The 288,358-nt window shown below is 38.6% G+C and overlaps 8 protein-coding genes and 1 non-coding gene across 13 annotated transcripts; 4 read left to right on the top strand and 5 right to left on the bottom strand.

The window, feature by feature from the left end:
• The first annotated feature begins 4,339 nt into the window (after positions 1–4,339).
• Positions 4,340–9,108, top strand: LOC129723686 (caprin homolog). The gene is made up of 4 exons (XM_055678046.1): positions 4,340–4,742; positions 5,045–5,227; positions 6,035–8,153; positions 8,212–9,108. The coding sequence occupies exons 1-4, from the start codon at positions 4,497–4,499 to the stop codon at positions 8,640–8,642; spliced, it is 2,979 nt and encodes a 992-aa protein (XP_055534021.1). The 5' UTR covers positions 4,340–4,496; the 3' UTR covers positions 8,643–9,108.
• Positions 9,109–26,538: 17,430 nt separating this feature from the next.
• Positions 26,539–26,610, bottom strand: Trnad-guc (transfer RNA aspartic acid (anticodon GUC)). Its single transcript has one exon. It is a non-coding gene; the product is annotated as a tRNA-Asp (tRNA).
• Positions 26,611–26,807: 197 nt separating this feature from the next.
• On the bottom strand, positions 26,808–28,388 carry LOC129722987 (elongation of very long chain fatty acids protein 7-like). The gene is made up of 5 exons (XM_055676891.1): positions 28,105–28,388; positions 27,838–28,028; positions 27,491–27,734; positions 27,294–27,430; positions 26,808–27,230 (listed from the first exon to the last, which is right to left on the bottom strand). The coding sequence occupies exons 1-5, from the start codon at positions 28,160–28,162 to the stop codon at positions 26,967–26,969; spliced, it is 894 nt and encodes a 297-aa protein (XP_055532866.1). The 5' UTR covers positions 28,163–28,388; the 3' UTR covers positions 26,808–26,966.
• Positions 28,389–37,140: 8,752 nt separating this feature from the next.
• LOC129724055 (sister chromatid cohesion protein PDS5 homolog B-B) lies at positions 37,141–42,455 on the top strand. Its single transcript, XM_055678655.1, has 9 exons — positions 37,141–37,337; positions 37,581–38,121; positions 38,181–38,754; positions 38,818–40,515; positions 40,909–41,045; positions 41,102–41,178; positions 41,250–41,512; positions 41,577–41,795; positions 41,872–42,455. The coding sequence occupies exons 2-9, from the start codon at positions 37,655–37,657 to the stop codon at positions 42,016–42,018; spliced, it is 3,582 nt and encodes a 1,193-aa protein (XP_055534630.1). The 5' UTR covers positions 37,141–37,337; positions 37,581–37,654; the 3' UTR covers positions 42,019–42,455.
• LOC129724056 (zinc finger protein 331-like) lies at positions 42,142–43,877 on the bottom strand. Its single transcript, XM_055678656.1, has 2 exons — positions 42,659–43,877; positions 42,142–42,599 (listed from the first exon to the last, which is right to left on the bottom strand). Exons 1-2 carry the CDS (start codon positions 43,660–43,662, stop codon positions 42,470–42,472), a joined length of 1,134 nt encoding a protein of 377 aa, XP_055534631.1. The 5' UTR covers positions 43,663–43,877; the 3' UTR covers positions 42,142–42,469.
• Positions 43,878–52,972: 9,095 nt separating this feature from the next.
• On the top strand, positions 52,973–54,848 carry LOC129724623 (zinc finger protein 540-like). 2 transcript variants are annotated; one of them, XM_055679668.1, is made up of 4 exons: positions 52,973–53,191; positions 53,250–54,145; positions 54,213–54,522; positions 54,598–54,848. In XM_055679668.1, the coding sequence occupies exons 1-4, from the start codon at positions 53,052–53,054 to the stop codon at positions 54,728–54,730; spliced, it is 1,479 nt and encodes a 492-aa protein (XP_055535643.1). In that variant the 5' UTR covers positions 52,973–53,051; the 3' UTR covers positions 54,731–54,848. The 2 variants fall into 2 exon arrangements, with proteins under 2 accessions (XP_055535643.1, XP_055535642.1); XM_055679667.1 differs by having other exon boundaries at positions 53,247–54,145.
• On the bottom strand, positions 54,183–56,926 carry LOC129724622 (zinc finger and BTB domain-containing protein 49-like). 2 transcript variants are annotated; one of them, XR_008727936.1, is made up of 5 exons: positions 56,690–56,926; positions 55,701–56,623; positions 55,339–55,648; positions 54,835–55,276; positions 54,185–54,740 (listed from the first exon to the last, which is right to left on the bottom strand). XR_008727936.1 is itself a non-coding variant. In XM_055679666.1 (4 exons), the coding sequence occupies exons 1-4, from the start codon at positions 56,803–56,805 to the stop codon at positions 55,135–55,137; spliced, it is 1,491 nt and encodes a 496-aa protein (XP_055535641.1). In that variant the 5' UTR covers positions 56,806–56,926; the 3' UTR covers positions 54,183–55,134. The 2 variants fall into 2 exon arrangements, 1 of the variants encoding a protein (XP_055535641.1); XM_055679666.1 differs by having other exon boundaries at positions 54,183–55,276.
• A 4,912-nt stretch (positions 56,927–61,838) lies between these two features.
• On the top strand, positions 61,839–64,122 carry LOC129721798 (zinc finger and SCAN domain-containing protein 12-like). 2 transcript variants are annotated; one of them, XM_055674797.1, is made up of 4 exons: positions 61,839–62,117; positions 62,198–63,222; positions 63,281–63,590; positions 63,656–64,122. In XM_055674797.1, exons 1-4 carry the CDS (start codon positions 61,984–61,986, stop codon positions 63,786–63,788), a joined length of 1,602 nt encoding a protein of 533 aa, XP_055530772.1. In that variant the 5' UTR covers positions 61,839–61,983; the 3' UTR covers positions 63,789–64,122. The 2 variants fall into 2 exon arrangements, with proteins under 2 accessions (XP_055530772.1, XP_055530771.1); XM_055674796.1 differs by having other exon boundaries at positions 62,195–63,222.
• A 189-nt stretch (positions 64,123–64,311) lies between these two features.
• On the bottom strand, positions 64,312–228,037 carry LOC129721800 (sex peptide receptor). Of its 2 annotated transcripts, none has more exons than XM_055674799.1 (6): positions 226,522–228,037; positions 163,189–163,862; positions 148,160–148,290; positions 105,430–105,491; positions 89,600–89,722; positions 64,312–65,832 (listed from the first exon to the last, which is right to left on the bottom strand). In XM_055674799.1, exons 2-6 carry the CDS (start codon positions 163,823–163,825, stop codon positions 65,214–65,216), a joined length of 1,572 nt encoding a protein of 523 aa, XP_055530774.1. In that variant the 5' UTR covers positions 163,826–163,862; positions 226,522–228,037; the 3' UTR covers positions 64,312–65,213. The 2 variants fall into 2 exon arrangements, with proteins under 2 accessions (XP_055530774.1, XP_055530773.1); XM_055674798.1 differs by having other exon boundaries at positions 226,538–228,022.
• Between the last annotated feature and the right edge of the window lie 60,321 nt (positions 228,038–288,358).

Genomic DNA, 288,358 nt, shown 5'->3' with positions numbered 1-288,358 from the left:
TACAGCGCGGCTATTTTGCTCACTCACCCGTTTTAATACCGGTCGTTGCTATCGTCTTTGTTTGACGTTTCTCCAGCATAAACTTTGAGGCAGCGCTGCTATCGGGCTGCCAAATTTGAGAGCGCGATGCTTGCCGGAGGCCCGGCTGCTATTTCTCTAGCGCGTTTAGCAGCGACCGGTACGGTATGAAGATATGTTAGGGCGCTACCAAACGGGGTATAGAAGCGCACCGTTAAGGATGCCCTAAGGACATCCTTAACAGTTCGCTACTATTTAAGTTGATATGTGGCTGTGTACAGCGCAGCGCGTTTTCACACCGGTCGTTGCTATCGTCTCAATTTGACGTTTTAACCAGCATAAACCTTTAGCAGCGCTGTTATCGGGCTGCCAAATTTGAGAACGCGATGCTTTCCTGAGGCCCGGCTACTATTTCTCTAGCGCGTTTAGCAGCGACCGGTACGGTATGAAGTGATGATAGAGCGCTACTAAACGGGGTATAGAAGCGCATCGTTAAGGATGCCCTAAAGGCCCAAACACAATGCAGACGTTGCGGCTGCGTTTGCGGCAATTTGATAGTTAGCCCATACATTTTCTGTCAAACAAACGTCAACGCAACGCAAACGTATCCATTGTGCTTGAGCCACATACATAAGACATACGTAACACTCAGGAAGTAATCTTCCAAAAAAGTTGGTACACACTTAAAATTTATTGCCGGGTCTCGGTAATTTTTGAGAACGGCACCGCTGAGTGCTCGGTTAAAAAAAGAATGACAGCTGTCACATTTTTTCGTAAATCTCGATTTTCCTAACTGAAATTTCAGCACAAAATATCCGTAATCGCGGCAGTAATAGCTCGGTATTAATTTATGCCGAAATTTCAGTTAGGTTGAACCGAGATTTACGAAAAAATGTGACAGCTGTCATTATTTTTTAAACCGAGCACTCAGTGGTGCCATTCTCGGCAAAAATTACCGAGACCCGGCAATAAATTTCAAGTGTGTACAAAATAAACTACTCGAATGGTACCTCACTCTGATAAAAATCACTGTTTGAGTTGTTTTTGAGCCCTACATTTGTCTCGTTCCTACTCGAAAAATGGTGGATTGATTTTGTAAATAACTTTTTGACAGTTCCTTATGGGATTTTCTTTGGGACTCGATAAAGCCGAGAAAAAGGAAATTCCTTTTATTCATTATTTGTCGAGCAGTTGGACAGGACGAGGTACGGGGTAATATGGGGCAACGTGTACCAGAAAAAAATGCCAGTGTTACGTATGTCTTATGTATGTGGTAATACAATTTTCACTCAATGCATTTAATTATTAGATCCAATCGATAAACTCATCAAAACGCGTAAGTTTTAAAAAACTTTATTTGCTTAACCCTCTAGTGCCCAAATCAGTTTTTAGACGGACTTCGTAAAAATCACTATGAAGCTTTATAAACAGTTTTTAAGTTATTATTGAAGCTTTTTAGAGGTACAACTGAAGACCGTCTAAAGGCGGCACTGGGCACTAGAGGGTTAAGGTTTAACCATTTCTGCCAAATTCTTTTGAAAAGGAATCAATAGCAGTTTTATAGGGCCGTTCACTTGGACAGAAAAATCGTCTTTTAAGATTCATTTTTGTTTTGAGCTTCACAAGTTTGTTTCATTCGCCAACAATTACATTCACTATATTACGAAGAGAGCTAATCACATACTTAGACATACGTAACACTGCGATTTTTTTTGGTACTCTTTGCCCCACATCACCCGGTACCAACACCACTATGAACTGCTCGACGAAAATTAACGGAATGAATTTTCTTCATCGCGGCTCTACTCGAGCCCTCAACAAAATCCCTTACGAAACTGTCAAAAAGTTGTTTACGAAATCAATGCTGCATTTTTCGAGTGAGAACGAGACAAATGCAGGGCTGCGCAGGTACACAACCTCCATAAACTACTCAAACAGAGGTTTTTTTTACAGAGGTTGGTACTTTCGACTAGTTCATTTTGTACCAACTTTTTTGGAAGATTTCTTCCTGAGTGTTACGTATGTCTTATGTATGTGATAATACTATATTAGCTCTCTTCGTAATATAGTGAATATAATTGTTGGCGAATGAAACAAACTTGTGAAGCTCAAAACAAAAATGAATCTTAAAAGACGATTTTTCTGTCCACGTGAACGGCCCTATAAAACTGCTATTGATTCTTTTTCAAAAGTATTTAGCAGAAATGATTAAACCTTAACCCTCTAGTGCCCAGTGCCGCCTTTAGACGGTCTTCAGTTGTACCTCTTAAAAGCTTCAATAATAACTCAAAAACTGTTTATAAAGTTTCATAGTGATTTTATCGAAGTCCGTCTAAAAACTGATTTGGGCACTAGAGGGTTAAGCAAATGAAGTTTTTTAAAATTTACGCGTTTTGATGAGTTTATCGATTGGATCTAATAATTAAATGCATTGAGTGAAAATTGTATTACCACATACATACGACATACGTAACACTGGCATTTTTTTCTGGTACACGTTGACCCATAGTACCCCGTACCTCGACCAGTCCAACTGCTCGACAAATAATGAATAAAATGAATTTTGTTTTTCTCGGCTTTATCGAGCCCCAAAGAAAATCCCATAAGGAACTGTCAAAAAGTTATTTACGAAATCAATCCACCATTTTTCGAGTATGAAAGAGACAAATGTAGGGCTCAAAAACAACTCAAACAGTGATTTTATTCAGAGTGTGGTATCATTCGAGTAGTTTAATTTGTACCAACTTTACTGGAAGATTTCTTCCTGAGTGTTACGTATGTCTTATGTATGTTGCTCAAGCACAATGGAATATGGATACGTTTGCGTTGCGTTGACGTTTGTTTGACAGAAAATGTATGGGCTAACTATCAAATTGCCGCAAACGCAGCCGCAACGTCTGCATTGTGTTTGGGCCTTTAGAGCATCCTTAACGATGCGCTTCTATGCCCCGGTACCAACACCAATTTGAACTGCTCGACGAAAATGAACGGAATGAATTTTCTTCATCGCGGCTCTACTCGAGCCCATAACAAAATCCCTGTCAAAAAACTGTCGAAAAGTTGTTTACGAAATCAATGCTGCATTTTTCGAGTGGGGACGAGACAAATGCAGGGCTGCGCAGGTACACAACCTCCATAAACTACTCAAACAGAGGTTGGTACTTTCGAGTAATTCATTTTGTACCAACTTTTTCGGAAGATTTCTTCCTGAGTGTTACGTATGTCTTATGTATGCGGTATTATCACATACATAAGACATACGTAACACTGGTGTATTTTCTGGTACACGTTGCCCCATAGTACTCCGTACCTCGTCCTGTCAAACTGCTCGATAAATAATGAACAAAATGAATTTTCTTTTTCCCAAATGGTACCACACTCTGAATGAAATCACTGTTTGAGTTGTTTTTGGAGGCAGTGTACCTGCACAGCCCTGCATTTGTCTCGTTCCTACTCGAAAAATGCTGCATTGATTTTGTAAACAACTTTTTGACAGTTTCTTATGGAATTTTCTTTGGGGCTCGATAAAGCCGAGAAAATAAAATTCACTATATTCATTATTTGTCGAGCCGTTGGACGAGGTACGAAGTACTATGAGGCAACGTGTGCCAGAAAAAAACGCCAGTGTTACGTACACCTACTTAGACATACGTAACACTGTGATTTTTTTTGGTACTCTTTGCCCCACATCACCCGGTACCAACACCAGTATGAACTGCTCGAAGAAAATGAACGGAATGAATTTTCTTCATCGCGGCTCTACTCGAGCCCTCAACAAAATCCCTTACGAAACTGTCAAAAAGTTGTTTACGAAATCAATGCTGCATTTTTCGAGTGGGAACGAGACAAATGCAGGGCTGCGCAGGTACACAACCTCCATAAACTACTCAAACAGAGGTTTTTTTTTACAGAGGTTGGTACTTTCGAGTAGTTCATTTTGTACCAACTTTTTTGGAAGATTTCTTCCTAAGTGTTACGTATGTCCTATGTATGTGGTTACTTATATGTCTTATGTATGTGATACAACGTGAATTTTCTTCTATGCATAGTGTTCACTTGAAATATGCTAATTTTAAAAATGAAAAAAAAAAAACAATTAAGATTAACGTGTCATTTGTCATAGATCAGTTTGAATAGACCATGCTGAAGAGAATATAAGGATTGATCCAACCGGTAAACTAGTTATTCATTTCCCGCTTTCAACGCTAATTTGGATTTCTCCTGTCAAGCATATGTATTTTTTCAATAAATGGATTTAGCGTACACAGTATGATATAAAATGGCGCATCAGTAAAGGTTTTGCTGCATGGGCGCATATCGTATAAGCGGTTTCTCTCGTCAGATTCTCTTTGTCTTGACTGTGGAGTGGTTGCTAATTAATTTGCTTTCCGAAACGTTCTTGGAGATTTTTTAGACAATTTTGCAATTTTCTTACAATTGCCAGCCAGCTTACCCCGACAATTGAAGTTTCATCCAAAATGCCCAGCCTAAAAGTGCTAGAAGGTAGCAAAAACAGTGAATCTGAATTGCTGCACAATTCCGTCGAAACTGCAGCAGGAAACGACGGATGTAGCAGCACTGCAAAGGACCCTCAGCAACCCCAAACAGCGGCCAGTGCACTGGCCAGCAGCACCAATGGAAGCGTTAAGGAACAACCGGCGAGTCCCTTACAACAGATTGTCCTCATAATCGAGCACAAAATCCGCAACCTAGAAAAGCGGAAGGTGAGTTTTTTTGCTCTAGATAGTATTTCCATGATAACTCTTTTTTAATGTAAAAGTTTGCGTAAAAATATAAATAACATTATGCGTATTAATTAGCAGATGGTTAAGAAAAAAACATGTTTCAAGATTCTTGCCAACAAAAATCGCAACTTTTGTGTTCTGTTGTGTGTCGCCATATTTGAGTTTAGTGTTACGTTGTATGAGTGAAAGTGGCAAATCGATTGCTCGCCTTTGGCCAATATTGAACAGTCTGACTAACCCAGCCGATTCTGTTTCCGTCCGATTTCCTGTGCTCTTTGCAGAATAAACTGGAATCCTACAAGGCTATAGAAAAGTCGGGCAAAAAGTTGACCACGGACCAGAAGAATGCCGTTTCCAAGTACGACGAGTGTCTAACGTCACTGGAACTCGCACGGGAACTTTGCAAGCAGTTCCAATCTATTGCAACTGTGGCCAACAAGGAAGCGAAGAAGGAGGCCAAACGGGTAAGTTTCCCAAAAACGGCTGCTCCGACTTTCTGGTGCGGAAGTTTCCGGCAAACGTTTCCGGATATAGGTCTCATATTTTAAAGACAATAATGGTGTAAACTAAACTGGTTTATAGAATTGTGTATTCTATAATATTGAACGATGCTTATGACAACCCATTAACTATGTTAATATTGGATGGAGCAAACTAACGCTAGATGCGTTGAAATTATGGAAAACAGTCTTCCGTATTTCTTCTTCTCTATATTTAACCGTTCCTTGGTTCATAACTTAGGTTCATATCTGAAATAACCAAGAAATCGATTCGACTTATATTTTTTCAGTTTTGTTTTTGATTCTAATCTTGTAAACCTCGAAATGTTGCACTAGCAAAACACTTTTGACAAGCAACTTGTCTCTATATTAGGACCAAAAACGCCCGCTAGGCCACAGAAATACGTCACATCGTGTGGCCGCCTGTAATATTCAGCTTAAAGTTTAGTCATGCAATAAGAGTCATTAAGTCTGATTAGATTTGAAACTGGCATAGTGCACCCTAATTCCTTTTAGTATCCGGATTAATAACTTTTTCATCGACAATTAAATCGAATAAGTGACAGTTAGCTATGAGGTTCTCTTTTAAACTATCTCGACATGTTCTGTTCCACGACGCATTTTTTCTACCTATTGCAATTGGCTTTTGTCGCCCAATTTGTAATGAAGCTGACATCTATCATTGCAAATGAAACGCTCAAATTTATAGATTTATAGTTGATTTTGGTGACTCCAGTTTTGATCCGATTTAATTTTTTATGTTTAACGCAGACCGCATTTGTTAAGGCACAGCAGGAAAGCGCAAAGGTTCGCGAAGTGCTGGTAATCCAGGATGTTCTAAGACGGCTGACGGAGGACGACGGCGTTCGGTCGGATTTTTGCAACGGTGAAAACGGTGCATGCAAGATCTCAGCGGAGGATTTGAGCTTACTAGAAAAGCTGCATGAGGAGACGCGACCGCAGCGTCCCAAAACGTCATTGCAGCCAGCGTTTGTGGTTTCGGTGAAGACCGCTGCCGATCACCTGTCTGCCGTTGTCGACGGGAGGAACAAAGCGTATGGCGATAGCACTTACGTGCACCTTAAGAACGTTATTTCCGAAGTTCAAGATTGTGGATACTTCGAGCAGGATATTGTGGTAGTTGACGAAGAAAGCGAGGACCATGTTGTAGAAGAGACAAATTCGACCGAGAACGAAATTATTGGCGCAGCGGAAGAGGCTACCATGGAGGAAGTTCGTACTAATGCTGACGTTGCAGTTGATCCTGCTGCGCCGGATTTGGAGAAACAAGAAAAAGACAATCCTGTGACCCATTTGGCTCAACCCATTGAACCGAAAAGTTTCGGAGAAGCACCAGCAGCTGCTGCCGTGCCCACACCATCGTTCCCAATGCACACCCATGTGATCCGCCAGAACCCAGTTCCTTCACCTGCAATTCCTGTTATCGTGGATAACCAGAATGGTCCGCTTATTGCTCCCCCAATTCAAGTTCCTTCTCCCGTCATTGCTCCGAATACTGGAATCATTCCACGGAATACAGCACATGTTCAATCCACTGCCACTGTTGTCCCAACGGTACCGGTGACAGTTCCAGTGATACAACCAGCAGCTGTCCCGCTCCAACCCATCTCTGGTCAGCAGCTCGCCGCTACTACGGTTCAAGCGGTCGAACATGCTTATTTCAAACAGCATTATATCCAGCAGCAGATGCGTCCGATACATGAAGTTATTGGAACGGGAAATTTCTTCTTCTTACAAGAGTCTGAGCTGGACAAGCCCGATGTTGTATCACCGCCTGTTCCATTCGCTGGAAATGTTCACCATTTAGCAACAAATGCTGCCCCTACGAGCCCTGCAAATCCGCAACAATCGATTCAGCAAATAGCACCCGCGCCTCAACCATCTCCGGCTCCTGTTTCCGTACAGCCACAACCTCCAATGATCTCGGCACAGACAACAACGTTTAGTAATCAACCTTTCCAGAACATGGCTGCTCCGACAAAAGTTTATAATAATCCATTACAACCAGTTGAACAGTCACATCCTCCTGGTGTTGTAAATATGACGCAGGGATCGCCGTTGGTTCCGAAAGCAAGTGACATTTCCGGTAAACCGGTGCATATTCCAGCAGACATTAATATGCAGAATGTCTTGCCCAAGCCGCAACCTCAAGAGCACGTTCAAATTGAGCACCAGTCTAATCAAAAGAATCAACTGCCTCAACAGAAACCATCTCCTTTCAGCGCGGCTGCCGGACAGCAGCCGGCCGTCATCAATCCGATACACGAACCCAACACCCAGCAATTCCCGACATTGATGCAAAGCTTGCACGATTCACAGCATCAAATTACGAGTAACCATATCTCTCAGAAACTCTCGAATCTGATGGTTGATCCTGCGACGGAAAAGCTCAAATCTATAAATATGACTGATAAACTGGCGATAAACGCGAACCACACTTCGCAACAGCCCAAGCCTAGACACGATGAATGGAGTAGCAGGGGTCAAAGTTTCGTATCTCTTGCGAAAAATGAAGACCAATGGGTCACCAATACGGCTCAAATGAGTAAGCCAATCGAGGATGGCTCCCAGGATAAGGCGTCGTACAATATGCCTAGACAGTCGCAACATCAGCTATTACAGCAGGTAACATCTTCCAGTAGTTCTTCGTCGAGCAACAGTGTGCCAGCAAATACTGGCGCACCGAACCGCATTCAGCACAATGGTAACTCTGCTTCAAACTATGGAATGGGTAATATGACTGATACATCCAGCTCGCATGGCCAGTCCCAGCAATCGTTGCCAAATTCGGCCGTTCAACAGCTACATCAAGGTGGACATCGTAATCCCCGCGGTGGTCACCAGTATAATCAAAACAGCGGATCGAACTGTAAGTTTCCTCAGCCCAGGTAAAGATATTAAACATTTATCGAACGATTTTTTTTCAGCTCGTTTCTCTAACGACAGCGGTGCAAACAACCCGCCAACGACATTCTACAAAAACAACGAGAGATTCTATCAGCAAAACCAGCAGAGTAACAATTTCGGTTCTAGCAAATCAGACTCAAGCTACCATCAGCGTGGCTCGATGTTCAAAGGACGTCAGGACAACGGGGGCAGCGATTCGGCGTCGATGGTTGCCGGCTACGGCTCGATGGTAGGAAGCAACGTATCTGGAGGCACAAACAACAATAACAACAGCAACAACAATAACAGCAGCAGCATGGACTACCGATCGAACGCTCGTCCAATCAACAGTACAAGGAACACCGGGCCACCATCCACGCGGCCTCAGCAACGAAACCATTCCGGCAATAGCAATTACGGAGGCCCTCGCGGATCGTCCAACACCAGAGGCCAACACACTATCAATGCATAAGCAGAAATCAACAATTGAATAATATTGCTACTGATATATTATAACCCACAATGTATCTTTCGCGGAATCATAATCTACACTGGTTGCTATATTTGTAGTGTAGATGAGAAACTTTCTAACTGATTGATAGTATGGCATTATATAATTTTAGCAGTAAAAAAGAAAACGATCAATTTAAATGGAATACACACAAACCCATACGGAATAATAATAATAATAATTATACTAAGTAAGTACACCTATCTTGCTTTTCATCAAGCTTTACACTTAAGCTAGGATCGGAATGTTTAGGCAAAAATTAAAAAAAAAAAAAAGGAATCCCAAACGATGGTACTGTATGCCGACTGGCCTCAGCAGCCCTCGACTTGAAGGCAGCCATCCACTTGAACGCAGAGAGACAGCCTGATCTTAGCCTTGGTAATCCTAAAAGTCGTTGATAATAAACACTTTGAGTGTATTAAACGAAGCTGGCGGTGGCCGTGTGTCTGTGCGCCTGCGTTGTTTTGAAGAAGTTCTGTCTCAGTTACCGGATGCCTTTCTTTGGATTGGGTGATAATGATCGTCGAATTTACAGGCGAGTATTACAAACTAGTTTTTGGCGCTTAGAATGGTTATAAAACCCTGAAACGTAACATATACGTCAAATACCTACTGTAACAATGTATAGACATATCTTGGTAACGTTGATAACTTTCGATTTGCATATCACAACGACAGGAGTACTGAGGAGCAGATATTCATCGCACGGCAAATGCTAGTCGAGCGTTGGCGTAAAGACAGAACGACGTATATCGTGTAGTTGGATTACGGCAAGCATTCGATATCATCACTACTGGTGCTGCCCGCGACGTTATCGAGGTTTGGCGTAGCTGCGTATCTGATAAACAGAACCGTGTTCGCGTGCCTCACTGAACGTACCTCGCTCCAGAAGTTTTGGCAAAGAACAAGAACATACAAATTGAGCAACAGGAATAAAGCAAGGATGCCCGCTGTCACCAAAAATGTTCGTGTACCTTCTGGATCAAACGCTCCAACGACTAAAACAACAGATGACGGAAATAAAACTAGGTCAGACACAAAGTATAAAACTTCAAACTCTGCGAGTGCATGAAGACGATGTATTAGTAATCGTTACAGACCCTATACAGATCTCAAGACTACTCAACCTCTTCGGTCCTTAGTTGAAGAAGTTTGAATTTACCTAAATGTTGACAAAAATAGATGAAGATGACGTACAGTAGCTTTGGAGGCCTAACTACCGGAAATTATATAATTATTATGAAATTATAAACCGAAAAGTACGACTACGAATGTCGAGGATGATGGACCAAAGGGTACACCAAGAATAAGCAAACTCAATGACTTACAACATGAAAGAAAGAGGTAAGATTGAAACATATAAATGAAATATCATACATACTCAATCTACATAACATACTCAGAGTAGGGAATGGCTTCGGCAGTGAAGAAAACCACTGTCGAAGCCGTTCGCTACCCTATATTATGGCCAGGAATGACAGGTCATTTTTTCAAATGTCTACGTTCCAATGAAAAATGTCTTCTAAAACCTGAGATGACTCGTTAGAACCGACCAAAGACTGAAAAAAATTAAAAAAAATACCGGCAAATCGAAAACTGTCGAGCAAAAGAAAAGGTCACCTCTGCAAAATGCGCGTAATATTCCCAGCAGGCCTCCCCATGTTAGGGGCAGCACCACAGCAGCGTCTGACCCAGCCCCGTCGCGAGACTGGTATCGCAGCCCTAGTGACATAGCATACCGAATCTGAACAATCCAGATAATAATACGGAACGGAATAGTCGGAATAATAAAGACCTAGGCGATCAAAAACGGACAACGATTATTGAAAACTCCGTACTTGGAACGTAAGGGCCCTACTCGAACCGGTACGCTTAGGTATTTTGGCCTGAGGGCTGCGGAAGGTGAATGTGGAGGTCGCATCTATCCAGGACGTGCGGTGGCCAAATACAGGAGAACGAGAATTCCGGGTAGTAGATCCTATCGCGGACACTTCATTTTAGTACCACATCTACTACACTACTTGGAAACAGATAAAGCGTGTTATTGAATAGAGGCCGATCAGTGACCGTATGAGCGTGTTGATGATTCAATTACCGCCTAATCAATATGTACGTACCAGGCTTCTTCTGCCCCGTAATTGCTAGAGAAAGCTTCCACTCTACTATGAACAATAATGGCCTGAGGCTTATCAACTTCGCTGCAGCCAGTGCCAGCTAGCAACGGATAGGAAGAAACGCACCAAATGCCGCATGTTGGCTACGGCTGTGATACAGGCTTAACGATATCGAACAGTTAGAGCCACTGAAAATAAACTATATCTCCGAAAGAAACGTCAGCATGGGGAGTGTGTTCTTGCGGGGGCGGAGACCTGCAGGCTTCTCCAGGTACGATGCGATGAGCTTATACAAAAAGATAAACGGAATCAGAAACCGAAACGTGTCTGCCTTTGTCATGTGCAACGACAGGGAGGGAAACCTGGTTACCGAGTCTCATATGCAATCTACGAAAAAGGCCAATGGCTAAGACTGTAGCAACTAACCATACTCAAAACCGTGTATAAAATTATCTCCAGCATCCTGTTCCATCGACTGAGACCATTGCAGAAAACCAGGGGCGACTCGTCCATAAGTGCAACCTGTGCATTTCACACGGGAACGCCATGCAAAAAATATATTTCAATCGCAAATTTATATTGTGGCTTATTACGAATGTCACCTCACGGTGAGAACGAAGTGAAAAAATCTCACGGTGAAAAAAGACGCGTGCAAATCAAATGGGAATCACTTTCACCGTGCCTATTACGGTTGTCACTTCACCGTGAAGTGACTCCCGTAATAAGACCTATTAATATTTTATTGGTTTTTAGTAACAAATAGAATGACTTGCGTGATTACGCGGACATGATTGTGATTACTTCCTCAAACTGCGATTTTCAAAATTTGTAGTTGAACAGGCAGGTTCAAAACCTTTATTGGTGAATACCAATGTGGTTTTCGAGGGGGACGCTCGACCGCGACGAAACCTCGATAAATTTCGATAGTTCAACTTAGAGACTCACCATCTGTTCATAGACTTCAGGGCAGCGTACGACTCAGTTAGGGAATATGAATTACGGCCAGGCTTTGGAAAAATACTGTGGTACGATTTTCAAATGAAGATTAAAAATCGCTCTAAATCGCTACAATGACAGTTGGTACACGGACGAACTGTCATTGCAACGACTCGTAACGTTAAATGGTTTAAAACAAGGTGATGGGCTGTCAAACTTATTGCTCAACATTGCATTGGAAGGTGCTGTGTGGAGGTCTGACGTGCAGAGAAGTGGCACCGTCATGACGAGGTCTCACGTACTCCGAGGTTTCGCGGACGATATTGACAACATTGGTATCAATTGTAGAGCGGTGGAAGAGGTCTTTAGACGTCTCAAGAAGAAGGCTTCGAGAATTGGCGGGGTACATTGGTGACGTGCGACAGTGAGGTTAGCCGCGAGGTAAAGAGGTGGATAGCGGCTGCAAACAAGGTCTACGGATTGCGTAACCAGGTGAGGTCCCGCAGCCCGCAAACCCGTACAAAACTTACGCTCTATAAACCACAGATTCTTCCGGTGGCTCTCTATAGCCATGATGCATTGAAACTGAAAGAGGCTGATCGACGAGCTCTTGGTGATTTTGAGCATAGAATCTTGCGGTCAATCTCTGGTAACAAACTGGAAAATGATGTTTGGCGCAGACGCATGAACCATGAAGTGTATCAGGCATACAAATCGACGGATATAGACAAGCGGATCAAACACAGCGTCGTTACAGTGGATTGGGCATGTAAATAGAAAGCCGGAGGAACGATCAGCGAAAACTACATTTAGCACTTGTTGGATATTTGCTGTCGACGAGTATGCCCGCAGAAGGGGTGTTAGAGGCGACTGGAGGATTGCAGCCCAAGACCCAGCGCTATGGCGACGTATTCTGAATTCGGCTCTGTCGCCGCTAAAGTGAGTACCACTCGGTAATAGTTAATGCATCACCTGTGGAAATATATCCTCATGTTTGTTATTGAGATGAAAGTATAAAATAGTGTTTTCATATGTCGTTTTCGTTTTTGCGGTGTAGCTACCCCGCGGACTACACTTTGTCCTATCACTGTTTTTTTTTACATTTTCCGGACAATCCCGGACTACCCTTTTTCTGTCCCGGACAGTCCGCGCAAGAAACAGAGTGCAGTTTTGGAGACACCAACACATTCACACGTATGTGTCAAAATCAAAAAAAAAAAATGTGTCAAAATCGGTTTGCTTTAATTATCGTTCTTCGCGTGGCAAACATCAGGTGGAATTTTATTTTGTTATTTTGTCATTTTTCAGTAAATTGGCAAATTTTTCGTACAGTAGCACAAATGCGATAAAAGACAATGGCGATAATGACCAAAACAAAAGTGACAGTTACCTCTGGTATTACGCACACCATTGCAACTGCTCGGAAAGTGTTTTTTTTCAGCTGCAAAGCGTAGTCCGGGACGGGATAGTCCTGCCGTAAAAACAAATTCGACAATAGATAACGCTTAACTATTTCCGAGTCTTGTGTCTTTGGAAATTCGTAATCGGCTACTTGGTGGCTTCTACACACTATTATCTTAAAACTGCTCGAAGTCCATGTCCATTGAATGACAGTTCGCTAATGTATCAACTCAAGGGAGTGGCATCACTGCCAGCACAGAGAGGGGGGGGGGGTTGGTCAGGGGGCCATAGCTCCCAGGCCCCCACACTATAGACACTATATATATATATATATATATATATATATATATATATATATATATATATATATATATATATATATATATATATATATATATATATATATACGTTACACCACGACCGACCGGCCTAGGCGCACCCGGAGCCGAGACGTCAGCAAAAACCCAGCTGAGGCCCGTAGCAACAAGCGGAGGAACCAAACCAGCAACGAAACCATAAATTGACAATCGATGACGACTGCAGGATTCGATCGAACCACGCGGACAAAGGCTGCATCAGAATTGAACCACCGGAGGAACGACGAGTCAGCGGATTTAGTTTATTTAAGCTTTCTAGATTTAATTTTCAATTCAGTCTTGTGTGTAATTCAGTAGTGATCGGACATAAAGTGTTAATCGTAGTAATAAAGTTTTTTTTAGTTCCCGCGATAAATCACGGCATAATTGGCGCAGTCTCAAGGCCAAGTGGTTAGACAAAGTGAACAGTGTTAACAGAGTGAATATCTAGTATCACAGTCACCGAGTTCTACAAAGAGGAACAGCCCACGTCTATGGCAGACAACTGATACACCCAGCAAGAACAACCCCTGAGTGAACATCAAGGACTTGCGGATATCAGAGGACCGATCCCGCCATTTGGAAACCTACCCCATCCATCCGTCACTTCACACCAAGACTCCAGGAGATGAAAGCAGTAATCTTCCTGTAAGTAACCACAATCATTTTTCTAAGATTAACACAAACAAAACCATACTAATTCAGAGGTGCGAGCCCCCACCAGCGGTAAGCGGACACCTGAAATATCACAAAGTGAAAAAACAAAACTAACAACTAACCGTGAAAGTGCAGTGTAAGTGAATACTGACAACAAATCTATACACAATACAAAGCAAACGAAGTTAATTTATTATAATGGCCGAGCGCGACTTAATGATCTCACCAGATCTCGCAGCCCCAGAACTTTATGAAGAAGAGCCACAACCAGCTCCTCAACCAGCCCCACAACCGGCAATCTCAATTGAGGGTTTACTTCAGCACATAAGAAGTTTAACCCAGAACCAAAATGAGTTGATTGAACAACTCAGAAATTTAAAAGAGAAGGCGGATGATCCTTTTATGCAATTCAGGACTCCAGACCCAATCAAAAATCTAACAACATTTAGTGGAAATAAAAAAGAGACCCATGCATGGCTGGAAGACGCGGAAAATACTCTCGAACTTTTTAGAAGATACCGAGATGAACCAGTGTATAGCCAATTAGTCAGGGCAGTGAAAAACAAAATTACGGGCGAAGCCAAAGAGATTTTGATCGCTGCTGGCAACCCGAACAGCTGGCTAGAAATTAAAGAGGTGATTTTGAATTCCTACGGGGATAGACGTGACCTTACGTCACACATCCAATCATTATTTTACATAACACAAGGGAAAAAGACAATTCCTGAGTATTATAATAAAATCAAAACCATCGACACCGCTATCAAATCGACAGCGGCGACGATGGAAGATTATCAGAATGCAACTAAGGCAATAAACAATTTAGTAAGCTTGATGACGCTTACTAGATTCATAGATGGCCTCACAGACGAATTGTCTATGCATGTGAGGAGCTATCGACCAAAAACATTGGAAGAAGCCTACGCTATAACAACGCAATACGCGAATGCCGCGTACAGGCAAAAATTTAACAAACATTCCAGTTCAACCTCTAACAATTCATTCAATTCAAAACCGTTTTCAAATTCCAACAACGGTAATCAGACGAATACAAAACCCAACTACACGAACAACAACAACAACAGCAACAACAAGCACGGTAACACGTTCAACGCGAAACCGAACGGATCAGGGAAATTTAAAACCCCTAGAGGTCCACCGGTGGACGACGACGTTTCAATGAAAACCGCAAAGTCCCGTACGGAGGTGAACAACCACGAAACCAAACCAAAACAAGAAAGCGAATTCAGCAAAAACCACGAGGATGAGTACGACACCTCTAATCAGCTGGAGGAATCAGCTCTGAACTCGGAAGACGATGATTACTTCGTCGGCGAGGAGTTAAATTTTCACGTGGTAGAAGAGCCACATCGAAAAATATAAAAAGAGATAACAATTTTGTACCTTATATAATAATTCAAACCTCGAAAGGTGAGATGAAATTTTTGATCGACACGGGAGCGAACAAAAATTATATTTCACCCGAGCACGTAAACATTGAAAATTGCACAACTGAGAATGGAATCAGGGTAACGAATATAAGTGGAACACATAAAATAAACAAATCAGCTTCTTTTGATCCATTTCAGATCAAGAAGAAATTGAAATTTTATATTTTTAAATTCCACAAGTTTTTCGATGGATTAATAGGTTACGAGTCATTAAGAGACTTAAATGCTCAAATCGACATTCGTAATAATTCCTTGAAAATCGGACGAAAAACAATAAAAATGCAAAAAAAAATCCCTGAAGAGCAAGCAATTAATTGAAAACCAAAAAGAACGGTGATTTCATAATAGCGAATGAAAAGAAATACAATTCATTCACTGTTTTACCTGGTATCTACAGAAGCAGCAATAATAAAGCTTTTGTAGCGATTCAAAATTTCTCAAAATCTTCACAAGAAATAAATTCGAGTGAAATCGAAATGGATGAGGATCCGTTCGATTTAACCGAATTGCCAAAGCAAATAAACATGACAAACTATACCTTTCGTGACGACCACATGAATAGGGAAGAAAAACAAGCCCTCGAAACGGTGATCGATCAATACAGAGATGTTTTATACGTGGAGTCCGACAAACTGTCATTCACACACAAAATAAGACATAAAATTCGAACGGTAGATAGTATCCCAGTCCATACGAAATCATATAAATATCCCTACGTTTATGAAAGCGAAGTACAAAAGCAAGTTAAAAAGATGCTAAACGATGGAATTATAAGAGAATCAATCTCACCATACACCTCACCCGTATGGATAGTCCCGAAAAAGGCAGATGCATCTGGTCACAAGAAATTTCGTTTAGTGATCGACTACAGAAAGCTAAATGAAAAAACTATCAACGACAAGTACCCCATACCCGAGATTACCGACATCTTGGATAAACTGGGAAGGGCTACGTATTTCTCAACTATTGATTTAGTTTCTGGCTTCCACCAGATCCAGCTGGCAGAAGAAGACACAGAGAAAACAGCATTTTCTGTGAACGGAGGAAAGTACGAGTTTACTCGCATGCCATTTGGGTTGAAAAACGCCCCGGCAACTTTTCAAAGGGTAATGGACTGTATACTAAGGGATTTAATTGGAGTATGTTGTTTCGTCTATATGGACGATATAATCATATTTTCCAGTTCACTTCAGGAACACAAGAAAAATTTAGCACAAGTTCTAAAAAGACTTAAAGAAGCTAGACTAAAAATTCAGCTAGACAAGTGCGAATTTTTTAAAAAAGAAACGCAGTTTCTAGGTCATACTGTCTCTGAAGATGGAGTAAGACCAAACAGTGACAAAATAGAAATCATAAAAAAATGGCCAATCCCTAAAACAGAAAAAGAAGTTCGTCAATTCTTAGGAACGCTAGGCTATTATAGGAGATTTATAAAAGACTTCGCTAAAATAGTGAAACCGTTGACAGCACTTCTTAGAAAAGACGCGGAGTTTGAGATAACACCCGAAATAAACGCATGCTTCGAAAAGTGTAAACAAATTCTAACGCTAGATTCTGTGTTAATTTACCCCGATTTCAGCAAGGAATTTATTCTTACTACCGATGCAAGCGATTATGCAATAGGGGCAGTACTGTCGCAAGGGCCCGCAGGCAATGACAGACCCATAGCATACGCATCGCGAACTTTAAGTAAAACAGAGGAACGATACTCAACAACGGAAAAGGAATTTTTGGCAATCGTTTGGGCGGTCAAACATTTCAGACCGTATCTATACGGACGGAAATTCAAAATGTTTACAGATCACCAACCACTTACCTTCTCTATGACTAATGCAAATCACCGAATCATAAGAGGTAAACTGGCTTTAGAAGAATTTGACTACGAATTAATCTATAAACCAGGGAAACAAAACGTCGTCGCAGACGCGTTGTCTCGGATAAACCTAAAAAAACATAATCAAGTAAACGCACATTCACAATCATCGATGTCTTTAAACGTGGAACCCTCCGAACGAGAAGAGGAACTTTCAGATGATGAAAGTGACGACATGACAGTACACTCAGCGGATACAAGCGATGATTACTTTATTCCGTGCACTGAGAGACCAATCAACACATTCAGGACCCAAATTATTTTTAAAATCGGAAAAATAGAGATTACGGCATATGAACAGATCTTTCCCAAATTTCACAGGCACATAATAGTCAAACAAAGTTATACGGAAGAAGAAATAGTAGAAATATTAAAGCGGACTCTTAACCCCAGAGGTTCAAGTTGCCTCAAAATTCCAATCTCTTTAGTTCAATTAGTTCAAGAAACTTACCGGAAACATTTTTCAACTAATAGCCCCTACAAAGTTTTTATTTCAGAAACCCTTCTAGAGGACATACGCCTAGATGAACAACAGGATGAAATTGTGAGGGAAACTCATAATCGTGGCCACAGAGGAATCAAAGAAAATAAGAACCAGATAATGCAAAAATATTTCTTCCCACAACTTGATCGAAAGATTAAAATTTTGATAGATTCCTGTGATATCTGCAAAAAAGCCAAATATGACAGGAAGCCACCGAATTTGATAAGAAAAAGCATTTTCGGCAATAACCCTTTCGATCGAGTCCACATTGACATATTCTTTTTAAAAGGTCAAAAGTGGCTCACCATAGTCGATTCGTTTTCCAAATTTGCAAATGCCATACCTTTGGAAACTAGAACAATAGTGGACGTAAAAAATGCTATTACAGAACACATTAGACAATTTGGCAGACCGAAGACTATTGTGAGTGACCAGGAACCTTCTTTCAGGTCTATTGATTTCATCGGATTCCTTAACGACCTAGGAGTCGAGTTACATTTCGCGAGTAGTTCAAATTCAAACGGTATTGTAGAACGGTTTCATTCTACCCTAATCGAAATTTATCGAACAAACAAAATTAAATTCAACGATTTGTCTACAAGAGATCAAATTAATTTCGCCGTCGATATTTATAACAACAGTTTTCACACCGCTATAAAAAATTTACCGCGTAATTTGGTATTCAATCATTCGGGCTCGACAAACATGGAAGAAATTTCGGAAAAATTTGAAAGCTTGCAATCAGCGGCTAAAATCGAACTGGATAAAAGGAAAGCTAAATATGAACAACAAAATAAAGATAACGAACAACCTGAACAATACAACCCAGGCGATGCTAAATACATTAAAATTTCTCAACGAATAACTAAAGACGTAAACCCTTACAAAATAACTACCATAAAAGAGAATAACGATCTTACATTTAAAGACATCAATGACGTAAAAATACACAAAAACAGAATAAAAAAATAATCGTTTAAATCAATAACTTAACTCTCGTTACAGATTAACTTACATCATCCTAATACACGGCACAAAATTTAAAGAAATATCATATAATAATGGCATAATTGCCATAAAACTAAAACAAGTTAGGATAAGAATAGGGTTTGAGAGAGTTATACACAAAATCAATATTAAATCCATTGCAAACAACATTGACTACATAGAAAAAACGACAGAAAACCTGAAAATAATAGATCATCTCAGAAGGACCCTTGATTACAAAATCCAATACGCAAGAGGAAAATTGTTGAGTTTATATCCCCGCAGAAATAGAAGAGCATTAGTTAACGCTTTAGGATCAGTAATTAAACTTATTGCAGGCAATCCAGATAACGATGATATGGAAATTATAAATCATAATTTAGAAACGTTAGAAAAGCAGGGAAACTTACTCTCTCAATCTTTATCAAGGCAAATAATTATAAACGAAAGAATTCAGAATAAACTGAATAATATTACAGATATTCTCAAGAAAATAAACAAACAAATTGTAGACCAAAATAATAACTCACTTACGACCAATACGGACTTGGAATACATTAATCTTATTATGAACCTTGACATGTTAATTCAAATTCTCACTAGCGTAGAAGAACAAATCGAATTTGCAAAGCTAAACATTTTGAATAGAAACTTATTTTCATTAGATGATAAATTGTACATTTATAACAGACTTAAAGCACAAAAATTGAATCTGGATTACTTAGATCAAATATTCCAATACAGCTCAGGAAGCGTAATTGTAAAAGGCGACGAAATCATAATTTTGGCGAAAATACCCATCCTAGAAGACAACGAGTTCGACCTGATCAACATCCAGACGCTCAACTTAAACAACACACGAATCAGTACAGACATCAAGCTGGTGGCAAAGCACAGAGACATCATCTATAAACAAGAGCACATTTGTGACATCTGCGAAGCAACAACTCTTATCGAAGACGACTGTATCAACAACCTTTTGAATCATTTGAAACCAAAATGTGTCCTAAAACCCGTCAGGCAACATATCAGAATACAAGAAATCAAAAAAGGAATCATACTATTGGATACGAATCAACAAGTATTGATTTCCGACTCATGTAATAACTCGAGATTAGTCAACACCCCGACTATTGTCGAAACAGACAATTGTACGATTAAGGTGATGAATCTCACATTTAATGGTCAAAAGTATCTAACAGACCACGAAGAATACCTCATACCAATCTATGGAAGGAAATTCATTCAACTCAACTACTCGGAAGAGCGGAATGAGATCACCCACATCAAACTGGAACACTTAAACAGTCTTCAAGAGATAAAGTTGGACCTGCATCGCTCGAAGAGGACAACAACCATCGGAGGAGGAATTCTCCTCACACTAACCTTTTTCTGCTCTTTTGCAATTTATATCATCAACAGAAGAACCAAATCTAAGGAAGATACCATCCTGAAAATCCATAAGCATGCTAAAACCACCACGGAACCTAAAGGAACCATTGGAAAAGGAGAACCCGCAACCTTACCGAGGCTCGTCCTTTTCGAAAAATCGTCCGAGGACGGACGACAATCTAAGGGGGGAGACGTTACACCACGACCGACCGGCCTAGGCGCACCCGGAGCCGAGACGTCAGCAAAAACCCAGCTGAGGCCCGTAGCAACAAGCGGAGGAACCAAACCAGCAACGAAACCATAAATTGACAATCGATGACGACTGCAGGATTCGATCGAACCACGCGGACAAAGGCTGCATCAGAATTGAACCACCGGAGGAACGACGAGTCAGCGGATTTAGTTTATTTAAGCTTTCTAGATTTAATTTTCAATTCAGTCTTGTGTGTAATTCAGTAGTGATCGGACATAAAGTGTTAATCGTAGTAATAAAGTTTTTTTTAGTTCCCGCGATAAATCACGGCATAATTTATATATATATATATATATATATATATATATATATATATATATATATATATATATATATATATATATATATATATATATATATATATATATATATATATATATATATATATATATATATATATATATATATATATATATATATATATATATATATATATATATATATATATATATATATATATATATATATATATATATATATATATATATATAGACCTGCCGACTGAATCGCAGCGAGCCAAAACAACTGTCAAACGAGCGAGCCAAAATGAACATAATGAAAAATGTGTATGAAACAAATAACAACAATATAGAAAACCAGCGTTGCTAAGGTTGCTGCCTTCCACTCCGCAGGTCTATACATATATAGTGTTTATACCCCACACTTTGAGACCACCCACAATATATCACTTCCAATGACTAAGGGCACAGAAAAATCGTAACTCTTTCAAAAAACTTAAATTTTATCATGACTAACACAATCCTCCCATAACTTTTCTTTAATTTAGATTTCTGTATGACATATTACTTTATTAAAATTTTGCTAACTGAAAAGGGCCCTCACGTGTTGCTTGGCCCCCGGTGTTGAATAGGGCAAGACTTCCAAATGGTGTCAGTAATTATTATTTACATTTCCCACAACTAAGCAGTTTCGGCAATTCTATGCATAATATTTAAAGTTCTATGTGCTAGTTAGTATATTCAGTTTGTTCCAAGATGAAGTGAAGCAATAGATGTTCGTTATGCCAGAAAGCTGCCTTGCTAGTCCCTTGTATCAACTATCAATCGACAGATTCCGAGTGTTTTTTATTCCTCATTTGAAAATCGAAGGACAACGATTTATTTCTTTGAAAAATCACGTTTTGCTTCGAAAATTTCATGTTTTTAACTGTTATATAAAGAGTGCGTCTTGAACTGTCCTACAGATCAGACGTTTTTTCGGTTGCTTGTGGACTGGTCTTTGACTGCCTATAGCTTCAAAGTTTGTGTTTTGTCAGTGTGTCTTTTAAAGACTACCTGAAAGTTATTTCCCATCAGTCTTTCTCAAGACTACCTACTTTTGAATTTAACATTTGTTTTAACTTTTTTCGTATCACCTGAAATGGCTGGACGGAAAAAGAAACCTCGCATCGCTGCGGGGAGGAAAAGAGAGGCATCTCTTTCTGACACTTCGAGTGTCTGTAGTGACCATCCTTTTGATATTTTGCCTGAGCAAGAAGCTGGTGAAATGGAAGTTACCAATAATGAAACTATACAAAATATAAAATCTTTAAAAAAGGAGAAAGTTCCACCTATTGTGGTAACTATTTCTTCTGAATTTAATATATTCAAAAAGGAACTTTCAACGTTTATTTCTGACGTTAAAGTTACCTATCAAATTGGCCGTAGAGGTGAATGCCGCTTATTAGCCAACTCAGTAAAGGGTCGTGATCGTCTTGTTCAGTATTTAACTGACAAGATGTACAAATTTTTTACATATGACACCAAGAACGCCAAGCCGTTCAAGGTTGTCTTGAAAGGTCTCACCAACGATCAAACCGTTGATGAGATCAAACTTACTTTAACAGAATTACTTGGCATAGCCCCTACCCAAGTAATTCTAATGAAACAAAAATCACGAGGCGAAAACAGTTAGAGAACTGGAATTTCCCTTGTTAATTATTTAATTCATTTTAACCGCAATGAGGTTAACAACTTAAAATTTTTTGAAAAAGCACATGCTTTGTATAATGTGCGTGTAAAGTGGGAAATTTATAGGAAGTATGGCGGAGGTGAAAAGCATATCACCCAATGCCGTACTTGCCAACGTTATGGCCATGGTTCCAAATTCTGTAACATGGACCAAAAATGTCTTAATTGTGGAGACTCTTCTCACAAAAAGGATACATGTCCTGTGAAAGAGAGTAAAAATTTTCGCTGTGCGAATTGTAACGGCAACAATATGTCAAATTTTTATCAATGCCCAGTCCGTTTAGCAATTGTTAAGGCAAGGCAAGGTAAACAAAATTCAATTTCTCAATTAAAACCAACTTCAAAACAAAATTCTCCAAGCGTACCAGTGACGCATAGTTTACCTACTCCTTTGCATACCCGTTTAACTTATGCACAGGTTACAGGTAGTTCGAACATTATACCGCCTAGTGTTGGTAGTTCGAAAATGACGGTTGATATGGGTAAGCAAAACACGCTAGAAAATAATTGTACACCTATTACTCCAGCTAATATTGCTGCCGAAAATATTTTTTCTAATGTCAACTGCCTGGGGCCTATTACGAAGGTAAACTTTCTTTTTTGCAACAGGCAATGTTCGATCTTATGAATGCCATGTTGCAGGCAAAATCAATGTTTGAAGCCATTCAAATAGGCACAAATTACTATTAAAATTGTTTCTAATTTAAAATTTAGCAATGATTTAATCATCGCAATTAAAATATTAAATTGGAATGCTCGCTCATTGAAGGCCAATGAGAATGAGCTTTTTAATTTTTTAACAGTAAATAATGTGCATATTGCAATTATTACTGAAACATTTTTGAAACCTAACATAAAATTAAAATATGATCCCAATTACGTGGTTCATAGATATGATAGGATTCAGGGCTCCGGCGGTGGAGTTGCAATTGTCATTCATCGCCGAATCAAACATCGTGCTCTTCCCCATCTTGAGACGAAAGTTATTGAAACTTTGGGAATTGAAGTTCAAACTGAACTTGGGATTTTATTTATTGCCGCAGCATATTTACCATTTCAATGCACACGCGAGCTCAAAAATTATTTTAAAGGTGATTTACAAAAACTCACCAGAAATCGTTCGAAATTTTTCATAATCGGCGATTTTAACGCTAAACATCGTTCATGGAATAATTCTCAAAGTAATTCCAATGGCAAAATTTTATTCAATGATTGTTCTTCAGGATACTATTCTATTTTGTCTCCGAATAGTCCTACATGCTTTTCTTCTGTAAGAAACCCTTCAACAATTGATTTGGTGCTAACAGATCAAAGTCACTTATGTAGTGATTTGATCAAACATGCTGACTTTGATTCTGACCATCTTCCAATAACTTTTTCTTTATCACATGAATCAGTTTTAAACCCTATGAGCTCTGTTTTTAATTATAACAAGGCTAATTGGGAAAGATACAAAACTCATATTGAGAGAAATTTCAATAATGAGCTTGATTTGCAAAACGAAGTGAATATTGATTCCGCTTTGGAAGCATTAAAATGTGCAATTGTTGATGCCAGGAATTATTCTGTTCCAAAGGCTCAAGTGAAATTTGATTCATCAATAATTGACGTAAATCTTCAACTTCTAATTCGTTTGAAAAATGTCCGCAGACGTCAATATCAACGTTCTCGTGACCCTGTTTTTAAAACTATTTATAAAGATTTACAGAAAGAGATTAAACATAGATTTACTCTTCTGAGAAATCAAAATTTTGAGACTAAAGTTGAAAAATTGAAACCATATTCAAAACCTTTTTGGAAGCTGTCGAAGATTCTTAAGAAACCTTCAAAGCCTATTCCAGTTTTAAAAGATGGTGAACGTTTTCTTGTATCCAATGAACAAAAGGCTCAAAGACTTGCTCAGCAGTTTGAGAGTGTTCAAATTTGAATTTTGTGAGTCCAATTGAAAATGAAGTCACACGTCAATTTGATTTAATTTCTTCCCAGAATTTTTTACCTGCAGAAATAATTGAAACTAACTTGAATGAGATTAAATCAATTATTCAAAATTTCAAAAATATGAAAGCACCTGGTGACGATGGAATCTTTAATATACTAATCAAACATCTCCCTGAGAGCACAATGGAATTTTTAGTGAAAATTTTCAAATGCTGCTTCAAAATTGCATATTTTCCCAAATTATGGAAAAATGCAAAAATTACTCCCATTTTAAAACCGGATAAGAACCCAGCTGAAGTTTCAAGTTATCGACCAATCAGTTTGCTTTCTTCAATAAGTAAACTGTTTGAGAGAATTATTCTTAACAGAATGATGTCACACATCAACGAAAATTCAATTTTTGCAAATGAACAGTTTGGATTTCGCCATGGGCATTCCACAACTCATCAATTGCTCAGAGTTACTAATATGATACGAGCTAACAAATCTGAAGGTTATTCCACTGGAGCTGCTCTTTTAGACATAGAAAAAGCATTCGACAGTGTTTGGCATAAAGGTTTGATTGCGAAATTGCAAACTTTTAATTTTCCAATTTTACTAATCAAAATTTTAAAAAATTATCTAAACTGATCGAACTCTGCAGGTTGTCTATCAGAATTCAAGATCTGATAGATTTCCTGTCAGAGCAGGTGTACCTCAAGGTTCAGTCTTGGGTCCAGTCCTGTACAACATATTCACTTCAGATCTTCCTGATTTGCCTCCAGGATGCACAAAGTCATTGTTCTGCGATGACACAAGCATTTCCGTAAAAGGAAAAAGTCTTCGTGTCATATGCAGTCGATTGCAGAAAAGTTTAGATATTTTTTCTTCCTACTTGCAAAAGTGGAAAATCTCTCCCAATGCTTCTAAAACTCAAATGATAATTTTTCCGCATAAGCCTAGGGCTTCTTTCCTCAAGCCAAACAATAATCACGTTGTCAAGATGAATGGGGTTATTTTAAGTTGGTCCGACAAGGTTAAGTACTTGGGACTAATTTATGATAAAAAACTTATTTTCGAAGAGCACATTGAGAATATACAAGCCAAGTGCATCAAATATACGAGATGTTCATATCCTCTCATTAACAGGAATTCTAAACTTTGTTTAAAGAACAAACTTTTGATTTACAAACAAATTTTTAGACCAGCAATGCTTTATGCTGTACCGATCTGGTCAAGTTGCTGTTCAACAAGGAAGAAAACGCTCCAAAGGATTCAGAATAAAATTCTGAAAATGATTTTGAAGCGCCCTCCTTGGTTTGGTACACTCGAATTACATAGACTTACTGGTGTTGAACCATTAGAAGCTATGTCAAATAAAATTATTAACAATTTTCGACAAAAATCGTTGCAATCCTCAATTGCTACGATAAGCTCTCTTTATAGCCAATAAGTTAGCAATTAAGTTAGTTGTAAGTTTACTTCCCCTTTTCGACAAGTAGGTTTAAATCCCTACGAATGATAAGTCCTAATTGCGAAAGCAAACAAATCCTAACAATTAAAATTACAAATTTCTAACAGTGTTGAGAAGTCACCATTTGTGATTGGACACACATACTCATTATTTACTAGTATTTATCATAAATACTTAAGCTACTAACAAATCCCCCCTTAAAAAAAAAAACTGTTATATAAAAATCAGGATTCCGTATTAAGCTAAGCAACCCAATAGATTTAGTTCTGCCAAATCAAAGTCATCCATGCAGTGCTTTACCTATTCATGAGTTTGATTACGGACGACGTTTAGCTTTGGTTTTGGTGTCTTCGGAGATACTGAGGATCTGATAAGCATTCTTCATTGAGGTGGCCCATAATCGAACAGTACTTAGGTCTAGTTGCGATCGTGATGACGTTGAATTGCATAGCAATCATAACTGACCTTGATAAATTCCCTTATCAAAAAGATTGGTTTACGTGTTTATCAAATCATTTTATCAAAGTGACGCAGATATGATTGGCAATAATATATGACGAAGATAAAAAATCTGAGAAAAAAAAAACGTTTTCTCTCCGACGGGGAATCGAACCCCGGTCTCCCGCGTGACAGGCGGGGATACTGACCACTATACTATCGAGGACTTGTTTGATGACCTCGCCTCGTAGCAAGCAGCCTAGCTCAGCCGCTCGATGAATACATCGCAGGTTCACGTGACACATTCGAATTGCAAATAAGCAATCAGCCCGTTAGCAATGCGGTACCAACTTCTGTTTTAAATGTTTAAGGTCTGGGTCAAGCTGGAGGTCACATTCAAAAGTTGAAAGAAAAACAAGGAAATTAATATACGCTTCACTTTGGTAACGAAATGCACACCTTTTAATGCTTCGAAATCAATCATGCATCGTCATTTTCTAACATAAAATATCGCTACATTAAATTCTAATCAGACTTAGCAGCTACGGCACTTGATTAAGTTTACGGCGAAACGTTGAACTGCTAGTCTGTGTGAGTGTTAATCATAGCTTTCTCAAAATGTATTGATTGATGAGCGCTCTTCTTCTCACGGGATTCGTTTGTGTGCTGTGCTGCATCCTTGGATACTGGTTTCTTTTTGATATATGCCTGATAGTAAAAATCGAGAAATAGTGCAAACATGAAGAGGTTTTGCGGTAACAGCACAAACAGTGGCCATTTGGGGAATGTACAATTCGGCTGGAAGATAAGCGCAAACCATTGCAGAAAGATGAGCCCGAATTGAATCTGTGGAAGCACAAAATAACATAGCTTAAGCAAGTCGTAACTCGTGTTAGAATCGATGCTTACAATTTGAAGTTGTGTGATATGTTTCTTCCACCATACATTCCCCTTATATTTGGGACTAACTGATGTCAGGAAGTAGTAATAATACATCACAACGTGGACGAAGCTGTTGAGAAATCCCATGAATACCGCGTGACCGCCTGAAAAGTTTTTTTTTTGTAAATCAAACAAAAATCATCGATCACCTCGTTATTACAAACCTGGAAACCACTTGACTCCGCTCCAAGAAAGCATCACCATCCCCGTGTGGTGGTACACGTGAAGAAAGCTAACCTGATTCTGTTTTTTCCGTAACACGAAGAATACTGTATCGAGCAGGTCCATCACCTTAACCAAAAAGTATATGTGACACCGTCGGGCAATCGCTAGGGGCCCTTCATCATAGGAATAGTTGACCGGTTGACAGAGAACATTGTAGTCTCGCATGTATCCCAACCGCCATCCCTTAAATAAAAACATCTGTTATAATAATAATATCATCTAGGCAGCAGCGTTGGGCTTCCTCCAGTTAATTCACTAATTTTGATTCTTAGTGAAACGCTTTTACCTCCACAAAAAGAAACAGGCAAATAAAGACTTGAACCAAATTGTACACACGGATGATCAGATCGATCTTCACTGGTTTTCGGTTCTCCATCCACTTTGGACCCCATTTGAGTACGAACATCAGATAAAATCCTAGCAGTGCCAGACCCGGCCATGGCGTTTCCATCAAAAACCAGTTACTCACGCGAGGATCTAAATGTATAGCGAACAAAAATATGCACTCGAATAAGAAAGGTCACATTAAATATTCACGATCACATTTTCGTACCGCTGACTTCATAGTTCACATAGTTATAGAACGACGCTAAATACCGTAGAACCAACATCTTTGCCAGCTTCTATTGTGGGACCTTACGAGGACGGTTTGGTGCATCCGCATCGACTCGAATCACGTGTAAAACTGGCCACTAAGCTTCCACCGGCCGGCGGTAACTGCGATACCGAAAAAAAATTAAACTGTCGCGTCATTGTGACAACTGTACCACGGACCCGACCGAACGGACGGACGGACGGACGACGGTGACGACGACGACCGCCAGTACTTCTTGATAGTAGGTTAGAGCTGCATTTGTTTCCAGCATTTGAATTTCAGCACAATAGCACCGAACTGTCGATTTGATTCGGCCGGTCATTATTAGGTATGCATTTATGCATCAAGGCAGCGAATTTAAGTAGTTTCTTTGTGTATTTCCTACAGTACACGTTCGCTAAGCTGATGAGCGATGGCGTCGACTCCATATTTCAATTCTATGACCGAACTGTGAAGGAACCACTGTGAACTAGGAAATAACAGTTTCTAAATAGTACTGGGGTACGTATGTACTACAAGTCAGTAGAGCAACAACCTACAGGCTAGAGGAGCTGTACTGAAAAGTAAACCGAAATGTGTTGTTGATGCTAAAGTTCAATAACGATGTTGAAAATTAGTTTATAAACCGTGCATCCTTGATATAGATCAAATTTGGAGAGATTTATTTACTAAAGAGAGTGGAAGCCGGAAAATTCCAAAGGAAAACTTTATTTTGCAACCTTTCAGTAAATAATAGCTAAAAATGATTTAGCTGATTTAGCCGGACATGTCCTGTCCTGGACGTATTCATTTATTTTCAATTTTGTGGTATTTGTCCTGATCTTCTCTAGACATTGAAAATGAGGGAGATTTTGTTTCCTACCAGTTTGTTAATTTTAAAAAGTTAACCTTTGGCCAAAGCTAAAGTGACCATATGCCCCAGATTTCGCGGGTAAGTCCCGCTTTGGCAGACCTTCAATGTATATATTATGTGGTAGAAATTTAAGAAGTAAGAAACATAGTAAAATACGACTTTTATAAAAAGTTTTATATGCACAAGCGCGGGGAATATGTGGCACAGAAAAGAAGGATGAACCACAAAATTCCACAAAAGTTCCAAAATCCGCAAAAAACATGAAAACTCAAAAAAAAACATCGCAAAGTTGTAATTCGCGGAAAGTTTTTTACCCCATAAGTACCCGGGTACCCACAAAATAAAATACTTCTTACTTTTTATTTTTTGATCGATTTTAAATTTTGACCTGTCAAAAGATAAAACGACTTTTGACTTTTAGAATCCAGGACCTATGTGACCTCATCTGATGCCTGTGAATCCGGATTTTCGAGATTATGTTCCGGTGAGACAAATTAGTACAATTGTCAAAACCGAACAACACTGTTATCATAATTCATGAAATCACTCGAGGAATCGATTTTCGATCTTGACCCGTAAAAAGATTGGAAATTTTGTTTATTTTCAGTATACGTGACCTGAAGAGCCGTTGGTTCTCATATGGTTCCGGGATTAGGTTCAAGATCCAAGACAAATTTTAACAATGAGCAATAAAAGCAGACAATGTTGGTATCGAAATTCATGGAATCACTCCTGAAGTTGTCTTCAATCCATTCTGAATCCATCTGCCGAGTTGTCTTTGAAATGGTCACTCTGGGGTAGGTTCAAGGCTTCAAATGGTGAGTTGACAACCTGGCAGGAGCGCCAAATGTTTCTCCGGCCTTCACAAGTTCCTATTTCACATCTCCAAGAGTCATCAGACTGCCAGTTGAAACATGGACACAATTCGTTGGTGTTGCCTGGACAATGTTGACAATCGACAGTAGCTCATTGGGAAGGTGCGACGCGATCGACCATACTTCGGCGGTAGAGTGCTTTGCCAACCCAAGCGTCTGTTCACCAAGATGGTTTGGCTCATAACAGCGTCTGATCTCCATCTAAGGAGCGGACGATCAACGTCCTGGTGTCAGCGTGGGACTCTAAACAGAACTGAGACCCGCCGAGACAGGGGGTTGGGGAAAATCTAATGAGCCGCCCCGCAAAACAACATAAGAGATTATACGAATTAGAACAATTGCCATGGAGAGATAGAAAGTATGGAAAAGCGGGCACCGGGCTGCTACTTTTTACCAGAGTTGTGGCACCACCAGCGAGCTGGGAACCGGCTTCATAGTACTGGGCCAATGCACCAACGCGTGACGGGGTAGCAGCCGATCAACGCAAGGATGTGCAAGTTGAGGATAAAGGGCCGGTTCTTCAACTACAGCATCATCAACGTGCACTGCCCACATGAAGGAAGACCTGACGACGAGAAGGAAGAAGGTAGGACTCAAACTTTCGACGGTGTATAACATCCGCCGAAGGCCGACGCCGCGATCAAGTATCGAGGAACTGCGAAGCGCCGGGGTTGCACAGGAATACGCGCAGCAGCTGGAGACAGCGTTACTCGCGGCAGAGCAGCTTGGCGCAGCTACTCTTGAAGATGGCTGGAAAAGCATCCGATCCGCCAGAGGTAGCACTGGGTACAAAGGCTCTGAATCGTAAAAAAGACTGGTTTGACGGTGAATGCAAACAGTTGAGGAGAAGAACCAGGGGGATCTATCTGTCAAAAATCGTGTAACCAACATATTCGGCAACATGTTGTTTGTTTTGGTTTTTGTTCCTTTTGGTCATGAAATTGATCGATGTGAAATATTATAGAATTGGAATGTTTTTCATCGAAACTCGAGAAACCGCGGAAAACTTTCATGAATATTGTTCAGCTACTCACATTTTTCCCCCATTATTGTTCATAGTTACAAACATCATGGACCAACAAACGTCATGGACCAACAAACGTCATGGACCAACAAACGTCATGGACCAGAGTTGATCTGCGATAACACACACATATATGAAATTTGACAGCAGTGAATCCCCTCTGAGAAGAACGCAGCACGAGCGAGAATACTGCAACACCGTACGAGAGGGAAGTAGAACGGTACCGACAGGCACGGAAGTTCTACGAGAAGCTGAACAGCTCCCGTGAAGGCTACGTGCCGCAAGCCGATATGTGCAGGAGCTTGGACAGCAACGTCCCTACGGACGAGTTTGAGGTGATCGAAAGATGGAAGCAGCACTTCGATGAGTATCGGAACGGCGATGCAGTAGTGCGCGAGGACGGTATGGTACCCAAGCAACAATTGAAACATAATAAAAAAATAAATTGTGATTATTTGTTGCACTAATGAAATTCCGAGGTTTTAAGAAACATTTTTTGTTACTACGATGAAATTGTAATGAGACAAGTAACAACTAAAGTTGCATCGCTGCTTCAAAAATCTTCACACCAACAACGTAATTCGCGAGGTTGGATTTGTTGTTGAAACGTGTAAACGGCATTTGAAAACCTAACCTTCACTGAATAGATGTAGTGAGTGGAGCATATAGGTTGCCAACGTGATGCTTGCACAAAACAAACACACAAAAATGCTTCTAAAAGTTGCTGTCATGTTCTGAAGCCATGTAACAGCAACTTTTGCTCGATCGTTCGCCTTATATTTGTTTTTGAGATGAGGTTATTTACTGCGTTGTAACTTTTGCGTACTTGGACTAGAAGTCGTCCAAAAAGTGTGGGTCTCTAAAGCGAAATGTGATAAATTGGTTTGAATTTCATTATCTGAGGATACTGATGGATTGAAGAAGCAAAATTAAAACTGGTAATGACCATTAGCATGATAAGGGAAGCAATATTCAAAACTGAGCCATGAACTTGCAAGTGTTTCTACAGTAAATGACGTAAATAGTACAAACGAGAATAGTAAATAGAAATTGATAACTGGAGTTGAATCCTCAAATTTCTGGAAATAATCAAAGATAAATCGCTATACAGACAATCTCTTTCCATTCTGATCATTTGCCATTTTACAATCTTACCACAACGCCATGAAGTTTCTATCGCGCCCTAGTTGCTGCTACGATACATCTTCGTAGCTGAAATTTTACCATGCAGCACTTACCATGTTGTTATCAAATTCCATGCATTAGTTCATACACATTGCTGTTTCATTCTTGAAACTTGTGCTGAAACAACGAAAATGTTGCAATTGGCTCCACCTCCTGCGCTTTTTTGTCATTGTATAAGAAACTGAGATGTAACTGCAACTTTATTTCGCATAAGAAATTGTTGCTGTGATGCACAAAGTTCATAATCAAAACAAATTTTGCTGCTTGGGTAATGAGCAGTAGACAACAGGATTCCAGCCTCCGATCTCCTGGAGGTGGAGGAGATTGGCCGGCTGAAAAACAATAAAGCTGCTGGAGTGAACCAACTTTCTAGCGAGCTGTTGAAGTTCGGTGGAGAAACAGTGGCTGGAGCCGTGCACTGGGTCATTGTCAAGACTTGGGAGGAAGAACGAGTACCGGAGGAGTGGATGGGAGGTATTGTGTGTTCCATCCTCGAAAAGAACGACAAGCATGAGTGCTGCAATTACCGGGCAATCACTCTACTGAACGCCTCCTACAAGGTACTCTCCCAAATACTCAGCCGTCGACTATCACCATTTACGAAGCAGTTCGTGAGGCAGTACCAGGCTAGATTCATGGATGCCCGCCCCATCACGGATCAGATATTCGCGGTTCGGTAGGTTATTCAGAAATGCCGCGGATACAACATACGCACACACCATCTATTCATCGATTTCAAATCGACATACGACACAATCGATCGATACCAGCTATGATAAATTATGCACCACTACGGATTTCCGGACAAACTAACGCGGTTGGTCAAAGCGACAATGGATCGAGTGATGTATGTATATTGCCCTGGAAGGTGTCATTAGACGAGCGGGGATTAACATGAGTGGCACGATACTCCAAAAGTCGGTTCAACTTCTTGGCGCCGACGATATCGACATTGTGGTCATCAATGCATCGAAGACGAAGTACTTGAAAGGAAAGGGTTCACGAGAAGACGGCGCTAACCTCCCACCTCACGATCAAAATGAAATCGAGGTGGTCGATGAATTTGTGTACCTGGACTCACTGGTAACTGCCGACAACCAGCAGAGAAATTCAACGGCGCATAATTGCAGGGAATCGTGCATACTTCTGTCTCCGGAGGATGCTCCGATCGAGTAAAATTTGCTACCGCACCAAGTTAACCATCTACAAGACGCTGATCAAATCGGTAGTCTTCTACGACGGGACGGGACGTGCAGAAGGTGAATGAACCACGAATTGCAGGAGCTGCTTGGGGAGCCATTTATCGTCCACTCCGCCACGAATGGCAGGTCACGGTAAGCTGGGCATGTCGTAAGGATGTCAGACGACAACCCGGTAAAGATGATTCTTAAAACCAATCCATGGAATATGACCTAAGGACCCTACACAGACTGCAGAGTTGGCGAACTGCAGCCATGCATAGAGTGGAATGAAGACGACTCTTACGTTCAGTAAAGCCCTCACCACACACTTTATCCCCGAGTACTGTAAAATAAATTACCAAGATTTCAACAGCTAAGATGTCGGTAAAAACCTCGGTAGTACATCAAAACACCGAGATTCTGTAAAAGCAAAAATCTTAAACCTGTCAACTTTCACGAGATTCTTGGTAATGTTTTGCCGAGATACTCGGAAATTTTTACTGTCAAGAACTTCGGTAAAATTAACTGAGATACGTAAATATTATGCGATTTTTTTTTTCAGATAACCCAGAATATGAAAAAATATACAAATTATTTTTATTAATGACTAAGTCAACTGATTCAACTAACCAGCTTGTTGAAAACTGGAGAGTTGTATTGCTTCCAGGAAATAAAGTAACATCTATCACTCTGAAACTTCCATCCTGCGAAGCGATATGGTAACCTACAAAATTGAATGGAGAAAGAATTATTCGTTTTCTTCAAATATTCTTTTCAGCAAAAAAAACGAGATCTGAGAGAAAATAGTGTATACTCACTCAATATTTTAGTTAATCTGAACATTGCAGATTTCTCCATAGTAATAGTCAGCCGGAAAACCTACCTCTTTTCTTTCTAAACGGAAACACGGGAAAAACTGTTACTGAAGCCCACGTTATTTTGACAGTTCCGTTTTTCGGGAAAATTTACGGTTATCCGGTAAACACGTTCAGTTTCCGATTTCTCAGTAATTTTGTCACCGAACAACGGTAAACTATAATGTTTTCAAGAAGTTCGGTATTTTACTTTACCGAGAAAACATTACGCAGTTAAGTGTGCACGGCTTAGGACTGTTTGAAAAGGTGAGTAAGGAGCAGGTTCCACATATGACAACCAGCATGTTTTATAAAATTCTCAGCAATATGTATGTCAAAATTAATGAAATCACGCGAAAGTTGATTTACATCCGTTTTAAGTCCGTCTGATGAGTTGTCCCCGAAATAATCGTACCGGAGCAGATTCCAGTGGGACCCAATATGGCCGAAAGGGATTCGTGGTAATATTTTACCGGGACATTCATGAGATAATTCCGAAACTTGTTTTAATATGCTGAACACTCGAAAATTCCAACTATCCAAATTCACTGAAATTCACTAAAAACCCGAGAGTTGTGTTACTTTCAGCACACATCAACATCCATTATTTCGCTTTCGCAACATCACATCCTGCGAAGCGACAGCTAGCTGGTCGATAACCTACAAAACTGAGTATAGCAGCTAGCTGGCATCTCTATCTTATTTGCTTTGCTCCGTTAGGAGCTAACATCACTGCGGATCCGCAATTTGCGGGCCCCATCGACAGATGCTATGTTATGCGTATGAAAAGTGGCGGTGATATGCTATCTCGTTTACACACACGCTGAGATGTTAGTCCTCGAAACATGGCGGGATGCCAGCTAGCTGGAGTATAGAGGAAGAAAACATCGGTTTTCTATTGATGTAGTACAAAATGTTTCGATAAGCACTGTATTGTAAATAATACATCTGTCAAAATTATGCTTTATCCTCGGCTTCACCCAGGGGCCTATAAACGTCAACATTTTGCCTACCAATCATATATTCATCACGGCGATGATATTTCATTTCAAATACTTACAAAACTTATCTTATTCCCTACACTTTTCACTTTTTAATTCTATCACTTTTCACTTGCAAATACGTATTTCAGCACTGACATAGTGCCTTCGTCAGTGCTTATTTGGACTGTGGAGAAAATAGCGAAACCCCAAGAATTTTATACCTAAGTTTTTTGGGAATTTTGAATGGTCTTCATAAAAATATCCAGTTCACTTTGGAAATTGAACAAAACAACAGGCTTCCATTTTTAGATGTAGTCGTTGTTAAAAACTCCAACCACTTTGAATTCGAAATCTTTAGGAAACCCACACATACTAAGCGGGTAATACCTAACACTTCTAACCACTCCTCCCAGCATAAAATAGCTTCTTTCCACCATATGATCCACCGTATGGAATCTTTGCCTCTCAGTAATGAAGGTAAGAAAAACGAAATGGAATATATTTTTGATATTGGTGAGCAGAATGGATATAACAGAAGAACCATACAAGCCATTTATGGCAAAAAGAAACGAATCCAACATAGGAAATCTCACACAACACTCACTCCGCTAACAGAAGATCGGAAAAGAGTAGTGGTTGAATATGACGTCAGTTTCACTCGTCAACTTCGTAAAAAATTTAGAAAATTTGGTATCGATATTATCTACAGTAGTAGAAATAATCAAATGAAAACAAAGTTGGGGTCTACTAAAGACACTATTGACAAATTACATAGGGCGGGTGTTTATAAAGTTGCATGTCCACATTGTGATAAAGTTTACATTGGCCAAACAAAAAGAAATTTAGACATCCGGTTTAAGGAACATACTTCAGAACTTGTAAAGGCTAAGAAAGACTCAGAAAAAGGAATAACTCACCATTTCAGATCCAAAATAGCCGAACATATATTTCATGAAGATCACGCTATGACTACCGACAACATTAGTCTAGTTCGATCAGTAACATTCCCTTGGAAATTAGATGTCGCAGAAAGTTTAGAAATTTTCAAACAAAACCCAGCTACCCTCCTTAACAGAGATCAGGGTGATCATTTCTCTTGGCTTTTTAAATTTCTACCGAAAACTCCCCGACAAGGCATGGATCACCAGGCCGCACATTTCTCTACCTAACTCAAGTTGTTTACGTTTTCTGAGTTAAAATTTGCCCCAGTCGTTTACCTAATTAGGTATAAAATTCTTGGGGTTTTGCTATTTTCTCCAAATCCAAATAAGCTATTTTCTCCAAATCCAAATCTCCAGTCCAAATAAGCACTGACGAAGGCACTATGTCAGTGCCGAAATACGTATTTGGAAGTGAAAAGTGAAAAGTGATAGAATTAAATAGTGAAAGTGAATAAAAAGTGAAAAGTGTAGTGAAAATTTTTCTATCAAGACGCTCGAACATAAGTGAATAAATTATCTTATTCATTGAAAGTGCACATTTTACTGAAAACAAATGTTGAGCTCTTGTTTTTTCATCTAAAACGACATTAACTCGAGAATAAGTCTACCGAAAAAATGAAACGTTTACTCTATTTCACTTGTTTTAGGGCAAACCAACCAAAAAGTGGGTACCAGAAACGCTGGTACCAGAATCAATGAGTGGTAGATGGAAAATGTATGGAGTTTGACAGCCACAAGAGCCCCCTGGCTTCACCCGACTGCAGAGCTGCCAACTGCTGAAGCCGGGAGATTTTGTGTTGTTTCTTTAGCAGCAGCTCTTTGCCTCGCGTTCGATCGATCCGGCAACCGGGGGGCTGCTGTTATTGCTCAGGAAATGCGTGTAATTGCTTACAAAATACATTATGCATGAGAAGTGATCGGATAGAAACAGGCGTACACTAGTTACTGAAAGTAAATCAAGTTTTATTTTTTATCCAGGGTTTGTTTCGTGCTTCGCACATTGAAACCATCAAATTATTATCCAATCTAAACGCAAATTTTCTGTCTCATTAAAACTTTCACACCATATCGAGGCGCCCTTCGGTGGACGAAGTAACGTTCAAAGTAAAAGCCGAACGGACAAGAAGAGTATCGTCCTCTGTTGTGTGCGTTCGCGAATGGTTCGAATACAGCAAGAGTTTTGCAAACGGGAAAACTAGTGCGCTGAAAATTGTATAGAAAAGTGAATTTTTCATCCTAAAAGTAACGCAAATTTCCAGTGCAAAAAGTGCTGAAGCGAATGCTGCACAGAGATTGTAAGTGTAGTGCGATTTGGGGGTTGATTTTTATCGTCAAAAGTGTGTCTGTTTTCGTACAACGCTCCGTAGCATTTACGGCCATTGGTTTTTTTTTCTCTACCTTCTGTTCGATAGTTTCGTTGTGCATTTTTGCAGTGGTGTGCTAGTGGAAGAATGAAAATTGAATGCAAAATAAAAATAAAATATATACAAACGCGAGAAGTTTCTAATAAGTTTGACAATTTTCCGATCGGATTACAGCTGCTGGCCGTTTGAGAATTGATTGGTGCTTCCAAGCAGGGTTACGAAAACAACCGGAGAAGTAGGCAACCGAAATGGGTGACATCGTCTATCCGCCGGGATGTCGGCCTATAAACGAAGATCTCGGCCCGGACGAACTGATACGGCGCTTGAAAACGTTGACGCATACGTTACAAGCCATGGGTCAGGACGAGGGCATGTACACGCAGTACATTCCGCTAGCCGTTCATCTCGCGGACGATTACTTCCTGCAGCATCCGTCGAAGGATGTCCAGCTGCTGATCGCTTGTTGCATTGCCGACGTGTTGCGTGTGTACGCCCCGGAGGCACCCTACAAGGACCAGGAGCAGATAAAAGGCATCTTTTTGTTCCTCATCAAGCAACTGAATGGACTGAAGGATCCCAAGGATCCGGCTTTCAAGCGATACTTTTATCTGTTGGAAAATTTAGCTTACGTGAAATCCTTCAATATGTGTTTCGAGCTTGAAGACTGCCAGGAGATTTTCTGCACTCTTTTTAGTTTGATGTTTAAAATAGTCAAGTAAGAGACCCTTATCAATTGATTGTAATGAGTTTTGAAGTAAACTTCTTTCTTTCCAGCGACGAACACAGCAGCAAGGTGAAATCGTTTATGTTGGATGTATTGTGTCCACTAATTACGGAGTCGGACTCTGTCTCGTATGATTTGTTAGATTTGGTGTTCATTAACATTGTGGAACCATTGCGGACGCAGAAGAAAAATGCCTATCATCTCGCTAAAGATTTGATAGCAAAAACAAGCGACACCTTGGAATCGTATACGCAGGCCTTTTTCAATCAGATACTGATCCTGGACAAGTACGAAAAGCAGTACCAGATAATGCCGAAAATCTATGACGTTATCTACGAGCTGAACGTGATCAGTCCAAGCATCCTGCTGTCGGTGCTGCCTCAGCTGGAATGCAAACTTAAATCTGCCCAAGAAAATGAACGACTGAAAGCTGTTTCGTTGCTTGCGCGTATGTTCTCTGAAAAGGACTCCAATTTGGCCAAGCAATATGGTCCCCTGTGGCGCCATTTCTTGGGTCGATTCTACGATATAGCCGTTCCTATTCGCATCAAATGTGTTCAAAGCACTATGCACTTTCTGCTCAACCATCCACCGCTAAGGAAGGATATAATTGATATTTTAAAGGTAGGTTCCAGTCTGCTAGGTTAAATGATTGACACTGTATTGATGGGGTGAGCTTGATTACAGGTACGTCAGCACGATTCCGACGAAACGGTTCGCTATGAGGTTGTAATGGCAATTGTTGAGACAGCCAAGCGGGACTTTCAGATTGTGTCGGAATCGGAAGATCTGCTGGAGTTTGTGAAGGAGCGCACGCTGGATAAGAAGTACAAAATTCGTAAGGAAGCGATGAACGGTTTGGCGATGATCTACAAAAAGTATCTCAGCGATAGTAATGTTCCGGAAGCGACCAAAAAAGCCGTCAATTGGATCAAGGACAAAATTCTGCATGGTTATTATATGACCGGCATAGAGGATCGGTTGCTGGTGGAGCGCCTGCTAATTACTTGTTTAGTTCCGTATCAACTTCCCGCAGAGGACCGGATGAAGAAACTGTACCAATTGTTGGGAACAATAGACGAAAATGCTACCAAGGCGTTCATCGAGTTGCAAAAAAATCAGCTGAAGGTGAGACGTAGCGTAGCCGAGTGGATTAAGCTACATCGGATTAAGGAAATAACTCCGAACATTCAGAAGGACATGAACGCCAAGTGCGCCAACATTGCGAAACAGCTTCCCGATCCGGTTAAAGCGCAGGAATTACTTCTCAAGTTCAGCGCTCAAATGCGCAAGGATCCGAAGTTGATTAACGAGATGGAGACTATTTTGAAGCGTGATGTGACTTGCAGGGAATGTGCCGACACGATGGCAATTGTGCTGAAGAAGCTTGGTCCACCAATAACCACTAATTCATACTACAATACGGTAAAGATGTTGCTGGAGCGTATCGCTTCTGTCATGGTTGATAAACAGTCAATCGGTATACTGATCGAGCTGATACAAGAGTGCATGAACGGCTCGGAGGTGATAGATGAGGTCAGTCTACCGTCCGAATCTGCTGGCGAACGGGGTTTAAAGTTGCTTACAGTACTGGCGTACGTGTTTTCCGCCCACTTTCAACATGACGAGATCCTGCGGCACATGATTGGTTTGCTGAATTTCGACGAGGAATACGTAGCCCCGTACGTGCTGAAGGCCTTCACTTATTTGGGTCGTTACAAGCCACTTGTTGAGTCTCACATAGAAATCGCGAAAGAGCTGGCACCAATTTGCAAAGAGTTTGCGGTCGCCGGTTCTCCGAAACAGGCTAAACATGCCATCCGGTGCATGTACGTGAATAGCCAAATCAACGATCCGAACGTCGATCCCAGCATAGACATTTTCCCGGACATTGTAGAATCCTTCAAGCTTACGCTGAACCCGGAGAACGAACATTATCGGACGGCCATCGTTAGTCTCGGACACATTGCGTACAACCTTCCGGAAAAGTTCCACGTACAAATCAAAAACATAATCTCCCGCAAGATCGTCAAGGAGCTGCTGGTAAAGGAAACCACCGAAGGTCGAACGGATGTACCGAGTGCTGATTGGTGCGACGAGGACGAACTACCGGAGGAAACTCGCTGCAAGGTGGAAGGTCTGAAGACGATGGCCCGCTGGCTGCTCGGACTGAAGAAGGACGTCCTGTCAGCGCAGAAAACCTTCCGCATGCTGAATGCGTTCATCAGCAAGAAAGGTGATCTGCTGGAGCAGGGAACGCTTTCCTCGGCGGAGAAGTCCTGGCTGCGGCTGTCCGCCGGCAAGGCAATGCTCAAGATATGCGAGCAGAAAGGCGTCGGCGATCAGTTCATCGTTGAGCAGTTCTACAACCTGTCGCAGCTGATGGTGAGTGTTTTGAGTATTATTATGGTGTCCTCGAATTTTTTTCGTGTAGGAGAAATCCACAGACTGTCAGTTGTTTTGATTATATAAAAACTACCATTTCTATGTTTTCAGTCATTAATTCTATTTTTCTTGGTAAAAATGGCAAATATTGTTTCCTGTTTAATTCTAATTTTTGTTCATCGGCCGATAAACTCCTTCTGTTGAAAAAGTTGTTGGAAGAGGTTAAAAAAGGTTTTTTCGCCATACTTTTCACATGATTTTGGAATGTTTTTCTTCCACCAGTTAAAGCCTCTGGAAAATTGTCATTTTCGGGCATCCTTCCATATGTATCTTTGTCCTTGCTAGAAAAGAGCCAAACTATCTAAATTTAATATTATCCGCCTTATTTTGCAGTGCGATCCGGTGATAGAGGTCCGCGATACTTTCGTCAAAAAACTCCACAAGGGCTTGAACAAAGGAATTCCACACAAGTGTCTTCCGCTGGACTTCATGGGTTACTACGTGCTTTGCGGTCGGGAAACTGACAGAAGGTAGGTTCTCCCTCAGGCGTCCCTAGTTCTAACTCATTGTTAACTTGTGCTTCTAGATTACAACAGCAAGTCAAATCCAACATCGAAACCGACGTCAATCGGCGTAGGGAATATGTCAAAACCTTTGCCACCGGTAAGTAACAATAACCGTAGCATCCCTAGTGCACTGCTTCTAACCTGAATCATTATTTCCTTCTTCGGCAGTCGAACGTGCAATGAGCCAACTTCCGCACATTTTACCCGACTACATGTTGGTCTTTGCCGTACCAGTATTGACACATGACCCCCGGTTCACTCGACACACCGATCCAGTCCAGCTGCGACAGATCGAGCGCTGCCTGTGGTTGATCCTGGAACCGCTGGTCACCAATAAGGAATTCTTCTGCTTTGGCTTCTACAAAAATCTGATCGAGCGAATGAAGAATCACAAAGACGCTCTGAAACCAGACGACGAGGAGATTAATTGCGTAATTACTTCTAAGCCTGTTTTGGCTGAATATAATTACTTATAACATTGCTATTGTTTTCCAGAAATTGTGGGCCATTTGCGATATAGCTCTCGGTTTGATTTTGACTAAAGTGCATACTTTTGATGCACGGGAATTTCCGGTGGATGCACGCATTCCCTCCATGTACTTCCAGGCACAGGCGGAAAATTTCAACAACGCTCGCCTATACATCCCGGAGGACATGTATAATCTGACCGGTTCGTGTTCGACGGGTCCGAAAAAGAATTTGCTGGCACTGAACGTTAGTATAATATAATAATCGGTGTTGGAGTGCAAAAAAGAGCACTGAATTTTTTTTTTTCTATTTTATACTACAGGATCGCAAAAAAGCGTCCAGCTCGAAGTCGGTTCTGAATCACGAGGGAAACGGTGACGGCAACGATAATACTGGAAATGACTCCGGTGCCGACGATGACGAGCCACCGGCGAAAAAATTTCACAGTAGTAGTAACGAGGACGATTAATCGTAAGCCGAGGCGCAAATCGTTGAGTAAGGATTTTTTTAGCTGCTAGTGACATATATGTATATCTTATCGTAACTAAGAAGAAAGTTGATCTTTTTCTAAAAAAGTAATCGGAAATAGAGGATAGTTTTTCGCATTATGCAAGGTTGAAATCTTCAAGAGATCGATTTGAGGAAAAAAAGAAGGTTACACTTCCTACGATGTTAAGTTATTATTTATGCACTGACGACGATGCGATGCGAGCCTGCTTAAAACTCATTGGCCTGGCATTGTTCAGAATACGATTTATTGTGCACTAATGTTCAAGTTTTTTGAACCGAACATCCATCGAATTTTTTTCCCAATTGTGACGAATGTGAAGTTCATTGAAAGCGATAGGGCATGTGACTATTACTAGGCAAACTACGGTTCAAATAAAGCCAATAAATCAAAATGAATGTTTTATTTTTCTCTAATTTTCCGCATCTAGACTATTTGGTAGGGGTTTAGTGCTACTGGATGCGTTGTGCTCCGAAGGAGCGTGTTTTCGCTTTTCGTGGATGTTTTTCTCATGCGTGCGCATTCCCCATTTGTTGTTGAATCTGCGTTAAATGTTCCATGTTAATGAAATATCTTACAAATAATTTGTAACAAAACCTACTTCTTGCCGCAGTAACCGCACTTGTGCGGAAACTCTCCCGAGTGTACGATCGAGTGCTGGGTTAGATAGCGCTGCAGGGTGAAGCCTTTTCCGCACACCTGACAGATGAAAGCCTTTTCGGCACGTTGGTTCTGTTCGTGCCGTTGCAGATGATACTTTAGCGCCCGACTTGGACCCCGTATGTTCTTGCCGCACAGGTGGCAATCGTGCACCTCGACGCCCTTCTCGCCATGCATTCGTTTGACGTGCCGCAGTCGGTTGTAGCGGCCGTGGAACGCAAGATCGCACCCGGCTATCGGACACGGATATGGCCTAATTCCCAAATGTTGATTTTTATGGCTCTCTGCGGATTCGCCACATACTCGTTTGCCACAGAAGTCGCAAAGTTGGGGCATGAATTCTGGCTGCTCTTTTGGTTTTCGACCTCGCTTTTGTACGATTATGAAGGCTGTTCCTTCTCGTGTAGAATCTTTTATCGAGTCCTTTAGGGGTACATCGTTTTCGCTGGCGTGTTCATCGGTCTCAGTTTCACTTAGTGTATGTTTTGCATCCCTAGTAGGATAGTTTAAGTTGCTTTGCTGCCCATTGAAAGTTGCTTCAATTTTATTTCGATGGGCACGAACCATTTCCCTACAATGTGAGACAGCCATGAGCTGGTCTGACTGACAATAGCCAAAACGGTCCAGCTTCATCTTCTCGGTTAACAAAATATCGTTGGCTTGTAGTGCAGCGGTTCTAAAGTCTAATATAATGTCCAAAAGATCTTTACAGATTATGCAAATGTGACTCCAAGTTTCATTACGGTTACCCAGTTGCTTGAGGATAATCTGCAAAGTGGAAATATGTGCTTTTGTGACCGGTACCCCCGTGCTTTGCGAGACACTTCGAAGGCAAAGCCTACACCTGGTTACAAGATCAACATCAATTGTTGCTTGCGAATCTGAACGTTCCTGTTTGATTTGCACCGTCACAAACGAAGCTGTATTTGCATTGTTGTGTGCCATTCTCGAAATTACTTAAACAAATCGTTTACGTTTTCATTAGAGATGAATTTCAAACGGTTTCAGCAATGCGATGAATAACACCATAAAACACATAAAACACTGATCAGCAATTTTTGTTTATGTTTCATACAGCAAAGTCCCAATTTTTAGACCGAAGCGATTTTTTAAGTCCCGTATGCACATGTACACTAGAGTGTAGTCAGCCTATACACCAGAGAGACGTCGAGACACTCACCGTTAAGGCAACTGTCAACATCAAAACGGGCGAGTTGTATAATTTTGCATTGCCGTTATCCGTTTTGATGTTGACAGTTGCCTTAACGGAGAGTGCCTTGTCATTTCTCTATCGTATAGGTTCGCTACTTAACGGTGAGTGTCTTGTCATTTCTCTAATATTAGAAAGCCTATAGAAAAGAGAGACGCCATGACACTCACTTCCATTAAGCTCACACCAAAACGGCTGGAAGGCCTTTAAAGTTTCGAAAGTTTTGACGCAAAGTATTGCAATCAAGTTGCGATGAAAAAAGGGACTTGCTAGTTTACGGAACAACTTGTATGCAAGTACAATTTAAAAAAAGAATTGGTAATGTTTTTCGAATCCCAGCTCTCGAGGTACGATGCTGGCCTAACAAGTCATTCATCGTAGGTTCGAGTCTTGACTCGGGAGAGACTGTTAGTGTTAGTAAGATCGTAGCGCTAGCCCCGCAATTGTCCTGTACACTTAACGGTTGGCTGCGAAGTCTGTGTATAGTAAACAGAAGGTCAAGTTCCGAATCGGAATGTGACTCTAACACATATCAAATTTAAACATGTTTGATATACGCTTTACTGTCATACGGTTTCATTCCTGTTACGTGAGATGTGTTTGGGTCCCTAAACATATAATATTGAAAAAGTCACGCAAAATAACATCGCGAAGCTTATTTTGGCGGGGTAACCCGCCGTTTTGGTGTTACAGTTACCATAACGGTGAGTTCTACGTCTTCTCTCTATCCTATAGGCTGACTATCTAATATACAGGTTCCCTACTAGAGTGGGACTAGCAATATGTACTCAGAGAGAGAGAGAGAGAGAGAGAGAGAGAGAGAGAGAGAGAGAGAGAGAGAGAGAGAGATATGCGAAGAGAGTGTTGTGAGCCAAACGTGTTAGCAGGGTAAAAGCACTAGGATATGCGGAACGTAGTTAAAGCACATGTGTACGGTAGAACGTAATGACAAGAAAATTTATTGAATTTGTTTGTTCACAACGGAAATAGACAATTATATGTCAAAGCAGGCAGTGTTGCCTACACGCCAGTCTTCACTGATACGTAACCAATCGAACCTAGGGGTTCAACACTCCTCCTCAACGCTGGTCGGTTTGATCCCAATCGCCTCTCGTAGCTTCTTCATTTTCACCGCCTGTAGCGGTTCGGTTAGCAAGTCTGCCTCCATCAGCTCAGAGGGGCAGTACTGCAACTTCACGACTTCTTCGCGCACTAGATCCTTCACGAAGCTGTATTTTGTGTCGATATGCTTCGCCTTCTTCTCATTCCGGTCCGATTTCGTTAAAGCGATGCAGCTTTGGGTGTCCTCCCAGACGGTTATTGGGGAACAAGCTGCTCTCCCACGTCCTTCATCAACTTCCGAATCCATAGAAGCTCCTGTAGGCAGCCTGCCAACGCAACGTACTCGGCCTCGGTGCTTGACAAAGCAACGGACTGCTGTTTACGACAACGCCATTCGATGACTCCTCCTCGAAACTTAAAGAGATATCCAGAGCTTGACTTACGGTCAGACTCATCGCCGGCCCAATCGGCGTCGACGAAACACACGAACGGCTTATCTGTGCCGCCCAGACGAAGTTTCGAGTCGATCGTTGACTTAAGGTAGCGCAACACTCGCTTAGCCTCGTTCCAATCCGCTTCAGTGGGCGCCTAAACACGTCGTCCCAAGATAGAGGTTGCGATTGAAATGTCCGGTCTGTCCGGTCACGGCGACGTACAACAAAGCCCCAATGAGGCTCTGGTACTGCTGTGTAGACTCCAGTGGCCTGATTTTCTCCTCCTTTTGTTGGAGGAAGCCTGGGTTCATCGGGACTTGCGACGACTTTGCTTCAGTCATGCTAAATCTTTCCAGGAGACGACCCAAATAGGCCTTTTGGTTTAGTCGGTACTGTCCGGCTTCGAGTCGGACTTGGATTCCTAAAAAAAACTTCAGATCTCTCATAACCGTGATCTTAAAGTTACCGTTCAATATCTTGACGACTTCTACGAACTCGGTCTCAGTTGCACAAATTACAATAATGTCATCGACGTAAATCAAGAGGAAGCAGAACGTACCTGCCGTCTCCCTAATGTAAAGACAGGGATCAGCATTCGCTGAATGGAACCCCGTCGCCCTGAGTATATCATCGATCCGCTTGTTCCAAACGCGCGCAGCTTGTTTTAGGCCGTATAGACTGCGCTTCAGCCTACAGACTTGGTCCGCATTACCATTCCCGTAGCCAGGAGGCTGGCGCATATAAATCTCCTCCTGCAACTGCCCGTAGAGATAAGCGGTCTTTATGTCGACGTGTTTGGCCAACATTTTTCTTGCACTCGCCACCGTCAGCATAGTCCGGAGAGTAACCTGCTTCACGACGGGTGCAAAGACTGAATCGTAGTCTGACCCGAACTTTTGACAAAAACCCTGCGCTACTAGGCGGGCTTTGTATCGCACAAGTTGTCCATTTTCGTTCACTTTGCACTTGTAAATCCATTTACATCCAATGGCCTTGCGGTGCGGTGGAAGCGCAGTAAGATCCCAGGTTCCATTTTCCTGATGTGACTCTATCTCTTCGTTCATCGCCGCTGTCCATTCTGCGCATTGTGCACTAGAGATGGCTTCATGATACGATCTGGGTTCAACTGTGTTCTCCTTCACTTGATGTACTCCGTCCCGGTAGCGACTAGGCAGGATACCGGCTGTTGATCTTTCAGTACGACGAACTGATTGCTGCTGCGGTTCATCTACCGTGGCCGCTTCGTTGTCATTTTCCTCGGACCCCAAGTCTACCGCATCGTCCCAACCGTGAAACTCTTCTTCGGATCCAACATCATCAGGGTTTCAGAACCCTTCGAGAAATCTTTTACCTCCCATTCTATAACTTCGGCATTAGACGGGATCGTCCGCTTGACTGGCTGCTGTAAGCTTCCGGACGGTTTATCCTCTTAAGCCTGCTGCTTCTCCGATTCGTCATTGAACTCCAGGAATCTAACGTCGTGACTAATTGTGATTTTTTCGGTACGAGTGTCTATCATCCGGTACGCCTTGTGTTCTGACGAGTAGCCAACGAACGTCATTTTGATAGCTTTGGCATCAAGCTTCTTCCGTTTTGCTGAGGGAATCATTACGTATCCACTACATCCAAACACTCGTAAGTGTCCCAAGTCTGGCTTTCGACCATGCCAAATTTCATACGGTGTTCGGGAGACGGCAAGCGATTTTGAAGGTAGCAAGCCGTGTTTACCGCTCCTGCCTAGAACCGAGTGTGCATTCCCGCATCCAGCAGTAAGCACCGCCCCATCTCGCTAAGCGACCGGTTTTTTCTCTCCGATACCCCGTTTTGCTGCGGAGAATATGCCGCTGTATATTCTGCTTTTATACCTTCGTCTGCATAGAACCGCCTGAGAGCCTTGCTGGAGTATTCGCCGCCTTGATCAGACCTTATAATCCGCGGCTTATGTCCGACCTGATTTTCAACCATCCTCACGTAGCATTGGATTCGATCCTCCACCTCGGATTTTTCCTTCAGGAAGTAAACATACGCAAAGCGGCTAAGATCGTCGATCATCGACATATAGTAACGGCTACCACCTGGTGTTGTCACGTCCATTGGACCGCATACGTCCGTATGAACAATGTCCAGCACATTTCTCGAAATTTTCTCCGCGACTTTAGGGAACGGCGGGCGGCACATTTTCTCCTGGATACAATATTCGCATGTAACTCGAATACCACAGTCCACTACTGTAACACCCGTTGCCAAATCATTTCGTTTAATGTCTTTGAGCACTTCCAGATCTCTGTGACCCATTCGACGATGCCATGAGTGTTGGCAGTTTTCGCTGTGTTGTTTCTCTTCGGTTTTCATCTTTTGCTACAACCATCCGTAACCAGTACATGTCCCCGATTTTATCACCGATCGCGACGACATTATTTGCGTACACCAACTTGCAAACGGATTTTTCGAACTCGGCCCGAACACCTTTTGACGTGAGTTTGCTGACCGAAATCATGTTGCCCTCCAGCGTGGGCACGTACAAAACTCCGCGCAACGTTAGCTTGATCGATTCTCCGACGTCGTTCACACACTCGATAAGGCAATCACCGGTGCCTTCAACGCGAGCTTCATTGCCGTTCGCGACGGTCACATTCGAACACGAACTTTCCAGAACGATAAACGCCGATCTATCACTGCACATGTGCGACGTAGCACCTGAGTCAATCAACCATGACCGCGCACATTTTTCCACATTTTCCCGCACCATGAATGCGAATGACATGTCGTTTTCGCACACTTTTCTCACTTTCTGGTCAGGGCTTGACTTATTTTTCTTCTTTCCGTAAGCCTCTCCGCTGCTCTTCTGCCTGAGGAAATCCTTGCAGCTTCTCTTTTTGTGGCCAGGCTTACCAAAAAAGTAGCACACAGCGACCACTACTTTATATTCGTTGCTGGTTTTCAACACGCGCTCTTCCGGCACTTCCTCACCGTACAATTTTTCGCTCTGGTCAATGAGCTTTGATTTGACGAGTTCTAGCGTAAGTTCTTTGTCTGATCGGCTCTCTAAGGCCGTGGTGAGGGGATCGAAAGCTTTCGGAAGGCTTCGCAATATCATTGCCACCTGCATATAATGCGAAAGCTGTTCGCCAGAACTCTCCAAGCGCGAATATAGCTCTTCTAATTCGTATAAAAAAATCTCCATATTTTCACCTTCTTTATAATTTGCATTATAAATTTCTTTTAGCAATGAAACTTTCCCTGTAAGAGTGGCCTTTTGATGATGCGCATTCAACGCCTCCCACGTGGTTTTCGCAGTCGTTTTTGCCATAATGAGGTTACGCTGGTTATCCTCCACCAGTAACGCGATTATCGCCCTCGCCTTCGAATCACCCTCTCGCCATGCGTCGGTGATCGGACTATCCGGAGTGCCCGGATCGACGTAACTCCACGTTCCCTCGCGCCTCATCAGCATCTGCACTTTGAACGACCACGACCGGTAATTTCGATTATTTAATCGAATCACGTTAGCCTTCGAAAGGTCCATCGTTTTTTGTTTTTGCGTTCACTGCCGCGAAACCGAATAACTACGAATCTGAAACTTTTTCGACCGAGTAAAAAGGTTTTTCGCTCAAATCCTATACTTGTTAACCGAGAACGCTGAACACATAACCTGTTAGCAGTGTAAAAGCACTAGGATATGCGGAACGTAGTTAAAACACGTGTGTACGGTAGAAGGTGATGATAAGAAAAAGCACGATTTATTGAATTTGTTTGTTCACAACGGAAATAGACAATTATATGTCAAAGCAGGCAGTGTTGCCTACACGCCAGTCTTCACTGATACGCAACCAGTCGAACCTAGGGGTTCAACCAATGAGTATTAAAGAGAGGTGAGGTGGAAACTTACTAACACTTGCACGTGCCCCTCTGCTCGCCCTCCTCTGTCCAGATTTCATGCGGAATAGTGACGTAGCTATTTGGGTTTACCATTGAGTTCGTCTAGCTGTTTACATTTGAAGCATTTACTAATACTAGAAAAATGCACTCTCCTCCTCACCTCTCTTTTATGCTCATTGGGATTCAACAAAACGAACATGTCAAAATTCGAGCCAAACGAACAAGAAAGGTAACACATTGAAAGGTATTGCAAAAAGGTTAAATAAAGAATATATTTATTTTTACACGTTTTTCATGTTTTATTGCTTAACATGAGAATTGAGAATGCTCCAAAGTTGCTTCATCACAGTAATTTCTAACTGGTGGTTCACAAACCCTTTGTATACAGAATAATGATGAAAGTATATAAAATTAAACATAAACATAAAATTTAATACCTTCACGGTTTTTGTGATGCACTTTATTATTCCCCAGGACTTCCACCGTCACCATCAGTTCTACGAGCCGAATAAAAAAGTTAGTGAACATTGCGCTTTGAGAAGAGATCTGGCACCTCTGATATGTGAAACCTAGTTGCCAAATCAGCGGTTTTCTTCATCGCTTATCTCTCACTTTGAGGATCTCTAAGTGGGACGTCGTTATATCCCAGCTAGCTGGCATCTCTATCTTATTTGCTTTGCTCCGTTAGGAGCTAACATCACTGCGGATCCGCAATTTGCGGGCCCCATTGACAGATGCTATGTTATGCGTATGAAAAGTTGCGGTGATATGCTATCTCGTTTACACACACGCTGAGATGTTAGTCCTCGAAACATGGCGGGATGCCAGCTAGCTGTTATATCCGGAGTGATTTGCGATAAGGGCGCAACTGGCAAAAGATAAACATTGGGAAATATCAGTTTGAAAATTTGCAAGTACATTTTCAAATCGTAATTTCAAAGGAAGTGACTAACATTAACATCAATACTAAAAATCGACGTAAAATATACCTGGCTTATAGTTTCCTAACAATACTACATTAAATTTGTGCATTTATGGCTTAAAACTGCACTTTTCTTCTAACCTTTTTCAGTTGAGCCTTAAAGCATTCTGACAACGAGATTCGCCCACCTCTAGTTCGCCTTAAAGCATTCTGACAACGAGATACGCCCATCTTTCTTTCGCCTTGTTTTTATTTTTTCTCCAGTTGCGCCTTTATTTTGAAAACAAAAGTTGATGCTCCCTTTACTGTCGCCTGTTTACGAAATATTTCGCAAATAAGCCCGTTGCTTCAAAACAAAGTAAAGGGCCTAGTTGCAAAGTATCTGTTGCTTTGGGTAAACTGCTTTATCGCCCTTTACTAAAAGCTTGATTTAAATAATTTTATCGATTTATACAAAAGAAAGGATTCTTGCCATGAATTTCGTAAGTCTTTTCGAAACCAATAGTGTAATAAAACCATTTGTTTACATTTTGTTAGTTGAGCCCTAATCGCGAATCACTCCGGATATAAAAAAATGAAACTTGATGGGCGATTAAAATGACTGTTCGACTAACAGGTGGCACTGCAGTAAAAATGATGATGATGATTTGTATACGTAACACGTAACACTGGCGTTTTTTTTTCTGATACACGTTGCCCCATTGGCCCTGATACAAGTAAAAGAGATTTTTAAGACTGTTCGCACGTACGCGAATTCTCATATGCAATTGTCAATTTGTGTGTGAAAACAAAAGCAAAAATCACAAGAAGGTTTTATGCAAAGCCACGACCGCAAGGTTGAAGAAGAAATCTAACCCGGCTGCTTGCGTGTCAGTCATTTTTTCTAGTAAATAAACATAGACCGTTCATTGTCAGTATTGTAATTTAACTTTGTTTGATATTTTGAATGAAGTTTATTGAATATTTTTAAAATTTTGCGCAAATGAGCAGTTGATGTGCTGCCGAATTGTAATATGCACATCAAATACGACATCATTGAACGGGAACGGAACAAAGGCTACAGTTATGCAGAACGCGAATGACGGCGCGATGCGTTTCGCCTCACCGTGATGAAATGTACAGCTCTTTTTACGGCGAAGTAGAGCTATACATTTCAACACATTTCATCTTGTCGAATCGCGTCGCGCCGTCATTTGCGTTCTGCATAACCGTGGCCAAACACTAAGCGACGCAAACACGTAATAATAGTCAGAGTATGCATGTAGATGAAGATAATTAATGTTAGATTATAGCGCAAAACGAGAAAATATTAACTGTTCAAATATTCATTTGTTTTCTTCAAATTTCAGTTGTTCAATGTAATATCTGATGAAATGTCTGTTTAATATCTGATGAAGGCTCTCATATAGGCCAAATAATGCGTTCCCAATTTACTAGGTCTATAACTCTGTCGACCGTGCTTGGAAAAGCAATCGTATAACGACCAATCAGAGGTCGAATTTTGTGTTTTGCAAAGGCTTAAGAATTTTCAATAGTACAATAGTTCGAATAATAAAATTGCAATTTCCTGCATTTGGTAGGAATCTTTTCTAATTTTCTAAGATTTTCTAATCGATTACTGCAAAATCGATTTTCTAAGATTTTCTAATCGATTACTGCAAAAACGAAGGAAATCCATCGAAAACTAACCGATTTATTAGCATTTGAAATTGGACATATTTCTCACTTTTTTCGGATTTAGATTTTCATTTCACATCCCTATGTAGCCGAACTTCTTGAGAGAAGTATTCTATACTTCAAAATATTTACTGCCTTCACTTTCGCAAGTAAAAACCAAACCAATATCAACAGAGTCGTCAGGGCTAATAGTACTTCGTACCCCGTCCTGTCCAACTGCTCGACAAATAATGAACGAAATGAATTTTCTTTTTCTCGGCTTTATCGAGCCCCAAAGAAAATCCCATAAGGAACTGTCAAAAAGTTATTTACTAAATCAATGTAGCATTTTTCGAGTGGGAACGAGACAAATGCAGGGCTGCGCAGGTACATCGCCTCCATAAACTACTCAAACAGTGATTTTATTCAAATTGTGGTACCATTCGAGTAGTTCATTTTGCACCAACTTTTTTTTTGAAGATTTCTTCCTGAGTGTGACGTATGTCTTATGTGTGTGGTTTGCATAATGTGTATCAGAAAAAAAAAACCAGTGTTACGTATGTCTTATGTATGTGATATGATTATCAATATAAAGAAGGCTGGAAATCGCTGCTTTTGAATATCATGACAGTGGGTATTCTTAGCACTGGTGTCAACACACTCCAAACAGGATGTCGTTACTCATGAAATTTAAACTTATATAAAGATGCTATGTATCACAACAAATTACAAGACGAATATGTCAACATATGGGCCAAAAGTAAAACGTGTTTCAAAACTGTTCAAATGTTTTCATCGAACACACTTTGCACACAGTTTTTATTTCCGAGAACTCAACAGCTGATAAATTCACCGTAAAGTTCTATAAGTTTTTGGTAGAAATTTCAAGAACTGCTCGCCTAAATATATTGCTGACAATTTTTGAAAACTTCACCTAGCTCGATTAGCTGTGGGGAAATTTGTCGAGAGTGTGAATATTCGAGCGGAACGCGCGCGAAACACTGATGATGCTAGTCGTCTCAATTGTTTGCTACACATTGGTGCTAACGGTCCAATGAGTATAAAAATATTGGTGGATGTCAAAATAAACGTCAATGCGTCAGATAAATACAAAACTTTGCATTTTTACTCGGCGATCCAATTATGCTCGTAATATTTTTTTGAAATTCCAATGGAAACGGCACGCCAAGTACGGAAAAACTCTAAGGAGATAAAAGACGAGCCACCGTTTGAGCTAGTGGCTATAAAAGATGATCCTGATGCCGATATTTCACTTTCTCTAATTCGAGAAGACTTACCGGAACGGAACAGGTATTTTGATAGAATTCATCAATAAATTGTTACTCCAATAAGAACTATTTCTCAGCAGCGCAGTGCGAATGAAGCGCAAATTAATGAGATCACGGGCTGTGCAAGTGAAATCGGAAGACATTGACGTGAATGTACCGGCGGTGGCGGGAGAGAATGAGCCCATTAATCCCGTAGTGGGCGAGTCCACCGTTGCGCAGTGCCGATTTTGCCTGCGCAGGGTGTTGCGAAGCAACCTGAAAATCATTCTCACCAAGCACAAGCAAAAGGCTCACGCAGCTTTCAAGATCAAGATATTTCCTGGGGATGCCTATCCGTTTGCATGTTGTAATTGTCTAAATCTGCTAGATATCATGCTGGATTTCAAAGAAGCGGTCACGAAAGCGAAACATTTATTGCTAAGCGAGCGAGCATTTCTCGAGAGTGAAGGATGGGACGATAGTGATTGCATGAATGCCATTTCTAAGTGCAGAGCCGTGGTGGAACAGCACAAGAACCAGATCAATTGCTCTTATCAAGAGCTTATGGGACGCAAACAAACGGAAGAAATGAAGAGAGAAGAGGAAAACATTGAACTGCGAAATGCAGCAATTGAAGTTGATAGTGAAGTTCATCAAAATATCGTTGACCAGTCGATTGATTGCGTGGAAATGCCCAAACAGGAGGAATTAGATATTACGGACACGCTGGAAATGGGAATAGAATCGGAACCCGACACTTTTATGCCGGATGAAAGGGAGGACAAGGATGCAAATTCGGATCTTTCAAGCGCAACTGACACGGAGGATGAAGATTTTGAAGAACTAAAAAAGGTGAAACGAACCAGGAAATCGAAAGTGAAATCCGCAAGAGATAAGTCAGCTGGTAAAGCATCATCCAGTACCCAAGAGCTGTGTGACCTTTGTGGACAGCGGGTTTGCGCCCAGGCGGCCGAATCACATAAAAATCGTCATCTTGGTAAGAACTATTGTCACTACCATTTTATGTTTTGTGGACAGATGATTTTAACAGATTTTTATTTTAGGAATTAAACCGTACACATGTCCGGCCGAGGGCTGTGATTTAACGTTCTACAGCCGATTCAATCAAACCTTGCACGTCAGACGCATCCATCGTGAGAACGGTGTACCATCGCACAAGTGCGATATTTGCGGACGGTATATCCGGGGAGCGTTGGGTGTGCTAAACTACCACAAGCGCAAGCACCAGCAGACGAAGAAACACGAGTGTCAATTTTGTGGTAAAGGATTTACGATGATGCAGTATCTGAAGCAGCATTTGACGGTCGTTCATTCCGAGGTGTTTCCGTACGAGTGCAGCTATTGCGGGAAAAAGTATGTTATGCACAATATGCATAAGAAAACTCTGGTGATGTTTATTTGTTGATGTGTTTTTGTTTTGTTTTGTAGGTTCAAACTCAAATGGAGTATGATAACGCACGAAAAAAATGTTCACGAAAAAAAGTACCAGGCCGCTATGATCCAGGAGCAACCCGACACCAACTGTCCTGTTCCGGGTGACACTGGGTATGATTATGTTTGAAACACAACCGCTAAGCATTTGGAATAGAACAAATAGTTCTAACGTTATTATTATTACCCCTTACGTCACTATTAGTATCGATGCTGCTAAAAATATATACCTACCTTAAAATCCCTAAGATTGAGTTGTGTCTTGATACCGATTTTTCAGCACTGCAGAGTATACTTTCCATAGTTATTGAATAAAGCTTAAGCAAGGAATTGATCAAACTGAAATTTTCTAGTTTTATTGCAAAAGTAAATAATAAGAAATAAAGTAAGACGTAATCCGATTTAAGAAGGAACATATCAGAGAGAACACCTTAATTCATTACTATGTTGGAATTAGAACTTTTTGTGCAACAAAGACTAATAGAAAGATTCACATTGTAATAATGATAACACATAGCTTATCACTAACGACAATTACCCTTGCAGTAAAGTAACATGTTCAGTTTTAACTGTTGTCTCGCAATCTGCCACATGCGGCTGCTGCAGTGCAATGACCTGCTGTTTCTTCTCATGGACATTCTTCTCATGCGCCCACATACTCCATTTTAGCTTGAACCTGTAATGAAACCAACATTCGTTTGTACAACAGTGCAGAGCAGCATCAATGCTGCCACCTACTTTTTACCGCAGTAGCGACATTCGTGTGGAAATACCTCCGTGTGCACCACGGTAACATGCTGCCGCAGATATTGGCGTATCGTGAAAGCTTTCCCGCAGAATTGGCAAATATGTTGCTTTTTTTCGTCGTGCTTACGCTTATGCCAGTTCAGTACGTTCAACGCACCACGGATGTGTGCTCCGCAGATGTCGCACTTATGCGTTGGAACCCCGTTCTCTCCATGGATACGCTTCACATGCTTCATCTGGTTGAATCTGCTGTAGAAACTCAATCCACAGCCTTCAGATGGGCAGGTGTACGGTTTGACTCCTAGCATAAACAGTGATCAGAAAAAAAAATTCAAAGCAATCATGCAACTGACCTAGATGACGATTTTTATGCGATTCTACTGCCTGGAAACACACGCGCTGTCCGCATAGATCGCATAACTCCGAACGTGGTACCTCTTCTTTGACAGGTGATGCATTTTTCTTCAATTTTCGCTTGCTTCTCTTAGTTCTTGATGCCTCCTCTTTTTTCATTTTACTAGATTTTTTCAAAGTAATTTCAAAGTCTTCATCATCTGCCGATGGACAAATATTTGGAGCATCAATTTCGTCTTTATCATCAATTGGAAAATCATCTAAAGACTCTTGCATTTGCTTCACGTCTGGGATGAGCTGTTCAATTTGTGCAATGTCCTTTGTTGCTGGCTTTGAATATTCGATGGAGTTTTCAGATTCAGTGAAAAAAGGTCTCACGTCATAAATATCGTCGGTTGAAACGTCTTTAACAATTTCTGTAGTTTTTCGTCGCTTGATAACCTCCTGATAGGTATAATCAATTTGTTTTTTATGTTGCTCAACTACCTGTTTACATTTGGCAAATGCCTGCACACTATCGAAATCATCCCAGCCGTCGTCACTTTCCAGGTGAGTTCGTTCGCTAAGTAGTAAATGTTTTGCTTTCAAAACGGCGTCTTTAAAGTCCAGCATTATTTCTAGCAGATCCAGACAAATGCAGCAAGCGTGCGGGTATGCGTCACCAGGAAATATTTTGATCTTGAGTGCTGCAAGCGCCTTGGATTTGTGCTTCGTGCGGATTATCTGCAAATTGCTCCGTGAAACACGGCGCAAGCAGAAACGACATTGCGGAGTGATGGTTTCACCCACCAGCGGATTTATGGGTTCATTTTCACCCTCTAGTATGGGCAACCAATTCCCCGTATCGCTTCGGTCGATGTCCTCCGAGTTGACTTGAACAGCACGGGTTTTCACATACTTACGTTTGGCTTTATTCACATTACTGATAGGAAAGTTTCAATTTCATAAATCTAAAAACCAACAATTATTTGACCATTTGTTGAATTACCTTCTTGATTCTGTGGAACAATTCGAAGTAGGTGAATCAGTCCTTTTCACTCTGAGGTGTTTACGATTCTTCACGATTCTCTGCGATCTACGCTTTGTAGACGGTTTTGTATCCATTACTGTGTATTTATATAAATAAAATCTAATTTGTTTTAAATATTTAGCATGTTTGAAAAGGAAAAAGATGAACGGTAATTAATGTGTTGTAAACCGTGTGTAAACAATGCGATTTGACAGTGTGTTGCTATAAAAATTCTGCAACGTTAGGGGAAACTGGCGTGCTTACACGCTCGTGAATAATAATTCTAAAATGAGTAACATTTGACGCATTTTCTTAAAAAGTGGAACAACTCGGAAACTGAGCAACTCCACAGATACTCAAAACTGAGTAACACTAGGCGTCTTTAAAAGTGAGCGAATATTACTCAAAATTTGCTTACGATATTACTCACTTTTTGTGCACAGCTCAGTTTCATTACTGGATATAATCCGCCATGACCAATGAACGACTCCACATAATCATCAATTTTTATACCTGGTAATAAAAATTAACGATTGGGTTGTTTAGCTACTCACGGATTTATGATTTTTATATATCAGGTAAAAGAGTGTAATTTTCTGAGTAAAACAAGATTTTTTTTATAAATTTTATATCGTTGTCTTTCGATTTTCCAATGAAAAATAAAAATCGCTCCAATGACAGTTGCTATGGGCGAACTCTCATTGTAGCGATTTCGAGCAGTTTTGATTCGTGATTTAAAAATTGAATGACAACGATAGAAAACTTTTGAAAATCACGTTTCGCTTAGAAAATGCAGCTCTTTCAGATGACCTAAAAACTGATAAAGCTAAACAACCCAATTATAATGCCTTCTGTGTCATACACAATTGGGTCCTAAAGTTTTACACGGTTTTATGATTTTTATATATTAGCTGAATTAGCTGAATTAGCTGAAGCTGAAGAATAAAAAACTACTCGAAATGCCTTAAATGATAGTTCGCCCATATACCGCACATTAAGACCTTTCGAGCAGTTTTTAAATCTTCATTTAAAAATTGAAGGAAAACGATAAAGATTTTTTAAAAATCACGTTTTGCTCAGAAAACGTGTTTTTTTTAAAATGATATATAAAAACTGGTATAGCCTTGGGACTTAATTAAAAAAAAATGTTATAAACTGAAGCACATCAGAATCACATCCGAAATAAGCGTCGTTATATGCGACGTTACTCAGAGAGAAGTTATATGAAGGGAACCCAAGAAGAGAGTGAAAGTTACTCAAAATCAAAAAGGACTCGTACTCATGTTTTGACATCTACGAACATCGTTCTAAAATGAGTCAGAGTTGCTCAGCTCATGAGTTATTATTTACGAGCGTGTATAGCAAGTATCCTGTCATATCGGTCATATCTCAGATTTTCACACTTGGGTCATAATAAACGTTGCGAGTCCAACGTTTGCGTTAAAAATAATGTACAAAATTTGACGATTTTTCATGGGTTTACCTTTACACGCACTGACGAAACTACGCATGCAGCATCAATAATATTAACCCATGAGTCAGTAGAAAAAATTGACAACTCTATCAGTCGAACTCTATCATGATGGCGAAAACAGTGAAGCTACTCCATTTAGAAGTGTGCGCGTTCAAAGAAAGGTACCTCGTCGCGTCGAAAAAAGACATCGTGCGGCAGTTCCTGGGCACCGAATACGCCCGTTCCGGCATTTACAACATCTTTAACAACAATCAGATCATTGAAAGGAAGCCCGGTTCCGGACGGCCGACAACCCTGAGCGACAAGAAGCTTTAAAAGATGCTGAAGAGGAAGACCGAGGGAAAAGTGGCTACATCGCTGCGTGTGCTCAGCCAGGAGGTCGGTGCTAAACAGTGAAAAAGTACCTGGCGAGCATGGATAAATATGTCAGGAAGCAGCAGTCCCGTTCACTAGTCTCGGAGCTGCAGGCAATGACGCAGCGGCTGCGCCGGAATAAGATGGTCAAGTCGATTGTTCCGGAAAATCAAGACGTGGCGGTGGTGATGGACGACGAGACCTGTCTCACCCTGGATGGCAACGACTAGCAGGGTACTTCGTATTTTACCTCCCCCACGAAGGAAGTGAGCACCGAGGTGAAGTTTATTTCACACGCCAAGTTTCCCAAGAAGGTGCTGCTGTGGCTGACAGCTAGAAAGGGATATCAAAGTTGCTCTTCTTTCGCTCCGGACTGGCCGTGGACGGGGAAATTTACAGTACGAAGTGCCTGCCGGAAGTCGTTCATCATGAAATACCAAAAGGCCGAAGACGCGGTGTTTTGGTCGGATATGGCGTCGGCCCGCTGCTCGAAGCGATCGTTGAAGGAGATGGAGCTATTGAATATCGATGTGGTACCCAAGTTAGCGTACCCGCCCAACGTCTCCAAGTTGCGTCCCATCGAGGATTTCTGGCCAAGCCTAAAGCGGAAGATCTACTCCAACAGTTTTGTCGCGCAAACTGAGGAGGAATTGGTAAATATAACGACGAAAGGTTTAAAAAACATGCTTTCACACATGTTTTCGTTCGCCATGGCGAATGTTCCGGTTAACTGCCGGAAGGCCGCACGCAAGGACGTAAAATTTTTTTGCGAGGAAGTTAAAAAAGCAAGAGAAATCGTTGTCCAAGTTTGGTAACCCAATAACAGCGCTAGCAACGACCAGGATGAAAACGGGTTAGTGAGCAAAACAGCCACGCTGTGCACAGTCATCAAAACAACTCAATGAGTAGCGTATTGTCAAGGAAAATTTATTCGCTCAAACGATGTCTTAATTTTTAATAGTCATCACTTTTTTCATCAAGTCAAATCACTTTGACAGTATAGATTTATTTTCTTGCGGATGTGTTAGTGCCAAGCGTCTATGGCAGAAACAAATCGCTGTTTTGTTTGAAATGGTAAGTTTTGAGCAGCCGAGCTCTCGGGTTTATTAAAAATTGTAACATTCCATAAAGCATAGTTTGCAGTTCCAAGTGAAGTGAAAATTTTGGCAAATGAAAAAGCGTTAGTTTTCTCCAGCGAAATCAGTCATGAAAACTTGGTAATGAACGACAGAAGTATTTCACCAGCTCTTAGTTAACAGTTCATGTAAAGTGAAATATGCGAGTTTACACTTCGAGTGAAGTGAATCTCAAATGGAGCTGTCAGAATATAAACGCTAAGTAAGCCTAAGATGTCACCTACAACCATAGATTCCATTATATCGACTTTCTGTACAGTTTCATACGAAGTGAAATTTCGACAGTTTGCATATTCTAAGCGCCTAAAACATTTTGTTTATTTGTGAATAAAATTCATCTGACTAATAGCACATACATAAGACATACGTAACACTGGGTTTTTGTTCTGGTACACGTTGCCCCATAGTACTCTGTACCTCGTTCTGTCCAACTACTTGACAAACAATGAACAAAATGAATTTTCTTTTTCTTGGCTTCATTGAGCCCCAAAGAAAATCCCAGAGGGGATTCACTGCTGTCAAATTTCATATATGTGTGCGTTATCGCAGATCAACTCTGGTCCATGACGTTTGTTGGTCCATGATGTTGTAACTATGAATAATAATGGGGGAAAAAACACTATACAACACATTCATGAAAGTTTTCGCGGTTTCTCGAGTTTCGATAAAAAAACGTTCCAATTCTATAATATTTCACATCGATCAATTTCATGACCAAAAAGAACAAAAACCAAAACAAACGCCTTGTTGCCGAATATGTTGGTTACACGATGTTTGACAGATAGATCCCCCCTGGAAAATTCCATAAGGAACTGTCAAAAAGTTATTTACAAAATCAATGCAGCAGTTTTCGAGAAGGAACGAAGCAAATGCAGGGTAGCGCAGGTACACTGCCTTCAAAAACAACTCAAACAGTGATTTTATTCAGAGTGTGGTACCATTCGAGTACACTGACGCAAATACGCTTAACAATTTCATAAGTTTCGAATCATACATGTGCACAACGTTCACTTCATAAATCATTTATGCATTGCATACGCTCAAGTATGAATTCCCTAGCAACGATATACGAATTCCATAGACATGACTTATGATTTTCATATATGTAATTATTGTGAAAATTTCATAATCTTTTCTTGTGAAATCAATGATTCAAAATGGCAGACCAAGACCGCATCAACAAAACGGATGGTACGAATTGGAAGAAAACCGTAAGTATTTGTCATAATTTTCCATTGCTTCGAGTTGTAGGTGACAAATTTCGGTTTTTAAGTTTGCAGGAAGCATGATGCAAAACAAAGACGACAAGCTGACTATTAGGAGTACTTATACAAGCTAAATGCTAGATGTTGCAGAAGTGAATACACCGTATTTCCACTCCAAGGGCAATATTTCATAAAATTCGGTCACCATCTCGTGTTAATGTAATTATAAACTATTATAAAGATAAGATAATAAAAATTTTATTCCAAACCGAACGTTATTGGCTGATTTATGAATCAGTGATATGCTTTATATAAGATCACAGTTTTATGTGATTCATACATTCATGAACGTATAGCATGCATAACTCCGGTGGATCAATTTCATAAGTGTAAGTTATGAAAATCGTTATTACCGAATTGCAATTTTCCCCTCTGATTCATCCGTAAAACTTATGATATTTATAGGAGATACTTGTGGCGCAAAATCATAAGTTATTCTTATGGAATTCAATAGTCATTTTGTCTCCGTGTAGTTCATTTTGTACCAACTTTTTGGAAGATTTCTTCCTGAATGTCTTATGTATGTGGTTTAACTTTTTAATAGTGTAATAAACGACGAGAAACAAGCAGAATGATTACTACTTGTCAGTATTTTTCGCTGCATGCAAGTTCTGTAAGTTAGTGATGTTTGGGATATAAATATAACCTCAACTCAAGTGCGTGAATCATCCTATTGAAGCTCTAATATCTTTTATGGCAAATACAATCTTTCATTCCGTCCGTGTCTGTCATTATCATTCGGGTTATTCCGGTTATTCGCGTTGAAAGAGATTTTAAAGGCTGTTCGCACCTACGTGAACACTCATATGTAATTGTCAAAATGTGTGTGATGACAAAAGCAAAAATATTTCCTTCCTTCTTTTTCGCATGCAAAAACCAAACAAATATCAGCAACACCGTCAACGCGAATTTAAGCTCCCAGTCGGCTTGTTGTCAGTTTTGGATTCACTCGCAGTAGATAAACAAATGAAATTAAAGTTTGTGATTTTTGGGACAAATTATTACTGCTGCAATATTGCCTGAGCTGGACAACTGTACAGTGCAATGGAAACCGCGCGGCGCTTGCGACGAGGTTCAAGAAAAACAAAAAAAGAGCTCTCCTTTGAGTTAGTCGACATCAAAACCGAACCGGACGAAGCGAGCAGTGATGAGTTATACGGTTCTGCCGAAGCAAGCAGGTATGCGAAAATAGTTTTCGTTGTGCACCATGCTATTAATAACAGTGCCCATCGTCACGAACTGGTTTCAATTTCAGCAGTGCGAGAAAAGTCAAGAAACGTTACACTAGGACGCGTGCCGTGCAGGTGAAATCGGAGGATATCGACGACTTTGCAGTTACGAGGGTAAACGTACCATCGATTTGTGGCGAAAACGAACCAATAGACCCCGTTTACGGCGAGACCATTGTCCCGCAATGTCGATTCTGTTTGCGAAGAGTGTCACGGGGCAACTTGAAAATAATTCTAACTAAACATAAGTCAAAAGCGCTGGCAGCGCTAAGAATCAAAATCTTCCCTGGGGATGCGTATCCGCTGGCATGCTGTAACTGCCTTAACCTGTTGGATATTATCTTAGATTTCAAGGAAGCCGTAACGAAAGCGAAAAATTTACTGCTGGGAGAGAGAACATTTCTGGAAAGCGACGGATGGGATGATTCTGATTGCGTGGAAGCTATCGCTAAATGTAGAACCGTGGTAGAGCAGCACAAGAATCAGATTGATTGTACCTATCAGGAGTTTTCGAAGCGACGAAATGAAAGTGATTTGAAGGTGGACAATAGTGGACAATTGCAAGCTACTGTTACACACTTGATCGATGACGTTCATCAGGTAATTTCCACCGTTATGGAAGCAGAGGAGTCGAGCGGATGCACGGATTCAGTAAAAACTGAAGTTTATCTAGAAGAACCTAGCATTAAACTCGTCAGTGTTTGCGAGCCACAGCCAGAAACTGTAGCGGGTTTTGTTGGTGATGGTGATCAAACTTCAAACTATTCTCCGTCGTCCAATTCAGACGACGAAGACTATATAACTCGAAGGAAATCTGACAAAACTAGACGAACAAAAGACGAGTTCGAAGAAGAGGTGAAACCTGCAAGAAAAATGAAAAAGACAAAAAACAGCGAGGCTAATCATCCGAAAGCAACGAGAGCGAAAAAGTTTTCTAAGGAAAAAGCGACATCATCATCCAATAAAGAACATGATCCCCGTCAGGAGTTGTGCGATTTATGTGGCCAGCGGGTATGTCCACAAGCGGCGGAGTCGCACAAAAATCGCCACTTAGGTAATGTTCGATAAGGTTTTGAGGCTGTATGATTTTCTCATTATTGAACTGCTTTCAGGCATCAAACCGTACTCGTGCCCTGCGGAAGGATGCGAGCTGACTTTCTACAGCAGGGTCAACCAGATATCGCATGTGAAAAGAATTCACAGTGAAAACGGTGTGCCAACGTACAAATGTGATATATGTGGCCGGAACATCCGGGGCGCTATAAAGGTGATCAACTATCACAAGCGCAAGCATATGCACACCAAGTCGCACATTTGTCAGTTCTGCGGAAAAGGTTTCACGATGCGTCAGTACTTGAAGCAACATGTCACCGTCGTACATACCGAAGTGTTTCCGCACGAGTGCAAATATTGTGGCAAAAAGTGAGTCTTGTTTTTTCCGTTCCCAGTAATTTGTGGCGCCTACCTGTAATTTAATTTATTTTCAGATTCAAACTTAAATGGAGCATGTTAGCCCACGAGAAAAATGTTCACGAGAAAAAAAGCCAGGCGATCGTTACAGTAGAACAGCAAATGCCTCCATGCGATGTGCCACCGAGCGTTGGATTTGACTATGTCTAATGTGCCGTTTAACGATGCTGGACGATAGAACGAATTGTGCAGACTATTGAACTACTTTTACCCGTTGTTCTCCAATTGCTGAAATGCAGTACTACGTCATGGCGAGGTTCGGTATAAAAGTTATCAAATAACAAAAAACGTTTTTGATTGTATTTCGACCGCACTTACAAAACTGTGTTATTTTTCAAGCTCGAATATTCGCTCTTTTTGAGCCGAATATGACCCGGAGAAATTAAATCGCCATGTATTGAAAATAAAACTGTGCTCATAAATCGCTCTAAATTACAACGTGCTGACTGAAATTTGAATAAAAACTTATGGCAGTAATCATGGATGTAGTATTCGTATTCATTTTTGTAGTAAATAGGAAAAATAATGTTGACCAAAATTGAATCCCGTGACGGAAATGATTTATAAGTCAACGTCGTGGTTAGTAACGATATTCAAATTAAGAATTTTCTCAACCAATCTAGTTTTTTTTTCTTTTTTGTTCTATTGATTCTATAGGCGATTTGATCAAAAATAGGTACACCGTTCGATATTTTATTTATTATTTGTATTTTATCATCTTTCAAATCTAAATTTAATAACCATTGACTTCCCATAAATGAAACAAAACATTTTTTTCCTAAACTATCTTTGTTTTGATTTAATACCTGATTTCAGTGCACATGCATTGATCGTGTTTGAAAACCGAGAAAATTTATTTGAATATTATTTAACTATATATTTATTATTGATTTGCAGAACTTAGCAATTGTTTTACACCATTTTCCATATGAATTTAGACAAAACAAACGAGGGTTGCGTTAGTTATTTAGTACGCTTTTTGTTTGGGTCCGTTGGGTTTTTTTTATTCACTGTTACTTTTTAAGTTGGTAAGTTCCTATGCGATCAAAACAATCTGTGCTGAGGTGATTCTACTGTGCTTTGATTTTTGCCTACCGCAATGCAGCGGGTTTTTAACATTTAAATTCCATCTTCATTTGAATTAGAAAATTGGGCTCGTAATTTCTCTTTCAAATGTTATTGTGGGTATGTACATTGTTCGTTTCCTGCTTACATTTGGCGGCTTTGCCCCGTAATTTACCGACATACATCACATTCTGCTTTGCATACTGCAATAGTAATTATTTTGACTTTTTATTTTGCACTGGTACTGGTTAGTTTCATCTTGGTACTAGTAGTTTCATCTTGGTGCACGCCTCAGTTACACAGGAAGAAAAGGTTGTTGGATTGAAATTTTATCAAAATAATTGTTGATTATATCTTTCGTGGTACACTAGTATTCGTTACGACAATTCAATGCTAGAATTTATTTATGACTTTTCCTCACAACCATTAGCTGATAACCCTTTTGTCAACTGCCTCCATTGTCTAGCTAGCATTGTGAAACACCGAAACCGTGACTGGTTTCATTTATAGTTATAGCACCGTTTCGTTTGTAAATGTCCTTGGACCATTGACGAGTGAGTATCGCGAGGAGCCGCAATCCTTTTTGCTGCCTGGTATTTGTTTGGCTTTGGGTACGAAAATTTCCTTAAATGTTTCCCTAAACTGGCGCGACATTCCGCAGTAGATGGCGAAATTAATCGGATAGCTAACAATCAGGAAGAAATTCGCAAACAGAATAAACATGTTGGCAATGTAATAATCGAGGAAATCGTAGATGAGCGTGGAGATGATGTGCAAGGCCGTAATAACAGCGAGCGGTATTTCGACAATCAGGAAAACCGTCACCACCACAATGAGCATCAGGGTGGTGCAGTTCGAGTCGCGAACCCGTTTGCACTCCCGCTTCTTGACGTTATCCTTGAACAGTCGTTCGCGCTTCTTCTGCGCCTGTCGCATTGCCTTGAACAGTAGCACATTCAGCGCTACTAAGCTGCCGCACGGTATCAGGTGTACGAACAATATCCGGAAGGAGTAGTAGAAGGTGTAGTATACATCTTCCCCCACGTAGTCGTGCACCCAGCTGGAGGTCTCGGTGTGACAAACCTCCGCCGGGTGGCCGTTCCAATCGATTGTTATCAGACTGTAGGACCTGTGAAGGAAGAAAAAGGTTTTTGACTGTTAGATAAGAATTATTTTTTATCATTTTTCTCTAGTCTAACCAATGGCATTGTTTTGAATTGAAATTGTTCGTTAGTTAATGGTCAAGTCTATTTTAAGGTCCTTGATTTTATCAGATTTTTGGCAGGTTCTTTTTCTATTTTCATTAATATTTGATCTTCTTTGTTCATTAAAAAGTTTTGGTTTTCTTTATCAATTGGAGAGAGCGTTTCTTCAATAAAAAAGCTGGCCAGGCCTAATGTAGATTAAAAGGGGCAGCGATTCTGAGAATGTTTGTTTGACATTAGCTGCTACTAGTGACTGATGAATTCTTGTCAGCAAATATCATATGAAAGATGCTGACCCTGGTCCACCTATGTTGGTGTTGCGATCTTTATAATTCGAATTTGCTTCATAAAATGCAGAAAACTGTTTGAAAGATGAAAGTATCATTTGGATAAAATAACAATTTTTGATTTTTTGAAACTAAATGCCCCAAAAATGAGAGAATAAACTGATTAATTAGGCTCTTTACTATTGTACAATTAATCAAAGTAGTGTAAAGAATACAATAACTCATTTTGATTTTAACTTGGTTTGCATAGTTGATAAAATAATGAAAAACTACTAAAATATTGTTCCTTCATCACAATATGAATAACAGATCAAGATATTCCAATAATAAACCGATACAGTGCATTAAAAAACGAAAGTAACCGGTTCCGATATATAAGCCATTTCAAAAACGCATCAAAAGCTCCCACCCACTCCATCGCCGACTTTAACCATGCGCCTCCCCTCACTGTTGAATCGATGGAGACGTCAATTAAATGCTAATAATTCGGTTATTTTTCAATGAATTTCCTTCGTTCTTGCAGCAATCGTTTGAAAAATCTTTCATGCATCCGCCCAAATGCAGAAAATTGTAATTTGATTATTCGAACTATTGTACTATATCGAGCCTTGTTAAAACGAGAAATTCGACCTCTGATTGGTCGTCCAACGCTTACTTTCCCGAGCACGGTCGTCTGAATTATAGACCTAGTGAATCGGGAATGTGCTATTTGGATTAGATAAGAGTCTGCTTCAGCCTGAATTAATAATTTTAGTCCTGGACAGCAACTGTGACAGTCCCTACCCGAATAACCAAAAAATCGAATCAAAGTAGATTTCAGAGCCAGCCAACCTAACGAACATGAATAGAACTCTAATCAGCTCAATTTTTAAGTAATTAACCGTACTTTTAAGTTCGCAGTTGATGAATAAACTTCGAGTAGCGTGAAAAGCAGCTTCTAAACCGAACTAGAAAGTTCACATTAAGTTCGGTTAGGTCGTTGCACAGAACGCTATTCAGCTTGAAAAAAAAACTCAAAAAAACTCTACACAAAAAACAACTTATATTTTTTTTGTATATCAGAAGAATAATGGCCTAGCTTTATTTATTATTAAATTTGCTGATTTTTTGCAACTTCCTCACTTAACTCAAGCTTCGAACTCGAGTCCTCCCTCTTCGAAGCCTAGATTCATATCACTGCTCCGTTCCCGCTATAGGAGCTCAGCATCTATTTTACTCCATGTGCTGATTTTTCTTCGGTATCTTCTTGTTCATAGCTTGGAATATAACGTTTGCGGTAAAGAAATGGACAATAATTGTCGATTTTTCATGGGTTACCTTTGATCGCACCGACAAAACTACTCATCAATCATAGTAACCGATGAGTTAGCATAAAAAATTTGACACTCTATCAGTCAAACTCTAACTGTGATATTAAAAAAATGAAGCTACTCCGTTCAGAAGTATGCGCGTTTAAAGAACGGTATCCGGCCTCGTCAAAAATGGACATCGTGCGGCCCTTTGTGGACGTCGGGTATGCCCGTTCCGACATCTACAACATCTTGACACTATTGGACAACGATCAAAGCATCGAAAGAAAGCTCGGTCCCGGACGGCCAACGACCCTGAGCGACAAGAAGCTTCAAAGGATGCTGAAGAGGAAGACCGAGACAAAAGTGACTGATTCGCTGCGTGCACTTGGCCGGGAGGTTGGTGCATGCGGTAAAACAGTGAAAAAGTATCTGGAGAACATGGACATACATGTCAGGGAGCGGCAGTCCCATCCACTGGTCTCGGAGCTGCAGGCAATGACACAGTGACAGCGGTTGAATAAGATGATCAAGTCGATTTTCCCGGCGAATTGCGACGTGACAGTGGTGATGGACGACGAGACCCATCTCACCCTGAATGGCAACGACTGGCAGGGTACTTCGTATTTCACTTCTCCCACGAAGGAAGTGAGCTCCGAGGTGAAATTTATTTCACACACCAAGATCCCCAAGAAGGTGCTGCTCCGGCTGACTATCAGCGAGAAGGGAATGTCAAAGCCGCTCTTCTTTCGCTCCGGACTGGCCGTGAACGGGGAAATTTATAGTACGAAGTGCCTGTCAGAAGTTGCGTCGTTTATCAAGAAATATCATAAATACCATAAGGGCGAAGACACGGTGTTCTAACCAGATTTGGCGTCAGCCCACTACTCGAAGCGGCCGTTGGAGGAGATGGAGCGGCTGAATGTCGATGTGGTACCGAAGTCGGCGAACCCGCCCAACGTTCCCCAGCTGCGTCCCATCGAGAATTTCCGGGCAAACTTTGAAGCGCAAGATCTATTCCAACAATTTTGTCGCGAAAACGGAGGAGGAATTAATAAAACAAAATATGAAGAAAAAACTTAAAAACATGCCTAGGTACACGCAAGGACGTATTTTTTTTGCGAGGAAGCTAACATGATTACTTTCCATGGGAAATTTATCCAACTCAATTATCTGTCTTAGCGGAAAGTGCTCTCGACTGTGACTAATGTATAATGTATTAGGGATTTTCGGCTCATCAGTCAGCAAGCATTGGGAAAACGAAAGTGTCGCTATTTCTTCTCCAACGTTTCGATAATTTATTTTGTCTTTATCAAGGAGTCTGTAACATAGTGTACGTACAAAAGTGTGGTTTTGTCTTCAAGTTATACTTATTTCGTTACTTACATTCGCTTTACGTTTCAAAAAAATCAAAAATACCTGCCTCATGCTTAAAACAAAGTTCCAGCTCAACAAATATTAAATGACATTAGTTAAGTGAAAGAATTTCAACTAATTTAAGTTAACTTAAAATTAACTTAATGCACAGAATCAATAATCCGGATATATAACACTCCGTACAAATGGCTTTTTCCAACCTACGTAGGTTCGAGGCATCATACAATCTGTGAGCATCAAATTGAAAATTCAAAATGAAGATATTTTGCTACATCATTTTTGTGGTAATTTCTTCGGTTTGTTTCCCTGCCCGTTTTACGAACACAAATTATACGAGCGTATTACTTCATCTGCTCACTAACATCAATGAAGACACATAGGCTATGTAAATGTAAACGTTGTGTGTGTGATATTTAAAGTTACTCTTTGATACAATACTCGAACCAGCCACTTCCACTTCTCACTTAAATATTTCCCAAAATATCGAGTTACTCCACTGTGCAACGATACGATAGCGACAGCGGTTTGCATTGATCAGCGGCTTGAACTACATGCAATCTAAGGTCAAAACATCTCTATTTGTGAAAGTAGTAGATTTTTCTATAGGAGTAACCGAGCAGTTCCACAAAAAATTTTGCCTAAGAACGGTTGGTTTTAGATTCCACGAAACTTGGGACATGCCTGCATGTCAACGCTGCTTTCCACACAGAAGGGAGATAGAAAATCTAGCACTGTGGAAGATGTCAGTTGATCCGTTCGCTCCGTAGCACTGTTTGCTGGTCGATCCATTCACAAGTAAATCATTCTCTTGCAACAGTGATCGGATATACCGCTACTGTTACCGATATTGATATACGCTGCTGCTATCAGCTGCTATTAAGGTGGAACCGTTCTTCTCACCATTCATTAGTAAATGATTGGTTTGAACAGAAGCAGGTTTTTACATAAACCATGCAATGCTTTACCGGTTTAATAAAAATAATATACTGCCGATCGTGTTAGGGAAAGCAAGCATTCAGCGACGAATCAGAGATCGAAATCGGCGTTTCAACAATGCTTAACATTTTTCAATAGTACAATTAGTTCAAATAATCAAACTACAATTTTCTGCGTTTGAGCAAGTACATAGATGATTTTCCAATCGGTTGCTGTAAGAATGAAGGAGATTGATTGTAGACTGACTGAGTTTTGAACATTTGAAAGTTGACAATTTTCGTGACACTTTCGATGTTTTAGGTTTTTGAATTTGTACCCCTACATATGTTGCTGTAAGACGTAATTCTACGTTAAAAGTTTCCCGTCGTTTCCGCGTCGTTGACACGACCGTACGATAATTTTACAGAAATGGATAAATCTTTTGTACCTATAACTTACGGTAATCAGCTCATTCCAGACTTCCGAACTTTTTTTCCGACTTCACAAACACATAGAACAACTGCGTGTTCACACATCATGGACTGCGAGATTGATTTCAATGTATTTGTTTTTGTAAACCGGTCTGACAGCGCAGTGGCGGCCGAAATGGTTGCAGTGTTGCGAGACCACCAAAAATAAATGTCGGAAGTGAGCCTGACTGCCAGTTTATCTGCGACGTTTTGATAATTTTTATTTAAATGCACAATAAGTCTGTTCCATTTACCATTTTTTTCATTACCTTTGTATATCTACTTTCGGAAAAACATAATATTGTATACTCTGTCCAGAGTAGAGATACTCGGAGAGAGAGATAAGCGATGAAAAAACCGCCAATTTAGCAACTAGGTGGTTTCACATTTCAGAGGTGCCAGATCTCTTCTCAAAGCGCATTGTTGACTAACTTTTTCATTCTACTCGTATAACTGATTTTGACGGTGGAAGTCCTGGGGAATAATAAAGTGCATCACAAAAACCGTGAAGGTGTTAAATTTTATATGTAGGTTTCATTTTATATACTTTCACCATAATTGATCATTATTTTGTTGACCATACAAAAGGTTTGTGAACCACCAGTTTAAAATCACTGTGATAAAGCAATTTTGGAGCATTCTCAATTCATTGTTTAGTGATAGAACACGAAAAATGTGTGAAAATAAAAATATCCTTTATTGATACCTGATTGCAATACTTCTCAATTTATTACTTTTATTATTCGCTTGGCTCGGATTTTGACATGTTCGTTTGGCTCGCAACATTCTCTTCGCATAACTCTCCCTCTGAGTATTGCTAGTCCAGAGGAACTATGAAAAAATTATAAGTCGATTTGTCCCATAGCAAAAGTGATCGCAAGTTGATCACACAGCCAATAATAATTATGAAACATGTGATGTTTTATCACAGTTTATGGCTTAGAATTTGATGTACCAGTTGACTAAGTGATGTTGGATAGGTTGTTCGAATACATACTACTACACTTAAGCATTTAAAATGGGAGAAATAAAAGATGTGCTTCCTATAAGAGAATATTGCTTTTTTTGGAGCCTATAGTTGTTGTGCCGATACTTTGTACTAGTAAATTACGAGAAAACTAAGCTATTTAATATTCAATATTGGTGTTTTTTTTTTGGTTTCTGAAAGATAATCAAAATTGATATTAACCCATCATCCCCAATACTTCCGAAAGTGGAACTCCAGACTTGTTTTCAAAACCCAAGATGGCGACATCCGGTTTCTGCCAAAGAGCCTAAAGAGCCGCATGCCACCCAATTGAGTATTTCCGAGATCTCAATAATTTCCAGAATCGGAAACTGACTTCAGACGCTATTGTGAAATTCAAGATGGCGAACTGCGGTTTCCGGAAAACAGCCAAAAATGGCCAATTGCGGTTAAAATGACACCCAAAGGCAGGAAATCATTTGCAGACATCAATTTAAAATTTCGGTTTCTAGAAACAGCCTCAAATGGTCAAATGCCAATCAATATGAGTGTTTACTGCCCTTCCCCTGCCGAGGAATAACTGCTTCCTCAACCAAGATGGTGATTTTCGGCTTCTCGAAAACAGTCCAAGGATCATCCAATTAAAGTATTCCTGGTATCGGAATGATGCTTAGAAGCCGGAATCAGCTCCAGTTCTTTCAAAATCCACATAACGTTTGCGGTAAAAAATGGACAAAAATTGCCGATTTTTCATGGGTTTACCTTTAATCGCACTGACGAAACTACTCATTCATCAACAATCATAGTAACCCATGAGTTACCAAAAAAAATTTGACAGCTCTAGCAGTCAAACTCTAACTGTGATGGCAAAAAAAGTGAAGCTACTCCGTTCTGAAGTGTGCACGTTCCATGAACGGTACCCCGCCGCGTCAAAAACGGACATCGTGAGGCACTTTGTGGACGCCGGGTATGCCCGTTCCGGCATCCACAACATCTTAACACTGTTGGACAACGATCAGAGCATTGACAGAAAGCCCGGTTCCGGACGGCCAACGACCCTGAGCGACAAGAAACTTCAAAGGATGCTGAAGAGGAAGACCGAGGGAAAAGTGGCTAAATGGTTGGTGCATGCGGTAAAACAGTGAAAAAGTATCTGGAAAACACGGACATACATGTCAGGAAGCGGCAGTTCCGTTCACTGGTCTCGGAGCTGCAGGCAATGACGCAGCGACAGCGGTTGAATAAGATGGTCAAATCGATTTTCCCGGCGAATCGCGACGTGGTAGTGGTGATGGACGACGAGACTTATCTCTCCCTGGATGGCAACGATTAGCAGGGCACTTCGTATTTAACTCCCCCACGAAGGAAATGAGCACCGAGGTGAAGTTTATTTCATAGACTAAGTTTCCCAAGAAGGTGCGGGTGTGGCTGACAATCAGCGAAAAAGGGATGTCAAAGTTGCTCTTCTTTCGCTCCGGGCTGGCCGTAAACGGGGAAATTTATAGCACGAAGCGCCTGCCAGAAGTTGCGTCGTTCATCAATAAATACCATAAAGGCGAAGACACGGTGTTCTAACCAGATTTGGCGTCGGCTCACTACTCGAAACGATCGTTGGAGGAGATGGAGCGGCTGAATATCGATGTGGTACCGCAGTCGGCGAATCCGCCCAATGTCCCCCAACTGCGTCCCATCGAGAATTTTTGGGCAAACTTGAAGCGCAAGATCTATTCCAACAATTTTGTCGCGAAAACGGAGGAGGAATTATTAAAAAAAAAACGAAGAAAGAGCTTAAAAACATGCCTACACGCATGTTTTCGTCCGCCATGGCGAATGTTCCGGTTAACTGCCGGAAGGCCGCATGCAAGGACGCAATATTATTTGCGAGGAAGCTAACATGATTACCTTCCATAGAAAATTTATCCAACTCAATTATCTGTCTTAGTTTTTTTTCATCACCATCTGAAAAAAGTCCATGTTTCACCGCAAACATTAAGAACGGAATTCGAATGTCATAAAATAAAATTAAAATTTGTAACTACCTCAAAAATTAATAAAGAGCTTTGAGAAATAATAATTAAAAATAAAGTTGGCCATTGCCCCCGAATACCCACATTTTGGGGCTTCTCACAAAAGACTACTCAGGAGTCTCATAATTAAACACAAAGAATTACAAACACAAAAAAAACTAACAACGTTGACCTGACGCTCAACGTTACCAGTATGCCAGAAAAATCTGGATTTTGCCAGATTCCTGATTGCGCACCAGCCAAACAGATAAACCTGAGAATCTGCCAGATATTCGCCAATGTGCCAATTTTTTGAAAGATTTCAGTCGCATCGCCTCGTAAAAGGGTCATCATTGCGTGATGGATTGTGGCTGGCCGTAGTCTACCTCACTCGTTGAGAGCAAAAACTTCGAATTTCGCCAGTGCCAGTCCCCAGTCCTTTAGGAGGACTTGATGCCAAACCTCTGGTCATAAGGAAGGAGTCTCTTTCATAAGGAAGGAGTCTAATGGAAATCTTCTTCTTTTAGCCAATATCGAGCCATGATTACAATTCTCTGAAGAAAACTACTATACGTTACTCTGGCCAGCCTTATTGTAAGACGGACTTAATTTAAGAAAAAAATCAACAGGGGTACTGTAGAGTTTAGCTCAAAGGAAGGGTATAGTGGTGTGGAGCCTGAGAATAAACCTTTGTTGAAGTACTTTGATGACCAAATGGCCTGATTCTACTAGTATTTGAGCCCACGCCTACAGAGATTCCGTTAGGTAATAATAATAATAATTTACTCAGAGTTGACTTAGTTTTTCACGATGTTATTTTATAATAATTAGCTTTTTTCACAGAAAACTGTTTCATGAAAACATACTTTTTCAAAACCTCTCATGTAATGTAATCCTCTGTCATTCATAATTACTTTCATCGTTCAAAGTTTACCCTAAATTAATGCCAAAGGATGTTTTTGTATAAAACAAACGTTGGTTTCGTTGTGTGTTTGTAGAATACCAGCCGACAAGAAACTTTTATTCTGCTGCTTTAAGTCCCAACACGGTGTGTAAGTGTTTTAACGATAATCTGCGGTTTTGGTTTCCGGTTTGACAGCTCCCCATAGTTTACTGAGCCCAACCGAAGACTACCGAACTTAAGAATGTGTAGAGTAAAAGTTTTCAATATGCCCAAAGAGAGGAGACGATACTTTGATAGTGTGCCCATTATTGAGACAGCTTGTAGCCTCGTCTAAAGACTGCTTCAGTCGGACAAAAACATGCAAAACAATTTCCTTTTCAGTTAACCACCGAAAATTTTAGTCATTTTTTGCTGGCAGGGCGAGTCAGTGGAATTTACAAAAGGATAAGTTTGTTTCAGAATGGCACCACCTTTTGCTGTTCATGGTAAAGTTCCCAGATGAAGCAATAATGTTTAATGGTGCGAATATCCGTAAGTTGTAATTGCTGTGGCGTAACATTGTTTTGCGATTGAATTCGCATTTTTTTCTCTCCCTCGAATTCTTTGTATAATCTATTCGCCTCTATTCGTTATCGAGGCGATGTGCTAGAATTTCAATTGCCGCCTCATATTTTACCGCTTTTCACTGGTCATAAATAACAGTAAAGGTATTTCCAAAACCATTGTTTATGTGCGGATTTGGATGAATTCGGTGGAAACAGGTTACGTGGCACTGCAAAAGTTTGTCGTTTTACAATTCGACCTTTGCCCGACAACTTTTCTCTAGCGCATATGGTTTTGTGTACAGCAGCCACGTGTGCCCCTCTACGGAAGAATTATGACTGCGTGCGGTTTGAAGGGTGAGTTGATATCAAAGCCGTTGAATTGAATTTAAATTGAATTTCCGTTTGCCAGTTAGGTTAGGGCTTTGATTACACGATTTATGTAAGCAGAAGCCGATGCTAAAGGATACTTCTGACCGCAATAAATTATCGAGGTTAAATTATGACTTTTGAATGGTCTGGGTAAGAGTCTGAGCGGGGGCAGTCAGTCGTCAACGTTAGAGAGTTGGAGAAACCTACGTCAAAAGTTTTTAAATTACGCTCGTGTACACTCCAACTCGTCTGTGTGCATTACTCTGGTAGTCATTTCACTCCACTGTGTGGAAAGGGTTTCCAAAACCACAAACGTTATCATATATCCTTAATTTCAGGTTAAGCTAACTCTCGCTGCTCGTATTTATTTTTCACGAATTGAGGGTTACCATAAAAAAATATTGATCTCAACATTATCTTTAAATTTTTAAACTTGATTCTAATTTATTTTTTTCTTTGAGGCCTTGCAACTATCAAAAAAAAAAAAATAAAACTGAAAATGCATTGAACATCAATTACCTTTTTTCTTCTAAAATTTTCTATATTTCAGAAGCTGTGAGTCAATAAACGTTAACGTTTGCTAAACTCAAAAATAGCGAAATAACAATTTAAGTGTTGACAGTCAGTGCTACAATGATGTATTAGATCTTTATGCTTAATGTGATTATAACTTGCCGCATGAGAACTGTAATCCAATGTGTTTGCTTTATCAACATGACATATAGTCAATGTCAAATACAATAACTTACATCACTCACGTGTGTCAAGTTTTCTCTTCTGAAACAGGTGTCAAAAAATTCCAAGTTCATAATCCGCAGAGTACCGACTATCAAATCTCTCATTTGATTGATTAAATCTGCCGATGGATCCGTCTGCTGGAAATACGTTCGCTATAGCAAAAAAAAAAAAACTGTCTACAGTCTATCGGAAAATCCAGCGTGTCAATCACATGTCACATACGCTGGAACGCCGCTTGATTAGAACCGCATAGGGAACACAGTTATGAGCACTTTCGCTGATTGACAGATTAGGATGCAGGGAAAAAGGAATTTTGTTTCAATTTTTACCACCGTATATAAACTACTAAGCCATTTTAAATATGTGGTTTCTTTGTTTCGGTCTGAGTATAAGGGTAATACAGTGATTTAATGAAAAATTTTCACCCGTGGAGGTGCCAATACCAAGTACAAAACTAAAAAATGTACCAACCGGAACAAAAGAGCTAGATTATTATCACTGGCACGAAACCATTCTGTTTCCGCCGGGGTGTGCTGCTCTGCCGTTACTGGCGTCGTAGGGGCAATAAAATTATACTCAATCGGCTGTGTGTTGAATGTTGGATGGGTGAAGAAAAACAGCCCCGGGACTTCATAAAACACTTCATTGCCACTGATGATGGTTGCTGGGCCGTTATGGAAAATTTTAAATTATGACTGGTGGCATGAAGGGCACGCCTGAAATTGAATGTGCCAAAGTCGGGCATGTGGTCCCCGTGGTTCTGTGGTTAGCGATGTCTGTCGGCTAGCTCTCCCACACGGTTGTGATATCGGGTTCGATTCCCGATCGAGTCGAGGATCTTTTCGAGCTGGAAATTTTCTCGACTCAGCACTGGGGCACGGTGTATCGTTGTACTTATCCTACACATGCAAAATGTGCCAAAAACAATATCGATAACGAATTCTCTCAACTAATCTAGTTGATCGAGACCGCTATTAGCCCCAAGGCTAAGCGTGCGATATTGTTGTAAAGTCGGGCTTTCACGCACAATTGCCAATTGGCCTCGCAATTGGCGAATGAAAAAATGTACATACATAGCCGCTTCATTTGCCATTTCATAGATAGCCGTAATGTTGGAGACAATCATGGAAAGAAAATGGGTCTCGAGAACGACGGAATGTCGTCCCTTTTCGCGTTTCTTCTGTCGATTCGTTGCTAATTGGTATTAGCATTTTGATACTTCATTTGAAATTTACCACCAGTTGACAGTAATGCGACGCCCAGCTGTCTAGTGATTTCAATGCGGATCGAAGCAGGCGACAGAAAAATCAATGTTTTTGCGATGGTATGAGAAAGCGCCAATGACGGTTTTTAGTTTTGGAATCGACTTTCCATTTACGTTTTAGTTGTATTTATCTAGCTGTTTGAAAAAAGTTATCTAAAGGAAAAATACAATTTTCCATTTTCTTTAGATGAAGAAAAAAAATTCTATTTTCCGACGGTAAATTGGTCCATTGATTATATTTTTCCATGTTCAGCTTCTAGACAATTGTAGTTATGTTCTACAGTCTTTTAATAACTCAGGTTAACAAAAGCGAAAAAAAATTGCTCAAAAGCTCAAACTGGAAAAAACTTTTTAAACATTCCTGTAAATTTTGCTGATCCTAGCAAACTCGAAAATGCATTAAAAAGCCTCAGAGTAGTTGCTCGCTGGGTTTGACGCTTCTACGCTTGCTTACGGGAAAACTTCACTTAAGTCTCTGAAGACTTTACGCACTTTTGTTTTTACTCGGCAAGGAGCACCAAAATTCACAGGAATGGTTAAAAAGCTATAAGCGTCCAGTTTTTTCCAGTTTGAGCTGTAGGGCAACAAACCGTTCTGGCTCTAAGAATATTTTAATACTAGCTGACCCGGCCAACCTGTCCCGTCCATTTTGTTATTTATTCAATTAATTCAATTCAATAAATTTTCTTTATTCAATTAAGTTATTGTAATTTTCCGTTTAGAAACTGTTAGCCTACAGTTTTCAAGCTTTTAGTCATTATTTAAAATAATATCATAGCTGAAAACCTATATTTATGTAAACAATACAAGTAGCTTGGTGTACACTGACATAATTTTGTCGTGAATGTGAATTCCGCACACTGCAGCGATCATTATAGCTTGGCACAAAGTCACACCAGAAGAGCAGCTTAAAAAAAGATTACACTGGTCGACAAATAGAAAAAAATCACATTCCATAAGCACATATCAACACTATTACATATATCTTAAATTTTATTTTATTAAAAGATTGTAATTGCTTCCGCCGTTAAGTAATTATAATTGTAAAATAAATTTCTTTTTGAGCGTCTTAGTAGAATGGAATTGATTATTGAGAATAGGTTATGTTTCCATTTAATTCTACTACAAAAATTCGAATACCCTTTAATCGAATACCGTCCGCAGATACGTATTTCGGCTGCTACATGCAACCATCATCAGTGCTTATGTGGACAGTCCACATATCTGCGGACGGTATTCGATTAAAGGGTATTCGATTTTTTTTGTAGTAGAATTAAATGGAAACATAACCTATTCTCAATAATTATAATTGTAGGAAAATTGTAAACCTACTTGTCAAGCAAAGAAAGAAAAGAAATGTATTTAAAATTAAACCTAACTTTACACCTATCTTACTGACTATAAAGTGAGCTAATCGTTGTAATTGAGGATTGCAACGATTTTTGTTGGAACTTATTGATAATTTGGTTTGACATATTTTCTAATATTGCCACATTAGTAAGCCTGTGTAGTTCATTCGTACTAAACTAGTGAGGACGCACGAATATCATTTTCAGAAGTTTATTCAGAATCCTTTGAAGCATCTTCTTTCTGGTTGCACAACAACTTGTCCAGATGGGCTTGTATCGTCACGAAACAGAGATGTGAGAAATCCTGGTTGTAAATCAGGAAGATCAGACGTGAAAATATTATATAAGACTGGGCCCAAGATACTCCCTTGAGGTACACCAGCTCTAACAGGCAGTCTATCAGATTTACCATTTAAATAGTTAACCTGAAGAGTGCGGTCAGTCAAGTAACTTTGTATCATTTTTGTGATGTAAAGAAGAAAACGGAAATTGGACATTTTAGCTATCAAAACTTTATGCCAAACACTGTCGAATGCCTTTTCTATGTCTAAGAGAGCAGCTCCAGTGGAATAACCTTCAGATTTATTAGTACGAATCATATTAGTTACTCTAAGTAACTGATGAGTACTCGAATGCCCATGGCGAAATCCAAACTGCTCATTTGCAAAAATTGAATTCTCATTAATATGTGTTATCATTCTTTCAAAAAGTTTGCTTATAGAAGAGAGTAAACTAATCGGACGATAACTTGATGCTTTAGCTGTTTTTTTTAGGTTTTAAAATTGGAGTGACTTTGGCATTTTTCCATTTTAAGGGTAAATATGGTAATTCAAAGCATCTGTTAAAAATTCTCGCTATGAAATTTAGTGAGCTTTCAGGAAGTTATTTAAGAAGGATATGAAAAATCCCATCATCTGCTGGTGCCTTCATGTTTTTGAAGTTCTTGATAACACTGTGCTACAGCGATTTAGAACTTCTAATGGGACCTAGTATAGGTTGTAGGTCTTGTTGAGGTGTAACATTCGCTCATACTAGAAGTTTTTCAAACACCCCCAAAATCTGAAGTTATGAACTTTTTTAACTCAGTCATTTCTGTACCAATTTTCAATGTTTCAGCAGTTTTGGAAAGAAAATAAACAGAGCTTTCAAAATATATACAGGTTTGTACTAATATTACTAAAACAAGTTGAGTTATTTGAGTTCAAATTTAATTTTTTAGACTATTTCCAGGGATGGTATTCTACGCGATTTTTCGGGACTCGTAAGTAATCTACGTAGAAAACTGTATTCTACGTTTTCTACGGTAGAAAACTTCTTGCAAGTAGAAAACTGTCAAACACTCGAAAAATCACAGTATGAGTCATAAAATGCCATTCGCTGCGCTGATTAGGTGTATTTAAGTAACGGGAGAATTAATATAACAAAAAAAAAAAAGAAACACGAAGAAGCAAGAAAGTGTTTTTTTGGACTATTTTGTGATTATGGCGAAACAAGCAATGATAAAGAAACTCAAAAAAGCATACAAAGTTTTTACTCAATAATTTCAATCGTAATTCACGGTTCAACAACATATTTGCAAAATCGCAAAATATACGTCACATACAAAATCAGTGCAACAGCAAAAGCGCATCTAAGGCCTGATTTCTACAGAACTATGCTAGCGCTGTCAAATCTCATATATTTAGAGCGTACCCAACACCTCAATGGTTTATGGTTTCCTTGACATATATGAGAAAAGCCCACCAAAAATTCCATGCAACTTTAAACGGTTGCAGGAATAATTCATTACACCCTCGGGAAAAATAACTCTAAAATGAGTAAGATTTGACGCATTTTCGTAAAAAGTGGAACAACTCATAAGCTGAGTAACTCCGTAAACACGCATAATTGAGAAACAAGGCGTTTAAAAACTGAGTGATTGTTACTCACTTTTTGGGTACAGTACAGGAAAGCCCTAGAATATTTTGCAAACGGGAGGTATTTCTATTCCGAAAACTTATGAAACACATCAAAAACAAACTCAATCGATGGAGATTAAAAGCAACGATTTTAAATGTCAAATTCGTTCTCAATTCACACAAAATAATCATCACAATTAAAAATAAATAATATTTTTAAACATTAATTTCGTTTATTCATAATGCAAATAACCACAAAAATCTCTCTGCTGGTTTTCGAAGAATACTCGTTTTTGGTTAGGTATTCTACCAGAGGTATTAGAAGGTAGCAAACTCGTCGAAAACTACATGAGGTACATATTTCACGCAATTTTTCAACCAAACTTGAAATTCGCCACCTGTTTTCGTGAGAAAGATACTACAAAAACACTCAAATTTTGAAAGTATATTCAATGACGAATCAAACAAAAGTGGTTTGGTGAAAATTGGTGATTATTTAGCTGAGCTATATATATTTTATAAAAACCAGAGTTTTTGGCTTCTATCACACAATAATTTCACGGTGCTACGAATGGAGAAAAAATGCAAGAACTTCTTAAGTGATCTAATATTGGTTGTAGTTCTTGTTGAGTGTAACATTCGCTCATACTAGAAATTTTCCAAACACCTTTAAATTTTGAAGTTATGGTCAAAATACGGTTTTTGGACTTCCGCGCATACAATTATTTCACCTCAGTCATTTCTTGACCGATTTTCAATATTTTAGCAGATTTGGAAAGGGAATAAACAGGATTTTTTAAATATATACAGATTTGTACCAATATCATAACCAATTTCAACAATATTTAACGTGCTATTTGAGGATTAACTGATAAATTTTATAACGATTAAACACGTGGTTCAAAAGTTGTGAAAAGAAACGTGTTCCGATGACTTTTTGAATTCACTCGTTTGCTCATAGATGGCTGAACTAATTTCAATAATCTTATTGTCAAATGTTGCCATTTTTTTTGATTATAATCGGACTTTTATTTCAATCGTTTTGTATCAAATTGAAGAAACAACGTAAGTCTATTATCTCGAAGATTATACGACTTATTTGAACATAATTACGGGCTGTTTCTCAAACTTACAAGTAACAAATGTCATTACGATTTGATGTGTGATTCAAAAGTTATGGAAAGAAACGAAATAGATTGATCAAAATATGTGGCATGAACATAATTCAAATTGGGTGTTGTACTAATAAAGTATGGAGTTGACTTCTGGTCTCTCAACATCCTCCCGGTTCTTGAAAAACTCACATTGGGTAATATTTATCCTTTTTATGCTGTTCCCAGAAACCGGAAGCTACTATTCGAAAATTTCAAACGGCGTTTGAAGTTGATTTCTGGCCTCTGGGTATCATACGGTTCCACGAATATTGTTATTGGATGATGTTTGGTCACTTTAGGCTGTTGTCAGAAACAGTATGTCATCATAGTTTTGCCTTTATCCTAGAAAGGTATAGCAATCACTTGCAAAACTGAAAGTATAAAGTGCTCCAAAGGGCCGAATGGCATATATCACTGGACTCAGCTCGACGAGCTGAGCATTTTCTGTATGTGTGTGTGTGTGTGTATGTGCAGATTTTTATTCTCACTCACTTTTCTCAGAGATGGCTGAACCGATTTTTATGAAATCAATTGCAAATGAAAGGTCTTGTTGCCCCATAAGACCCAATTGAATTTCATTGTAATCGGATTTTTAGTTTAGAGGTTATGTTTAAAAATGTGAAAATCATGAAACATCAATATCTCAGAAACTACACAACTGATTTGAACAAAATTGGTTACAAAAGAACGGGCTTCCTAGAAAACCCTTAAGTTTTGAATTTCATAAAGATTAAACTTGTGGTTCAAAAGTTATGAAAAGAAACGTGTTCTGAAGACTGTTTAATCTCACTCATGTTTCTCAGAGATGGCTGTACCGATTTTCATAAAATTAGTATCAAATGGAAGGTCTAATTGTCCCATAAGACCCTATTGATTTGTTTTGGAGTCGGACTATTACTTTGCCTGTTATGTTTAAAAATGTGAAATCCAGCTATGAAAAGGAACATATTCCGAAGACTACTTGGACTCACTAACTTTTCTCAGAGGTGGTCGACCCGATTTCCACAAAATTAGTGTCAAATGAATGGTCTAGCTGCCTCAGAAGACCCTATTGAATTTTACTGTAATCGAACTGTAACTTTATTTGTAATGTGCCGACTTGTGAAAATCACGAAACTTCATTATCTCAGAAAACTACACAACCGATTTGATTATTATTATCAGATGAACAGGCTAGCTAAGGGTTAACTGATGAATTATGATTTAACACGTGGTTTCAACGTTTGGCTGCCCTACACGTTCCCATTTCATTTGATTATAATCGAACTTAAGCAACCGTTATGTATTAAATTGTTAATAAAACAACGAAAGTCTATTATCTCAAAGATTACACAACTTATTTGAACATAAGTAGTGTCATACGAACGAGTCATCTCTCAAACTTACAATTAACAAACTTTATAACAATTTGATATGTGGCTCAAAAGTTATGAAAAGGAAAGAAATTCAATGACTTTTTAAAACTATACCTGCTTTAATCGATATATGTGGCCTCAACATAATTTAAATGTGGTGTCGTACTATTTGAACGTTCCAAGTTCATTGATTCCTTGCGGTTTGTTTGAAGTCTGCAAATGCACGACGAATCGGCCATAGGATATGATCAAAGTCAAATAACAAATCGTTTGAAATGATTGGTTTTATCGAAATGACAACATCCTCGTCTTTTGGCTTCTGTACTTCGCCATAATTCTGAATATATTTATATTGGGTGGTATTCTGTCATTATCAGCAGACTTTCTGGCATCAATCTTACACCGGAAATACCCATATTAGGAGGTATATTTGGTTGTTTTCCAAAGTGGTCGTCTTCAAATTCAAAATAGTGTCCAGGGTCAATGTTTGGTTTCTATGCATCATCACGTTTACGGAAATATCCATATTGAGTATTATTCGGTCATTGCCTATGAGGTGCCATTTAGCAATTCAAAATGGTGCCTGAGGTCAATTGTTAGCTCCTTGCATCATTCTGGTTCCAGAGATACTCATATTGGATAGTATTTGTTTATTTTAGGCTGTTTTTCACAAACCGGTAGTCGCCATCTTGGATTTTAAAATGGTATTTAGGATGTTGGTTAAAGAAAAACTTATATTGGGTGATATTTGGTCACTTTGGACTGTTTTTAACTTTAAAATTGCCTGTGAAATCAATTTCTGTCATCTGGGCGTAATTCTGGTTCCGAAAACATTCATATTGAATGGTATTTGGTCATTTCCGGCTGTTTGCCAGACACCGGAAGTCACCATCTTAAAATTCAAGATTGTGTCTGTGATCAATTTTCAGCTTCTGTGCATCTTTCTGGTTCCAGAAATACTAATATTTAATGGGAATCGTCCATTTCAGGCTGTTTTCCAGAAACCGGAAGTTGCCCTCTTACAATTCGATGTGTTGTCTGAAGTCGATTTGTGGTTCCAGTGCATCATTACGGTTCCGGAAACACCCATATTGGGTGGTATTGGCTGTTTTTCCGACACCGGAAGTCGCCATTTTGGATTTCATAATGGCATTTGAAGACAATTTCTGGATTTTGAACGGCATACTGGTTAAAGAAAAACTCATATTGGGTGGTATTTGGTCATTTTCTGCTGTTTTCAGAAACCGGAAGTCACCATCTTAGAATTCAAAATGAGATGTGCGAGATGTGCAAAAATTTGTGAAGAAACATTTACTTCCAGAAGAGGGAGGGGCGTCAAACCATTATGGACATATTTGTTACCTCTAAAAACATTCACATACCAAATTTGGTTGTAGTTTCTTGATTAGTTCTTGAGCTGTGCGAAATTTGTGTTTCATTTTCATGGGATCCCTCCCTTATAGAAGAGGGAGTCGGGTTTCAAATCATTATGTAGATATTTGTTACCACTAAAAATATTTACCTGCCAAATTTTGTTCCATTTGGTTGATTAGTTCTCGAGATGTGCACAAATTTGTGTTTCATCCAACTATTATGGACATATTAGTTACCCCTTAAAACATCCACATGCCAAACTCGGTTTCATTCGCTTGGTTTGTTCTTGAGTTGTGCAGAAATTTATGTTTCATTTGTATGGGACCCCTCCCTTCCTGAAGAGGGAGGGGTCTCAAACTATCATAGGAACCTTTATCGACACCAAAAACCCCTACATACAAATTTCACGTCGATCGGTTCGGTAGTTTTCGGGCCTATATGGATCAGACAGACAGACAGACTTGACTGCATTTTTATATGTAAAGATTACAACATCAATATTTTAGAACCTAAAGAGTGAATATACATTTATTGGATTGAAGCGTTCATGTAAATCTATTTTTACAAATAAAAAATTGAATGAGAAAGGCTGGGTCTGACCGCTAGGTGGATTAATTAAGGTTTTTTTTCAAAAAATATAATTATGTCGTGTAGTGATTTTTCATGTAAATGCAGTCAAATGCAAAAAAATGTTCGATCAGTGTATATTTATTTGTTTATTTTTAATCCTTGACGTAAACTATTTTTTTCTTCATTTTTTTAATTATTTTTATTAAGTTTTACTTAGTTTTGAATTTTATTTTTAAATATTTTCTGGTATTTTTATTTTTATCTATTTTTTATGTATTATTATTCCTTATATCTCTTTAAATTTCTTTCAACTTTTTTCAATTTTTTTTTCATTTTATGACTCAAAAGCTCCATTGATTACGCAGAACAAAAATAGATAGATCCTCAAAAACTATCGCACGGGTGGCAACACTTTATCAGACAGTCCCTCCCTTCTTCTCAAGTGTTACGGGTTTTATGGACATTTCCTCTCGATATTTCTGCTTTAGAGAAAAGAAAAAAAAAGCTTTATGGAAAAGAAAAAAAAATCTACTATAATTAAACGAATCTAAAAAGATATATAATTGAATGATATACAATCGAGTCTATACATAATCGAGTCCGACCTATATATGAGTACAGTGGCATTTTCATTATTCAACGATTAAAAAAAATTCAATTGGCGTGAATATTAAGTTTAAAATGTTCGGAATAGTTGTGATGTTGGCTACCAAAAGTTTGTTATTTAGAGTGAACAATAAATCCAGCAGAAATTATCACGGTGTATTTTTTTTTCTAAAAATTAGAGTGTTCGTATAAATTTATTTTAATTTGTTTAAAAGTAAGTTCGTATGAGAAAGGCTGGGTCTCACCGCTAGGTGGACTAATTCTGGTTTTATTTAAGTCTTTTTATTTTTTTAATTATATTGTGGTTGAAAAGATAAAATATGATATGTTTGTTTGAAAAACCAAGCGTCAATAAGTAAGCAAGACAGAAATCTTATAATAACAAACCACGACAGTTTAAAATTTTGGGAATTTCCTAGAACGCCGACAAGCTTATACCAACATAATATTGACTGTAGTCAATTTTGAATATCATTAGAACTTAACCCCAAGTGCTATTGTGTAAAACTTATATTAAAAATCTTCAAACACTCGCTACTCGCTAAATCAGTTCGGCAATTAACTATAATGGAAAAAATATGAAATAGTTGAAATAAGAACAAATTTAGTTGACACAAAGAAAATTTACGAAAGAGTATCCAGTTCAGTCGATCAATGCCAAGTTTCGTGAAGTTTTTATGATCAGGGGATCATCCATTTTTAAAATCACGACTTCTCGTCATCTACGTGAGAGTAAAAAAAACGCAGATTTAATGAATTATTGACATGGTATTTATTCTAAAAAGGAACATGTTTGGCAAATTTACAACGATTTTTGCAAGTTTTCATTTCTACAAAATGCACTGATCTTATTAAATGCACTCTAAAAGTTTTAAATGGGTAAATATATTTATTTTTCGCACCTTAGTACAGGTCGAACTCAATTATCCGGAGCCTCCATTATCCGGATATAAATTTTTTTGGTGTTCGTTTGAAATTTTTATTTCGTAATCTTACCTTTACCATCCCTTCAGGAATATTTGTTACAATTTTGGTCACTTCTGGCATGTTTGGGACATGTTCGAAATAAGTGAAAATAATCAATATTCATGTATCAGACAATGTGTGCAGCAGGGGAAGCGAAAAATAAGCGAACCGGAAATATTATACAGATTTGGAAAAAAACCGCATCCCGACGAGACTCGAACCCGCAATCTCCCTGTCTCCGGCATGGTGTTTTGACCAATTAAACTACGGGGGAGGGTGATACTGTTCCACAATCTATATGCGTATCACATTCCACTCTATTGCGTATTCTATTGCTCATCCTCAACTACACACACTGCTGTGCAAGCGTTATTTATACGACTGAAAGGAATGTCTCATCACACACAGAAGAGTCAGCTGATGTTTGTCTGCTTAATGCTGCTATTTATTGACAATTTTCGTTCCCAGACTTTGGGAGGACCGAAACGGAGCCAATAGCACCGGATTTAAAACAGACCGGAACGAGCTTGTTCCGATTCTCGACCGAACTGGACCGAAATCCGGACGCAACTTTCCGTTTCAATTCCGCTCATATTGAACATTTGAGAGCGTTTTTTATTGACTCGATAAACAAGTCAAGTTTTATTGACTCGATAAACAGTCAAAAATGGCTTGGTATTTCCGGTATCAGACTGATGGTCAGAGGCTAGAAATCGGCTCCACGCGCCATTTAGAAATCCAGGTTGAAGACTTCCTTTTCTGGAAATCAGCTGAAAATGACCGAATGTCATCCAATATGGGTATTTTTAGAATCAAGGTGATGTACAAAAGCTGAAGGGCAAGGATTTTCTCATTCCGATAAAACCAATCATTTCAGACGATTTTTCCTTTGAGTTTGAACGTATCCAATGTCCGTTTCGTTGTGCATTTGCAGACTATTAACAAATCGGAAGGTGAATCTTTGGATGTAGGTTAAATCGATTTGGAGTGTGTGAAATCATTTGAATAAAAAAAAAATGGGCGGGACGAAGTTTGCCGGGACAGCTAGTAACAGATAAAAAGAGATTGGATTTGTTCAAAACATTTTGCATTCAACTATGACTCTGATTTTATTAATATGCATTCCACGTTACGTTACTGTCACCAGCGTCAGTAAATCCTGCTGCAACAAAGCTCGCTATTCGGTTGCTGACGGTGATTATGATTAGGAATGCACGAGCCTTAGATACGCACCGGCTTGCGAAAGTAAACAGCGGTCTTTTGAGTGCCCTAAAACTGGTCGTTCGCGTGAAACTGAAGTTTACCGGAACCTCACGATTTTTATGTGTATGGTACAGTCCCTCTACAATTATGGGTCAGTCAACGTGTTGCCAACTACGAATGTTTTACTATCTATTTCTGTGTTCTGATGTATACTTTCGATCGACAATTAGTTTCACTGCAGCTGATGTGTGTAAATCGGTTAAGAAGAAAAAAAGTACTTGCATAGCAAAAGACACAGTTATGGGTCCCTTTTGGGCTTCAAGATCATTTAGTTTATAAAACCATCAAAATCAAAATTGTTGTAAAAGCTTGATAATAAGTTATTTTATTAGGTCGTGATGTATTTTCATGCAAAAGTAATAAAAATAGCCAAAATATGGACTGACCCACAATTGTGCACCGCAAAACGTGACACTACTACAATTATGGGTCACTACACTTATTACACCGAGCAGAATTATTGTTTTTAGTAACATTTTCAACATTAAATTATTTCAATCGTATGAAAAGCGTTACAATTGAGTAATTAAAAATTCCACTGCCATCTAAAATTGTTCAGTTTCGTGACGAATATGACGTATTTTTAATAGACGTATTTGCGTAAAAGTGACCCATAATTGTAGCTGACCCATGATTGTGGACGCACTGTACATATTCTGATTTCGATCTCTGTCAATGTGCCTTCTTCCTCCTGCCAAATATCGCCAATTATAATTCCCTGAATAAGTATAGATTTCAACGTAATAGAAGGGTAAGTGGTGGAGGAGCCTTACGACCATTCGCTTGACAAACGGAATCTTAAACCTTGCGGCTACGCAGTCCCCTTAGCTAAAACGTTAGTAAATGTTTTAATTTTGTTTGCTGGGAAAAAATTCTTATTGTTTGCTGGGAGAAAACAAGTTTTTCGGACGCGATCGTTACGTTGGGCTCCGTCGCATTCCATTGGATAAATAACAACATAATACCCTCCGACCGACGGCGACGATGGGTCTTTTTCTTCCCACCTGAGTGTGGCTATGCCGAAAGTTTCGCCTATTTTTTTGTTCGTATGGATGCTGCCCGATATAGAGAAAAATGTACGTAACTGAAGAGTATCGTTTCACCCACTTCTGGATAAGATATGCCGTAAAACTGGAAATTTATTCTCAACGTCTGTATCTATATTATACTTCATTTTTATTTTTTCCTATATCATTCTTTTTTTTGGAAAGCATCTTCGCTCCAATCCTGGTACGGGAAATGAGCAAATTCGGCACGTTTTGAGCGTGCGAAAGAAGAGGTTGGTATTATCGTGCTTTCACATGTTTTGTACCACCAAAAGAGCAAACCCATCTATCATATGTTATCATCATCAACGCAGTAAAATATGCCGCTTCTTGCCAGCAATGACGGGGGCGTTGATGGGGGATTGAGGATTGAGAAGTAGGAAGTTGTTGTGGTGCGATGTATCTTGCGGCTACACATCGAGTGTGAGTTGACATATAAAGCAATTTTATGACTAAAACGTGTTTTAAGGTTACGGAACGAGAGGGAAATAAAAATTAATACCAATTATTTCCAGCTGTTGTTCTGCATCAGCCTGCACATTCACACGTGCTTGCGTCTCCACCGTGTTTGATTCGCTGGAGGTGCTTGGTGATGGACTGTTGAACACCGTCAAGAGTGCAGGAGATAATGAAAAAGTGGCAAAGTGCATTCACATTCCAACACGCGCGAAAGAGTGGATTGTTTTCAGCAACTCGACGTAACTGGACGCTTGTGTGTTCAACTGAAGAAACAGCTGTCATGACCCCATTTCGTTTCCGCTGTGAATCTTGATAACATTTCCCGAGCTTAGTGGTGTGCACACTTTTGTGAAGAAACTATCGCAAAACTTGTGCCTGTCAGTCTGCTTTGCCCTTCCGTTCGTTACCCACCCATCCGCGGGGGAGTCATGCAATCTTGCAATTATCTCTACTGTTTTTAGTTCGTGTCTGCGGGGGAGGGAAAAAGTTTGTTTTTATGTACTTGGCGTCCGGTACTTACTGATCAAAAAATCTCGTGCTCTGATGAATTAGTGCAGCTATACAGATGTAGGCTATACACTTCTTCACTCTCGGTATTGTACACCAGGTCCGGGCGATGGGTGCGTGGCAGACGTAGACGTACCTGCAAAGCGTAGGACGAAGATGGAAAATGTATCAGATGAATGTTACAGAATTCAAAAAAAAATCACTGTATACATTGCTGGTGTGGCCAAAGTTTATAACAAGTTGCTCGACTCGGAGTTATTCGTAGAAAATCCATTTATCTCTGGCCTCATTGTGGGTGATACTTTTCATCCGATTGAGTGATAGTAATTGGGAAGTTTTTCGCCGGCAAGAATGAGGAAGCAGCGAAATGGAGATACTGTAACTTTTGCCGGCACGCCGCTGGCTGTTGAAACGTATCAGTGTCATGAATGGAGGAAATTTATCTCGTGGAATTTGCCAACGATTGTGAGTGAAATTAAACTTCTAATTAAAGTTAAACTCATTCGGGTAGATTAACGGTATATTACCTCTTAGTCAGGCAGTACAAGCTGTGTTTACAAACCGAATAAAGTACCATGTTTTTATAATCACAAAACATTTATTTGATTGAGTACAAACAGAATCTCATGCGCTATTAGCAGCAAATGTCTTCTACCTAAATTATTTCGATCATTCGATTTGACAGTTTTGAAAGTTTCGAAATATTTGACAATTGCTTCATTTTACTGTTTTACGTTATTTTCATTCAGAGTGATATCCCCCGAATAACTCAAAAACGTATGAATAAGAGAAGGTATGGTGAGACACGTTTCTCCAACTTTCATTGTTGAACAGACTGTGTGCTGCGCATGGAGGAACCATTTCAACCATAAACACTTAAAAGCAACCGAATCGCCACGCAGTTCAATTTGAGCTAATTGAAACCGACTCCCAAAGTGCCCCAACGACGAAAAGGCTAGAACCACCGTTCGCATCGTCCCCGCCCCCTGGCCAGTTATCCGTGCCATATCACGTCGATGGCGCCTGATGGAATGAAATATATGCTGCTTGTTGATGAGATAATTAATTGAACCGACGGTAAGGCCCCGCTGAACTGCAGTGCAAATATGTGCGGATTGCCGTATGGCACGACACCAGATAGCTAATGGAGCTACGCGGGCTCGGCACTGTAGCTGAAAACCAACAAATCAAGTGGTGCTTAAATGACTAGAAGTACTCCGGCAGCAAACGCACCAGGCTCACCACACCGCAGCAGGAGCCAGTGCGCAATAACATCAGACGGCGTGCCGATGTGCGGCCGTATGGGAGGTCCACACTGCCTGCTGCTGTGGCCGTTCAGTTTCATCAGAAAGCACAAACACATCACCAAGTTTGCCACTATTCCAATCAAATGAACCAATTCACTAACCACACGCAGAAACTTGGGGGTCAACAAATGAAGTTATTAGTTTTGAGTAGAAGTTAGGGTTTTGGTAGGAAGCAATTTTCGTTATATACCGAAGCAGAACAGCATGCCAAAACAAGTAGGTAATCGAAATCAGTCACCAAACTTCAACAAATGCGTACTTTTCTTATTGCGATCATAATACTAGTCGACAAAAACGAAAACAAAGGTTGCCCTAAAAAATAGTTTTTGCAGAAGTGCGTCAAAAGGCCGCGGAGTAATTGCTCGTCTGTTCGTCGCTTCTATGTTTACTTACGGGAAAACTATTCTTTATCTCTGGAATAGTTATCTTTGCTTGGAGCACTTGGGTTGGTAAATGGTTGGACACGTGTCACCTGAGACCCTGTTGTGGTCATTCACCTCTGTCCAGCAACTCCTATCCCAACCTCCACGCGGTGCCGACCGGAATACGAGTAACCTTAGCGGAGATCGGGTAACCAACCCCCGGTGGAAACTTTGGTCGTATGCTGACTGGGAAGAGGGAACGTACGCGGCTGTTTCCCCATGTTAGGGGCGGCGTACAACAGCGTTTGACCCGGAGCGGGCGGCTGAATCATGAAACGCGGTGTCTCGCCAGCTAAATCTAAGACGGCAACCCCGTCGCGAGACTAGCCATCGCCACCCTAGTAAGGCAGCATGGCAAAAACACTTTACTACGAATAATCAAGAAGAAGAAACGGACCGGATCAATCGGCAACGACCTAGACGACGAAAAAAGGACACTGATTGGAAACTCGGAACATGGAACTGTAGATCGCTGAACATCCCGGGTGGCGACAGGATCCTACTGGATCAGTTGGAACCCCGTCACTTCGGCATCGTAGCGCTGCAGGAACTTTGTCGGAAAGGAGAAACTGTACGGAGGATGTGTGGCCGCAGGGCCCAGTACTACCAGAGCGGCGGCACAACGAATGAGCGGGGTACCGGTTTTATTGTGTTGGGCAAGATGCAAAGTCGTGTGATCAAGTGGCAGGCGATCAGCGACAGGATGTGTGTATTGAGAATTAAAGGCCGGTTCTACAATTACTCCATCATCAATGTGCACTGCCCGCATGAAGGAAGACCCGATGGCGAAAAGGAAGCCTTCTACGCGCAGCTGGAGGACGTCTACGACGGCTGCTCGCAGCGGGACATCAAGATCGTCATCGGGGATATGAACGCTCAAATCGGAAGGGGAGACTTGTATAAACCGGTGATCGGACACGAAAGTCTGCACACCAAAACGAACAACAACGGCCAAAGATGTGTCAACTTTGCAGTTTCCCGAGGAATGGTAGTCCGAAGTACATTTTTCCCCCGCAAGGACATCCACAAAGCCACTTGGAAATCACCTGACCAACAAACAACGAACAAAATTGGCCATGTGCTCATCGAAGGACGATTTTTCTCGGACATCACCAACATACGCACCTACCGAGGTGCGGACATTGACTCGGACCACTACTTAGTGGCGGTTTGTATGCGCTCAAAACTGTCGACTGTCTACCCGCGGCTCAACATCAAGCAGCTACGGGACCCGCAAGCTGCCGAAGTCTACGCACAACTGCTTGAAGCGGCACTACCCACGACAGAGGAGCTCGGGTCAGCTTCTCTCGAGGATGGCTGGATCATGATCCGCACGGCCATTAGGGAATCCGCGACAACGACACTAGGAACAGAGGCGCCGAGTGGCAGAAACGACCGGTATGATGGGGAATGCCAGGCAGCGGTGTCAGAGAAAAACCGGACCTGGGTAAATTACCTGAGGGTAAGGACGAGAGAGAACCTGGTCAAATACAGACGGGCAAGGAACGACATGACCACGATCCTGAGACGTAAAAAGCGCCAGCAAGAGGATCGTGACCATGAAGAGCTAGAAGAGCTGTTCACTGCTAATGAGACGCGAAAGTTCTACGAAAAGGTTAACCAATCCCGTAAAGGCTATGTGCCGCGAGCCGACTTTTGCAAGGATATGGCAGGTAACCTCATCACGAACGACAGCGAGGTGGTCGACAGGTGGAAGCAGCACTTCGATGAACATCTGAATGGCGATGCAACAAACGGAAGCGGAACGAGAACGGACCTGGGAGTGCCAGCAGTAGATGACCGGTTATTAGCCCCCGATCTCCACGAAATTCAGCGGGAAATTGGGAGGCTGAAGAACAACAAAGCCACCGGCAAAGACGGCCTGTCGGGCGAGCTCTACAAACATGGTAAAGAAACGCTTGCTAGAGCACTACACTGGGTGATTTCCAAGATCTGGGAAGAGGAAAAACTGCCGGAAGAGTGGATGGAGGGAGTCGTCTGCCCCATCTATAAGAAAGGCGACAAGCTGGAGTGCTGCAATTATCGTGGCATTACGCTTGTCAACGCTGCATATAAAATACTCTCCCAAGTTCTATTCCAACGTCTTCTATTCCAACACCTTTAACAAGGAGGTTCGTGGGGCAGTACCAGGCGGGTTTCATGGGAGCCCGCGCAACCACGGACCAAATTTTTTCAGTCCGACAGATTTTGCAAAAATGTCGTGAGTACAACGTATCCACGCATCACATTTTTATCGACTTCAAGGCAGCCTATGATACAGTTGATCGAGAACAGCTATGGCAGATCATGCACGAGAACGAGGATATCTTCCCGGATAAACTGACGCGGCTGTTCAAGGCTACCATGAACCGTGTGATGTGTTACGTGCGTGTCTCGAGGATGCTCTCGAATCCCTTCGAGTCATGCCGAGGATTGAGACAAGGTGATGGACTCTCTTGTTTGCTTTTTAACATCGCCCTCGAAGGTGTCATACGAAGAGCGGGCATCGACACGAGTGGTACGATTTTTACGAAACGGGTTCAGCTTAAGCCGCTGATGACTTAGACATAATAGCACGAAACTTTGCGACGGTGGAGGAAACCTACACCAGACTGAAAGCGGAAGCTAAGCGCATTGGACTGCTGATCAATGCGTCGAAAACTAAGTATATGAAGGGAAGAGGCTCCAAGGAGAACAATGTCAACCTCCCACCCGGGATCACCGTAGACGGCGATGAGCTTGAGGTGGTAGACGAGTTCGTGTACTTAGGATCGCTGGTGACCGCTGACAACAACACCAGCAAGGAGATCCGGAGACGCATTCAAGCGGGAAATCTTGCCTACTTTGCACTTCGTAAGACAATGAGATCCAATCGAGTGCGCCGCCGTACAAAGTTGAAACTGTACAAAACACTAGTTAGACCGGTAGTCCTCTAAGGGCTAGAGACGACAACACTGCTCTCAGAGGACCTCAACGCCCTTGGAGTTTTCGAACGGAAGGTGCTGCGAACCATCTACGGTGGAGTACAGACTGAAGACGGAGAATGGCGTAGACGCATGAACCATTAGCTGCACGCGCTGCTAGGAGAGATCCTCATTGCACATCTGATCAAAGTTAACAGATTGCGATGGGCCGGACACGTCGCAAGGATGCCGGACGACAACCCGGTTAAACGACCCTTTTCAGTAACCTCTCCGGCACCAGAAACAGAGGTGCACAGCGTACACGATGGCTTGATCAGATTGAAAGTGACCTACGAGTGATAAGACGCCTGGGAGCATGGCGCCATACAGCCCAGAACCGAGTTGAATGGAGACGACTTCTTGATACAGCACGAGCCACCCCGGCTCTAGCCTGCTAGGTAAGTAAGTAAGCTTGGAGCACCTAAATTCACGGGAATGGTTAAAAAGCTATAATCTTTTATTTTTTCTCTGTTTGAGCTTTTTTGAGGTTAGCTAAACATTGATAGTTGCCTAATCATAATTAAATAAAAAAAATTTTAGATTTTCTAAAAAAAAATAAAATAAAATTGGAGCCTGAACGGTTTGTTTGAATGGTATTATAATCGGCAAAGTTGTAATTTTGATTTTGTCCTTTCAGAAATTAATTTTTTTATTTCAATTTATTTTCTCATTTTAAAAAATTAAAAAAAATTGTTCTATTATATTTTCTGTTGTTTTGATACCAAAATAAGATATTTTAAAAATGATAGTCTACAACTTCGCCGAAGACGTCACGCCGATCAAACTGTTCTGGCTCTAAATATATTTGTAATCATCCAAATCATTTTTATATAATACTAGTAGAACGCTCCCGGCGATGCTCGGGATTAAAGGTTTCAAAGCCATATTTTTTTTTTATATTTCATTGTTGCATTAGCTCAACTCACTTAAAAAATATTTCACATCTTATAAATGTCCATCATCACTTGTAGTACTTCAATATCCCGAGAACGCATAGAATGGAAATTTCCTCATTGGATTGCATTTTGTGATTCAAGGCTGATTTATAGTAACTGGAAGTCGCCATTTTGGTTTTCAAAAAGACGTATGGAGTTCCATTTTTGGAAGTATTTAAATTGTTGACCAAATAGCTCTTAAGGTTATTTTCCTGAAACCGGAAGTCACCATTTTTTAATCCACAAAACTACGTTGAAAATAAAAAAAAAGATTTTCAATGCCTAAGTTGTCTCTTAATCGATATTTGAACCAATGAATCGTAACCTTTCCTCCAGCTGAATGTCCCAAGAGTTCTAGTTTGGATAACCGTAAAAAAAGTAAATAGAATCCCGTAATGTGTAACTATTCACAAAATTACGAAAACATCAGAAATGTAACATTTTTATGCTCGAAACATGGATTATTCTGCAAAAAAAAATTGCAGATGTTGGAGGAACAACGAACATTTTATTGAAAAAAAAAAATCACAAATCATTGAATTTTAATTTAGAGGCGAATTGCGCATAAAAAGTCAAAATTTTGCATGTATACGTGCAGTGTCTCTACAATTATGGGTCACTTTTACCCAAATACAAATTTTCTTACAAAACAGAACAATTTTCATTGGCAATAGTATTTTTTATAACTCAGTTGTAACCTTATTTATACGATTGAAATGATTTAATGTTGAAAATGTCACTGAAAACAATAATTCTGATCCGTGCATTAAGTAAAGTAACCCATAATTGTAGAAATGCTACATTTTGCGGTACACAATTGTGGGTCAGTCTATATTCTGGCTATTTTATTACCTCTGCATGATAACACATCACGACTTAATGGAATAACTAATTATCAAGCTTTTACAACAATGAAATAACTTTTGTGATGGATTTTGATGATTTTATAGACTAAATGATCTTGAATGCCAAAAGTGACCCATAATTGTGTCTTTTGCTATGCAAGTAATATTTGCACACATGAGCTGCAATAAAACTAATTGTCGAACGAAAGTAAGTTGATAATTTTTGATAATTTATATTCATTTTTGAACATTCAGGCAACACGTTGACTGATCCATAGTTGTAGAGGGACTGTATGATACGCATAAATTTCAAAAAAAGTATTTTGAGGTGTTTTTCTGTATTATGCATTCCCCGTGGCTCTGTGGTTAGGGATGTCGATTGGCTCTCACACGGTTGTGATATCGGGTTCGATCCCCGATCAGGTCGAAAACCTTTTCGACCTGGAAATTGTTTCGACTCAGCACAATGTATCGTTGTACTTATCCTACAACATGCAAAATGTGCTAAAAACAATATTGATAACGAATTCTCCCAACTAATCTGATCAAGAACACTATTAGAAGTCTAGCGTGCGATATTGTTGTGCTGTATACATAAATTAACTTCAAACATACGTAGTTTTGTGAATTATATCTCAACTTTTAGCATTAAGATACCTTTTATTTTTCCTCAAATGTCTTTCCTGAACGTTTACGAACATTTTATGAAAGAATAATCACATGTCATCGCATTGAATTTTGATTTAGAGGCAAACTCAGCATAAAAAGTCATAATTTTGCCTGTTTTATGTAGTTTTGTGAAAAATATCTCAAATTTTAGTAATCAGATACTTTTTATTTTCCTCAAATTTTATTTCCTGAACATTAACAAACATTTTAATGGAAAAATAATCATATTTAGAGATTTAGAGGCAAATTCAGCATAAAAAGTCATAATTTGCATGTTTTACGCAGTTTTGTGAATAATATCTCAAATATTAGTAATCAGATACTTTTTATTTTTCCTCAAATGTCTTTCCTGAACAGTAACAAACATTTTAATGGAAAAATAATCACATGTTTTTTTTTTGATTTAGAACGATTTAAAATTATAGTGGTGACTGTACACCTCACCTGTAGCATTCTAGTTAATTTTTGCCCTTAACCATTCGAAATATTAACAATAACTTTACTTTATAACTTTTGGTAAGAAGTCCACGATGGAGAATTAGAGGAACAAACTTTTATTGAAGGTAAGGTTTTTGGAAAAATATTCAATTTAAATATTTTTCCAATGATTTTACACTATTTCTCTAGTCATTCTAAATCAAAAAGATTATGTGGTTATTTAATTTACAAGTTACTTTGAATTAAAGTTAAAAAGTTTCAAAATATCTTGAGAATAATCAAATTCCAATGATACAATATGATTCTAATAGTAATTTCAAATCATCAAGCTCTTGGCGACTTACTTTCTAAATGCACCCCTTATTGAGATATTTTTAAATTAAATGTTCTAATTTGGGGTTTGCCTTTCACTGGTAAAACCAAAGGTATAAAAGTGCTCAAAAGGGCCGAATGTTGTATATCACTCGACTCAGTTCGAAGAACTGAGCATTTTCTGTATGTGTGTGTATGTGTGTGTGTAAGGCTCTCCCAATCTCACTCGATTTTCTCAGAGATGGCTGGACCGATTTTCATGAAATTAATTGCAAATGAAAGGTCTTGTTGTCCCATAAGACCCTATTGAATTTTATTGTAATCGGATTTTTAGTTTAGGATTATGTATCAAAATGTAAAAATCATGAAACATCATTATCTTGAAAACTACACAACCGATTTGAACAAAATTGGTTTCGAATGAACAAGCTACTTGAAAAACCCTTAACTTTTGAATTTTATAGAGATTGAACTTGTGGTTCAAAAGTTATGAAAAGAAACATGTTTTGAAGACTGTTTAATCTCACTCATGTTTCTCAGAGATGGCTGGACCGATTTTCATAAAATCAGTGTCAAATGGAAGGTCTAGTTGCCCCATAAGACCCTATTGATTTGTTTTGCAATCGAACTATTACTTTGCCTTACCTTACCTTACCAGTCAGCTCCAGGCCGAAGTGTCCCTTGCTGTTCGAAGAAGTCGTCTCCATTCAACTCGGTCCATGGCTGCAGCTCGCCAGCCATGTCGTCTGCGGAGGCCCCGCAGGTCGTCTTCCACTTGATCGAGCCATCTTGCTCGCTGCGCGCCCCGCCGCCTTGTTCCAGTCGGGTTGTTATCAAGAACCATTTTCACCGGGTTGTCGTCCGACATCCTAACGACATGCCCAGCCCACCGTAGTCTCCCGATTTTCGCCGTTTGAACGATGAGTGGTTCTCCCAGCAGCTGATGCAACTCGTGGTTCATCCGCCTCCGCCATGATCCATCTTCCATCTGCACTCCACCACAGATAGTACGCAACACCTTTCGTTCGAAAACCCCAAGGGCGCGTTGGTCCTCCACGAGCATAGTCCAGGTTTCGTGGCCGTAGAGGACTACCGGTCTGATCAGTGTTTTGTAGATGGTTAACTTCGTGCGGCGGCGGATTTTATTCGAGCGTAGTGTCCTCCGGAGTCCAAAGTAGGCACGATTTCCTGCCATAAGGCGTCGACGAATTTCTCTGCTGGTGTCGTTGTCAGCAGTCACCAGTGAGCCCAGGTACACGAACTCGTCTACCACCTCGATTGCATCACCGCTAATATGAATTCGTGGCGGGAGGTTGACACTGTCTTCTCTGGAACCTCTCCCTCTCATGTACTTGGTTTTCGATGCGTTTATGGCCAGCCCAATTCGTCCGGCTTCAGCCTCCAGTCTGATGTACGTCTCCGTCATCTTTTCAAGGGTTCGTGCTACAATATCAATGTCATCGGCGAAGCCAAAGAGCTGAACAGACCTTCTAAAAATCGTGCCACTCGTGTCGATACCAGCCCTACGTATCACACCTTCCAAAGCGATGTTGAATAGCAAGCACGATAATCCATCACCTTGCCGTAACCCTCTTCGAGATTCGAAGGGACTCGAGAGTGTCCCCGAAACTCGAACTACGCACATCACCCGATCCATCGTCGACTTGACCAACCGTGTCAGTTTATCCGGAAAGCCGTAATCGTGCATAATCTGCTATAGCTGGTCTCGAACGATTGTGTCGTATGCCGATTTAAAATCGATGAACAAGTGATGTGTGGGCACGTTATACTCACGGCACTTCTGTAGGACCTGCCGTACCGCGAATATTTGGCCCGTGGTGGCGCGGGCACCTATAAATCCCGCTTGGTATTGCCCCACGAATTCCCTTGCAAACGGTGATAGTCGACGGCACAGAATTTGAGAGAGTACCTTGTAGCCGGCGTTCAGCAACGTGATTGCGCGGTAGTTGCAGCAATCCAACGTGTCGCCTTTTTTGTAGATGGGGCACACTGTACCCTCCATCCACTCCTCCGGTACTACCTCCTCCTCCCAAATATTGGCAATAACCCAGTGTAGCGCCTTAGCCAGTGATTCACCACCGTGTTTTAACAGCTCGCTGGGGAGTTGGTCAGCTCCAGCGGCTTTATTGTTTTTCAGCCGGCCGATCTCCTCTCTAACCTCCTGGAGGTCAGGGGCTGGGATTCTGTCGTCATCTGCGCGTACACCGAGATCTACTACCACTCCGTCGTCGTCCTCTGCTACATCGCCATTAAGGTGCTCATCGTAGTACTGCTTCCACCTGTCAATCACCTCACACTTGTTCGTGAGAAGGTTGCCGCCCAGGTCCCTGCACATGTCGGCTTGTGGCACATAGCCTTTGCGGGAACAGTTCAGCTTCTCGTAGAACTTTCGTGTGTCATTCGCACGGTACAGTGCCTCCATCACCTCGCGATCTCGATCTTCCTCCTGGCGCTTCTTCTTCCGTAAGACCGAGTTTTGCCTGTTCCGTGCGCGTCGGTAGCGCTCCACGTTCGCCCTCGTTTGGTGTTGCAGCATTCTCGCTCGTGCTGCATTCTTCTCTTCCACTAACTGTTTGCACTCGTCGTCAAACCAGTCGTTTCTCCTGTTCGGAGCCATAGTACCAAGCGCCGCTACAGCAGTACTATCTATGGCTGATCGAATGTCCCTTCAGCCATCTTCAAGAGTAGCTGCGCCAAGCTGCTCTTCCGCTGGTAATGCTGCTTCCAGCTGCTGTGCGTACTCCCTTGCAACCTCGGCGTCCCGTAGTTGCCCGATGTTTGGTCGCGGTGGACGACTTTGACGCGTGTTTCGCACCGTCGAAAGTTTTGAGCGCATGCATACTGCAACAAGGTAATGGTCCGAATCAATATTCGCACTGCGGTAGGTGCGAACGTTGATGACGTCAGAGAAGAATTTACCATCGATTAGAACGTGGTCGATTTGGTTTTCCACTTGTGAATCAGGTGATCTCCAGGTGGCTTTGTGGATGTCTTTGCGGGGGAAGAAGGTACTTCTGACTACCATACCGCGGGAGGCTGCAAAGTTCACACATCGTTGGCCGTTATCATTTGATGCGGCATGCAGGCTATTCGGCCCTATTACTTTGCCTGTTATGTTTAAAAATGTGAAATCCAGCTTTTCATAGGAACATATTCCGAAGACTACTTGAACTCACTCACTTTGCTCAGAGTTGGCTGAACCGATTTCCACAAAATTAGTGTCAATTAATAAGTCTAGCTGCCTCATAACACCCTATTAAATTTAACTGTAATCGAACTGTAACTTCGTCTGTAATGTACCGAAATGTGATAATCACGAAACTTCATTATTTCAGAAACTACACAACCGATTTGATCAATATCATTATCAGATGAGCAGACTAGTTAAGGGTTAACTGATGAATTATGATTGAACACATGGTTTCAAAGTTTGGGTGCCCTATACGTTCCCATTTCATTTGATTATAATCGAACTAAAGCAACCGTTATGTATTAAATTGTTAATAAAACAACGAAAGTCTATTATCTCAAAGATTACATAACTTATTTGAACATAACTAGTGTCATACGAACGAGTCATCTCTCGAACTTACAAATAACAAATTTCATAACAATTTGATATGTGGCTCAAAAGTTATGGAAAGAAAAGAAATTCAAAGACTATTTAAAACTACACCTGCTTTGATCGATATATGTGGTCTCAACAGATTTTAAATGTGGTATCGTACTACAGTCATACCTCGATATAAGGCAACTTTATTTTTATTTTCGTTATGTTATATCGAGTTATGTTATATCGAAGCACGAAAAAAATATTTTTTCATTGATGTAAAATTCTTTATGGTTACTGAAAAGTGCACAAAAACTTTTTTTCCTTAACCTAAAAGTATATATAAACCCTTTTTATGTCCCTTTAAGACAATTTTCGTAGACCAGTATAACCAGTCACAGAACATTGAAAAAATAAATGTCAATTTTACCCCATTTTACGGTACTTATTGGTGTCAAGACTTACTTTAAACATTTATTCGGAACATTATACACCTCAAAAATAATTGTTGTACTTCAATTTTGGGAAATTGAAAAAAGTTACGTTATATCGAGGTAAAAGTTACGTTATATCGAGTTACGTTATATCGAGGTTGCCTTATATAGAGGTATGACTGTGTTTGAACGTTCCAAATTCATTGATTCCTTGCGATGTGTTTAAAGTCAGACAATGCACGACGAATCGGCCATAGGATATGATCAAAGTCAAATAACAAATCGTTTGAAATGATTGGTTTTATCGAAATGACAACATACTCGACTTTTGGCTTCTGTACATCACCTTAATTCTGAATACACTAAGGTCGCTTTTTACGCGGTTTTTTTACGCGGGTTTTTTTACGCGGATTCCGGAATTGACGCGGTTTTTTTTGCCTGGATTACGGTTCCCCTTCACTCGGAATGCAAAATTAACGATGGTTTTTTTACGCGGATTCCGGAATTTACGCGGTTTTTTTACGCGGATTCCGGAATTTACGCGGATTCCGGAATTTACGCGGTTTTTTTTACGCGGCACGTATCCCCCGCGTAAAAAGCGACCTTAGTGTATATTCATATTGAGTGGTATTCGGTCATTTTCAGCAGGTTTTCTGGCATCAATCTGATACCGGAGATATCCATATTGGGTGGTTTTCATTATTTTGTTGTTTTCCAGAAACTTAAAGTGATCATCTTTGAATTCTAAATAGTGTCCAGGGTCAATGCTTGATTTCAATGCATCATCTCTATTACGGAAATGTCCATATTGAGTATTATTCGGTCATTTTCGATTGTTTCCTAAAGTTGCCGTTCAGGAATTCAAAATGGTGCCTGAGGTCAATTGTTTGCTCATTGCATCATTCCAGAGATACACATATTGGATGGTATTTGGTTATTTTAGCCTGTTTCTCACAAACGGAAGTCGCTATCTTGGATTTCAAAATGGTATTTAAGATAATTTCTGGCCTCCGAGCGTCATTCTGGTTGAATGTTTTTAGAGGTAACAAATATGTCCAAAATGGTTCGACGCCCCTCCCTCTTCTGGAAGCACGTGTTTCTGGGAAACAGCCGGGAATGATCGAATAACACCCAATACCGGGAGTCGCCATCTTAGAATTCAAAATGGTATCTGTGGTCGATTTTAGCTCCTGTGTATCATTCTACAAAAGCAAAGCCTTGGTGCTACATTCCGATTCGGAACTTGACCTCCTGTTTACTATACACAGACTTCGCAGCCAACCATTAAGTGTACAGGACAATTGCGGGGCTAGCGCTACGATCCTACTGACACTAACAGTCTCTCCCTTGCCGAGACTCGAACCTACGACGACTGGCTTGTTAGGCCAGCATCGCACCTCGAGACCAGCTGGGGAGGTTGTGTATTATTCTTGATCCGGATATTATTATATTGGGTGGAAATCGGGCATTTTTGGCTGTTGTCCTGAAACCGGAAGTTGTCATCTTACAATCCTAAATGTTGCCTGAGGTCGATTATGGAACATATTTGTTACCTCTAAAAACATTCACATACCAAATTTGGTTTCATTTAGTTGGTTAGTTCTCGAGATGTGCAGAAATTCGTGTTTAAATTGTATGGCACCCCTCCCTTCCAAAAGAAGGAGGGGTGTCAAAACATTATGGACATATTTTTTACCACTAAAAACATTTACCTGTCGAATTTGGTTCCATTTTATTGATTAGTTCTCGAGATGTGCAGAAATTTGTGTTTCATTTGTATGGAACCCCTCCTTTCCAGAGAAGGGAGGGGCATTCAACTATTATGGACATATTTGTTACCTCTTAAAACATCCACATGCCAAATTCGGTTTAATTTGCTTGGTTTGTTCTTGAGTTGTGCAGAAATTTATGCTTCATTTGTATGGGACCCTTCCCTTCCACAAGAGGGAGGGATCTCAAACTATCTTAGGAACCTTTATCGGCACCAAAAACCCCTGCATACAAATTTTCACGTTGATCGGTTCGGTAGTTTCCGAGCCTATATGGATCAGACAGACAGACAGACTGGACGGCATTTTTAAATGTATAGATTGCAACATCAATATTTTAGAACCTAAAGAGTGAATATAAATTTATTGGATTGAAGCGTTCATGTAAATCTATTATTACAAATAAAAGTTCGAATGAGAAAGGCTGGGTCTGACCGCTTGGTGGATTAATTTAGGTTTTTATTTTTTGCTTGACAATTTTTTTGATTTGTCTACAACTACATTCGCTGTAATACGGAGACAGGTAATATACGATTATTATGGTAAAGCTTAGAATAATAATATATCATCTAACAATTTTGAAATGTAAAAAGAGATTTTGTATGAATCCTAGTAAATAAACAAAAAAATCACAAGCATTCGCCGGCTCTTACTCTTACTCTTACTCTTACTCTTACTTAGAAATGTACGAACAAAAGTGTACCACTTCAATACGAATAGTACCACTGCAGTAAAAATAGAAGTGCACCGCTGAAATGTACGAATAGAAGAGTACCACTGCAATCATAGACGACGAGAGACCTGCGGTTCTTTTCTCCACTGGTACTGTTGCTTTTACCGGCATGTTTTCTTTCAAGACATCAGTTTTTATTAGATTCTTCAGAACCTAACACGCAGGTTTAGAAATTGTTCAAGGATGGGTATTGTTACAAACTTTTAGGAAAACTTTTACCTTCGAGACATCATATTGGTCTAAACTCATGGAAGCAAAAACAAATTGACCTATTGGGACGGGGAGGCGCTGTCAATCTTTATTTCGATATTGATACAGAGAATATCACAGGGAACGGATGGTGTCCATTCACGTCGTCTGTGCTAGGAATGCTCGCATGTAATTGGTTCATTATTCGCGTAAATTTGTTATTGAAACTTTTTATCAATTTTACCGCTTAGCAATGAAATTAGAGTGATAACTAGCATATTACAAAATGGTTATACATTTTATCTATCCAACAACATATTGGTTATTGTTATCCATCATGTGGTTATGCTGTTAATAACGTTTGAAATCTGACGCAACATTTGCCAGTTTCATTTCCAATTTTACAGAATACATCCCAGTATAGTAAACAAAGACGTAGTCCCACGTCAAAACGAAGTCTGCGCCTAAATGCACAAACGCAGACTAACGCTTGAGAATACATATACGGTAGCTGAAAAATGGCTACGAAGACCGTACACGCTTGTACGAGGCAGTCACTCTCAGAATAACACCTATTTGAGATAACCGCTTTTTCCGTAAACTGGCGCGCTTTAAAATTTTGTAACCTATTTTCATTACTCAAATGTCTATGAGAAATAGGAAAAAATGTTCTTATGAAGTTGAACATTTAAATTCATTCTTTTAGATTTTTTGAATAAGTGACCTTGAATGAATAATTTTTTGTTCACCTGTAAAAAGAGATAGATGGAAAGATGTCGAGAAAATATTGTCGCATAGTTTTCAACATAATTCAACATTTATAACAACTTTATTCGATCGCAGCTAATATAATACAACCTAGTGAAAAATATACTTTTGAAATCGTTTTACTTTAACATTTGCAATTTAAAGTTTAAATAACTGGTAAAAATTCAATAGTTCTTCAAAAACTCTCAAAAACAGTTATCAAAAATGTCAAAACTATCAAATTCATCTTAGATATTAGAAACTAAAAAACACCGAAATATCTTCTTTTTAGGAACTTTAATTTTATTTTTATTCTCCAAGTGACTTTTGCAGTTCAATACTTGTCCACTTATTGATTTTCGAAATCAAGCACGTACCGCACGTAGGAAACATAAATCAACTTTGCGTGGAAACGTGAAACCATCGTAATTAGCCCCCAAAAAAAAAAACAGCCCGAAAATCCTACCGGCAGTCCACTGCTGATATCCTTCTTTGAGTAATTCACTTACCTCTGCACTGCTAGAGCTAGCGTTAGCCAAATCGATGCTGTGTGAAACATAGCCGGTATGATCTGAAAAGATACAGAAAGGACGAGGGAGGATTAATTTCATTGTCCGCTTCGGTAGAGCTGCTATGGAACTAATCGATAGGAAGTTTGGGGCTAACTGTTTTACTCGGAAATCTATTCATATCATTTCTTTTCGGATTGATACAAATCTGTACGATTGAACATTTTGCCTCGCGCTACCGCTGATTCCGGTTAGAATAGAATGATACGTTGAAAGTCGATTTTGTTTATTAGTCTGCAATGAACGGTTCGCACCATCTTTGCTTGATCATGGTAATCAATTCAACCACTCCGGTTTGAGCCGGTAATCATGTGTCATCATATCACGCGCTTCAGTTTCACATCTGGGATACGTGACTGCCCAGTTCTCAAATCCCATGAATGGTTGATTGATGTGCTTGCGAACGATATGAAACTTTACTGATGATCCGTCGTAGGCGAGGTTTAGTTTACAGTTATTACACTGGACTGGACATGCATTTCTCATTGCTAACACAAGTTGTAAATCATGCAAAAGTACGTTGGTTGTTGTGTTGTAGTAAATTATGAACCTGTTCATTATGCAAATGACGGTTAATCATCATTACACGAAATGTAGCCGTCACTACCTGGGCTTAGAATCAAATTTACGCTGAAGGCAAGCTATTTAATTAAACTTCACAAACATCTGTTGCGCGTAGCGACGACCAGATTTGAAACACAAAATTAATTGCTTTTGCTGGTATCAAAAACGGAAACAATGCTATAATAAGCATTCTCCTCCCATTGCAGCTAGGTACCTACATATTTTTAGCTTTCAAGAATAGGTCGAGGTCAGGTTGCTCTCCGCCCACGGGTTCCACTGAAATATTTGAATACTACTTTTCATCTGGATTACGTACGTTCACACTGATTGCCTCGCCGAACCTCGCTCCGCCTTACCGTGTCGGAAAAGCGGATAAGGACCAACACGCCGAGAAAATACATATTAATGATGCAGCAAAAAATGAACCTCCTTCTCACAGTGAAGCAATATCCGTACGAATGATATGACCAACTTCGAACAGCTGGTCCAAAAGGCGTGACAGGAGCAAAAAAAAATCCTGCTTGGTCACCGCTCTAATCATCTCCTAAGAAATTTACCTCCTATTGGTAAGGAATGACACTCGGAAAAGCGAGAATGTGAAGATTATTCGAAGGTCAAGATTGCATTGAAACACCTTTTCACAGCTTTCGTTTCTGTACTCTTCTTTTTCCAGTGTTTCCACGTCGGACGATGAAAACTTCCAACCTAACAACGCCGGTTTCACATAGAGCAAACCAGCAAAATGTGGATTCATTTTGTTGATGGCCAAAGAATTTAATATCATTGGTCAAGCTGGAATCTGTTGGTTTGTTGATCTACGCTGGTATAATTAAATGTTCAGCTCCCGGGTGGCCAAGCATTATACTGCCGCTCATGGCAAGTCCGTCCCAATTGCATTTTTGTCAATTTTGAGTTTATTTATGGAATCAATTCCTTTTTATGTCTACTTTCGATAGAACAAATATTTTTGAATACTTCGTTCTGAGGAACTATGAAAAAAATAGCAAGTCGGTTTGTTCCATAGCAAAAGTGATCGCAAGTCGGTTCCATTGCAAAAATCTTCGCAATTTAACTCCACAGCCAATAATGATTATGGAAAATGTGATATTTACCACAACTTATGGTCTTCAGGTTTAGAATTGGATGTATCAAGTGATATTCGATAGGAGGTTTGATTGAATTTTACACGTTCTACATCGTGTGGCTCTAGCTGATAGTACAATGTTTTCTTCAAGACAAAGTTTCCACCAGTAGCTTCTTTCAACTGTTGGTTGTTGACAATGAACGCTTCAGGTGTGTCACTGTATTGTTAGTTAAAGCATTCTTGAGTAAATACTACTTTTCGTATTTTATCCGTATTTTATGTAAAGACGTGGGCCAGAATTGTAACATTATTGTCGTTGATTTCGTTTTGAAGAATTTGTCAGTCATATCAAATCCTTCAGAACGCTACTTAGCTGTTTTTAACGGGGCAATCATTTTCCTAAGCTATAGGAGTTTTTTCATATTTGCTTCCACTGCTACGTCGACGCTGTCCGCCGTCACGAACGTGTGACCGCTCTCAGGAAAATTTAGAATAAGTTACCTACACTGATTTCGAATTTATCAGTAGTATCAAATGTAAAAACAAAATCTAATTTTATTCTGAGCGGCGCAGTTGGTACATTATGTTATGCTTCTCACAAAAAACTTGTTTAATAAGGCACGAGAGAAGGTCATTTATGAATTGACCAGCGATGGATTCATTCCATACGCAAGCTATAGCACCGCCATCGATTTGCAGTAGTTGGTTTTTCATCACCGGTCGTAGCTGGCTATGGGACTAACTTGCAATCGTTCTTGCTACGTACCGTAAAAGTTATCGCATGTGAGTCCCAGCTTATGATTTTCAACAAATTTTAGTCAAATTTCGGTGTTTATACAAGTTTTATGATGTAAAAGTGTTAGATTGTCATTGCAGTACTAATTTCTGTTGATGGTCTTGATTGAAAAAGCATTTGAGTGCCAAATTCCACCCAAAGCGTTTCGATTTTCAATTGCTGTTTTCTCGTCAGCACCAAAATGCAAATGGGACGGACTTGCTATAAGCGGCAGTATAGGTTTTTTCTCTGCAAAGCTCGAGAGAATCCCTCTTTCAATTCAGGAAAATCTCTATAGCAACAATGAGAATTGAAGCAACGCTTTCAAGTATGAAAATGACGAGCCAAAATTTTGGTTAAAAACCGCATTTCTATAATTCGTGCCTCACAACCTTTTGGTACGGATCAGGGGGAAATTAAAATCAAACCCAAACCGTACTGAAACAAAGACAACATAAACTTTAACTAGCAATACACAAAAGTATCGTTTGGATGTCAAGTTTATTCCATTTTGTGTCAACTGATATTTGGTTCTTTTTTGGTATTTTGTGTGAAAATCTTATTCATTCAAGCTCAACAAATTTTCGAAATTTTTATAAATTGAAAGAGGTAGCACAGATTTCCTGTTTAATTAGAGAAAGTCGTATGTTAAGTGATTCTTCAAATACCTTTGCTTACTTACTCTAGCTTGTCGTCCCTGGAGCACCTGTAAAAGCAAACTATCTTGTTTAGCTCCAATTAGAGCAAATGTAAGCTAGAGGCTTGTTGGTTTTGTCCTCACAGGCATAGTAATTGCGGCTGTAAACAAAATTTCCACAGAACAATTCATATGGTAAACGAAAAGCGATGACTCTCCATAGAGCAAACCTTAATTTACATTTCTACCATTGCTTTTTCAAGGATCCACATGCATTTCCGCCTGTAGGACTTAATCCCGGGGAGACAATCCCATTCTCTGTTCTCCGATTTTCCCGCAGGCAACACCTCGAAGCCATACATCTAATCCTACCGATATATCTGACCAGCCATCGTGTAGCGTTTTTTATTTACCTTTTTATTCATCCCTCTCGAGATTTTCTGCTGATGAAAATACTGACGTGCCTCCGGTATAACGACAATCGTCCCACTGTCTGATTCCGCATAAGTCTCGCTTTTAATGTATTTTATTGCCCTGCTAAATGCCAGACAGTGAGTCAACCAGAGAAAACGGGTATGCAAACCCGAACGAATTCCGGGATACATCGTAGCACACAAGTGTTGCAACGAGGCAATGAATAAACAAAGCCCGACGCCAAATCACCTAACAGTAAATTACTGACTTTCTCAGCAATATTAAACGATCCTTGAAAAAAGCTCGTTGTTGAAGCAGAAACAACCACCTTTCCCCGTGCGGAACACTTCCGATAGCTACCGGCTGCACAGGTGAATACCAAATTCCCTGGATCCTTCCAACCGCAATTTGTCAACAGTGCAATGCTATTGTCATCACCCATTAGGCTATATGGACTAATATGTGGAAAATGCAAACCAATGAAAACCATGAGCAGCTAGTTTTAAATGAAATATTCTCATACCAGAGTAAAACAATCGAGATCCGTATACACTGTTGTACGACATACGCCAGGAATGTGGTTTGGGGTTTCGTTGTTCCGCTACGCGGTTTGTCGCAAACATATAAAACGAAATGGAAAATACATTTTGGTTTTTGTTTCAGATGTACACACGAGAAACTCATATTTCCACTCGCTCTGTTGTATTTGTTCAGACCTGTAGGCTGACAACTATCTGCGTTTTTATGTGCTTATGTTTATCTTAACTAAGCTGTGAAAACAAAACCCATATTTGCATTGTTTGCATGTAGCAGGGCAAAACGAAGGAATGCCGCCATTGTAAAGCCATGCAGAGATTTTTCCAACCTTCGTTGTATTCTGTTATTTTTAATTACTTCGTTGTATTGTGTTATTTTTAATTATATTTCGAGAAATAAAATCATCAATAATAAATGAGATAGAGTCTATTACTGCTACACTAACTGAAGGTTCAGGAAAGGTTCTAGTATTATTCGAATTTAAGCCCTCGGAAATTGTTTCTATAGGTTAGAAAAGGTAAACAATAATTATCACAATGTCTTTCCGTGAGCCTTAAATTGCTTATCAGAATCCCGGCAAAAAAAATATTAACTTTGTTCCAAGGTTAACCCAAAATCATTGGGAGATCACTTTACAGCTTTAAAGAGGAGAATAGAGTGATTACTTATTTTGATTTCAAATCGCAGAAGACGTTTCTGAAGATTAGAGAAAGGTGAAAATTATGATGCTATGCACCATTAGCTGCAGCCTACATGAATAAAAAAGGAATTTGCAACATTTTCAGGTCTGCATTAAACCTTGAGTTGTCCAGGTAAAGCTTCGTAGCCGCAAGGTTACAGAGTCCGCTTTGACAAGCGAGTGGTGATAGGTTCGAATCTTAGTAGAACCAACCATGCAACCATCATCAGTGCTTATGTGGACTGTCCACATAAGCACTGATGATGGTTGCATGTAGCAGCCGAAATACGTATCTGCGGACGGTATTCGATTAAAGGGTATTCGATTTTTTGTAGTAGAATTAAATGCAAACATAACCTATTCTCAATATTCAATTCCATTCTACTAAGACGCTCAAAAAGAAATTTATAAATTCTATTGTTGTTATTAGTCTATCTATACATATAAAAATGCAGCTCTGTCTGTCTGTCTATCTGTCTGTGTGTTCCATATAGGCTTGGAAACTACTGAACCGATCGGCGTGAAATTTTGTGTATAGGGGTTTTAGGGGCCGAGAAAGGTCACTAAGGTAATTCGAAACCCCTCCCTCTTCTGGAAGGGAGGGATCCCATACAAATGAAACATAAATTCAAGCACATCTCAAAACTTAACCATGCAAATTGAACCAAATTTAGCAGGTGGATGTTTTTAGGGGTAAAAAATATATCCACAATGGTTTAACACCCCTCCCTCTCTTGGAAGGTAGGGGTCCCATACAAATGAAACATAAATTCATGCACATCTTAAAAATTAACCAAGCAAATGGAACCAAATTTGGCAGGTGGATGTTTTTAGGGGTAACAAATATATCCATAACAAATTGACGCCCCTCTCCTTTTTCAAAGGGTCCCATACAAAAGAAACACAAATTTCGCACAGTTCAAGAACCAATCCACCAAATAGAACCAAATTTGGCATGTAAATGTTTTTAGAGGTAACAAATATGTTCATAAACTTTCGACATCCCTCCTTCTTCTGAAAGGAGGGGTTCCACACAAATTTCTGCACATCTCGAGAAATAATCAAGCAAATAGAACCAAATTTGATATGTTGAGGTTTCTGAGAGCAAGAAAAATTTTTGACTCCAGACGCCATTGTTAAATTTAAGATGGAAACTTCCGGTTTCTATCCGTAAAATATCTTCAAATATCATTTTCAAATCCAAGATGGTGACTTCCTGTTTCTGAAAAACAGAAGGATATGACCAAATACCACCCAATATGGGTATTTCCGAAATCGTGATGATACACTGAAACCACAAATCGACCTCCGAAAACATTTTGAGTTGTAAAATGGCAACTTCCGGTGACTGGAAAACTGCCGAAAATGACCAAATACCACCTAATATGGGTGTTTTTCAACCAGAATGACGTTCAGAGGCCAGAAATTGTCTCCAAATGCCATTTTGAAATCCAAGATGGCGACTTAAGGTTTCTGAAAAACAGCGAGATATGACCAAATACCACCCAATATGGGTATTTGCGAAATCGTGATGATGCATTGAACCACAAATCGACCTCAGACAACATTTTGAGTTGTGATATGGCAACTTTTGGTGACTGGAAAACTGCCGAAAATGACCCAAAAATAACCAAATATGGGTGTTTCTTTAACCAGAATGTTGCTCAGGGGCTAGAAATTGTCACAAAATGTCATTTTGAAATACAAGATGGCGACTTACGGTTTCTAGAAAATAGCCGAAAATGACCAAATACCACCCAATATGAGTGTTTCTTTAACCAGAATGACACTCAGAGACCAGAAATTGTCTCCAAATGCAATTTTGAAACCCAAGATGGCGACTTCCGCTCTCTGAAAAACAGCCAAAAATGGCCGATTTCCATCCAATATGAGATGCTTCGATACCAGAATGATACACAGGAGCTAGAATCGACCACAGACACTATTTTGAATTCTAAGATGGTGACTTCCGGTTTCTGGAAAACAGCCGAATATCACTAAATAACACCTATTATGGGTGTTTCTTGAACCACTATGACGCTCAGGGGCCAGAAATTGTCTTCAAATGCCATTTCAAAATCCAGGATGGTGTTTTCCGGTTTCTGAAAAATAGCCTAAAGTGAGCAATTACCACCCAATATGAGCGTTTCTTTAACCAGAATGATGCATAAAGCTTAAAATTGACCTCAGGCACCATTTTAAATTGTAAGATGGCAACTTCTGGAAAACAGTCGAATACTAGGCAGAAAACGAGGATGTTGTCATTCCGATGAAATCAATAATTTCAAACGATATAAACAAATCGCAAGAAATCAAAGAATTTGGAATGTTGAAATTATTGAATTAAACACAAAAAAGGCGGGACGAAGTTTGTCGGGTCAGCTAATAAGATATAATAAATAAGCAGTTTTAATAAGAATTAAGTATTTTTGACTGCAAAAGATAAACACCCGGAAGATGACACTTGCCGCCATTTTGAAGCTTCAGGTTAGTATCAAGAGCGCAACTAAATTCTTGTTATTTTTCATGAAAACGCAACTTCATTCAAAAACAGAAATAGTTACCTGTAAATCAGCTTTCTGGCAGAGCTCAAATATCGTTACGATAAAAGTATTCGTCTATTAAGACTTTCCAAGCTAAGCCATTTTTCGATACCTTTATATGAGCAGAACTACTGATTAGTCAGACGGAATAAGCAATAATCGGACGGCGCAATACGTATCTGTGGAATATGGCGTTTTTATATAAATTTAAATGACTTTGGCAGTATGAGGCCGAGCGTTGTCATGCAGCGGAACAATTTTTTCGTGCTTTTGCTCGTACTGTTTATATTTTTAACGCTCGTGCTCTACTGAATCACATTCACTGAAAACGATATCGTTCCCTAGTGATGGTTTCGTTTGGTCCCTTCGATCTTCAATTTTTTTCCAATATTAGGGTTCTGTATTACTGCTTATTAGGGCCAAAGAAATATATGAAAACTTCGTCTTCTACAAAAATCTCCTCATGCAAATTTTCAGTTCAATCGAACGGGCTGTGTAATCTCAAAGCGTTTCACCTTTTTGACCTATAAAAAAAAACAAAGAAATTGTCTAATACAATTTTGTTCCAGTTTTCCCACGGGAAACAAGGTGTCTATTATCAGCAGTTTATTCCGGCGAAGGAATATTGAGAAAACATAATTTTTCAGACGACGTAACAGAAGGCTGTTGATCGTTAACAGAACTACGCAACGGTTTATTTAGCAGCATGCGCATTACACGGTAAGCGGCATCGCTGAAGAGAGCAAGAAAACAGTTAATCTTACACGTTGTTTTCTCCTATTCTCTCTCTTCAATATTCTCCAGCACTTATACTTATCTCTACAACAGCGTCATGCAAATGTAGACTACATACAATATTTCATTACAATTGTAACTCACAATGTTTACAATGTTCTTCTTACTAAGCATTATTTCTAGTGTTTTTCAGACAGTTTTTAATTTGTTCTTTTGACATTGTTATGCCAATGGTTTCACAATGTAGATTATGTAGATTACAATATTAGTGTCGTATCAAAGGTCTAGCCCCTAGACGATAAGGAGGGGAACCTGATAACCGATAAAACAGAGGTGGCCAGGCGTTGGAAGGAAGACTTCAGTGTGCTGTTGAACGATGAGGGAAACAGTGGAGTCGAAAGCAGCAGGATGAGCAGTGAATGAGCTGAGAAACTGCAAGGCAGCCGGGAAGGACGGCATTCCAGCCGAGCTCTTCAAAGTCGGGAGCGAACAGCTGTATCGTGACATCCATCGGATCATGCTGAGAGTGTGGTCTGATGAAGAATTGCCCTCGGACTGGTTGGAGGGTCTCATATGCCCGATCTACAAAAAAGGTCACCGCCTGGACTGTAGCAATTATCGGTGCATAACTCTTCTCAATACCGTGTACAAAATTCTCTCCCACATCCTGTTACACAGACTGAGGCCGTTGCAGGAGACCTTTGTTGGCGAGTACCAATGCGGTTTTCGAGAGGGACGCTCCACGACGGACCAAATGTTTACCTTGCGACAAATCCTCGATAAATTTTGAGAATTCAACTTGCAGACGCATCATCTGTTCATAGACTTCAGGGCAGCGTACGATTCAGTTAATAGAAATGAGCTATGGCAGATTATGATCGAACATGGCTTCCCGACAAAGCTGATTAGGCTGATACGTGTCAGCCTTGAAGGTTCTACATCAAGCGTCAGGATAGCCGGTGAGATATCGGACTCGTTCGTGACGTTAGATGGTTTGAAGCAGGGTGACGGGCTGTCGAACTTATTGTTCAACGTCGCATTGGAAGGTGCTATACGGAGGGCTGGTGTGCAGAGAAGCGGCACCATCATTACGAAGTCGCATATGCTTCTCGGTTTTGCGGACGATATCGACAACATTAATTGGTATCAACCGTAGAGCTGTGGAAGAGGCCTTCGAACCTCTCAGAATAAAGCTGCGAGATAAGGGCTTGTCATAAACTCTGCCAAAACGAAATACATGGTGGCTGGCAGAGTGCGTGGTAGCCCGTCGGAGGTTGAGGCTGCGGTGGTGCTAGATGGGGAAACATTTGAAGTAGTCGACGAATTTATTTACCTGGGAACATTAGTGACATGTGACAACGAGGTTAGCCGTGAGAAAAAGAGGCGGATAGAAGCTGCAAACAGGGCCTTTTACGGATTACGTAACCAGCTAAGGTCCCGCAGTCTGCAAAACCGTACTAAACTTGCACTCTATAAAACACTGATTCTTCCGGTGGCTCTCTACGGCCATGAATCATGGACGCTGAAAGAGGCTGATCGGCGAGCTCTCGGTGTTTTTGAGCGTCGGATTTTGCGTTCAATCCTTGGCGGCAAACTAGAAAATGGAGTTTGCCTCAGACGCATGAACCATGAAGTGTACTGCCTGTAATCGCATAATTGTAACATTCGACATTTTATGGATTTCGTGCTTTTTATTGGTAAATGCTTAGAACAGAATGTACTTTTTACATCTGAAAAAATATGCTCATGTTTGTGTGAAAAAAGTCGTGAAAAATACCAAGTTGTTTTGTAAAAACAATATCGCACGCTAGCCTGGGGGCTAATGCGGTCTCGATCAACTAGATTAGTTGAGACAATTCGTTATCGATATTGTTTTCGGCACATTTTGCATGTTGTAGGATAAATACAACGATACACCGTGCCCCAGTGCTGAGTCGAGAAAATTTCCAGCTCGTAAAGTACCTCGACTTGATCGGGAATCGAACCCGACATCACAACCGTGTGGGAGAGCTAGCCGACCGAACTCGCTAACCACAGAATCACGGGGACCACAAGTTGTTTTGTAACATAGCGTAAATAACTGCATGATTGTCACACTACTTAGCTTTTTCAACTTTTTTGTCAAAAAAGCTTCCATCCAAATCCACATCTGCATCCTTTGGAACTCGGAAGTTATTCTGGTCCAGTAACCAACCACCGGTGATCCGTTTCTGATGTTCAGTTCATGCTTGTGGAATACATGAAAAACTTCATTTCCCCTGTGATATATTCCAAAAGTAGCTTGAAAGTGACGGCATAAATGTAACATTGCAAAAATTTCAACCAATTTGACTTCAAAAGTATTATTAAATGTATACATAGTGTAAAGTAGTGCTTTCTTTATGATACAAAGTTTAGTTAAAGTGCCTATTTGCAAGAATATATTGGGAACTAAGCATTTAAGGTCAAAATAGAAAAGTGCGATTTGCTCGAACAACCAATTTTGCAAATGTTACAAATTTGCGATTATGGGCAGTGTACCAGGCATACAAATCGGCGGATATAGTCAAGCGGATAAAACACGGCAGGCTTCAGTGGGCTGGGCATGTAGCTAGAATGCCGAAAGATCGACCGGCGTATTTAGCAGAAATACTATATGAGGCCGTCGACTTCGAGGTGCTGTTAAAGAGGATGCCTGCGAAAAAGGTGTTAGGGGAGATTAAAGGATAGCAGAAAAGACCGAGTGACATGACGACGTATTCTGGATTCGGCATTAGATCGATAATCGGTCGGTCGCCGTAAAAGTAAAGTGAGTAAGTACGTGGTTCTGGGAAGGAGGCTACTGCACGGTTGAGCTGTAATTTTCATGAGGACGTTTTTCGAGAAGGCAAAACTTTTGTTACCTACCGCTAAACGAAATTCGAAAAGTGCATTTCCATTGGCAGGAATTGACCATTGACGCAATGGTTTATTTGAACAGCACGCGCGTCGCACGGTAAGCGGCATCGCTGGAGATAGCGAGAAAACACTGAATCTTTTACGTTGTTCTCTCCTATTCTCTCTTTTCAATATTCTCGCGCACTCATATCTCTACTACAGCGCAACCCACATTGAGAGTGAGTGGTGTGAGTACCATACCACTATTTTTTTAATCTTTTTTTTTCAAATTTAATTTCATTTTATTTAATTTGTTTATTTAAATAAAATATTTCTTTAAAGTTGTCACTTATAATGTTGACAATGTTTTTCTTACGTGCTAAGCATTATTGCTAGTCTATTTCAGACTGTTTTAATTTATTCTTTTGACGTTGTCATGACAATGGTTTCGCAATGTAGATTATACACACGCATCATGCAATTTTTTGAACCATTTTTTGCATAGTTTGTTCGGCACTGTTTTGCCTTTCTCCTAAAAAGGTATAGCAATCACTGGAAAAAGTTTCCATGTTCTAAGATGCCGTGAGAGTACATAAAAGTTTAGTTGAGCAGCTATACGGTTTGAAATAATGTCATTGACGAACAATAGCTTTGCAAATTCCCTGCACTGTTTGAATGTTTGCAGATTATTGAGTATGCAACGTGCTTCATACGATGGCAGAGGAAATGCAGTCCAATTCAAGGTGCTAAGCGCGTAAAAAAGGGATGGTTTTTGGACTGATTCTACGTGTTCTTCAATGCTTCACAATAGGTCTCACATATGTAATATACACTAGTTTGATAGTGTATGGGTCTTGAAAATTGTGTCTGAACCGCTTAATAAGGCCCAGCATACTGTTTGCTTTACGTATGATGGTATTCTATTGTTCTTCAAAAGTTAGTTTGGTGTCAAGGTTCACTTCTAAGTTCTTGAAAATCTCGCATTTTTGTACAGTTTGATTTTCTAAAGATGTTACAATGTTTGGTATTTCAATTTTTCGACTAAGTATTATTACGTTACATTTTTTGACATTGAGTTGTAGTAGGCTTTCATTGCACCAAGTATAGAATAAATTGACTTCTTTCTGGAATTCTGCGTCGTTATTCCATGCTGATTTCCATGAAAAATACTACAAGGTATACAGCCCTAGGTTTGTATGAAATGGTGACGTGGGACTAAACACTGTAATTAGGGGATTTTTTGTAACAAAATATACAGAGTCTGCAGCCAGAACCAATTTGTTTTCTCAGCGACTGTACGTATTTTTATTTTCAGCCTCCTCTGGAGACCAATTTTTGAAATATATTCAACAACACTCGAGAAAATATCGTTTATATCTGACGATATTATGCCTGTAGTATTTTTTGTGTGCAAACAACATGTATTTGACAAGGCACAAGCATATCGTGCTTGTTGAAGAAGCACCAAGAATTTCTCGTAATGCGTCAAAGTCAGAACTAACTCTATATCCTTAAAAACCAAACCCAATAATACTTACGTTATCATAATGAATGGTTTTTCTTATTTAACTCTGATTAAATCGAATCTATAATATGGATCTTACTTTCAAAATAATATGGAAGCCCTTACAAAGGTTCTTTAATTGGCAAACATAAGAAGATATTTTAAACAAAATTATTAACAGTTCCAGCAAAAAGCAATCGACAATAACATTTTTGTTTTTTGCCTGACAATTTTTTTCATTTGCCTACAACTACATTGTATTACGAAGACAGCTAATATACGTTTATTATGGTGAAGCTCCGAATAATAATATATCATCTAACAATTTCGAAATGTAAAAAGAGATTCTGAATAAATCTTAGCAAATAAACAAAAAATTCACAAGCATTTGCAGGCTCTTACTCTTATATTATTTAGTGAATATCGAAGATAAAATTAAATAAATATCCGTTGCAAAAATTTACAATTCTTGTTGAGTAATTCGATGGTAATCATATTTATGAGATGAACTTTCAATCACCATCAACAGCAGCATTGCAGTTTTTCCTCGATTACACACGTATAGAAATGTACGAACAAAAGTGTACCACTGCAATACGAATAGTACCGCTGCAGTACGAATAGAAGTGTACCGCTGAAATGTTCGAATGGAAGAGTACCGTTGCAATCATAGACGACGAGACCTGCGGTTCTTTGCTCCACTGGTACTGTTGCTTTTACCGACATGTTTTCTTTCAAGACATCAGTTTTTATTAGGTTCTGAAAGCAGGTTTAGAAATTGTTCAAGAAAAGAGAGTTGTTTCAAACTTTTCGAAAAACCTTTACCTTCGAGACATCAAATTAGTCTACGTTCATGGAAGCAAATATAAATTGACCTATTAGGACGGGGAGACTCTGTCAATTTTTATTTCGATATTGATACAGAGAATATCACAGGGAACGGATGGTGTCCATTCACGTCGTCTGTGCTAGGAATGCTCGCATGTAGTTGGTTCATTATTCGCGTAAATTTGTTATTGAAACTTTTTATCAATTCTACCGCTAAGCAATGAAGTTAGAGTGATAACTAGCATATTACAAAATTGTTATACATTTTATCTATCCAACAACATATTGGTTATTGTTATCCATCATGTGGTTATGCTGTTATCAACGTTTGAAATCTGACGCAACATTTGCCAGTTTCATTTCCAATTTTGCAGGATGCATCCCAGTATAGTAAACAATGACGTAGTCCCACGTCAATATCATGCCGTCTGCATAAATTTACATTTTCATTTTTTTTAAGTATGGGGGAAATGTCGTGTACATACAAAATGAAAAGAAGTGGACCCAAATGTGAACCCTGGGCCTCCCCAGAGGTAACTGGAATGGGTTTTGAGAGTTTGTTTCGAAAGCATACTATTTGTTTGCGATTTATTGAATATGCCTAGAGCCAACACAGAAGCTGAGAAGCCAATTCAATTTTTTGCAGTTTGAAGAGTAATAATTCTTTGTCGGTTATGCCTACCATGACCCATTGCGTTGAGAATAAAGGTTTTGAGAATTCGCTTGCAACGAACAAATGCTAGCTATATGAACTTCGTTTTGAGTGATTTTTAGGAGTCATTTCTAAGTCGAATTTCCTATACCAATCAATAAGCAATATGTCAATATTGCAGCGAAGGAATAAATTTTTGTATACCCTGTGCTAAACCTGCGAAAAGTAATTCGCTACCATCTGAGATGCAACTGAGCACCACTTCAACTGTTTCCATGAACTAGTCGGCACGAACAGCTAAAAGCAAAGCCTTGGTGCTACATTCCGATTCGGAACTTGACCTGCTGTTTATTATACACAGACTTTGCAGCCAACTGTTTAAAGTACCTACAACGACTGGCTTGTTAGGCCACCATCGTACCTCGAGACCAACAGCTAGAAACAGCAATAATAGCGAAGACCATCCATGACGGCCAGAGCAAACTAGTGCTGGGACTTTTAACCGGATATATTCGTGATCCGGTTTTCCGAAGCTCGGGTCACGGATGTGTAAACGAATATTATTCGGATATCCGGATACGGATAATCGAATAGTCGGATATCCGGATATACCATCCGGATATCCGGATTTTTTTTCTAGCTTTTAGGCCCGTTCGAATGAAATGTAACGCGAAAAATGGCTTTTTCCACAATCCCCCATCCCCTCGTAAGTATTTATTTACATAATTCTCATTAAACTATGTTCGGATACAATATCCGGATATCCGACTATCCGAAAATTCGGATTTCCTGTCAGATAATATTCGGATATCCGATTTTGGATATTTGTCCGATATCCGAGGTCGGATATCCGGATATTCTAATCCGGATAGTCCCAGCACTAGAGCAAACCCATTATCACCGACTGATAAATTCACTACTGTGGACGGAAAACTAGCATAACGAATCAGACGAAGGACTAAAAGCATAAACCACAGCAGAATGCTTCGGAGAGCAGTGAAGATGTGAACATGGACTCAGATTCTCTCGTTTTCGAAGAAGCTAGGAGCAGAGCATGCCTCGTCTCTCCGGAGAAAAATTATTACTCGCTCTAGTAAATAACAGTAAATTTTATAATTTTGCTGGAAGATGCACGCAAAGTCAAGTTGTATTGTAATGTGTCAAAAAATTAATTTTTAAAAAAGGAGATGGAGACGTGTAGAAATTAAGTGATATGAAGAGCTGGAATGTATATATTATAGATATAGAAGTAGTAAAAGTATAAAAACAGTTGAGAGATAGAGTAAATCTCTATCAGAATAAAAACGAGAGAAGAAATAGGACACAAAAAGATAAAAATAGGACAGAAAAGAGAAACGGAAAAAAGGAAAAGGAAGAAATAAAAAAAACAAAAAGGAACAAATAAAAAAACATAGTCTTCGTATGCCCTAAGTACCTCAAAGCAAGGACTAAGCACATCCCTGTCACGAACGTCATTCCCATACATTTTGCTTGAAGCCGTTTTTCTCTGGCTCTCTGGCTCAATTATACGTCAAAAGGCTGTCAGTGCTTGCGAAACAGCCGAATAAGCTCCGTCCATGCGAGACCAACTGTTGCTGCAAGTCGTGTGTAGGAATGCAAAAAGCGAAGAACGACTGCCTTATTTTGAATCTAAATCCATTTAGATTTTGTACAAGACATAAATAGTCATGTTCAAACATGTTTCAACACCTTCTGGATAGCCCCACATTGTAGTTAGAAGCATGAAAAAAATCTGTACTGTAACACATGCGGCACAATGAACGGAGCTTATGATCATATTTTCAACACTAGCGTCATCATCATCGGCGGCGGCTTCAGGAAACAGTTGCCATGACATCGGTCTGGGACTAAGCTTATAGATTCCCTCCAAAAACAAAAAGTACCATTCACAATGCAAGTTTTTAAGAGATATCAAGGATCAAATTTGATTATCTCCTTGCATATTCTCCCAACACAACCATCCTCAAAAAGTTTCACACAAACTCTGTTCTTTCTTCTTCTTTTTTCTATTGTTCTTTTTGGATAAACATGTAACATCGCTTCTTTCTGAGAGACATGATCCACCAATTTTTTGAACTGAATTTCTATTTTTAACAACGGCTTTTTCCCGTTAACACGCAAGATCATTAAGCGGACAGTATGTGAAGTAGAGAAAGAACGTAAAATAAGCGAACTGGAATTATGATACAAATTTGGAAAAATATACCGCATCCCGACAGTCATGATAGGAGCAGTCGAGATACAGGCTCTACTCAAGCTGGCTTTTCCTTAATCCAAAAAGACATTCGGCCCCGTTATACTTCGCGATTCGTTCTAAATAAATATTAGAGGTTAAAAAACAAACAAACTATAATATAAAGCAAAGTGAAAATAGAAGAACATTTTGTAGAACGTGAGTAAGAAACTTGAAATTGTTTGTAAAAACGAGAGCTATACAAAAAACACAGAAATGAAAAATAGACTAAAAGAAAACAGTAAACAATAATATGAAAACGAAAAGAGAGAAACTTAAAAAAAAACAAACTACAGGCGGTAGATTTTGCAGGAAAATGTAGGTGGTAAAAAGTTCAGTCTAAAAGAGAAAAAAATTAAATCCATGGGAGTCTAATTAGGGAATTAATGCGAACTTCAGCCTTCCATTGAATGTACACGTGAACAATAACTTTAATGTCATCATTCCGGATTACTCATATACAAAAAAAAAAAAACGTAATAATAAACCTCGTTATCAGAACTAATAATAATAATTGGAAATCAACCCACTTTTTGTGTTGAATTGAGTGCTAATTGAAAACATTCAGCTTTCGACCTTCGTCACGCGACCGCTGCTGGTTTTATTCAGCATCGTTAAACAAGGGTTAAAATATTCATCATCCGTTGTGACATCAATGCCAAAAAAGTTGACTGGGTAGATAGCAAAATTAACTAGCGGGCTTTGTTCGCGGAATAGCGGAAGGGAGACTACCGTTGATTTATGTTAGAACCGCCAATAGCTGCAACCATTTCCAACGGTTCATCGATACTCAATTCCATTAATCATGCTCGTGTTCCGCTCTTAAATGCTGCCCTTGAGTGCAACACCCGTGCAAACGCACGGTCGAATAGAGCATATTAATAATTATTATTTGTGGTAAGGTTTGGTGCCGACTTATATGCGGGAGCAAAAACGAAATGCGATACAGCAACGGATTTTGTCGGCTCGCCCCCGGGGTTCACGATTGACCTCACCCATCGTTATCGACGGACATCGCACGGACAGGGAGCGTTTGTAGTCCGACACCGGCGTTCCCATTTAACGGTTTCACAGCGCGTGGCCATTTCTCTCTCTCCCTCACTGATTAGTAATGCCTATGTGCTTTGAATACCCGTATTTTCCGCAGTCCGAACGATGAAAGAGTTGCCTTCGAAGCGGCGGTGTCACGTCCGGTCCGGTTTTGGTTTTCCTCACTAGCGTAAAGCCGACACGAAGCGGAGGCTAGTCGTAATTGGGCGACATACTGATGAGGAATTTATCTCTGCCATAAATTTGACTCCGTTTGGGTGAAATTTATGGCATAATTTAATCAGCAACTTGCGCCGCCTCTGCCTTTTCGGGGCTGGGATTTACGAGATGCTTTATTGCTTGGCTGGTAGGACGGCCCTTCGGCCGTCCTTCCCTTTCCTGCCGAGGATATTAGCAACAGTACGAAGATCATTGGGGAGATTTGCGAATAATACGAGGGTTTTAATTTGGAAATATTACGGTGGCGAAATTGAATTCGTTTTGAATGCTCTGAAGACCGTGGTGTCTGTAGTTTTGTGGACGGTTAAACAGTGCATTAGCAGAGGGATGAATTGTCACTTGTAGATATCGTTGATCTGAAATGCAGCAGAATTCGGCAGCAGTTGCGAAGAACTTTACTGTGCATAATCTAATTAACATTTTACCATCTGCGCTCAGTTATGTAGAAGGGATGCGCAGACTGGAGCTCATAATACAACCTCGGTGGGGTGCTATCAGGTTTCTCTCTTGCACGACAGATAGACTTTTAATTTCTATTTATTAAGGGATTGCAGTTTATACTTTAAATCATCATGAGTTTTCGAACAAACCTGTTTTTAATTGTTTTTAAGTACTTCATGTAAACCAGTCTGAACGGAGCACACTGTTTCCAAAGTGACAAAAACGTGATCGAAATAATTTTGACCCAAAAAACTTGATTTTAGAGCCACAGTGTCTTTAGCAAAGTTGTTCCATTGATTCTCTCCATGTTCTCCATGTTATTGATAGTGTCTTCAGCAAAGTTGTTTTGTTAATTATTCTGCATTCTATGAAAGGTAGAATTTTGTGAATAATCTACCTGAAAGAGAGAAACGAATTAATTTTTTCTTATTTTTGCATATAAAAATCCACTTTGCTGAGTGAAGTTTTAGCACATTTAATAAGAAACAACTTTGTCGAAGACACCATATTTCTATATGCCAATTTAAATGAATTATTGTGAAGTTTTCTTTGGAGTGCCCCTTCAAAATAATTAAATAATAAATCTAGTGATTTTCTAAAATTTTTCAATGTTTTACAATGTTTTTTAGTATAATAAAACACATGAGTTCACCTAAGGAAGCTTATTTTTATCTCTCATAATTATTTAGCTATTGAAGATTCCTATTAAAATAGTGCACCAATTTACTTAGAGATATAAACACAGGAGACAGCGAGAGACAAATGCATATATGCTTATATTATTAAATGATGTTTTAGTTATACTTTAAAATAGAAATGGTTTAGTCTGCAGATATTTGCAGATTTTTAAGAAATCTGTTAGTAAATTAATGCATTGTTTTGATAAAATTGTCAATAACCAGAGAAATATATGAGCTTAAAATAAACTTTCTTCGCAGACATTGTTTGTTTTGTTATATCAAACAACATCGTAGAACATTGAAAAATTAAAGAAAACCACTACTAAAGGTTATACAGTGATCACCCGATTATATCACCCCTTTGATGATGTTTGGGGTGATAAAATAGGAAAAGTGATAAAATCGGGATTTTTTTTTATTAATATTTTGTTATAAAAGATAGTAAACCAATAATTTAGAACGTAAGATCAGCGATTTAAATTACTAAAAGAAATCTAATCATATGAAAAAGCAGTTCTATCTGTCTGTCTGTCTCTCAGATCCTTATAAACGTGGAAACTACTGTACCAATCGACGTAAAAATTTTTATGTAGGGGTTTTTGAGGCCGTAAAAGGTTATTAGAGTAGCTCGAGACCTCTTCCTCTTCTTAAAGGGAGGGCTCCCATACAAATATAACACAACTTCTGCGTAACTTGAAAACTAATCAAGCAAATGGAACCAAATTTGATATGGTGAGGTTTTTAGGAGTAAGAAATATGTCAATGGTAACTTGACATCTTTCCCTTCTCTGAAAGGGAGGGCTCTCATATAAGTGAAACATAAATTTCACTACTAGTTCGTAGGTAAGGTACTAGTGTTTGCATAAAGCTGTGAAGCTTTGCTGTTAGTGTCATACATACCTCAAGCAGTCTTAATTGACAGTGGAACTGCCACTTGTGAATAATTGCGAGATTTGGAGATGGTGGACGTGCAATTACCCCTGAAAATATTATTATATGGCAAATAGCTTGTTTATTTTAATAGACAAAACATAATATGTTTTTACAAAAAACATGCATTTTTGGAAGGCTGATAACTTTGTAGAAGGTTTAAAAATTCGGAAAAATTTGGGAAAAAGTTAGAACGAAAATTGGGATTTAAGTGCCTTTTGAAAGAAAACTTCATATTGTTCATAACATGTAAGAGATTTGCTGAAGACACTATGCGTCTATCTCAATCAAATGAAGTAGGAAATTTTCTATCTAACTTTTAGGTGCATTCAACACCCATTTTTCTATATCAAAGATGCATTGTTTAATGGCTTAAAATATATGAATATACGTTATGGCTTGAATCACTATTTAATTATTCGAACGAAAACGTCAAAATAAAACGCTGTGCAATGATTGAGTTTTTTATGAAAACTATATCCAGAATGATGTTATTCCACCCTGAGCTGTGCGAAAGTATTAAAATATTGAATCTAAATAGAAAATCATATGATGATAAAATCGGGTGAAAAAGGTGATAAAATCGGGGGCAGATAAAATCGGGTACTGATATAATCTGTATTGAAACAACTGATTTTTAGCGGCAATCTGTAGAAAACTCCACATAATTTTGTTTAAATAGGCAGATAGAAAGATGGTGTCTTCGACAAAGTTGTTTCTTATTAAATGTGCTACAACTTTGCCGAAGACGATGAATTTTTATGTGCAAAAATAAAAAAAGTAAAATTCGCTTTTCACTGTTAAGTGGATTAATCACAAAACTATAACTTCCATAACATGGAGAAAAATTAATGGAATAACTTTACTGAAGACACTGTGGCTATAGAATCAAGTTTTTTGGGTCACAATTATTTCGATCACGTTTTTGGGGCTTTGGAACAGTGTGCGGGAATTGCTCATATTTTTTTGTATTCAATTGAAGGATTTGTGCCATAGAAAAAAAAGTTATTCAAAGATTGAGCAGCTAACTTTCAATAGCAGAAATGCAGTAAATCCCTTCACGATTTTCTTTCAATATGAAACATTTCAACACAGAAAAATACACTTTTTCCAGATAATGCGTATATGTTTTTAACAACTATATGGGTTGGCTTATAAATACTATTTTCAAAAAAAATCCTAATGAAGAAATAAGAAAGAATGAAATGACACTTCAAATAATAATCCCGAAAGTAAAAGAGAAAATATCACAGTAAAGAGGAAAATACAAGGAAAATAAATTTTACTAAATGTAAGTTCAAATAAATGAAAACAAGATTGATAAAATAATGGAAAGGAAAACAAAAACAAATAAGAGAAGAGAGAGAAAGAAGTCAAAAAGGAACAGCGCAATGAACAAAAGGAGACGAAAATATGATAAAAAAGCAAATATATTAGATATAAGCTAGACAGAACGCAGGGAACCAAGTTCAAAACCGATCGGAAAGTTTAAGTTGACAGCAAGTAATAACATCAGAAAGAAGAAAAAAAATTGAAAACGATAGTGAAATAAGTGTCTGTAAATGTGAAATGTCCTAATGAGAGACGGAAGAGAAATATTGAAAGAAAAAAATCATTGCCGATAAAATATATAGCACAGTAGGGGAGAAGTACCAGTTATGGCAATACCTAAAAAATGTACCAGTTATGGCAAATACCAGTTATAGCCTATGGAGTTTAAATGGTGTATTGCCAAGACTGGTACCATTGTGCTTATGCGATATAACCATAACTGGTGCACTTGCCATAACTGGCTTACCTACCCTATATAGAGAAATAGAACTACAAAAAAGAGAAAAAAGGGTACGATAAGAGAGAGTAAAAAAAACAAATAAAGGGAAAGATTGTGGTCGAGTTGAAAAAAGAGGGTTTGAGGAATGTGAAAGAAAAAGAAAAGGAAGTAGGAGAAAGAAAATATAAACGATTAGAAAAAGGCTAAATAATGATCGATGATCTAATGTAAAAAAAAGGCTTTCGGTATGAAAAACTGAACTGAACCCAAAAACGCATTTTTTTTTGTAAATGATAAACATTTTTTTTTTCAAGAAGTACATAACTTTCTCTGTAAATAAGCATGAACGGAAAAACCTTTTTTTCACAAAACAAAATAACTTCCTATTCGAAAATTTCAAGATTTATTCTTATATGTTCTTGAATAGCTGTGGATTCAAACTTTCAACTCGTTAAAAAATGATAACATGCCTTGAAAAATCTCTAGTTTTGATACACATGAAATTACAAATAATTACAAAGATATTAAAATAAAAGACTATTACTCTGAATTTTGATGCTCCTAACCAGCTCGAAAGTCCATCAAAAGGCCTCAGATTTACTAAGGACACTAAACACACTAAAATTCACGTGAATTATTGAAAGACCATACTCCTTAATTTATTTCCAGTTTGAGTTTTGTGGTATTTCTTTTTTCGCTTGTTGCCCTAAAGGCCAAAATAAAGCAAAACCTTGGTGCCACATTCCGATTTGGAACGCGACCTACTGTTCATTATACACAGACTTATCAGCCATCTGTTTGATGTACAGGACAATTGTGGGGCTAGCGCTACGATCTTACGGACACTAACAGTCTCGCCCGAGCCGGAACTCAAACCTACGACGACTGGCTCGTTAGGCTACCATCGTACCTCGAAACCAATAGAAACTTAAAGCTCAAAATAACTATACTGAAAAGATCATAGCTTTTTACCCATTCCTGTGGATTTTGGTGCCCCTAGTGTATGCATCATTTAAGTCTCCGAAAAATTTACCTTTACTATAATTTGATATTATAATTTTTGATTTTTTTCCAGTTCAAGCTTGCAGAACCTGTGTTTACCTAGCGTAATCTTTTATACCGAAACCTTATACAGAGCTTTATTTGAAACCAGCTTATTTTAAGCGGGATTACTAGGAACGAAGATGCAATTCCATAAAAAGTCCCAATTTCAAATTTCTGCACAGATGTTCCTATTGGCTATTATCAGACATCATCCTAAAAAACACAAACAGTATTTTAAAAAATATATTAAGATATATATTTAACCTCTTTTTAAAAATCTCATTTTTCTCTACGAAAACTTCATAATGTAAGTTTAACATTGATACTTGCTTACACAAAATAAAATATATAAAACTAAAATTATCAAATGAAAATATTTTTATATTTATATTTTTTATAGTTCATATTTTTCAAATGGACAAAAATATTATCTACAATTTTTCCAAACAAAATATACCGATCAAGTAAAAAGGCTGCTATTTTAATCATTGTTAAGCAAATGGCTAAAAAATACTCCTAAAATTAAATAGCACAACAACTTAGTACTGACATTTAAATCAAATTTACTGAGCCAGTTATTTTAAAAATATTTTTAGAGCCAGAATAATTGATTTGATCGATATTGTAAAGTTTGTAAAGCTATGAAAAATAGTTTTGTTCATAAAAGGTATATACACTGTAGAAAAAATGGAAAAAAGTGAAATGTTTTAAATTTTATTTTTTATTTGTCCAAGTACGAACAAATATGTTCAGCTAAGTTGAGTTAGTTTTTGTGGATACAATTCCGATTTTCTAGAGAGGGATTTGGATCTATTCAATTTATGATAACATTTTTGTGTTGTTTTCTTGAGCATTTTGATTTTATCTTATGGTGTTTGTTTTTTTCTGGAAGGAAAAAATTACTGTCTACAACTTTGCCGAAGACATCATACCATATCGTTGCGGTTTGAAATTTTCTTTGTTTATTTAATAAACAAAAATTTCGAAGGGGGGTTTGCTAGTAGCTTAAGTATTTATACTAATTATTAGGTAAATAATAAGTTTGTGTGGCCAATCACGAATGGTGACTTCGCAAACCCTATTAGAAATTTGTAATTTGCATTGTAAGGATTTGTGTGCTTTCGTAATTAGGACTATTGACTCGCAAGAATTCAAACCTATTTGTCAAGAAAGGGAAATAATCTTCCAACTAACCTAAATGCTAATTTATTCGATACGAAGCTAAAACAATTTTAACTTTTTTCTCATTTCTCTATGATTAGACAATCGTCAATGTTTGGCTAACCTTTCAGCGTTCCGAATTAATAATTACTAATATTTTGTTTTGAATTATTTTCCGAAACACTCTTCAATTAACAAAAATATTATCATCAACTTTGGTAGAAAAGTTGAAGAGGTTGTTTATTAGACACGACCGCAGAGTTAACGTATAATCCGACAGCCTGACTTATGTCAATGTATTTCTTGGAATAGGTTTGGGAATACACTCCATTGGGGTTAATTAATTCAATGGTCTCTCTGCTCCAGATGACGTGCACTCTATATGAGAGCCCTCCCTTCCAGAGGAGGAAGGGGTGTCAAGTTACCATTGGCATATTTCTTACTCCTAAAAACCTCACCATGTCAAATTTGGTTCCATTTGCTTGATTCGTTTTCAAATTACGCAAAAGTTTGTGTTATACTTGTATGGGAGCCCTCCTTTTAAGAAGAGGGAGGGGTCTCGAGCTACTCTAATACTCTTATCCGGCCTCAAAAACCCCAACGTACAAATTTTCACGCCGATTTGTACAGTAGTTTCCACGTCTATAAGGATCAGAGAGACAGACAGACAAATAGAACTGCTTTTTCATGTGATTAGATTTCTTGTAGTAATTTAAATCGCTGATTTGATGTATTAAATTATTGGTTTACCATCTTTCATAACAAAATTTTATTTAAAAAACAATTGCCGATTTTATCACTTTCCCTATTTTATCACCCCAAACATCATCAAGGGGGTGATATAATCGAGTGATCACTGTATACATACGCTGGATGATGGTGGCTTCTCAAACCACCTGGCGGTGCTAGTCTCTTTTAGTTTCGGGTGTATTTACCCAACAATATCTGAATTGGATTACCGGTGGTGGGGTCCAACCCAATCCGCACGAGAGTCACAAATTAAGAAGGACTTTTTTCTTACGATTGTCTCCCGAACGTTTTAAAAATAATATGGAAATAGTTTTTGTAATCGAGTAACCATTACTTTTTATAGAAAAACTTGTGTTTATTTTCTTACAAAGGACACTGAAGCTATGATCAAAAAACAAATATTTCTTTTATTTTGTTTCCGTGATCATTGAACTACAATTTATTCATTTTTCTCTGGAGAGTGACAGACGAAATCATTTCACTTGTGAAACGAAAGTATTTTTTCCATTATGTAGTCACGGTGATAATTTGAAGTATAAATAGCTTTTTGTCTTAGAATTGTCACCAAGAAATTAAAATTTTTTTAAATTGTTCTGACAAATGCACAGTGACTTTTTATAGAAATAGTTTCCCCAGTTAGTCACTGTGACTTTTGTAAGAAAATATTTGACAAAAGTTTTGTTTAATAGAGTTCGTTACCTTTTGGTAATCCTCTTTTTTGGTTTAAATAAAAATCAGAAGAAGTAAACATCGGGTTTGACCAACAAATGTTACTTTTTAGTCACCGTGACTTTTGTAAGGAAACATATGCCAAATGTTGTCATTGAAGAATATGTGATCTTTCTAAAAGTTCCGCGGGTTTTTAGTAACTATTCTTTTTTAACCAAGCAACAAAAAAATGGTTCAATTTAATAAGGTTACATATTCCCTGAAACTAACGTTCGATTGGTATTGTCTCAAATGAGTCCCCGTATCAGATGATCTTTATTGAAGAATCAAGAAATGACCTATAACCGGAGGAATGCATCTTGTTTCCAAAAGTCACCAAAAATAATTGGTGACGAACACCTGAAGTTTGAAGTTAAAATTGGGGAAATGCTTGCTAAAAGTGGCGAAAGTAATCCATTATAAAATAGAACCATAATTAGATTTAGACGTTTTCCTTGAAAATTTTCATGTATTTTGTAGCAAGATTACAACAGGAGTCACTTATAAACAGACATTTGCCTAAAAAATCAACAAAATTATTTTTTCGTGTTTCTAAAATATTAAAAAATTTACGAACACAATCTAAAACCTAATTTCTTGAAGGCGCATCAAAATTTGAAGGGGTAGGCGATATACTTTCTCCATGAAAATGGGATTGCAATTGTAAATAGCTTTCGGCATTTATCATAATTTCCACTTGTTCTATGTTATTACTTATATACACACACTCAACCATTTCTAAATTTCATCGGTGAAATAACAAAACACTAAAATAGCAATGTTCATGAGTTGGTCACGAATAGTATGTTTTATTTTAGAACTTTGTCACGAAAAATATTCATGAATGTGTTGATAAAAATATGTCTCGCGGTGACAATTTATAAAAAATAGAAATGGTTCCGGTTTTTCCTATAAATATCACCAAGTTAAAAATATGTAATGTAGAAAAGTTCTAACAAACCACTTTGTGACTATTACTAAAAGTTTGTATAAGGCTTTAAGCCCCGCCTTTTCGACGCTTTTTCAGCATTCCTGACCATTTACGGAACATATTCTTCATACGAAAATGAATCTTCTCTTGAAGGTCACCAATATGTCATTTGTGCGGACTGGGAACTCAGATCGGAGGGAAGCCGAACTGAAAGAGGTAGAAACTGCAGCCAACCACTACCACCGCCGCTGTTGCCCGCTGCTGATCCACGTTGCCTTCGCCTACTGCCATCGGCGTTGATGTCCGCTGCTGCTGCCTGCTGCTAGTAAACTGATTTACTTGAGGAGAAACAGTCTCTTATATATCCCAAAGAGTGCATTCCCGGCTAACTAGGTACTTCATTCTGTCGTCCTTTTTAGAGAAAGGCAGCAAGCGACAGATCAAACGTCGACATTTGTGTTTCGACAATGTACAACAATTTTCAATAGTACAATAGTTCGAACAATCAGATAATAATTTTCTGCATTTGGACGGGTGCTTAAATGATTTTCCAATCGATTGCTGCAACAATGATAGAAATCGGTTGGAAACTGACTGAGCTAAAAACGTTTGAAATTGGACAATTTTCGTGACGCTCTCGATGTTTTCGGTTTTGAAATTGGATCCCTGTATTGAAGTTGGGACCCTGTAAGTGTTGCCGTAAAAAGTATTCTTCGTCAAAAACAAACAACAACAACAAATCATTCTGGCTCTAAAAATATTTGTAATCAATAATATAATTTTTGCATAAACCTTCTCAAAAATTAGTCATGATTAAAAAAAAAAAAACTAAAAACACAAAATGACATCCTTAGCCAAAATGGTCGATTAAAATGATTGCTCTCTTTTATGTAATTGTACAAATATAACAACTACTTGAAGGAGAAACAGTAGGGATGAATAAGTGACAAGTATTTCAAACCATAAAACCACACCAGGAGAAAGACATAACTGCTTCTGAACATGATGATTGAGAGCTTCCAATTTGCCGGTATTAATTAACGTCACCCAAAGAAGCAAAACATCATCCAATACGAGTCGATGTCTTTCTTTACTAGAAACTTGAATCAACATCGCTTCTTCTTGCTGTTTAACTTTCCCATTCATTATCATCAGTCATTTTTCTAATCAATCCTCAACCGTCTGTGAATCTACCATAACACAACTGTGTACACAAATTAAGACTGTTATTCACCTTCTGAATGAACCGCTAATTTGGGCGAAAAAAAAAAAAACAAAGTTAGATAACGATAGGATACTGCAGTTTATATATAGCATCATTGTCGTGGTAACTTACCCGAAAAGAGGAAATTCATATGTAGGTTATTGAGCTTCATTTGTTCCGCTGTCATGGTAGCAAATCCAATGGCACGGTTTATCGTTACGATTTTCACGATTTCGGTAATCTCCACATGGCATTTACCTTCATGATTAATAAGTAAACCAAAGCGAATCTCACATCGATTCACTTTATCCACTGACCCGCTCGGTTGCAAACATCATTAATGTTAATGGCCATAAAGTTAATAGCATTATGTGTTACCAACAATAAAATGGAATAATAAATTGTTTCATTTACGGGGCTTTCCGAGCCCGGCTCTGGAACAAATTGCGGAAAAAGAATAGCGTTGGCCTAAGTTGCTCCTTGGGCGGCACTATTCGACGCCTTTGTGGATTATTTTGTTTGTTTGTTTCTGTGCGCTCCACACGGCTCGACATCGCGAGCGAAAGTTGCCTTGGATGATGGTGGTAAATCTTATGCGTGCCAGAGCAAAAAAAAGCGAAACGAAACAAAATAAAATAATATAATGGCACTCCCTCGCTGGTTGAAACTCCACACATAGTGGGGCAGTCAAAGCGCCGCTAACGAGTGTACACGTAAATATCTACCCCGCATATTATTGCCTTAAATCGAACCGGAAGCTGTGCAGCAAGAGAGAAAGAGCAAGTGCCTGGAGAAGTTTGTCGTCTAGCGGTACGTGATGGTTCGAAAGTTGGCGCAACGCAACGGAAGCACCGCTCGGGGCACACTTTCGACACCGTCCGTCGGCTTGGAAACACCGGAGATTTTCTGCTCACGCAACTGCTGTTCATCATCGATAGGGACAGGCGGCATCCCACAGGAATGGCCATTTGGCAGTCAACTTTTTCTTCGTTTTGCGAACAAGCGAGAAGGTTTAGCGAATGATTTTTTTGGAAGTGTTCATTTCGCATTTAAACTCTCGACGAAACAGTTCAACCCCCGAATGGTTTGCGTTTTTTTCTTTGCTCTCTGTACTCTGCAAGATCTTTACACCTGTAAATTCACTTACTCTGGAAAATACTTCGGGGATACCAATGAGATATGTTTTTAAATTCAACAGGAAAGTTTTCTTTTATATTACCCCTCTCATCGAGCGGTAACATGTGCGGCAAGCTGGGCCTTATTGTTGTATCGAATTTATGCACGAACTTTCGTTAATTGCTTGTTGGATTATCGCTGGAAGTTTCCCAGCTGGATTATCGTAGGGAGTTTGCTCGTCTATAGACGATATTTTCTATGGGGATTGTTCTTCTATTATTTCAAAACATGAACCATTTTCTGAAGACAGGTCTTTTTGAAGGTTCAATTTTCAAAATGAGTTACATTCTATGAAAAATTTGCATAATTTCGAGGCTTTCAGAAAAATTCATTCAGATTTGTAGACTGTCGTTTTCATACATACCGATAGTTGAAGTTTCTTTCGAAACTATTCCGTCAGTAGGAATTCACCACCACAATCACTCTACATTGTAATAAAAGTACATGCTAGTTTGCTATCCATCATTTTTAATACGCTATAAAAGAAACTCTTCTTTTTGAAACAATGTGAAGGATGAAGTGTTTTCCTGCGATCATTAGCGAAACTCCTTACCGTGCAACACACTTTTTGTTTCAATAAATCGTTGCGTAGTTCAGAAAATGATCAGTTCGAGAAAAACATTCAAATTTTCGTAGAATTATATAAATAATTAACATTTTTTATATAACCCTACATATATCTTTTTTCTTATTTTCACACTTCACTTTTCTTATTTAGTATTTTTGATGCTTATATTTCTTTTCATCGTTTTTTCGATCTCTTTGTCATTCTTGCTGATAGATTTTTCATTTTTCTATGATCTCTTGATACATGGTTCATTTCTAATTCTGTTCATCTTGTTTTCCTACTTAGCTGTTAGAATTTTCTATTTTGCTTGAATTGTGTTTTATTTGTTATATCTAGTTCTAAATTTTTCACATCATTATCAAGAAACTTATTCCAGAATTTGTTTATTTTTCAACTTGTTTTACATTCCTTATTCATTGGTTCTTAACGTACCTTTTGTGCCTTTCTCCTAGAAAGGTATAACAATCACTGGAAAAACCGAAGGTACAAAAGTGGTCCCAATGGCCGAATGTCATATACCACTCGACTTCTTTCGACGAACTGAGCATTTTCTGTATGTATGTAAGTATGTGTGTATGTGTGTGTGTATGTGCAACTTTTTTTTCTCACTCAATTTTCTCAGAGATTGCTGGACTGATTTTCATAAAATTAATTGCAAATAAAAGGTCTAGTTGCGCCATAGATTGCTATTGAATTTCATTGTAATCGGATTTTTAGTTTAGAGGTTATGTATCAAAATGTGAAAATCACGAACCGTCAAGATCTCAGAAACCACACAACCGATTTCAATAAAACTGGCTTCAAATAATTGGGCTGTCCCCAGAACCCTTAACTTTTGAATTTCGTTATGATTGAACATATGGCTCAAAAGTTATGTAAAGAAAAGTTATCCTGAGGTTGTTTAAACTCACTCATTTTTCTCAGTGATGGCTGAACCGATTTTCACAAAACTAGTGTCAAATGAAAGGTCTAGTTGCCCCATAGGTTGCTATTGAATTTCATTGCAATCGGATTGTAACTTTGTCCGTTGTTCATAAAAATGTGAAATCACATAACGAAAGTAAACATATTGACTTTCTCCTAACGATCACTGGCTAATTCAAAGGTAGAAAAATGATTGAAATGGCCGAATGTCATATACTACTCAACTCAGTTCGACTAATCGAGCATTTTCTGCATATATGCATGTATAGGTGTATATGTTTGTGTGTGGGTGTGTACGTGTGTATGTGCACCTTTCTTTCGCACTCACTTTTCTCAGAGATGGTCTGACCGATTCTTTCTATCTTGGTGTCAAATGAAGGGTCCATTTGCCGCTTAGGTTGCTATTGAATTTCATTGTAATCAAACTTTTAGTTTTGGCGCTGCGTCAGAATGTGAAAAACGCTCTTATATCTCAGAAGCTATGAACATAGTTGAATTCAGATAAATGGGCTTTCAAACCCTTAAACAATGAATTTCATAATGTTTAAACATGTGGTTTGTAAGTTATAGAAAGAAACGAAACCCGCAGACTGTTTAAAACTATAGCTACGATCAAAATATAGGCCACATCATTTAATCATTTTACATCATTTAAACTTAATATTGTACTATTTCAATGTTTGCGGCCTTGCTCGGGATTAAAGTTGAAATTAAAAGTCATTTCTATCATTTCACTTTTTGCCTTTCTCCTAGAAAGGTATAGCAATCACTGCAAAAACTAAAGGTATAAAAGTGCTCAAAAGGGCCGAATGTCGTATACCACTCGACTCAGTTTGACGAGCTGAGCATTTTATGCATGTGTGTGTGTGTGTAACGCTCTCCCAATCTTACTCGATTTTCTCAGAGATGGCTGAATCGATTTCAATGAAATCAATTGCAAATGAAAGGTCTAATTGCCCTATAAAACCCTATTGAATTTTATTGTAATCTGATTTCTAGTTTAGAGGTTATGTATCAAAATGTAAAAATCACGAAACATCAATATCACAGAAACTACACAACCGATTTGAACAAAATTGGTTTCAAATGAACGGGCTACCTAAAATCCCTCAACTTTTGAATTTTATGAAGATTGAACATATGGTTCAGCAGTTACAGAAAGAAAGTGTTCTGGAGACTGTTTAATCTCACTCATGTTTCTCAGAGATGGCTGGACCTATTTTCATAAAATCAGTGTCATATGGAAAGTCTTGTTGCCCCATAAGACCCTAATGATTTTTTTTTTGCGAACGGATTATTACTTTTTCTGTTATGTTTAAAAATGTGAAATCCAGCTATGAAAAGAAACATATTCTGATGACTACTTGGGCTCACTCACTCACTGAGAAATCAGCGATGGTTGACCCGATTTTCACAGAATTAGTATCAAATGAAAGGTCTAGCTGCCTCATAACACCCTATTGAATTTTGCTGTAATTGGAATGTAACTTCGTCTGTAATGTATTGAAATGTGAAAAACACGAAACTTCATTATCTTAGAAACTACACAACAGATTTGAACAATATTGATATCCAATGAACGGGATAGTTAAGAGTTAACTGATTAATTATGATTGAACACGTGGTTTCAAAGTTTGGCTCCCCCATACGTTCCCTTTTCATTTGATTGTAATCAAACTTAAGCAACCGTTATGTTTTAATTTGTAAAACAACGAAAGTCTATTATCTCAAGTATTACACGACTTATTTGAACATAACTAATGTCGTACAAACGAGTCATCTCTCAAACTTACAAATAACAAACTTCATAAAAATTTGATATACTGTTCAAAAGTTCTGTAAAGTAAAGAAATTCAAAGACTATTCAACACTATACCTGCTTTGATCAATATATATGGCCTCAACATGATTTAAATGTGGTATCGTACTATTTGAACCTTCCCGGTATCGCTCGTGATTAAATTGTTTGAAATTAAGAGTCATTTCTTATATTTCGCTATTTCTGAAGCACTAACATTACGTCAAATTTCATATTTTATACTTTAACTACAACATCAATATTTTAGAACCCAAAGAGCGAATATACCCTTTTGGATTTAAGCATTCATGTAAATCTAGTTTTACAAATAATAAGTTTGAATGAGAAAGGCTGAGTCTGACCGCTAGGTGGATTAATTTAGGTTTTTATTTCAATCTTCTGTACGTTTCCTTGTCCTCCATTATTGGAATCTTGGTTTAAATGTTCTTTTTTTTTTAAATTTGTCCTTATGTTGTAAAGATTTTCAATTTTTGAGTTGCTTTTTGTTCGTCATATATTTTTCTTTCCAACTCACTTTTTGTTATGCTTTTTCCGTTTAAATTACTTTTTCTCCTCCTTTCTCTTTGCTTTTTACGTTCTATCTTTTCCTTCTTTAAGCTGACTCCTCAATAATCTTTTTTTTTAATTCTACATGGTTCTTATTCTTCACTTGTCCTCTCTGTTTGGAATTCCCTTTATTCTCCTCTCTCATTTTACTTTTCTCGTTGATTGTGTCTATTACTTTTTAATACCCATCTATCTCTTTACTTTATGTTAGAATAAACTAATTATTCTCTCTCTTATATATTTTTTGGCTTCTTCATTCTACTTTTCTCTACATTTCTCTTATTGTCTCTCTGTATTGTTTTCTCCATTCTGTTTTCTATGTTTTAGGCGTTGTTTAACTTATACTAAATGTTACAATAATCTTATTTTTATTTTATCTTCCGAGTCACTTTGTGTTTTTCACTTCCCAACTCACTCTTTACTATCCGTTTTTACGACATGATTTTTCCTGTTTTTTTTCTTTTACTGTCTCGGTTTTATTTTTCCAATTTTTTTTCTCCATAAATATTTTCCAAATTTTTATTATTTCCAAATTTTTTATTTTTCCTTAGTTTTATGTAACTTTTGTCTACATTAATTTTTTTTCTCTTCTTTTCCCTTTTGCCAAAAAGAGCGTAAATTGTTCATTTAGATATTTCTTCTGCATTTTTGTTTTATTTTTATTTTTTTTCTCTTCTTTTCATCTTAACTTTTTCTTAATTTTAGGTTTCTTCCATTTGCACTTCATCCAACTGTATTTTCTTATTTGTGAATTGCTTTCATACATAGTAAAAAAATCTGAATATTGCACGTCACGTGAAATATTTTCTCATTTAAATTTAATTTGCTTCTGACGTAAACCACGATTTTGTTTGAAAATTATGTGCAATATCATTTAAATTTGGGCGTGGAATGTTATGGAATTCTCTAGCATAAGCGATGGAGGCAATTTTTCACTTGCGATTCGACATAATGTTTTTTTTTTTTTACTGTGTAACTCTATGTTTATATTTCTCGCGTAATGTTTCAAAATGACCTAAGTAACAATGAGAGATTCTCTTCTCTCTCACTTCGTTTCGTTAATTACGTCGTCAATATAAATATTTTCCAAGCTTTCTTCCCCTTAATCGAGAGATTGTAATACTGTCTTCCTTACTATGCATTGAGTGTTATGAAATATGGAAAATATAACATAGTTATTGATCAAAGAGAAAGTAAACAAAGAGAGTCTCTCAATGTTAGATAGGTCCTTTTGAAAAATTACGCGAGATTTATCTATATTTAGTGGTCTATTCATTCGTGCTTCCACTTGTTTTACATTTTACACAAATCTAGTTTTTTCCCTTCTTTTCAAAATATTACTTCTTTTCATTTTGACTTTCTCGTTGACGGTGTGTCTCAATCTCTCCTTACATGTCTTTCTCTTCCATTGTAAGTTGTATCCCGTTTTCAGATATGTATGTTAATTAAAAAACTTTCCGAAAAGTAATTATTAATACTGACTTGATTTGGCGTGACAAGATTCCCACTTTGATGCGAAAAATTGTGAGCCCGTCATGCATGTCACACGGATTGATTGTACAGGTAGGAACGAAATGAATTAACTTTTCGATGATCCAACTGTTGGTAAATGTACTGCCGTTGTGCTCAGACAGCGTGGATTTTCACTGCCCACGTTGTGCAATTTCAATTGAACGCTCTGTTCTGTTCCCTCTATTGTTCTCGACCATTCTCACCCTGTTGGGCTTATTGATAGCAACTTTCAGCATCAGGCAGAAATTCCCGCAGCAAAAGAGCAGCGCCATCAAACGGGTATTAATTAATGCTGTAACTCTCCCCTGATTTTGTCGATATCCTGTGCTTCCCACTCTCCATTACAGCTTGTCTCTCGCCGCAGGTCGATAATTGAATTGCGCGCTGTTCGGCAGCGTTGTGTGGGTGATTGTATGCTACATGTGATGCAATGATAATTTATGCACATATTTGAGCAGCCTGTCAATTCCATCTGTATGAGTAGGTGGTAGAGTTTTCTTCCACTCCACCAAGTTACGGTGCAGCTTTCGATCGGATGTTTGCTCCGAAGAAACCTCATCTCGTGCGTACAACTTAGACCCCTACTCTGACAGTTGACTGAAAGGCGTGTGTACTGATTTGCAGACTTCTAACTTCTGCTGATCTTTAGCAATAAAAAGTTCAGTCAACAAGAACGCGAATTCCGCGAGCACAGCTCCTGGAGTGTGTGTATTACAAGTGCCATACCAGTGATAAACTGAACAGGTACAAATTTGTATTCGAGTGAGCAATTATGCAAAGCAGATTGGGAGGGTTTTTTTTTTCATAATAACCACCCTTCGAGTACGAATGCAGTGCTGATTGTTTTGTCTGTGGTTCCACCCACAGCTAAAGGCTGATCAGTTTCCTTTTCCCGTTTCTATTAGTGCAGTATGGAAATTGTTTTTTCTCTCTTTTCAGTTCCCACTCAACGCAGTGGCAACTGTCGTTGGAAATGTTGGAGTTGAGAATACGGTTCGTGTAAATAATATCTGTCTAATTAAATTTGCATGAGTATCAGAAACGTAAGGGTTTTCGTTAATTAGAAAAAAGGTAAAGCTTTTTGGAGAATTTCGCTACCCGTCAGCAACAAGGAAGGATCTATTGACACTTAACCCGAACAATGTTCCAGATGAAATGTGAACCTTTAATTTACTAGAATGAAAGTTCAGTGGCAGCAGTATTGTCCACCTTGTAGGAGTGAGGTCCTGCTAGTAGCCAATTTGACCCTTTTTGAATTCACATCGAACGACCGAGTGTAAACTTAATTGGAAATATGATTACGCTCTGCCTTTCTACTTTGTCGTCACCTTTCTAATTGTCGTCAATGTGTTGAAGAGAAAATATAATTACGGTGAACGTGAACGCTGCTAGAGAAGTCAACTTCAGGAGGAACGTGTGCGGATAAGCTCGTTTATATCATCGTTGAAGTTAGTTTGAGAATTTGCTCAATTAAACATCAACCGAACGAACTTTTTTTACATGTTGGAGGTTTATCCGTTAATTGATTTAGTAGATCAAAGTTTCGCTCGTTCGATCGTTTAGGATCATATACACTCCAGTAGCAAATTGGTTGCATGTGAGTGATACTGATTTGAAAAATGTTTTACGAATAAAACGAAACATTTGGGAACACGTTTTCAAAAATAAAGTTCATTCAGTTCGAGTGAAATATAAAAATAACAAGTGAAAACAGCAGCAACAATAACACAATAAATCATTCATCAAAATAATTTTGAAACACCTCAACTATAACATATTTTTATATAATAATAAAAATCTCTTCAACGATTCAACGATTGGGGTTTTAAATAAATTTTGATACTTAAATGCCATATGAATGGGATTTTTATTTGAAATTTTGCATGACATTGCAACTATCGTTACATGGTTTTCCGGTTTTCTTTTGCGATTATGCTGCATCAAATTTTTTTTGAAGGTTTTTATTTTCTTCCGCTTGAATATTTAATAACAATTTATCAAAAAATTTTAATGAATGTTTAATGGGACTCTATTTAACTGTTCAAACACTGTTTTTTTTTCAATTTTGTGCACAAGATATAGGAGGGATGTTTTATTTTAAAGTTGGTTAAAAAAGACAACTTTAGAAAAAAAATTTCCATTTTTGCTATTTCGCAAATGTTACCAGCTCTGTTATCTAGCTTTCTGTTTGTTACCAAATTTATTGAGCTCAAATCAGAATAACGATGAATTGTCTCTTTCACCCTTCTTGTTTACATGCAACAGTATAATGTATATATTCAATATTTCCGCCACATTTTTTTAAATGAAAATCAAACAAATTTCTGTAAAGGCTACGAATATTTATATATCCAGAAAAAAAGGATGGCAGCCCTATCTCAATCTCATACAGCTATGAAGCAAATGCCCAGTAAAAAATTTTTTTTCATTATTTGATTTTTTTTTCTTTAGCAAAATAAATCAAAATAACAAGTCGAAATATTTGAACAATAGCGTGAAAAACCTCTTGTTGGAGTATATCTGAATACGTGATTCGAAACACATAGTATTATTTGTCACGAAAAATAGACAAATTATTATTTTGTGTACCTTTTGAATAATTTGAAATGTCAATTCCAACTAGGGGAAGAATTTACTAAGTGATGACAGTTTTTTGATAACCTGAGCGTCCCTCTATGACAGTAGTGGTATTGGCAAAATGAAGACAGTCTACAGAAAAATGTTTTGCGACTATAACTTTACCGTCTAGTTCCCCATATACGAATGTTTTTTCTTTGTCATTCACCTTATTCCCATGTTGACGTTGGCATGTATGGTTGTATATTACATTTGGTATGCGATACACACATTCTTCAGTACACAGCCGCTCTATTGCCGAATTTTCTTTTCTCTGCACGAGAGCTGTCAGTAAGGTGTCAAGCAGTCTGTATTTTACTCATTACGCTTCTTCTTCCCACAGTCTTTTTTTAACAGCCGTCACACGATATCTGTTATTAGCCAAAAAATAAGAGGGGGGGGGGAATGTTTCCGGTGGATTTGGGCTGTTACCGAAACGCGCTGTTTGTGTGGTGCTAACACGAACGTCTGTATAAAGAAACAGCTTCTCCTCTCTTCTACATTCGCTATTCCGAGGACATCATCCTGAGAATGCTGAACCGACACATGAAGTACATTTTTTGTTTCCTTTGGGGATTTTCTGTTGCCAATACGTTCTCAATGTGATTACTGGACTGCTAGCGCGGATAGGTATCACGAACAAACAGCAACAGAAAACGTATTCTGAGAAGACAGAAAAAAAAAGACTGTACAATTGGGATATCTGATTCCAACCGGATATTGGAAGCGAACCAACAATCGCAATCAGCGATGGAAAAAAATCACCTTTAGCGATTTTGCATACGTATAAAGCAAGCCCAAGATGCGCTGACATCGTCTTCAATATGCGAATATCGTTCTCTCGAAAAATCGTTCAAAATCTTTCCACGTGGTATGTGGATGGCCCCCATGATATAATCCTGTTGCTATCCTTTCTTCCCTAACGATCCACGGCGTATGGAGAGACAAACACAACGAGCGAATCGCTTCTCAGAGCTGATGTAGTTAGTCTAATCATGTGTCTGTTTGCTCCCAGAAACCTATGCACTATATCATAATTTCATCATGGGTTGAGAGGATTAAAATTTAGTCGCGGTCTGTTACACATCAAGATTTGTGCAGATCGAGATTAAACGATGATTACATCATATTCGCTTCATTTCCTTCACTAATCGCGATGGGTAAATAGTTTGCGGTTATTAAATATCTATTCTACTACTGCATTAATATATGAGCAATTTTCTAGAAAAAGTCTCTATTTTATTATTTTTGGTTTGGATAATACTTTGCACAAATGTTCCTATGGGGTCATTTTGTGCTATTAGTATTTATTTCGAAACACGACAAATTTCTGTCGCGAACCTTTTCATGGAAAAATGGTCTTGATGCTTAAAAATATTTCCAGAGTCAGAAAGGTTTATTTATTCGGTGTAATGTCTTTGGTAATGTAGTAACACAGATGCGGCTCTAAACTTCAAACTGGAAAAAATGAGATTATAGCTATTATATCATTCCTGTGAGCTTTGGTGCCCCTAGCCATTTTAAAAACGCGTCAAATGCTTCCATCCACTCCAACGCAAACGAAAATCATGCGCCTTCATTCACTGCTGAATTGGTGGAGACGCAAGGTTAACCATTCGACAGCGTTCTAGGAAACGAGTTTAGGGGGAAATTTCGATCTAGAGCTCGATAGTAATATTCTAGAGAAAAAATTTTCTTCTACAAAATTGTGCAATATGGTGGAGCGCACATTTTCCTGTATTCACAATTTGAGGTAACCCAAACTTTCGATGAAATCCATCATCGAACTTTCTTATCTTTGCAGATAGAGATAAATAATGTTATAGCCCCGTCAATTTTGCGCAACTATGCAGAAGAAAGTTTAATTTCTATCTTTCAAAATAGCCTATTTAGAGCTATTTTACTAAATCATTAAAAACTACAGCTACAAACTCAATGCTCAAACTGGATGAAAATGGAGGATTATAGCTATTTAACTATTCCTGCGAATTTTGGTGCCCTTACCCGATCAGAATAGCGTAGCTTAAAAACTATAAAATTCTATCAACATACGATACAAATAACACATTGTTTTTTCCTCAAGTTTTTGATAACAAAATTGGATCTGAATGAGTTATGATAACAAATCCTGGAATGAAGTTCTTCTCAAACAAGTCTAACAAATTTTTCGTCTCTTTTAAAACCTGTTATTTTTAACAATGGTTGTTGTTATACTGTTTTAAATGCTATCCTATTTTGTTAGGAAGCTGATTCGTTATATGGGCATGATACTAATAGAATCATTTTTGTTATGACTTCTGTTTGTGCAACACCTGAAAGATTTTACTCATAACAAACTAACAGCTATGTTATATTTTTGTTTTGTGTTCCGGGTGGCCATTGCAGAAACGCGTCAAAAGCACACACCCACTTCAACGCGAACGATAATCGTGCGCCTCCTTTCACTTCTGGATCGGTGGAGACGCTAGGTTAACCATTCGACAGCGTTCTTCGAGGTACATCCAAAGAATGGATAAATAGCATTTAATATGAGTTCTTGAAACCTGTACTATATCCCAGAGGCCAGGAATCTTAAACACCATTTTAAATCCAGATGACTTCTTCTGGTTGCTTGAGTACATTCTAAAATAGCAAAGTATTACCTAATCTGGGTATTTCGATGGCGAAGATGACGGCAGTTTCTGATTAACAGCCTAAAGTGACCAGATATGATGAAAATATGATTTGCGGAAACGGTATTATATCAAGAGGCCAGAAATCAACTTTAGACGCCATTTGGAATTTCTAGATAGGGGACCTGCTTCATTATTCATCTCAGCCCATATATTCATCTCATACATCAAGAAAACACAATTGAAAACAAAAAAACGCATATTTTCTAACTAAATCGATCTGCTAATCCATGGAATGGATTCTTCTTAGTCCACTTTAGATATCTCATAAAGTAAAATCCTCAAAAAGCTCTAAATTTGATACAATAATCAGACATCTGCACTCGAAAACTCATTTAATTCAATCACCTACCTCAGAAAACCAAATCCGTGCATTGTTCTGTACGGCTACAACGGGACTCGTTCAGCAGCCAACCAAAGTTTTTCTCATCTCTAGCGGACCATTTTTAATTTTAATCACTAAACAAAATCCCTCACTACACTAAGAATACTTTAATCTTTGAAACGTTCATCTCAAATTTCCAAAAACCAGCTTGAATTAGCAGAAATATATGAGATGAATTTCTACAATTCCTAAATTTCAACTGTATGTATTTTCATCTGTTTTCACTGCCTTGAAGAAAATCAAAAGTTGCCAAATCGGTTTCTGTTAATACGAACAAATCATACTGAAAATTTTGAATTATTCCGACATAATTGATATAAATGGACAGCACTGCCGTGGTTACCTGGGTTACCATATTTGCACGTAAACAACTACAGCGGATATCTGGGTAACCTACTACGACGGGCTGCGGCTACGTTCATTCACGATAATGTGATTCATTCATGATTAATAGTGCACTGCAGTGTGATGAATATGGGGGCGTCGTGAGATGAATAATTGAACAGTGATTTAAGTTTTGAGATGGATATGGAAGCGTTGTGCAAAATGGTTTGTTTTACAAAATTCAGGATAAATCTAGCTAAGTTTACTAAATATACAATACTGAACGATTCTATAAGAGCACGAATTTTGTTTATTCGTTCAATGATTTCATGAAAATTTGTTGTTTAATCCGTGCATTCTTCGTGAATATCGGCTTAATGAGATGAATAATGGAGCAGTTCCCCTAGAATAGAAATCAGTCTAAGAGAGACAAGCATAACGCAATGTGAGTTTGTTAGTACTCGAGATGATGCTCAGAAACCAGAAATCAACTCTATACTTCATTTCGAAATTCGAATTGGCGACTTCCGGTTTCTGGAAAACATCCTTGAATTGCCAAATATACCGTACTGCATCAAATTTAGAACACTTAGGCTATGATGTATCTTCTCGCACTTAAAAATCAACGAAAAATGAACTTTCCCGTCGATCTTAAGGGTTAAGCATGTTGGTTATTTTATTGTTGTTATAATTAAGTGCTATTTATATAGATTTAAACACGTTTTGTACATTGAAACAAGGAGAATTTAGAATTGGCTTTGATTCCAATTCCGAACACTTCAACGTAATCGCTAAGAGATAGATAGGCAAACCGTCTGAATACTTACTTTTTACAACGCCTGCTGATTCCTCGGAAGTGACCCTACAGTGAAGAGCTATACATCACTGAGTGCAGGACATTCCAAGGAACGAAATGGTATATTATTATCATTCCTTTTATTACACTAGCTATGATAGTTCAATTTTAATTGTGAAGTGTTCGGAGTTTGAGACTGTTCGTAGTTTGAATCAAAACGGTAATCAATTATGCTGTTGTATTCGAAGTAATAATCCGAGTATAATATGTGAAAATTGATGTAATATTTGTTCTTAAAAAAATGATGAATTCTATCATAGAAATGACTCTTAACCCTCTAGTGCCCGAGCCCACCTTCAGATGTGCTTCGGTAAAGTCAGTGTAAATCTTTATAAACATTTTCTAAGAGTTTATTAAAGATTTATAGTGATTTTAGTGAAGCCCGTCTTAAGGAAGGCTTAGGCACTACGAGGTTATCTTGAACACTTCAATCCGTAAGACACTATGTTATGTTATGTTGAAAAATGTTAGGTCTCTGTTATGATTGAAACCGTGAAATCAAGCTATAGTCTGTAGGATAATTCAAGGTTGAAGATAATTCAAGGTTGCCAAATCAGTTTCTGTTAATACGAAAAAATCATACTGTAAATGTTGAATTATTCCGATATAATTGACATAAATCGACAGCACTGCAGGGGTTGCCTAGATTACCAATATTGCATGTAAACAACTATAGCGGTAACCTACGACTAAGGTATGCGGCTACGTTCATTCACAAAGCGATTACCAGTGTGATGAATAATTGAGCAGTGATTTAGGTTTAGGGCGATAAGTATGGGAGTGTTGTGAAAAATGGTTTGTTTTACAAAATTCAGGATAAACCTAGCTAAGTTTACTAAATTTCCATTGTTGGGCGATTTCGTGAGATCATGTAATCTTATTTTGTTTATTTGTTCAATGATTTCGTGTAAATCTGGTGTTCAATCCGAGCATTCTTCAATAGAGGCGGCTTAATGAGATGAAAAATAGAACAATAATCAATCAAAGAAAAAAAATCTCGAAACTAGATGTATTTTTGAATATGAGCCGTTGCGGAACAAAGTGGTCTAAAGACCATTTTTTTAAAAATGAGTTTTTTACATAATCCGCATCTACTCAAGAAACTGAAGTTAGGAGACCAGAAAAATTTCGAAAAATCGAACTTTGAAGCTGATTCATACCATGTTGAAATTTCGTCCGAATTTCGGAGAATGGCCATTTTGTTTCGGAACAGAGTGGTCTATGTACATAAATCGAGGTAATACCATCATGTAACATGTGACAAGTGACATATTACATGTAATATGTAACTTGTCACTTGTGCTGTAACATGTTACACGCGGTTTGTAACATGTTACACGTAATGTAGCACGAAAAATGAAAAAAGGCAAATATCATGTAATATGTAACATTTTGTGTTACATGTAATGTTACACGTCACATGTTACATGTGACATGCCATGTACACCATATAACATGTGACAGTAGCCATTTTGTACGAGTTAACGTCATTTTTATTTATGTTTATGTACATAGACCACTCTGTTCCGAAACGATATGAGGATTCCAGTAAAATATATATGAAGTCAGAGTGGTCTATGTACATTGGTGAGAAAAAATCACCGATTTCGCAAAGAAACTGTTAATTTTATGTATCCCCATGTTAAACCAAGATCGTTCACAAATAATCAAATCTTTTGTATACTTTAGTGTCGGTTGTGTTGAGGACGAAAGTCTTTGGATTTGGATTAGTTGTTCAGTTTGATTCATTTGTATGGAATTATATTGTTTTTGTCCACATAAACAATAAAAACGGGCCTTTCAAGATATTTTATCAAATATTTGATGGATAACAATTTGCGTAGTTCTATGTCCAAAAGCTCCTACCAAAGGCAAATCGCACAGATGTAGCAAAGACATTATATGAAAATACACATTAGGGTGAGATCGCATTGAACATTTTAGTAGCTTTTGTGCTTTAATTTCCAGTTCATTTGGCTCATGATTATGTGGGTAGTACCTTGAAAAAATATCCTATTGTCAAAGTTTTATTCTCAGGAACTCTCGTACCAGGCATACCTTTTTAAATACCGTTTTTCCATGAAGAATTTGCTACGCTATTCAATTACTGCCTAAATGGCAATCACAGTAGAAAATTGGCCCCTACTAATGTGTTATGGTTCAATGGAGGCTATTTTAACAACAATAATACGTATGCTACAATCCATTAAGCAGCTTATCGTCGCTCCGGCCAACGTTATGAGAAATGCTCACGTCCGCGTAATGAACTGTAAACATTTACTCCACCTGGCAAGCAGGATGTCCTGTTCGGTACAACTTACCTCGTTCAGTGCATTCCAAACGTAGCAGGCTGCTATCGGCGATAGCGGCTTGTAATGATTGCCAAACGTGTACATGTACAGTAGGCCGGGTGCCGGAAAGAGTAGGGTGAACATGTCACACAGTGCCATTCCTGCGAGAAAGATAAAAAGAAAAGGTTGAAAGTTTCATTAATTAGTCAAAGCTTTGAACTCTACATAAGTGAGTGAGACGTTTTGCCTTCCGCTGTTTGAGCGTCGTTTGAAAGCCAGTGGCAGTTTATCTGTCAGAGCTAGTTTGCCAGTAAAAACACGTGTCGACCTGCATAAACCGCAAATATACACCCAGTTAGCTCTAGTGCGGTGACTCCAACATCCAACCTGTACCTACACAGAACCTCTAACCACCGACCGCTCCGGCATCCCACTTTCCAGGGTGAAAAAGACGATCCTCTGGAGCGAAATACGAACGATGATTTCGTTCGCATTGCACTTTGGCTGGCGAAGCGTTCAGCCGGGCAATGGTTTCCCCGTATCATTTGTTACGGTTGACCTATATTTTTGCAAAGCTACGGAAGGATGGTGCCCCGGATGCACAGTGCAAGATCTACCTAGTTGCTACTTCCCAGCTCCAACAGCAGAAGCACTGGTGTGCCTAACGGAAGCGCGCATTTGTTTCATCCAATTGAGAGCTTTTGATAACTGATAGTTCGCTGGGATTGGCTAGGACCGACGTGAGATAAATATCGAAGCACCGACAACGCTCGAGCAGGAGTTACTTTTTCGCGGCTATTACACCCACCCTAGAGCGCTGCTCGAAAGCATCGTGACTCGACACGGGTTTTGCAGTTTGACTGGATCGGAATTATCGGCACCACAGCACAGAGAGCCGTTGCATGCCTCCTCGTTCGAGTACCGCTGCATCCAAGCGTTAAACGGATTACAGCGGAAAGTTCAGATTTTGGGATCAACAAGTTTGTAATTATCCCGTGTTGACCGGGAAGTCAAGCGTGATGAATTGCGCCAATGAAAAAGGTATGATCATCTGTTGCCCTGCTCTGTTGCAATTAATCTTTAGAACATGGGTGGGGCATTTCAATCGTTCCGTTCTCGAAAGCTGAATGTTCGTGTTTTTTTTTTTAATTTTTTTTTCGCATTTAAAGCTTTGAGGGATTCCTCACGAGCTCATGTATGGAGTTCACAACACCGTCTCAGATTAAGTGGTGAAATTTGAAGAAAAGTTGTAAGATCGTTAAATTACCCTGGGGCTTTTTGCTGATTCGTACAGGTGTGTACGGCTTTCACAGTGAATTCTGCTTACTCGCCTTCAGTTTCCGTCTTCCTGTTGACCAGTACAAATGTGTAGGGCCTTCAAAACAAATTGTGTTTGTTATTCTTAGCAAAAAATTTCCGACACTAACGGAACTGGAATTGAGCGAGATAATTAGATTGTTCATACTTCTTCAATACTTAGCAGATGATTTGAATGTCCAGATTGAATAGCCATTAATGGTTGCTAAAGATGCCAAAGATACAGTTTGAACTAGATTCTTCCATTTTTTTAAGTGGTCCAGTTGTTGTTAGGAAAACGAGGAATAGGAATAAAAAAGTATCGTTAGGAAAAACTTTGGTCCCATTCAAAATAAAAGTATACAAAGTCACCAAGAGCTGAGTGAAATGCCGCGGAATTCCCCCTTGTAAAAATGATCGTTAATTACAACAATCGATGATGTCAATTCCAATGAGAACAAAAAAAAAACATATTGTCATAATTTTAAATTCATAACTGCATCGTTAATTGCCGCTAACCGGATAATGGCCTCATTTTTCTTTTTGCCGATGAATTTTCCGGCTGAAGCAGCCTTCACTGGAGAATAAATCAGTCCCAGGTGTCCACTCGCTTCGGAACGCGTGCACACGTCTCTGTGTGCGCGTGGCGAATCGCCGCGGAGATTTTTCCTCGGTGCCCCTGTGAAACATCCCGGATACTGTCAGGGCTAAAAAATTCCCGGGCTGCAATTAGAACCGACACGGCACGTTGCCTTTACGTGGGCCGTAAAAGCGGATAGCGCTCGTTAACAAATTTCCCACCGGCTGTGGTTGTGTGAAAGCAGTCAAGCAAACCGGGATGAAAACAGCAAGCGGACAGGCGGAACCATTTCCGGTTGGCCACGGTAAGAGCAAGGGAGGTACCGAAGCCAAACCCTTTGGGGCTGTATTCGGGATGGTTTTAACGTATGATGACGCGAAGGTGCTTGGCTTGTTGAAATGGGAATTTTGTAATCTGGGTCTGCCACACAGGAGCTGATGATGGTGCTGCAGCACTCACTGCGCTCGCGGTGTTATGATGGGAGATTTCCGCACCGAAAAATTGTAATCCGATAGAGGACCGAGTAGAGCTTCCATCGTAAGCGGTTTTATTTTTTGTGGCCATAGAAGTGCACAAATTCGTTTCACTGGGAGATTGGTTCGGAGCGGCAGTGCTGATCACTAGGGTACGATCCGACTCGCGATGGACACCGGAAATTTAATATCAAAGAAGAACAATTTCAATCATGGATTAAATGTAAAAATATAATTTGGTACTAGACATCCATTGCAGTTTAAATCATTTCACCTCGGATGCCTTTTAATGAAACCGGCTAATGAATGTCCGCTCATTGAAACAGTCAACTTACCAAATTTCATAATTTGATGACAAAAAATCTGGCCTTGACTCAACGAATCTGATCATGCAATTGCTTAATAAAAGTATGTCTAGTGCATGCAGCAGGTAAATGAAGCTCACTGCAACATCCCACTCCTTCCCCCACCCCTGAAAAAATGTGCTTTGAATGTCAATGAGTTGAATGTTAAATACCGCATCGTCGTTATTGCGCGCAGTAGGATTTATTATTTTTGAAGGCACACAATTTTCAACCATTTGAAGAGAAAATATTACTACTGCATACATTCCCGATGGATGCTGGAGGTAGTTTTGTTCCGTTTTGAGATAAATTCGATGTTAGTAGCGTAAGTTAAACGACGCTTACTGTTTAGAATCTGTAAAGGATAAACAATTGGAACATATGTTCCCTTAGAATAATTATTTTAAATCTAGGACAGATTTTTTAAGGCATATGTTAAGCACAAATCTTTCAAATTCAGGTGTAATTGTTAATTGTTAAAAATGTCAAAAATGAGTTGGAATACGTGAAACGGATCACAAAAATGCGATGTTGATTTTTTTTTCAAACAAATATGAATAACTTGAAGATTTTTACTTAAGAATGATACATCAAATTTTATTAGATTCAAGAAATAGGCATGTTTCAAGAGCTGTTGCATTGAACTTGATGAAATTTTTACAGCTGGTGTATCTTAAATTTCACTGGACAACACATGTGCGGTCCTAAAGCTCAAACTACAAAAAAATGACAGTCATAGCTATTTAACCATTCCTGTGAATTTTGGTGCTCCTAGCCAATACAAAAATGCATCAAAAGCTTCCACCGACTACAACGCGAACGATAAGAACGATAACCGTGCGCCGCCTTTCAATGTTAAATCGGTGGAGACGCTAAGTTAACCAGTCGACAGCGTTCTAGGGAAAAGTTTCTGGGGAAATTTCGATCTAGAGCCGCTTTTTCTTCGACGTCGAAATCGCCATTTTTGTAGCGTTGAAACTATTCGCAACAAGTTCTTTCCTTTATGTAGTCTTCATCATAAGTTTCAACAATCATTCGGTGGTGCAAATGGTGGTTATTCCGACATTTTCACACAACAAAGCAAAAAAGGCAAATTGAAAAATGACAAGTGTGTGAAATATATGCCTAATGGTTCAGCTTACGGTAAGTCGTTTCCGATGCGAGTAATCATGTGACCTTTTTGTGTTTTGCTTAGGGATTAGCGAATGTCGATCTACCATAGAACTATTTCTTGCTCTTACCATAAAAATATTTCATGGTTCTTAATACATTAACGTGCCAAGTTCAGCATCATTTGCTCGATTAGTTCTCGAGTTATGCAAAAATTTGGGTTTCAGAGGAGAGAGGGGTCTCAAACTATCATAAGAACCATTCCTGACAGACAGACAGACAGACAGACAGACAGACAGACAGACAGACAGACAGACAGACGAACAGACAGACAGACAGACAGACAGACAGACAGACAGACAGACAGACAGACAGACAGACAGACAGACAGACAGACAGACAGACAGACAGACAGACAGACAGACAGACAGACAGACAGACAGACAGACAGACAGACAGACAGACAGACAGACAGACAGACAGACAGACAGACAGACAGACAGACAGACAGACAGACAGACAGACAGACAGACAGACAGACAGACAGACAGACAGACAGACAGACAGACAGACAGACAGACAGACAGACAGACAGACAGACAGACAGACAGACAGACAGACAGACAGACAGACAGACAGACAGACAGACAGACAGACAGACAGACAGACAGACAGACAGACAGACAGACAGACAGACAGACAGACAGACAGACAGACAGACAGACAGACAGACAGACAGACAGACAGACAGACAGACAGACAGACAGACAGACAGACAGACAGACAGACAGACAGACAGACAGACAGACAGACAGACAGACAGACAGACAGACAGACAGACAGACAGACAGACAGACAGACAGACAGACAGACAGACTGACAGACAGACAGACAGACAGACAGACAGACAGACAGACAGACAGACAGACAGACAGACAGACAGACAGACAGACAGACAGACAGACAGACAGACAGACAGACAGACAGACAGACAGACAGACAGACAGACAAACAGTGCTTCCTAAGGCCAGAATCGCCGGAAAGGGCTTCCTTATGCCAGAAAAGGCCAAACACGTAAATTATCCCTAATTAAGCTCAGAATCGCCGGAAAGTGCTTCTTAAGGCCAGAAAAGACCGAAACAGGAAATGATCCCAAATTAAGCTCAGAATCGCCGAAAAGTGCTTCCTAATGCCAGAAAACGCAAAAATAGGAAATGATCCCAAATTAAGCTCAGAATCGCCAAAAGATGCTTCCTAAGGCCAGAAAAGGCCAAAATAGGAAATGATCCAAAATTAAGCTCAGAATCGCTTAGAAGTGCTTCCTAAGGCAAGAAAAGGCCAAAATAGAAAATGATCCCAAATTAAGCTCAGAATCGCTAAAAAGTGCTTCCTAAGGCAAGAAAAGGCCAAAATAGGAAATGATCCCAAATTAAGCTCAGAATCGCTAAAAACTGCTTCCTTAAGCCAAAAAACGCCAAAATAGGAAATGATCTCAAATTAAGCTCAGAATCGCCGAAAAGTGCTTCCTAAGGCCAGAAAAGACCATAAAGGAAAATAATCCTAAATTAAGCTTAGAATCGCTAAAACGTGCTTCCTAAGGCCAGACCAAAACAGAAAATTAGGCTCAGAATCGCCGAAATCGCCTTCTAAAGGCCAGAAAACGCCAAAATAGGAAATGATCCCAAATTAAGCTCAGAATCGATAAAAAGTGCTTCCTAAGGCCATAAAAGGCCAAAATACAAAATGATCCCAAATTATGCTCAGAATCACCAGTGCACAGTGTTTTATTTTGCCGTTTACGTGCGATTTATTGAATAGCGTTTCAAATGTTGATTATACCCATAATGTATGTTCGGGGGGGTTTCAAGATATTGAAAAATGCATCTTAAGATTTAAGAATATGAGTGATCAATCCACTTAAAAGTGAGATAGAAAATTTATTTTTTTACAGATTGAGATAGATGCATGGTGTCTTAGGCAAAATTTTAGGTGATCTCAAAACAATAAATTTTGCCGAAGACATCATGATTCTATCTCTTATATATTACGAGCAACATAAAGTTTTCTATGAAGAGGTCCTGAAAATCACAATTTTCCTTATAACTTTTTTCTCAGATTTTTCCGAATTTTCAAACCTTCAACAGAGTTATCAGTCATCCCAATATGCATGTTTATGCTGAACATTGTTATTTTTTATCTCCCAAAATAAAAAAGTTATTTGACATATTTCGATTATTTGGGGATACTTTCACCTCAACCATCTCAAAATTACGCAATTTTACGCACGTGGCAGTTTCATACGATGAAATAACTATCCTTAGACTTTGGTATGTAAGAGTATGTAAGCAGCCTTCTCGCCTGTTTTTCAAAGCTATTTGGTGCCGATTTTTGTATACAAAAATTTGAAAACAAAGTAGTTTTGAGTTTCGAAAGTGGCCCCGACCGATCTTGAGCTAAACATGCATGCATGTTTGATGAGGTTACAAAAAGTGGAGAAAATATTAGAAATAGATTAACTAAAAATTGAGGTTTTTCTTATATTCAGTTATATATTTAGTATTGTGAGCGTGGATGCAAATAGTAGCTTTTTTCAAATTCAATTTATTCTTCTTCCCCGATTTCAAAAGGAGCGAGCAGAGATTTCGCGTCTTCCGAAAATGTTTTAATGTAGATGATGGACGTGGATTATGGAAAAGAACGTGATGCTTCGAAGCAGCTCTAATTGGAACAAGTGAGGACATGAAAATGCTCGCCTCGGTTTTTGTTCCATCATCATTCTCGAAGATTTGGTTATACTCCGGATTCCCGGATGGACGGCAGATCCCATATTCCATCGTCATCTCCATATACAGAAACTCTGCATCCGTGAGATTGATTAATTTCCCTTCGTTCACCTCGATGATACGCTCGGCTGTTAAGTCAAGTAAATGTTGTAGTTTGATTTCAATCTTTGTTTCCGATATACAGTCAGGTTTTTTTACGCGGGGGATACGTACCTCGTAAAAAACCGCGTTAATTCAAAAATCCGCGTAAAAAACCACGTTTTTTAAAAAATACGCGTAAAGTAGTCCAGCAAGAAGGGCTTTAGAAAAAAACCCGAGACACTCTAGAGCCAGTATTTAATACGGTATTTAATTGTCCTCCTTGACGGTCATTCCGGATCTTTCGGTGGGCGGAGAGTATTTTTTGGACAATGTCTTATACTAGATAAACAATTAAACGTTTTTGGTTCCAAACCCACGTTAATTCGGAAATTCGTAAAAAAATTTTGAATTAGCGCGGTATCGCGTAAAAAAAATCGCGGTAAATTAAAAAATCCGCGTAAAAAACCGCGTTAATTCAAAAATCCGCGTAGAAAACCGCGTTAATTCAAAAATCCGCGTAAAAAAATCTCGTAAAAAAACCGCGTAAAAAAACCTGCCTGTAACGACAAATTCATCCGCTGGATAGCAACTCTTTCTAGCCATTAGCAATCTATAGTAAGGGGGATACATATTTGCATTTCGTTTTTTTTTGCGCCTTACTGGGTATTGTTGTACTGCGAGACTGACAAATCGCTTTCCACCATGAGTGCCAGAGCTTCCACATCCGTATAGGTGACTTTCTGCTCTACTCCAGGAATCCCTAATTTTGCTTAATCAAGAAGGAGTTCTTAGGGTAGCTTCATTAATCAGCTCAGCCGCATCCGTTTGCTTCTCTACCCGAAGCTTCATTCCCGTCGCAAATGCCAGCTCATTTGACGGGTAGCGATTTGGAATGTCAATATATGCTTACAATACTGAATATATAACTGAATATAAAAAAAACTCAATTTTTAGTTAATCTTTTCCTAACATTTTCTCCATTTTTTGTAACCTTATCAAGCATGCATGCATGTTTAGCTCAGGATCGTTTGGGGCCACTTTTGAAACTCAAAACTGATTTATTTTCAAATTTTTGTATACAAAAATCGGCACCGAATAGCTTTGAAAAACAGGCGAAAAGGCTGCTTACATAGTCTTACATACCAAAGTGTGTACCTTTAATTGAAAGTCTAAGGATAGTTATTTCATCGTATGAAACTGCCACGTGCGTAAAATTGCGTAATTTTGAGATGGTTGAGGTGAAAGTATCCCCAAAAATATCGAAATATGTCAATAACTTTTTTATTTTGGGAGATAAAAAATAACAATGTTCAGCATAAACATGCATATTGGGATGACTGATAACTTTGTAGAAGGTTTGAAAACTCGGAAAAATCTGAGAAAAAAGTTATAAAGAAAATTGTGATTTTCAGGACCTCTTCATAGAAAACTTTATGTTGCTCGTAACATATAAGAGATAGACGCATGATGTCTTCGACAAAGTTTATTATTTTGAGATCACCTAAAATTTTGCCGGAGACACCATGCGTCTATCTCAATCTGTTAAAAAAATTAATTTTCTATCTCACTCTTAGGTGGATTGATCACTCATACATACATTGAAAAATGTATTTTTGAATATCTTGAAACTTCTCCGAACATACATTATGGGTATAATCAACATTTGAAACGCTATTTAATTAATCGCACGAAAACGGCAAAATAAAACACTGGTGCAGTGCTATCTAAGGCCAGAAAAGGCCAAAAACTAAAATGATCCCAAATTAAGCTCGCCGAAAATTCTAAATTCTAAAGGCCAGAAAAGGCCAAAATAGGAAATGATCCCAAATTAAGCTCAGAATCACCAAAAAGTGCTTCCTTAGGCCAGAAAAGGCCAAAAACGAAAATGATCCCAAATTCAGATCAGAATCGCTAAAAAGTTCCTTCCTAAGGCCAGAAAAGGCCAAAACAGAAAATGATCTCAAATTAAGCTCAGCATCGCCGAAAACGCCTTCTAAAGACCAGAAAAGGCAAAAATAGGAAATGATCCCAAATTGAGCTCAGAATCGATAAAAAGTGCTTCCTAAGGCTAGAAAAGACCAGAACAGAAAATGATCCCAAATTAAGCTCAGAATCGCCGATAATGCATTTTTAAGGCCAGAGAACGCAAAATTAAGAAATGATCCTAAATTAAGCTCAGAATCGCCGAAAACGTCTTTGAAAGCCTAGAAAAGGCCAAAAAAGAAAATGATCCCATATTATGCTCAGAATCGATAAAAAGTGCTTCCTATGGCCAGAAAAGGCCAAAATAGGAAATGATCCCAAATTCAGCTCAGGATCGGTAAAAAGTGCTTCCTTAGGCCAGAAAAGGCCAAAATAAGAAATGATCCCAAATTAAGCTCAGAATCGATAAAAAGTGCTTCCTAAGGCTAGAAAAGACCAAAACAGAAAATGATCCCAAATTAAGCTCAGAATCGCCGATAGCGCATTTTTAAGGCCAGAAAACGCAAAATTAAGAAATGATCCTAAATTAAGCTCAGAATCGCCGAAAACGTCTTTGAAAGCCTAGAAAAGGCAAAAAAAAAAAAAGATTCCATATTATGCTCAGAATCGATAAAAAGTGCTTCCTAAGGCCATAGAAGGCCAAAATACAAAATGATACAAAATTAATCTCAGAATCACCAAAAAGTGCTTCCTTAGGCCAGAAAAGGCCAAAAACGAAAATGATCCCAAATTCAGATCAGAATCGCTAAAAAGTTCCTTCCTAAGGCCAGAAAAGGCCAAAACAGAAAATGATCTCAAATTAAGCTCAGAATCGCCGAAAACGCCTTCTAAAGACCAGAAAAGGCCACAATAGGAAATGATCCCAAATTCAGCTCAGAATCGATAAAAAGTGCTTCCTAAGGCCAGAAAAGGCAAAAATAGAAAATGATCCCAAATTAAGCTCAGAATCGATAAAAAGTGCTTCCTAAGGCTAGAAAAGACCAGAACAGAAAATGATCCCAAATTAAGCTCAGAATCGCCGATAACGCATTTTTAAGGCCTGAAAACGCAAAATTAAAAGAAATGATCCTAAATTAAGCTCAGAATCGCCGAAAACGTCTTTGAAAGCCTAGAATAGGCCAAAAAAGAAAATGATCCCATATTATGCTCAGAATCGATAAAAAGTGCTTCCTAAGGCCAGAAAACGCCAAAATACAAAATGATACAAAATTAATCTCAGAATCGCCGAAAACGCATTCTAAAGGCCAGAAAACGCAAAAATAGGAAATGATCCCAAATTAAGCTCAGAATCACCAAAAAGTGCTTCCTTAGGCCAGGAAAGGCCAAAAACGAAAATGATCCCAAATTCAGATAAAAATCGCTTTAAAGTTCCTTCCTAAGGCCAGAAAACGCAAAAATAGGAAATGATCCTAAATTAAGCTCAGAATCGCCGAAAACGTCTTCTAAAGGCCAGAAAAGGCTAAAATAAAAAATGATCCCGAATTAAGCTCAGAATCGTCGAAGAGTATGGCCAGAAAACGCCAAAACAGAAAATAATCCCAAATTAAGCTGAGAATCGCCAAAAAGTGCTTCCTAAGACCAGAAAAGGCCAAAAACGAAAATGAACCCAAATTAAGCTCAGAATAGCCGAAAACGCCTTCTAAAGACCAGAAAAGTCCAAAATAGGAAATGATCCCAAATTAAGCTCAGAATCGACGAAAAGTGCTTCCTAAGGCCAGAAAAGGCCAAAAACGAAAATGATCCCAAATTAAGCTCAGAACCGCTAAAAAGTGCTTCCTAAGGCCAGAAAACGCCAATATAGGGAATGATCCCAAATTAAGCTCAGAACCGCCGAAAAGTGCTTTTTAAATATGCACCAAAAATTAACTTTTCCATAGTTTTGAGATAAATGCAGTTTTCAGCACCATATTGAACGGCAAAACAATAGGAGAATTAGTTTTGAAACAAAAGGTTTTTCATAGGTGCTGGAGGCATTCCGCAAGGTCCAGAGCCCTCTGTAAATAAAATTTTTTTTTGGATAGGACTAAATTTCAAGCTCAGTTGTTGCAGCAACTTTTTCAAATGCATTACCGATTGTAAAGTTCGATTGATCGCATATTTTCAAGTGTTTTGCTAAATTTTCACTGCTATTGTGTCTTTGTGTATTTTATGGGCACGAGTGTTTCACGCTATTTTACCCAAATATGCTCATATGCACTTCAATCTTGTATTGTTCTCACTAAGCTATGATACTATGTCAGAACATTCAGATCTTCGGTGTTTTGAGTGAATGAAGTAGTATGACATTAAATCAGGAGCTGCTCCAATCACTCAACACAACTGATTTTCAAGTACTGATCATTGATTACTACATCACTAAGACAAGAAACCAAACGGGGGTTTGTGGCTCGATATAATTTGCAACTCCATGGGTTTTGAACGACTTTTTTGTTTTTTTTTGTGCTATTAAAACGTCTACTAAAGGGTCCGTACTGTAAGGTAAAAACATACTCTAAGCTTTGAGTAATTCAATGGCCTCTGTTGAAAATTTATTTACTAGTAATTGTGCTGAGACTGTAAAAGAAAAATAATTTACCGAAACGTTAAATATCGATTGAAATTACTGATAATCATCAATCATTTATAATAGCCTGATGGTTATGCGCGTCTTAGGCTCTGAGCAAACACAAAAGTGTACCAGTTGAATTCAAAAACTAATTACAGATAATAATAAACTCATAATTATGCGAAACTCATTCGATGATGTATACCTTGACGTTCTTCACTTTTTTAGCAAACTTGTAATAGCTGTGGCTATTATTAATTTCCTCTCATCAACGAGGAGTGACATTCAACGATTTCTACCCTCCAAAGAGCCTTTTCAATATCTATCCCCCTGTACGCTGCAAATAAATTGTTGGATCAGGATAAAGCACGCGAAAATGAAGAATATGCACAGCTCAGCAGCGCTGGGAATTGGTGATTAATGAAGTGAGCGATGCCACCGCCGCCGCCGCTGGTGTGTTTCATGTGAGATGTTCATTTTTTACTCTCTCTTGTCCTTGTGAGTGTGTCCTACCCCTACTACTGGGCCCTGATGAGTGGAGCTATTGCGATAGAGCTTATCTCGTGCCCAAAATAAGCCCTCGAACATCCTCGAAAGCCGAACAAATGCTTGCCGGCTAGAGTGCTTCGCGAGTGCTGAAAATGCGAAAGTCATATGCACGCATCGTCGCTTTTTCCCCACAACGGTGAAAAAAACTTGGCAAAAAGGCCCCACTTATTTTCTTCTGACAACAGGAAACGCGTAGATTCGGTCTGTTGCTGAGCTGAGCGCTTGGGATTTTTACCAAAACCGTTTCATCCGTTCCGGTCTGCTACCGCTGCCGACAAGACACATTAATATTTTTTTTGTCTGAACACTCGACATGAGTGTAAAAACACCACTGCAATGAGATAATATTCTGTGATAGACTATGAGGGAAATGATTAATGCCTTTGTTGAGACATTTTCTCGGAGATGTCTATTCTGGTTAGAATGAATCTATCAAAAAGGAAAAAAAAACGTGTGTGTGGAACTCGCATATAAGCTCGATAGTAACATAATCTTTAGAGCGTTTTATTATACGAAGCCAGCTTTTGTATAGACCTATTTCGAAGCCAGCACTCAACAGAATTTCAGAGTTCTCAAAATATTAAAATCGAAACTAGCTTGAGTAAAAGGTTCAGTAAACATGTTTACACTGTTGAGTGGCGCATTCATGGAAAATACGATCAATAGAACAATATGCTAACATGCTCATTTTTATCCAGTCTAAAATCGTGCCGCAAACAAATTTAATAAACTGCCACTAGAACCGCAACGTCGTCTAGCAGCGTTATTAACCATAAGTTTCAGATGTAATTAAAAAGTCCACCGTCGTAAATTGCATCCATTTACTCAGGTTGGCGTCACAAGCAAGTGACTCGGGAAAAACCAGGACCAAGGAATACAAAAAAAAACTTACAAAAGGTACTAGCGGCATGCAAAAGTGCCAGCAATACAATGAGATAATTACCAAACTTATCCAGGACTCTGCCGCTGATTGTTAGCGAGTTACGAGCTGCAGGCTAGAATTTACCAACGGCAGTAACAACTTGCGGTACGCTTACTAAGGCTAAATGCCAAAACATGAGTAACTGTGTGAATGGAGAGACCATCTGCACAGTTTCTAACTCGATGTACGTTGCGAACTTTAGTTTAATTGGATTTTGGCCATTACGTGCATAATTTATGTTTACCCATTGCAACAGGTAATCGCTATGTTTTATTGTAAACATCTAGCAGAGTTTGACGATCGTAGAGCTAGCTCAAAGGGGAGAAATAAGTAGAGTACAGTAAAGCAAGCAAAATGGAAGTAATTGAGACATATCTCCTCTGGTGCTTTTATTTTTCTTTTAATGTTGTATTTCGGAAGCGAACGATGCTTTTAACGCTGCTATATATCTTTTTGAAGCGTTTTTGCGAAAATGAAATGCGAAATTAATTGGTTTCGAAACTGCGTTTATCAATCACTTGTGCTTTTGATCTTGTTTACTGGAATATCAGCACGTTTTGCCAATTTACACGGTTTTTGACTGTTTCGCTATTAGACTTGCCATGATATTATTCTAACAATAATTTTATGGATTGGAAGAATGACGAAGAAGAGCAATAAAAAATCATATGAAAAACATCCGAGAATATTCTGCACGTAAGTATAATCGCTTAAACACAATAAACGGGTTTGTGTTTGTTTGTTATGAACTCAACAAAAAACATTTATTTCGAGAACGGAAACGGCATTTTGAAAATTTTCCCTGAAGAGGTTTTAACTTTTCTGAAAACATACACAAAATATCTTGTAATGATCCTGATAGAGTAGATGATAATGATGAAGAAGAAGAAGAAAAAGAAGAAGAAGAAGAAGTGAAAGCATATAAAAATAGTGTGCGTAAGAAGACAAGTCATAAGATTTTTAATATGAACCATAATTTAAAAAAAAATCACAGGAGGGTTGTGTGCAAAGCCACGACTGCAAGATTAAAGTAGAATACTTTTACAAGAAAGATAACTCGGCTGCTTGCGTGTCATTCATTTTGAAATCGGAATTTTTTCGTATATACCGCTTGTTAAGTACAGTGTCAACAAATTGTAATAAACATCACACTGCTGTGCATTTGCAGCAGCATCAAACCTCAGTTGCAGTTTATTAATAACCATTCATTATGTTCTTCCAAATACATTCAGTAGCCTTGAAAAAGACCGATTGCTGCAATTGCAATTTTCATTCAATTATTGCATAAATGCTTCATGGTCAGATATACCCGCTGCAACTGCTACGCTATCCGTAGCCATGCCACAGTTGTGGCTCGAGATCCGCTGCAACTAGTGCGCTATTTATTGCTATGCCACAGCGGTGGCCGGTATCCGCTATCGCTGGTATCCACTGCACTGCTACTGCTGCTGCTAAGGGATGACTGCTGTTGTCGCTGTCTAGAACTATTATGAGCGGCTTCGGCTGGAACAGGCTCTTATATAGGCCAAATAGCATATTTTAAATTGCAAGGTATATGATTCTGTCGACCGTGCTTGGAAAGCAAGCTGTAGCCAACAAACGAGCCAACGAATCAATGGAACCCTGGAAGCTTGAAAGAGCATAAGAAAGCTGTAGCCAACAAACGAGCCAACGAATCAAGAGTGGCAAGTCATGCTATTTCCCTCCAACACAATGTCGATTGGGACAACGCGACAATTTCGAAAAATATTAGAAAATCGTCGCAACTTAATGCATGGGAGTCGATGCATATCATGACATCGGAACAGCCGCTTATGAACGAAGATGATGCTCCCATACTATCGCCTCTCTTCCGCCTCACCAAACTGAAATTGTAACTCTCTCCTACTAATTAGTTGGACATCGCCCCGTAGATGGGTAACAGCTTACCCGAAACCGGTCGGTAAAAAAGGTAATTTTTACATTGTAAGAACCATAAGTGTTTGTGTCCCGTTTAATATTTATTCGCGAGTTCTTACGTTGCACTAAAATTTAAAATTTAAAGCCTGCAGTTAGTTAGTTAGTTATTCTTCTAATTTCCTGTGGGACAATCATTGACTGAAAGTCAAGTCAATAATTGAAGGGAGAAGTTTTCTATTTCGCATGTTGTGCCCAACAGTAAATCACATCTAGCAGCTTGTGCCGTCACTGGACACAGGAATATGAATGCAAATTACTTTAATAACTAAGCACGTCTTCAATGGAAACAAGAGGACAAGAGATTTTGACTAACCGTTGGGGGTATATAAATCCTGAAGAAGATTTGTGTGAGCGGGATTTATTAGTCTCACTAAGCTGATGGAAGGCAATATTTGGACGGCATAAACCATGGTAATTCAGGCGGGAAAACTTACCCATCAGCACGAAATTGGTTGGTGATGCCATGCTCCGTTTGCTGAGAACAATCACGATCAAGGAGTTGGCCGTTAGGGTGATGAGGATGAAGAAGGGTGTGCAGTAGCCATACAGCGGAATGCCATAGTTGAGGATCGTTTCGCAGGACACATTCAGATAGGACGTATTGCCATCGTGCAGACCCATACAGCTCTGGTAGTAGTCATCTGCAAATGGAAGTGTGCCATTGTGGCCAACCCCGAAGGAATTCCCCACGCCGGAGACGCTATTCATATAATAAAAATTGGTGTTATTGTCCGTTTCCACCGGATCGTAGACAGCGGGTTCCATTGTGGAGTACATTGTGGATGCTGTGATATTTTCTCCCAGTAGCAGGGCCCGCTGCTGATAATGATGGGGGCTGTTAAATTGCCCATCGTCTTCGTGTTCGTTGAAGTAAAATCGCTTCCGTTCGCCCGCCGTGTCAGATGCGACGCCGACAGCTAGTGTGGCCCCTGTTTCTGTACTACCACCACTACCACTTAAAGCGGCTGATAATCGGCTAAGAACATTGGAGGCTTCTCCGGCGCTAGCGGCAATGGCTGCAGCATCAATTGACATATCGATTATTTCAGTTGTGGGACTTGACGGTACCATAAATTTTTCCGCTACGGTGAATCGAGCCGCGGGTTGTCTATAGAGAGGGAAGAGCAGAAAGAAGAAAAAAGACACATGTAACGGACTGTGTTTTACGCGCAGCCAGAGGAAATGCCCCGTTGGAGGCAAGCTGGCTTGCGATGCTGGAGTGGGAAACTTTTATGTTAGCTAATGTGAAGGACGAAACGGTTGTTTGTAAAATCCCTCGGCAGCCGTAAAAGGCTGCCTTAGTTTCACATACGGCTGAATTTTTCAACGCTAGTCGTTTCTCTTTTTGTGACAAGGAAAAATTAGATCTTTTTGGTTATTCAGAAATAGATGTTATATATTACTGTCATATCATATTTGAGGCCAGCTTTAAAGACTTCCGCACACATACAACATGTGCACGAAATTTATTCTCTTTGCACTTCCTTCGCCGAAAGATACCACTAGCCAAAAGCCACGAAACACACGTTGTAGTGATGTTTGACTATTCTTTCCACATGTGTACAATCGTGTCCAGCTTTCACGAACATAACACCACGGCGGTGAATTGTCGGCGTGGGAAAGCAAAACCGGGCACCGTTGCCAAGGAAGTGCAGTTAGCTTGGGCTCATTGCTGGCAAAAATTCAGGAACCCAATATGTCAAGAAGTTTTCCCGGGTAAAAAGCGCTCGTTTGCTTGTAGCAAAAACTCGTTTGTTGAAATATTCACGATCCTGCTAACCAAAGCCTCATGGTTGGCCACCAGTTGCAGACTAGTACCTGGAATTGGTTAAAGTACAAATGTTTTCCGTTATACTGTTTAAATTGCAAATAATTCTAAACACAAACGTGCAGGCAAAAGGGGCCACACAGAGTGAGGAATTCTAAACTGAAAGCGTCTGAAGAATTTTGAATCAATAGGGGTTAGGTTGCCTTTGCTATTTGGCCACTCGTGGGCGATTATGTTTTCCTTGTTGAAACATGACAAAAAACACTGTGAAGTTTCAAGTATGGAACGGGGTTCTACTTTCGGAAGAAATCCACTTGGATATCTTCGTTGAGCTAAAAAAGTTTATAATTTTTAAATCTAAAATTACAGATTTCTTAAGAATATCAAATTCTGCAGAGAAGTGATAACCTCTTCTTATGTTGGTTGTTTGTAACGAACATTTAAATATATTTTTTTAGAAGCAATTAAATATGAAGAAAGGCGTTCTGAACATCCAATAGTTTCGATATCGAAGCATAAGAGTTCATATATAATGTTTGGCAAAACTTTACAGCGAAAAAATAATATTTTGCGACGCAATTTCAGGTCTAAAATAACAAATAGCAGCAAGTGGTCCCCGTGGCTCTGTGGTTAGCGATGTCGGCCGGCTAGCTCTCCTACACGGTTGTGATATCGGGTTCGATTCCCGATCGAGTCGAGAATCTTTTAGAGCTGGAAATTTTCTCGACTCAGCACTGGGGCACGGTGTATCGTTGTACTTATCCTACACATACAAAATGTGCCAAAAACAATATCGATAACGAATTCTCTCAACTAAAGTCGAGTCGATCGAGACCGCTATTAGCCCCCAGGCAAAGCGTGCGATATTGTAGCAAAGGGAACACGAAATATTTTTTTCGATAAAAACTGCTTAGGGTTTGAACATCACTTATTTCAGAAAACGTAACTTACAAACCGTACATCGTAGAATTGATGTTAGTTTGTGAATTAGCTGTGAAACATTTATAGCAGTTGGGAGAAAAATGCATTATTTACAAATTAATTTGTTTTCGTCGTGAAATTTCAGTGGATTTTTTTTTTCAGATTATGTTTTCTCCAAAATCCCCAGAATTTTTCACGAAACACTATCATATACTGTACACATAAATATTCTATTTATGATTAGAGTGTTTTTTAGTTTCATTTTTTTTAGTTAAATTTTAAGAAGTTGAGTAAAAAGAAAATAATCTCACATTTCGAGCTGGATGAGATGTAGAAAATTAGAGCAAAAAGTTCTCAATTATGCTGATTTATGGGTTTTAAATCAACCGTCTTTCTCAAGACGAATAAATATTTGTTTGAATGAAGTTGAATGATTTTTTATATGACTTATACCTATACGATAGTCAGAACGGCATTAAAATATGTCATGTATAATTCACATTAACAATAATAACGGAAATCTTTTCAAGTATTTTGATAAATACCAATACGTGGTATCCTGTTGTCGGTTTTTGAACTAAAGTCTATCCAGAAGTTAGGTGCCTGAATTTTAAAATCCTGTAATTCAACCACGGAAAACGTAATCAGCGTTTGAGCGCTTATATATTCGTAATTTCTTGTCAGATTATCGCGGTTTTGGCATTGTCGTATGCCAACTCTTTTGTACGGCACCGTAAACCATAAACAAACAAATTTCGATTCAAACCACTGACCCGCGCAAGTAAGTTCCGTTACTTACTGAAAGCCTAAGCGTTACAGCACACTCGCTACCATGCCTTGCTGAGTGTACCGCAACGTTTGGTGCCTGATTCATACAGCACGCAAAATGCAGCGTTGCAATTTTAATGCTCGACTCTCCAGCTGTTTCCAGCTGGCCACACATGTAACACATAGAATTAAATATTTTGGCAATTGCATTTGCCTATAAAAGCAAATGATTTTCAATAAAGCGACAGAATTAATCAATGAGCATTCCGCAGCGACTGGTCTACTCCAGTTCATCTCACCGGAATTGCTTTAAGCATAAGAAGTTTTATCATTGCGAACGGTTTTGACTTTCGTCAACTCCGTCACCGCTAAGAAAAAAAACCCCTCGTTCCACCGGATAAGTATTTGATTCAAATATTAAGGAGTTTACCAAATGGCGACCGTGACAGGACTTGCAATCATCGGATTGCAGAAGTTCGCGGTAGTAAAAACAGTGAACGCGATCTTTCCCCGATCAAGAGAAGACAAATTAGAGTGGTATTAGTTACTAAAGCTTTCAACAGTAAACTGAAATGTGCTGATGAACTAAAATGAAAAAAAAAAAAAAAAAAACAAGTGTAGTGCAGCAGAACACGGAAACGAATTCAATATTAGTGAATGTCGTTATATAGAATAAAACTTGATTGACTAAATTGACAGTGCTCAAGAACACGTAAAAATCGTGCAAACAACAAACAAAAAATAATAATACTCGCATGGAAGCATTGTAACAGCGCCACGAAAATGGGTAAATCACAAAGTAAAACGGAAAAAATTACTGGTGATCCCCAAGTGATAATATTAAACAACCAGGAACAGCACACCGCCTATCATGAAGAAACCAACCTGTTGTTAGGGGTAGTGTTAATAATGGTTGCTATGCAGTTAATAATCATACTGTATAAAGCATTCAAAAAACGCGAACGTAAAAACGCTTTGAAAGCAGCTAGATCTGTCGCTGTGCTTAACGAGGTGATCGCGAAATAATGAACTAAAAATGTCCGCGAAAAGTACGCGCATAGAAAGCAAAGTATAAAGTATTTTCAAAGTTGCTCCTTACCAAAAAAAGGAAAATGCGAGTTCCCAAAAACAAACCAAGTAAAGTGCAGTGCTTAAGAACATTAAAGGGCATCTATCTCGCCCACTGAAGAGATAAATAGTGTAAAAAAAGAAAAAAAAATAACAGCAGCAACAATGCGACAGCATTTGCAACAGAACAATCGACAGCACCAGCAGCCTCTACAAGTCGATCAAAAGCTATCTCCACAACAGCAACCACAACATCATCAACGAGCAAGCCAATCAACACAGCAACAGTGGGGAATTCGACAATTGCTCAACATAAACCGCATACAGGAACTTACCAGACGGCTGAAAAGCACCAAAAGAAACCCAGCAAGAAGAATACGGTACCATCAACCATCAACTATCAACCATCAACGGTACCATCAACCATCAACCATCAACGGCAGACAGCAACAGCAGAAGCAGCGTCATCAAACAACAGCAGTAGTAACATCATCTACAGCACCAAACAGGTAAACAACAAACACCAAGAAACCACAACATGCAGCAACAGCAGCAACATAAAGAACAGCAACAACTATGATAAGTAGAATTTTTTTTTTACTAAATGACGAAACAAAGGCTATAAGAATTATCCATTAGCCATAAAGAAATAGCAATAGCAAAGCTGTTATTTCAAAGTTAATAAAAAAATTTTTACAAAAATTCTATATTTGATATTTCACTAAAATATTCAAATTTTACGAAATATCATTTTATTATTCATTCAAAAAGGGAAGTATGAGAAATAGACACAACTACGCCTATATAAGCAAAAAAAAAAAAAAAAAAAACAAAACAATACATATAGCGCAATTATAGCACGTACACGCTCACTTAAGAATATTTTAATTTTCTATGACTTTTGCTTGTAATAATAATAATAATTTACTAGTCCAACAAAACAGTTACACTTTTGCTAAGATTATATTAAAGAAAATTTTTTTTTTCACAACGATTTTAAAAAATTATAATACTAATAATTTCTCTAATATCTACTTAGTAAAACAAAAACCTCAAAACCTACTCAACTTTACAAATGGTTTTACGCAACGAATCCATTTTACACCAGTTAAAATAAAACATCTTTCCAACACTACAAATATTATAATAATACAACGGTTTCTTTTTTCTAAATAAATTTTCTTTTGGAAAATAACGAGCAAAATGGGTCTCAGTGCGATACATAACGTAGAAGCCGATCGCAGTCAAAAACTCAAACGAATTAAAACTACTAGTTTACGCACTAGATAAAGAAAAACTAGTAGTAATAATAAAAGAAAATAAGACGTCCATAATAATGAGAGCAACAAAAGAAGCCTCTGAATTCATCGTACTGTCCGGAAAAACGTCAACCACTTTTAAAACACTACATAGATATGTCTTGGAAATTATGCCAACAATAACAGGAGTACTTCTGATATCAACCAACAGAGGGATGGTGACGCACCACACAGCCTATGAAAGGAAACTGGGTGGAAAATAATAGGTTGTGTTTACTAAACCCCCACTAATAGATACCCAACAACATGCCGAATCCAAATATATAAAATTATAATCAGACCATTTAACTTCACAATTTCACAAAAATCTAACTTTCATAAACAATATAAACATACTTTTTATCAAACAACAACATGCAAATTAACCAGCCATATAAATTCAAAATCATTTTCTAGCCATGTAGTAACAACTGATCAGGAAGGTCGACGATTCCAGACAATTGTTACTAACAGGCAAGACACATATATTTCAAATTTCATTCGAGTCAAAGTGCATATGACTGGAAATGAGATTCGCAATATTCACCCAAACCAACTTGTAAATAGACATCACAAAATTACAATGAACAGTTTCAGCAACAAAATCTTAATTATAGTTGTAAATAATGAACATACCTTATTCACAATTTAAACTAAGTCTTTTAAGTAACCATTATATCTTTAATATAATGTGGAAATAGAGATAAATTTAAAAATAATATTTACCTGAGAATTTTTTTTTAGCTACATCTTATAGCGCAAAATAAATTTTTCTTATCCAAAATTTATGTTGTCATGAGAACATGTGACCGATCAATCCATGGACTCAGAGCAACGAAATAAGCTGACAGTCTTGAGTCTGATCAACTCTAGATTTTGGCATATTTTGATAATTATTTTTTTATTGTTGTTAGATATCAAACCTTGAGTTTGCATACCTAATAGAGTGGATGTTAAAACATACTCATCCAATAAGAGAGTTAATTATTTATTCGATATCAAATTTCAAAAATTTGCTTATCTAAGAGAATGGATGTCAAGTAGTTGCTCATCTAATAAGTTAATTTCAAAAAGACGCAACATTTGTGTCATCGTCCTACTGATGCTAAGCGAAAAGGCTTAAAATCCTTAGCAAAAGTATAAAATAAGTCTCTCATAATTATCAAAGTGGCGTAACATTCGTGTCGTCCTACTTGTTTCAAACACAAGTACAAAAAATAAGAAGAATATTAGAATGCCTGGGTGATTTGAATGGTTATTATTTTTATTATACCCCAGATGCCTGGAACCCAAGAAGGTTACCGGATGCCCGGGAGTAGCAAGTAGCTACATAGGAAGGTTCAGACTCTAGCGTCTAGAAACCAGTATTCGAATTTTTATTATATTATTTTTCCCGGATGCCTGGCACGTTTTATTAGCTAGAAGGACGTCGAGATGCAAGAATAAAGCATTTTCATACATGCAGAGATACAAGAATAATGCATTTTTCAAATATATAGGCATGTAAAAATAAGAATAAACATGCATAAAAATGTTAGAGTGAAAGTCAGACACAAGAGTTTGCCTTACCGAAGTAAAATAAAATGTAGATTTATAAATAAAAAAAAATTGTCTTAGCGTATAATACGAAAAATATATTAACACTAATCATATAGATCATTCATAAATAACAACTAGAATTTAAAACTGTCTCATCAACCCTACATTAATCAAATTACAAGCATATAAAAATCTTATCCTCACAACAAAACGAACTATATTTTTCAAAACATAAACAAAAGATGAGGAAAAAAAAACATAAACAAAATCTTTCGATTCAAGTATGACAAACACAATCAAATTATTATTAAATAATTTAAATAGAAAAGCCAAAAAACATACATGCAAAGAAGTACTATTATTCAAAAAAAAAAATTTTATATTCACATTTATCAGACTTATCAAAATTTGTGAGAAACAACTGGAGACAGACATCTAAATTTTTTCAGAGCAATTTCATTTTTCATAAAATTGCTCTCGTAAAGAGGGATGGTGTCGTATACCAACTCTTTTGTACGGCACCGTAAACCATAAACAAACAAATTTCGATTCAAACCACTGACCCGCGCAAGTAAGTTCCGTTACTTACTGAAAGCCTAAGCGTTACAGCACACTCGCTACCATGCCTTGCTGAGTGTACCGCAACGTTTGGTGCCTGATTCATACAGCACGCAAAATGCAGCGTTGCAATTTTAATGCTCGAATCTCCAGCTGTTTCCAGCTGGCCACACATGTAACACATGGAAATAAATATTTTGACAGAATTAATCAATGAGCATTCCGCAGCGACTGGTCTATTCCAGTTCGTCTCACCGGAATTGCTTTAAGCATAAGAGGTTTTATCATTGCGAACGGTTTTGACTTTCGTCAACTCCGTCACCGCTAAAGAAAGAAAAGCCCTGGTTCCGCCGGATAAGTATTTGATTCAAATATTAAGGAGTTAAGGAGTTCAAATATTAAGGAGTTCGTTCCGCCGGATAAGTATTTGATTCAAATATTAAGGAGTTTACCAAAGCATCAACCGAAATTCTTTTATGGTTGAGTTTTTGCAACATAAAAGACGAATTGATTGAGAAACGCCATTGAAACATTGGTAGGTAACATGGATTGCCTAAATCATACCGAGCAACCAATCACTCACTACCTTTCTTTCTCAGCACAGATCTGATTTTGTGAACGATTTGTTGTTGTTGTTTACAGTGCACACTAGAGTGGTCATTTTTGTAACATCATGCGATTTCGATGAGTGCCGGGCGGAAAAAGTTTCCTTTTTACTCCAAAAATAAGCCATGAAAATTTGATGTTGATACGAGTTCATTTAATGGACCCACAAATCGCTTATATTTAAAAAATTAAATACTCAATAGAATTGCTGTTTTTTTATCCCTTCGAGAAGTTTTTTGCCTTAGTTTCTTGAAGTAGTTGTATATTTTGCGTCGAAATACTCTTTAATCATAAAATCATATCATTAGGGATATACACATGTTACGTAACGCTTAATTTTAGCAATACCTTCCATCCCTGAATAACACAATTTTGCATGGAGGCCTCGCACAATGGAACTCTTCATTGAATATCCCCTTTTTCTGAGTACGTTACGTAATAAATGAATGATCTCTTATATTCGTTAGAGGATTTGAAGCTACTATTCAGTGATTATATCCCTAGTGTACCGTCAATATCGGATTGGTGAGGCAAAATTATTAAAGTTATTAAGAACTCTTTTTTTTTTTTTTTTCTTCACATAACATTTATTTGACACGGCACAAATACAATTTAATGTTTAACGGCGCCAATTATATCTGATGACTTAAAAACTAAAGCAAATTTTTTATCCTCGCTGCCGACTACGAGCTGAAATTAAGTCTAACTTAAAACTAGCATGGTATTTCCAATCAGTGTTTTGTTGTTCAATGGTCGTCTGATAATCGTCGAATGGCATGTATGGATTCGTTCTGCTGAGCCACGATGTCGTGAGTTGGGACAGAGGCTCGTAGTCCTTGGGTCCTGGTTCTATTGTGCGGGGTCTGGTTGCTGGTTTTGTGCTTAAGGTTCAAACGTGTTCTTGTCGTTTTGTTGGGTGTAGACGGAGGGGAACGGGACTAGACTGGGGCGTGGATGGATTTCAGGAAAACGTATATAAGGGACATGTAGGATAGGTCACGGCTCGCCAAGACATCACGAACAGGAACAGCCGGCTGTCTACCCTCGGCCTGCAGGGAAGCTATTAATTTAGACCTGGCGTCACGGTGTACAGGGCATGACCAAACCACATGCTCTATGTCGTGATAACCTTCACCACAGGCACAGATACCACTTTCCCCGAGCCCAACACGACGGAGGAGCGCGTCAAATCTATAGTGATTGGACATAAGCCGGGACATCACGCAAATGAAATCCCGACCTACATCCAACCCCTTGAACCACGGGTTCGTCGATACTTTGGGGATTATGGAATGTAACCACCTTCCCAATTCCCCTCTGGTCCAAGCATTTTGCCAACTGATGATCGTATTCTGACGTACAAGTGCGAAAAATTCATTAAAGGCAATTGGTCTTTCATAAATATCACCGTTTGTTGCGCCCACCTTAGCCAAAGAGTCCGCTTTCTCATTACCCGGTATCGAGCAGTGAGAAGGGACCCACGCTAAGGTAATCTGAGTAGATTTTTCGGATAAAGCACTCAGATGTTCCCGTATTTTCCCCAGGAAATACGGAGAGTGCTTAACATCTTTCATCGATCGGAGAGCCTCAATGGAACTGAGACTGTCCGTAAAGATGAAATAATGGTCCGTGGGCATTTTTTCGATAATCCCTAGGGTGTACTGAATTGCAGCTAATTCTGCGACGTAAACAGAAGCAGGATTATCGAGCTTATGGGAGACGGTTAAATTGTTATTGAAGATACCGAAGCCAGTGGACCCATCAAGAAGTGATCCGTCAGTGTAGTACATATTGTCGCAGTTGATGTTTCGATATTTATTGGAAAAAATTTTAGGGATCTGCTGCACGCGTAAATGATCCGGGATTCCACGAGTTTCTTCTATCATGGATGTATCGAAAAACACAGTAGAATCAGAAGTATTTGATAAGTCGACACGATTTGGAATATTCGAAGAAGGGTTAATATTTTGGGACATGTGATTGAAATACAATGTCATAAAACGGGTTTGAGAATTAAGTTCGATTAACCTTTCAAAATTTTCAATCACGGGACGGTTCAAGACCTCACATTTGATTAGAATACGAGAAGACAGGCTCCAGAAGCGGTTTTTCAATGGTAGTACTCCAGCTAAAACCTCCAAACTCATCGTATGGGTCGACTGCATGCAACCTAAGGCGATACGCAAACAACGATATTGTATTCGCTCCAGTTTGATCAAATGTGTGTTTGCTGCGGAGCGGAAGCAGAAACACCCGTATTCAATAACAGACAATATCGTTGTTTGGTAAAGCCTTATAAGGTCTCCTGGATGGGCTCCCCACCATTGTCCGGTTATTGTACGAAGAAAATTCACTCTTTGTTGACATTTTTTCATCAGATACCTCACGTGACAACCCCAGGTGCCTTTAGAGTCGAACCAGACACCAAGATATTTGTGTACCAAAACCTGAGAAATCGTTTTACCCATTAATTGTGTTTGAAGCTGAGCAGGTTCATGCTTCCTAGAAAAAACTACTATCTCAGTCTTCTCCGGAGAGAATTCGATACCTAGCTGTAAAGCCCAAGCAGACAAATTGTCCAAGGTATCTTGCAATGGTCCTTGCAAATCGGCAGCTTTGGCTCCTGTAACAGAGATTACACTGTCGTCTGCAAGTTGTCTTATCGTGCATGAATTTGCCAGACATTCGTCGATGTCATTTACATAAAAGTTGTAAAGAAGGGGGCTTAAACATGAGCCCTGGGGAAGACCCATGTAGCTAATGCGAAAAGTTGCCAAATCGCCATGCGTAAAATGCATGTGCTTTTCGGACAACAAATTGTGCAAAAAATTGTTCAAAATTGGAGAAAATCCTTGTCGGTGAAGTTTACCCGAAAGAATGTCAATAGAAACGGAATCAAAAGCCCCCTTAATGTCCAAGAACGCAGACGCCATTTGTTCTTTACGAGCATACGCCAGCTGAATATCTGTTGAAAGCAACGCAAGACAATCATTCGTCCCTTTGGCACGGCGGAAGCCAAATTGAGTTTCTGATAGTAGACCATTTGATTCGACCCAGTGGTCTAAACGACGGAGTATCATTTTTTCCATCAATTTCCGGATACAGGATAGCATTGCAATCGGCCTATAAGAGTTGTGATTAGAAGCTGGTTTCCCTGGTTTTTGGATGGCGATCACCTTCACTTGCCTCCAATCCTGCGGTACAATGTTTTGCTCCAGGAACTTATTGAACAAGTTCAACAAGCGCCTCTTGGCATTGCCGGGTAGATTCTTCAACAAGTTGAATTTGATTCTATCTAATCCAGGCGCGTTATTGTTACAGGACAGGAGGGCAACTGAAAGTTCTGCCATCGTAAAAGGTGATTCTATCGCGTCGTGGCCCGGAGACGCATCGCGAACAATATTTTGCTCAGGAACAGAGTCCGGACATACTTTCCTGGCAAAATCAAATATCCACCTACTTGAAGACTCCTCGCTTTCGTTGACCGTTACGCGATTCCGCATTCTTCGGGCTGTGTTCCAAAGAGTGCTCATCGATGTCTCCCTCGACGTCTCGTTCACGAACCGACGCCAATATCCACGTTTCTTTGCTTTAGCCAAGCTTTTAAGCTTGGTATCAAGCTCCGAATACCGTAAATAGTCGCCAGGTATACCTCCCGTCTGGTAGGCCTTAAACGCGTCGGATCTTTGCGTGTAGACATCGGAGCACTCTTGGTCCCACCACGGAGTGGGAGGCCGTTCTTTGATCGTTACGCCGGGATATTTCTTCGTTTGGGCTTGCAACGCGGCGTCGAGAATCAAGCCCGCGAGGAGGTTGTATTCTTCAAGTGGTGAATGATGTTGAATCGACTCGACCGCTTTTGAAATCATTTCCTCGTATAACTTCCAATCGACATTTCGTGTGAGGTCATACGGAATGTCAATTGGTCGCATGCGAGTTGACCCGTTAGTAATTGAAATAAGAATAGGCAGATGGTCGCTACCGTGAGGATCGAGGATTACCTTCCATGTGCAATCCAACCGTAGCGACGTCGAACATACGGATAGATCCAAAGCGCTTGGGCGCGCTGGAGGTTTCGGGATACGTGTCATTTCACCGTTGTTTAAAATAGTCATGTCGAAGTCATCGCAAAGGTTATAGATTAAAGAGGAGCGGTTATCATTGTATGGGGAACCCCAAGCCACGCCATGAGAGTTGAAGTCTCCCAAAATCAAACGTGGCGAGGGAAGAAGTTCTATTAAATCAAAGAGCAGCCGTTGCCCAACCTGTGCTCTGGGGGGAATATATATTGAGGCAATACAAAGCTCTTTACCTTGTATTGTCATTTGACATGCGACAACTTCGATGCCTGGAATCGAGGGGAGGTTAATACGATAGAAAGAATAGCACTTTTTAATCCCTAAAAGTACTCCTCCATATGGGGTGTCTCGATCAAGGCGAATAATATTAAAATCATGAAAGTTGAGATCAATATTTGAAGTAAGCCAAGTTTCACAAAGGGAAAATGCATCGCATTTGTTTTTATTTATCAAAACTTTAAACGAATCAATTTTTGGTAAAATACTTCTACAATTCCACTGTAAGACAGAGATAGAATCCTTCATATACGCAGTTGAATTAGGCATCGAAGGATACAATCGCTGCAAGGAGAGGCCATTGGGCAGTCAACTGCTTCAAAAATGATCTAACTGTTGGGAGGAATGCTGTAAGAAAAATTTTAATTGGATCGGGTACATTGAAAGTTTCAAAAATCCAGTCCACAATGTCAGAAAATTTCACTAATCCAGAGTTTGTTTCATCAACTGGGAGTGTAAAAGGAGCAACTGGGGTTTTAGATGTTCCTGGCAGTGCTGGGAACTCCTTCTGGGACTTTAAATTTGCCAGCCCAGGAGGAGTTTGCTTCGGTTTTTCCGCAGCACTGTTTGGTTTGTTTGTAACTTTCATTTCACTTTGAGAAATCTTAGGACCTTTTCTGGGAAGTTTAGGAGAGGAAATATTTTTCCTCTTGCTAGACTCCCCAGGATTGGCGTAAGATGCTCCCGCTGGTGAATCGTCAGAATCGGTTTCCTCAGAGGGCAACAGATCGAAGGGGTTCGAAGTAACGGGAGAAATGGTAACGGTCTTCTTCAGCATGTCAGCGTAGGAACGCTTTGAACGCTCTTTGAGAGACCGTTTTATTTTATCCCTGCGCTGCATGTACACCGCACATGTCGAGAGCTCATGCAGATTTTCTCCGCAGTGAATACACTTTTCAGCGTTAACACTGCAAGAATCTTCCGCATGAGACTCCCCACACTTGCCACAACGTGCCTTATTGCAGCAGTAGGCGGCTGTATGGCCTAACTGCTTGCAATTCAGGCAGTTCATGACGCGGGGCACGTAGAGCCTCACAGGGAGACGAACCCGGTGGATCGAGACGTGGCTTGGTAGTGCAGACCCGGCGAACGTAACTCGAAACGAGTCTGACGGAGTGTATACTGTTTTGCCACCGATGATCGATGCTGACCGCAATTGCTTGCAGTCGAGCACCTTTACTTCGGGACACGTTTTGTTCTTAAAGCACCCTTTGGCACTTTGCAGTATACACTCGACGGACAGACTCGAATCGGTTATGACACCGTCGATCTCCACGTCTCGTGCGGGTATGTAAACGCGATACTCGCGTGTGAAGAGCTCAGAGCAAGCTATATCGTTGGCCTCTTTCAGGTTACCGACCACGACACGGAGCTTGTTAGGCCGGACCTTGGAAATTTCGGTCACGCCCTTGTACTCCTTCGTCAGGTCTTTAGAAATCTGCAAGAGGTTCAACTTTTTCGATTCCGGTCCTGCCTTTGGCCGAAAATAAACAGTATAGCTGCCCTGGGCTCCGTCTGGGTAAAGCCTGGGGCGAGGGGGGACTGAAGAATGAACAGGGGAGGGGGTAACAGAAGGGTCAGGGTCAGAGGGGTTCGGGGATGGTGGCGCGGGAGGCGAGGGATCTACATCCATCGCGATATGTTTAGCGCACTAGCGCTGACAAGAACACGTACCTTTTTATTTCTCCCTTCCAGTAAGGTTGGTTGTCCGATCGTTCGAAGTAGCAGCCGTTACAGCCAGCAGCACCAATACAGCAGCACCAAACAGCCACCAGCAGCGAGCCAGGTGTGAGATCACTCCACACAGCGATACGACTCGCTGACACTGATGGCTTCTTCTTTTTCCTCGTTTGTGTCTCGTCCACTGCTGTAGCACAATCCAGCCAGCAGCCAAATCGGCTTACGCACCAGCTGGCAGTCACGATGCGAAACAGTTGCACAAAGGAACGACCTTGAACCCGGATTTATTTCACTCGACCAGGCAAACAATGCCAACACTTGTTCACACGTCTTTTGTTTTATACTCTATCGGACCGATCACCAAACACGTCCAGTACTGATGCGTGTTCGGCACAGAATGATTAAGAACTCTTTGTAGGGATTTAATGTTAGTTTTAGTAGTATTATAATTATTTTTTTTTTATGAAACAGTTTAGCACTAGTTATCTTAAATCCCTAGGACGGTCATTTTTTTTTTTTTTTCAAATAATGTCGGTAGATCTCATGTTGATCGAATTGCAATTCTTATGAGTTACGATGGAACAGAAAAGTTCATAGGCGCGCTTAAAATTGATTCAAGCACCGGAAAAAATATCGCCTCAGAAGTTCATAATACGCTAGTGGAATATTTCGGAAAAGTTTCGAAAACTAACTAATATTACTTGCCCTTCATATCATATCTATGAACTTTTATGCAAAATATATTACATGACAAAAGCATCGGACTTTAAACACCTTTCTTCAACCATTTTACAAGAGCTTTAAACGAAATTATTCACAGCTTCAATGATCCAAAAGTTCACTCGAAATGGTTCGATGAAGATTGCAATCGAATCAAGCAATTTTATGCAATCAAGTTCGCGGCGATTATGAAGTGCTCTTGGAGTTAGCATTTACATTTCTTACTTGTAAAGCGACCCTTTTTCACTTATCACACGCAAGATTCATGGTAAAAAAAATGTATTGCCTGAGAAAATATTTGCTCTGATCGTTGACCATAAATTGCATTCGAGACATGTCCCTTTTTATAGTCAAACTTTACATTAAGGTGTTTTTCAGGTGTACGAATTATTCAATTTATGAATTTTCAAGTTATGAATTTTCTACGTGATTCTTTCGCATATTTCGAAATTGATAGTCGTTTCAGACGTTGTAACTGAAAAGATGAAGAATCGTTTGTGGCATTAAAGCGCAGAATAAGTTGGATTGACTTGATATCCCGCTTGAAATTAAACAAAAAATGATCAGGCGATTTAAAGCGAATGTTCCTTAAAGTGAAACGATATTGAAGCCACAAACAGCCAATTTCGAGCCACCACTTCGAATTTTCAGACGTACAAGACTCGGAAATAGGTAATGCATTCCCTGTGAAAACGCTATTTTATGTTTGCTTCACTGCAGCAAACATAAAACAGCGTTTTCACAGATGACGCATTACCTGTTACCGAGTCTTGTGCCCAGGGTAGGGAAATGTACTGGTACGCTACAATAATCACACACAGTAGCGAAATTTTTGTGATTATCACTGTGGAATGAAACACTACGCGACAGTAGCCGCTACCGAACTTTCATACGATCTGCTCTATCTTTTGCTTTTTGTCAGGAATTCAATATGAACAACAATACTCTCGCTCACTTCTTTTCATATTGTTGTCAATGTATAGACAATCTCTGGCTCGTGTGTTATTGACTGTAGCTATCTGTGGTATTTATTGCATTTATTACGAATTGAGGTGGAATCAAATTACTTAGCGTCGATTTTTATATGGGCACGAGGACGTTAATCGAATTTGTAAGATTCATGCTTTTATTGTCCTGTTTTCGATTAAATATGCTAAATTTGGATGAGACTTTTGCTACAGCGTACTATTTTCGAATGAAAAAGTTTAGAAGTTGGGATTCAAATTTTCTGGTGTACACGATTGATGATATTTTTCGGCAGTACATACATAGTAATTATTAATTTTCCATCTTATTACTGTGCTAAACTGTCGCATGATTGCCAATTATTGTCATTCGCACAATGCGACAGTCGAGATATCGAAGCGGCTGGAGATCGGAACAAAAGAGAATCGTTACCTATCCGTGTTGGCCTTTAGTCTCACGATTCTCTCAAATAGAGAAGCGTACAGTTGAATGCTGCTGTCGAAGTCAGCAAGAGAAGCAACAGAATATTTCGATAGGGTGTCATGCAAAAATGTCAACTGTTCGACACACTGCTTGTGCCTTTGAAAATTCAAAGTGGTGGCCCGAAGTCGACCATTTTTGGTTTCAATACTGTTTGGCCTCAAATAGCTGATGTCGAATGTCGCAAGTATTAAAATCCTGAACAGTTACTAGTATGTAATTTATCCCATCTCGTTTTATACAAAACCAATGCTTTCTTTTCGCGTTTTGAACTAAATATTGATTTTTTCGACCGAGACCCAGCCGAATAGAATAATAATGAGGAATAGCAAAGTTCTGTTAAAAATTATTCGCTATAAAGACGGCACAGAACATGGTGTTAAATTCATTAAAAATTCTAACCCTGTTCCAACACATAATGAAGACGAACTTTGGTTTATATTGCATGTTGTTGATCCATACCGTAAAAATACCCACCTCATTCAAATTCCGAACTTTTGAACAAACACCAAAAGTTTTAGATTATTTTAAACTCAAATTAGGATAATAATATAATGGTTTTTAAAAATACAAGTGTATTTGAATACGTTTATCGAGAGGTATATGTTAAAAAAAGAAAAAAATCCGTACAATTTTCATGTAAATCGATTTCTAAAACATAAGCGCTTTGTGGGTCCATCAACTTCAAATTTTCGTGGCTTATTGTAGACGTCAAAAGGAAACTTTTTCAGGCCGGCGCTAATTAAGATCGATCGTTTCGAAAACGGCCATATAAAATATGGCCACTCTAGTGCACACGTCACGTCTAGTAGTTACGTATAGAAATTTCAGCTTGCAGAAATTTAGTCTTTTTGTCATGCGGTCGTATTTTGGATACCACCCTTCTACTTTTGACTGACGTGTCGATCATATCACGGTTCTTTTTTTCACGTTTCGCTTTTATCACTCTCAAATTTATTACGCAAAGTGTTTTGAGTTTACCACGTTTTTAATATGTATATTATGGAATTTTATGAAGACACGAATCAATAAATCAATAGTAGTGAGACCTAGCCTTTCTAATACGAACTTTATCATTTGTTGAAATAGATTCACATAATCAATTCTTAAAAAAATATTCAGATTGATAATTTCTCCTGGATTTATGTTTTACTCCAAATAATAAACGGTCGGTACACAAAACTATATCGAATATTCAAAACCAAACATTCACACATACACAAAGTGAGAGCGATAAAAATAACGAACTGGATGAAGATGAATCGATGAAATCAGATACGGGCAGGTTATATTGAAAATATCAATTTACTAAAATCTACCGAACAAAACCTCCAAAAAATGCATTCAAAAACATAAATCCTAGAACGGGCTGAGCAAAACAATTCAGATTTAGGTTGTACAGGGTGTTAGGGTGGAAGTGAGAGGTCCCATACAAATGAAACACAAATTTTTGCACATCTCGAAAACTAACCAAGCAAACGGAACCAAATTTGACATGTGGATGTTTTTAGGAGTAACAAATATGTCCATGTTGGTTCGACATCCGGTGGTCCCCGTGGTTCTGTGGTTGGCGATGTCGGTCGGCTAGCTATCCCACACGGTTGTGATATCGGGTTCGATTCCTGATCGAGTCGAGGATCTTTTCGAGCTGGAAATTTTCTCGACTCAGCACTGGGGCATACACCGTTGTACTTATCCTACACATACAAAATGTGCCAAAAACAATATCGATAACGAATTCTCTCAACTAATCTAGTTGATCGAGACCGCTATTAGCCCCAAGGCTAAGCGTGCGATATATATATTGGCTCGACACCCCTCCTTTTTCTGGAAGGGGAGGGGGGGTTTAAAACAAATGAAACACAAATTTCTGCACTTCTCGAGAATCAATCAAGTAAATGGAACCAAATTTGATATTTTGAGGTTTTTAAGAGCAAGAAAAAGTGTCATGGTGGTTCGGCATCCCTCCCTCTTTTGGAAGCAGCATAGCATAGCATAGCATGGCATATTTGATCGCCCGTGTGTTGCCCGCGATTGACCAGAATCAGCTGAAATTGCACAAAGAACCGTCAAAATGGTGCCTAGGAGTAGCAAGCCATTTTCAGTGTACAATTCCTGGTGATTTTTCTTTTCACTGGTCAATAACGTAGCTGGCCACGCCCAATGCAGATCAATAGAGGAAGGGATATCGGGAGTGTTAGTTTAATACTTGTTGCTACTAGAGACCGAGGAATCCTCTGCATCATCCACAAGTATCAAAGGAAGGTATTAGTGTTAGTGGAAAGGAATTGATCTGGATCCATCGAGGTTGATGGTGCGATCTTTTCTACACAAATTCGCGCCCGATATGGATATTTCTCGGTCTCTGCGCAACCGGCCATCAGAAGGCGATATAAATAGAACCGCATCACGATCGCTGTATCGGCATATAGGAGAATCGAAGTTTCTAGGTATCAACGGCAACCAATCGTTATCAGTCTGTATCACACCAAACTTCGCGTTTCATCCCGTGAACTATTAAAATTTACCTCGAAACGAATGAATTTCGTAAAACGCACCGCACGCCGAACGCAAACTACTGGTACCAGCTCAAAGAACCGTTAGAGCGAGTAAAAAAACCCACAAGGCACACCCGAGCATTATACGATGTAATGGTCATTGAACTCCGAAACCGCTGTATTAGGATAGTTACACTGAGCGCTGTCAAAATAACGTGCGCGAAACTGAGCTGACCTCCCCGAAACAAACAATAGCGTGCCCACTACACTCCGGAAACCCTTAGATAAACAAAACTCACCCGGCCGATGATGCGTTTCACCGGGGCATAGTGCACGATCGCTCCATTTTCTCCTACCGACGCATACGCGACACGACGTTTCGCACCAAAGACCTACTGAGTATAAAAACTGACAAAGTTCCATGCATTCATAGCCCAACAACTCAAAAAAATGCAAATAAGCATATTAAACAAAACAGAGTTCCAAGTTTATTATTAAAATGCCAAAATAATTGCAATCAAAGTTCAGTTGTCGTGAACTATTTTCACGCCCAAAACGATTTCAACATAATTAAATAAAAGTTAATTATGTATATCAACATTTGTCCAAAAGCTAGGAAAATCATAAAACAAGAACATAGAAGTGAATAAAATGTCACCGCCCTGCCAGGACTCACAATTGTAGACGATGCATCAATCGCATGCCGCATTGGCATGCTCGAATGATAAGTTTTGAAACTATATTGTAAATCTGTCAATTTTGACCTGTGAGAGTGCATCTGGTTTGTAAATATAAAAAAAAAAAACTCTACCCGCAACCGAAAAGCTACCATGCTTTGTGCACCCAACAGATGACACATTTACACTTCTGAAAAAGCCCAAAACCCGCTAAAAACCACTACACACAGAGCCTATGCATTCTTAAAATATTTGATACAAAAACTTATACTCATCTGTTTTATTTTGGTTATGCCTATGCCAGCGAAACAAACGCCTACAAGCACAGCGCAACACTACTCTCTTCGCTCTCTCTCCAGATATTATCGTTCTCTTCGCTCACACCTCCATGCATTCCATTTTCGCATGTTAATAACGAACCCCTAGTTAGCGCGACGCACAAAGTAGGCACTCACACTCACGCAACTTAGCTGGCCTTACAATTTTCAATTGCAATTCGAGGAAAAATTATCACTTTCACGCAAGGAACACTGTGTTTTTCACAAAACCTTCACTTTTCTCACTCAGACAAAGCATCACAGATCACAACTTGACACTTTTTAACAAGTTTGGCCACTTAATTCACTTATAAATTAATAAATTAAACGGATAGGGCACGTATTATTAGTTAGCCGTGATGCCAGCCTCCCCTCCGGCATCCCTCCCTCTTTTGGAAGAGAAAGGAAACTCGAAACTCAAATTTCTTCACAACTCAAGAACTAATCAAGTAAATTGAACCAAATTTGGCATGTGGAGGTTTTTGGGAGCAAAATATATTTTCATGACGGTTTGACACCACTCCCACTTCTGGATGGGAGGGTTCTTATACAAATCAAACACAAATTTATATGGTGGTTTGGCACTCTCCGGAAGGGGAGGGAGGTCTCCCATACAAACTAAACAAATATTTCAATCAGGTTTTTCGAAAAACAGCCTAAAGTGATCGACTCCAGACGCCATTGTTAAATTTAAGATGGAAACTTCCGGTTAGAAGCTGCTTAGAATATGTTCCCTGCCCTATCTTATCTTGTAATCTAATGTAATTTCAATCATTTTTGTGATACATGGCATTTCCGACATATTTGTCGTTTATATAATTCTAGTCATTTTAGTCTAGTGTGTCAGATTTTCATTTTTGTCTTTATTGTCATTTTTATCGTTTGTGTAATATGTGTAATTTTTGTAATGTTTACAACTTTTGTAATTCTTGTAAGTGCTTTTATATCTGTAATTTATTGTATTTCATGTAATTTTCATTTGTGTCATTTTTTTCTCATTTTTCTTATTTTTATCATTTTAGTTATTTTTCAGTTCTACTCACTTTTTTTCTTATATGGACGATTTTTACTTCTTTGCGTTCTGCCGTTAACCAAGAACACTTGATTTTTATGTTTTTGTTACTTGCCTTGTTTTAACATTTTCTATTGAATTGATTTCGTCATTTTAATATTTAAATATATAGCGAATTTCACAGTTTTTTGTTTTTGTTGTCATTTTTGTTGATTTTAATGTATATGTAATTTTAGTCATTTTTGTTATTTTTGTCATTGTAATTTGTGTTCAACATTACTGCAATTTTTGGCATGCTTTGTGCGTAAATCTCTTAAATATTTGTCATATTTCTGTTTTTTTATTGTTTTGTAATTTTTTGTAACCTTCACAATATTAGAGTTTTTGTATTAGGTGCGCAACTGAGTTCTTGCTATTTGTCAATAGTCAGCGCCAGTAACGTAACGGAATCAGCCGAGACATATGGTAAACAAACCGTTAGTGCTTTTATTATGTCATATACTTTAAAATGTGAAAATGTCATTTCAATAAAACGGCGACTGAAACGCATCGAGAGTTATAAATATTATCGGAAATGCTCCTCTAAGTGAAACAACGTGCCGTAAAACATTGGTTTCTTCGTTTTAAAGACGGTAATTTCTATGTTGACGACTGTGCGCGAGGGAAGCCCAAAAGCCTTCGAAGACGCTGAATTGGAGGAATTGCTTGATGAGGATTCATGCTGAATGCAGAAACAGCTTGCTTCGGTGTTTGAAGCATGGATGTTCGGATTGGATTTTTTAGACATCTACAATTGCGGATGCGGATGCCGATATGCAATTACGGATGCAGATATTGATGCGGATGTCAATTTTCACGCGGATGTTCCGCATTTTGTTTTATTTCGTTTATTTCGAATGACATGGTGCTCCCCAGTGCAAAAGTGAGCAAGTGAGCAGCAAAAAAACCCAGGGAAATTTTGCTACAAAAATTTTAGGAAGAAATTTTTTCCTACATCTGCATTGTATTTCGTGATACATGATGCGGATGCGAATGCGAATGCGAATACCGATGTCAATTTTCATGCGTTTGTTTCGCATTTACAGATGTGAAAACGAATATTCGTAACATCCCTAATTAGGAGTTACTCACCAAGCCCTTTTAAAGTGATTACATGCTTTGAGAATTATTTAAAATCAAAGAACTTTGCCTGTGATGGAACTTTCTTACCGGTAAAAGAGAGAGGGATTTCTTCATCGTTTCGCGACGGGCGATGGAATCACGGTAACCCAAAAACAAAAAGAAACTCATGGAAATTGCGCCATCATGCTTCTACATCTTTGGCTCGGCAGAATATACACGCTACGAAGTTTATGTTGTGTATTTGGTAGGACCAAGTTGATGTTATTTAGAGGGTGGTACAGTCAAAAATTGGTCATATGGGGCAACTAGACATTCCATATGATTTTGTGAAAATCGGTTCAACCATCTCTGAGAAAATCAAGTGAGATTGAGAGAGCGTCTCACACACACACACACACATGGGGAGAGAGAGAAATGCTAAGCTCGTCGTACTGAGTCGAGTTATATACGACATTCGACGCTTTGGAGCACTTTCATACCTTTGGTTTCGCCAGGCTTGCTATTTTCCTCAATATGTAGAAAGAGCAGAGTGAATATTCTCCTTTCACTTCTTACCCAGCATGAGTGCTGCGTATAGCAATATTTTGCACAAAACTTTTTCATTCTGCTTTGTGCTGTGTTTCTGCCGCTCGTAAAAAAATAATACACTTGCTTCTTACACCATCAGTGAATCAAGAGTGGTGAATCACTCTACTGAGAATGCACAGAAGTATACTGTGGTGCTCACTGCTGCGATAAATTCGATTTAGAAGAGCAAACATGCGTGACGGCGGCGTGGCGGCTGGTTTTTTTTTTTCGCAATCTATTTTTTTAGCTACATTTTCCCTCATTTGATGCTTTCTTAAGAGACACACAGTAAAAGCACTGTTGTGTAGTTATTGAGCGTATAGATCACACTAGTTTATCATCTCTCTAGAGAGATATTTCGGATTCCAGTCAGGTTTTTTACGCGATTTTCTTACGCGGATTTTTGAACGAATAACGAATTTTTTTACACGATCAAAATTTTTTCCGCTGATTTTCGAATTACCACAGTTTGGGACTTAAAAACATCTAAGTGTTTATTGAGTGAAAGACCTAGTAAAAAAAACCCTCCGAAAGATCCGAAATGACCGTCAAAGAGGATAATTTTAAATACTACTGGTCGTAGTGCGTGTTTGAAAAAATGATCGTTCGAGTTAACGCGGTTCTTTTTACGATGTATGTATCCCCCGCGTAAAAATAACCTGACTGTATTTTTTCCAAACTACTCAGGTACACACGATTCGCTGCTCTCTTCATGCAAGTGTGTCACATTGCCCAACCGTGTGAGAGTAGTTGTTTGTGCAGTGAAAGATATTTTTCTACATACTAGTGATTCTCTGAGGAGAAATGGCAAGCCTGTCTAGAAGAAAGGGTCAAATAACTATAGACCTACGTTGGAGTTGTTTTCGTGTTTCCCACATATCATCAATCGAAAACGACCCGACAAGTAAGATTAGTCGATTTTTTTAAAGTAGATCTACGGATAACAGCGTGCGCTTAATAATTGCGAGCCTAAAAATTTTTTACTGTGATTTTTGTAACTTTGTTATTTGTGTAATTTTTGAATTTTTCATAATTTCTGTAATTCTAGGTCATCGCAACGCTATGCACCAGAAGCAAAATCATTGCTCTATTTATCGACTAGCAGATTACGGTTTAAAGATGAACAATTTTGAAACACGTGTTTTAATTTGTAAGATATGTCGGTTACGAAGCTGTTTCAACCAATGATGATCCAGAGACCGTAATAAAACTTCACAAATTAGCTTTTCCTGTTGTGCCAAATTTTGCAATGGTGCTCATAAAATTGCTTTACTAAAACCAATCATTTTAAAAAGTTGGTAATGAAGTTGTAATTGTAAAAGGTTATGTATTTACCCTGTGGTGGGATGTTTGCGAAGTAAACTCCAGTTCAAGATGTTAACAACACAAGTCGAGCACCTAGAGGCTAATAAATCATGCCGCTGCTGGCAGCGTGGATAAATAATGTAAGAACAGCTGGTCTTTCGTAAAGACTTTTTAATTCCTACTTAGCAAACAATACGGGTAATGATAAGCTCAAGCCAATAACGATACTACCTCCTGCAGCGACACTCTAGCTCTAGCGATTTGCTTTTCACACTCGAAATCAAAGCCGATTTCATTGGGATTTTATTTTCCCCAGAATTAACGACTTCTGTTTAGATTTGCAATGGTCCGGCGCTTCCGGCGATTTGTGCGGAATAGCGGTCGCGCTCTGGATCAACGCAGAACGTGGGGGCAGCAAGTCATGAAAATGGTTGAATAAACAAAGCACTTTGCTGGGTCACGTCTGGAAATTCTACGCCGGTTTTGTTTATATAAAGTTTTTTTTATTTTCCTGCTTGCTTGAATAGTGATTCAGTCTGCAGAAGTAGACCCCCGTCGTCTGGTTGGCGGATGCTTTCTATGAATCGAATGTGACATAACCTAGCGTCCCAGAATATGTGGACTCTGGGGTTTATTATGAAATTTCTGTAATTTATGGAGCATTACTTGGGCGACAAGATAACAACGTGACGAAGGCAGCGAATTGCGTAACGTTATTTCGAATATTGTCAATTATTCCAACCTTCGTCAAAAAAATGTCACCCCGAGTGTGTGGAATTTTGTACTTTATACGATACTTATCTGATCACCAAGCCAAACAAGACACAGTGTGGTATTACGAAAGGATTTTCATGACGCTCGAAAGCTAGCATTCCTTTGAAGAGGGTTGGGTACGGTAAACATCACAAAATTTCTTCCCGCGTTACGCAATAAACGTGTTTGCACAATCCAAAAATCGATACTATGATGCATCACTATTTCAAAGGATTGTACAAAGTAAACAGAACGGACACCGAGCAAGTAAAAGCTCTCAACGGAGTAATGGTGCCTCCAGTGGGTCGGAATCGTTCCTATAAAATTATCGATTGAAGAACAAAATTATAATTATAATGGTAACATCAGAAGCAGCAAACATCGACAAACGTACGCCAGCAGCAGAGGAATGATCACGGTTATGAGCACAAAATTATTCATGCGCAGCTCCGAGTAACATACGGATACCGACCGGTTGCCGGATGAGCTGAATTGCAACAATCGAGCAAAAAAAAAAAGATTTTTTTTTTCACTTTAATTACAGCTTTGCACTGCTCCGCAATTGCCACTGATGTTTTTTTGTTTGTGTGTGTGCAGATTAAACCGTTCATATCTCGTTGCTTCCTTCACATTGCAACCACGTATATTCGTTTTGATAACTTTGGAGTTAGTTTCGTTTTAATTTGGTTCCATGTTGCTAGTAGGATGCATTTTCAGCCAATATGAATTTTTGCTCTCTATTTTACCAAATTCGCTGTTCAGTCTGTATTTGTAATTTTGATTCCTTTGCATTCAATTTATAAAATCTATAAAGTTGCTTCAACAAACCAAGAGTTCTATAGAAATCTCTTTGATCTACTTATCCGGTGGATATCAAGTTATGACTTTGAAAGAATGAAAATAATCATTAAAAATAACTGTATATAGGTAGTTTCAATACCCAATATCGATTGTGAATAGAATAGAAGAGCTGTTGACCCTAATTAGGTCAGTAAATATGACTGCGATCAATTCAACTCTGCAAGACGATCAAAGCACATTGCATAGACAGCAGCAAACATCGTTGCGACTGGTTTACAATCACAGTAAATAGATGGATACATTGTCAATGCTTGCAGCTAGATTACCCCTGCAAGGTTCACAATCAGAGAGCTAATGAAATTAAATACACCAACAATACCGTGTCTCATTGAGAACAATTTGCAAGCATAACATTGTGATCATATTTGATGCGATTCAATGGCCAATTCCTTCTTGTTAGTGGATGTGTTTGCTCATTAGTGTGCTGCCTGTATTGAATGTAAAGATATTTTTAGGTTACCTACGTCAGAGAGACGCAAGCATGTTCAACACTTTCCAAGCGCCTCCATTTATTCCTCAAACAATGGAGACGCTTTACTATTCAATCTGGTAACAAATGCGAAAATCGTAAGCTGATGTTGTGACGCCTATAATCTGGAAAACCCTTTCCGGCTGCAGTCGAATTCTACGCACCACGAAAGAGTGCGTGCGTGTATGTGAGCGTGGGTCTTCCGCTTTTCATCGTATTTCCAAAGAAACGCTGAGCTTCCGTCAACGAGAGATGACTGGAACGACAGCGTAGCTAATTGTTGTTTGATGTTCGTTTCCTGTGGCGTGTTATTGGTTTTTTTTTCTTTCTCATGGAGAACATGGATGGCAATATTGACTGTTTTGCTACCTGCAAAAGCAATTTGTTTGGCATGTTGGAACATGAAACGCCGAAGGCTGTTTGAGTTATTTTCTCAATAAATTGAATTATGCAGGGATTGTTTTTTCTTGTTTTTAATAACCGCAATTTGATCAGGTTTTCTAGCATTTTTTACTGAGATAATAAATTTTTCAATCAGTGGAAACGGTGGTGATTTAGCAACTTTCCAGTAATAAAATACGATGATAAATTGGAAAATCAATATCACTTTGCAGTTTCCATATTGACGGGTGAGCAATTTCTAGAGCTAACAGATAACACGATCGGAACAAATCGGCTCTCGCTACGTGCTTTGCATACTAACAGCTTCATATCCGCACGAGTTCCATCCGTGTCTGATTTTCGTCACCGGCTAACATGTAACCATAATGTCCAAGCTCTTCCAGGATAATTTCTGGGTTCGGGTGACAAACTTTACCCGCTATGCAAATGCGTTCACCGGGCAATCGTTTCGTAGTTCGTTCCCCTTGAAATTGGTATTGTCCTGTTCCCGATGGCGCTTTTTGGGAATCGATGCGAACTGTTTTCACTTGAGTGAGATGTGATTTGTATGCTTGGAGGCTGCTAAACAGGGTGCCCGTCATAATAGCACGGTAAAAGTTGAATATGGATGAGATTAGCAAAAGTGTGTTACGATGTTCATGAATATTTCGGTATCTTATCTCAACTGTTGACACCAATAACGAAGGACAATGGGGTCTTTTTTATTCAAAAACGGTACAAGATCTCATTTTGATCACATTTTCCGTAAAAAAAAAAAAACAATTTTCGGTGTAAATACTTAAGATTGACTATTATTATATTCAAACGAGGTTCAAACTTTTCAGGACGGTTTTCTTCGTTATATATTCTCAATTCAAAACAGTCTTTTTTACGAGGTTCCATTCACATTTGGAACGCACCTTCTGTCTACTTTTTCCTCTGAATTCGTTTGGAATGACCTGCTGCTGGTCCTTTTCAATTACATGAGGATAACTCGATCTAGAGATTTCCCTAACTCTATTACTGGGATTCTCATTGCTAAAAGATTTGCTGCATAAGAGTTCTGTTTGACCCGAAAGCTGTCCCCTTTCACAGACTCTTTATTTGCCCTGTAAACTATTTGTTTATCGAATGAAATATTTTAAATTTATTAAACGTCCATGCTGGAATGAGCGACAAAAGCGTTCACTTCATATACTGTGAGGCGATCTTATTCTTCGCAACTCTTAATTCTGCGCACTTCATAATGAAAAGTTAAAAAATATCAATTATTAATGTTTGAAAGTGATTTCCTATGTAGTAACTGTCAACTTTCCTCTTATGTTTCCTTTTTTTACTACACGACATCAACATTTTGATACGAAATGCGTAGAATTAAGAGCAGTGCAGAATTGGGGCGCCTCGCGGTAGTTCGATCGTAATCCTTTTTTATTGGTTTTTTGAGTCCTTACAGTTTTTGACAATTTTCATACTAAAGATTTCTAACTGCTTCAATGACTTTCATTATTTGTCGATTTTTTTCTTAACCTCAAATTGAAAATTTTTGTTTCAATATACAGTATAATTTGAGACGGGTTTCGCGCTAATTTCACCAGATGTTGATGACACTTTCTCGGAATTCAATAAGACTTCGTGAGTGTATAGGTATTACTTTGTACGAAAATTCATCGAAACTAACATTTGAAAAGAGCTGAAGTTTTTCAACTTCTTTGCTATGAATCGACGTGTCTAAAAAATGGTAAAATCTAGACAAAAGTTGTCAGTGGATAGCTTCAAAAAAATCGTCAGAGTTTTCGTTTGAAATTAAAAATACCGCACAGAAAAATAAGGGACATTTCAAATCTTCTTAAAAATAAGACTTTTGGATAAATAATTTAGCTATCAAAAACTCTTCTGAACATTTAAAAATGGGCATTATTAGCGAATGTTACTTCATTTGCTTATAATCGACCATGCGTCTCCATGGAAGTATGGTATCAACTCTACAGACATTATATGCAGTGGTGTAGCCAAAAGGGGGGATGTAGTTCCCCCAAAGCCTTTGATCTCAAATTTTTTCTTCAATATTATGGCTCTGCAGTACTGTTGAGGTGAAAATGGAATGTGTGAAAATAATTCGATGCATTAAACTTATTAAAAAAAAAAAAAAAACGGTTTTCTATCCTCTAGCTCGAAATTTTCTGACTCTCAAAAAGTCGATTTAAAGAAAAATCGAAAAAACACCAGATGTCGACGTTCCATGCATTTCTAGAGTATTTGGCATAAATAAATCCATATTGAAAATTTTATGTTTGTTATTCGTCTGCCAAAAAATAGAAGGTTGTATCTGACACACAACTGCATTATTGACGTAGGACAACGAGGAGCTATTATTCATTTACACACAATGCAGTGAGCAAGAGGGTAGAAAACTAAAATTACCACGCCCTCAATAGATACTTGCCAAAGTCATAAGTTTCAACTTCATCACCGCTTTACTGCCGGTACCCGGATAACTGTTTCATGATGAAAAACAACAAGTTGAGAAAACGGCGATTTAATATTATCCGTGAATTTTCTGATTTCCAGCTATTTTAAGGAATTACATCCAAAACTAATGACTAGAATAGTTTCATTGCACCACAAGTTCAACGTTGAGAACAAACAACCATGGGTGGAATTGGTTTTACGTTATATAACTTAAAAAAAAGAAACAAAACCAATGTGATATAAAATATGCGGGTACATTACTCGCATACTTTGTTCCATCACATATGAATTCAACCAGCAACCAGAAGTATCACTGGTAACGTAGAATGTACTACAGAAAAACAAACCTAGTCTAGTTAATTAATTGACATACTTGTGTACGCCGAAAATTATCCGATGTACACTAATCTGGAGCAAGATTATATGTTCGCAGGTTGCACCACTATGCAGTGGGACTGTAATGCGGGTACTTTCAATACGGCACAAACACAACTTGGTATTTTTCCATGTTTTTCCATGCAAAAGTATCAATTTTAGATTTTTTTTTTTTATCAATTGAGTCGATTCCCGATGATAACTCAAAAGTGACAAAAATCAATATGGGACAGTTATGTGGGTACCGACAGTTTTATAGTCAACGCAAGTTTCTTTTCAACAGGTGCAGGAATAATTCCTTGCTCCTGACGACGCTGATGTGGTGGTCCCCGTGGCTCTGCTAGCTCTCCCACACGGTTGTGATATCGGGTTCGATTCCCGATCGAGTCGAGGATCTTTTCGAGCTGGAAATTTTCTCGACTCAGCACTGGGGCACGGTGTATCGTTACCAAAAACAATATCGATAACGAATCCTCTCAACTAATCTAGTTGATCGAGACCGCTTTTAGCCCCAAGGCTAAGCGTGCGATTTTGTTGTCCTAACGACGCTTCCGGCAGTCACCAACGTACTTCGCGCGCATGTACTTCGGCATTTCAAAATGAAATTTTATATTCACCAGTCTTCGGAATTAAAACAAGCTGCAAACGCGCAGCGTGCTCACTTTATATACCAAATAATATCCGATTTCAGTCAAAAATTGGCGTATTTTGCTGAAAATAAAAGTTTGAGAAAATTCAAAGGTTTCGTAGAAATGGAATTAAAAAGAAGCAATTTACAGTGCCAATTTTCCAACACTTTTTCCGGTTTTATATGCATTTGTAAAGAGAAAAACCATTAACAATTCAATTGTAGATTTGTTTGCCCTGATAAGGACAGTGTTTGCATTGGAGCAATTGCCTTTAATCATTAAACAAAACCCAGTCGAAAACAGATTAGAAATGAGTGCGCCCCGCATGTCTGTACTGCTTTTATGCATGAACATAATCCTGAGATTATGTTTCCCCACCAACATTGTAAGTGAAAAAAGAAAAGAATTGAGTCTCAAGATTCTTTTTGTTGCATAAAAGCAGTACAGGCATGCGGCGCGCGCTCATTTCTAATCTGGCTTCTGGAACAGTAGTACCAGCAGCGGTTCTTGAAAACCTTCCGACTATACAGCTTTTGCTAGTTCCGTCATTCTTGCTTCTGCGATTAAGAAGCTGGTCGTTTTGAGCCAATGAGCTCTAATGAAAACGACCAGCTTCGTACACGTAGAAGCAAGAATGAGGGAACTTGCAAAAGTTACATAGGGGAACTGCTCCATTATTCATCTCATTAAGCCGATATTCACGAAGAATGCACGGATTAAACACCAAATTTAACGAAATCATTGAACAAATAAACTAAATATGCCTACGTGCTCTTATGGAATCGTTCAGCATTGTATAATTAGTAAAATTAGCTAGATTTATCCTTAATTTTGTAAAATAAACCATTTTTTAAACGCTTCCATATCCATCTCAAAACTTGAATTACTGCTCAATTCTCACGACGCCTCCATATTCATCACACTGTTAATCATGAATGAAACACATTATCATGAATGAATGTAGCCGCAGCCCGCCGTAGTAGGTTACCTAGATATCCGCTGTAGTTGTTTACGTGCAAAAATGGTAACCTAGGTAACCACTACAGCGCTGTAGATTTACGTCAATTATGTCGGAATAATTTAACGTTTTCAGTATGATTTTTTCGTATTAACAGAAACTGATTTGGCAACTTTTGATTTTATTCAACGCAGTGAAAACAGATGGAAATACATAATGTTAAAATTAAGGAACCGTAGAACTTCTTCTCATATCTTTCTGCTAATCCAAGCTTGTTTTGGGAAATTTGAGGTGAACATTTCAAAGAATAAATTATTGTTAGTGTAGCGAGTGATTTTGCTTAGTGATTAAAATAAAAAGTGGTCCTCTAGTGATGAAAAAAACTTTGGTTGGCTGCTGAACGAGTCCCGTTGTAGCCGTATAGAACAATGCGCGGATTTGGTTTTCTAAGGTAGGTTATTGAAATAAATGAGTTTTAGAGTGCAGATGCCCGACTATAATATCAAATTTAGTGCTTTTAAGTGAGTTTTTGAGGATTATACTTTATGAGAAATCTAAAGTAAACTAAAAAGAATTCATTCCATGGATTAGCAGATTGGTTTGAGAAGAAAATAAGCGTTTTTTACCTGTTTCCAATTGTGTTTTCATGTTGTATGAGAGCAAGATCGCGCCAAATGACCTATGGTCGAATATTGATCATTTTTAATTTGAATGAAACTTTGCACACGTATTTGGCTTAGCAAACTGAGCATTTTTCACAGATGGAGAGATTTTTTACACCCATGAGTTACATTCTGAAAGGGCGTATGCCTTTTGGCATAGGTTTCATTCGAAGCATTGTAGCCAAGAAACCGTTGGTTGTATAGAAAAACTGTCTGAGAATGAGTTGTAGGGTATTTAAAATGCACCATAAAAAAATATACTCTGTACGAAAAAAAATTTTTTGACCAAAAAAAATTAAAAATAAACATTAAATTTCAACTAAAAAAAAAGAGTTGAATTTTTTTTTTATTTTTTTAAAGAAACTTGACGTTAATGCGAAACTTTTTAAAAAATGTCCAGGATGGAGAAATGAAAAATTAATTTTTTATGGTAGATTGATTTTTTTATAAAAATTCTAATTTAAACATTTTTAAAAATATTTGTATTCTGATGATTTTAAAAGATGCAGAGAGCCATTTTGAATCAAAAAGCTTTTGGTAGTAATCATTCTAAAGGCATCGGTTTTCGAGTTATTTTAAATTTAAGCTCGAAAAATTATTATTATTTCGGTGAATACACGTTTTTCTTAATTTGTCCATGGTTCTCCAGCAAAAACCGTACGTTCATTAGAATGTTTGATCAAAAATATACAAATCATTCTTTGACAACAAAACGCCCTTTTAAAATGTAACTCATGGGTGTAAAAAATCTCTCCACCTGTGAAAAATGCTCAGTTTGCTAAGCCAAACACGTGTGCAAAGTTTCATTCAAATCAAAAATGGTCGATTAAATTTTCGTGTATTTCCAGGTGATTTGAAATTATTTTGCTCATGACTTGAATATATAGGCTGAGATGAATAATGGAGCAAATCCCCTAGTTATATGTACTTCATATGCATTATTTCTCGGAAGATATTTCAGAACTGCTGCTGATGTTTCTCTACTTCAGAAGCCAGATTGGAAATGAACGCGAGCCGCATGTCTTTACTGATTTTATGAATGAAAATAAGACCATCTCTTCCACGGGAACAGTTGAATGATTGATGAAATGACCAACCTGCTAGCTATGAAGATGCTAGGGGTAAAGACAAAATTTGGTAAATTTTTGCGATATCTGTGTGTGGGAAGCGTGCACGCGGTTGGTTGATTTTGAATTAAATTTGGACTTGTTGATAATTTCTTTAAAACAATAACTATTATAACCTAGAATGTCGGTATGTTGATGCTGATAACATATCTTATTAAATACAGGAATCGAGTGAACCATAAACATATGCGTCGATTTGTACATCACTATACATGATTGAAATGTTACATATAAAACGTTTCACAAAATGCGAGAGAAACCTCAAAATGGACCTTACGGAAAGATAGTTCTACGTCAAACAGCAAGGTTTGGCTGTTTTGAGGTACGATATCCGGAAGTCCAATTGCAAAGGTTTAGTTAATCTTCTCGACCTTTGCCAGAGACTTGTAATGCAAAAGTCCCCCTTATGTGGAGAGTTGATAACAACCGCTCGGGGTCAAACCTGTTTTAGTTGGATTTTATTTAACAAATTCTACTAAAAGTTAACCTACTAAAGCCGGAGAGAAACAATTCTCTTTTACGATTTTCCCCTTGTCTTTCTCTAGCTTTTTTAAAATTTTGTTGTTGTCCTGTTTGTTATTTTTGATGTTGTTTACTCATTTCACTGCCCCGTAGCCGTGACTATGCAACATAAGGTTACATCGAATGACTGTTTGTCTGTCGATTTGGAATTTTGTGACTATACCTGGTTCTGACTTTTTTCCGTGTTGGGTATTTTATCACTGCAACCAATTTTTTGATCTTTTGTGACATATGCCCTTTTTAATTTTGCTAAGTCAGGATAAGGTACCACTATTGGAAGTGGCCGTCATGATATGACCAATAGCATTAGTCCAGTCTGGTATTTCACTTCGCATGAAGCGAATAACCGTACTGGGAGTTGTTCTCCAGATTTCAGAGGGTTCTAACAGCCCCCTATTGAAGAACTAATGTCTTTTATTAATATTTGCCGGACATCGGCATAACAGGTGTTCCGAGTCTTCTTTTTCCATGCCACATAAGCGACACGTATCATCTTGAAGTTTTTTCATAAGCTTTAAGTGATAACGGCTCGGACAATGCCCTGTTATTAGACCAGTATATGTGCTTAGATCTTTCTTTGAAAGCTCCAGTATTTTGCGAGTCATAGGACCGTTCGGTGCTATAAACCTCTTTGACTGCCTACCAATGGAAGTATTTGTCCAGTTGGACTCCACCTTCGAAATTTCCCATGCTTTCAGCTCCATTTTAAGTGAAGAAGCGGATAAGCCACAGAAAGGTTCTGGTCCTATGAACTGATGAGACGATCCAAGTCTTGCAAGTTCATCGGCTTTTTCGTTCTTATCGATTCCACAGTGACCAGGAACCCAATATAAATTTACTTGATTATTGCAACCCAGTGTTTGAAGTGATTGAAAACACTCCCAAACAAGTTTTGATGTCCATGTTGCAGACTTCAGAGCATTCAAAGCTGCTTGAATGTCGGACATGATGCAAATGTTTGAGTGTCTGTATTTCCTGCGTAGGCATATAACAGAACATTCTAGTATAGCTTGGACTTCGGCTTGGAAAACTGTTGGCCATCGACCCATCGGAATTGATAGATCTACTCCTGGGCCTGTTACTCCTGCTCCCACTCGATCGTTTATTTTTGAACCATCTGTGTAAAAAACAATTGATCCCGGACGGAGATCGGGATCCCCGCGTTCCCAAACATCGCGCTCAGGTTTAACTATTTGATATCTTCTTTCAAAGTTGTATCTTTTCTCCATCCAGTCTTCATTGTTGGTTACTAGGGGATTGATACGAATAGTTTTTAGAATATTTAGATGACCTGTTAGGTCACCTTCAAAGAGTTTTAAAGGCTTTTAATCCTTAAAGCACTCTTCTCTGCTTCTAATTGTATAAACTGATGTAGTGGAAGCATAAAGAGTAAAGCTTCCAATGCCTTGGTTGGTGTACTTCTCATTGCACCCGTTATTGAGAGAGTAGCTAGCCGTTGAAGTTTTTCCAACTTATCTTGAGCACCTCTTTCTTTTGTTTTTGGCCACCAGACCAAAACTGACTTACCACTAAACGAAATTTGAAGAGTCAATTTCTATTGACACCATGCTGCTTATGTCCTGCGATAAACAGCAATTCGAATTGGATTGACCATTGACTATACTACGCAATGGATGGTTTAAACAGCGTGTGCGTTGCACGGTAGGCGTTATCGATAATGGAAGCAGGAAAACTCTTCATGTTTCACGTTGTTTTCTCCTATTCTCTCTCTTCAATATTTTTCCGTGTTCATATCTCTACTACAATGCAACCAGTATTGAAAGTGAGTGTTGGATGCATTTTTTCTAATCTTATTTTTTTAACATGGTCTTTCTCTTCAATGATCATAAAACTCACATATTTTATTATAACCTCTCAGAAAGAATTTCGGGCTACGCCATTGACTCTATAAAACGTGTTTTGGTAAATTTACACTGGAACAGTGTTTTGTTTTTTTAAGACATTTATTTATTAAATTTTGAATTAAGGTTACATACAAGAAAGGTAATATTTTCGGACTATCCTCTGAATTTGCTTATTCTTTGGATGCAATACGATAATAATAAACAGGTTTGAAGGAATAAAACTTTTTTTCTAACAGATTAATTTCTGCTTGATCAGAAAGTTCTTCAAGCTCGTCTGACATTTTTGAATATTACTCATGAGAAACACAACAGAGATTAAGTTTTGTAATATTCTTACTGTTAAACTGACCAGTAGTAAAGCTCACTACAAGTTTGAATATTAATTCCATTAAAGACTTGTCTTTTGATCAAAAGTACCGCCAAATGTATCCAATGGACTCGTGACAAATGTGAGTGTGAAATGATACGTTTAAGGTTTGACCGACACTTTTGAAAGTTTCCACATTGGGCCCTTTAACTGATTCGCTGATGGGACTAAATCCAATGAGGGAAATGACGAACCTCAGTATAAGATAAAGTTACTTTCAGTGGAGAGCTTCAACTTGGATTAGCTTCCAATACCATCTCTTTTGGCCTGTTCGTGTTCATGCGGATGGTCCGCATTTACGAGTGCGGATATCCGTAACATCACTACTTTAGATTCACGATGATAAATTTCAATCTTAACGGCAATAAAAAATAGAATATTTTGTTTGTCAACTGATATTATGATAATGCCTGGTCAGTTCTAAATCAGTCTTACTACCTAGAATATTATCGAAGTCTTCCCCCCTCTTTGATGATTGTGGTTCATCTGAAACTTAGTTTGGTTCACCGGCTTCCGAATGCCGTCTTTGTATGAGTTCTTCCATTATTCCTTATCACTACCCGGCATGACTTGCAAATCCCGATCGTCTCATCTAGTTGGTATTTATAACCCCAAGTTCGATGATTGATGATGATGAACTGCGTACATTCTTGCGGCTTCATCTGGGGTTCTCAAATTAAAAATCCGCATCTGATATATTAAGAATTCGTGATTTATCCGTTTGAATCATGATAACACTGGTGGTGTTTAACCGTCTCTGGGAATTCTGGTGCCCCTAGCCATCATTGCATTCTAGAAAAGGGTTCAGGATCGAAGTAGGCCGTGGTTGGATTCGGACGACAAAATTTTCACTCGCGTGATATTTCGGAAGAAATTTGTTTAATAGGATAGTGCGTGTAAGTTACAGATGTTATTGCTTTATTCGAGAATGTTTGTTGTGTTGTGCGTGATGCGGAATATTCACTTAAGTGCCGTGAAGATTAATTAATGAACTGGCTGAAATGGCATATGGAATGGTACTACGCCACCGTAGTCTACAGCGGGTTTTGTATTACTTCTCATCACTGTGAGGTTTGAGTAAGTAAGCCAGGAACGGAATCGGACGTAAAAATTTTCGCTCGCGTGTTATTCCGAAAAAAATGTAAAAAAAAATGTATTATATGATATGGCGTATCCGTTACAAATGTTACCGCGAAATGAATTTATTTTCGCAATTTACGAGTGTTCCGTTGTGTATTCTGCGAAACAACCATCAAGTGCATGTAGTAATGCGATGAATATCAATCGACAAAATGGCTGAAATAGCAAATAGAGTGGTACTACGCCACCGCCGTTTGTTCGGTTTTGTTTTGGTTCTCTTTACAGTGTGTGCGTGTGCGTTTGCACTAGCTATCGACTGGTGATGGCGGTGAAGAATCTTCATTCAACTTTTGAACAGCTAAGTATAACTTATGACTAAAGTGAGCCCAAATGCGGGTCACAAATTTAATTTTGTGATGAACCGTGAGAGGAGGAAAGGCGGGTATTTTGGTTTTAGTAATTATCAACTTTTTGCTGAACAATTCGTATGTTACTTTTAAAATGATTATGTTTTCGCACAAATCTGTTACGAAAAGGGGACCGGTGACAAGGCCAGCTGGATGATGTTCGTGGTTTTGCTCTAAGTTTGATTTTCGTTAAAAAGTTGTTTTCTTGCCAGAAATATTAGTGTATTTGGTCAAGATTTTTAGTTCAGGTTCTGCTGCTACATAGGTAGTATTTTTATTCGAAGTGTTTCGAAATGTTTTGTTTTTTGTTTGTGTTAAAATCGTAATTGAGAAAAATTGAAAAAAGTGGGATGGGCCTTTCGTTCATTTGAACCAGCTAACGAAAATGACCAACAGTTTTTTAAGCGCCTCAAAACTGTTCGTCCGCTCGAAACCGAACTTAACCAAAACATAACGAGTTTTCGTCTTCAATGTGTAAGGAAATTAGTTTTTTAAAGAGGAACTTTTCGAGATATTAAATTTTATGACTTCTCTAGCTTTTGAATAAATTTTTAGTTCCTAAACAAATTTTACCTAATTATTCTAAATTTTCAAAGCTCAGCCACTTTGAAACAATAATGTTTATTTCGGCATTTTTTCAATAGACTAAAAATGTTGTATTGTTACTTATACTCATAAGGTTTTTATCGAATTTTCGGGCTTTGGATGCATGAATGGTGCCAGATTTTAAATTTAATAGGAATATTATTATTTTTCCTTTTTCAATAACAAAAGCAATACCATATTCATTTCAGAGAGCGAGTAATGGCGCTATAACCATAAGCTAGAAATGCTAGGACTAGAGTTAGTACTCAAGTTCCAACCGTAACAGTTGTAGCGAGTTAAGGCGCTATATCCTTGGTTTTGAAACCCGAACATAAGGAGGAAATACTTATGTTCCATCCCAGGAGATTGGTCAACAAAGGAGTGTACTTTCTTAGCTTTGTCACTCCCAACGAATTATATGACTTCTTACATACGGAACGGTTGGTACGGATTGTCCCCGTTCTTAGATTACATTGTATTATATTGCGCTACACAGTAGGCCTGGCCGTTGACAAGAAAAATGTATGGAAACCATTTTTTAAAAATGATGGATATCATTTTCCAGGATCCTTTCAAGTACTGGCTGTGTTAGTGTAGACTAGACTAGACTAGACTGCATTCTAGAAAAGGGTTCAGGTAAAAATCCATATCTAGAGCTTGACAGCAAGATTTTAGAAAAGAATTTTCTTCTTCAATATTTTAACATATGATGAGGCGGTTATTTTTCTGTTACTACAAATTAGAGTGACCAACATTTTCAATGAAATCATGTATCCGTATCTTATTCCATGAAGCAACTTTGAAGAAAAAGGTTATTTTCTATCCTTCAAAATGGCCGATTTAGAGCTTCTTTACTAAATCGCAACAAAAAGACTACAGGCTGCTCAAACTGAAAAAAATGAAAGTTTATAGCTGTTTAAACGTCTCTTAGAATTTTGGAGCCCCTAGCCATTGTGAAAGTGATTGAAAAGTTCCCACATTGAACATATGTTTTATTTATCACACGCGCGCACATTCCGTTAACATGGAATTCACAGATTGTACAGCACTTTTGTTGATTGTATAGAACATTCGTATTGAAGTTATCAAGTAAAATTGCAACATTACGCATAATCTGTAAAATTTACGTATGTACTTTCGTACGGACGTGGATAACAACGAGAAATTACTTCAACGAAATTTTTGTGTTTTGTTTTTTTTTTAATTTCGCATGATTTATATGTTATTGCATAAGCTTACTAATTTTTCGTAATATTAACATTATGTATCGTTTGTACAAATGATTTGCGTGCATTTTTATAATCTTTCGTTACGTATACGAATAGAAATCTGTAACAATTTTGACAGTTCTGACGAAAGTACCTTCATATTTTTTACGCATTGGTTTCGTTGCAGAAAACAACAAAGGGTTTATATGTAGAAAACCTAAATTACTCCACCTAGCGGTCGGACTCAGCCTTTCTCATTCAAACTTATTATTTGTAATAATAGATTTACATGAATGCTTAAATCTAATAAAGGTAAATTCACTCTTTCGGTTCTAAAATATTGATGTTGTAATTGAAGTATAAAATATGACATTTGACGTTAGTGCTTAAGAAATAGCGAAATAAAAGAAATGACTCTTAATTTCGAACAATTTAATCACGAGCGATACCGGGAACGTTCGAATAGTACGATACCACATTTAAATCATGTTGAGGCCATATATATTGATCAAAGCAGGTAAAGTGTTGAATAGTCTTTGAATTTCTTTTCTTTCCAAAACTTTTGAACAGCATATCAAGTTGTTATGAAGTTTGTTATTTGTAAGTTTGAGAGATGACTCGTTCGTATGACACTAGTTATGTTCATGACTTAGCAATCTTTGAGATAATAGACTTTAGTTGTTTTATTAACAATTTAATACATAACGGTTGCTTAAGTTCGATTATTTTCAAATGAAATGGGAACGTATAGGGCAGCCAAACTTTGAAACCACGTGTTCAATCATAATTCATCAGTTAACCCTTAACTAACCCGTTCATCCGTTAACAATATTGTTCAAATCGGTTGTGTAGTTTCTGAGATAATGAAGTTTCGTGATTTTCACATTTCGATACATTACAGACGAAGTTACAGTCCGATTACATTACGAAATTCAATTGATGTTATGAGGCAGCTAGACCTTTCATTTGACACTAATTTTGTGGAAATCGGTTCAACCATCTCTGAGAAAAGTGAGTGAGTCCAAGTAGTCTTCGGAATATGTTTCTTTTTATAGCTGGATTTCACATTTTTAAACATAACAGGCGAAGTAATAATCCGTTTGCAAAAAAATCAATAGAGTCTTATGGGGTAATTGGACCTTCCAAATGACACTGATTTTATAAAAATCGGTCCAGCCATCTCTGAGAAACATGAGTGAGATTAAATAAACTCCAGAACACGTTTTTTCAATAACTTCTGTACCATGTGTTCAATCTCCATAAAATTCAAAAGTTAAGGATTTTCTAGGTATCCCGTTCATTTAAAACCAGTTTTGTTCAAATCGGTTGTGTAGTTTCTGAGATATTGACGTTTTGTAATTTTTACAATTTGATACATAACCTCTAAACTAGAAATCAGATTACAATAAAATTCAATAGAATATTATAGGGCAACTAGACCATTCATTTGCAATTAATTTCATTGAAATCGGTTCAGCCATCACTAAGAAAATCGAATGAGATTGGGAGAGTGGTACACACACATATACAGAAAATGCTCAGCTCGTCGAACTGAGTCGAATGATATAGGACATTCGGCCCTGTTGAGCTTTTTTATACCTTTATTTTTTGCAGTGATTGTTATACCTTTCTAGGAAAAAGGCAATAGGAGAAAGGCAAAAAGTGAAATAATAGAAATGACTTTTTATTTCAACTTTAATCCTGAGCAAGGCCGCAAACATTGAAATAGTACAATATCAAATTTAATCGTATTTTGATCGTAGCTATAGTTTTAAACAGACAGCGTTACGTTTCGTTTCTTTCTATAACTTATAACTATAACTTTCTATAACTGTTACGTTTCTTTCTATAACTTTCAAACCACATGTTTAAACATTATGAAATTCATTGTTTAAGGGTTTAAAAGCCCATTTATTTGAATTCAACTATGTTCATAGCTTCTGAGATATAAGAGCGATTTTCACATTCTGACGCAGCGCCAAAACTAAAAGTTGATTACAATGAAATTTAATAGCAACCTAAGCGGCAAATGGACCCTTTATTTGCCACCAAGATAGAAAGAATCGGTCAGACCATCTCTGAGAAAAGTGAGTGCGAAAGAAAGGTGCACATACACACGTACACACCCACACACAAACATATACACCTATACATGCATATATGTAGAAAATGCTCGATTCGTCGAACTGAGTTGAGAAGTATATGACACTCGGCCATTTGGATCACTTTTCTACCTTTTAATTAGCCAGTGATCGTTAGGAGAAAGTCAATATGTTAACTTTCATTCTGTGATTTCACATTTTTATAAACAACGGACAAAGTAACAATCTGATTACAATGAAATTCAATAGCAACCTATGGGGCAACTAGACCTTTCGTTTGACACTTATTTTGTGAAAATCGGTTCAGCCATCTCTGAGGAAAATGAGTGAGTTTAAACAACCTCAGGATAACTTTTCTTTACATAACTTCTGAACCATACGTTCAATCATAACGAAATATAAAATTTAAGGGTTTTGAAGACAGGCCGATTATTTGAAACCAATTTTATTGAAATCGGTTATGTGGTTTCTGAGATATTGATGTTTCGTGGTTTTTACATTTTGATACATAACCTCTAAACTAAAAACCCGATTACAATGAAATTCAATAGCAACCTATGGCGCAACTGGACCTTCCATTTGCAATTAATTTTATGAAAATCGGTCTAGCCATCTCTGAGAAAAGTGAGTGAGAAAAAAAAGTTGCACATACACACACACACATACACACATACACACATACACACATACATACATACAGAAAATGCTCAGTTCGTCGAAAGGGGTCGAGTGGTATATGACAGAAAGGCAAAAACATGTTCGTGGAATAAACTGAAATATATTTTCAGTGTACCCACTCTAACGCTAACGTTAACCATGCGCCTCCTTTAACTGTTGTTACGGTGGAGAAGCATAGTTGAAAATTGCTCAGCGTTCTAGGGAACGGGTTCAGTAAAAATTTGTGTCTAGAGTTCGCTAGCAATACTCTAGAGAAAAACTTTCTTAAAAAGTTGTTGCGTTGAGGGTTATTAGTTATGTTACCACAAATTAGATTGTCTCCCAGATGGTCTCGAGGTATGATGCTGGCCTAACAAGCCAGTCGTCGTAGGTTCGAGTCTCGTCTCGGGAGAGACTGTTAGTGTCAGTAGGATCGTAGCGCTAGCTTCGCAATTGTCCTGTACACTAAATAGTCGGCTGCGAAGTCTGTGTATAACTAAACAGAAGGTCAAGTTCCGAATCGGAATGTAGCACCAAGGCTTTGCTTTGCTTTTTTTACCAAAAATTAGAGTGACCAAAACTTTCAATAAAATTATGTTTGTTACTTTCGTATCGTTGTAGATGGAATTGTGAAAATTGTTGTTCGAGGTTGTAGTTCCGTGAGTTTAGAGCTACTTTCTAGAAAAAAATCTTGTTTTCATCTTTCAAAACGACCAATTTAGAGCTACTCAATAATTCATAAATCATAATAAGGTGTCCATAAAACTATTTTCGCCATTATGAATTTTAAATACGAAACATTATATCAATGTGGTTGTTTGAAGGTGCTCGGTAATAATCCGATTAACAAAACATAACACAAACCGCAGTCTAATAAATTGAGTTCATAACAGATCTACAGAGAGGTCACCAGAATGGCTCTAGAAGGATGTTTATAAAATTTCGATTCAAACGAAGCGGAGTTATCCAGCGGATCGTGTTTATTTGAAGCAGCATCTCAATAAGGAAAAAAAAAACAAAATTTTTCCTCCGTCCAATTTATTAGACTGCGCTATATGTTATGGGGGCTATTACAAAAGACGAGGCGAGCGACGAGCTGTGTCCAGACGGGGTAAAACGCGCCACTTTAATATTACACAAAATATATACCTGTTTGTAGTAATTTAGAAGCCCATCACTTTTATTTTGCATTATTATTGATCTACTAGGTGGCCCGTAGTGGCTAGCCACTTTAAAATGCATTTTATACTAATAAAAGTTAGTATTTAATCTAAAATGATAAATTATTTTTTTCGAAATATCGAGTTGAAGTTCAAGATGTAACTATGACAATATCGACAATTCGATGCAGATGGCCAGCGCTGGTTTAAAGCTTAATTAATTATCTAAACTGCGATAAATCCTTCGTTCAGTAGATCATGAAAACGCGTGGATTGATTGCTTACCCGCAAACGAATCTGCATCTCGCTTCTTATACGGATCCACTGCACAGCTATTTAATCTTTTTTTTGATTTCATAACATGAATAATAGTTATATATGTTTTATTTAAACTTAACTTACAAAATAAACAAAAATGAACGTGATTGAAAAAAAAAAAAACAATTTACAAAAACCATTGCTCATGAAAAAATATTGGATTGCTCAAAAAAATATTCACATATGCAAAAGTTCGTCTTTGCAATTTGTTATTAACAATAGCAAAGCTTGGAATAACTAAATACTGTCCTCTTTTAATCATTGATGGGTAATTCAAATCACTCTCTAATTCTCGGATATAACTTCACACATGATGAATGACGCGCATGAAACATCTGTCATCTGTGCGTTCCATCACAGAACCCTTTTCTAGTGTTGCGTAACAACAAAACAATCCTCATCCCATCACCACCACCTTTGTCGGAGAGGAATCAGTTTTTACCTCAAACTTCAAACTCTTATTACTCATCAACTCTATACACAATTGACACAAACTGTATTGCATATTAAAGATCAATCTGTTTTTTTTTTCTTCATCTATAATTATTATATATTATATAATTATATCTGGTAGCTAACTTTCTAAAGTATCTTAATAACTAAAAGCAAATTTTTTATCTTCGCTGCCGACTACGAGCTGAAACTAAATCTAACTTAAAGCTAGAATGTTTTGCATTAAAAGCACTGATTTGTTGTTTGATGGTTTTCCATCGCCATAGGTAAGCAGCATATTGAATATGTTCCGCTGCTGGGCCAAGATATTACGGACTGGCATATTGGGTTGTCTCCCTCGGGACCTGAGAGTATCGTGCGGGTCTAGTTGCTGTTTCCGGATCCGGGGTCTTAACGTGTTCTTGTCGTTTGGTTGGATGTAGGCGGAAGGGAATAGGATTAAACTGGGGCGTGGATGGATTTCAGGAAAACGTAGAAAGATCAATCTGTTGTCCAACCTTACTGAATAGTTTCATCGTGAAAATTTTCAAGTATGGTTGTTGAACTTGAATCAAAGTTTGAATGTCACCCGTCGGGAATGGGTTTATCTTATACTGTAGATTTTTTTTGAAACAGCTAAAATTTTCACGTATCAGCAAAATAATTATCGTACATCTTGAACGTCGTAGTATACTTAAAGAATTAATTTGGGGTACAATATGTGCAGCATGTCTTGTGTAGGTTAAATGTCTTTACTATTTTTAAAAAATATCGAAAAGAACTATATTGCTCTATCTTTAGGTACAACTTCTTGAGAACATTTTTGTAAATTTTGTTAGAGCTTTGAGTAACAGGAAGAAAGTTGGATAGATTTCAAGTGCGGCTTGTCACGCGCCATGAGCTAAACTTGAAACTCGATATGGTGTTTTGCGTAAAATGACTTTGCCGAGTTACAGCCGGTTTTCTTCAATTTTTTTATAAATGTGTAATTGATTTTTTCAATAAACAAATAACTTTTTGCTATCGAATAACTGTACTATTGAAAAACTACCAAACTGCTCATTTTTCCGAGCAAAAAGGTTTATAATCCCCATCATGTTCTTGAATTTTTCATAGTCTATCCTCAAAGAATTACAACAGGTACTGCCTTATTCCATCACTTGACAACCTAATTTTGATTGCAATGCCATAGAACTTATTACATATTACATAGAACATGTAACTATAAAGTAACGTTCATAATCAACTGACAGTGGTTTGGCTATCTTCAGATTTCATTTACATGCTTGATATCTTTGATACTATGTCTTTCTTACATCTTAAAATTGCCTTCCGCCCTTTGTTACGTTTTTGGCGGTTTTTGCCGATGCACCTGCATCAGAACCTATAGCCATGTGCTATTTTAACACGTGTACCGAATATTAGTTAAGACGCAGTTAGCTTTGATTTCCTTACGACTGGCTTCATATCAGGTGAGAGGAGGTGAGTGGAGGACTAAAAGCAAAGGTAACTTGTAGTCAGAACATGAGTGTTTGCGTTGCTACATACAAAAAAATAACAAACTTAAGTGTACCTCAGGTTCAGAGTTTTCTTGGGAAAAGGGCAATTTGAGTAACTTTCGTTTGTCGTGCGCGTGACTGAAAGACAAGCAAACTATATATATTCCGATTTTGCAGTTTGCGACACTGCTTGACTCATTTGTGAATTAGCTGTTACAAGCCATATTTCACTGACGATGCAGTTTATAACTATGAGAGTCCATCGCATTACATTGGAGCATCCTTTCTCAGAAACCCTGCATCAAGGTGCAGGTAATGAAATATTTGAATGAATCTGATTGGATTTTTCAAACAGTGAGGAAGATTCGAGTTCGAAAGAAGCAACACCACAAAAGGATGAACTCACTCTCCATAAGGGTTGAAAACGTCATCAAGGAACAGTCAAAACCAGAACGTAATAACACCTCAATTGATTCAGCAAACCGCGTAAAAACTTTTTCAGGAAGTGGTGGTACGAAACCTAATGTTTATGAAACCGAGCTCCACAGATAGTGAGCGGAATTTTTACGACTTAGCTAATTTCTGTAGCAAGAAACGCTTATCTCTAACCAGAGAGAGTCTTAACATACTTTTGTTCTTGGAGTTGTATTTTAATAATTTCTCACTAGTCAAATTAATATTATTTTTTTTCTCATAAAATTGATTATCTTTTATCTTTTCCTTAGTCTTTTTTTTCTATGTAACAATATAAGGTCCAAATTTAGCCGGTCGTGATGATGAAAAATAGTTCTAAGTTGCCAAAAATTGTAAACTATTATACGTATTATTCAAACTTTTTGACGTTTGAACAGATTTTCGTGGAAATCATCAAGACATGGTAGCATTTTTTTTGTTAGATCTGTAATACGCTAATAGTGGTCAAACTTAAAAAACTTTATTATTATTAATTTTCGAACAAAAATCGAATGATTTTATGCGGTGAACGCTAAATGTTATTTGTAATTTATATAGAACATACATCTGAAAACAATCAGGACCGCCTTTTTTTCATTCCGTTACTTTCCGGGTTTACAGGAAAAATCTGTGGGATTTCATTCATCACTGATTACTAGAAAAACCTAACTTAGTTTGACGGTACACTGATTCAAACCGACCATTTGAATCTCCACCAACCAACAAACAGTCGGATGTTTTCCGGTCAGCTATGATAAATACCTGATGGTACACGAAACTTTATAATTGCAGTTTGAACGACATTTTAAAGTTCACGAAGTCAATGAGTAACCGAATGGTTAACCTGCGCGCCGCAATGTGAATAGCAAAACTTGAAAAGTTGTTCCCAGCAATGAAAGAGTTGGTCGCATTGAGGACGTGAAATATTGATTTTACTAAAGCTCCTGTTCCTCAGCAAGGGAACAAGACAGCTAGATAACAGACACTAATATGGCAAATTATTGCTGAAACTTTGAGTGTCCTCCGGCGGCTACAAGAATTATCTGCTCCCAATATTTTGAAATAAATTAGAAACGCGTACGCAAAAAGGCTCCCATTGAAGTCGATTAAATTTTCCACGCGGGTGCAGAAGTCCATTAGTTTGCCTGATACCATTGGGTGTAATAATGTGCTTGCTCTAATATAATAACACAATTATGGAAACATGTGGATTATGCATCATCGGTTTTGTTTTTAAGTGCGCCTGTTATAGTTGGTGTTTAACGAGGCGAACAATTAATACTTATAATTTATTCGCATAATGCCGCGTTTTACTGGGAGGCTAATTGAAAATCATTCAACGACAATGACACGAAAGCCTAAATTATTCTTTTGACTGGTTGCTGGGTAAAAAGCTTGTGGTGAAATAAATTAAAAAAAAACCGAAATTTCAAACAACAATGTGCCTCTGTTTTGAATGTTATTTAATTCAGACCCAAACCATTTTGTGGTGAACTATTTCCACCGCTATGCAGTACAATGTGCGCATTCCTGCGAGCAGCGAGAAACTAGTTTCACGGTAACGGTAAAAAAAAGCTCATTAGGTGTTCAGATGTGCTCAGGTGTTAACTGAAGGAAAAATTCATTGCTCCAGCTCTAATGAACCGCCACGAGCAGCTCTCTAATTTGTATGAGCCCGTAGTTGTACTACTTTGTATTCATGGCTCGTAGTACAATCGCTCCGTGCACCGGACAGATCATCCGCTTTATTGGAATATTCATTTTTCCGGAATGGTCAGAGCCCCAACTTAGCTCTACCCAATTTCGTTTTGTTCAATTATTCATACGTGGTCGCCAGCGCCACTACCACCACCGCACCGCCAGCGCAAACATTCCCCCAGACAAGTTGCCTGATCCCCAAGTTTAATAGAATTATTCTGTCGACGGTCATAAATTCCGACGACCTCCTCGCCTAATTCAAACATGTTGTCTATGCCTTTGTTTGCGAAGTAATAAAAAAAAATGAATACACCAACACGGCAAAACACTTCGGAAAGTTTGTCGGTTGTTGTTTTTCCGAGACTAACGAGCGAAAGCCTTCGCACCCAGTGTCGGTGACAGTTTGGACCAAGTATGGAAACATGCCAACTTTTCAACACCACATAAATAAATCGGCAATCGTCCACCTGGTTCTTCGTCAGAGAGCGCTACGTAACTTTTCAATCCTGTGCTGATAGTCTTTATAAATAGATATCCACCGAAATAGGACATGGTCCCTTTGGGCTGGAATCAAGACTAAATTTTCCACTCAGTGTTGAATGTCCTAATCAATTATGCAGTCAAGCATATCGTTGGGCCACTTAAGTTACGCCTGCCCGCTAACTGTAACTGTCTACAGATGTTCTTTTGTATTAAACAGTATCCAGGCGTAGGCATCGTTTTGATTGCTCTGTGAACATGTTAAGCTGGAAACTCATAACTTCGGAATATGCGAACACACGCAGGGCTTTACAAAGAAAAACATTGCACATCCGAAAGTGATTCGGAGAACAAACAGCCGGAAAAGTTGTTCATAAAGCGATTTCAGAACAAATTAACGAGCAGTCGGTAAATATTATTTTCTGAAGGCGGTGGACGCGCAGCAAATAATATAAATGGCAAATAATAACATTCTCATGAAATACACTTTTAGAATCCTTCCAAGTTCTTGCTAAAATAAGAGATGATTCCAATGGCATAATTTCACCCCGGTTACAGTAATAATTTTGATACATGTCAGAAAGCAACATTATTTTCGTTCATGACAAGTTCAATAGCTTCAAGAGCAAAAACAAAGAATTATTTTTAAAATGACCAACGGAGAAAATCTCACCTAAAGTTACATCCAAACAAATTAACCAATATTCGATAATATTCCCCAGTGGGCTCGAACTCAGACATTGACTGGTGCGATACGATCCCCCGGAACCCTTGTTCGTCTTTGGAAACTTTTCCTATTGTCACTATCTAGAGCACGAATCTTGACAAATACACCGCACCAAAAATGTAGATCTGAAATACGATTCCGGTGGGCATAAAACACAAAAGTCACAAACCCGCTTGCAAAGTTTCCATCCTAACCACCTACGAGGAAGCCGGTAAATTTGCTGCTAAAATTAGTTCCTCTCGTGAACTGAACTTATTTCCAATTGAAGCTTTGTCATATATCCATATGAAACAGCAACAGATTGGACTGAAATTGTTCATTCCCTTTCTAGAACATTCAAATATGAAAATAGTCTCATTTCCATTGCCATACGCCAAACCGCAACGAAATTTACCAGTGCGGACAGTGGCTATTAGATTAGTGGCAGCAATCGGGAAAGTTGTTCTGGCAAACTGCACTCTGGAAAATTTTTCCAGCCAGAATCACCCACTAAGAGCTGTTCAAAAGCGTGAAATTAGAATGTGCTGCAAATTCATTAAACTTGCGCTAATAAATGCAAAACTGTTCAATGAGCTTAGCTCGTAGTAGTTTGTGGAAATCCATCAACATTGTACGGAAGATGTTTCCCGAAACCCGAAAAACCAGTTCCAGTCTTGTCTTCCTTTAGAAGAGCTTCTAAACTGAACACAAACAAACAGTCCGGCACCCGAACGGACGTTATTTAATCGAATGGTGTGGGAGGTTTAATGCCCTATCATAAAACCACGCCATCCAGCTCTGCTAAAAAGGGCATTCATGGAACGTTACTAAGACCGAATATAAGCCGTTAATCCCTTGCATAGTGGCAAAGCACACTAGCGGCGAATTGATTCTGCTCTGCATTGCATCCCGAGCAGGCCTGGGAAGCGAAATGATGCCATATTTTATTTATATCTGAGACAATAAAATATACAATATGAGTAATAGAGATTATAGATCCCGCGGAATTGAACATTGTTAGCATTCATATTGTCATCGCTTATTACTCGGGAAAGACTTATGACTAAGAAGGATAACATGGAAGGTGAATGTTTGAATATGTTGTACCAACAACGCTGCGCAAATATTAACATATCTTCTTTGTAACAGAATTGGTTTCGGTTGTAAACCCTATCCAAACATGAGCATATCGGCACCTTCAAGGTATGAGTCGCTGTGTGGTGAGCCTCATTCCACAACAAAGTGAGATAGTTCTGAGCTGGTTGGAGCGATGCTTCTCTGTGGAACTGTGTAGTTGGCGAAATTCGCATTCGTTACGCTTATCGCTCTCGGACGTCCACGGAACAGTTTGTTGTTAATTAGGATCTAGTTTCAAGGAGCGTGTATTGCAGACCTAACAGGAGGTATATAAATTAGTTGAAAGTGTGAACCATAAGATTGTGGTTTCGGACCAGAATACAATTTCAGAAATGTGTTTCAGTATTCAAAAACAAAATCCAAAATCCAGAAACAAAACTAACAGCGTACTGAATTTGGCAAAATTCTAGTGTTCAGCTTCTGCACACAAAATATAGCATTTCAGAAATCTGAAAACCAACTGACCACAATTCGACGAATAAAATCTATAATCTAGAATCAAAATTCTTGATTCTAGACTGTGGGCATTTTATTCGTCGAATAGAAACCAGAATGAAAACCATAAAGTCCAGAACTCCAATTTGCAGAATTTTCAAGTATGACTACAATTCTACATTCAAATATCCAGCAATCAGAATAAAACAAAAAGACTGACACAAGTGCAATCCGATTCCCAATTTTCTCAAAAATAATATTAAGCATAGAATCAGAAATCCAGCATTTCCAATCTGGAATCTTGCATGTAAAACCTAGAATTTTAAATATTAGAAAATCACTAAATACAAAATCTATTTTAGTAAACTGTATTTTAGAGTAACGACCAGGAACTCGAATTAAAATCTATAGTTTTAAAGTGAAATGAGCTTGCATAGATTTTATTTAAGAATACGTATCTCACATTCGAAGTTTCATCAGCAGTATTGAAAATCCGAAAGTGGAGAAGTGGAATCAGAATCAAACAGTTTCAACAAAATATATCTTTATTATTATTTTAAAATTTGTGAAAAAGAACACATAATCGGATGCATAGAATTCCGGCGGTTCCCTTTTTTTAATAAAGCGGGTGTTTTGACTTTTTCGTCATACCAGTTGTCGGCACGATCTTGTTTGCTTGTTTGCTCAGTGTGACTTATATACCTTTTTGCTCGAGAAAAAATAGGAAAGTTTGTAATGTTTATTTTAGCGTGTAGCACCTTTCTTGTTGCACAAAAGTAGTAATCTTCTTGAAGTTCAGTGAATCAACAACAAAAAACACATTTGTTCATAAGAAAAACCCAATTAATGGTCATTACTGGTACCAAGAAGTTAAAAAGCTCCTACTTTCCGACTCCCGGTGGTGTTCCTGCTATTATTTACTGTCGCTGTGCTCTTTAGTCGATTTTTTACCGACTCGTTTGAGCAACAGAAGTTTCCAGCTCTGTGGAAACAATGTTTCAACTTTTCTGTTTTCAAGAAGGGAGAAAAACGAGACGCGAGGAACTAAGTAATATTATCAGTTTTTCTGCTGAATCTTAGCATTTCGTAAATCAAGGTCCGTAGTGTAGTTCTGAACAGCACAATAATTATATTCCAGTTAATCAGCTTAGGTATGCCAAGTCGTTCGGTGTCGACCAAATTGATTTATTTACAAGTACCGGTGTCTCACAGATGGAAGCTTAATCTGGATGGCCTCACAGCTGAGCTCGTATCTTTTAGGCCGCACCTGGCGTATCAAGCTGAATTACACAGTTTTACGTGCATTTAGCAGCGCTTCCAGAGTTCCTCAAGGCAGTAATCTAGGTCCTATGCTGTTTGCCTTATTTTCCAACGACATCACCATTCTGTGGGTGCGTATTGGTATATGTTGTCGATCGTATTGGTAAATCTATCCAGGACTGTAACCGTCTCCAAGCACTGTTGGGGACCTTTGCTGAGTGATGTAACAGAAACAAAAACTAATCTAAGTTAGTCCACAACCGCATCAACTATCGTGTACTTATGTTTGTTTAGAGGAAGTCACGCAAAGTTATTCTAGATTTCAGTGACTATGAAGGCTATGTGGTGGAGAAACCTGTGAACAAACCCTCCAAAAGTCCTTTTTGACATCGAATGGCCTGATTCTATCAAGATTCAAACCCATGACCCCGCATGACAAAGCAAACTCTGTAGCCTTTCAGCTACGCAACTTCCCTCAAGTAGATTACTCCATTTGTCAAATTTACTGACGACTAGGTTTCATTGGACCTACGGTTTTTCTGAACCACTGTTGAAAATGGTAAACTACAAACAAAGAACATAATTATCTTATACTAGCTGACCCGGCGAACTTCGTTCCGCCCTTTTTTGTGTTTAACTTTAAACATTCCAAATTGATAGATTTCTTGCGGTTTGTTTATAGTCTGCAAATGCACGACGAATCAAATTCAAAAGACAAATCGTTGGTTGGTTTTATCGGAATGACAACATCCTCGGTTTCTGTACCTCACCTCGACTCTGGAAATATCCATATTTGGTGGTATTCGGTCAATTTAAACTGTTTTCCTGGCATCAATCTGTTTCCGGAAATACCCATATTGGGTGGAATTCAGTTATTTTGGCTGTTTGCCAGAAATTGAAAGAAGTCATCTTTGAATTCAAAATGGTGTCCAGGGTCAATGCTTGTCTTCTATGCATCATCTCGATTACGAGAATATCCATATTGAGTAGTATTCAGTCATTTTTGGCTGTTTCTCAGAAGCTGCCATCTTACAATTCAAAATTGTATCTGAGGTCGGTTTTTAGCTCCTTGCATCATTCTGGTTTCGGAGATACTCATATTGGGTGGTTTTTGGTCACTTTAGGCTGTTTTTTCAGAAACCGAAAGTCTTAATCTTGGATTTCAAAATGGCATTTGAGGACTCTAGGCGTCATTCTGCTGTGCATCATCCCTCTCCTCATTTGATTCCATTTACTTGGTTAGTTTTCAAGATGTGTAGAAATTTGTGTTTAATTTGTATGGGACCCCTCCCTCTTCTGGGAACTATCTTAGTCACCTTTCTCGGCCCTAAAACCTCTATATACAAAATTGTACGTCGATCAGACAGACAGACGGACAGAAAGATGGACAGACAGACAGAGCTGCATTTTTCAGATAGATTAGAAAAGTTCACATCAATGACCAACGTAATTCTAATTCCCTAACAAGAAGGTTGTTTATAAGACACGACCGCAGAGTTAACGTAGAATACGACAACCTGTCTTATGTCAATGTATTTCTTGGAATAGGTTTGGGAATACACTCAATTGGGGTTTAATGGTCTCTCTGCTCCAGATGACGTTTACCTCTATAGCCGGCACCGGTAACGAGGCTATAGACAAAGGCAAATAGTGCATTCCCCATCTATTGTATAACAGTTCAAATAACAATTTTCTGCGTTTTACACATGTCAATATGTCAAATTTTTTATTTAGTTCTTAATGATTTACAGTGATAATATAATTCAACATGAGGTGATTTTTTTGCAATTATATATGAAAATTTTAATCGCACACACTAGGTTCGCACACACGCTATATAGCAAGTCACACACGCTATATAGCAAGCCACGCACACGCTATATAGCAAACCACACACGTTATAGACATGCACACGCTATATAGCAAGCCACGCACGCTAGCCACACACGCTATATAGCAAGCTACACACGCTATTTGGCAAGCCACGCACGCTATTAGCAAGCCACACACGCTATATAGCGAGCCATGCACGCTAGCCACACACCTTTTATAGCTAGCGGCATACGCTATAGATATTCACACACGTTATGTGCACATACGCTGGCTTCTCAAATCACCTGGCGGTGCGAGTCTCTTTCAGTTTCGGGTTGTATTCACCCAACGATATCTGAATTCGATTACAGCTGGTGTGGTCTAACTCAGATCGAAGGGAAGCCTAACTGAAAGAGGTAGGAACTGCAGCTAGTCACTACCACCGTCGCTTGCACTGCCATCGCTGCTTCTGTCCGGTGCTGCTGCTTGCTGCTAGTAAACTGATTTGCTTGAGGAGAAACAGTCTCTTGTATAGCCCAAAGAGTGCATTCCCGGCTTACTAGGAACTCCATTCTGTCGTCCTTTTGAGGGAAAGGCAGCAAGAAAATCAAAAGTCGACATTTGCGTTTCGACAATGTCCAACAAATTTCAATCGATTGCTGCAAAAATGACAGAAATCGGTTGGAAACTGGCTGAGTTTAAAACGTTTGAAATTGGACAATTTTCGTGACGCTCCTCGATGTTTTCGGTTTTCAAATTGGATTCCTGTATTGAAGTTGGGTCCCTGTATATGTTGCCGTAAGACATATTCTACGTCAAAAAAGAACATAAAGCTCATCTGCCTCATTCGTCATAAGTCCATAGATTCCGAAGATGGTCTCCAATTGTTTTGATCCGATTTGCTTCAGTGGCCTCAGGTGTGTCAAGTAATGGTTCTTCTAAATCCAAATCAATTTTCTTTTTTTAAACATTCTTCATGTGACATAACAAAACTTCCCCCACTCTCCAATGTAATTTTTTTAAAGAATATTTTTCAAAGACAGCACCAGATCTAAACGATTCGTGTATTTCTAAGACATTGGCATAAAAATATTCATCCTTTTTGCCTCAGTCAAAAAAGTGAAACTTTGACAGCATTGACGCAAGACTTGTTTCACTCACGGGAAACAAGGTGTCAAGTATCAGCAGTTTATTCCGGTGAAGGAATATCGAGAGAATATCCTTTCTCATACTACGTAACAGAAGGCTGTTTCAAATCTGTGCCTGTCTGTGCGAATGGAGTTTTGTGATTATACCTGGTACTGAGAAAAACAATGCTGCACGTTTGAGCTGGAATTTTCACTTTATGCGAAAAAACAAAACTTTTGACATCTACTGCCAAACGTAATTCAAGAAACTGATTTCTGTTGGTACCCTTCTGTCTATGTCATGTGAAACACAATATGGCGAATGTTTTTCTCGAATCCAACCATCGACTGAACAACGGAACGGTTTATTTAAATAGCATGCGCATTGCACGGTAAGCGGTATCGCTGAAGATAGCAAGAAAACATGTCATCTTTTATGAACTCTCCTATTTCCTCTCTTCAATATTCTCCCGTGCTCATATCTCTACTACAACGCAATCCGTATTGAGAGTGAGTGATGTGAGCGCGACAAACCACTGTTTTTCTAATCCAGTTTTGCTACATGATAGTCATTGATTTAGGTTAATCTCTCTTCAATATTTTCAAAATTTACATTTGTTATTAACCGTAGCCAGAAAGAGTTATCAAAAGGAACAATTTGATGCATAATGGTTAAAGTAAAAATCCGATTATAATACAACAATTAGGAACCAGAGCAACTAAGCCTTTCATTTGATATTAAGAACGTAGGAATCGGTTCGGCCACCTCTGCGAAAATAGGTGAGTTAACAAAATCTTCGGAACTAGTTTCTTTTTATAACTTTTGAACTATGTCCAATCATTGTAATTCACAACTTGAAGGTTTCAAAGACATGCTGTTCATTTAATAATAGAGTATCTATAGAAAAGAAGAACAGAGTGTTTAATTGTTTTTCAAGCGTTATCAAAACACACATCTTCTCTTGTGAACTGCCTTTTAGGCGAAAATGATTACACTGGATTCTCTTTTTACGCGATTGATACGTGCGCGCAAAAAAAGAATCGCGTAAAAAAATTACGTAATTTCGAACAAATCGCGTAAAGAAATCGCGTGTGTGTGTAAGTGTGTATGTATGTCTATGTATGAGTATGTGTGTGTATGTTTGTGTGTGTGTGTTACATCTTGGCTCATAAACAATATATCCCATGTCACACATCGCGTAATTTCAAGAAAATCGCGTAATTTCGAGAAAATCGCGCAAAAAAATCGCGTAAAATAAATTCACGTTAAAAAAAGTCGCGTAAAAACAGAATTCAGTGTATTGAAAAAGCTTTAGAGCCAACATATAAGAAATGTTTCATTTAGATTAGTGATAGTCTTTTCTACTATTTCTCCGTTTGGACTAGAAATGCTTTACAGCTTTACGTTTTTTAGCATAAACATAAAAAATAAACTGTTCGTAGTGTTAAAAAGTCATTCCATGCTACTTCGCAAATCGATCCTGATCGACCATTATCGATTTTGTTGAAACCTTCTACAATTGTTCCTTTTAGATAATAATGTCATTTTATGATATCCGCTGTTCATGGTGCTGTTTCAAAAAGGCCTACCTAAAAATGTGGCTGAAAGATAAGATTTTCTTTATCAGAAAAAAATTGAAATGGTGTCTTAAGCAAAGTTATAGGTCGCAAAATTAACGTTATAAAAAAAAAGATGTACACTGTAAATTTTTTTTTTCTGTATCAAATATACAAATTGTCACCAAATATTAAATATCTCAAAAACTTCTTGAAATATTTATTTCAATCTAACATTGAAGATGAAAATATGTAATACTATCTGTTGGAACTTGTTGATGGTAAAATGAAAAACAAAAAAGTTATGAACGTTTCAGTATTATCACATTTTCACTATGAACTTATTTTTGAGTGATTTTCTTTCTAGCTACATACTACAATGTTAATAATTTATCACTAAGAGCACGATACATTTACTATGCACTAAGAACACGATTCTCATTTTTTATTATTTTTGATTCAATGTGTTCAAAGCGGAATCAATGCAATCTTTTTTGTAAATCCAATTTATTATTAGAATTAAACTTGGTGACAAAAACGAAAAAAATGTTGCCCTTAAGCTCAAACTAGTTGCTCTGAAGAGATTTTAGCTTTTACAACATTTCTGCGAATTTTAGTGCTCCTAGTGTTTATTGAAGTGCGTCAAAGTTCGGCAGAGTAATCGCTAGCCTGGTTCGTCGCTTCCACGTTGGCTTACTGGAAAACACGTTTAAGTATTTGAGAACGTTAGCCTTACTGTACTAACTAGCTGTAATCTTTCATCTTTCTCTAATTAAGCCCCAGGGCGAACCCTATATATAATTTCATTATGTCGATAATAGTTTCGCTTGACTCCTTATTGTTTATGAATTAAAAACTAGCTCTAAGTTTTGGAACATGAAAAAAACTTTTTTCTTCAAAGTTGCTTCAAATTCACGGAGCTACAGAATTGTAGAATAATCTTTAATTCTATCTATAACGATATGACAGTTAGATATTTGAATTATTTGAACATTTTTGTCACTCTTATTTGTGATAACATAAAAATAACCGCTTCATCATATGTACAAACATTGTTGTAAAAAGTATTTCTCAAGAAAATTTCCATCGAGCTCTAGAACAAATTTCCACCTGAACTCGTTTCCTAGAACGCTGTGCAGTTTCAAACTAACTGTCTCCATTAAATCAACAGTGAAAGGAGGCGCATGGTTAACATTCGCGTTGGAGTGGACCGAAACTTTTGACGCACTTTAACGATGGCTAGAGGCACCAAAATTCCCAGAGACACAGCTGTATTCTTTCATTTTTTTCCAGTTTGAGCTTTGAGGATACACCTGTGTTGACCAATTTAATCTTTATCTAAGGAATAGTCGAACGGAGAGGGTGAAAATGAGTGTTGAACTTGATGATTGATTTAACGCTGAGCCGATCACTATCGGAAAGAAGTCCTTTGATCAAGCACTTGATTCCTGCGCAATCGACAACAACAAATGGTCTTTGACAGACGGAAATGAAACTCCAGCTTATCAACAACGAAGAAAAGAGGTGATCAGAAGTTCCTCGGAAAACGTCTTCCCATTAATACGAGTTTTTGGTAATTGATTTACAATCTAGTGTTCATAACTACACAAAATATTTCTAAATGTAATTTGAACTTAATATTACTCTTATTACTAAATTAAACTTAAACCAATGTTGATTTTACAGTCGATCCTTTCAAGAAATAGATCTCTCTTTGATGGCGAACAGAGTAGTTCGTGTTACTTTGTGGTGATATTTAATCGTTATTTTACGTGTGAAATAGTGAAGTGATTCACGGTAGATATATTCAGACGTGTTTCGGTAGTGAATCTACACAAGGCTAAGTACAAGAACAGTTGCTTCAGCAGCTTGTTCGCATTAAAGTTTGTTTGAAATAAAATCCCCCCATCGCATTAGCTGCGGTGGTGATCATTTTTTTTTGCCTATCTCTTGTTTCCCTGCATGTCTGTTGGTATAGCGTCCCGTGTTAACGTGTGTTGTGTGCGATGATTTGTTCTGGCTGTGGAACGGCAATTGTCCTATCGGATTTGCCGTTGAAATGTGTGGGCTTCAACTGTGCACGTTTGTTTCACTACAAGTGCACTGGACTCACCAAGGCAACGGCAAAGATTATAACAGATAACGATAATCTTTGCTTCAAGTGTGATGAATGTTTATCAAACCAGTGTTGTGGTGGCCAGCATTTGGTTTCGGACGTCAAGCGTATCGAAGAAGAGATGAAGAAATTATCTTCTCTTACTGATTCGGTCATTGCAATGCGAGACCAAATATCGGCCCAGATAAACAGCGCGTTGAGTGTCGGTGTTGAACAGTTGAGGTTAAATGTTAATGAGTCTCTTGAAAAATTATTTTGTGAGCAATTTGAAAAATTGAATAACTCGGTTTTGGAATTTAATGCGCGTCAGAATATAGCTGCGATGAACGATGCTCGCGCGCGGAATGGGCCGGTTCCTTCTGAATCGGACCAAATCGGCAAAAAGCGTAAAATTGAATATGATAACAACGATCAAAATGATGTTTTTGATGACGACGCAACATTTGCGGAAGTCGTTAAAAGACACAGTAAAAGTAAAAAAACGAGTACAAGTCAAATTAATAGTAATAGTAATAATAATAATGGTTTTAAACCGGCCAAACCTAAGACTCGTCCGGTTATTGTGATTAAACCTAAAAAGTCCAAACAAGCTTGCGAGGAAACTCGGAAGTTTTTGAAAACTAACTTAGATCCAAAAACACACAAAGTTAGTAATTTTAGGAACGGTAAAGATGGTTCCATTATTGTTGAATGCGCTGTTGGCGAAAATGTTGAAAATGTGAAAAATGGCATTGAAAGTAACCTGGGTGAAAATTACAGCGCTGTTGTACCCACATCGGTGCCAAGATTGAAAATAGTGGGCATGAGCGAGAATCTTTCTCCTGATGTTTTCATTGACTATCTAAAGAGTCAAAATGAAGGCATCACAATAAATAATATAAAAGTAGTGAATGTTTTTGAAAATCCACGCTTCACTTATAACAAGTATAGCGCGGTAATAGAAGTTGATTTAGAAGCGTATAATAGCTTTTTAGCTGCTAAGCAAGTAAATGTAGAGTTTGATCGATGCTTAGTACTTCCCGCGATAAACGTGTTGAGATGTTTCAAATGTGGAGAATTTGGACACAAGAGCATGGATTGCAAAAAATGTGATACATGCTCTAGGTGTAGCCAAAAGCACAAGACATCTGAGTGCACGTCTACTGTATTGAAATGCGTTAATTGTTTAAAAATGAATAGAGAGCGTAAAATGAACTTGGACGTCAACCATGCCGCATTCAGTTCAGAGTGCGTGATTTATAAAAGACTTTTTAATCAAAAGAAAAGCAGCTTGCGTTTCAATAAATAGCAAACAAGTTCCAAGAAGAGTGTGAATCACATTGATTTTCTGTATTTTAATATTGCAGAGTTGACAACAAACTACGTTGCATTACGTCAGGTTGTTGAAGATAAACGTCCACTTTTAGTGTTCTTATCAGAGACACATATTGTCGATATTGAAGCATTTGATCAATATAGTATTCCGGGATATAACGTTGCTGCTTGCTTATCACACTCTAGACAAACTGGCGGTGTTGCTATTTATGTCAGAGAATCGGTTCAGTTCGAGTTTTGCAGAAACGAAGCTAAGGATGGTAACTGGTTCTTGGGCATTACAGTAATCGTGGCATGAAGTTGGGTAATTTTGGTGTTTTATATCATTCTCCTAATATCAGTGACCAGCGTTTCCTTGAAATATTGGAAAACTGGCTTGAGGAATTTCTTGATTTTAGTAAATTGAACATATTGGCTGGTGATTTCAATATTAACTGGCGAGATGATGCAAATTCGAATCATTTGAAGCGCTTAGTTGAATCTTTCAATTTAAAACAAAGTGTTGACGAATATACGCGCATTTCCCAGCGAAGTAGCACTTTGATTGATCATGTTTATTCCAATTTTGATTCTATTCGTTCAGTTACGAATTCCGATATGAAAATAACTGATCATGAGACATTAATGATTAATGTATTAGATATAATGAATGATAACAATGATTTAATAAAATTGAAATGCTGGAGAAAATATTCGAAACAGACTGTTTCGAATCTTGTTGAAAGAAGCTTGGATTTTCCAATCGCGGGCCGTAATTTAGATGATTCGGCAGCTGTTCTTACAGACATCTTGAAAACGTGTACGAATCAATTAGTTGAACACAAATTAGTTTCTCTGAAAAACTCGAACAGCTGGTACAATTTTGATCTTTTGCGCCCTAAACGCAAAAGGGATAAATTGTACAAAAAGTTTTGTAGGTCTAACAGGCAGGATCATTGGAAGGAGTACACGATCGCGCGTAATAAGTATTCACAAACGTTAAAAAAGACGCGTTGTTAATATATACAGAGGAAGATTATTCAGCATCAATACAACAGCAAAGAGTTATGGAAAATTTTGAAATCTTTATTAAAACCTAGTAATAATAAACCGCGGTCCATAACTTTTGATGGCACATTAGAACAAACAGAACAAGTAATCGCTAGTAAGTTCAATGATTATTTCATCAATAGTGTTTCATTGATCAATCAATCAATTGAACTGGTCGATGAACCGGATGAAATAAAACAGCCGACTAACGTTAATAGTAGATTTGATGGTTTTCACCCAATTACAATGGATGACCTTAAAAATATTTGTTTTTCATTAGGTAAAACGGCTGGATGGCAATGTAAATGCTAGGGTCATTGAAGATTGCTTCAATGTTATTGGTCACACTCTGCTGAACCTTATTAATGAATCATTGCTAACTGGGCACGTGCCTAACGTGTGGAAAGAATCGTTGGTTGTTCCGATTCAAAAGGTTGCTGGAACGATTAAAGCCGAAGAGTTTCGTCCCATCAACATGTTACACACGTTAGAAAAGTTATTAGAACTTGTTGTTAAGGGTCAGCTGTTAGAATATTTAAATAGCAACTCGTTATTAATTCCGGAACAATCTGGCTACCGGGAAGGCCATTCGTGTGAAACCGCGTTGAACTTAGTACTAGCAAAATGGAAAGACAACTCAGAGAATAGAGACACAATATTTGCTGTTTTTTTGGATCTAAAACGCGCTTTTGAGACAATTTCTAGGCCCTTATTGTTGAACACAATCAAGCGCTTTGGAATTTCGAGTACTGCATTCAGATGGTTTGAGAGCTATTTGTCTGACAGAACTCAATGGACTGTTTTTAATGATTCGGTATTAAGTCCCGTGGAGAATGATCTTGGAGTTCCACAGGGAAGTTTATTAGGGCCCCTTTTATTCATTATGTATATAAATGACATGCGACGAGTTTTACGTTTTTGTGATATCAATCTTTTTGCCGACGACACCGTATTATTCATTGCAGCTAAGAATGTAGAAGAAGCCGTTTCACACTTGAACGAAGATTTACGTTCTCTAAACAGATGGTTGAAGTATAAGCAATTTAAATTAAATATAGATAAAACTAAATATATGATTTTCTCGCGCACCGTTGTAAATGACGATGTCTCTGTTTTGATTGATGATGAGGCAATTGGTCGCGTTCGGGAGATTAAATATCTTGGCATGATTATTGATGACAACCTAAAGTTCAACGCTCACATTGACAATGTCATCAAGAAAATTGCCAAAAAGTATGGAATTCTATGCCGTTTGAAAAACGAATCAACGATTAGTAGTAAATACAGCTATACAAGTCAATCATCTCTCCACATTTGGATTTTTGCCCTACCTTTTTGTTTTTGGCCAATAACACACAATTATTGAGGTTACAGCGTTTGCAGAATAGAATAGTGCGTTTGATTTTAAATTGTGAAAGATTAACTTCCTCTGCTTTTATGTTGGACGCTTTGCAATGGTTATCCGTGAAGCAACGAATTGTTTATTTGTCTATGGTGTTCATTTTTAAAATAATTAATGGTTTGCTACCTCAATATTTGTGTGATCGAATTGAAAGAGGAAGAGATTTTCATAGATATAACACTAGAAACGCGGATGAAATAAGAACACCTTTCTTTCTAACAAGAGCTTCACAAAATTCATTGTTTTATAAAGGTATAAATTTTTTCAATTCGATGCCAAGACATGTTAAACGTGCACCAACGCTTGCGGAGTTCAAGAGACAATGTATTTCACACGTGAAAGTTTCTGTTGTACAGAACGAAAATAAAAACTTTTATAAGATGACGAGAGTTTATCTGACGAAGTTTAAACAACGGATTTAATTTGGATGAACTATTTATTTTTGGAACCTATCTATTTATTTATTGTTTTATTGAAGCATGTAACTGACGAAGTTTTTACGAACGGATCTGATTGTGTTGTAAAATTTTATTCATATTTTATATTAGATCTTTTTTAATATGTAATGAATTAACAAAAACTACTGTGTTCGTCACGGTGGTGATGATGGATTTTTTCCTTTATATTGTTGTAGCTTTAAAAAATAATAGAAAGTGACTACATAAGTTTGAGCCTCGCGCGCGGAATTCAGATATAAATGGATTCTTTAACAATGCTTAGAGAAAAATCATGAAGTAGTTGTGGTTAGTCTGGCTGAAGGTCATGAAAACCCTGTGCTGGTTTTGTGTAGCTCTATAGCTTTTCACATTTTTACCGATGTGAATCAAGTTAACAGTTTTTGAAGAAGTTTATATCTGGAGGTAAAATCAGTTCGTTTTTTTTTTGTATAACTGATTTAAATGTGACTATATTAATTATCTATAGATAAATCGTCCAGCTCAAACCTTTGTAGGGGTATGTGGCGGGACCATTATCATCATCATTATCATCATCATCATCATCAAGAGACTGTTAGTGTTAGTAGGATCGTAGCACTAGCCTTGTACTGTCCTGTACACCAAATAGTTGGCTGCCAAGTCTGTGAACAGTAGATAGAAGGTCGAATTACGAATCGGACTGTCGCACCAAGGCTGTAGTATCTTACACACGGTATTTTTGAGTGTTTTTTTTTCTAGCTACATATTACAATGTTAAAAATTTATCACTAAGAACACGATACATTTACAATACACTAAGAAAACGATTTTCATTTTACTATCACCAAATTTTGACAATAGAAGTGCAGTATTAGTATTGTCATAGTATTGTCATCTTCAATGTGGAAAAAAATAGTTATTGAAAAAAGGTACTTTTTGAGATATTTAATTTTTGGTGACAGTTTTGAAAATTTGGCACATAAAAATGTTTTTTACAGTATAGATATTTTTTTAAAGGCAATTTTATTACCTACAACTTTGCTGAAGACACCATTTCAAACAAACAAGCCGTTTTTCTGATATAGAAATCTTTACAGCGGATATCATGACCTTATTTATCAAAAAGGAACAACTGTGAAAAGATTCAGCGAAATCGAAAATGGTAGATCAGGATCGATTCGCGAAGTAGCTTGGAATGACTCTTGTGGTAAAATGCATAATTTGACAAAATAATATAATGAGGAAAAGAAGATGCGTTTCTTACAATAATTTCGTCTGTGGCAAAATTATTATCTACAACTTTGCCAAGGACGTCAAACCGATCAAACAAACTGTTTGGGCTCTAAAAATATTTGTAATCATCAATACCTTCCCAAAATAGCATTTTCAAATAGCTTCTCAAAAATGAGTCGTGTTACAAAAAATTAAACCAGTAGCACGAAATGACAACTTTTGCCTATAGAAACGTCTATGCCAAGTTTCAACCAAATCAAAAATTGCATAAACATTGAACGCACAGTAATACAGTAAATTTCGTTAACCATAATCTCTCAATATTTTCAAGCGATTAAACTAATCAGCTGTAAAACAATACATATTTGAACCAGCATTCGTATCAGCAGTGTACGTATGTATTGCAACGACAGAAACCAGCTATAGAATCCAGCCTTCATTTACAGCTCGCTTTACACATTAAAGTGCTACTGGATCTTACAGTCTATTATCCTTACGTGCATTCTCCAGTTGGCCAAGATTGAAGCACTCAGCAGCTACTCACTACACTATCGTGTGCTGACTCGTTGCATTTTCTCTCGCTTTCCGTGCTCGTTGCCTGAATCTGCCTGTATTTGCTTTTTCCCCTTCAGTGCTTGACAGTACTGAGTTGTGCGAAAACCCCTTCAAGATTACACACAGTTCTAGAGCCCGTTTTGACAGACCCCGCTGTAACCTTCCCGTGCCTTTCTAGTGCTAGTGCTTGCGTATCTCATTCAAACACACGGAAAGCAATGATTTCTTCTGGTGCACATTTCACTTTTCCGAGTGGCTGCTGCTTCAAGCAACAAGTTGCCAGAACATCACAATCTACACACAGAAAAAAGAACCCAGGTTGCTCATATGATGGTGTGTACTTGTCGCTGAACGAAATGCTAACACCGGAATGTTAGATTAATTTTCATCTACCATCGGCTGGCGTCGAAAGATAGAGCTAACCAAGAGAACGAAACATCCTTCTTCACCCATGAGATGGCGTTCTTTTCAAGCTAAACGATGATTGCGACGACAACGACTTCACACTGGCCAGCCAGATAGCTACTAGCCTCAAAGTAATCCTTTCGCCTTTGTTCTGCAGCAAGATTCACTTGTTTGCATCGCAAGTTTTTCATTACATCACAGATAATTTACATCAACATCCACTTTGCTAGGAGTTGCATGTGAGCTTCACTATTGCACCTAGTGTAAGTTATCTTCTACTTTCAGTTTCTAATCTTATTTCATTCTTTTTTGCACTACTGAGAGTCAACCGCATCCAACTCTATCATCGCGACTGTTGAAACCGTAACGAACCTTACATTTTTATTCTGTTTGTCATGCACTTTTCAATTACGACCAACTTTTTAATGCACTTTGCTCTGCTCGCGTTGAGTTCTTGTGTACAATCCCTCCAAACCCAGGGTACCACTTAAATCACTTTTCTTCCATAAACTATTGTGCCCTCGTCAAGGGTGTAGCGAGAGGAGCACGTAGAGTGTGCCTGCCGGCTGCACTAGATTTTTTTCCTCCCTTCTTTATTTCTCTGTGACAACCATCCCACTAACTAGCCATTTAAATTACGACCGGTTGCCTCCGGGGCATCTTTTGCTCGTTTTCTTGCATCCCAAGGGACAGACGAAGCATAATGCACTCGTTTAATTTTGTTTCTTCCCATCACCTTTTCACGCTTTCTGAAGTACCAGTCACTTTTTATTTCAGCGGCTTCGCAGAGTAACGGTCAAATTCTTCCACTCGTCAGAATTCACAAATCCGGCTCAAAGACGGCGCTGGAGCAACCGGCTGAAAACACGTCCAACTTCGAGCGCAATCCTAACCGAACTGATCCGTATCCGTGAATGCTGCTGGTTGAAACCGTTTGCCGTCGCCTTGGTAGTTGGAGTATTCTGGAGCAATCCGAACGGCGGGAATGCAACAGTGCCATCACGACGGGAGGATGATGTGGAGGGTGGGGGACTTTCGCTCCATTCAGAACCAGTCTCGGCGTATAGTGCTGTTCGAGGCGATAGCAAGAAATGCACTCTAATCAGTGGTCGTCGTCGTCGTCGAGGAGAGTAGACTTGCGCAGTCAGTGCGACACCGCGTGGCGGTTCGCAGTGCTGCCAGCGCTGGGGGTGGAATATTATATTTCGTACTGATGTTGTGTTCCGTCCGTGTGAATCGTGCCCCTTTCGATAATGGTTCATCTTTTTTGCGTATGTTTTCTGCTATTATGTTGGGGGGTGAAAAGATCTATGAACCGAACAATAACCAACGTTAATCGTTTAAAAATGTCCGGAACTGATGTCGTTTTGCAATAATCCGAACTCGTTTCCGGTGCTTCATTATTAATAGAGAAGGATGTTTCCATCGCTTTTTTGAATGAGTAATGGATACTTTTTTCCCGCCATGATAAACTCTCGACTGACTGCACGCTGCATCATGTTTCTCGTTGAATGCTGAGAGTTTACAATTACAATTCTTGTTGCTCTAATTACCTTCGTTACAAAAAAAGACCGGTGAAAACTTGTTTTTGTTTATCCTAATAGTCAAGCAATGCGTACACCGGAGCGGTTGTCTTAACAGCAAAATTTGTTTCCAAATAAAAGCACGAGAAGTGGATTGTCAGAAACCATGGCATGTTGTGTCAGTTAAAGACGGCTTCAATAACTATGCGTTCCCAGCGAAACCCAACTTGATGGGTACGCATGGTTATTTACCTTTTCTCGATACTCCGCGAATCCATTCAATCCTATCTTTTTCCACACAACATTTATGTGACACGAGCAATTTATTTGTTTTTTTTTCGTTTCGCCATGATCGAATTTCGACAATTGATATCAAAAACTGTTGCATTTATTATAAAAAAATGAACAAATCAAAATACATTCTTTGGTATAACAATATATTGATATTTATAACCATTTCCTTTGCTTTGTTATGCAAGCATTGAAAACAGTTGTATAAGCTTACAAATTGCCCCAATCGCACAGAATGTCCGACACTTTTTATGAATAAATCCATTTTTCGAAGAAGAGGAATGAACGTAAATGCTGAACTCGTCAAAAATATGAATAACAGCGCTACAAATCATTCACTTTCGTCTTCGCCAACCACGTTTGTGGGCTAGGGTCAGGTCACAACACCAAGAAAGGTGTCGTTCTCACAACCTAACTACTCTAGGCTCAAACCTATCTGACGCCAAAAGATTTACTAAAGCGAGCAATCCTTGAGCTCGCACGCCCTTCCCAGCTACGAGGAAGAAAATAGTCATAAGTTAGAGTTTGGGTTGAGTCACCTTTCTGGACGTTGGTGGAGGCAGATTTGGGCCGTCGAAATGAAACAAGTTGAAAATAAAAAATGAAATTTTATGCTCTACCGTATTACATTTATTTGCCATACTTTGTCGTTTATTGTACCATCCTTTACTCCATTATGCTCTTATTAATTTTACCATATGGAATCTTTCGTTTAACCCTTGAATCGCTTTGAATTTCATAACAAATTTTTTTTACCCTCACTAAATGAAATTCTTAAGAATTTTTAGGTGATCAATTGAACCCCATTGCACAATGGTCCAGAATGGTTAGGGGGAAATTTGGGCTTAGAGCTCTATAGCAACATTTTAGAGAAAAACTTTCTTCTACAAAGTTGTTACATATGATAAAGCGCTTATTGAAAAATTATCAAAAATTAGAGTGACCAACATTTTCGATGCAATCAAGTGTCTAACTTTTTATCTTTGTAGATAGAAGAAAAATTTGTTCTACAATGTTATAGCACTATTAATTTTAAGTAACTTTGTAAAACAATTTTTTTCTCTATCTTTGAAAACAACCGGTTTATATTAAAAAACACATTTTAGTCTCTAACTTTTTTATTTCAAGCTGCATCTCAAAACTGTCTTCGAACGACTTTTAGAGCTTTTTAAAAGAAACAATTTACAATGCTGACATCGTAAATATATCAATTTTACTCAAAGTTATTAATACACAATACAAATGAAAAACGCATATATTTTGATGAAAAATTTTAAAAACTTTGAGTAAAATTGAGATATTTACGATATCATTGCAAATTGTTTCTCTTAAAAAGCTCTAAAAGTCGTTCAAGGACAATTTTGAGATGAAACTTGAAATAAAAAAGTTATAGGGTAAAATGTGTTTTTTAAATATAAATCGGTTGTTTTCAAAGATAGAGAATTTTTTTTTACAAAGTTACTTAAAATAATAGAGCTATAACGGTGTAGAACAAATTTTTCTTCTATCTACAAAGATAAAAAAGTTGGATACATTTTTGCATTAAAAATGTTGGTCACTCTAATTTTCAATAATTTTTTAATAAGCGCTTTATCACATGTAACAACTTTGTAGAAAAAAGTTTTTCTCTAAAATGTTGCTATAGAGTTCTAGACCCGAATTTTTCCCTAAATTTGGTTTCTGGACCATTGTGCATTGTACAGTACCGTGGAACGGGGTGAAATTGATCTTGAAATTTGTGAAATTTGCTTGAAATTTGTGATAGAATGTAGTGATTAGGAGATACTGATCATACAACTCTAAATAATGTGTACGTGTCCTCAAGCTTTTATCAAATTCACTTTACTGTTAAAGTTAACCCCTAATGTCCTGGGAGATTTTATTTATTTATTTATTTATATATTTTCGTAAAATTTCTCTGATTTCGCAAGACTCAAACAAATTTGATCGAGCAAGTTTCAACTGCCAAAAATTTGATAAATTTTCTTTAAGAGAATTGAATTTAGTAGGCATTACGTGAATCTTGGAGAACCGACTTAATGCAATAGTTATCAGAAAATTACGGGAAAATAATTCAAGAGTAATTTTTGACCTTTTTCAACAAACCGAATCGAAAGTGGTTGAACGATGATCAAATGAGGGCAAAATTTGTAAATTTCATTTCTTGAACTAAAATGTTATGATTTTTACATAAATTATTGATTTTTTCGTTTCCAAAGAAGCTGGTTGATATTTTTCAGTTGAAAAATCAAATCTTTCTGCATTGGATTTGGTAGCCTTGTTGGACAAATTGGACGTTGATGATATGACATTGCGTTTTTGCGATGCCTATTTGCAGTTGGTTAGACGATAATCTGCCGAGAACTAGACCTCCTAAAGTTCCTGCTTGGGGTAATGGTGAACTGCGAAGGTTGAAACGATAACGTAACGCAAGTTAGAGACTGCTCCGCAAACAACGAACACTCTTCAATAGACGTGCTTTTAAATATGCAAGTGATGCGTACCGTAGGCTGAATAGTTCTCTCTACAAATCCTATGTATTGCGGACGCAATTCAGTTTGCGATCTAACCCTAAAAGCTTTTGGACATTTGTGAACTCAAAGAGGAAAAGCTCTTCAATTCCTTCGAGTGTGTTCTTGGGCGGCACAGACTCTTCGACTGTCACGGAATCTTGCGAATTGTTTGCTGATCACTTTTCTTCTGTGTTTGCCAATGGTTGTACAACACAGTCTGAAGCTGAATTAGCTGCAGCTGGTGTACCTGTTGGTGCTGTTGACATGGATATTTTCGAAATCACCCCTGCTATGGTCATTGCTGGTGCTAAGAAGTTGAAAAGCTCCTACTGTCCTGGTCCCGACGGCGTTCCAGCTATTATTTTCTGTCGCTGCGCTACTGCTCTTGCCGTGCCCCTCAGTCGGATTTTTACTAATTCGTTTGAACAACAAAAGTTTCCAGCGCTGTGGAAACAATCTTTCATGTTTCCGATACACAAGAAGGGAGACAAACGTGACGTAAGGAACTATAGAGGAATAACCAGCCTTTCTGCCGGATCTATGCTCTTCGAAATCATCGTCCACAGTGTTATTCTAAACTGCACTAGAAGCTATATTTCAGTTTTATGCCGGGTCGTTCAGTGCCGACCAACTTGATCGAATTCACAAGCACCTGTATCTCACAGATGGAAGCTGGATCGCAAATTGACGCTGTTTATACAGATATTAAGGCCGCTTTTGACACAGTTGATCATCGAATACTTTTACATAAGCTTTCTAAGCTCGGTATGTCTGAGAGACTAACCTCTTGGCTGAGCTCGTATCTGCCTGCAAGCACTGTTGGACACGTTTGCTGAATGGTGTAACAGAAACAAGCTCACAATAAGCATCGCTAAATGTATGGTCATAACATTCCATCGTTGTCATGTGCCCATTTCTTTTAATTACCAGATAAATGGAGGTGTTCTCGAACGCGTAGATCAGATCAACGATCTTGGAGTTTTGTTGGATCATAAGCTCACTTTCAATCAACATAATACTGCTGTCATATCCAAAGCCTCGAAACAACTTGGTTTCATCACCAAAATTGCTCGAGACCTTTCAGAACCATACTGCTTGAAAGCATTGTATTGTTCATTAGTTCGGCCAATCCTTGAAAATGCCTGCATCACCTGGAATCCTTATGACCTGTGCTGGAAAAACAGAAGAGAACGCGTTTAACGAAGGTTTGTTCGTATCGCTCTGAGACATTTACCCTGGAGTAGACCCAATAATCTTCCCTGCTACGAAGACCGTTGTAAGCTGTTGGATTTGGATACACTGGAGAGTCGGCGAAAGATTCAACAAGCTACCTCCATAGCCAAACTGCTGAACAATGAACTTGATGCCCCGGTTTTGCTTTTTCACCTTGATTTTCGAGCACCAAGTAGACTGCTTTGTTCGTCAAACTTACTGACAACTAGGTCTCATCGGACCTTGTACGGCTTTTTTGAACCACTGACGTCATGCATCCGTACCTTCTCGTTGGTCGAAGATTTATTCGATTTCGGAAATGTTTCCTCACGTGCTTTTGGCAAAATAATCTCAAGTTCTGGGATGTTTCAAATTTAAAACTATATTTAAGATTTTCATGTAGATAATATCAAAAATTTCAGATGAATCGACCAAAATACAAATACAAATACAAATCTACCATGTACCTACATATCGGGTAAAAGCACATTTCCAATAGAATGCATAGATTTCATGGGTGATCAATTCCTCGGATTTATTCAATAAAGTAATCAATAGAAACTTCAATCTTAACTTAAGCGGTTTTCTTGGGCATATGCCAGTATTGATTTTAAATGAATATTGTTTCAAGAAAATTCAACATGGACCGATTTGTTTGAAAAAACCTAAATTAATCCACCTAGTGGTGCAGAAACCTTTGTTATACTAACTATTACTTAATACATATTTGGCCAGTCACTTACAAATCGTATACCATCATAAGTTCAATTTCAATAATGAATGAAATGAATTTGAAAGATAGTTTCCAGAGAGGGGCCATCCACATACCACGTGGACAGCTTTGGGGGGGGGGGGGGGGTTGGGTAATGTCCACGGTCCATATAATTTTTTTTAAATTTATATGGGCAGTTGTCCACGGAGGGGGAGGGGGGGGTCAAAATCGCTAAAAATCTGTCCACGTGGTATGTGGATGGCCCCAGAGTTAACCAAAGACGATCATTGAATTAAAGCTTGACGTGTTTTTTGCAAATAATATGAATGTTATCACTGGAGTACATGAGTCTTATTTTTTCGATCACAAACCAATTTTTAAATGCTGGCTAGCAGTAATTGAATTTTTTTTTCTGAGATAATCGAACGTGGGGAAACAGTAATAGATAACAATGATGCTGATTTCACACTAGAATAGCAACATGTATGTTAGTTTAATACGGTTCTACTTATTCGCTTTATTTTCAGAAATCGCAGGACCTAGATTTATAAATCAGCATCAAGTTTTTTTTTACGAATTGAAGCAAACTTCTACAAACCTGCTCTCGAAATATAGTTTATAATTATACAGGAAAAAATATAGCTATTGATGAAAGTTGTCAATTTAATTCTATCTCCAATGCGTTATCTGAAAATGAAGGTTCTTCACGATCTTTGAGAATTTTGGATTTTCAGAGTGTAGGCGAGAACATTATTGTTTTTGAAGGCCTAGGCTGTATGAAAAAATCCGAAATAAAGACTTTTTAAATCTTGCTGCGATAACGGGAAGTGGAATAACATGGATACTAGAGTGGCCATATTTTATATGGCCGTTTTTTAAACTATCGATCTTAATGAGCGCCGGGCTGAAAAGGTTTCCTTTTGACCTCTACAATAAGCCACGAAAATTTGAAGTTGATCGGAGTATATTTAATGGACCAACAAAGCGCTTATATTTTAGAAATCGATTAACATGAAAATTGTACGGAGTTTTTTCTTTTTTTAACATATATCTCTTGATAAACGTATTCAAATACACTTGTATTTTTATAAAACCGTTATATTATTGTCCTAATTTATGTTTAAAATATTTTAAAACTTTTGATGTTTGTTAAAAAGATCGGATTTTGAATGAGGTGGGTATTTTTACGGTATGAACCAACTACATGCAATATAAACTGGAGTTCGTCTTAATTATGTGTTGGAACACAGTTAGAATTTTTCATGAATTTAACACCATGTTTCTGGCGTCGTTTAAAGCGAAGGATTTTTGAATAAAGTGTGCTATTCCTCATTATTTTTCTATTCGGCTGGGTCACGGTCGAAAAAATCAATATTAAGTTCAAAATTCGAAATGAAAGCATTGGTTTTGTATAAAACGAGATGGGATTAATAACATACATCCGACATCAGCTATTTAAGGCCAAACGGTATTCAAACCAAAAATGGCCGCCTTCGAGCCACCACTTTGAATTTTCAAAGGCACAAGACTCGGTAACAAGTAATGCGTCATCTGTGAAAAGGCTGCTTTATGTTTGCTGTGGTGAAGCAAACATAAAATAGCGTTTTCACAGGGAGTGCATTATTTATTTCCGAGTCCTGTGCTTCTAAAAATACGAAGTGGTGGCTCAAAATTGGCTGTTATTGGCTTCAACACCGTTTCACCTTAAGGACCATTCGCTTTTATTTGCCTGATCATTTTTTGTTTATATTCAAGCTTAAATACCACAAGCGATTCTTCATCTTTTCAGTTACAGCGTCTGAGACGACTATCAATTTCGGCATAAGCGAAAGAATCACGTAGAAAATTCATAACTTGATAAATACATTAGCCAGCACTCGTACATCCGAAAAACACTTGAATGTGAAGTTTGACTACCAACAGGGACATGTCTTGAATGCAATTTCTGGTCAATGATCAGAACTTTTGGATCATTGAAGCTGTGAGTGACTTGATTGGCTGTGAATGAGTTGATTTCGTTTGATGCTCTTGTAAAACGGTTAAAGACAAGTGTTTGAAGTCCGATGCTCTTGCCATGTAATATATTTTGCATAAAAGTTCATAGAAATGAAGAGGACAAGTAATATTTTTTAATTTTCGAAACTTTTTTTGCACTTTCATCAAAACTCTGAGAATTGCTATTCGATCAACAGGAGATCTACCGACCGTATTTGATAAAATTCGCCATCGTAGTGCATTCAGATCACTAGTGCTGAACTGTTTCATAGAAAATAATAATAATAATAATATTCAAAATAACATTAAATCCATACAAAAAGTTCTTAATAATTTTAATAATTTTGCTTCACCAATCCGATTGTGGCGGTTCACTTCACGCAGTTGCAGCAATGAAGTACGATTGAGGATATAATCACTGAATGGCAGTTTCAAAACCTCTAACGAATATGAGAGGTCATTCATTCATTACGTACTAAGTAGAAGGGGATATTCAACGAAGAGTTCCATTGCGCTAGGCCCCCATGCAAAATTGCGTTATTTATGGGTGGGAGGTGTTCAGAATTGCTATAATTTAGCGTTACGAAATATGTGAATGTCCCTAACGATATGATTTTATAATTGAAGAGTATTTCGTCGCAAAATATACAACTATTTTAAGAAACTAAGGCGAAAATTCCAAAAAGAGTTAAAAACAACAGTACTTATGAGAATCTATTATTCTTTAAATATAAGCGTTTTGTGGGTCCATTTAATGAACTCGGATCAACTTCAAATTTTCATGGCTTATTTTTGGAGTAAAAAGGAAACGTTTTCCGCCCGGCGCTCATCGAATTCGCATGATGTTACAAAAATGGCCACTCTAGGATACTCTGTTTGCCCTTAGTCTTAAATTAGAAAGCAATATTTATATCTTACATGAGCATATTGTATCATCCATGAAGATAAGTGACTTTTCACCTGCGCACACTAGTAAACGTGTATAGCCATGAGGAGTTGCTTCAACACTTTTTTCTAATTTTGCCGATTACATTCACCAGCTACTTTAGATTCCCGGTCACAAATTCAATACATAAAATAAGTATTCAACTGAAAAAATTTCCAACTGTTCAAAACGTAGCATTGCAAACGAAACAGCGATATATTTGTGTTTCTCTCAACGGGTGGCACTAACACATTTGTACGTAAATAGGTCTATTTTACGTAAATAGGTCTATTTGGTAAAGCTTTTCAAAATATCTGCATCGCTAATTGTGTTACATGTGCAAGCTGTGGGATCAGATTTTGCTACAATGCTTGGCTCCCGAAAGCTGTTAATGTTTCTCACTCATCGCAAATCTAGGTTCAACGTACAATTTAGAATATATTTCATAAGAAGTGAGGACGGGAGCTTCGGAAGAAAAGGTGCTAAGTAAGCATTGCAGTTTCTTCTGAAATCTGGTTAAAATTTCCAAAAAAAGGTTAAGGGTAATTTATTTACACCAGTTAAGACGCACTACGAAGAGTGTAAAGATTATGAAAAGTTGTCCATGATTGTTGATTTCCTTTGAGAAATAAATAGCGATACGAAAAATCACAGGAGGGTTGTGTGCAAAACCACGACCGCAAGGTTGAAGTAGAATGCTTTTACACAGCTCTACTTACGGCTGTAAATTAACCTACGGCCGGCGTATCGGTTCGCGCCGCTTATCGCGTTTAGCCTGGCAGAGGCGTAATGCGAACGGCCAACACAATAGAAAGGTGTTTTCACATTGAAAATTAGACACGGCTTTACTGAAGTAAGTGTTGGCAAATGCATCTACCGCTAATACCGCCGCTATCGTACGAAAAATGACGCGCGTCTAAGAACACCCGAACTGTTTCGCCGTGCCGCTTCCATTTACTTTCTTATTACATCGGCCTTAGGGAAGTACCGGCTGCACCTACCGCTGAGGCTGTTACCATACTGCTACTGGTACCCAAAGCTATTTACTCTTCAAATTAAGTGTTTTACTTGTCCTCAAAAGAACAATTGTTCAATTCCATATCGGATATGATGCAATCGCATCTCTGTAATATTACCGACAGTAATATTCTTCTAAACAAAATGATCCTACTTTTCCATTAGAGGAAGTGCCGGCTGATGTACCGCAAAAATCTCGCCCGATCGCTCGCGTTGGCGTTCAGCCTGGCAGAGGCCTGAGACGTGGTGACCAACCACAGGGCAAGTGATTTGTTCAATTCGAAGGCAGCCACAGGCACGAACTGCTGCTATGGTCTGTTACTGCTGTTACTGCGATATCTGCTGTTACTGCTGTCAACGTTGTGGACGGTCCATCCAGTTCACCTTTTGACTAATGAAAGCTAGTTTTCCCAGAAACACTCTTTTATAGCCGAAGGGTGCTACGTATTAGGCCACGTCTTTCAGTTCAGGTTTACCATTTCCTTATGTTCTTTAGACGAATTATTCCACAATTCGCATCTGATTTTTGTATCCAGCGAATAAACACCGATGGTGCTCTCACACACGCAACGGTTTTAACCCGTATCTTATTGCGGTTTGTAACATCAAGCGATTTCGTTTGCTCGCTGTTGCGTGTTGCAACTTGGCAACTGGGAGACGACGGAATTCTGTTACTGCTGATTGATTGAATCGACTTCATATTAGCTCTGCATAGTCGAGCTAACTGCTTGTGTGAATGCGTTCTAACAGGGCAGTTTATTATTCAATGTCGGTTATGCTGATCGCAGCCTTTGCGTTGCCCCTACAGTGAGGGGTTTACTAAATAAAGTGAAAATTAGACAACTACAACAGAATTTGATTGCATCCCGCACAGAATGTCTGCTTGTGTTGATGCCAGAAAATTACTAACCTTCAATTATTTTTTTATTTGCCTTGAAAAAAAGCATTTTGCGGTTCAAAATCGGTTGCTATTTACAACCTTTGAGCTACCCTAATATTGGGGAAATTAAGATACACGGACAACATGCACTGTGGAAGCTATTTCACATTCAGTAAATTAGACGGGTGCGACAAATTTAAATTGCTAGGATGCAACACAGAATACTTGCTTGCGTTGACAAAAATTATTAACTTTCAATGACTTGTTTATTTACCTTGAAAAAGGCATTTTGATGTTCAAAATTGGATTTCCTGATGGCAATCTTCATGCTGCTCCAACACGGGGGGAATAATGTCTGTCTGGCGACACACGCTGAGAAAAACCGCGCTGCTCCTGAGACGTGGTGACCAACCACAGGGCTAGTGCTGCTGCTAAGGAAGAACGACTGCTGTTGTCGCTGTCTAGAACTATTATGAGCGGCTCCGGCTGAAACAGGCTCTTATATAGGCCAAATAGCATGTTTTCAATTGCAAGGTATATGATCCTGTCGACCGTGCTTGGGAAGCAAGCATATAACGACCAATCAGAGGTCGAATTTTTCGTTTTGACAAGGCTTGACTATATTCTTTAGTACAATAGTGTGAATAATAAAATTACAATTATCTTCATTTGGGAAGAATCTTAGAAGATTTTCCAATCTATTGCTGCAAGAACGAAGGAAATCCATCGAATACTAACGGATTCATTAGCATTTGAAATTGGACATATTTTTTACTTTTTTCGATTTTAGATTTTCATTTCACATCCCTATGTAGCCGAACTTCCTGAAAGAAGTATTCTACTCCAAAAAGAAAGATAGAGAAGAGGAAAGAGCAGTGAGAGAGAAAAATTATCCAGAAAGTAAAATATCCCATGTCTAAAATATGTTTTAGTCAAAACTCTACAGTTCAAGCAACCAATAATAGATCGCACTCAGTATGATTTTCAAAGATCTCTGGGGCTTTCATTTGAGCATGCGAACATCAAAATCGGAATAAGCGTTCTGTAAAGAGATTTGTTTTGGTTATTTTTCTTTTTTGGGTCGATTTTGATATACTACACATATAAACAACATATTTACCCATACATACGTACCAGGGCCGGCGTCACTTTATTTTCCCGAGTGGGTAGTAAGCAATGAAGGGGGTTAATTCCGTGTGGGTAAATACCCAGAGACATTTTCCGAATGGGTACTACTACCCACACTACCCACATGAACCGCCGGCCCTGATACGTACAGGCACACATACACAAACCTACATAAATTGTTCAATTCGTCGATCTGAGTAAATTGGTATACAATACATGGCTCTCCGTGCCATTAATTTTGCCTTAAAAGTTAAATTTCTTATATAAAAAATACTCTTTGATCAATATTTTAAAATCTTAGCCACTAATCAAAAATCCACTCGGTAGCATTCTGTGGGAGCACAGTAGCTTTCGTTTGCGTATACGATCATTAAAATCGGATATTGCGTTCTGTAAGAAAGGTGCGTTAGTATTTTGCGGCACATACATACAGACAACATACATACACACACACATACACACACACATACACACGAACAGACATTGTTCAGTTCGTCGAGCTGAGTCGAATGGTATATACGATTCGGCCCTCCGGATCATGGATCTATTTTACGTTTTTCGACCGATTTTATAACCTTTGTTTAGTATAACAAAGTAATAGTGTGAAAAGTAATCAATTTTACTCCATTCCATAGTACTCATAAATGCGAAATGTGTAAAATAGGATTTTCAAGTACCTCTTTAGTAAGTAGTACTAACAACGATATCGAGTGTCCCACTTCTGAATAACCTTGAGCATGCGCCTGTCAGCTGTACGATGCGGTCATCACCACTTGCGCAAGATTATGACTCAACTTTTGGTTTTATTCTGGAATCTATTTCCATTATTCACAACCCGAATAAGTGGTAAGATATAAATCTTTTGATCCAATCACTTTGTGATGGTAGACGAAAAAGTGTATCGAAAACCAAAAACGCACAGTGAGGAAAAAAGTCATTAGGCGAGTATGGCTATTTTCAGCAAGATCGAATATATTCGAATTTTTGTGATAAAAAAATACTCAGATTGACATCTCTGGTTCATTAAAAATATAAATAACCACGAGTTATAGAGATTGAACTGGGGAAAATAGGCAAATTACAGGTACCTTATATTGGTTCCAAATTCAAAATGATGTTGAAAACATGTCGTCGAAAACTAAATCTCACGCCAACGCCGCATTTCCAACTAAATGAGGCACACCTGCTCTAAGGATAAATCTAAAAGAAAATGAAAATAATTCAAAAAAAAAACTTTTTTCTGGGTGTATATTTTTAGTAGTAGATACTGAATTCCTGAGATAAAGATGTGTCAATTCTGAGGAGTAAGTTAAGATTAAGATTCCTGCCAGTCACAGAGACGAGTAGAAAATCCCAATTGTTTGAACGTTTTCCATAAGGTTTGTGTCAACTGATGTACCAGGTATAAATCCATGTTGTTGTATTGCAATCTATCTACGGGTGTTAAGCATAAAAGAATCGCTAACTATTAGCGCAAGTACTTGAAAGTCAGCACAAAGGGACGTTATCTTTCGATAGTTTTTAATAACCTAACTGCTTTTCACCCTTATTGAACAGCGGGAACATTATCGATTGCTTTTCCGGAAAGATAAAATTATTGTCTACCACTTTTTCCAACACATCACACCGATCAAAGAAACTGTTCAGGAACTAGAAATATTTGTAATCATCAATACCATTTTTACAAAAACCATGTCACAAATTATTCGTGATTAAGATTCCTAGAACGCTTTTAACCAAGCGCTTCCATTGAATCATCGGTGAAAGGAGGCGCACGGTTAACGTTCGCGTTAGAGTGGGTAGAACTTTTGACGCACTTTAACGATGGTTAAGGGCACCAAAATTCCACAATCTTTTATTTTTTTAGTTAGGGCTATACCTGTGTTGACTAGTGTAAGCTTTGCGTTTGATTTTTATATATCCTGCTTTTTCTCGGAACCGTTCCCTAGTGATGGTTTCGTTCGTCTTCAACAGCTTATAAAAAGTAACACCGAACAGCTCTCACCAAATACACAGCATAACCTCCGCAGTATATACTCGACGACGTAGAAGGTTGTCCAGTCTGGTCCCAGGCACCTCCATTTTATTTTTTGGCGTTACTGTAATGAATCCATTCGATCATCAAAATGTGATCAAGAAAACCTTTTCTTTTTTGCCGCTGGAGCAGTTGTTTACAGGCAAAACAACGACGTTCTTGGCTTCAAATAATAAGAAACCCAAATTCCTCGTTTTTGAATCATTTCAAAAGCATGCAATTGCCTGGAAATGGTTTGATCTGATACTGAATCAAACTGGTCATGCTTTCAACATGGACTCTATTCGAGTAATTCCTCCAATTCAGCGCCTCCGAAGGTTTTTGGCATTCCTTCACGCGGACAGTCGTCGACATCGAAATTACAGTCTTTAAAGCGACGACACCAATCACGGCACGTTGTTACGCTGCAGTCGCCGTTTTCTTTGAATGAAATGAAAAAAGTAAAATTTTCTGCAAATTGTTGTTGATTGTTTGGCACAAAATCGAACAGGTAGGGTAAACAGATATAATACGCCCCCCCCCCTAAGGAACATCGTCAATATTGTAGTTATTGTATTGTAGTTGGTTATCACAATCAACAAATCTTTTTTGCAGTTAGATACACTATTTAGTTGGTAGTGCACTGCTATTATTTTGTATCAAACAATTTCGTTTTCAGTATATTCTCAAAATATTTAAGATATATTCAAAACAGTGATCAAAGCTACCCCGGTTTATGGTACTCTTTTCAATTTTTATATGAGAAGTATACAGTTTACAGATTTTGACGTAGATTTCAAACGATTATAGCAAGCGAACGACTCAATGCATCTTAGTCAATTATATATCGGTGGATAGATAAAATGTGTAACAATTGTTTGATATAATGTTCAACATTGTTGCTTTACTGCTTAATGGTGAAAAAAGGTGAAAAGTTCCAAGGTCAAGCTTTCCCATACATTTTCCTTGCTATTCCCTTGCTTCCCGAGCACGGATAACAATAACATGGACGGAATTAATTGCACTGCCTACATATTTTGAATCAACAAAGTGTTTTGTTCCGTTTGTCTTTCTCGAAACTACGTGGCCACGCCCTAATGGCAAAAATCTACGTTGAACTCGATACAAAAGACTGCGTGCAGAAAATTCAGCTTCAGTCTGGTTTGTCACACAATAGTGAGTGGAGTATACAGTTACCATCGTACGCTGCAGAATATTTAGCTGGCTACTGGAGGGCACAGCGGAAAGCAAAATATTCAATGCTATCGATGGTGCGATCATCAGCGTTCTGTAGCACGAATTTCTAACTGAAGATTATGGAATCGGTTCTTCTCAGAACTATAGATGCTTGAAAATAAGAGTTGAATGGAAATTTTCGCTAGTGTAAAATTTTCATGTATTCATGCATCGTTAGTTTTACAATAACGACCATCAAATATAAACGGTAGTGTTGCCTATGAACAGTTTATCGCAGCATATAATATATACATTTAGTCCTACGTCACCATTTCATACAACTTCTAGGGCAGTATACCTTGTAGTATTTAATAATATTTCAAACATTTTTTTTCTGGAACAATTTTATGAAATGACATAATTCATCATTTGCCAATTATAATCAGAAATCGTCTTTGGTTTTATTCGAAAATTAGGAAATTTTCAAAAAGTTCTAAAAAATGGCTCATTTCAAGATGGCTTGACAAAGTATTTTTTTTTAATTCTTTTAGCACCAATATTTAGTGGTTAATTTGTGGTTTCGAAATCCAATTTGTGGTAATTTGTGGTTGAGTAATTTCTGAGAAATTTTCAGAAAACTGAGTCAAGCCATCTCTGAAAATGATTTCGCTTCAAATGAATCGGACAACGATGATATATACATCAATCGAAAGCTCTTAATTTGTGGTTCACGAAAATGTAGTTTTTGCAGGCATACTTCATAATAAAATAATTAAAAAACTATTATTTAAATTTTTGAACATTGTTTACCTCTTGTTGTCAACACCGACCGTACGCGGCGCTGGTAGACCATCAAGATGATTTTTTCTCAGAAAGCTTTCGTGTAGCGATGAGTATGGTGAAACTAGAGATACTCAGAGGGAGAGATATGCGGTGAGCCAAACGAACCGTCAAAATTGGAGCCAAACGAACAAGAAAGGTAACACCACATTGAGAGGTATTGCAATCAGGTACAAAAAAGAACGTGTTCTTTTCTATACGATTTTTTGTTCTATTGCCAATGAATGAATTAAGAATGCTGTGAGTGATTTTTACCCGGAGTTCAACAAACCTTGTGTATAGGTAACAAAACAAGTGAAGGTGTATAAAATTAAACATAAGCATAAAATATATCACCTCAACAGTTTTTGCGAAGCACTTCACTATTCTTAGGGACTTTCACCGTCACCACCGATTATACAAGTCGAATGTTAGTCAACATTGCGCTTTGAGCAGAGATCTGACACCTCTGACATATGAAACCCAGTTGCCGAATTGGCAATTTTTTTCACCGCGAATCTCTTTCTCTGAGTATTTCTAGGTGAAACAGTATGTAAACAGCAGGGATACTATATGTGCAGATTTGCTGCGAAATGCAAATGTTGATCAATTAGCAGATATTTGTAGTTGACAAGCCCCCGTGTGTTTTACGTTAATTTCCTCAAAATAAGTGAAGTTTTACGTAGACATGCGAGCGTAATTTTCTCGATCTTCGGTCGAATCATTTCCGGAAATGTAGTTTTGCTGTTTACCGATTGTTTGAAAAAAAAAAACCTAAATTAATACACCTAGGGGTGTGATCTGGTTTTTCTCATACAAAATCTATTATATGTTAAAATCTATTATCTATTGCACCTTTTAACTCTTGGAATAAATTACAGCCTGATAATAATAAAGAACAATTTTTTGTTTCGATAAATATAATAATATTTTGGTAACCAACTACGCAACTGTATTCGACTGTTGGGTATTTTAGAAACCGGAATGATGCCTGAAGATCGGGAATGGGCCTTAGAACTGTAGGGAACGGTTGAAACGCATGGTAAATGCCCAAAGGTATGCGTCCTGACTAGAATTAAAATTCGATATTCTCTCGTCTCAGGAATATGCTACTACAACTACCCCCTGAATAATAAAACAAAAAAGCTTTCAACGGCAGCGACAACCGTATGTCGTATACAGTAAGGTCGCTTTTCACGCGGTTTTTTTTACGCGGGTTGCTTTCCTCCATTACTCAAAAACGGTACAAGATATCGACCTCATTTCAATCACGTTTTCCGTTTTAGGCCACGAGTGATCATATATCAGTTTAGAAAAAAAATCACAATTTTTGGTGTAAATACTCAAAATTTAAAATATTGAATTTTGGTCTCTAGATTGGCCACTATCATATACAAACGAGGTTTTAACGTTTTAGGACGGTTTTCTTTGTTATATTTGCAACTTAAAAAAGTAGTTTTGCACGCGAACCCATACAAATTTGGAACGCATACCCCACGTAAAAAACGACCTTAGTGTATATGAATGACTGTCGATATGTTCTAGATAACCCACTAGCACTAACATCGGCAGGTGCCAGTACTATGCTCATCCAACGCCGCGTACGGTCGGTGTTGACAACAAGAGGTAAACAATGTTCAAAAATTTAAATAATAGTTTTTTAATTATTTTATTATGAAGTATGCCTACAAAAACTACATTTTCGTGAACCACAAATTAAGAGCTTTCGATTGATGTATATATCATCGTTGTCCGATTCATTTGAAGCGAAATCATTTTCAGAGATGGCTTGACTCAGTTTTCTGAAAATTTCTCAGAAATTACTCAACCACAAATTACCACAAATTGGATTTCGAAACCACAAATTAACCACTAAATATTGGTGCTAAAAGAATTAAAAAAAATACGTTGTCAAGCCATCTTGAAATGAGCTAAAAAATGTTCCAATTTTAGTTGTTATTTTGGCTGGAGCTTTGCACACATGTTCCTATGGACTAAAAATCTCATTTTGTGCTGTAAGTATTTTTTTCAACACGGCCTCTCTGTGAAAAGGGTTTATGTAAAAATGGTCATGTCATTACTAATATTGTTAGAGTCAGAACGGTTTGTTCGATCAGAGTGACGGTTTTGGCAGAATTGTAGAAAATGATTTTGTGTCTCCCAAGAAAAATGTGCTCCTAGACATTTTTTTTAAATTTATTTTTTTACTACGAAAGGTCAACTTATTTTTAATGGTTGTCTGATCATGAAGAAATAAGAAACCAGAACCGTGTATTTGATTGGTATATTGTCATCTGCAAAGTTGTAGATGATAGTTTTGTTCGTCCAGAAAAAGTGAACACTGTGAGACAAAAAAGTCTTAGTCAAATAACACAAAAATATTACATTTGTATTATAAATTAAAAATATTTCAAAGCAAAAACCTGCTATTTAAAAATTTGAACATGGTTGCCCGTTTTTTGTGGAATTGCTCAACTACCAATCCAAAAAATAATGTTTCACCAAACTTTATGGTTTGTTTTTAAGGCTGGAAATGCTTGTAAATGGCCCTGGTGCAGATTACAGTTGCAATAAATTCTGGCAATGGACCCATTACCCGCGGATGATACCGTATGGCATCACTTTACGTCTAAATTTTGGTTTCAGTTTAACAACTATAAGTGAAATTTTTAACGATGAAACTACTTAAAACGATTAGAAAACAGATCGATCTTCAATATGCAATAGAGTTTGCACCAATCTTGCATGTGCTCGCTGTATAATAAGTGTTTAAAGGTCATTTTTCGAGGTAAAACCTGATTTCTATCATCAAGGATGGGTTACCTCTGCGAAAAAAAAAACCGCGCTTGATCAAGATGATATGCAACAATGAGTTGCAATTTTTCCTAAATAGAAATTCAAAACCATAAAAGCCATGCCACATTATTTATTTTTTCATTCTGTCTATATAGTGCTACCACAAGGACGCTTCGAAGCGTTAGGTACCAACGCGATTTAATCTTGATTGCAACACATTCACTGTTATTAATCATAACCGGCCATTCAAACGGCTATCGCAATACCCCACGGTAATTAATCTCGGCAATGTGTCAGCGTACGCTCGATGAGACTAACACAGCTAACCACTATACACATTTATATATCGAACAATCATTAGCCATAAACACTAAACCGTAAACAAATACTCCACGCATGAATAAATCATAGTACTTACCACCGAAACAACAATCGTTAGCAAAGCGCATTGTGCTCTACCATAAAACAGACGGATAACATTGGATCCAACTTCGTGGGTCTGGCGTGCGGGGTCTCCGAAGATACACTTGCTTGTACACAGGCACTACTGGTACTGATAATGGCACCGGCGCGGATGTGTGCTTTAGCAATTATTAGCGTCAACCCAGCAGTTTCACGACCGTGCGAGGCAGGTACGTAAAGGATGTTGGTTCTGTTTGAATGACCTCTGTGGATGGATCCTATTAAATGGTACTGGCCAGGTTTCCAATTTTCAATTATGGAGATGAACAATAAAACGCTTTCAAACCGCAATTGAATTCCGTTGTGGTTGTGAAGTTTCTGATCCGCTCTATTAGGGAGCGAAGGGGAAATTTTCGGATGGCATTTAATTATGATTACGGATGTTTCGAATCGTGTTCGGGTAATGGGCCCCGAAACATAATATCACCGATGGTTTACTTTGCGAATATAATATTAAATAAAGCGCCAGATAAACCGGATAATGTTTACTTTCCCCTTGTTCCTGCTAACGCTGGGTGGGTGTACTTAAACTCTTGCAACATTTGGTTAGCTAAAGTTAGGAACTCTCACAGGCCGATAATATTTTCCCAAGGCAATCGTTTTCTTACGAGACCTAGTAGAAGACGTTATAAATCATAATAATGTGGATCAATATTTGCTGAAACATTCTCCAATAAACATTCAAAACTTTCCAAACGCCCGTCTAAGTTTCTCGATAAACCTTTCAGATCGTATTGCCTAACAAACGATAATCTATAGGAGAGATTTCAGGCTTATTTACTCAGCGGTTGGCAGCAGTCTATTTCCGGTTTCGGTAGAATTTTGTGAGTATTACCAATATAACTTTTTATGGTGAAGAATTTTCGGAGCAGCCTCTTGGAGTTGGGAGTTTCTGAGAGCCCCATGCCGAGATTGCGTGAAATCCCTCACACATACAAAAAGTTGCAAACTAATTAGTTCGAATTATCCCTTGCAAGCAACAGTTTACGTCGTTTGTGAGTTCGTCTGTCTAGTCTGTAGGCTGGTGTTAAAGTGTGTTTGTGTGTGCGCGGTCAGTAAAGGAGGAAGGGGGGTGCACGGTTAGTAAATAATCCACCACAACAAAGGAGGCGAGAAAAGCCACCAAGTAAGCGAAAAAAAACACCCTTCGGGAAAGAAAGCACAACAACGAAAAAGTTGATGGGTGGTATAACCAAAACAGCAAACATCCCATCAACGGTTTCATATTCCTGCCTATTCATTCACCGGCCAAGATGTTATTCCGCTCATCAAACGTCAGTTTCACGAGCGGCGGCTGGAGGAAAAAAGACAAAAGACCAGCAGGCAGAATATTATAATTGCTGCTGCCGGGGCAAAAACCGGACAAAAGCACCCTGGCCGGAAAATGATGATAATATTCGTTCGTGGTGATGAATATATGGCCGACGGCATTCACGTTCACTCTCTTCGTCGCTCCAGGGAGGGATGGCACAGATTTAAGCTTTGAGTTCACACCATCATATTAAAGCGGGTTTTTATGGGGTGAAAAGTTAGTGCCGTCGTTGCAAGCGTCGGATGTAAACATTGACTCTACGGTGTTGGTGGTAAAGCCGTAATTAATTCGGTGCTGTTTTTCGAAACTAACGGGCACTGGTCTGGTGGAAATGGGTTGGGCCATGATTTAAATTTTGTGTACCCTTCATGGGCGCGTTTATCCAGTCATTAGTTTGGAACGGGAGAGATCGCCGCTTAAAGTTATGGTAACAATTATGCTGGTATGACCATCGTATATAATGTTCTATTACATTCCTACAAGATGTTCAACATGTACATCTATAAAGTTTGAAATGGAAAAGCTAGAAATATGCTTTTTATCTATAGTTGCAGCCAGTTATTTCATCAATAGTGACGGGAAAATTTGTCGTCCGGCAAAGAATAAAGTTTTACTTTCTGAAGAAATGAGAAAACCACCGCAGGTAGCAATTTCCACTCCAGCGGAGGAAATACAAGAAATGTGCGCAGTGAAGCAAAATAGATTCTTGTTTCAACTATCACTACAATGGTTCATAGTAGAAGGGAATAAACTGACAAATATGACAAAATTGAAATTAATGAAAAAATCTAGAACACATAAATGACAAAAATGGCAAAAGTATCAAAAATTACATAAGGGGCCGTCCACATTCCACGTGGACAGAAAAATTATCATTTCAGACCGGGAGGTCCCCCTTCGTGATTGAAAAAATACCTTTCCCCTCGTGGTTCGTTTCTGTGGTTCATTTAGTGATTATTCATTGTCAAAAATAATTTCAGCTTTAGCTTAAACCAGACCAGAAAAGCCATACTTTAGAGAAGGAAAAAGAAAAAAATGGTTCTAAATTTTGCTTTAAGTGGTTCTGAATTGGAAGAGACTAAAAACAAAAAAAAATCAAATATTGTGGAACCTTCTGAAACCATGAAATGTCCAAAACAAAAAATTAATTTCTAAAACTGCTCGAAGAAATCAAATAGTTTCAAGTAGTTGGTAGTTTAAATAGAATACAAATTAGAAAAGACTCAATAAAATAACAAATTTTGCTCAAAATGCTTGAAAGCGCTTCATGAAGCAAACTGAATAAAACCGTTTTAAACAGAAAGTGAATTCAAATACATGTTACTTTAATTTTAGTTCAACATGTTTTCAGAAAAATAGGAGAATCCACAAAATGCACCATCCACCATCAGGATCTCTTAAATGTGGAAAGCGGATATACAAAAGTTTATGCTGGAAAACATCCCTGAAACCCACAAGAAGTCGAAAAGAAACAATTTTTAATATAACTTTCAGTGTTTAAAAACACGTTAAGGAAAATACAAAAATTCTCGAAACGCATCGAAGGCAAGAAAAATTGAAAATAAAAAAAATATATAAATTTTCATTGAACCGATTCAAAACCTTTCAAAACAAAAGAGATATAAATTTAGTCCACATAATACTTACTTACTTCAGCAGCCTAGTGGCTCGTGCTGTATCAAGAACTGTCGGCATCCTCGCGACATGCCCGGTCCATCGTAGCCTCCCGACCTTCGTCAGGTGCATAATGGGAATCTCTCCAAGTAGTGCCTGCAGCTCGTGGTTCATACGCCTACGCCACTCTCCGCTTTCGGTTTGTACTCCACCAAATATTGTCCGAAACTCTTTCCGTTTAAATACGGCCAATGTTCGTAGGTTCACCGTAAGCAGCGTCACGGTTACGAGTCCATAGAGAACTACGAGTCCCGTGTTTTCGGGATTCCGAATGTAGAAAAGAGAAGAAGCTTTCTTTATACAGACGTTCGTGTCAACACGAACGCGTGTTTGTGTAAAACAACGCGTTTCGGTAACAGCCCGAATCCACCGGAGACATTTTCCCTCTTTTTTGACGTTGACTAACGTCTATATCGAAGTTAGGCCCCTGAATTTAAAAATCTAGTAATTCAACCAGGGAAAACCAGAGAAAAGTGGTCAGGTTTTGAGCGCTTATTTTGCAGTCATCTATAATCAGGTTTTCGAGGTTTTGGCATCAATCGATCAGAAATTCTTTTACGGTTAAATTTATGTAACAAAAACAAACTATTGTTTGAGATACACTATTGAAAAATTGGTAATTAATATCGATTGTCTAAATCATACCGCGCAGCCAATCACTACCTCTCTTCCCAAGCACAGTCGACACTAACGGATACAATCGATCTGACTTTGTTGTTATTGTTGTTGTCACTTTCTGTTTCCGATGTTTATGCTGCTGCTAGCGGAAAAAACCTTGCAAATATGCATCTTTTTGTTGGTGTTAATTTTACGACAGCGGCCGGCGCCCCATCATTCTGATTCCAAAACCGCACCAGTGACATGCGGACGCTAGGTGATAGCAGCTGAAAGGAGGAAATACAAAATAGTACCGGTCATCTCGTGCCGGTTTCACCCGTAATGCTGGTGGCTTTAGTAGTAAATGGCTACTGCAAAACACTTAAATGGCTGGAATTCTGGACGGACTAACCAGGAAACTATAATCGGCAACTGGCACCTTTTGGTGCCTCTAAATTTTGTTACAGAAGCGGCAAATTGAATTTTCTGTTTTACCAAATGATGCTGCTAGCGGAAAAAACCTTGCAAAAATGCATGTTTGTGTTGGTGTTAATATTATGACAGCGGCCGGCGCAGCTTTCAAGAAACATTTGTCTCTTCCATTCCATAATTTGCGTAGCCCATCCCACTTTTAATTTATCTGACGAAGCCTTGGTATAAAACGTACCGTTCGAACATTTCACCCCATCAGTTTCATTGCTAAACCGTACCGGCTACATACGGACGCTATCTTGAAAGAATTCTGGACGGACTGACCAAAAAAATGGATATATTCGGCACCTGGCCCCTTTTGGTGCCTCGAAATTTTGTTACAGAAGCGGCTAATTGAATTTTCTGTTTTATTACGAAATGCTGCTGCTAGCGGAAAAAACCTTGCAAATATGCATCTTTTTGTTGGTGTTAATTTTACGACAGCGGCCGGCGCCCCATCATTCTGATTCCAAAACCGCACCAGTGACATGCGGACGCTAGGTGATAGCAGCTGAAAGGAGGAAATACAAAATAGTACCGGTCATCTCGTGCCGGTTTCACCCGTAATGCTGGTGGCTTTAGTAGTAAATGGCTACTGCAAAACACTTAAATGGCTGGAATTCTGGACGGACTAACCAGGAAACTATAATCGGCAACTGGCACCTTTTGGTGCCTCTAAATTTTGTTACAGAAGCGGCAAATTGAATTTTCTGTTTTACCAAATGATGCTGCTAGCGGAAAAAACCTTGCAAAAATGCATGTTTGTGTTGGTGTTAATATTATGACAGCGGCCGGCGCAGCTTTCAAGAAACATTTGTCTCTTCCATTCCATAATTTGCGTAGCCCATCCCACTTTTAATTTATCTGACGAAGCCTTGGTATAAAACGTACCGTTCGAACATTTCACCCCATCAGTTTCATTACTAAACCGCACCGGCTACATACGGACGCTATCTTGAAAGAATTCTGGACGGACTGACCAAAAAAATGGATATATTCGGCACCTGGCCCCTTTTGGTGCCTCGAAATTTTGTTACAGAAGCGGCTAATTGAATTTTCTGTTTTATTACAAAATGCTGCTGCTAGCGGAAAAAACCTTGCAAATATGCATCTTTTTGTTGGTGTTAATTTTACGACAGCGGCCGGCGCCCCATCATTCTGATTCCAAAACCGCACCAGTGACATGCGGACGCTAGGTGATAGCAGCTGAAAGGAGGAAATACAAAATAGTACCGGTCATCTCGTGCCGGTTTCACCCGTAATGCTGGTGGCTTTAGTAGTAAATGGCTACTGCAAAACACTTAAATGGCTGGAATTCTGGACGGACTAACCAGGAAAATATAATCGGCAACTGGCACCTTTTGGTGCCTCTAAATTTTGTTACAGAAGCGGCAAATTGAATTTTCTGTTTTACCAAATGATGCTGCTAGCGGAAAAAACCTTGCAAAAATGCATGTTTGTGTTGGTGTTAATATTATGACAGCGGCCGGCGCAGCTTTCAAGAAACATTTGTCTCTTCCATTCCATAATTTGCGTAGCCCATCCCACTTTTAATTTATCTGACGAAGCCTTGGTATAAAACGTACCGTTCGAACATTTCACCCCATCAGTTTCATTACTAAACCGTACCGGCTACATACGGACGCTATCTTGAAAGAATTCTGGACGGACTGACCAAAAACATGGATATATTCGGCACCTGGCCCCTTTTGGTGCCTCGAAATTTTGTTACAGAAGCGGCTAATTGAATTTTCTGTTTTGTTACGAAATGCTGCTGCTAGCGGAAAAAACCTTGCAAATATGCATCTTTTTGTTGGTGTTAATTTTACGACAGCGGCCGGCGCCCCATCATTCTGATTCCAAAACCGCACCAGTGACATGCGGACGCTAGGTGATAGCAGCTGAAAGGAGGAAATACAAAATAGTACCGGTCATCTCGTGCCGGTTTCACCCGTAATGCTGGTGGCTTTAGTAGTAAATGGCTACTGCAAAACACTTAAATGGCTGGAATTCTGGACGGACTAACCAGGAAAATATAATCGGCAACTGGCACCTTTTGGTGCCTCTAAATTTTGTTACAGAAGCGGCAAATTGAATTTTCTGTTTTACCAAATGATGCTGCTAGCGGAAAAAACCTTGCAAAAATGCATGTTTGTGTTGGTGTTAATATTATGACAGCGGCCGGCGCAGCTTTCAAGAAACATTTGTCTCTTCCATTCCATAATTTGCGTAGCCCATCCCACTTTTAATTTATCTGACGAAGCCTTGGTATAAAACGTACCGTTCGAACATTTCACCCCATCAGTTTCATTACTAAACCGTACCGGCTACATACGGACGCTATCTTGAAAGAATTCTGGACGGACTGACCAAAAACATGGATATATTCGGCACCTGGCCCCTTTTGGTGCCTCGAAATTTTGTTACAGAAGCGGCTAATTGAATTTTCTGTTTTGTTACGAAATGCTGCTGCTAGCGGAAAAAACCTTGTAAATATGCATCTTTTTGTTGGTGTTAATTTTACGACAGCGGCCGGCGCCCCATCATTCTGATTCCAAAACCGCACCAGTGACATGCGGACGCTAGGTGATAGCAGCTGAAAGGAGGAAATACAAAATAGTACCGGTCATCTCGTGCCGGTTTCACCCGTAATGCTGGTGGCTTTAGTAGTAAATGGCTACTGCAAAACACTTAAATGGCTGGAATTCTGGACGGACTAACCAGGAAAATATAATCGGCAACTGGCACCTTTTGGTGCCTCTAAATTTTGTTACAGAAGCGGCAAATTGAATTTTCTGTTTTACCAAATGATGCTGCTAGCGGAAAAAACCTTGCAAAAATGCATGTTTGTGTTGGTGTTAATATTATGACAGCGGCCGGCGCAGCTTTCAAGAAACATTTGTCTCTTCCATTCCATAATTTGCGTAGCCCATCCCACTTTTAATTTATCTGACGAAGCCTTGGTATAAAACGTACCGTTCGAACATTTCACCCCATCAGTTTCATTACTAAACCGTACCGGCTACATACGGACGCTATCTTGAAAGAATTCTGGACGGACTGACCAAAAAAATGGATATATTCGGCACCTGGCCCCTTTTGGTGCCTCGAAATTTTGTTACAGAAGCGGCTAATTGAATTTTCTGTTTTATTACAAAATGCTGCTGCTAGCGGAAAAAACCTTGCAAATATGCATCTTTTTGTTGGTGTTAATTTTACGACAGCGGCCGGCGCCCCATCATTCTGATTCCAAAACCGCACCAGTGACATGCGGACGCTAGGTGATAGCAGCTGAAAGGAGGAAATACAAAATAGTACCGGTCATCTCGTGCCGGTTTCACCCGTAATGCTGGTGGCTTTAGTAGTAAATGGCTACTGCAAAACACTTAAATGGCTGGAATTCTGGACGGACTAACCAGGAAACTATAATCGGCAACTGGCACCTTTTGGTGCCTCTAAATTTTGTTACAGAAGCGGCTAATTGAATTTTCTGTTTTACCAAATGCTGCTGCTAGCGGAAAAAAACCTTGCAAAAATGCATGTTTGTGTTGGTGTTAATATTACGACAGCGGCCGGCGCAGCTTTCAAGAAACATTTGTCTCTGCCATTTCATCATCTATGTAGCCCATCCCTCTTTCTATTTATCTGACGAAGCCTTGGTATAAAACGTATCGTTCGAACATTTCACTCCATCAGTTTCATTATTAAACCGTACCGGCTACATACGGACGCTATCTTGAAAGAATTCTGGACGGACTGACCAAAAACATGGATATATTCGGCACCTGGCCCCTTTTGGTGCCTCGAAATTTTGTTACAGAAGCGGCTAATTGAATTTTCTGTTTTGTTACGAAATGCTGCTGCTAGCGGAAAAAACCTTGCAAATATGCATCTTTTTGTTGGTGTTAATTTTACGACAGCGGCCGGCGCCCCATCATTCTGATTCCAAAACCGCACCAGTGACATGCGGACGCTAGGTGATAGCAGCTGAAAGGAGGAAATACAAAATAGTACCGGTCATCTCGTGCCGGTTTCACCCGTAATGCTGGTGGCTTTAGTAGTAAATGGCTACTGCAAAACACTTAAATGGCTGGAATTCTGGACGGACTAACCAGGAAACTATAATCGGCAACTGGCACCTTTTGGTGCCTCTAAATTTTGTTACAGAAGCGGCAAATTGAATTTTCTGTTTTACCAAATGATGCTGCTAGCGGAAAAAACCTTGCAAAAATGCATGTTTGTGTTGGTGTTAATATTATGACAGCGGCCGGCGCAGCTTTCAAGAAACATTTGTCTCTTCCATTCCATAATTTGCGTAGCCCATCCCACTTTTAATTTATCTGACGAAGCCTTGGTATAAAACGTACCGTTCGAACATTTCACCCCATCAGTTTCATTACTAAACCGTACCGGCTACATACGGACGCTATCTTGAAAGAATTCTGGACGGACTGACCAAAAAAATGGATATATTCGGCACCTGGCCCCTTTTGGTGCCTCGAAATTTTGTTACAGAAGCGGCTAATTGAATTTTCTGTTTTATTACAAAATGCTGCTGCTAGCGGAAAAAACCTTGCAAATATGCATCTTTTTGTTGGTGTTAATTTTACGACAGCGGCCGGCGCCCCATCATTCTGATTCCAAAACCGCACCAGTGACATGCGGACGCTAGGTGATAGCAGCTGAAAGGAGGAAATACAAAATAGTACCGGTCATCTCGTGCCGGTTTCACCCGTAATGCTGGTGGCTTTAGTAGTAAATGGCTACTGCAAAACACTTAAATGGCTGGAATTCTGGACGGACTAACCAGGAAACTATAATCGGCAACTGGCACCTTTTGGTGCCTCTAAATTTTGTTACAGAAGCGGCAAATTGAATTTTCTGTTTTACCAAATGATGCTGCTAGCGGAAAAAACCTTGCAAAAATGCATGTTTGTGTTGGTGTTAATATTATGACAGCGGCCGGCGCAGCTTTCAAGAAACATTTGTCTCTTCCATTCCATAATTTGCGTAGCCCATCCCACTTTTAATTTATCTGACGAAGCCTTGGTATAAAACGTACCGTTCGAACATTTCACCCCATCAGTTTCATTACTAAACCGTACCGGCTACATACGGACGCTATCTTGAAAGAATTCTGGACGGACTGACCAAAAACATGGATATATTCGGCACCTGGCCCCTTTTGGTGCCTCGAAATTTTGTTACAGAAGCGGCTAATTGAATTTTCTGTTTTGTTACGAAATGCTGCTGCTAGCGGAAAAAACCTTGCAAATATGCATCTTTTTGTTGGTGTTAATTTTACGACAGCGGCCGGCGCCCCATCATTCTGATTCCAAAACCGCACCAGTGACATGCGGACGCTAGGTGATAGCAGCTGAAAGGAGGAAATACAAAATAGTACCGGTCATCTCGTGCCGGTTTCACCCGTAATGCTGGTGGCTTTAGTAGTAAATGGCTACTGCAAAACACTTAAATGGCTGGAATTCTGGACGGACTAACCAGGAAACTATAATCGGCAACTGGCACCTTTTGGTGCCTCTAAATTTTGTTACAGAAGCGGCAAATTGAATTTTCTGTTTTACCAAATGATGCTGCTAGCGGAAAAAACCTTGCAAAAATGCATGTTTGTGTTGGTGTTAATATTATGACAGCGGCCGGCGCAGCTTTCAAGAAACATTTGTCTCTTCCATTCCATAATTTGCGTAGCCCATCCCACTTTTAATTTATCTGACGAAGCCTTGGTATAAAACGTACCGTTCGAACATTTCACCCCATCAGTTTCATTACTAAACCGTACCGGCTACATACGGACGCTATCTTGAAAGAATTCTGGACGGACTGACCAAAAAAATGGATATATTCGGCACCTGGCCCCTTTTGGTGCCTCGAAATTTTGTTACAGAAGCGGCTAATTGAATTTTCTGTTTTATTACAAAATGCTGCTGCTAGCGGAAAAAACCTTGCAAATATGCATCTTTTTGTTGGTGTTAATTTTACGACAGCGGCCGGCGCCCCATCATTCTGATTCCAAAACCGCACCAGTGACATGCGGACGCTAGGTGATAGCAGCTGAAAGGAGGAAATACAAAATAGTACCGGTCATCTCGTGCCGGTTTCACCCGTAATGCTGGTGGCTTTAGTAGTAAATGGCTACTGCAAAACACTTAAATGGCTGGAATTCTGGACGGACTAACCAGGAAACTATAATCGGCAACTGGCACCTTTTGGTGCCTCTAAATTTTGTTACAGAAGCGGCAAATTGAATTTTCTGTTTTACCAAATGATGCTGCTAGCGGAAAAAACCTTGCAAAAATGCATGTTTGTGTTGGTGTTAATATTATGACAGCGGCCGGCGCAGCTTTCAAGAAACATTTGTCTCTTCCATTCCATAATTTGCGTAGCCCATCCCACTTTTAATTTATCTGACGAAGCCTTGGTATAAAACGTACCGTTCGAACATTTCACCCCATCAGTTTCATTACTAAACCGTACCGGCTACATACGGACGCTATCTTGAAAGAATTCTGGACGGACTGACCAAAAACATGGATATATTCGGCACCTGGCCCCTTTTGGTGCCTCGAAATTTTGTTACAGAAGCGGCTAATTGAATTTTCTGTTTTGTTACGAAATGCTGCTGCTAGCGGAAAAAACCTTGTAAATATGCATCTTTTTGTTGGTGTTAATTTTACGACAGCGGCCGGCGCCCCATCATTCTGATTCCAAAACCGCACCAGTGACATGCGGACGCTAGGTGATAGCAGCTGAAAGGAGGAAATACAAAATAGTACCGGTCATCTCGTGCCGGTTTCACCCGTAATGCTGGTGGCTTTAGTAGTAAATGGCTACTGCAAAACACTTAAATGGCTGGAATTCTGGACGGACTAACCAGGAAACTATAATCGGCAACTGGCACCTTTTGGTGCCTCTAAATTTTGTTACAGAAGCGGCAAATTGAATTTTCTGTTTTACCAAATGATGCTGCTAGCGGAAAAAACCTTGCAAAAATGCATGTTTGTGTTGGTGTTAATATTATGACAGCGGCCGGCGCAGCTTTCAAGAAACATTTGTCTCTTCCATTCCATAATTTGCGTAGCCCATCCCACTTTTAATTTATCTGACGAAGCCTTGGTATAAAACGTACCGTTCGAACATTTCACCCCATCAGTTTCATTACTAAACCGTACCGGCTACATACGGACGCTATCTTGAAAGAATTCTGGACGGACTGACCAAAAAAATGGATATATTCGGCACCTGGCCCCTTTTGGTGCCTCGAAATTTTGTTACAGAAGCGGCTAATTGAATTTTCTGTTTTATTACAAAATGCTGCTGCTAGCGGAAAAAACCTTGCAAATATGCATCTTTTTGTTGGTGTTAATTTTACGACAGCGGCCGGCGCCCCATCATTCTGATTCCAAAACCGCACCAGTGACATGCGGACGCTAGGTGATAGCAGCTGAAAGGAGGAAATACAAAATAGTACCGGTCATCTCGTGCCGGTTTCACCCGTAATGCTGGTGGCTTTAGTAGTAAATGGCTACTGCAAAACACTTAAATGGCTGGAATTCTGGACGGACTAACCAGGAAACTATAATCGGCAACTGGCACCTTTTGGTGCCTCTAAATTTTGTTACAGAAGCGGCTAATTGAATTTTCTGTTTTACCAAATGTTGCTGCTAGCGGAAAAAAACCTTGCAAAAATGCATGTTTGTGTTGGTGTTAATATTACGACAGCGGCCGGCGCAGCTTTCAAGAAACATTTGTCTCTGCCATTTCATCATCTATGTAGCCCATCCCTCTTTCTATTTATCTGACGAAGCCTTGGTATAAAACGTATCGTTCGAACATTTCACTCCATCAGTTTCATTATTAAACCGTACCGGATACATACGGACGCTCGGAGGAAAAACAAAATAGTACCGGTCATCTCGTGCCGGTTTGATCCGTGATGCTGGTGGCTACTGCAAAGTACTAAAATGGCTGGAATTCTGGACGGAAACCAGTAAACAAGAAATCGGCAACTGGCACCTTTTGGTGCCTCGCAGTTTTATAATAGAAGCGGTTAGTTGAATTTTATGTTTTACAATTGCTGTTGCTAGCGGAAAAAAAACCTTGCAAAAATGCATGTTCATGTTGATGTTAATTTCACGACAGCGCTAGGTGTTAGCAGCTGAAAGGAGGAAAGACAAAATAGTACCGGTCATCTCGTGCCGGTTTCACCCGTTATGCTGGTGGCTGTTAGTAATAAATGGCTACTGCAAAATACTAAAATGGCTGGAATTCTGGACGAAAATAATCGGAAACTGGTACCTTTTGGAGCCTCGAAATTTTGTTACAGAAGTTTTGTAAAAGAAGCGTTGCAATTCCCTATACTATTTGCTTCAATGGAATATTTTTTTTTTAAGAATACGGTAGTCAACGTCATGCGGTCGTGTCTTGAATACCACCCTCCTACTTTTTTTATTTGCCTATGATGGATGTCGGGTGAAGGCTGTTAAAAAAGGCTGTGAGAAGAAGAAGCGTAAGGACTGCTCGGCAACTCACCGACAGCCTTCGTGCAAAGAAAAACAAACTCGTCAATAGAGCAGCTGTGCACTGAAGAATATGTGTATCGCATACCAAATGTTATATGCAAGCATACATGCTATCGTCGACATGGGAATAAGGTGCCTTACTAGGGCCATGTTACCGAGTCTCGTGATGGGGCTGCCATCTTGGGTAGAGAGTTCGAGATAGCACGTTTTTTTATTCAGTCGCTGGCTCCGGGCCAGAGTTGTTATGAGCCGCCCCTAACCTGGGAAACAGACGCTCAGAAAGGCTGGGCTATTCTCCGAGGAGGTCAACACATCTCCCCCTTTCCTATTAGCATACGACGGAGGTCCCACCACGGGTTGAATATTATGATCTTCGCTTGGTAGGGATAGGAGTTGCTGTGCAGGATGCTATGGACCACAGTGGGGTCCATTTTATGCCAACTAGTACGGTTTGTACGCTCTGTCCAGCCGTTTACCAAATTTGATTTAACTAAAGCTGAAATGTTATTTTTTCCTTTATTATAGAGACTTTCAGTCTTCGGGCTGGTTCGTCTTTGCGAAAGTAGGGGGTCTATCTGACAAAATGTTGCAACCCATGCGGAAAATTTTGAGGTATTTCAAAATAAATATTTTTGCACTACGAAAAATTGAGAAACCTTAAAAAAATTTCAAAAATTTATCAGATTAAAACTGAAAATTTGTAAAAAAAATCAATGAAACAAATTAGAAAATAAACGAAGGAATTTAAAATATGGGTCATTCCATACGAAGTGACCACGAAAAAGCACAAACTTTGACACGACTATCACAGATTTTGCTCAAAGTTGGGAGAATTATTCATCTACTGTCACTTTGGAAAAATCCCAAATTTGGTGTCGATTGGAATACCCCCCGATCTGTGGGAACCCCCTGTTTATTGCAAAGTCACGCATTTTTTGTTCAAAATTTCTTTTTTCTTTTTCTTACAATTCATAGACGTAAGATGTCCGAAAAATAGTGATAGATGATTTTTGAAGCAAATAAACCAAGGACTCCAGAAAAAATATAAGTTTTGACCGGAAGTGTTGCCAGATGGATTATTTTTGTATTTGAAAACTAAATTTACATTTTTCGGCAAATGCAGCCATTTTTATTTTAAATTTGATAATTTCATCGTGTTCCTTGGAAAATTTCACATAAAAACATCCATCATCCCGAGGTAATATGAGCCAATCTCGAAAAATAACATTTTTACGAAAATAGTTGTAAATTTCGTAATTAATTTATTTTATAGTTTATGGCCGTAAGACACCCGAAAAATAGTGATGAGTGAATATTGAAGAAAATAAACCAAGAAATCCAGAAAAAATATTATTTTTGACCGGAAGTGTTGCCAGATGGATTATTTTTGTATTTGAAAACTAAATTTACATTTTTCGGCAAATGCAGCCATTTTTATTTTAAATTTGATAATTTCATCGTGTTCCTTGGAAAATTTCACATAAAAAACATCCATCATCCCGAGGTAATATGAGCCAATCTCGAAATATAACATTTTTACGAAAATAGTTGTAAATTTCGTAATTAATTTATTTTATAGTTTATGGCCGTAAGACACCCGAAAAATAGTGATGAGTGAGTATTGAAGAAAATAAACCAAGAAATCCAGAAAAAATATTATTTTTGACCGGAAGTGTTGCCAGATTGATTATTTCTGTATTTTAAAGCTAAATTTACATTTTTCGGCAAATGCAGCCATTTTGATTTTAAATTTAATAACTTCATCGTGTTTCTTGGAAAATTTTACATAAGAAACAACTATCATCCCGAGGTAATATGAGCCAATCTCGAGATATAGCAGTTTTACGAAAATAGTTCTGAATTTCGTAATTAATTTTTCGTAAAAATGTTATATCTCAAGATTGGCTCGGGGTGATAAGTGTTTCTTACGTAAAATATTCCGAGAAATACGATGAGCCATCAAACTTAAAATAAAATTAGCTGCATTGGCCGAAAATTGCGAATTTAGTTTTAAAATACAAAAATAATCTATCTGGCAACACTTCCGAACAAAAACAATATTTTTTCTGGATTTCTTGGTTTATTTTTTCAAAATTCTCCTGTCACTATTTTTCGGGTGTCTTACGTCTATAAATTATAAAATAAAATAATTACGAAGTTTACAACTTTTTTCGTAAAAATGTTATATCTCGAGAGGCTCATATTACCTCGGGATGATAGTTGTTTCTTATATGAAATTTTCCAAGAAACACGATGAAATTATCAAATGTGAAATAAAAATGGCTGCATTTGCCGAAAAATGTAAATTTCGTTTTAAAATACAAAAATAATCCATCTGGCAACACTTCCGGTCAAAAATAATATTTTTTTATGGATTCCTTGGTTTATTTGCTTCAAAAATCATCTATCAGTATTTTTCGGACATCTTACGTCTATGATTTCTAAGAAAAAGAAAAAAGAGATTTTGAACAAAAAATGCGTGACTTTGCAATAAACAGGGGTTCCCACAGAGCGGGGGGTATTCCAATCGATACCAAAACTGGGATTTTTCCAAAGATACAGTAGATGAATAAGCCCCCAACTTTGAGCAAAATCTGTGATGGTCGTGTTAAAGTGGTATGTACACTTCGTATGGAATGACTGTATATATACATATAAAAAATTAAAAATTATAAAAAAATTAAAAAGCATTTTAATAAATAGTTGAAGAGGTTGTATATAAGATACGACCGCAAGGTTAACGTAGAGTTACGACAGCCTGTCTTATGTCAACATATTTTTTTGCAAAAGCATTGGGAGTACGATCGATATGTTCTTATGTTGACCCTGTTGAATGACAGATTGAAGAAATCGTATTGAACATTGTGAAGCTCTGCTGCAGAAGTTTATTCCTTAGTAGGTAATAAAGTTTTGATTATGATAGGAAATGCTACCAAGATAACAACAGAACGCAAACTGCACGTCATGCAAGTGACAATCTGTAATGACGAGAAATTTAACAAAATTGCCAAGTGTGCTTGGAAGTAAGACAATCAGATTATTCTCGGGTCGGATGGAAGCAGACATCAAGAGCGCAATTGTTGCGTGTTGCATTATGCCCATGTGCGACTGGGGAAAATTATTTTCGTGCTGACGTTAGCTGGTGGTAGATCCATTTGATGGTGAAGCGCTAAATTTCAGTAATAGTTTTCTTTCAATTTCCTTTTGATTAAACGATTGCTAACTCTGAAGATGAAAATCTTTAATTGACTTGAGGTAGGGTAGGGAAGGGCTTAAGCAGTGGTGCCTATTTTATTCAGTCGAAGAAAGCAGGCCTTAAACTCCTGAATTTTGATCAATATCGACAATTTCAATGATGGAAACGTAAACTTCGCTTGTCTAGCTGTCTTAGGAATATAAGAAATGCCGTTAATTATAAAGAAATCTGTGAACAATCACCATTTGAAACAAATCGACCTATATTGCAGCCATCCACGAGCCTTTTTGGGTGCTGAAAAAACGCCTGCAAAACAGATGAAAACTGCTTAAAATATGTTCGGGGCGATTGTAATAGTGTCCCTCGATTGGTAACATTGATTGATAATTGTTAAAGTTTGATAACTTAGTTTTACAATCTGAAAACAAGCTCTGACAGAGAAAAAGATAGAGAACAGATCGACGTACTTCTGTTTGAATTTCACCCAACACATTTCGAGTATTTCGTCTCAATATACAGGCGGTTCCTAAAGCTGCTTAGAATATGTTCCCTACCCTAATCCGAAAATAATATTGAAAGTTGCTGGAACACAGTTATAAGTAGAGTACCCACTTCATCGTCAAAAAAAAAACAGCATGTGTGGAACTGAAACACGCTTGATGAATTTTATGTCAAGTTCTAAATTTTCATTAAAGCCCTGTTTTGAGTTTCAAGCGAAGGGAGAATCTCATACAAAATGTTCATTTTTTTACGCGCGTGAAAATGCAACATGCAAAAATTTTCCTTCGTTTGGAACTGTGAACAAATTTGATCCAACGAAATCGAACAATGTGGATCGTATCTTTTTCACGCTCGTACACACAGGAATAAACGCATATTTTGTAACTAAACCAATCTACTAATCCAAGGAATGGATTCTTCTTAGTTCACTTTAGATTTCTCATAAAGTAGAATCTCCAAAAACTCACTTAAAAGCTCTAAACATTTGACATAGTCGGGCATCTGCACTCGAGATCTCATATATTTCAATCACCTACCTCAGAAAACAAAATTCGCGCAGTGCTTTCGGCTACAACGTGACTCGTTCAGCAGCCAACCAAATTTTTTTTCATCATTAGTGGACCACTTGTTATTTTAATCACTAAACAAAATCACTCACCACACTAAGAATACTGTAATCTTCAAGATGTTCACCTCAAATTTCCAAAAAAAAAAAATAGCTTCAATTAGCAGAAATATATGACATGAATTTTTACAAATCCTAAATTTCAACTTTATGTATTTTCATCTGTTTTCACTGCGTTGAAGATATTCAAAAGTTGCCAAATCAGTTTCTGCTGATACGAAAAAATCATACTGAAAATATTGAATTATTCCGACATAATCGACATAAATCGACAGCACTGCAGAAGTTACCTAGCTTACCAATTTTGCACGTAAACAACTACAGCGGATATCTAGGTATCCTACTACGACGGTTTACGGCTACGTCCATTCATGAAAGTGTGATTCGTTCATGGTTAACAGTGGGATGAATATGGGGGCGTCGTGAGAAGAATAATTGAGCAGTGATTTAAGTTTTGAGATGGATATGGAAGCATTGTGAAGAATGGTTTGTTTTTCAAAATTCAGGATAAATCTAGCTAAGTTTACTAAATTTCCAATGCTGGGCGATTCCATGAGAGCACGTAAGCGTATTTTGTTTATTTGTTCAATGATTTCGTGAAAATTCGGTGTTTAATCCGGGCATTCTTCGTGGACATCGGCTTAATGAGATGAATAATGGAACAAATATCTTACAACACTTTTTTTTGTCTTGTGCTTTTGCTGCTCGCAGAAAAACCGACACACTTGCTGGTTACACCATAGCAGAGCTAAACAAGAATAGTAGGCGGAATACACAAAAGTGCACAGCGGTGTGCACTGTTGAGATAAATTCAATAGCATTCGAAGAGCAAACATGCGTGAAGGCCGGCTGGATTTATTTTGCAGTTTCGAAATGCAAAGCAAACAACGCAATTTGCTTTTCTATCTGAATGCTTGAAAGATACACAGTAAAAGTACTCCAGTGAACTCTGTTGTGTAGTTATTGAGCGTAATGAACTTTCGTGTGAGAAAGCTCTCACAAGTTTATTATCTCTATCGAGAGATATTTCAGATTCTCCTCAGATACACCCGATTCAATTCTCCTTGCGTTCGTGGTGCGTCGCTTAGGTCACCAGTGTGAGAGCAGTTGTTTTGGAAGTGTAAGATTATCTCCTACACAGTAGTGTTTCTCTGAGGATGGAATGACAAACCTGATGAAACAAATAACAAAATTACCAATAACTACAAAACTGACAAAGACACAAAGTTATATAAAAGACGAAAATTACAACAATGACAAAAAACAACAAACAAACATAGCCAAAGTGGAAAAAAAGGAAAATTTTAAATAAAATAAATGTTAAATAAAATAAATGTCAAAAATGTAAAAAGAAAAATATGTCAAAAATGTCGTAAATGTAAAAAAATATCTGAAATATCAAAAACTTCACAAATGTCAAAATTATCGAAAATGTCGAGAATGTCAAAATTTAAATAATAGTAAAATCACGAAAATAACAAGAAATGACAAACAAGTCACATAGATTACAAAAATTACAAATGCATATTACAAAAGTTACATCAAAGACGAAAATTACAACAACGACAAAAATGTCCTCAATTGCAAAACTGACAGAAACGACAAAATTGTTAAAACTGGCTTGAATGTCAGAAATGTTAAATATGTCATAAATGACAGAAGTGACAGGAATGACGATAATGACATAAATGGCTAGAGTGCTGAATATCTGAAAAATGGCATAAATGTCTAAATTAACCGAAATGACATAAATGACATAAATGACATAAATGACATAAATGACATAAATGACATAAATGCCATAAATGACATAAATGACATAAATGACATGAATGACATAAATGAAATGAATGACATAAATGACATAAATAACATAAATGACATATATGACATAAATGACATAAATGACATAAATGACATAAATGACATAAATGACATAAATGACATAAATGACATAAATGACATAAATGACATAAATGACATAAATGACATAAATGACATAAATGACATAAATGACATAAATGACATAAATGACATAAATGACATAAATGACATAAATGACATAAATGACATAAATGACATAAATAACATTAATGACACAAATGACATACATGACATAAATGACATAAATGATATGAATGACATGAATGAAATAAATGATACAAGCAACATAAATAGTAGCAATGACAACAATGACATAAATGACAAAAATGATATAAATGCCTAACTTGTTTGGTGGCAATAGGTATTTTTATCAAAAATAGCATTGAAATTGAGTATTTTATGTAAACATTATGTAACATTTCACATCTTTAGGCTTAATCGTTACTTCGCTATTTCACGCATTTTTTCGTAAAAATAATATATAAGGTAAATCTAAATTATGTTGCGTTATTTAGAGTTTCTGAGTTCGACATAATTGACTTTTCTGATTTTTCACAGTAGATCAATTTTATTAAGCAGACCGTATGAGTAGTAGAGGGAGCGAAAAATAAGCGGACTGGAAATATGATACAGATTTGGAAAAATATACCGTATCCCGACGAAATGGGTAGTTAGGGATTAGCAACAGATTAAGTTGGCAGTGGAATGTGATACGATATAGATTGTGGAACAGTACCACCGTCCCCCGTAGTTTAATTAGTCGAAACACCATGCTGGAGATAGGGAGATTGCGGGCTCAAGTCCCGTCGGGATGCGGTATATTTTTCCAAATCTGTATCATATTTCCAGTCCGCTTATTTTTTGCTCTCTCTACTGCTCATACTGTCTGCTTAATGAACTTGTGTGTTAACGGGAAAAAGCCGATGTTAAAAATAGAAATTCAGTTCGAAAAAGATCAATTTTATGTTTTAAATTTCTCCTTGGTGCATTGGTTGAGCTTATGATGTAACATTTGGTGGTAGAAGAAAATGTTAGAACATACATTTAGTATAGCCATAATGATATGCGCTGCAGTTATCCATCAATTACACTGCTATAGGAGGTAGATTTTTCCAAGTAAGAAGCTCATGAACGTAAGGAACAAACTGTTCTTGGGACCAATCACTGAAAAATGCAATGGAATGGAATCGTTATTTATTTTAATGTATCTAAAGGGTAAGCATTAACGGCGATCCCAAATGCGTTCGAGATGGCATAAAAGTTATCAGATTCGATAATTAAACCATGATACATCAAATACTAAAAAAAATTAGCATGAGCATGAGCATGAGCATGATTGACCGCCCGCGGTTGCTACTCCGTTATTGCCAGATCAGCTGTAATTACACAGAGAACCAACAGATGATGCTTGGGACTAGCATGCATCCTCAATGTGTAAAAACTGATGACCTTAATCTTTATGTTAGGCAATACCAGCGCCGGCCGCATCCGAATGCAGGTCAATGAAGGAGTGTTTATTGGAATGTGTTGACATGATACTCGCTTTATTGGAAGCCGAGAACACCTCTGCACTTCCACGAGAAATCACTGGGATGTTGGAGAAAAGGGTAAGGTATGCAGCAAGGTTCGTTTTGGTAAACGAGGTGCTGAGGTCGAGTGCCGGATTCGGAAAAGCAAACTTCGCGCTTTCAAGTTCATAATAGTCATCCGCGACGAAAATCATAACGCGATTTGAACTCGTTTTGTTTGATAATGTTTCACAGCACAAACGCACGCAAGGATACCGTCTTTTGACCAAATTGGAACTTACTCAATCGATCAGACATCTCCTCGTAAACATACGAACACCGAAAACTATCTTCCATTGATTTATTTAGACCGTCTACACGATTTTACAAAAGCCTTGAAAGTTGTTTCCGAAATGACGCCTCATTACTCATATTCCTCATGAAGTGGCCCTTTTTTATACCGAAAACTATTGCGCGTTACACTACTTAGAAGGTATCGATGTGAAGTCATCTGAACTCCTGGCTTTTTGCCAAACGATGGACTTACGACCTCTCTTGTATACGACTGTTCTCAAAAGGTAGGATTACTATGTAGTCTCTCTCAAGTTATAATGTATACGATCCCCCGAAAATTCTGCACTCGATGTTCCGATGTGAAAACTATCAACAAATCCGCGAAATCATAATATTATCTCGTAAATATTGTGCGCGCCGTGAACATGAGAAACAATAGAACAATAGCCGTGAAGTTTCGGAAAATCTTGCGATTCTCGCGTAGATTGGTAAGGAAAAATTACGACGGTTTTTTTGTGTGTAGATAATAGGTTAGTCTGTCGGCCAAGCACAATGACCATTTTCATTTACATTACGGCATCTATTGAAACGACAAGAAAAATAACTACGCGGTTATCGTTTTATTTAACGCAAGAGAAAGTATCCCTATTAAACATAAAATTTGGCAACATTCATGCATCCAAAGCCCAAAAAAGTAAATAAAAAGCGTATACGCATGAGTAACAATACAAACTTCTTATTTGTAAAATGCCAGAGCGATTATTTATAATTTATCATTTTGGATTTATGTCATGACGAAAATTTTACATAATTATTAAAAAATAAAAACTTTTCCTGAAAGAAAATTTTAAAAAAATATTCAAAAGCTAGACAAATCATAAATCCTCACTTTTAGTGACATTGCCCTCTTCTTTTTAAATAAATTTTGCATTTTGCGTTTTCATTTTTCAAAAGAACTGAACTCTGGTACCAGTTATGTATTGATGTGCTAACACCGTAATGATCACTCATTAAATTTGAAACAAAAACTTGCATTTTAAATTATTAAAATGCATGCTTCAACTTAATGCCAGAATAAGATTATCTTTCCTGGCCTAAAAATAGAGAAATTAATCACAATAGCACATAGCACTAGTATAACCCAAAAATCGTTTACAAATAATCAATTCACACCCAGAACGGCAATCTGTTGAGCAATGTACACTACATGTTACAAAACAATTATTCTTAGCCTGAAATAGAGGAATATGATAAGTGATGACCAATCAATCATTCTATGCTACTGTGGCACCAGCGTGTTGCTCCTAAAAAAAAGCTGGTTTGTTTACATTGAGTGAGAATGACCTCCCACGAACATACAGATTGCAAGCAACGGTTTAAAAACCGGTATGACAATACCATTCTTGCACTGGAACATTACTGCTCTGAGGATTCGCAGTTCTAAGCTATTCACCTTTATTCACTTTCTAAAAACCTAAAGATATCCTCTCATTACCTTTACCATTAGCAACCGGACAAACCAAAACATCTATTTGTACCTTCCGCCATTCCAATTGGAATCAAACGTGTTTCACAGCATTCCCTTGCATCATTTTTCGCTCTCGCCGCTTACACTCTGCTTGAGAGTTAGGTAATTTCAGTGTTATTATAATAGCTGGTAATATTTCATTTTTATTTTACATATACAGTACCCCTTGATGCAACAGATTTTGCTGCAATGTTAGTTTATGTTTCACTTCAAGCGTTATTTCGCCCGTAACGCATACAAGCCATTCCATCTTGAATCCGCCTGAATTGGTTAGCCATCTCTTTCTGTACCATGGTTTCAACTTTTACTTCTTCTTTTTTTAGCAAACAAAAAAAAAACTGAATTACTGCTGCAATTAATCACTTGTGCCCAAAATTAACGCTTCACTCATGTAGAACACTACATATTTCACGATTTCCTTTACAAAAATACGATTTAACACACCGAAATCATCACAAAAACACACAAACCAATTGCCGCGAGAAAAAAACAGTTGCAACACTAGAGCCTGGTTGCCAGCCTTCCTTCTTTCACATCAAGTACTAAAAAAAATTAGGTGCATTAAATCGTGTTTTTCTGATATTTTTCACATATCTCAGAAATAAAAATTCGAGAGTGATAAGAATGAAACGTGAAAAAAAACGAACCGTGATAAAATCGACACGTTACTGTAGTTACAAAAACAGTATAGTCTAGAACAACATAGTACCCAAAAAATCAATGAAGTAAAACCAGACGGAATAGCAAAAGGACGAGCAAAAAACACTGACAGAGCGATTGACGTAATACAGACAAAAATGACCAACAAAGAATCACAAGATCAAAAATTCTGAAGGGCGGAAGTGATATCCTCCTGAATAACACATCTTCAAAGAGCTTCAAGTTGAACATATCCTGGTGCTATTGTAACGAAAGTTCGAATGAACCGTTCTACAAATTATTCCCCCCTTTCTCCACCTTTGCACGTGCTTGGTGTACACAATTGGAACTTGGCAAGCAGTGAATCTAAACAAACACCCACTTCCAAGGAACATGTTGCCAGGTATGAGAGTTCAGGAAGAAAAGTCAACTCTTCTGAGATTGAAGGTACGATATCTATCAATAAGCACACACCACCGGACCGGACTGCTTTGATCTGGGTTCCTACCTGAGTTATTGTTTCCCTAAAAGCACAATAAAGCCATGTCCTGTTGTTCTCTGTACGTTCTCGTTTGTTTGTCCCCAATCTCGTATGATGCTTTCAACTTCGAGCTTAGACAGTTCTACTTTCCAGCATGGACGCTATCGAGTACATCACGACGGGTCTTTTCTCCTGGCCTGGGTCGACAGCTCAGCAAGGTGCTAAGCTGCCAACATCCGGGGAAACTTTTAATTGAAAAGTTTGTGTGTCAGAGTGATTAACTAGATAAACACGCCTACGCCTGGGAAAAAATGACTTGAACCTCCTCCGGCTTTCCTGGTGTTGTAGCGGAAAAAAATAAATAAATCAGTTTGCCATGACTTTAACGCCACTTAGCAGCAGTAATGAATGCAGCGAATTGAGTTATGCTCAACAAGATTTAGCATTAGTTTGCTTGTGGTTACCATGGTTTCGTCGTTAGGTATTCACAGATCTAGAAAAAAAATGTGATGAAAAAGTAAATGGGGAATATTTTAATTATACAACACAATGCACTTGGAAACAGAACTGCTCTTTGAAGAAGTAAAGTTAAAGTCATACACCCTCCATGCCGTAATGCTGCAAGAGATAAAATGCTTCTCTCGAAGCTAGATGAAAAAAGTTATTCGATTGAATGCTCAACCCAAGAAGGAAACGACGTGCGAGAGGGGGAGAAATAAAACTTTGTCTAAAGTGAAAATCCACGCCCAAGATATTTTTTTTGTTTCTGCTTTGGGCATCAGAGAAACCGGAATGAACCGGACACCGGTTGGTAGGCCTGAAGTCAACTGCCGGAGCCATTTGTTTGATAGGGTTTATCCGGCATTCAGCAGAGACAATCGCCGGCTGGGATTACTTTCCCAACGATCTGCGAGAGATTCTAAAAAGTAGGAGGGTGGTATTCAAGACACGACCGCATGACGTTGACTACCGTATTCTTAAAAAAAAAATATTCCATTGAAGCAAATAGTATAGGGAATTGCAACGCTTCTTTTACAAAACTTCTGTAACAAAATTTCGAGGCTCCAAAAGGTACCAGTTTCCGATTATTTTCGTCCAGAATTCCAGCCATTTTAGTATTTTGCAGTAGCCATTTATTACTAACAGCCACCAGCATAACGGGTGAAACCGGCACGAGATGACCGGTACTATTTTGTCTTTCCTCCTTTCAGCTGCTAACACCTAGCGCTGTCGTGAAATTAACATCAACATGAACATGCATTTTTGCAAGGTTTTTTTTCCGCTAGCAACAGCAATTGTAAAACATAAAATTCAACTAACCGCTTCTATTATAAAACTGCGAGGCACCAAAAGGTGCCAGTTGCCGATTTCTTGTTTACTGGTTTCCGTCCAGAATTCCAGCCATTTTAGTACTTTGCAGTAGCCACCAGCATCACGGATCAAACCGGCACGAGATGACCGGTACTATTTTGTTTTTCCTCCGAGCGTCCGTATGTATCCGGTACGGTTTAATAATGAAACTGATGGAGTGAAATGTTCGAACGATACGTTTTATACCAAGGCTTCGTCAGATAAATAGAAAGAGGGATGGGCTACATAGATGATGAAATGGCAGAGACAAATGTTTCTTGAAAGCTGCGCCGGCCGCTGTCGTAATATTAACACCAACACAAACATGCATTTTTGCAAGGTTTTTTTCCGCTAGCAGCAGCATTTGGTAAAACAGAAAATTCAATTAGCCGCTTCTGTAACAAAATTTAGAGGCACCAAAAGGTGCCAGTTGCCGATTATAGTTTCCTGGTTAGTCCGTCCAGAATTCCAGCCATTTAAGTGTTTTGCAGTAGCCATTTACTACTAAAGCCACCAGCATTACGGGTGAAACCGGCACGAGATGACCGGTACTATTTTGTATTTCCTCCTTTCAGCTGCTATCACCTAGCGTCCGCATGTCACTGGTGCGGTTTTGGAATCAGAATGATGGGGCGCCGGCCGCTGTCGTAAAATTAACACCAACAAAAAGATGCATATTTGCAAGGTTTTTTCCGCTAGCAGCAGCATTTTGTAATAAAACAGAAAATTCAATTAGCCGCTTCTGTAACAAAATTTCGAGGCACCAAAAGGGGCCAGGTGCCGAATATATCCATTTTTTTGGTCAGTCCGTCCAGAATTCTTTCAAGATAGCGTCCGTATGTAGCCGGTACGGTTTAGTAATGAAACTGATGGGGTGAAATGTTCGAACGGTACGTTTTATACCAAGGCTTCGTCAGATAAATTAAAAGTGGGATGGGCTACGCAAATTATGGAATGGAAGAGACAAATGTTTCTTGAAAGCTGCGCCGGCCGCTGTCATAATATTAACACCAACACAAACATGCATTTTTGCAAGGTTTTTTCCGCTAGCAGCATCATTTGGTAAAACAGAAAATTCAATTTGCCGCTTCTGTAACAAAATTTAGAGGCACCAAAAGGTGCCAGTTGCCGATTATAGTTTCCTGGTTAGTCCGTCCAGAATTCCAGCCATTTAAGTGTTTTGCAGTAGCCATTTACTACTAAAGCCACCAGCATTACGGGTGAAACCGGCACGAGATGACCGGTACTATTTTGTATTTCCTCCTTTCAGCTGCTATCACCTAGCGTCCGCATGTCACTGGTGCGGTTTTGGAATCAGAATGATGGGGCGCCGGCCGCTGTCGTAAAATTAACACCAACAAAAAGATGCATATTTGCAAGGTTTTTTCCGCTAGCAGCAGCATTTCGTAACAAAACAGAAAATTCAATTAGCCGCTTCTGTAACAAAATTTCGAGGCACCAAAAGGGGCCAGGTGCCGAATATATCCATTTTTTTGGTCAGTCCGTCCAGAATTCTTTCAAGATAGCGTCCGTATGTAGCCGGTACGGTTTAGTAATGAAACTGATGGGGTGAAATGTTCGAACGGTACGTTTTATACCAAGGCTTCGTCAGATAAATTAAAAGTGGGATGGGCTACGCAAATTATGGAATGGAAGAGACAAATGTTTCTTGAAAGCTGCGCCGGCCGCTGTCATAATATTAACACCAACACAAACATGCATTTTTGCAAGGTTTTTTCCGCTAGCAGCATCATTTGGTAAAACAGAAAATTCAATTTGCCGCTTCTGTAACAAAATTTAGAGGCACCAAAAGGTGCCAGTTGCCGATTATATTTTCCTGGTTAGTCCGTCCAGAATTCCAGCCATTTAAGTGTTTTGCAGTAGCCATTTACTACTAAAGCCACCAGCATTACGGGTGAAACCGGCACGAGATGACCGGTACTATTTTGTATTTCCTCCTTTCAGCTGCTATCACCTAGCGTCCGCATGTCACTGGTGCGGTTTTGGAATCAGAATGATGGGGCGCCGGCCGCTGTCGTAAAATTAACACCAACAAAAAGATGCATATTTGCAAGGTTTTTTCCGCTAGCAGCAGCATTTCGTAACAAAACAGAAAATTCAATTAGCCGCTTCTGTAACAAAATTTCGAGGCACCAAAAGGGGCCAGGTGCCGAATATATCCATGTTTTTGGTCAGTCCGTCCAGAATTCTTTCAAGATAGCGTCCGTATGTAGCCGGTACGGTTTAGTAATGAAACTGATGGGGTGAAATGTTCGAACGGTACGTTTTATACCAAGGCTTCGTCAGATAAATTAAAAGTGGGATGGGCTACGCAAATTATGGAATGGAAGAGACAAATGTTTCTTGAAAGCTGCGCCGGCCGCTGTCATAATATTAACACCAACACAAACATGCATTTTTGCAAGGTTTTTTCCGCTAGCAGCATCATTTGGTAAAACAGAAAATTCAATTTGCCGCTTCTGTAACAAAATTTAGAGGCACCAAAAGGTGCCAGTTGCCGATTATAGTTTCCTGGTTAGTCCGTCCAGAATTCCAGCCATTTAAGTGTTTTGCAGTAGCCATTTACTACTAAAGCCACCAGCATTACGGGTGAAACCGGCACGAGATGACCGGTACTATTTTGTATTTCCTCCTTTCAGCTGCTATCACCTAGCGTCCGCATGTCACTGGTGCGGTTTTGGAATCAGAATGATGGGGCGCCGGCCGCTGTCGTAAAATTAACACCAACAAAAAGATGCATATTTGCAAGGTTTTTTCCGCTAGCAGCAGCATTTCGTAACAAAACAGAAAATTCAATTAGCCGCTTCTGTAACAAAATTTCGAGGCACCAAAAGGGGCCAGGTGCCGAATATATCCATTTTTTTGGTCAGTCCGTCCAGAATTCTTTCAAGATAGCGTCCGTATGTAGCCGGTACGGTTTAGTAATGAAACTGATGGGGTGAAATGTTCGAACGGTACGTTTTATACCAAGGCTTCGTCAGATAAATTAAAAGTGGGATGGGCTACGCAAATTATGGAATGGAAGAGACAAATGTTTCTTGAAAGCTGCGCCGGCCGCTGTCATAATATTAACACCAACACAAACATGCATTTTTGCAAGGTTTTTTCCGCTAGCAGCATCATTTGGTAAAACAGAAAATTCAATTTGCCGCTTCTGTAACAAAATTTAGAGGCACCAAAAGGTGCCAGTTGCCGATTATAGTTTCCTGGTTAGTCCGTCCAGAATTCCAGCCATTTAAGTGTTTTGCAGTAGCCATTTACTACTAAAGCCACCAGCATTACGGGTGAAACCGGCACGAGATGACCGGTACTATTTTGTATTTCCTCCTTTCAGCTGCTATCACCTAGCGTCCGCATGTCACTGGTGCGGTTTTGGAATCAGAATGATGGGGCGCCGGCCGCTGTCGTAAAATTAACACCAACAAAAAGATGCATATTTGCAAGGTTTTTTCCGCTAGCAGCAGCATTTCGTAATAAAACAGAAAATTCAATTAGCCGCTTCTGTAACAAAATTTCGAGGCACCAAAAGGGGCCAGGTGCCGAATATATCCATTTTTTTGGTCAGTCCGTCCAGAATTCTTTCAAGATAGCGTCCGTATGTAGCCGGTACGGTTTAGTAATGAAACTGATGGGGTGAAATGTTCGAACGGTACGTTTTATACCAAGGCTTCGTCAGATAAATTAAAAGTGGGATGGGCTACGCAAATTATGGAATGGAAGAGACAAATGTTTCTTGAAAGCTGCGCCGGCCGCTGTCATAATATTAACACCAACACAAACATGCATTTTTGCAAGGTTTTTTCCGCTAGCAGCATCATTTGGTAAAACAGAAAATTCAATTTGCCGCTTCTGTAACAAAATTTAGAGGCACCAAAAGGTGCCAGTTGCCGATTATAGTTTCCTGGTTAGTCCGTCCAGAATTCCAGCCATTTAAATGTTTTGCAGTAGCCATTTACTACTAAAGCCACCAGCATTACGGGTGAAACCGGCACGAGATGACCGGTACTATTTTGTATTTCCTCCTTTCAGCTGCTATCACCTAGCGTCCGCATGTCACTGGTGCGGTTTTGGAATCAGAATGATGGGGCGCCGGCCGCTGTCGTAAAATTAACACCAACAAAAAGATGCATATTTGCAAGGTTTTTTCCGCTAGCAGCAGCATAAACATCGGAAACAGAAAGTGACAACAACAATAACAACAAAGTCAGATCGATTGTATCCGTTAGTGTCGACTGTGCTTGGGAAGAGAGGTAGTGATTGGCTGCGCGGTATGATTTAGACAATCGATATTAATTACCAATTTTTCAATAGTGTATCTCAAACAATAGTTTGTTTTTGTTACATAAATTTAACCGTAAAAGAATTTCTGATCGATTGATGCCAAAACCTCGAAAACCTGATTATAGATGACTGCAAAATAAGCGCTCAAAACCTGACCACTTTTCTCTGGTTTTCCCTGGTTGAATTACTAGATTTTTAAATTCAGGGGCCTAACTTCGATATAGACGTTAGTCAACGTCAAAAAACTGAATTACTGCTGCAATTAATCACTTGTGCCCAAAATTAACGCTTCACTCATGTAGAACACTACATATTTCACGATTTCCTTTACAAAAATACGATTTAACACACCGAAATCATCACAAAAACACACAAACCAATTGCCGCGAGAAAAAAACAGTTGCAACACTAGAGCCTGGTTGCCAGCCTTCCTTCTTTCACATCAAGTACTAAAAAAAATTAGGTGCATTAAATCGTGTTTTTCTGATATTTTTCACATATCTCAGAAATAAAAATTCGAGAGTGATAAGAATGAAACGTGAAAAAAAACGAACCGTGATAAAATCGACACGTTACTGTAGTTACAAAAACAGTATAGTCTAGAACAACATAGTACCCAAAAAATCAATGAAGTAAAACCAGACGGAATAGCAAAAGGACGAGCAAAAAACACTGACAGAGCGATTGACGTAATACAGACAAAAATGACCAACAAAGAATCACAAGATCAAAAATTCTGAAGGGCGGAAGTGATATCCTCCTGAATAACACATCTTCAAAGAGCTTCAAGTTGAACATATCCTGGTGCTATTGTAACGAAAGTTCGAATGAACCGTTCTACAAATTATTCCCCCCTTTCTCCACCTTTGCACGTGCTTGGTGTACACAATTGGAACTTGGCAAGCAGTGAATCTAAACAAACACCCACTTCCAAGGAACATGTTGCCAGGTATGAGAGTTCAGGAAGAAAAGTCAACTCTTCTGAGATTGAAGGTACGATATCTATCAATAAGCACACACCACCGGACCGGACTGCTTTGATCTGGGTTCCTACCTGAGTTATTGTTTCCCTAAAAGCACAATAAAGCCATGTCCTGTTGTTCTCTGTACGTTCTCGTTTGTTTGTCCCCAATCTCGTATGATGCTTTCAACTTCGAGCTTAGACAGTTCTACTTTCCAGCATGGACGCTATCGAGTACATCACGACGGGTCTTTTCTCCTGGCCTGGGTCGACAGCTCAGCAAGGTGCTAAGCTGCCAACATCCGGGGAAACTTTTAATTGAAAAGTTTGTGTGTCAGAGTGATTAACTAGATAAACACGCCTACGCCTGGGAAAAAATGACTTGAACCTCCTCCGGCTTTCCTGGTGTTGTAGCGGAAAAAAATAAATAAATCAGTTTGCCATGACTTTAACGCCACTTAGCAGCAGTAATGAATGCAGCGAATTGAGTTATGCTCAACAAGATTTAGCATTAGTTTGCTTGTGGTTACCATGGTTTCGTCGTTAGGTATTCACAGATCTAGAAAAAAAATGTGATGAAAAAGTAAATGGGGAATATTTTAATTATACAACACAATGCACTTGGAAACAGAACTGCTCTTTGAAGAAGTAAAGTTAAAGTCATACACCCTCCATGCCGTAATGCTGCAAGAGATAAAATGCTTCTCTCGAAGCTAGATGAAAAAAGTTATTCGATTGAATGCTCAACCCAAGAAGGAAACGACGTGCGAGAGGGGGAGAAATAAAACTTTGTCTAAAGTGAAAATCCACGCCCAAGATATTTTTTTTGTTTCTGCTTTGGGCATCAGAGAAACCGGAATGAACCGGACACCGGTTGGTAGGCCTGAAGTCAACTGCCGGAGCCATTTGTTTGATAGGGTTTATCCGGCATTCAGCAGAGACAATCGCCGGCTGGGATTACTTTCCCAACGATCTGCGAGAGATTCTAAAAAGTAGGAGGGTGGTATTCAAGACACGACCGCATGACGTTGACTACCGTATTCTTAAAAAAAAAATATTCCATTGAAGCAAATAGTATAGGGAATTGCAACGCTTCTTTTACAAAACTTCTGTAACAAAATTTCGAGGCTCCAAAAGGTACCAGTTTCCGATTATTTTCGTCCAGAATTCCAGCCATTTTAGTATTTTGCAGTAGCCATTTATTACTAACAGCCACCAGCATAACGGGTGAAACCGGCACGAGATGACCGGTACTATTTTGTCTTTCCTCCTTTCAGCTGCTATCACCTAGCGTCCGCATGTCACTGGTGCGGTTTTGGAATCAGAATGATGGGGCGCCGGCCGCTGTCGTAAAATTAACACCAACAAAAAGATGCATATTTGCAAGGTTTTTTCCGCTAGCAGCAGCATTTTGTAATAAAACAGAAAATTCAATTAGCCGCTTCTGTAACAAAATTTCGAGGCACCAAAAGGGGCCAGGTGCCGAATATATCCATTTTTTTGGTCAGTCCGTCCAGAATTCTTTCAAGATAGCGTCCGTATGTAGCCGGTACGGTTTAGTAATGAAACTGATGGGGTGAAATGTTCGAACGGTACGTTTTATACCAAGGCTTCGTCAGATAAATTAAAAGTGGGATGGGCTACGCAAATTATGGAATGGAAGAGACAAATGTTTCTTGAAAGCTGCGCCGGCCGCTGTCATAATATTAACACCAACACAAACATGCATTTTTGCAAGGTTTTTTCCGCTAGCAGCATCATTTGGTAAAACAGAAAATTCAATTTGCCGCTTCTGTAACAAAATTTAGAGGCACCAAAAGGTGCCAGTTGCCGATTATAGTTTCCTGGTTAGTCCGTCCAGAATTCCAGCCATTTAAGTGTTTTGCAGTAGCCATTTACTACTAAAGCCACCAGCATTACGGGTGAAACCGGCACGAGATGACCGGTACTATTTTGTATTTCCTCCTTTCAGCTGCTATCACCTAGCGTCCGCATGTCACTGGTGCGGTTTTGGAATCAGAATGATGGGGCGCCGGCCGCTGTCGTAAAATTAACACCAACAAAAAGATGCATATTTACAAGGTTTTTTCCGCTAGCAGCAGCATTTCGTAACAAAACAGAAAATTCAATTAGCCGCTTCTGTAACAAAATTTCGAGGCACCAAAAGGGGCCAGGTGCCGAATATATCCATGTTTTTGGTCAGTCCGTCCAGAATTCTTTCAAGATAGCGTCCGTATGTAGCCGGTACGGTTTAGTAATGAAACTGATGGGGTGAAATGTTCGAACGGTACGTTTTATACCAAGGCTTCGTCAGATAAATTAAAAGTGGGATGGGCTACGCAAATTATGGAATGGAAGAGACAAATGTTTCTTGAAAGCTGCGCCGGCCGCTGTCATAATATTAACACCAACACAAACATGCATTTTTGCAAGGTTTTTTCCGCTAGCAGCATCATTTGGTAAAACAGAAAATTCAATTTGCCGCTTCTGTAACAAAATTTAGAGGCACCAAAAGGTGCCAGTTGCCGATTATAGTTTCCTGGTTAGTCCGTCCAGAATTCCAGCCATTTAAGTGTTTTGCAGTAGCCATTTACTACTAAAGCCACCAGCATTACGGGTGAAACCGGCACGAGATGACCGGTACTATTTTGTATTTCCTCCTTTCAGCTGCTATCACCTAGCGTCCGCATGTCACTGGTGCGGTTTTGGAATCAGAATGATGGGGCGCCGGCCGCTGTCGTAAAATTAACACCAACAAAAAGATGCATATTTGCAAGGTTTTTTCCGCTAGCAGCAGCATTTTGTAATAAAACAGAAAATTCAATTAGCCGCTTCTGTAACAAAATTTCGAGGCACCAAAAGGGGCCAGGTGCCGAATATATCCATTTTTTTGGTCAGTCCGTCCAGAATTCTTTCAAGATAGCGTCCGTATGTAGCCGGTACGGTTTAGTAATGAAACTGATGGGGTGAAATGTTCGAACGGTACGTTTTATACCAAGGCTTCGTCAGATAAATTAAAAGTGGGATGGGCTACGCAAATTATGGAATGGAAGAGACAAATGTTTCTTGAAAGCTGCGCCGGCCGCTGTCATAATATTAACACCAACACAAACATGCATTTTTGCAAGGTTTTTCGCTAGCAGCATCATTTGGTAAAACAGAAAATTCAATTTGCCGCTTCTGTAACAAAATTTAGAGGCACCAAAAGGTGCCAGTTGCCGATTATAGTTTCCTGGTTAGTCCGTCCAGAATTCCAGCCATTTAAGTGTTTTGCAGTAGCCATTTACTACTAAAGCCACCAGCATTACGGGTGAAACCGGCACGAGATGACCGGTACTATTTTGTATTTCCTCCTTTCAGCTGCTATCACCTAGCGTCCGCATGTCACTGGTGCGGTTTTGGAATCAGAATGATGGGGCGCCGGCCGCTGTCGTAAAATTAACACCAACAAAAAGATGCATATTTGCAAGGTTTTTTCCGCTAGCAGCAGCATTTCGTAACAAAACAGAAAATTCAATTAGCCGCTTCTGTAACAAAATTTCGAGGCACCAAAAGGGGCCAGGTGCCGAATATATCCATGTTTTTGGTCAGTCCGTCCAGAATTCTTTCAAGATAGCGTCCGTATGTAGCCGGTACGGTTTAGTAATGAAACTGATGGGGTGAAATGTTCGAACGGTACGTTTTATACCAAGGCTTCGTCAGATAAATCAAAAGTGGGATGGGCTACGCAAATTATGGAATGGAAGAGACAAATGTTTCTTGAAAGCTGCGCCGGCCGCTGTCATAATATTAACACCAACACAAACATGCATTTTTGCAAGGTTTTTTCCGCTAGCAGCATCATTTGGTAAAACAGAAAATTCAATTTGCCGCTTCTGTAACAAAATTTAGAGGCACCAAAAGGTGCCAGTTGCCGATTATAGTTTCCTGGTTAGTCCGTCCAGAATTCCAGCCATTTAAGTGTTTTGCAGTAGCCATTTACTACTAAAGCCACCAGCATTACGGGTGAAACCGGCACGAGATGACCGGTACTATTTTGTATTTCCTCCTTTCAGCTGCTATCACCTAGCGTCCGCATGTCACTGGTGCGGTTTTGGAATCAGAATGATGGGGCGCCGGCCGCTGTCGTAAAATTAACACCAACAAAAAGATGCATATTTGCAAGGTTTTTTCCGCTAGCAGCAGCATTTCGTAACAAAACAGAAAATTCAATTAGCCGCTTCTGTAACAAAATTTCGAGGCACCAAAAGGGGCCAGGTGCCGAATATATCCATGTTTTTGGTCAGTCCGTCCAGAATTCTTTCAAGATAGCGTCCGTATGTAGCCGGTACGGTTTAATAATGAAACTGATGGAGTGAAATGTTCGAACGATACGTTTTATACCAAGGCTTCGTCAGATAAATAGAAAGAGGGATGGGCTACATAGATGATGAAATGGCAGAGACAAATGTTTCTTGAAAGCTGCGCCGGCCGCTGTCGTAATATTAACACCAACACAAACATGCATTTTTGCAAGGTTTTTTTCCGCTAGCAGCAGCATTTGGTAAAACAGAAAATTCAATTAGCCGCTTCTGTAACAAAATTTAGAGGCACCAAAAGGTGCCAGTTGCCGATTATAGTTTCCTGGTTAGTCCGTCCAGAATTCCAGCCATTTAAGTGTTTTGCAGTAGCCATTTACTACTAAAGCCACCAGCATTACGGGTGAAACCGGCACGAGATGACCGGTACTATTTTGTATTTCCTCCTTTCAGCTGCTATCACCTAGCGTCCGCATGTCACTGGTGCGGTTTTGGAATCAGAATGATGGGGCGCCGGCCGCTGTCGTAAAATTAACACCAACAAAAAGATGCATATTTGCAAGGTTTTTTCCGCTAGCAGCAGCATTTTGTAATAAAACAGAAAATTCAATTAGCCGCTTCTGTAACAAAATTTCGAGGCACCAAAGGGGGCCAGGTGCCGAATATATCCATTTTTTTGGTCAGTCCGTCCAGAATTCTTTCAAGATAGCGTCCGTATGTAGCCGGTACGGTTTAGTAATGAAACTGATGGGGTGAAATGTTCGAACGGTACGTTTTATACCAAGGCTTCGTCAGATAAATTAAAAGTGGGATGGGCTACGCAAATTATGGAATGGAAGAGACAAATGTTTCTTGAAAGCTGCGCCGGCCGCTGTCATAATATTAACACCAACACAAACATGCATTTTTGCAAGGTTTTTTCCGCTAGCAGCATCGTTTGGTAAAACAGAAAATTCAATTTGCCGCTTCTGTAACAAAATTTAGAGGCACCAAAAGGTGCCAGTTGCCGATTATATTTTCCTGGTTAGTCCGTCCAGAATTCCAGCCATTTAAGTGTTTTGCAGTAGCCATTTACTACTAAAGCCACCAGCATTACGGGTGAAACCGGCACGAGATGACCGGTACTATTTTGTATTTCCTCCTTTCAGCTGCTATCACCTAGCGTCCGCATGTCACTGGTGCGGTTTTGGAATCAGAATGATGGGGCGCCGGCCGCTGTCGTAAAATTAACACCAACAAAAAGATGCATATTTGCAAGGTTTTTTCCGCTAGCAGCAGCATTTCGTAACAAAACAGAAAATTCAATTAGCCGCTTCTGTAACAAAATTTCGAGGCACCAAAAGGGGCCAGGTGCCGAATATATCCATGTTTTTGGTCAGTCCGTCCAGAATTCTTTCAAGATAGCGTCCGTATGTAGCCGGTACGGTTTAGTAATGAAACTGATGGGGTGAAATGTTCGAACGGTACGTTTTATACCAAGGCTTCGTCAGATAAATTAAAAGTGGGATGGGCTACGCAAATTATGGAATGGAAGAGACAAATGTTTCTTGAAAGCTGCGCCGGCCGCTGTCATAATATTAACACCAACACAAACATGCATTTTTGCAAGGTTTTTTCCGCTAGCAGCATCATTTGGTAAAACAGAAAATTCAATTTGCCGCTTCTGTAACAAAATTTAGAGGCACCAAAAGGTGCCAGTTGCCGATTATAGTTTCCTGGTTAGTCCGTCCAGAATTCCAGCCATTTAAGTGTTTTGCAGTAGCCATTTACTACTAAAGCCACCAGCATTACGGGTGAAACCGGCACGAGATGACCGGTACTATTTTGTATTTCCTCCTTTCAGCTGCTATCACCTAGCGTCCGCATGTCACTGGTGCGGTTTTGGAATCAGAATGATGGGGCGCCGGCCGCTGTCGTAAAATTAACACCAACAAAAAGATGCATATTTGCAAGGTTTTTTCCGCTAGCAGCAGCATTTTGTAATAAAACAGAAAATTCAATTAGCCGCTTCTGTAACAAAATTTCGAGGCACCAAAAGGGGCCAGGTGCCGAATATATCCATTTTTTTTTGGTCAGTCCGTCCAGAATTCTTTCAAGATAGCGTCCGTATGTAGCCGGTACGGTTTAGTAATGAAACTGATGGGGTGAAATGTTCGAACGGTACGTTTTATACCAAGGCTTCGTCAGATAAATTAAAAGTGGGATGGGCTACGCAAATTATGGAATGGAAGAGACAAATGTTTCTTGAAAGCTGCGCCGGCCGCTGTCATAATATTAACACCAACACAAACATGCATTTTTGCAAGGTTTTTTCCGCTAGCAGCATCATTTGGTAAAACAGAAAATTCAATTTGCCGCTTCTGTAACAAAATTTAGAGGCACCAAAAGGTGCCAGTTGCCGATTATAGTTTCCTGGTTAGTCCGTCCAGAATTCCAGCCATTTAAGTGTTTTGCAGTAGCCATTTACTACTAAAGCCACCAGCATTACGGGTGAAACCGGCACGAGATGACCGGTACTATTTTGTATTTCCTCCTTTCAGCTGCTATCACCTAGCGTCCGCATGTCACTGGTGCGGTTTTGGAATCAGAATGATGGGGCGCCGGCCGCTGTCGTAAAATTAACACCAACAAAAAGATGCATATTTGCAAGGTTTTTTCCGCTAGCAGCAGCATTTCGTAATAAAACAGAAAATTCAATTAGCCGCTTCTGTAACAAAATTTCGAGGCACCAAAAGGGGCCAGGTGCCGAATATATCCATTTTTTTGGTCAGTCCGTCCAGAATTCTTTCAAGATAGCGTCCGTATGTAGCCGGTACGGTTTAGTAATGAAACTGATGGGGTGAAATGTTCGAACGGTACGTTTTATACCAAGGCTTCGTCAGATAAATTAAAAGTGGGATGGGCTACGCAAATTATGGAATGGAAGAGACAAATGTTTCTTGAAAGCTGCGCCGGCCGCTGTCATAATATTAACACCAACACAAACATGCATTTTTGCAAGGTTTTTTCCGCTAGCAGCATCATTTGGTAAAACAGAAAATTCAATTTGCCGCTTCTGTAACAAAATTTAGAGGCACCAAAAGGTGCCAGTTGCCGATTATAGTTTCCTGGTTAGTCCGTCCAGAATTCCAGCCATTTAAGTGTTTTGCAGTAGCCATTTACTACTAAAGCCACCAGCATTACGGGTGAAACCGGCACGAGATGACCGGTACTATTTTGTATTTCCTCCTTTCAGCTGCTATCACCTAGCGTCCGCATGTCACTGGTGCGGTTTTGGAATCAGAATGATGGGGCGCCGGCCGCTGTCGTAAAATTAACACCAACAAAAAGATGCATATTTGCAAGGTTTTTTCCGCTAGCAGCAGCATAAACATCGGAAACAGAAAGTGACAACAACAATAACAACAAAGTCAGATCGATTGTATCCGTTAGTGTCGACTGTGCTTGGGAAGAGAGGTAGTGATTGGCTGCGCGGTATGATTTAGACAATCGATATTAATTACCAATTTTTCAATAGTGTATCTCAAACAATAGTTTGTTTTTGTTACATAAATTTAACCGTAAAAGAATTTCTGATCGATTGATGCCAAAACCTCGAAAACCTGATTATAGATGACTGCAAAATAAGCGCTCAAAACCTGACCACTTTTCTCTGGTTTTCCCTGGTTGAATTACTAGATTTTTAAATTCAGGGGCCTAACTTCGATATAGACGTTAGTCAACGTCAAAAAGGAAATGACAAAAAAACCTTCGCAAACAACCGACCATTGAGCATTGGCTTGAAGTTCGACGAGGACGATGAGGACTATCTGTTGTCTATTATGTAAATTTTTTGTTACAAAAAACGGTAATAGAACTGATATTATTATTCCTTTTCCTTTCTTCCTGTTCGGGACTGCCATTTGTAATAGTGGTAAAGTGCAGTTTCACTGCCTTCGCTCTCTTGTTATCATTTGTAAATGTCATACTTTGAAGTATAAGATACCACACGAAACAGGTACTTTGAAATCTGTTTGATAATCAGTGAAAACAAAGCGGGCAGATGTGACAGTCTGGAGCATGTAACTCAGAATTTTCGAAGTACCTTCTAGAGGTTTAAAAATAACGTTGTCAGCGGCAAAAAATGTTCCGGAAACTCTCAAATATTTTACTTATTCGAAACTGCTGAAACATTATGTCTAATGACACTCACCCTTAACCCCGACTCCAAATCGTCTAATTGCGTGTGAAAAAGAAAGATCATCTCCGCTATTGAATCATATGCAATGTTTCGACCAAATCGAAAAAGTTCTTTGCTTTTCTTCTCATTTTTCAAGCTTGTAAAATGCCCGGAAAAGACGTCTCCCTGGCCAAGTTCGCATCTGCACGGATTACCTCCACCATTAGAGGCCACGCATCAAACTGCGGGAAACCACTTCAGCGTAGGTACCTCCTGCAGAACCGACAGATTCATCACCATCATCATCGTCATCCTCATCGTCGTCGTCGTCGTCAAACAAGTGAAGAAATAAAATAAAATTTCGCATTTTTCTCCGTCACCTTTCTTTGGAGAGGGACATGAAAACATAATAAAACATCATTAGGGCGGAAAGTCGGTTGAGATTTTTATCCCACCTTAAACCGTTAAGGTTCGGTCGTTCGTTCGGTGTCGTTTTAAAACCAAAATGGGTGGACATTTTCTCACGATAATTGTACTCTCTTTTTTTCATTCCGTTCAGTAAGATATGTGAACTTGAACTTTCTATGGTATGATAAATGTAACCTGGAAGTGTTCTACAAGTGGGCACAAGTGGAACTGGCAAGTAAAATTAAACCATTCTGCCTGGAAGTACCGAAAATACTAACGCTCACGAGTGTACAGAATGATCTTTTTGCGCACCAGATTTATTCACTTGCGAAGAAGACCTTCATGATGAATTATTTCACCAAATTGGATTATGCCTGCACGATTTCGTGCAAATGATTTATACTGCTCTCGGTTTCGGATTTGTTTCCAGCCCGTGTGGAACGATAAATTATACCCACTATTCAAAACGTAGAACGAAGACTCGTAACAAATATATGTTTTATCGAGCACCCCGAACAAGTATTGGCCGTGCCGTACGTCGAAGATTAACATAAATCAAAATCGACGCATTCACTTACGGTTTCGGTGGTTATCTTAATATTGAAGATATATAGAGGGCGATCGATTAGTAAAATCATGGTGAGTTTCAAGCAATTTTATTCAGAAAAAAAAGGAGTCACATTTGATGTCATCTGTTCCAAATAGTTTTTTAGAATTTTAGAAGTCAAGAAATAATTGTAGTGCAAAGGTGCAAAGAAAAAAATATTAAGAATAGAGAAAACTTTAACATATGAAAAACGAATTGTCCGCCTCCAAGACTGAATTTGTCAAAAATATGTATCGCGCAAAATTATGAAATCATTATTCAAGATAAAAGTGATAAAAATTTGCGTTTTTACAAACCGCTTAATCCGTCACGAATTCCAAAATCGCCGAGTTCGCCCTACAAAATATCGATCTACTGTCATAGTGCAATGGGACCAGGCTCACGGTAGAAAGGTTGGCGAACAATCCCATTGAGGCGATAATCTTAGAAGGAAAATACAAATAAGGAGACGTTTCAATTCTGAGAATCTTGATGATGATTGTCGATTGATTTCAAACGTCTGCAACTTGTCGTGCGTCTCGCTTCGCGCTGAGTTTGATATAAAAACCTTGAATTTTCGCAGCTTTAAGTCGCACGTATCGAAAAACTATTGGCATTACACGTGTTTGTTTCAGAGAAAATATCACCATTGCAATAATTTTCGTACATCTCATGGGGAAACGTCATTGAAACGAAAAAGGTAGTAGATCATATTTAAATGATTTTTTTGGTACATCAGAGTATTCGAAAAAAATTGGAGCTCTGGAATCAATAAATAGAAAAAAAAGAAAATGAAAAAAGAGTACATTTAAAGACTAGTTTAACCTTCAGATAACAGGCAAAATTTTCTAAGATTCATGAGGACGCTAATAGGTGTAATTCTAAATAAATCAAGTGCAAAGAATTAAAAGAATTACAAATGAAAAATTGGAGGTCATTGAGAAAGAGTCCTAAATAATAATCCAAAATAGTTGCTACTTGCAAAAAAAATCTACCCTCTTGCAAGCGGCTTTCTGGCAGTTAACCGGACCATTCGCCATGGCGGAAGCAAACATGCGTGTAGACATGGTTTTGAGTTCTTTCTTCGTTTTTGTTTATCAATTCCTCTTCAGTTTTCGCGGCAAAATTGTTAGTGTAGATCTTATGCTTTAGGGTTGCCCAGCACATCGATATTCAGCCACTCCAATTCCTCCAACGATCGCTTCGAGTAGTGGGCCGACGCCGGACGTCAGATCCCCAGATCCTTCTTGTGGAACTTGGTGTGTAAAATAACCTTCACCTGGGAGCTCACTCCCTTGAGTGGAGGAAGTAAAATACGAAATGCCTTGCCAGTCGTTGCCATACAGAGTGTGATATGTCTCGTCGTCCATCACCACCGCCACGTCGCGATAAGCCGGGAAATTCGACTTGGCCATCTTATTTAGTCGTTGCCGCTGCGTTATTGCCTGCAACTCCGAGACCAGTGGACGGGACTGCCACTTTTTTCCTGTATAGACTTATAGACACTGCGAACAGAATCGTTGGATTTTTTCAAATAAATATTAAACACTTCAAGAGTTTCGCTCGGGAAGTTTATTTTCCCATTTTTAATGAATTTAAGTAAGTTTTTAAGTTGTTATTGTCATTTGAAATTTGGGTCAATATTTTTTTTTTAAATAAACATATCTTTCAGAATATTGTATCGATTTTAATGAAAGTTTTTACAGCAGATGCATCCTAAGTTGTAGTTTCTAAAAATATTTTTTTGGACAAACAAATATTTTTCCAATAGTAACTATTTAAAACAATATGTTGAAAAAGCTATGTTCTGGAGCACTGAACAATCTGAAAAAAATCACAAGTATTTATGACAAAATTTCGAATCTGTCCTGAAAATTTCGAGTTGGTGATATTTTTTGTTCAAAAGTTATGGGGTTTCGAAGTTGGTGGCGCAACCCATTTTCAAACGAGAAGCTAGCAAGCGGAATTACTATTGACAATCCCAGTTCAGTTATATGCAAAAATTCTGTAAGGTTTGCAAACTAAGTTTGATAGAAATGATTTTAGCCGCAGAACGGTCAGAATATGCTTAGTCTGTTACCTGATTTGATGACGAAGACATTAAACTTTATGCCCAAACAACTCGCAAGTCTGCCTACATACTTTACTAACAAACAGAAATTTTCAGGACAGTTTCGAAATTTCGTCAAACCCACTGGTGATTTTTTTCAGATTTTTCAGTGCCCCAGAACATAGTTTTTCAACATATTGTTACTATTGAAAAAATATTTGTTTGTCAAAAAAAAATATTTTTAGAAATTAGAATTAGATTAGGATGCATCTACTGTGAAAATTTCATTAAAATCGATGCAATATTCTGAAAAATATGTTTATTTTAAAAAAATATTGACCTAAATTTAAAATGACAATAACAACTTGAAAACTCACTCAAATTCAGTAAAAATTGGAAAATCAACTTCCCAAGCGAAACTCTTGAAGTTTTTAATATTTATTTGAAAAAAAAAATAGACATCGGGATTTTTAGTGGTCCGTTTCACTAATTCTGACCCATTATTGTTTTATCCGTACATGTGTAATGTGA

Source organism: Wyeomyia smithii, chromosome 2 (assembly GCF_029784165.1).
Source record: "Wyeomyia smithii strain HCP4-BCI-WySm-NY-G18 chromosome 2, ASM2978416v1, whole genome shotgun sequence".
Lineage (NCBI taxonomy): Eukaryota > Metazoa > Arthropoda > Insecta > Diptera > Culicidae > Wyeomyia > Wyeomyia smithii.
Note: the sequence above shows the minus strand (reverse complement) of the source record. Positions and strands in the feature narration are given on the sequence as shown.

Excerpts from the sequence above, each read along its gene's own strand:
- LOC129724622 (XM_055679666.1), bottom strand. The coding sequence starts at position 56,805 with ATGGATACAAAACCGTCTACAAAGCGTAGATCGCAGAGAATCGTGAAG. Across the intron at positions 56,624-56,689 it reads TGTTCCACAGAATCAAGAAG|TAATGTGAATAAAGCCAAAC; the intron begins GTAATTCAACAA and ends CTTTCCTATCAG. Across the intron at positions 55,649-55,700 it reads GCATAAAAATCGTCATCTAG|GAGTCAAACCGTACACCTGC; the intron begins GTCAGTTGCATG and ends TGTTTATGCTAG.
- LOC129724056 (XM_055678656.1), bottom strand. The coding sequence starts at position 43,662 with ATGGCACACAACAATGCAAATACAGCTTCGTTTGTGACGGTGCAAATC. Across the intron at positions 42,600-42,658 it reads TGCGGTTACTGCGGCAAGAA|ATTCAACAACAAATGGGGAA; the intron begins GTAGGTTTTGTT and ends CATTTAACGCAG.
- LOC129722987 (XM_055676891.1), bottom strand. The coding sequence starts at position 28,162 with ATGTTGGTTCTACGGTATTTAGCGTCGTTCTATAACTATGTGAACTAT. Across the intron at positions 28,029-28,104 it reads TGTGAACTATGAAGTCAGCG|ATCCTCGCGTGAGTAACTGG; the intron begins GTACGAAAATGT and ends CTATACATTTAG. Across the intron at positions 27,231-27,293 it reads ATATCACACAACTTCAAATT|ATTCAATTCGGGCTCATCTT; the intron begins GTAAGCATCGAT and ends GTGCTTCCACAG.
- LOC129721798 (XM_055674796.1), top strand. The coding sequence starts at position 61,984 with ATGGAAACCGCGCGGCGCTTGCGACGAGGTTCAAGAAAAACAAAAAAA. Across the intron at positions 62,118-62,194 it reads GGTTCTGCCGAAGCAAGCAG|CAGTGCGAGAAAAGTCAAGA; the intron begins GTATGCGAAAAT and ends TTTCAATTTCAG. Across the intron at positions 63,591-63,655 it reads TGCAAATATTGTGGCAAAAA|ATTCAAACTTAAATGGAGCA; the intron begins GTGAGTCTTGTT and ends ATTTATTTTCAG.
- LOC129721800 (XM_055674799.1), bottom strand. The coding sequence starts at position 163,825 with ATGGTACCGTCAAGTCCCACAACTGAAATAATCGATATGTCAATTGAT. Across the intron at positions 148,291-163,188 it reads AACCAATTTCGTGCTGATGG|GAATGGCACTGTGTGACATG; the intron begins GTAAGTTTTCCC and ends TCTTTCTCGCAG. Across the intron at positions 65,833-89,599 it reads AGCACGAGATTTTTTGATCA|GTCCTACAGTCTGATAACAA; the intron begins GTAAGTACCGGA and ends CTTCCTTCACAG.
- LOC129724623 (XM_055679667.1), top strand. The coding sequence starts at position 53,052 with ATGGAAACGGCACGCCAAGTACGGAAAAACTCTAAGGAGATAAAAGAC. Across the intron at positions 53,192-53,246 it reads GACTTACCGGAACGGAACAG|CAGCGCAGTGCGAATGAAGC; the intron begins GTATTTTGATAG and ends ACTATTTCTCAG. Across the intron at positions 54,146-54,212 it reads ACATAAAAATCGTCATCTTG|GAATTAAACCGTACACATGT; the intron begins GTAAGAACTATT and ends TTTTTATTTTAG.
- LOC129724055 (XM_055678655.1), top strand. The coding sequence starts at position 37,655 with ATGGGTGACATCGTCTATCCGCCGGGATGTCGGCCTATAAACGAAGAT. Across the intron at positions 40,516-40,908 it reads ACAACCTGTCGCAGCTGATG|TGCGATCCGGTGATAGAGGT; the intron begins GTGAGTGTTTTG and ends CTTATTTTGCAG. Across the intron at positions 41,046-41,101 it reads GGTCGGGAAACTGACAGAAG|ATTACAACAGCAAGTCAAAT; the intron begins GTAGGTTCTCCC and ends TTGTGCTTCTAG.
- LOC129723686 (XM_055678046.1), top strand. The coding sequence starts at position 4,497 with ATGCCCAGCCTAAAAGTGCTAGAAGGTAGCAAAAACAGTGAATCTGAA. Across the intron at positions 5,228-6,034 it reads CGAAGAAGGAGGCCAAACGG|ACCGCATTTGTTAAGGCACA; the intron begins GTAAGTTTCCCA and ends TGTTTAACGCAG. Across the intron at positions 8,154-8,211 it reads TCAAAACAGCGGATCGAACT|CTCGTTTCTCTAACGACAGC; the intron begins GTAAGTTTCCTC and ends ATTTTTTTTCAG.